The sequence below is a fragment of the Arvicola amphibius genome, chromosome 1 (assembly GCF_903992535.2).
Source record: "Arvicola amphibius chromosome 1, mArvAmp1.2, whole genome shotgun sequence".
In the NCBI taxonomy this organism is placed as follows: domain Eukaryota; kingdom Metazoa; phylum Chordata; class Mammalia; order Rodentia; family Cricetidae; genus Arvicola; species Arvicola amphibius.
Genome location: NC_052047.1, coordinates 164,492,221 through 164,780,578, shown reverse-complemented (window position 1 = coordinate 164,780,578; position 288,358 = coordinate 164,492,221). Strand labels below are relative to the sequence as shown.

The 288,358-nt window shown below is 41.3% G+C and overlaps 2 protein-coding genes and 2 pseudogenes across 4 annotated transcripts; 3 read left to right on the top strand and 1 right to left on the bottom strand.

Moving 5' to 3' along the window:
• The first annotated feature begins 60,007 nt into the window (after positions 1 to 60,007).
• Positions 60,008 to 195,219, top strand: Mamdc2 (MAM domain containing 2). Of its 2 annotated transcripts, XM_038341116.2 has the most exons (14): positions 60,008 to 60,396; positions 60,714 to 60,827; positions 130,866 to 131,137; positions 132,681 to 132,765; positions 136,088 to 136,225; positions 148,097 to 148,353; positions 153,572 to 153,665; positions 155,880 to 156,023; positions 158,884 to 159,149; positions 170,668 to 170,761; positions 173,244 to 173,396; positions 190,048 to 190,307; positions 193,934 to 194,018; positions 194,144 to 195,219. In XM_038341116.2, the coding sequence occupies exons 1-14, from the start codon at positions 60,363 to 60,365 to the stop codon at positions 194,206 to 194,208; spliced, it is 2,061 nt and encodes a 686-aa protein (XP_038197044.1). In that variant the 5' UTR covers positions 60,008 to 60,362; the 3' UTR covers positions 194,209 to 195,219. The 2 variants fall into 2 exon arrangements, with proteins under 2 accessions (XP_038197044.1, XP_038197045.1); XM_038341117.1 differs by lacking the exons at positions 193,934 to 194,018; positions 194,144 to 195,219 and having other exon boundaries at positions 173,244 to 173,392; positions 190,048 to 190,259.
• LOC119819525 lies at positions 64,543 to 71,272 on the top strand (annotated as a pseudogene).
• On the bottom strand, positions 113,408 to 114,812 carry LOC119819427 (annotated as a pseudogene).
• Positions 195,220 to 213,179: 17,960 nt separating the features above from the next.
• On the top strand, positions 213,180 to 287,647 carry Smc5 (structural maintenance of chromosomes 5). Of its 2 annotated transcripts, XM_038343153.1 has the most exons (25): positions 213,180 to 213,426; positions 217,563 to 217,704; positions 221,154 to 221,206; positions 222,394 to 222,556; positions 224,791 to 224,925; positions 226,627 to 226,767; positions 228,997 to 229,158; positions 233,933 to 234,004; positions 246,705 to 246,960; positions 248,962 to 249,116; positions 253,220 to 253,333; positions 257,106 to 257,200; positions 259,248 to 259,380; positions 260,557 to 260,730; positions 260,823 to 260,992; positions 263,943 to 264,066; positions 264,625 to 264,747; positions 276,317 to 276,442; positions 279,163 to 279,207; positions 279,628 to 279,723; positions 280,209 to 280,313; positions 280,512 to 280,631; positions 284,130 to 284,309; positions 284,390 to 284,485; positions 285,516 to 287,647. In XM_038343153.1, exons 1-25 carry the CDS (start codon positions 213,242 to 213,244, stop codon positions 285,657 to 285,659), a joined length of 3,309 nt encoding a protein of 1,102 aa, XP_038199081.1. In that variant the 5' UTR covers positions 213,180 to 213,241; the 3' UTR covers positions 285,660 to 287,647. The 2 variants fall into 2 exon arrangements, with proteins under 2 accessions (XP_038199081.1, XP_038199089.1); XM_038343161.1 differs by lacking the exon at positions 279,163 to 279,207.
• Positions 287,648 to 288,358: the final 711 nt, after the last annotated feature.

Below are 288,358 nucleotides of genomic sequence, written 5' to 3'. Positions count from 1 at the left end.
ACATTCAACACTGAAATCTATGGTATCTCCGTTAGTGTTAATGATAAATTCTCTAAATTCTTATGATCAACACTTCTTGTAATGCTCAGTTCCTATCAATAAGTAAAGGCCCTGGGGGGAATGGCAATTTTGCACACCATTTGGTGCAGCAGTGTGATTGGATGCTCTGAGAGCTGCCCAAGAAACAGAGCCACAAGACTGTAGAGCGACAGCAGCAACGCATCTCCCACAGTGACGACTATTGCACTAGCCTTAGCAAGAGTCCGTGGAGCAGTTCAAGGGACATCCAGGGCACAGATTAGAGGATGGTGAGGTAGAGATAGGGTGAAGAGCTGAGACTGAAGAGGGATTGGGAGCCATAAAGAGCCAGAGAAGAAAAACTGAAGTTCCTGGTCACTGGAAGAGAGCTCCAGAGACTTGTCAAATCTGTGGGGCCAGGAGACTCAGACATCTCAGGGCTAGGAGCTCTAACACTGGTTACTGTCAGGGGCCTCGGCATAGGCTGTTACACTTGTAAAGCTAAGATCTGCTACATGAGACCTATAGGAGAGCTGGCACAGTGGAGACTTCAGTGGGGCTTCACACCCGCCTGTTGCTACTGTTTGCTGCTGCCAAATGCCAAGGGATATGAAAGTTGTTGTCTCTATCTATATTATCTACATCTATAGCTACTCTATACTATCTATATCACCTATCCATCTATATCTCTATCTATCTATCATCTATCTATATCTATAGGTATAGATATGGAAGATTATATGTGTGTGTGTGTGTGTGTGTGTGTTGTGTGTGCTAACATTCCAAAAGAATGAAAGAGTATTCTCTGAGAGTCAGAAGGACCAGAGGCAGAGCACTAGCCTATTGTGTTGCAAGGCTCTGTGTTAAATCCTCAGCACTGAAAAAAAGAGAAAGAAATAAATAAAGAGAAGGAAAGAAAAGGAAAGGAAAGAAAGGAAAGGAAAGGATGGAGAAAGCATCATGGGAATCAGAAGAAGAACTTGGGGGAAGGATGGTGAGACTGAAAGGGATTTGATTGAACAGAGAAGAGTTGTCCTGAGAAGACAGAATTAGCAGATGCAGACTAAACAGCTAGAACATTATTGCACCTATATATTTAGTCATGTAATTATATAGTCACATAGCATGAGCACATATCTCTTCTTGACTAACTTGCAGCAATACCCACTCACTGTGTGTTCAAACAACAGCTACCAATGCACTTCAGGAAGATACGTGTTCTACATGTTAGGGACACAGCAAAGAACTAGTCAAGTTTCTACATTCGTCAAACTCAAATTCTTAGAGGCTGCTTTTTGTAATTATCAAGAACCAGAACCCAAAGACTCTCAATAGTGTGTGTAGTGTGAGCCTATTTATAACGTGTGAATATATAACCATGCACTTTATTAAAATGAGACTGTGTGTGCATAGTTCTATACAAGGGAAAAGTGAGAGAACTACCCAAGAATTTTGGGAAAGGAGATATAATAGATACATAATAATATAATCCAGCAATGACTGGATGGAGGCAGTGGAATAAGCTTTACTTTGTCATCTGCATTTTCTTACCACGGGGGACCACAAACTTGAGCTTATTGTAGCATTTAAAAGTCGTGGATAATGTACTCAGCCAAGCTATGAGCACTAAAAGCACAAAGCGCCCTCACCTGTTTTCTCTATTCCCATCTCCTAAAACGGTTGTCACATTTCTAACTCAATGGCCTCCTTCCTAAAGAACACTGCTGGAAATCTAAGCCTTGGGACTTGGAAAAGGCACAATATGTTGGAACTGCAAATGCTCACTGCCTGTTTGCTGGGTAGGCTGCTAAGAGTGTAGAAAATGTTCAAATAAAGCCGGTTACAAAGAAGCTCATTGATTTTATAATGGCAACAAGAGAACCACAGAGTTCAGAATCCCTTCCTGTGACCATCTTCAATACAAGGTTGAGGCTTAAGTGTTGTGTCTTTCCTGGGACCCAGAGTACAGGCTACTGGCCATGATTTCCCAGTACTCAGCTGGGAGGCTTGGCCGCTGGGTGCACTAGCAGAGCTACGTTCTAGGCAGTGTTCAAGGATCAGTTTGTTTGCCATGGCATCGTTTCTGGCAGACACAGATGTTTCTTTTCCACCAAGGCCCCAGTTTGCCGCAGGACCTGCCTTACCTGGCAGGGCTACTCAGCAGTGGTTGACTTTCCAGAGCTGTGCCTGCTGTCAAAAGCCAGGGTGTGGCAATTTTAACAGATTCAGGGTTTTGAATGTGATATTTTTTTCAATGACTTTCACTTATTTGCCTTTCTGTTTCCTTGTCTAGCCATTCCTGCTTTCTGCTCAATATGAATTGTGAACATTTTAATGGAAAATTTTCAATGTATGCATTTAATTGACAAATCCCCCTTCTGTTTTGGTGCCCCAATGGGTAACTTGCAATTATGGATCCTGCTGGCATTTTGAGTTAAAACTCAAGCAATTTGCTTGTACTATTTTTTTTAAGATGAAGGTTCAGTAGGCATACAAATAACTTGAGAAATGATTTTAAAAATAGTGGACAAATGAGAATAAGTAACTTAAACATTAAAATGAAAGCACATACTTAAAATTATGGCAGTGGGAGAACCCTCAAGATTTAAATAAAAACTGATTCCTCATCAATAATCCACTTATGCAATTATTTTGTTTGTGACTTAGAATTCCTTGAAGTTTTCTGTTGCTCTTAGGATGGAGTTCAAGTGCATGGGGTCAGCCTATATACATCCAGCATTTCTCCTCTTCTGCAGCCCCAACCCCTCCTTTCTAATTGCAGAATAACTGGTTCTTTTCATTTCCTCCCATCCCTGGGATGTCCATTTGGGATTCTGCCCACTCCCTTCAAGCTATGTAACTTTCACCTGTTTGTCAGGCCTCAGCTCCTAAGAGGCTTTCTCTGAGGAGCCTTCCCAAATCTTAGTCTAGGCCAAGATCCTCTGTGTTGCAACATCATGAGAGAGTATCGCCTGTTGTGTTCTTATTTCCCCTGTTAGCCTGTCAAATTGCTCAAGAGGAGAAACAGTGTCTGTTATCATTTCAGCCTATGGACCTAGCACAGAAACTGGGTGATACTTTGTGCACAATAAATATATCTTCTTTTGGGGAGTGATTTTTTTTAAAAAAAAAATGTGTGTTTGGGTGTGCGGGTATGTGTTCACATCTGACTACAGGTACCTCCAGAGGCCAGAAGAGGGTGTAAGATTTCCTGGAGCTGGAATTAGAGGTGGTTATGAGCACCTAATGTCGGTGCCTTGAACCAAACTTGAGTCTTCTATAAGAGCAATACGCACGCTTAACCATGCGCCATCTCTGTAGCACTCAACATGTATTTCTTAACTGACTGGATTCATGGGAACATTTGATGAGACAAAGGAATCCCAGTTAGAGATAATTTTAAGGTGCCATGCTGTCAGTGGGCTGAGTACCTAGGTTATCCAATCAGTGCAGATGGACAAATGTTAAAGACCAGAATGTGTCCATACCACTACACCCGATCTTCTCATACACTGTGTCATAACTGGTGGCACTGGGACTCAGTGAGCATGAATAACACAGAACTCTGAGCTACAGAGGTCTCACCCATCACTCCCATTATGCAACAGGGTGCAGCTGCTTCAAAAACTTGATGTTGTCATCACAACCATCTGCTAGACTCTTCTGTTGGAACAGATGAGCCCTTAGATTGCCTCCGTAAGAGGGGAATCAGAGGCAGACACTGAAGTGTGATCCTGAAAGGAGAGGAGAAGAGAGAAGGAAGAAAACAGTGGTCTAAGAATCCAGACGTCTGTGGTTCGGTCTCCCTCTTGTTACTGCCTGGCTATTTTCACCCTGTACGAGTCACCTGGACTCTAAGAACCATGACTTTCAGCTGTGCGCTGAGGGAAGATGACTGGATAATTTCTTAGAGGGTCTTCAGCTTTCACTTCTACCATGACAATCTTAGTATATGGCCTTACGATAGCGTAGCGATTGCTGCCCTGAGGCTCAGAAAGCTCATATGCGACAGCTCATCTCTTGGGGCTCACCTGAAACTTCATATTGAGTGAAGACGGAAAACATAATTTCATACCACCACTTATTGATGTTTCTGTGTGCATGCAAGGTAACTAAATAAGAGCTGAGAGTTGGGGGGGATTAAATAAGAAGAATGGCATACAGGGAACATGCCGCCTCCCCATGACATGTCTGCTGTTATCTTTCCAATGAGCCCAAGTGAATGTCCCATCTCCTGCACACCCTTCTCAGTCATCCTGCGCACTCTCTAATGGACGCTTACTTTCAGAAGGTTGTTTGTAGTTCTGCCTCTCTTGAAATTACTTCGTGCAGTTAAGCAATTAGCAATCAGCTCTCACGTCTTATTGCTGCGCATGCAAATCCGAAACATAAAAATGCAAATTGTGGGAAATTAAAATAGATTTGAGATTGTTTGTACATAACTTGATCTTCATGAACAATTAAAACGTAGCAGATTGTAATGATCTTTGAAGGAACTAAAGTAAATAAAATAATTATATTACCTATGTGTGAGTTTAGCGAAAAAAGAGAAAAACTGTCATTCTGAAGTTTCAAAAGATAACCAAGTTTAACTTTGACATGACTAACAACAAGAACACTACTGAGTAATTTAAATATGCATAACTTTCAAACCTTGGCATTCTAACAGGTTTTATATTAGTGACTGCTTGAAGATTCCCTTAGAACTCCACGTTGTGAAGGGAGAAACAGAAAAGAATTTAAAATGACCAGTCTGAACTTAAGAATTCGTTCAGGGTTAAAACAGTAGGCATTGTCAAATGATGGAAAATGACATAGAAAATGAGAATTTTTATTTTTATCCTGTTTACTTTCTGTGTGTGTACTTGAAACAGCATTACTCATCAAGAAATTCATTTCTTTTCTGACACCATCTGCCTTAGTCGATGTAGGTAAGTCACTTTCAGCCATTCCGGGAGAATCACTGATGTGCGTGGAATTATTTTATAAAAGGGTGAAACTTTAGAAAAGCGATGGACACAAGCCATCGGGGATGGCGCTGTAACTTACAGCCTTATTGCAAATTAAACAGATTCTGGAAGTAGGATGCCCACATTTTAGAGAAAACAAATGATATTGTTTCTTTCTGAATTGGATCAGTTTCCTGTATTGAGAGGAATGTCTGTCCTAGAAAGCGCTGATCACTGACCCTAAGCTGTGGGGAGCAGTTCAGCAAAGTGTAGAACAGCTCGTTCTAAGGGCTGAGTCAAAGCTGCCAGCATATTGGGATACCTCCTGGACATAAGCTCATTTGTCTTCTCGGAATGATGAATGGCAGTTACAGTTTAGAGTTCTAAGCACCTTTCTCCAGAGAATTTAATTACAAGTGAGCAATTGTAATTTGTCTATCATAAAACCATGTGCTTGATTTGTCTCAATGACAATATAAAAGTATGTGCCACCCGTGGACTAGAGAGTTATGTCATCTGTGAAGCTCCGATTGTTGCAAGAAATGAGAGGGTTTCCGTGTTAATTATAGAGAGAACTATGGTGTGGGTTTGACAACATCTCTACCACAGGTTCGGAAGCAGGCCTCATTTTGAAACTGAGCTCTGCTGTACTCTGAATGACCAATGAGTGTATTGAACTCTGAATCCCCAAAACGACATCCTAGAAGAGACTCTCTTAGAGAGTTACTAATTCATGGTGGTGTCATCCTAAAGAATGACAGAAGCGTACTAACAAAGAAGGGCACATAGCAAACTTGTCCCTCTTACCATGTGTTGGGGGCTGCAGACCCCTGGCCCCTTAACTTTCTTGGCCTGCCTCAGACCCTTTGCCTGCCTGAGTGAACAGAGTAAACAACTTGTTTTCCTGTGCCTGCAGCTGCTCTGAGCACGAGACCCTCATGAGTTCCTGATGGCAGGGGAGTGGCTTCTGGTGAGTTTCACAGCAGAAAATCCCAGGAGCTGGGGTGTGGCTATCAGTTAAGGATCCCTATATAAGCTTCCCTGGAGCACAATAAAGTTGGTATTCTTGTATCAAGGATGGCCTGTGTTCCCGAGTCTCCGTCTGTGTGTACGTGCTTAAATCTCCAGCCTAGTTTCCGGCTCACTACCGTCCGGTAGTGCAGGCGCTACAACCACGTGCCTAGCAGGAAGGCCCTCCCTTTCTGCTAAATCTGCAGGTTCTCTGATTCCTAACTTGCCATCCTCCAGAACCAAGAGAGAGAAGGTTGTTTGCTTGTTTTGTATATTAAAAACCTGCCCAGCCTTTGGTGTTCTTTTATTGCAGTAGCCAGAGCTGGCTAATGGGAACTAAGAGCAGATGTCAAAAGTGAATTCTCTGGAATTTAGGCTGAGCTTGAGGGACCAGCTGAAGCCTGTTGAGGAGGGAGAAAGAAATAATCCCGAACAAGAGGGGTTTGTTAGGTGCGGGAGCGGTGGCACTGAGGGCTGATCAACAAGGCCACAGGAGGAGTGCGTACAGGGAGTTGTGAGTAGTAGGAAGGCCACAAGGAAGGTTACTGTGGTCACAACTGTGAGGGCAGAGTGTGAGGAGCCGATAGAAGTCAGGCTGGCGACTATTACTGAGGACATTTGCCTGGCTACTGAAAGTACATTCCTGAAACCTACAAGCATGCTTAGCAGTTACTCCAAAGGGAACGGATGTCTGTCAGGGAAAAGGCACTTGGGTAACTCAAATACTAGTTCTCTGAATTAGTTCTTTTGCAACTCAAGATTTATGCTTAAGCAAATTTTCTCAGGGCCATGGACAACTGAATGAAACAGTTGGAATAAAAACCCGCAATTGTTTTAGTTTTGGGTGTGGCAACAGTGAAGTACAGACTGCTCCCAACTGAAAGAAGCCCTTGCCTTTTACCTAACCCAACTCCTTACTCTCCAGATAGGCAAAACAAAGAGTAGGCAGCATCCTGTCTGTTAACTGAAGGGCAGTCAGAGGTAGGGCCCACAGTCCTCCCTCCCATTCGAAGCTCTCTCTGCATGGACTTTGCAGTGACGGCTGTGTTATGTGCAGAGAGGCACACACCTCCACACCGCCCTCTTCCAGCTCCAGACGTCTGCAATGGTGCATCAGCCCCGTGACTCCTGCTTCCCAAGACTGGCCTAAAAGAATTCATTTTAAGACTCTGATGCAGGAAAAAATTTGTTATTTGCTCCCCAATGGCCAGGGACTGTAGTAATATATCTTACAGAAGGAGACAGATAAAGCTAAGAGAAAGAAAAATTATCTCCCTGAAAGCAATAAACCTTTAAAAGTGACTATAGGAAAAAACACCACAGCACAGCTTCTCTGCACTTCTTCCTGAATTTGTCAAGAATGAGACCTTAAACTGGTCCAAGTTTCATAGACACCAGGAAACCACAAGTATGATGTGTTTGAAGATGCCATAGTCTCTAACAACACGTCACTTTGCTCTGGCTTTCTCTTCTCTGCACACCATCTAGCTCTGCTTCTTGTTATTTCTCCTCAGAAATCCACAGGAGTCTCTGGTGTTCCAGAAATGAGCCCTTGTTTGTAACTGCAGAGAAGGCATCACGTGAGGATTCAGAGGGAGGAGCCTGTGTGGATAACTCTCAAGCACGTCTTTATTCTCTGTAAACACCATAATGCCCATCCATAAATTATGGCTCAGATTTTAATATCAGAGTTTGAAAACGATTTTATCTTAAATAGTAACCTTGTACCACCTGTTTCTTCTTTACAAATATAATATTTTTAATTATTCTTTGGATATCTCATTTTGGCATACAACATATTTTGATAATTTCCACCCCTAATTCCCATCAACTCTGCTCATACCCTTCTCCTACCACATCCACCTCCCAACTTTGTGTCCTCTCTTTAAAAAAGTATTCACCAGGGGCTAGAGAGATGGCTCAGCAGTTAAGAGCATTGCCTGCTCTTCCAAAGGTCCTGAGTTCAATTCCCAGCAACCACATGGTGGCTCACAACCATCTGTAATGAGGTCTGGTGCCCTATTCTGGCCTTCAGGCATACATGCATAAATAAATAAATAAATAAATATTTAAAAAAATATATATACACCCTATCCAATTAGTACTGCTCATGTGCATATGGGTATAAGGTATTCACAGAGCATGGATGACCTGTTGGGCCCTACAGCGCCCTTCTGTGACGCCCCCACAGAAGACATCAGCTGCCAATAGCTCTGCAGCTAGGGGTAGCCTCATGAGGCCCTCCCTCCTCCTTACTGGAGTGTTGACCAGCTTGATCTTGCCCAGCCCTTGTGTAGACAGCCCCAGCTGCTGTGAATACATGAGCACAGTAGCATATCATATCCAGGAGACACTGTAGTTCTTGACCTTTGGCTTCTATTGGTTTTTCTGCCCCATCTTCCATGATGTTCCTTTGTAGCCAGAGACTACTCCTTTGTCTCCTGGTCACCCAGACCTGAATAATCACCCAGAAACTATATTAATCGCACTGTTTGGCCGATGACTCTGGCGTATTTCAATCACTAGCTCTTACATCTTAAATTAGCCCATTTCTATTAACCTGTGTATCACCATGAGGCTATGGCTTACTGGTAAAGGTTCTGGGTGTCTTTCTCCTTCAGCAGTTACAAGGCTGTTGTCCATCTACTCCTGGCCATGTGGCCTACCCCCAAAGAGTTGTTTGTTTCTCTAGCGAGACTGCCTTGGAGAAAACTAATTTTTCATTTGCAAATGATTATCAATTGGAGATAGCTTCTGGGTTAAAGAAGGGGGTCATGTGTCCACTTTCAGCTCTAGGACCCCATCTGGTGCAGACCCATGCAGGCCCTGGGCAAGCTGCCTCTGTCTCTGTGAGTTCATATGTGTGTGAGTCCTGGTGATTTTCAAGGTCCTTGTTTCCTTGGTGTTATCCATGCCCTCTGGCTCCTACACTCTTCCTGCCTCCTCTTCCATAGGGTTCCCTGAGCCCTAAGGGGAAGGATTTGATGAAGACGTCCTATTTAGGGCTGAATGTTGCAGTATCTCTCATTCTCTTCATACTTTCTGGCTGTGGATCTCTATTTGTTCCATCTGCTGCAAAGCTAAACTTCTCTGATGACAGCTGAGCAAGGTACTGGTCTACGAGTATAGTAGAATGTCATTACAGTCATTTTATTACTATGTCCCTTTACCAGAACAATAGCATTTGGTTTTCCCTGGGTCACTGGCCTATCTAGTCTCAGGTGCCCGGCCACCAAAGCAGTGTGAGGTATGAGTTTCATCCCATGGAGAGGCCTTAAATCCTATGGAGTTCGAGACCCCTGGGAAAGGCTACCAGACTCAGATTGTAATTAGTCAAATTTATTAAACTGCTAATGGGTCTGCAGTCTCCAGCTCAGATGAGAGACTGCTGCACAGAAGCAGGTAAGGGCAGGACTTTTAAAGGTGAACAAGGGCTGTTCTGCTCCACCAAGATTAGACAGACTTTAAAATAGTCCTTGACTGTCGGCATAAGCAAGTTACAGAAGCAAAGAAAAACAACAGTTAGTCATTTCATAACAAAAACAGGTAGTCATGGATGCATATTTCTGGGTGGGGGCCAAGGAGTCAGAGTTCTGGAAAACTTGTCTTCCAAAAACATGAGTCAGAGACAAACAACTATTAGATACCGAAAGGGATGCCTACTGATGTGGGATGTCCTTCTGTATATGTGTTACTCTTCTTGGTTAATGAACAAAGCTGCTTTGGCCTATGGCAGGACAGAATATAGCCAGGCTGGAAGAGATATGGAGAGAGAGAGAGAGTAGACAGAGTCAAGCAGATGCCATGTAGCTGCTGAAGAAGGAAGACACCAGAACCTTACCCGGTAAGCCACAACCACATGGCAATACACACTTTAATAGAAATGGCTTAATTCGAGATGTAAGAGCTAGCTAGAAATACACCTGAGTCATTGGCCTATTAGTATAGTTTTGTGTGATTATTTGGGTCTGGGTGGCTGGGAACAAAACAGCCTAGCACAAAATGGGGTTTCTTTAGCCATTACAAATCCAATTAGATACTGGCTGGTTACCACCGTAAGCTTTGTGCCACTATTGCACCAGTGATTCTTGCAAGTCACCAATATAGATCGAAGGATTTGTAGCTGGGTTGGTTACCTTTCTCCTTTACTACTGAACAAAGCCATATTTAGTCGCTTTTTTTCCTGTCTAGTTCTTCTATTTGTTTGTTTGTTTGCATTTGTGTGTGTACATGCTTGTGTGCCACAACACAAGTACGGAGGTCAGAGGGCATTGAGTAGGTTTTCTCCAACATGTGGGTTCCAGGGATCAAACGCAGGTTGTCTGCCTTGGCAGCAGGCATCCTTACCTTGCTTCTCAGCCCAACTTTTCCTATTTTCCTGTCTTTATTGCTTTAAATTGGATCTCACAATCTTTTTCAAACTGAGCTCAAATGTAGCAATCCCCCTGCCTCAGCCTCCAGAGTGCTGGGATTATAGGAGTACACTACAATACCTGGTTTTGTTTTTCTTAAAAAAAAAAATGTTAAGAACTCTAGTTCGTTTTGAATAATGGTCTTCATCCTTCTAAGGCTTAAAGATCTGTTTGGAGTAAGCTTTCTCACAACTGATTTGTCTCTTCCTTAAGCAGTGGCATTTCTGAGGCTCCAGTGGATGATCTAAGCTCTCGTCTGTTTTGGCTGATTGTTATTGCAGCATCTCTAGACTGTTTGAGCTATAGAAAATGTCCAGTTTGCCCCTCAGTCGTTCTTTGCTTGACATAAAGAAATTTCACCTTGTTGTAACAGTACAAGACCTAGGTCTGCTTGCTGTGCAGTAGAAGGCAATTTGTTGAAAGGCAAGGTTCTGACTGCAAGGTGATGGACCACAGGGCCATTTTGTGGGGATGCTGATTTAGGACTGAGTTACTAGAAGACGGTTGATTGTACCCTGGTAAGAGCCTTCTTGAAGGTAGAGATTTGTATTCAAATGGTGCACACACATTTGATCTTGACTACTTAGTCACAAGATGGGGTTTCTAGTTCTGCAAATCTTAAGGAGGAGGATCACTATTTCCTCTGTCTATTCTTGTTCTTGTTTACTTTGCCCATGTGCAGTTCCTGACGTATTGCACAACAAACAGGCTAGAGTGGGTAGCTGTCCAGAGGACCTGTTGCTGATCAACAGACTTGCGTAAGGAAAGCAAACAGATCACACCTCTTTATTGTGAAAGACAAGCGTCTGCGTCTGTGAAATTCATTCAGAAATGGGGCAGAAGATGAGCTCTTAACCCATTTTGTACTACTCATGAGTTTTCTTATGTTTCAAGAGCCATCTGTTAAGGGCCACTCACAACTTTTCTTGTTTTTTGTACACTGAGATACACCTAAAGAATTATCCATCAGGAAAATGCAAATCAAAATGACTCTGAGGTGCCATCTTACACCTGTCAGAATGGCTGAGATCAAAAACACTAATGACAGCTTATATGGACAGGTTGTGGAGTGAGGGGAACACACCTCCACTGCTAGTGGGAGTGTAAACTTGTGCAGTCATTTTGGAAATTGATGTGGCAATTTCTTAAAAATTGAGAATCAGTATACCTCAAGACCCAGCTATACCAATTTTAGGCATATATCCAAACGATGTGCAATCATCACAAGGACACATGTTCAACTATGTTCATAGCAGTAGTGTATTCACAATAGCTAGAACTGGAAACAACCTAGATGCCCCTCAACCAAAGAATGGATAAAGAAAATGTGGCACATTTACACAATGGAGTACTATTCAGTAGTTAAAAAAAACAATGACATCATGAAATTTGAAGGCAAATTAATATACTAGAAAAAAAATCATTCTGAGTGAGATAACTCAGACCCAGAAAGACAAACATGGTATGTACTCACTCATAAGTGGATATTAGGTGTAAAGGATAGCAATGCTACAATCCACAGCCCCAGAAAGGCTAAGTAAAAAGAAGGGTCCAAAGAGGGACACATGGATTTCCCTGGGAGGGGGAAATAGAAGAGATCTCCTGAGAAAACTGGGAGCTGGAGGGAGATGGGAACAGGAGGGGTTGGCTTGGAAGGAGTTGGGGGTAGAAAAGAGAGATAGAGAGAGTAATGAAAGAGATGTCTTGATTGAGGGGTTCCATTTCAGGGTCAGGAAGAAACCTGGTACCAGGGAAACTCCCAGGAACCCACAAGCATGATTCCAGCTGTTTCTGCAGTATGAAGATCTGCTCTGCTGAAGGAGAGAAGTTGTGAGAAACTATTTTTTAGTCCGTGGACCCCTTCCTGGCATTCATGGTTTTTCCTAGAATGAAACAATACATAAAGGAAAAACCATGGAATGTACAAAAAAAAATAGTGCTGTACCTTATAAACTGTGGACTTTTCAATTCCTTTAGAGTGTACAGCATCCTCAATCCACAAACAAAAATGAAGTCTAAACAGTTTCTGCTATCAGTGGTGAGAGATTGGATATAGACGGCAATGATGAAGGCTCTCCGGAACCAGAGACCAATCTGTCCAGCCCTTCCCCTGGGGGTTCAGGAAAAGCACCTCATAAAGATCCACCCAAAAGGTTGTCAGGTGACCCGAAGCAGCGTGAACCTAAGAAAAATCACAAAGCCACACGGGCACTGGGAGTCTGAACAGTATGCTACTGGATGGCTGGTAGCACATCAGCGAAGACCTCGGGGAGGTAATTACAAAATCACAAATAAGTACAAACGCACAGCTTACCAGCATCTGTCTGTGGGATACTTCTAAAGCAGGTCTAAGAGGAAGGTGTGTAACTGAGTGCGTGTGTTAAAATGTTAGTGATGTATCAAATAAGTAACCTACTGTGCACCTCAAGGTCTAGAAAAAAAAAAGACAAACCCCAAAGCAGTTGACAGAAAGAAATAACAAAGATCAGACCGAGTCACCGTAGAGCCATAGAAATCAGTGAAATGGAATCTAGAAGAACAACACATAGATCAATCTGAGCCTTCGTTCTTTGAAAAAGCAAACAAGGATTTCAAGCCCCTGACCAATATGATCAAAAGAGAAAAAGTCCAATTTGTAAAATTTGATATGAAGAAGGAGATGTCACAACAGGTTCCCACAAAATTCAGAGGGTCCCTAGGGAGGAATGTGTTAAAAGCTCATACTTTAAAAACCTGGAAAATAAAAGACAAAAAAGATACTCCAAGACTCTTAAAACTTCTTTAAGATTTCATATTACCCCAGTCACAATGACCATCATTAAGAAACAAATACTGGCCCAAGTCTATGACCCAGCTACACCATGCCTGGATTCCAAGCCAACATCCCACAGGGGCACTTACATATCCGTAAGCACGCGTGCGTACGTGCGTACGTGCGTGCGTGCATGCGTGTGCGTGCGTGCGTGCGTCCCTGTCTCTCTCTGTCTCGCCTCTCTCTGTCTCTGTCTCTCTGTCTCTGTCTCTGTCTCTGTCTCTCTCTCTCTCTCTCTCTCTCTCTCTCTGTGTGTGTGTGTGTGTGTGTAGGATAAAGATAGAAAAGGGACTATGGAAAAGGAAGAAGAGTAAAGGGGGAGGGGCAGGGGAACGGGAGTGGAGGACGGACTAGGAAAGCAGAAGTAGGACTATGGAAGGGGGGCAGAAGGGAACCAGGAAGACAAGAGAGATGAATGGGAGAGGCAGTAACAAGAATACAATATAGAAATTTGTGCATGAAAATGTGACAATGTAACATGTCATTGCGTGCTGACCAAAAAATAAAATGAAATGAAAATAAACCAGGTATTCAGAATATTTTGTCAAGTTACAAGTCATGGTGAGAATACATGTTTATTGTTATAACAGCGCAATTACTTATGGCAGCAGGCAGCAGAATTTCCACCATTAGATGTTTGACAATTGTGCAATCCTTCCCCAGTTGTGGTTGAGAGCTTATTTTAGCTACGAGCCACAGCCACGGCTCTCTGCTGAGACGTGTGGGCAAGAGGCCCCGTCTGGGTCCCTCGCTGTAGAGCAGCAGAACATTCAAACACATGAACTTATTGGGAGCACATGGGCAGCGGTGCCTCTTGGCTGAGAGCTGATGCACAGCACTGACTCAGCAGGACCCAAAACCGAAACACAGGCTTGTGACTTCACCGTCCCAGCTCCAGCCGCTGCTCCTTTCTATCTCTGTCTTGTGGTCCTGAGTCAGAATGCTGCAAACTGTCTTCATCTATATGCTGGAAGACTTTGGATGATGACTGCAGACAGATACTACTTTAAAGTGTTGGGGGTATTTGAACACTAGAAGTGGTAAGAAAATGCAAGGCAAATTAATTAGCATTCCAAATTCTTCCTGCTGAGGACCTGGAATATTATAAACATTTACGGATCATTAATCATTTATTAATAGTGTCAAAATTATTTCTTTTTTAATTTAGCTTTTTATGTGTATGCATGTTTTGCCTGTATTCATGTATTTATGTGTCTGTGTGTATATGTATGTATGGTAAGGAGAAGGCATTGAGCCCCCTGGAACTGTAGTTACGGATGGGTTGTGCGTCACCATGTGTGTGCTGGGAACTGAACACGGGTCCTCTGCAAGAGCAGCAAGTGATCTTAATTCTTAGCCCATCTCTCTAGCCCCCAAATGTTTACTTTATTGCTTCTCTTATTTCAATTTGTTTTCCCTAAGCTGCCTATAAAATTACGATAGTGTTTGTAATAGTTCAACACAGCAGCTGAAGAATGCTTGAGAATATTTTAATGATTCCCATTGTGTTTGTGTGCATGCAGATGTAGTCATTACATGAAAATAATGTCGTGAACACTTTACCTCATCAATGAGATAGGTGCTGAGTCCTAGGATTATGAGTAGGTTAGGGTTAAAAATATTTGTATATTTATTAAGACAATGAATTGATATAAGGGCAAATTGTTATAATTCCAGAATCATTTCAACACTTTAATATTTTATATTGATAAGTTATATGTATACTGACTTAATCTTCATATATAATTTTAATATCTCTGAAAAACAAAACTTTAGAAACATGAAAAATTTTCAAATTTAAACTTTAATTTTAATAATTAATAATATAGATCCAGATCTGTATAATTAAATGTTGGGTTAATAATTTTAAATAATTTATAGTGGGTACAGATTGAGACCATGAAAAATACAGAAAATAAGAAAATGTAGTTTAGTCTGTGTGTGTACACATTTATGTATGTGTATGTGTGTGTGTGTTGCTGGGGGCTGAGCAAATCTGTCAAGGCAGGAGTATTTGTCAAGGAGAATTGCCCTGATTTGTGACTGACTCTGACAGAAACAATTTCAAAGAAAGGACTTGATTTGGGTTCACAGTTTCAGAGGCATCCATCTTTGGCCGGCTCAGCCATTTCTAGTGCCATGCTGAACCAGACCGTTATAACACGGTAGAGCTGTGTGCTGGAGAGAAGAGGGAGGGGCAAGGAAGGAGGGATAGAGGGAGGAAGAGAAAGAGAGGAGACAAGGTTTGTTTTTCCTAGACATGCCCCAGTGTCTGGTTATGTGCCTCCTCAGCCACGTGCCACCTCCCAAGAATACTATGATGTTACATCATGCTATGAACCCACCAGGGATTGATCTATTGTTCAGGTCAGAGTCCTTGGGAACAAACCAGGTCTCAGTGATTGGATTTACCAGATAGGGACCAAGCTGCTAACATATAAGCCTATATACAAATAACTGTTTCTATCTAATTGTGTGTGTTCTCATATTGGGCAGAGAAAGTGAGGACTATAGGAAGACTGATTTGAGAATGTTTGTTTCCTGGCCTGCTAATTATCCCTCTGCAAGAGGAATTCCTGTGACAGAGGCTGAAGGTAAGGAGGCTTGGCTTTGAGACAAGACTCTAGCCAACAAAAGGCTTAGGCCCAAGCTGGGTCACCAAGGCAGACATCAGTCCCTAGGTGGATGTCAGAGTCTGTAATGGGGCCGATAGGATTATGAGTGTGTGTGTGTGTGTGTGTGTGTGTGTGTGTGTGTGTGTGTGTGTAGGTGTTGGGGGGGATAGGTATGATTTACCTGTCCTATTTCCTGCCCAAAGGCCTCAGGACTACACCCACAACAAGCTTGAACACTGACCCTGCAGAGCTGCTTGTAGCCACTCCTAGCATATCTCCTACACAAGCCAGGACTGACTCAGGCTGAGCTAGTGGGAAACATCATTGACTCCTGCTCAACAGGGTAGGAGACAAAAAATAATCAAGATATTTTTATCTGTCTCATGTGATTAAGAATAGTCTTCGCAGTGCTGTTTTATAAACAGTTTAGTCATAAGCACCTCGCTAGGCATGTCTCCCAGGGCAAAATTTATGGTCTGCCTGTGATCGGTTTTGCTGGGTTACTTTGGCTGAATCAAGATTTATGTGGTGTTGTCTTCATGCCAATCGCCGATCTAGGCACTGGGCGAACTTTAGGATGGAGACACTGGCTATGAGTTTTTAATGGACTGCCTCAGCTGTGTGAGGAAATTGTGTCTGTGAAAAACAGCTGCAGAAACAAATCAGAGAAGCCGAAAAGGAGCCGGGGTCATTCATTTAGCTAGAAGAGAGTGCATCTCTCTTACCTACGCCATCATCCCAGTGAACCTCCAGTTGATTACTGCCTGCTCCACAGTGAAATGTTGCTGCAGGTTACAAATGAGCCAAGGACCCGGGACTGTAGGAAGGATGAACTGTGCTGCATGCTGCATTATTGCTCCCTCCCCCATCCTCTAGGCGAGTGATTGCCACCTCGGCTGCCCAGTACCAACACTAGGACAGCTCTTAACAATATTGTTGCCCGGATCCACTCCAGCCCAGTGAGTGACATTGTCTTGGACATGGAACGCGGGCGCATCCCAGTTGTTAAAGCTTCCCCGATGATTGCAATGTGTCGCCAGGGCTGGCATTTGCTAGGCTGGCTAGCAAGAAATTGGTTGCATGGTAATTGCTCAGCAGACATCCAATAAACCAAACGTGGAGCGAGTAATTTTTGCAGGTGCCATTCCGAGAGAAAAGCAATGAGGAGAGGACTGCGCCCTCACAATTTCTGAGCCACAGAGAGAACCATTTGTCTAGCAGCGAGGCTGCACTGCTGTGAAATGGTGCCTGTTTGGAGCAGGGTGGTGGGCGGTTTTCATCTCTGTTGGGGAGCAGTGGGGCAGCACTGTGACGAAGGCTTCCTTTTCCAGTTTCAGGTCCATGGTTGTGACGAAATCGCCAGTGTTTTAAAGCTGTGCTGCATTACTGCCTTTAGCAGAACAAATAGCCTCTGTTCAGACTCTCTCATTTGTCTAAGATGCAGCTTCCTTTGGTACCTGGGGGAGAGTGTGACTGGTAGGCCCTGGCAAGGGAATAAGAACGGCTGTTCTTGGTAAACTAAATGCTCTCTAGATCACTCCGTTCTTATACTTTAGATCTTTGCCAAAATATGGGTCTGGAGTTGAGGTTCAAATATAAACAAGTCACTGGATGGTGGTGGCACACGTCTTTAATCCCAGCATTCAGGAGACAGAAGCAGGGGGATCTTTGTGAGTTTGGGGTCAGCCTGGTCTACAAAGTGGTCCAGGATAGCCAGGGCTACTCAGAGAAACCCTGTCTTGGAAAACTAATGTGTGTGTGTGTGTGTGTGTGTGTGTGTGTGTGTGTGCGGTGTGTAAATAGATATACACAAGTTAGATAAGCTGCCTTATCAAAATATTTACAATGAATAAAAAAAGGGTGGATAGGTGAATGACCAAATAATTACTAAAACCCCTGTGGCCGCCCCATTGGCTTTGTCATAACAAACTGATACAAGGTGAAGCCCAGTACACGAGTGACAGGGTCACAGAGACTAACACCAAGGTTCCGGGGACAGGCGAGAAGGCCAAACAGAGTAGGGAAGGGCTGGAGTCACTGAAAAGAGGCCCCAAGGGACCAATATGTAAAGAGGTGATTGTGAGCCCTAAGTTTCCATAGAGACCCCGGAATGTCACAGATGCCAGGAATGTGTGCTGAGGAAAACTGCAGACCTCGAGTGGAGAGAGGCCTCATGTGACACAAATGGCTGACCTATAGAGGCAGGGTTACACAAATGTTGTAGAGCCAGATGATGCCACTATGTTTCCCAGATGCTAGAAGGTTTGGTGTTCATCTTGCCGAGATTCCGCCTTGCTTTGGCACAGTGTTTCCTTTCTATTTTTCTCTTCCTTTGGGAGTAGAGTGTTGATGTCACTATGTATTGGAAGTATTAACTTTAAAAGGATTTCACAGGGGCTCACAGTGAAGAGATTGCGTTAAAACTTTGGTCTCTTGAACAATGCTGTAACTGTTAAAAATTTGAAACTGATTATATTTTCTTTATGAGGAAGCCATGAGACTGTGAAGGCCAGAAGGTACAGTGTTACAACTTGAGTGTGAAGTGTCTCCCGTGGGCTCCTGTGTTTAAATACTTGGCTCCCAGATGATGACCGTGTTTGTAGAGGTTATGAAACCTTTTGAACATGGCGCTCTACTGATAGATGGTGATGACGAGTAGTGGGCCTTGGGGGTTATAGCCACGCCCACTTCCGGCCCAAGGACTTTACTTCCTGATCAGTACTATGTGAGAATCCACCACTGCAAGCTCCCTCCACGCAATCTCCTACCACTGCAAGCCCCCACCACTGCAAGCCCCCACCACTACAAACTCCCTCCATGCATGCTCCCACCTTGCAAATTCCCTCCACTATAAGCTCCCACTACTGCAAGCTCCTACAACCTCAAAGCCGCCCAGTCTAGTTGCCATGCAGTTCTGGGCATAATTGTGTGAACCCTCTGAAATTATAAATCAAAGTAAATCCTAGCTGTTGAAGAGATTTGGGGAGCTTGGATGTGTGGGAGAAAGAAGACAGGGAGAAAGAGAGAGTGGCTGTCTTTGTTAGGTGTGAGATTCCCCATAGCTGTTGATAATATCATTCCCTAAAGTTCTGGTCACCATCAGGATTTCTATAGGCTTGGGCTCCAGGCCACTTGGGATTAACTAAGATCTGAGTTTACAGTAGGTAGCTCCACTTTATGGATCACAGAATCAGCAGCTCGGGATGTCTGAAATCTTTAAATCTTTGATATAAAATAATCATGGTGCTAATGTATACTGTAAAAATGTCTTCTATACTGGGGTATAGAAGCTTCATGGCTCAGGGGTCAGGAAGCCAGTAGAAACATTCCTCCATCCCCTATCCCTGCTCTGATATGTTGAAATCACTTGTCCAACAACAGGGAAGTCCCTGAGCTACCTGTTTGCTCCCCTGATAGTAGCTGTAGGTTCTCTTAACATGACATAAGCAAGGGTTCCTCTCTGTTCACCACTTAATTCAGTACAGCATCCACCTTTCTGTACAGCCAATGAAGATTGTTTGTAGTGGACCAGAGACTGAATATGTATTGAGTGGGTTCATGTTGGATATAAGAATAGGGTGTTAGCAGTTGGCTTGGAAAAGCAGCTGACACATTTGAATTAACTATATTATGAGAAGAGCATCAGGAGCATGATGTGACACAGAGAAGGAAGAACATTAGAAAGCAGCAGCACATTGTATTAAGACAATGTAACAGGGCTGTGAAGGAGAAGTGAGGCTGTAATGGTCTGTCCTGTTCTTTTAAGCGACAAGCCCCGCCCACTTCCCCCCTCCACTGAGGCAAGCAGATCTTCCTTTTACTTCCAGCATGAGCTCCTTCCTTTTCATCTCTCTCCAAAGAGGCAGCTTCTGCCTCTCTCCCTTCTCCACACTTCTCCCATCCCCCCGTTTCTCTTTCTCTCTCTCTGCTTTTCTCCCTTCTCCCATTCCCTCCTTTTCCTTTTTCCTCCATAACCCACTAAATAAATACCCACTTTTTCTGCATGGTGTGCCTAGCCATATGTCTCTCATCCACCATGGCTGTGGCTTCTCGTGGGATTGGCTGCCCCACCGAGGTCTCTCACCAGCTGTGTGGCTCCCTGCCTGAACTTGCTGCTCCTTATGGCCCGCTGCCTGCTGCTGCCACTCAGGAAATGGCCCTGTTTTATTTTTGCCATAATATTTGGTTCTCGTGACTTAGCCAGGCTCTCCACGTTCTCTTCTGCCCACGGGTGGGTCAGCTGAGGAAATGTGGAATCCAGAACCAGGTTTCTTTACAACCGCTCTGTGCTGTATCTGCCTTAACACCAAGCTCTACGCACACCAGCCCCCAACCACAGCCTTCATGGCCACGGTTGAGCCCTTCACTGACATTCATCTCTGGTTGCTTCCCATAGCTAAAAAATGTGACCAGACTACCCAGGGTTGGTCCTCCTGCACTAACACTGCACATGCTGTGCAGTACATTCAATTTGGGGCCCAGGGACCCTCGGATTTTTCTTTCTCCTTTCTTTTTTTTCTTTTCTTTTGGACCACTCGTAAGTGGTCCCTGCTGTGAGAGACTGCCCAGAGCAGCCTTCAGCCTCTCTGGCTTCCAAGTCACTCAGACCAGATCCAGTCATGCTTCAACACCCCACCTGTAGAGAAGAGATATCTTCCTATAGGCTTTGCGATATCGCTGCAGGTTCACAACCTGCCTATAGAGAGAAGACATCCTCCCCATGGGCCCTGTGGTGCTTTGTGGGCTTTCACATTTTCAGTTATGACGTAAGCCCTCAAACTGTCAGTCACCCACCTGTAAATGCTTCTCCGTTGTCCTGCTGGCTCTGCTTTTTCTCAAACTGTCCCTGCAACCACTACTATTGCTGACAAGATTGGTCGGATCCACAGGCAGCTGTTTTCAATTCCAGCCTTTGTTCCCCATCACAGCTTGTGGTGTGGCAGCTCAGTAATAGGGCGGATCATGCTTCTTGGTCTCTCTTGTTATATGTTTAAAACTCCCACAGCTCAAAAATCGTGGCTTTTCCATACAACATGTGACCACCGCCATTTTGACTGAGATTAGGTGACATTACCACCATCTTAACAGAAATCCATCTTAACTGAGAGCCAGGTCACCAAGTCCCGCCATCTTTACTGAGGTATACCTTGCCTGGTCCCCCAGTTTACTTACGTTTTTGTCTCTAAATTCCTCTTGTTGACTCTATTAAGTGTGTTTTTTGTGCAGTGGCATGCCTTTGGTAGAGCCCACCAAGAGTATCCACTTGGCCCAATTCCTGCTTACTATGTGTATGTGCACACATGTAACTTAAATGCACCTATGTTTAACTGTTAAATGTTATAATTGTCTGTTCATTGTCTCTCATTCCAGACTATAAAGCAATAAGCCTCATGTTTTAAATTGGTATGTACTTTTAAGTCTCTTAATCAATCCTGCTTTAAAATATATTAAGCTGGTCTCTACTATTGTCAGTTCTGCCATTAACCTTCTATTGCAAGCAGTTTTTTCTTTTCTGTCTTTTTACAAGTGTAGATCTTACCTGTTAAGTTGAGAGCCAGTACAGTCAAGCTCAGACCCAGCTCTCCATGCAGATTCTATACTGTAGTTATACCTGATAAACAGCCCTCAACTGCTCAGAGATCTGGGAAATGTGGCATATAATCATTTAATTATTTAAAAAACTTTTCATAACAAAAAGAGACAGGTGGCTCCTAGCAGCAACAATCTATTTCCTCCAACAAAGACAGAAGACAAATGGGCACAGAACAATGCCCATCCACAATTCATTTCAACTGCCAACTGCTGACCACAGGGCAAAACTGCCTTTCACCTAAACTAAAGATCTCCAGAGAGTAGAAAGAATCTCTGGAATCGACAGCCTAGCTTCTCAGGTCAAAGTAGGCTTGTCTTCCTACAGATTTCTTAGCCTACAGGATCTTCTGGAGCCTGGCAGGTCCTGCATTAAACAGCAGAAGAAAAATATGACCTCAGTGACCATGGAGGACCCTGGAGAGTAACTCTAGGTGCCAACCAAGTAAGTCTCTATCATTTTTTAATCAATAACTCAAGTAAAATGTTATCATTCTCAAAGATCTCTGATGCAGTTTGACAGCTGAAAGGATTTGTCATTTAAAAGGACAGCCTTGCCAAAGAAATTTCAAAAAGCACAAGTTAACAAAATTCTCTCATGCTGCCTTTCATAGTCTTAAAGATACTTTTCATTGTGCAAAAATATCTGTCGCAGTCATTCTGATATAAATATGCTACTTTTTAAAACTTACATTTTCACAAACCCAAAAAATTCTTATGAGTTTCAAGGAGCCAAATTAAAGGATTCACCTTAAACAGGTCAGATATACCTCTCTCAATTCCCTGGTCCTGTTTTTCCCCCTAAACTTAACTTTGTCCTCTGTTCTGCTAATATATTAAACAGGTATAAGAGACACCAGGCATTTCCATACCAAAATCACTAGACAGGAGCAAAGACACCAGCTATGCCAGAATGTGACCAGCAGCCAGCTTTCTCAGGTTCCCCCTCCCAAGACGACACCCACAAATAAACAGAAAACAGTCTTGAGAATCCACCGTCCCAATTCCTTTAACCTGTTGTTTCTAACCTCCTACCTTTTTATTATAAAAAAGAGATGGGAATGTAATGGTCTGTCCTGTCCTTTAAGAGATAAGCTCTGCCCACTTTCTCCCCAGTCCGATGAGGCAAGCAGCTCTTCCTTCTGCTTCTGGCCTGAGTACCTTCCCTTTCTTCTCTCTCCTGAAGAGGCAGCTTCTGCCTCTCCCCCTTCTTCTCCCTTCACCCCTTCCCCCTCCTCTCCCTCTCTCTCTGCCTCTCTCTCTCTCTGTTCTTCTCCCTTCTCCCCTTCCCCCTTTCCCCTCCATAGCCCACTAAATAAATACCCACTTTCTCTGTATAGCATGCCTAATAGGTCTCTGTCTCTCATTTGCTGTGGCTGTGGCTTCTTGTGGGACTGGCTACCATGCTGAGGTCTCTCACATGCCATGCGGCTCCCTACCTGGGACTTGCTGCTCCTTGCAGCCACTCGTAGAATGGAGCCATTTTATTTAAACCATAACAGAGGCTTTTCTTCAAAGCCTGAAAAGGAGCTTCATTTAAAGGGATGGTTCACAGAGTGAAAGAGCTGTGGGATGAGGTGGGGAGCACAGAACTCCTTAACTCTCTGTCCGGGAGGTGGGAGGCAGAGGTGGGGGGACAATGGCTTGATTTCTCCAAGTTGTTAAATCCAACCTCTTAGAGCAACCAACGTTGTAAAGGGACAGACCCATCATTTGTCCATTTGAATTTAGTGTCTTGGTCTGCTTTTTTTTGAAGATCAGCTCGATTTTGAGAATTTCCAGTTGGACAGTATGCCAATTCTTAAACTGTGTGTTCCTTTGGAAAGCCATCAGCTGGTCTTAGCCTAGCAAGAACTAATCCCATTTAATTTTTTTTCCTTCTCCCTCTTAGTTTAAGGGAGGAAAGAAGCCAGAGGACGGAAGACAGCAGCAAACTGTGCTTATTTTGTGGCTGTGTTTAAAGCAATTGCCACTGGATTCCAGTGGGAAGGAAACAGGTTCACCATTAGCTGCAGATGACTCGTGAGCAAATTTGATAGAAATTTTTGGAACAAACTGAAACCTCTCTATTCTGTTACTTTATCTGAAAACCTTTACCTCCTACAACATCCTCTCCCTCTGTGACCCATCAGACCAGACAGGAACAAAGTGCCTCATTCATTATTTAGCCAGGTATCTTCAGTTACATCCCATAATTTCCATGGCACATTATTTTAATCACCATCAGGGCTTCAGCTGACATACCCAGAACATGACCTTGCTCGTGGGAAATCGGAAGCGGAAGTACTCTGAATCACTCTCTTCAACGCTGTTTCTGACATGGGGAAAATTCCTTTCCCAAGCTCCCAGACAGAGTCTCCATGTATCTTCAGCCTGATGAAATGTGTGTCATACTAGCAGCCAGGAGCCCTGGGGAAGGCAAAAACCTATAGGCCATGGAGCAAAGCCACGAACCACTTGGGACTGAGAAGATACAGGGCAAAGGATTCTTAGCCCCAGATGACCCTAAATCCCAGCTCTACTCATTCCTAGCTGGTGTTCTTGGGAAAGTCTCTCCCTTCCCCAGCTTCACTGTCTCCACCAGTGACTCTGAATCTCGGTTAGAGGTGTTGGCTTCTGTATTCTGGCATTCTTCTGCATCCACCTGGTGTAATTTTCTGGAACTGTGGCCCTGTGAGTGGTTAGACACCATTATCGTGTGCCCTTCCGATATGATAAAATCACAGCCTTAGCCAGAGGCTAGCTATGGCCTGCAGCCAACTTCACTTTCTGAGTCATCAGGAGGTCCAGCTATTGTGTTGTGCTGTGGGCTGGGGAACCAGCGATTTAAAGGTGACAAGTGAGGAAGATGACAACCTCAGATCTCAGAGTCCAAGAAGACACTGGCTGTTTGGCTGGTGGTAGAGAGCTTGGTGGGATGCTTCCCTGAGCCTCGGTTACCTTCCTGTGGAAGCAGACAAGGTCATGGTGTCTCCTTCCTGGGGTGCTAACGAAAATAAAGATAAAGATAAACTGTTTCCATGAAGCACTCACTATAGTAGTGGTATTTTAACTGCACATAGGTGGGCCATTACTGATGTCAGAACCCTGATTTTAAGGCAGGGTAAAAAGACAGGGAACATTACAGGGACATGGAAGGCACTTTGGGGCATGCCTGGGGAGGGAAAATGGCCCATCGTTTCTGGGCCTGGCTTGCCTGTCCAACTGATGGCGTCAGGAAACTGATAAACCTTGTCTACTGAGGAGCCCACGTTTGTCTGCAGACATCTCCAGGAACAACGCTGGTTTTGGCAAGTAAATTGCTGTCTGAGGACTTCCCTCTCTTGCTAAACCTAAAGTGTCCTTCATAAATCCACTTTACGACTTTACTTATTACAGAAAATTCTTTAACTTTCAACTATTATAAACTACACTTTGGGGCCAGTGTCAAAATGAAGGAGAGGCTTCTTAGCAAATTTAACAGCTGTAACTTGAGCTCACCAAACTCCTGTCTGCATCCTTTGTAAAGAAGCCTAACTGCCACTCTCCCCTGAGAAGCCCACCCCACGCCTGGGTGTATCTCTTAATTCCTTGGGGGGGGGGTGGCTCGATGTATTAAATATATCCATCGATAAGCTGCATGTTTTCTGTTTTTATGTATTGAGTTATTTTCAATAAGAAAAAAGAGAGAGAAATACAATAAAGGTGGTATCATAAATTCTTCTCTAACATGTAAAAGCTAAATTGTTTTTGCAACTTTACCAAAACATTATTCCATTTGCTTATTGTTTGCTCTTTCAAATAATTCTTAGACTCCTAAATTCTGATAAAAAGCAAAAATCCATTGATGTTTCAGTTATATTAAACATTGTATTTATAATCAGTTTTCTAGTCTTGTCTCTTTCGTTCATGATTCCGGTATTAGCTCTTGGGATCTTTTGTTTTTGTCTTAAACAAGGAAATGAATGAACTCAACAACTCCATCCTCTTCTTGAGTTCTCAGGAGCTGCAGCTGACCGGAAGCTGCAAATAGACTCCAGCCTTAACCAAGATGGACACCCAGGATGGTTTCCTCTGTCTCAAGCCGTGACCTTCAGTGTTCCTTCTCCACTCCTCCCTTTAACAGGAGCCTGGTTGCTCAGGCTGCAAAAGGTGATGTAGTAGCACAAGGTCCTTTTTGTCCTGTTCTGACAACCAAATCAGTCACCTGACAGCCCTCATTCTAGAGACACAGGCGAACTCTCTTGGTGAAGGAGAAGCCTTGGCAAGTAAGAAAGTCTGTTTTGTTTCTCTGTCTCTGTCTTTGTCTCTGTCTCTCTGTCTCTCTGTGTGTGTTGTGTGTGTGTTGTGTGTGTGTTTGTGTGTGTCATGTGTGTGTGTGTGTTGTGTGTGTCGTGTGTGTGTTGTGTGTGTCTCTGTGTGTGTCGTGTGTGTGTGTGTCGTGTGTGTGTGTGTGTGTGTGTCCGAATTTTCAAGTTCTTTCCATGGCCACAGTTTGCCTCCCAGAGCCAGAGGCTGCCGGCTTGTGTCTGTGGTTGGGTTGGTTGGTGAGCTGGCTCCAGCCGTGCTTCAGAATTTCCGTTGGCCTCTAACGGCCAAGTTCTTTCAGTATGTCCTCAGCTGCTTCAATCCCAGCCAGGCTGTGTGCCGAGCAGAGGCCTCTCGGTGATTTCTTTTTCATGAAAAGTTAATAGTGTGATTTGTTTTTTACCCTTCAAAAACCAATTCCGTGATGTTTGGCAGTCGGGAGCATCAGACTGGCTCTAGAGTAAAGACATTTCCTAACAGTAAATACAGCCCTTGGGGAGAGGAGACTACTAACACTGAGTGTACTGCTGTGCCGTTTGACCATACATCAGGAGTTCAGGAAGCATAAGAGTTTTCTTAAGTTCTAATAAGATTTGAATTTATTTTTTAAATGCATGTCATACAAACCCAATAAATAGTCAAACATAGATAGGCCAGAACACAAAAAAAGAGGGAAAGGCAGCACAAACACCACATGGATGCATTGTCAGAGCAGGGATACATCGTCAGTGAGCCTGTTAGTTTAAAAATCTACTGCTCTTGGAGCGTGTGTGTGTGTGTGTGTGTGTGTGTGTGTGTGTTCCTGTGCACACAGTGACTGTGGGTCAATGGCACTGTCTTCCTCTACTATTTTCTACATTGACAGGGTCTCTCCCTGAACTGATGCTCAGAAATTGGCTGTAGTGACTGCCCAGCAAGCTCAGAGCATGGCTTGTCTCTACCCTCCACCCCACTGCTAGCACTGGATAACAGACATGCGTTTCCACTCCCTGCCTCTTTTTATTCTTATGTGGCTTCTGGGGATCTGAACTAGGGGCCTCATGCTTGTGCAACAAGCACTTTACCCACTGAGTCATGTCACTAGCAGTGCCAGTGACTTAAAAGAAAAAGTCTATGAGCATATATCATTTTCATGACGTGATTGTGACATTTCTGCGCAAGAACTGCAATCAGAGTCACTCGTCTTTTAACCATTTTTGCCTCCCTCCCTGTCCCCACTCGCCCATATGCCAACAATTACACACCTTTCCAATTTATGTATTTTTTAAAAAATGATACCGCATATGATAGGAATCATGCGGTAGTTGTTTCTCTGAGTCTGGTTTGTTTCACTCAATATGAGGCACTTTAGTTCTGTCGCTCTTCCTGCAAATGATGTTATTTCATTCCGTTGCATTATACTCTGCGGTGTGTATATGCCATATTTTCATTTTAAAAGTGTTTGTTACTGTTAGAAGTGGTAGTATTAATAGTATATCTGTGGGGTGTGTGTGTGTGTGTGTGTGTGTGTGTGTGTGTGTGTGTGTGAACACACATCCATGTGTACCCAAGTGCATGCCATACACCTCTTGTGGGAACCAGAGGACAACTTCAGGGAGCTCTCATCTTCCACCATGAGTCAGATCACCAGACTCAGCAAGTGCCCTTAGCTACTGCACCACCTTGTTGAGTCCACAGGAATGATGACATCAGGATGACTCTGTAACTGGGTTATGTGAATAGCACAGCAATGAACACCAGTGTGCAGGTACAATAGTTCAGCTTCATGTTTTCAAGGTTCCTTCCCACTCATTTCCAGGGCTATCTCATCGTAATAGATACCCAAACTAATATCGTTTCCCCCCTCATGTCAAGTGGGAACTCTGTTTCTTCTGTAAGGAGATCCATTATCATAAGTCTCAAGGAACTAGCTTGACCTGAACTGATGGATGTCTCAGGACCTTGTGTCAGCTGCTTAGACCCTGATGAACACAGTGCTGTGGTGTTGATTTTCTCATGAACAGAGTAAAGCCATAATCTCCCTTCCCTGTACACAAGCATAGTTTGAGCAGCCCCCGCTGTGCCTTAACAACCCCAGAGAATGTGGTAGAACCAAAGCCATGCTGACCACTGAGTGGTGTGATATTAGCTCATGTGGGAAGATTTGTACTCTTCAAAGGGATGCTGAGGTACCTGTATCCTCTGGGTCCCTGAGGAATTCTGGAACCCAAATTAGAAGTCCTCACAGGTTGTAATTATGCATTATATCAGTTTGCCTTCCTGTCACCAGCTAGGACATGCAATCTCCCACAAAGGCTGCCTCACCCTTCCATAAACACATCTGCAGCAAATGCTGAGCACTGAGGGTGAAGGTAGTACAAAGACCAAATTCGGAGGAGGGCCATCGTGATTTTTCTCATGTAGTCCTTCAGTCGTTCTAAGAGTTAAAGTTACTTTATCTCCATGTTACAGAGGAAGAAACAGTGATTCAAAGACTTACCTTTTGAAAGGAACTCAGATGTAGAGAGACTTCAACTCCATTCTCTAGAGCAGTGGTTCTCACTTTAATACAGTTCCTCATGTTGGGGTTGACCCCCAGCCATAAAATTATTTTTGCTGCTACTTTATAGCTGTAATTCTTCTACTGTTATGAATCTTAATGTCAATTTCTGATATGCAGGATATCTAATACCCTTGTGAATTTGAACCCCCAAAGGTGTCATGACCCTCAGGTTGAGAACGGCTTCTCTAATGGTTATACTAAAATAAATGTTTTAAAGGGCTAGACTGGAATGGGAAACTATGTTCTGTTACAGAAAGGTAAAATACTGTCTTTGCTGCAATGCTTTGGTCTGACTTCATTATCATGGTTCATAGCCCAGCACTGAGGCCTCTGTGGGTTAAACTGGACAAATCAGCTGTGGTGCCTGCTGGGAGCAAGCATGGCTGGGCATATCTTTATATCTCAAGATCAGATGTCATTTGAAGAGTAAGTAATACCTCAAGCCAGAGTATGGATGGCCCTGTATTAATTTAATGGGACCCATCAGACAGGAAACCAGAAGCAATTATCTTTGCTTCTAATTTCTTCTAAATGTTTATTCTTTCTCAAGGCAAAGGACAGTATACAACTTTGTGCTAATTTACTCTGAACTCAGCAGATTCTCAAGTGGCTTGACATCTTTTCTACTCCTGTAGGGGGAATAATGAACCCATCACACTCATCTAATGTTCTTCTTTGTTGCAACCTTTTGATAACGAAGGCCCTGCTCTGAAAGAGCTACGTTCTTTTGATAGTCTTCACTTATCTCTCTTCCAAGGGTGTCCCAAATGGGTTGGCTACAAATGTTTCTGCTAATGAGATGGCCTGGAAATAGCACCACTGTGGTTCTAGGCAATGCAGTCAACTTCATTGCGTTGTTTAAGTCCCACTTTTGCTGAGAAAGTAAATCTCATAACAGCCTTGGGTGGCAAATATGTGGAGAAGTTTTTAAACATAATTAACATATTTGAATGTATCCGCTAGCTATCTTAATGTTGTAATTCTAACTTAGTCTACCTTAAGTACATAAACTAATTTCAAACCGTTATAGGAGCTCTTGTGACCTTAGAGGACTAATAAACTAAAAGCCACAATTCCTCTAGTTTGAAGAAGACGTGACCATGACAGTCTGAGTAAATCCTCCCTTTCTGTAATTTGGTTACAACTGAACTTGAATGTGCAGTACCTAGAATATTTATACTGTACTAACAAATGATTTCATGAAATCAAATTTGTACTGATTTGTCCTAATGACATTATTTTTTTTGTTCTTTCTTGAATGATTCATGCTGAATTATGCAACTCCTGATGAGTTCGTAAATTTTACTTATGTTGGCCTTGGCAGTGGGCAGGTTGGTTTTTATGACAGATATATGCTTACGTTCAAAATAGCATATACAATTAGACTAAATGCACGAGAAGTTGGTTTGGAAGAAATAGGCCTTGCAGATTGTTCAGTATTCTCAAATTATCTAATTGTGTCTTCCTGGTAAAATCTAACTTGCTTCTCTACCATCTGCATTTCCTGAAGCTAACTCCAGGGCCAAAATATTGTCTCAATGAGTATGCATGTTACCCATTGGCAGATATGCTGTGAGGCTTACAGTCAATGGAGACATATACCTTCAAATAGAGGACTGGCCATTATGAGCAGAGGGAGCATGTGACATGAGTGACCTGCTATGCACCCATGCAATGTGGCATGAAGGTTGCAGCATCCTCTAGGGACTACTGGCAGCATTATACTTGCTTTGAGCATATGGAGGGAGACATTCTAGCACTCCTTGGTTCATGCCAGTCAGACTCTCACTTCTTTAAATCCTTCAGGATATTCCAATCAAGGGAACCCTGGGAAACATTCAGATCAAGGGCTACAGTCATTATATCCATTTCCAATTTCCTTCTCTTATGTTATTGCTATAGCTAAGACTTCAAGCACTGTGTTGAATATTACTGAGCTTAATGAAACTGCTTTGAGATTTTCTCTATTTTAACATAATGTTGACAAAAGGTTTGTTGTATATAGCCTTTGGCATTGAGATATGATCCTTCTCATCCTAGTCTCTTTGGGGTTTTACCATAAAGAGATACTGAATTTTGTCCAAGACCTTTTCAATATCTACCTAGATGATCCTTAACTTTATTTATGTGACTGTGCCACCTTTACTGATTTTCGTGTGTTGAACCAGTCCCACATTTTTTTTGGAACAAAGTTAATTGGATCATAGTTAATTATCTTTTTTATATGATCTTCAATTTCATTTTAATGTGCTATAGTGAGACCATTTATATCTATGTTCATTAGGGAGATATTATATGACTTTCTTAGTTATATGTCTGATTTTTGATATCCTGGTGATACTGCTTCATAAAAATTTGATGTTTCTTCATTTCCTATTTTATGGAAAGATGCTAAAAGGATTAGTGTCAGGTGTTTAAAGCTCTGGTAGAAGTCTGCAGTGAATTCATCTGAACATGGACTTTCTTAGTTAAAAGATTGTTTTTATTATTATTCTTTCAATTTCACTGCTTGTCATAGACCTGTTGACGCTATTTCTTTCATCTTGGTTTTAATCTCAATGTGTCACTTGCATCTATTCATATTTGTTAGGTTTTCTAATTTAGTGGAATATAACTATTTAAGGTGTGCTCTTGTGATTTCTAAATTTCATTAGTTGTATGGTTCTCTTTTCATCTATAGTTTTAATCTTTTCTCTTTCTATTGGTTTCTTTGACTGGAAGCTTCTTGATCTTGTTTGGCTTTTCACAGAATCAACTCTTTGCTTCATTGATTTTTTTTAAAAAAAAGTATCTATATCTCATTACTTTCTACTCTGTTCTTTTTTTTTTTTTTTAAAAAAAAAAAAGGTTTTATGTGTGCATGTGTTAGTGATCATCTGCTATGTCTGTGTGCTTGGGCCACTCAGATTGATCCCCTGGAACTGGAGTTACAGACAGTTGTGAGCTGCATGTGGGTCCTCAGAAAGGAACCTGGATTCAGCAGAGCAGCCAGTTCTCTTTACCACTGAGCCATCTCTTCGGCCCCACTCGCCCTGTTCTTAGCTGACCCCTTTTGTTTGGGGTTTGGTTTGCTTTGGTTTTTCCAGGGCTTCAAGTATTTGTTTGTGATCTCTCTGATTTTTGCTTTAGTCTAGGAACTTATTGTAAACTTCCCTATAGGACAATTCCTTTGTTTCCCACAGGCATGGCTATGTTGTATTTAATTTTCACTTAAGTCTATGAATTTTCTTATTGATTTTGTCAACGAATCACTCGTTGTTCAATACATTATTGTTTGATCTCTATGAATTTGTGTGTTTTTTATTATTTTTATTATAGTTAAGTAGGATGCAAGAAGTTATTTCAATATATTTGTTAAGATTTGCTGTGTGACCTGAAATATAATCTATTTTAGAAAAAACTCCATGGACTGATGAGAAGAATGTATATTCTGCACTATGTAGATAGAATGTTCTGTAGTTGTCTGTTAGGTCTTTTTGATCTATGGTATCATCTAACCCCAAAGTTTCTCTGTTTATTTTTGTCATGTTGGTCTCTATTTGTGACAGTGGGATTTGAAGTCACTCACTATTACTGTAGTGGCATCAATCTGTGACTTTGTATCTGGTAGCATTCGTTTTATGTAACTGGTTGAGCCTGTGCTCAGTGCACATATGTTTAGAATTTAATGTCTTCTCAATGGAGAGTTCCCTTAATCAATATGAAGTGCTCTCTGTCTCTTTCAACTAATTTAGCAGTACTTTCTGCCTGTGTTCTCCTGGGTGTGTTTATCTTTTTTTTCTTTATTTTTAATCTCTCCAGTATCCACCGCAAATCTGCTATAATGGTCATAAATCCCTTAACCCTGCTTTTGTCATGGAAAGTTTTCTTTTCTTTTGTGATTGCAGATAGTTTTGATGCACATTGGTCTAGGTGGTATCTCTGATCATGAGTTATGTCTTTCCAGACCCTTCTGGATTTTTTTTGTTTGTTTCTACTGAGAAACTGTTATTCTCATGCCCCTGCCTTTCTATGTGACTTGTTTGCTGCACCTTTCAACACACTTTCTTTGTCCTGCATAGTTAGTGTTTTAATTACACTATGATGTAGGAAATTTCTTCTCTGACCCTGTCTGTTTAGTAGTATGTCTAGATAAGCATCCCTTTTTCTATATTTGGAGAAAACTCTGTTATGGCTGTGTCAACACTGTTTCCTATGACTTTGGTATGGAGTTCTCCCTTGTCTGTGGCCATACTTTGTAGATTTGGTCTTTTTATGGTATCCACAAGGTCTCTCATGTTGCTTTCCAGATATTTTAAATAATTTATCTTGGTCAGTTACTGAGTGTTCTGATTCTTCCACTGTAGACAAAGACTGCACTTTTGTTTGAGAGCCACCCAGACCTAAATAATCACACAAAACTATATTAATTACAACACTCTTTGGTCAACAGTTCAGGCGTATTCATACCTAGCTTTTATGTCTTAAATTAACCCATTTCTATTATTTTATATGTTATCACAGGCTCGTGGTTTGTTACCTCACATCTTGCTTCTTGGGCGGCTACATGGCATCTCCTTGACTCTGCCTACTTTCTATTTCTCTGTTCGGATTTCCTACCTGGATTTACTCTGCTAAGCCATTGGCAAAAATAGCTTCATTCATCAACCAATAAAAGCAAACATATATAGAAGGACGTCCCACATCATTCCACCTTATCTTCGAGCCCCAATACTTACTCCATCTTCTCTGTGCTCCATTCTATGAGTCAATGTCCACTGAGCATTTGACTTATTTAGGTTTTGTTTATAGCATTTTAATTTGGTTCATATTTCTATCTATTTAATTCCATTTTCTTATTCTATAGAGGCATTTTTATTTAGCCAAAGAGTTTGTTTGTGCCTTTTTGGAATCCACTCGGGAGTTTATTTGTGTCTTTATTGAGGTTTTTTTTTTTTTTTTTGGTTTTTTGAGACAGGGTTTCCCTGTAGTTTCTAGAGCCTGTCCTGGAGCTAGCTCTTGTAGACCAGACTGGCCTCGAACTCAGAGATCTGCCTGCCTCTGCCTCCCGAGTGCTGGGATTAAAGGCATGCGCCACCACCGCGGGCTTTATTGAGTTTTTTGAACATGTTTGTAATCATCTTTTGGTCTTTGTCTAAAGTTTCATCTAAGTTACTTTCTTTAGGAGACATTGTGAGGCTGGCATACTTTGAGGAGACTTTATTGTCTTGGCTTTTCCTGTTATTTGTGTACTTTCATTGGAATTTGAACATCTGGACTTAGATACTTATTTAATTTCTTAAGTTGCCTTTCTTCTTTCAGTAGAAGTACTTGTGATATTCAGGAGTAACTATATCACATCAGGCTTGAAACAGTATTTACCTCTATTAAACCAGTGTTTCATTCCCAGTCCTTTCCTGTGAATTGGGCTCTCTGGGCAGCAACAATCACTATTAATGAATAGACCACTATAAAAACAGTAACCATCAACTACAAAATAGTCACTCCTGTTTGAGCTTCTTTTCCTATTGCCGTAATAAAACACCCTGACAAAAGCGGTTGGGGGAGGGAAGGACTTATTGCAGCTCACAGTTCCAGGTTACAGTCCATCACAGTGGGTAATCCAAGGCAGCAGGAGCTTCAAAAAACCCGTCAAATTGTCTCAGCAAAAGAAAGCAATGAATTCCCTAGGGAATGGTGCCACCCAGAGAGGGCGTGTATTCCCACTTCAGTTATTGTAATCAAGGTAATCCGCCACAGACATTCTCAAATGCTTTTACTCCTGATTCTAGGATTTGCCAAATTGATAATTATCACTAACCTGCACAACTGTACCTCCTTGTCAACCCGATGCTCAAACACATCAGTCACTTCTAGTTACCTTCCACCACTGCCCCCAGAGCTCGTGTTTACTCGTAATGTAAAATACAATCCAACTCTAAAAGTCCTGATAGCCTTTACAATTCCCATGCTTTAAAAGTCCAAAGTTTTTTTAATTGTTTTATATTTTATGTATATGAGAATTTGCCTACATGTATGTATGTGTGTGTGTCATGTATGTGGCTAGTACCTGCAAAAGTCAGAAAAAGGCCCCAGATCCTCTGGAACTGGAGTTGCAGGTGGTTGTGAGCTGCCCACGGTGGATACTGGCAACAGAAACTGGATCCTTTGGAAAGTCAGTGTATCGGTGTGCTTTCTATAACTGTGGCAAAACACAATTACCAAAAACAAGTTGGAGTAGAAAAGACTTATTTCGGTTACTCATCCTGATCACAGCCCATCACTGAGGGAAGCCTGCTCAGGAACCGAAGGCAGAACCCAACAGGAAAAACTGAAGCTAAAGCTATGGAGGAATACTGCTTTCCTACTTGTTTGCTCTCCATGACTTTCCCAGCCTGCTTTCAACCCAAAACCATCTGCCCAGGGGTGGCACCACCCACAGTGTGTTGCGCCCTCTCACACCAATCATTAATCAAGAAAATGCCTCACACAGTTGTCTATAAGCCAATTAAATGGAGGCATTTTCTTTTTTATTAATTTTTTTATTTTTATTAAAAATTTCCGCCTCCTCCCTGCCTCCCATTTACTCCCCTCCCTCCCTCCACTCTCCCTCCCACTCCTGTCCGAAGAGCAGTAAGGGTTCCAAGTAAGTGGGAAGTCCAAGTTCCTCCCCCCCTCCATCCAGGTCTAGGAAGGTGAGCATCCAAACAGGCTAGCCCCCCCCACCACCACCAAGGCCAGTATGTATAGTAGGATCAAAATCCAGTGCCATTGTCCCTGGCTTCTCCGCAGCCCTCATTGTTTGCCATGTTCAGGGAGTCCGGTTTCATCCCATGCTTTTTCAAACCCATTCCAGCTGGCCTTGGTGAGCTCCCATTAGATCAGTCCCACCATCTCGGTGGGTGGGAACACCCCTCACAGTCCTGACTTCCTTGCTCATGTTCTTCCTCCTGCTTCTCATTTGGACCTTGGGAGCTCGGAGTAGGGAAGTATATATCTTAATTAAGGGAGCCATTTTAGAGTTGGCAAGAGACTTGACTCTAGAGGGGTTCCCAGGTATCTAGGGAAATGCCCCAGCTAGTTCCTTGGGCAGCTGAGGAGAGGGAGCCTGAAATGGCTCTATCCTATAGCCATACTGATGAATATTTTGCATATCACCATAAAAGCTTCATCTGGTGATGCATGGAGATAGAGACAGAGCCACACATTGGTGCACTGGAGGCATTTTCTTGATTGATGTTTCCTTTCCCAGATGACTCTAACTTATGTCAAGTTGACCAACCCAGCACAAGCAGGATTAAATCGTAGGAGTATTTAGATTGACAATAGAGATTGTCACACTGATCTGTCTAGAGCACACACACACATTTGACTGTTGCCATGTGCAGGAAGGCCCCACACCCTCACAACATACGGTGTTCTCGGGTGTTCTGGGCTTTGCTAATACCACTGCACTTTTAGTTCTGTCTGGCTTTCGGGTTTGTTATTTGTGTAAATGTGAGCCTGGATTCTGCTTCCTGTGTTTAATGGCAGTTGTCTAAATCCCTAGAAGGCATTTAAGCATCGTATTAATGTAAGACAAATGTTTGGGGTGAGTGAAAAGGTGAGGCACTCCACATTTTTCAAAACCTAAAGACTTTCAATAATTCCAAACGCCTCCTCTCCTTGAGTCCTGATGGAGTAAGCTATGAGTTTTCTGACCATCAGTGGTTGTTGGCGTTCTGATGATTCCCAGACCCATCCAGAGATTGTCGGGTGGGAAAAGCATCCTGACATGTCATGATTATGTAAATTCTAATGACGACATCTGCCCTTTGCCAAGGAGCCAGTACTTAAGAAAACTCCCTCGTTTAAGGCTGTCATCATTTCTACAACTCTCTCTGGCACCAGGTCTGATGTGAATGATTCTCCTTTGGGTTTGGGGTACTTTTTGCAGCCCTTCTTTCCACTCTGCTTTTAATGTTTATTTTATCGCCCCCCCCAATACACACACAAGCTAATATTTTGGTTCATAGATTCCTGGGATACACAGCAGTCTAGTCTTTTATAGTGGCACAGTATAATAAACAACAGAGCGTGGCAGCACAACTCTGAAGGCGAGATGAAATAAACTGGCGTGATGGCAGAGACCCTTGTCCCCAAACCAGAGAACCTGCCAGACGTGGAGTCTGGTCATGGGCTTGTGTGTGAGTCACCATTCAGAGAATGGGTGTCTGCCTCTGAAACCAAACTGTCCTAAAGGTAGAGAGAAACAATGGGCTCAATGCACATTTTACAGATAGTCATGTCCCCAGGTGTTGGGGGCAAATTAAGATTACACAAATGTGGGAAAGTGGCTATTCAGTCCACTCCAGGGAACAAGCTAAGACTTGAATCCAGGTTCTTTCCCATTTCAAGTCCAATGTACTTTGGACTTCCCTGTGCTCTCTCTAAAACTGCTTTCCTGGTATTAAGGGCCATATCCTGGTTTCTGCTTACTTGAGGTTCATATTATTCTCCAGGCTTGTACTTTCTGCCAAGGAACAGCCTACTGAATCACTGAATTCTAGTAAATTTTCCCTATGCTTATAAGGACTGACCCACCTTAACTTTTTAACTTCTTTCTTTCTTTCTTTCTTTCTTTTCTTCCTTTCTTTCCTCCTTTCTTTCTTCTTTCTTCCTTCCTTCTTTCCTTTCCTTTCTTTCTTTCTTTCTTTCTTTCTTTCTTACTTTTCTTTCTTCCTTTCTTTCTTCCTCCATCCGTCTCTCTCTCCCTTCATCCCTCCCTCCCCCCCTCTTTTTTTTTGAGACAGGATTTCTCTGTCCTAGCTTTCGTGGAGCTAGCTCTTGTAGACCAAGCTGGCCTCAAACTCACAGAGATTTGCCTGCCTCTGCCTCCTGAGTGCTGGAATTAAAGGCATGTACCACCACTGCCCAACTCCATCAGCTATATAGTTGGAATTCATTGATTCATCAAAGCTTATGGCTAATATTTAGTGCTTACTACTTAACACATGTTAGGCTGGTACTAATCACTTCCCATGAAGTATCTTGCTTCATTTTAGGAGAGAGTGGCTGTTGTCATCTCTTGTTGACAGCGGAAAGTGAGTGGCCAGTGAATTTGTTTCAAGTCTCAGAGCTGATGATTGATGTCACTGAGGTTTGAACCCATGCAGTTTGACACTTAGTCTGATGCTCTTGAAGCTGGAGTTAGTGACAGTCCCCCTGCACTAATGGCGCTGAGTGAGCCACTCTTCCACCAAGCCAGGCTGGTCTGGGAGCAGCCGTAAGACATAACAAACAAAAACTTGTTAATCATGGAACTAACCCTGAGTTACATTTTTGGAGAAACTGTTGAATGATATTGAGGACTGTTGAAAGAAAGTATTTAGAACTTGAGATCAGATTTTAGGGAAAAGTCAGATCAGGAGACTTCCTTTCTGTCACTACACCCTGTTCTGGAGTTTCCGTGCGCATTCGGTGCTCAGAATGTTCCTTTGAATTTGTCAGCACATTATAATGCACATTTGCTCTTAAAATGCACATTTTTTGTCTCCCACCACAATGGCAAAATTTGCTTTGGCTATTCATCAATGTAAAACTAATTCCCTTCAACAGGGTAACATAATAAAAGTTCACGGAACTCCAAGGGAGGATTTAGTGAACCACAGTCAGCCCCATAATTCTTCCTCCCTGATTGCCATTTTCAGCTGAAAGAAGAATGATAAATCATTAATACAACCCCTAAATTCTAAGCAAAAGCCTACTGCTTTAGAATATATTAGTCTATTTTTAATGTTCATGTACGTTTTAGAAGAATGGCTTAGTAAGAGTATTTTAACTACTTAGAATAAAAACCACTGCCCGTCGTCTGCAGTTAAATGCGGAACTAAACTACAATTGCTCATTGTAGTCTCTCCTGGAATGAAATTCATTAATGACGGCATAGTTATAGCTTATACGGAAAAGGTCATCTTCTTTTGTTTATTGTCCTCCTTTAATTAAGTTGGGGGTCTTGGAAAGCAATTTAATCCCAAAAGTCTTGATGGATTTATCATTTTTTCTCATAAAGTAAAACAAACGCCACTTGTATGTAAAGGACCAAGCTAGCTGCTTCAGTGCCAGAGAGGGCTTTGAAAACCATGCACTGGAGAGGTTCTTGGGAAAGCATGCCTGAATTCAGTCTTGCAGCTTAATTGCATGAGGATGAACAAGATTAGGAAACAAAAACAAGGGTTCTGGCAAGAAGATTGGCCCTCTTGTTCATTTGCTGAGTTACTTCCCCTCCGCTGTACCCAATGCCAACAGGCCACCGCGACAACAGGAGGCAGGCTGCTTGGGGCGGAGCTGGATTTGCATCTGGGAACCAGTGTGGTTAGGCCTTTGAAAACCACAACAGGAACAATGCTAACATTAATATATAAAGTTTCATTTCATTGTTTGTACTAACGTTTGTGCGCAAAAGTGAACATTTGCTGATTCCTGCTATGTTATTTTACAGACTCCATACATTTGAAAGGAACAACTTTCACCTGCCGCAGTCAGTCCACAAGAGTGAATCCAATGAACTCCTCAGTCAGGCTGCGAGGCTATTTTCACTGCGGAGTTAGGGAAACCAAATAATAACAAACTAAAGTGATTTGTTGAAGGTCAAGGGGAGATGCAGGAACAGGAGGTGTCAAAACAGCCTGTGCTAATTAGCATTTGACTCTTCTCTTCTTCATTTGCATTTTCTTCGACAGTGTTTTTTTTTTTTTTTCTCTGAAGTAGAAGAAAATGATCCTGGAAACCTTTTTCCAGATAAAGCAAGCTTTTGGTATTTTTGCTGTCAATAAGTCTATTCCACTATTCTTGATGCCAGGTAAGCTAAATTGCTAGGGGTTCAATTCCGAATGCTACTATCACCACTTCTGAGTCTCGCGCAAACCACCAGTGACAGCCAATGAACAGGATGCTCCCCTAAACTCTTGTAACTGGGGATGGGAGGGCAAGTGAGTCAGTGATGAGATGACAGGCAGCTTTCCAGCCTCCTTCCTGCTGCTGCTGCTGCTGCTGCTGGAGCTCCTGGAGGAATCGCAAGATCTGAATTGGTTTCGGTTCTCTTTCAGACCTACAGCATTTCATAACTCCAATCCTCTGAGCATGCTTTTTGTAGGAATACTCATTACTCATGGTGACTCTGAATGTTATCCAAAGGCTCTTCTGCTGTCTCCATCGATTTAACCTCGTGGGTAGAAATCTTCACCCACGGCTGTTGATTAGCCCAGTACGCAACTGCACTCCCATACAATATGTGGATGAAAGGTAGGGGAGGGAGGGAGGGAGGGAGGGAGGGAGAGCAGGTTCATTTGCATGCGTGCACACACATAGATGAGACCACGTTATATTTTGAGACATGGTCTCTCATTGAACCTAGAACTCCTCCTGCCTCTACCTCCCCATACTGGAATCAGAGGGACATCTGCTCTGGGTGGTGGGGGAGGGGCTTGAACTCGGTTCCTCATGTTCATGTGGCACACACTTTACTGACAGTGACATTTTCCCAGCCCCACTACAGGGATTCTTAAAAGGTCCTAAATCTTAGCAAGGCCAATTAGAACGTCACCATGACTGCTGGAAATTGAGGGAAACCTACCGAAAGCCAAGGACACCAGCAAGTCTTTAAGAAGGTCGGAAACAAACCTCTGGGGGAGTCTATAAGGACATTTCCAGAGAAGTTTAACCCTGAATGTTCATGGCATAATTTCATAGGCTAGGAACTGAATTTAAAAAAACCATCAGTGTTCAACTCTGTTTCTTGACTACAGGCACAGTGTGACCAATCCACATCTTCTCCGCCATGATAGACCATTTCCCTTCCTATACCTTGAGCTCAAACAAACCCTTCCTTTTTTAAGTTGCTGCAGTTGGGTATTTTGACAAAACAGAAAGAAGAATAACTGGTGGGGTGTTCCCTCCTTTTGCCCCCAACTGTGTATACATAGACTTCTCAGACTCTCATATTTTAACAGTTATAGTATAGTTTTATTTAGCTCAATCATCAATGTTCACATCATTAGAGGTCTGCTTCATTTTTGGGTGTGTATGACTTGAATTTGCCTTTCGAAAGGTTTTGTGATCTTCTTGCTCCAGCCTTCCTGGTAGTTCTTAATGTTATATCTTGGCAGGAGTCTATTTTGTGTATTGTTCTGTGAATATTGTGAGCTATTCAGTCTGGAAGCTCACAGAATTTCTTAAAACATAATTTTCTTCTCATTCATTTTCTTTCTTCTCTTTTTCTGCAACTCTATGCAGATATTGACCAATATTTTATTGCTTAATAAAATGCTGTTATTTTAGTTTGTTTTGCGACAAGGTCTCACTATGTAGCTTTGTGTGGCTTGCAGACCAGGGAGGCATTGAACTCAGAATTCTGCCTGCCTTTGCTTCCTTATTAATACAATGGTCTATAATATAGTATAACGTTTAATATGTTTCTATATAAAAAGCAAACATAAATACATAGTTATATTCTATATAATCATGGGTTCTGTTTTCTTTCTATAGCTTTTTCACTGCTTTCTAGGAGACAGATTCAACACACCTTTCCAAACTTTCTGTTCAGTTTCAATTCTGCCATATTTTTAATCTCTGAGAGTTCTTTTATGTTCCTTGAATGTGGCTTTTGAAGTAACATTCCAACCTTGTTTCTGTGATTTCGTATCACTGTTCATCTACTTAAGAACATCAATAATAACTTTATTTTGAAGTTTTCCCTCCCAGCATAGTTTATTTTTCCTCCAAACTGCTTCATTTATTTATTTTCTCTGTTTGTAGTTAGCCTGGTTGATATCTAGCTTGCATGTCAGAGTCCTGCCTCGTCTGTCTTGGGTATCTGATCGGGTCTAGTTGTGGGAGAGTTTAAAAGTTGATAGGGGGGTCTGAGTAAGCATCAGGGCAAGGGACCTGACCAAGGCATGCACTTTAGGTATCGGCATGGTTATGCCTTTCTTCGTGGACCCATTAGAGTCCTCAGAGATGGCTTTTCGATCTTTCCAGTTGTTTACCAGGAAGAAAGGTTCCGGATGAAACCCTTCTGAAAGCTGACCAAGCAGACAGGACTCAGAGTGATTCGGCCTCCAGTGTCTCCACCATCATCTCCTTCCCCCGGATTCTGTGGTGGACACATGTGGGTAACTGTTCACACTACCCAGCCTGGTGGATTTTTTTCTTACTTTCTCTGGAAAGTAAATATTATTCTGTTGCTAGGGTTGGGAGATATCACCAGGAGCAAGAGATGAGGAAGGCGTCTAGGGCAGCAGTGTTTCTCCCCGGTCCTAATCCTCCCGTTTCAAGCCATGGTCTTCAGTCCATGTACAGCTATGGCTGATGTTGCCGTCCTCTGGGTGCTTGATGATCCTTCGGCAGAATGTGAAGCAGCTTCAAGTTTGACATTATCCAACTTGCCTGATCAGTTTTTGATGGAGGGCTCCCATTGGCTAATAAAGAAACTGCCTGGCCCATTTGATTGGCCAGCCTTTAGGTGGGCGGAGTAGACAGAACAGGAAGAAGGAAGTAAGGTAGATGGCTCAGTCAGATGCCACACCTCTCCTAAGTGAGACAGACCACCGTGCCTCTCCAGAGAGAGATGCCAGATACGATGAAGCTCCAGCCCAAGATGGATGTATGCTAGAAACTAAACGGTAAGGCACCACTTCGTGGTGCTACACAGATTATTAGATATGGGTTAATCAAGATGTGAATAAGAGGCTGAAAATAATGGGCCAGGCAGTGTTTAAAAGAATACAGTTTCGGTGTAATTATTTCAGGGTAAAGCTAGCCGGGTGAACAGGAGCCGAGTGGCTGGACGCAGCCCGTCTGCTCCTTACTACAAGTTTTTATAGGTTGTGTTCTTGAGGCTTCCAAGGTTTGTTTGTTTGTTTGTTTGTCACCTTCCTTATTCTCCATGTATTCATAGGTTCATATAGTACAAAATAATTATTCATATGGAACTTCTTTGCTGTGTTTTATTTTTTGATATAGGTTTCTCTGTGTAGCCCTGGCTGTCCTGGAACTTGCTTTGTAGATGAGGCTGACTTTGAACTCACAGAGTTCTGCCTTCCTCTGCCTCCTGAGTGCTGGAGTCAAAGGAATGTGCCACCACCAACTTCATAGCCTGGAACTTTAATTTAGAAGTCAAATCTCATAGACCTCACCCTTAGAGCAGGTACTTCTAAACCTAGGAGAGCTGACCTCTCGTGAGTCTAGGGCAGATCCTTCCAAAGACAAGGAGAACTGGTCTCTAGTGGGTCTTGGCTGAACAAGTCACTAAAGGATATGTTTTTGAAATTTAAAAAAAAGATCCTTGAAGGGAGGAATATAACAAGAAAAATATCAGTAGGTACAGGAGCCTGGTGAAGACAGTGTGAACTGAACAAGTCTCTAATGGATCTCTCAGCTTCTAGAAGAGTCTGGTGATGCTTGATGGGAAAATACCAGAAATGCAGAAGGCCACCGTGATAAAAGGCATAGTCACAGCTAGACCCCATACCAGACATATTGCCTTGCTCTTCAGTGACACTTAGAGGCCTGGAGCCAGTGTCCCATCCTACATGAGAATCAGTCTAAATCATTACGATAAATATTCAGATATTTTATTTGAACCTGTTGTAAGTGACCAAACAAATACAACATCCATTAACAAAATAAAAACATTAAGTCTGTATAAAATTGTAAGTGGGTTATTTTAAAAAATCAACTTTTGGGGTCTGTTGGAGGAATTTATAAGGACTTCTGGATGTTTAAAAACCAAGATAGCTCACCTGGAAGTTCACCCTCTGTTCTTCTCATCTGTTTGCTTTTCTCTTGAGTTGTAATGTAGGCTCAAGATAATTCCCTTCAGGCCCTAGAAATATAACTTTGTAAGAGGCAGATTCATAAATGCGATTCCATTTTGCTTGAAACATACCATGTCATCAAGAAGAGATTTTCATTTTAATTCTGAGTCATTTTCCACATGACCATTTTTAATGTCCTAGGTGTTGGCTCCTGGAATGGCATCCATTCAATAGTTGAGATCATTCATTTGTTCTGATATTACATCATGGCTGTGGATTATTAATTGTTCAGTTTGCACACATACATCTTTGTTGTTGCTTGTTTGTTTCTCTGTAGCTTTGGAGCCTATCCTGGAACTAGCTCTTGTAGACCAGGCTGGCCTCAAACTCACAGAGGTCTGCCTGCCTCTGCCTCCTGAGTGCTGGGATTAAAGGCATGTGCCACCACCACCCGGCTGCACACATACATCTTTAATTTTGGTGCCCCTCATCCCAAAGGCAGGATCCCATGTGAAAACCTATTTTGATAGGTAAACTGTCTCATAAATTTGAAACATCAGCCTGGACCTGTGAAAAGCTTGCGCTGTAAGAAAGTAATGCCCACTGTTTGTACAGGGCTTCAGCAGCACGCCGAGGGCAGTTTGGAGCTCTTGAGCAATACATTCAAACTAGCACTCGTGGCTGCCTTGTGAGAGAGTGCTGTTACTATTTCCATTTTTAAATATGAAGAAAACAAGGGACCAAGAATGTGCTCTAGGTTCACAGGCAATAAGTGACAAGCTACAAGTTGAACCCAGTCTACCTCCCTTCTGAGTCAATTGCTTCTCCAAGAAAATTCTGCTCAATACCTGTGAAAAAATGTGGCCCTGCTCTTGAAATAGCTTTTTATTTCTCTCCTGTGAATAATACTATTACTTGATTTTTTGATGATGAAAAGACTAAGCTGTTGTGTTCTTGTCTTAGTCGCTGTTCTATTGTTGTGAAGAGACATGAGGTGACTTAGTAATTGTGGGCTTTCTTAGTTTCAGAGGATGAGTCTACGATGTCACAATGGGGATCATGGAAGCAGGCAGGCAGATATGGGGCAGTGGCTGAGAACTTACATCTAATACACAGCCTAAGGCAAAGAGAGTTAATTGGCAATGGTGTGGAATTTTTAAAAGCTCAAAGCCTGACCCCAATGTTCTACCTCCTCCAACAAGGCCATACTTCCCAAACACCCTTCCCAAATTGTTGGGAGCTATAGATCCCTGGCCCCTTGACTTTCTTTGCCTGCAGCTGTTCTGAGCAAGAGACCCTGATGGCAGGCTGATGAATCTGCAGCTGAAAGATTCGAGAGCTGGGCGTGGCTAAGGATTTCTATATAAGCTACCCCTGAGTGCAATAAAGTGGCATTTGCCATTCTTGTATCAAGGATGGTCCGTGTCTGTGTCTCTGTCTCCATCTCTCTGTGTCTCTCCGTGCATATGTTTTTAGGTGTCCAGCTTAGTTTCCGGCTCGCACAACTGGTCCTGTAGTGACACGGGAGCTACAGGAGCGTTTTGGGTCTTTATACCAAATAGTTCCACCAACTAGGACCCAAGTATTCAAATACATGATCCGTGGGAGTCCATCATCATTCAAACAACCGCAAGTCAAACCAGCAGGATTGCATACTGCATGCTTCTGTCCCAGGAATTCTGACTTAATTGACCTGGTGAGAGCAACCTTTAAAAAACCTTTTTTGTTTATTTATTATTTCTCAGTGTTGAGGCTCAAACATAGGGCCTTTAAAATGCTGGGCAAGCATTCTGCTGCTGAATTACACCTCCAACCACAGCATTTGTATTAAAAAAGGAAATCTCCCAGATGGTTGCAGTGTACAGCTGAAGTCGTAACTCACTGCCCTGCATCGTCTGGGTGTTTGCAGTTCTGGCGGTTAAGTTTCTTCCAACTGGTGACCTTGGATACTTGGGAAATCTGTTAGAACCAGTGTCGTTCAACATTATGAAAATGGTGTTGGACTCTTTGCATTGAAGGAGTTGGTATTAGTGATTGTACTGTGGCTTACCTGCTCAGTGGTGCTGTGCCTGCAACACATACACACACACCAACCACCACCACCACCACCACCACCAATGTTAGTATTCAGGCATCTGTACTGGCCTGCCCTTGGGGTCCTAACAGCTGCAGGACTTCAGCTGCAACCACTAAGAGCCCCTCCTGTACAATGCACTATGTTCCCTTTTAAAAGGTGGGCTTTGTTCACTTTCTCTCTCTCCCTCTCCCCATCTCCCTTCTCTTTCTCTCCCCTCCCCTCCCTCTCTCCCTGTCTCTCCCTCTCTCTTTCCCTCACTCCCTCTCCCTCTTCCTTTTTTCTCTTCTGCCACTCTTGTCCTCAGGGACCAGTCTCTGCCCTCTTCTCTACCCAGTCCCCTTCTCTGTCTCTTCTCCCTCTTCTTCCAATAAACCTCCTATGTGAGCCCTGTTGTATGGCATGACTTTTTCCCACTGATTTTTAAATAAACTCTACCATTGGTAACACGAGACTTGGCAGACCCTTTATGTACCCTGAGGCACACCGGGACACTAGAACCACATATGACAACCTTGCTTCTCCAACTAATGGATCACTGGGCCCCTCCATCTAACACGTATGATTCATGAACCCCTCTTCTCCACTTCTGGCCATTTCCCATGAGTGAGAACTTGTCTCTAGTTGCCTCGGATCTTATTTCTCTACCTCATTCATGGGAACTAGGTTTACCTTTGCCATCAGACCTGGTCTCAATACCCCTTAGATATCAATCCAAATGACTGCTTCCTCTATATCACAATATTTTACGGGACCTTTGCAACATTCTGTCAACGATCCGATAGAGGGAAAGAGGTATCAGTCTTTCTGTTTTTCATTCTTCGGCTTTCTGCGTCCCCCAATAAACTTCTTCCACTAACTCTGCTATGTGTGGCATGTTTGCTTAGTGGCAGGGCCCACCTAAAGGTAATTACTTCACACGGGGACCCTACCCCCCTGCTCCACCCTCAACATATCTGCTCTCTTCCACCTGCAAATCTGTTTTCTTGTTCACTGGCAGCTCTGCCTTCCATTAAATACTGGCAATTGGGTCTCTGGCGGGGCTACCTACCTCTGACCATTCCCCTGGATGTGAGTCTTCATTTCTGGGGCACAGCCCTCTCCTCACCTTCTAGTTTTTCTCAAAGTCCTGATGCCAGGTGACTGTGTCTCTCTCAGGCTCAGAGCCCTTGGCCCCTATTCTTGTGTGATAACAGAAGGGACAGCCTGTGCTTCCTTAATATGAGCCTCTCTGATATCCTGGGACACTAGAAATTACAGACTCTTGGGTCTCACTTCTCTGCCTCACTCATGGGAGCTGTGCTGTTTCTATACCTCCTTGCTTCCATTGGGATGCCTTTGGACATCAGTCCTTTCAAATAAAATCTGGCCTCAGTATTCCTTGGACCAGGCAGTTGGGAAACTGAGAAATAATTCTTTGATTTCTTTCTTTTTCTGTCTGCTCTCCCTCTCTACATGTCCTGTTTGTTTCAATGTGCAGGTCAGATGGAGAAGTCAGCTTCCTCTTGCTCAGCACACACTGGTTCTCCCTTTTTCTATTTACTCAGCTTCTGTTTTCATTTGTCCCTGGTGATCTTTCTGCTGTCACATTTCCTTGCCTTCTCAGGAGACAGCCTTACCAGTTTGGTACAAATTTGTTCTGTTTCACCTTTTACTGTTGACTGCCCTCAGTAATCAACCACCTGTGTCTTCTGGTAAATCGGCTAGAAAGAGGGTGTCAAGGTGATGCTGTGGTGATGGGAAGGGAAAGGAGCGGGTGCTTTACGTTTCTGTGAGCTCCAGGGGTCGACTTGGATTCACCACAAACAGCATTTTGCCAGATCGATGGCAGCCGACAGTTCCACAGAGCCTGGACAATGAAGTGAAACAGCCAGCTACCCCAGGATGTGGCCAGCACCCCTGCTTTCTCAGGTCCCCCAAAGATGATTGACGCCTCCTGGGTCAGCAGGAAGCAGTCTGGAGAACACAGCATCCTCATCCCTGCCTCACCTGCTACCCCCTCCTAAATCCTCACTTTTTTATAGTAAGCAAGCAAAAGGGAGGAACGTTAGCATTCAGGCATCTGCACTGGCCTGCCCTTAGGGTCCTGACAGGATGCGTCCTCAACTGCAGCCATTAAGAGCATCTCCTATTACATTTGCTAAGTTCCCTTTTACAAGGTGGGTCTTGCCTACTTCCTCTGTGTGTGTGTGTGTGTGTGTGTGTGTGTGTGTGTGTGTGTGTGTCTTTCTGTCTCTCTGTTTCTCTGTGTCTCTGTCTCTGTCTCTCTATCTCTCTCTCTCCCTCCCTCCCTCCCTCTCTCCCTCCCTCCCTCCCTCTCTCTCTCCCTCCCTCACCCGCCATTCTTGTTCTCAGGGACCTGGCTCTGACCCCTTTTCTGTCCCCTTCTCTGTCTCTTCGCTCTCCTCTTCCAATAAACCTCCTATGCTGAAGGGTGTGACTCTCTCTCTCCCAGTATTTTTTTAAACTGTAACAACCAATAAGACAAATTCCAGGGTCCTCCACTATTTCCTTGATCCTAAGAGGTGGCATACAACCTTAGCGGCCAGTATTTAAGAGGACCTTCTAGGATGGAGGTGCTCATAAAACACCTCATGATGACAGCACAGCAGCCTTGCTGCCCCTTCCCACAGCAGGCAACCTGAAGTGCTAACAGGGTGGTGATCTGCAACAGAATAGGGCACCACTCTCCTCTTACCACCACCACAGTGGGCACTGGCACAGGCTGAGCTGCTGAGGGTCCAGTGTACTGTATGGCCTTCAGGGAAGAGGTTTGTCCAGCCGAGATTCTGGTCCCCAGAGAGACAGCTGTGGAGATGAGTCAGCTTCCCAGGTGCGCCCTGGGTTCATAGAACCAATCCAAAGAGAAGCAATAATCTGAACTGGTTGTAAAGGGGCCTTTTGGGGGATGAGAGCAGAACATTACACAAACCAGAAGGGACCAGAATCTCGGCTCAGTGATGTGGGATTCCCCTCTGTATGCTGTGAATACCACTGGTTAATAAAGAAACTGCCTTGGCCTGATAGGGTAGAACCTAGGTAGGTGGGGAAAACTAAACTGAATGCTGGGAGAAAGGAGGCAGAGTAAGAGAGAAGCCATGTAACCCTGCCAGAGACAGACGCTGGAACTTTAGCCGGTAAGCCACAGCCATGTGGCGATACACAGATCAATAGAAATGGGTTAAATTAATATGTTAATATGTTAATTAATATGTTAGCCAACAAGAAGGTAGAGCTAATGAGCCAAGCAGTGATTTAATTAATACAGTTTCTTTGTGATTATTTCAAGGGTCTGGGTAGCCAGAAAATGAACAAGCAGCCTCCTTCAACAGCTCAGTCCTCTTTCTACTTATCAAGGAATTCAGCTTTGGCAAACAACCAGATTGGTTATATCAACAAGAATGCCTGATTCCTTAGTCTTTCCCTCAGCATGTGTTTACTGACCACAAAGAGAGAGTGGGCTGGCTTGCTCTTAAAACCTCATCATCTATTGTAAACACCAGAGATGTAGACAAGGTGACTACACTACAGTGTGCTGTGGTGTGACTGTTTGTGTCCACACACACACACACACACACACACACACACACCAAGCTGCCCACATATATAGAAGACCCAGCCAGGTTCAAATGTTAAATTCTCAAGCTAAGGTAATGGTATTGGGAAGTAGAGTCTTTGGGAGATGTGGGAACAGAGCCCTTATGGATGGGATTAAAACCCTTTTAAAAGGTCCTCAGAGAGACCCTTTATCTCTCATGACATATGAGGACCAAGGGAGAGAGAATGGCTAACCAAAGACCCAAACCCTCACTGGACAGCAGCCCCCAGAGTCATTAGAAGTAAACTTGATCTGCTGTTTGCCTAAAAACCTGCCTGTGCTATTTTCTCACAGCAGCCTGAGCAGACTTAGGCAGAGGGAGCTAGAAGCAGGAACATGAGGGCTGGGTCTTGAGACATGAACCTGAATGCTTGCTAGACTGTTGTTAAAAATACTGCAGACTGAGCGACTTAACCACATATTGCTTCTCAGAAGCTGGAAGTCTGAGTTGAAGTGTCAGCGGGGTTGATTCCCTGAGGACCATTCGAAAGGCTCTGTTGCTCCCAGCTCCGAGGGTACTGGCAGTCTTCCGCATCCCTTGGCTTATGCAACCATCACCCTGGTCTCTACCTTCACCTTCACGTTCCTTCTCTCTGTGTATATTTGTGGCCAAATCTCTTTTTGTGTAAAGACAACCTGCAAAATGGATTGAGGTGTCTATTCTGCTTCATTGCAATTGTGGGGACCCCATTTCCAAATGAGGTTACATTGAGTTGCTGGGCGTCAAGTCTTCAACATGTGAATTAGGTGTGTGGACAGGGACATACTTCAACCCACAACCCAATCACAGAAGGATAGGAATTTGGATTCTGAGTGGAGAGGAATGTGTGAGAACTCAGGAAAGTAGAATGAGAAAGGGCATGTGGCCTGTGTGGTGGAGCCATGCAAATGGACCAGAGGAGCAGGTAGACAGGAGGCAAGGAAGTAGGCTCAGATCTGAAAACACTCGGCATAAACACATCCCTAGGGCCCAGTGAAGTTGGCCTTCCTGGCCTTTGCTACATGTAATGCCAGAGGAAGGACTGGGGAGCGTGAGAAGGTGACGTGTCAAAGTTCATGTCCAGGCCTGTCTGGGCTGAGAGGATGGCTTGGAGGGAGAGGACTTTGGTGGTAGCTGGTGAGTTCATACCTGGCTTCATGTCCTTAGGCAAGTCGCTCAACTTGAGGAGTTGAGTTTCTGCCTCTACAAATTGACCCTGGGGTTTTCTGGTCTGCTAGATACCCTGTAGAAATGACAACATTTTCACTTTGACCTATTAGCCAGGAGTTGAGATTGAACAAACAAACAAATGGTTGTTTTCAAGTCACAGTGAAAGATGTTGTCTAGTGCCAAGCTGGAATTGGGCGTAAACTGATGGAGCAAAGATGAGTGACAGGGTGGAACATCTGTTAAGGACCAGTTTCCTTCAAATGTTCCCTCTGGGAGAAACGCCTACTCCATGGGTCTGGGTCATATGAATGGGGCAGCTTGGACAGTGGGCTATACAGGTTTTGTAGTCAGAAGAGATTTGCAAGAACTGACTGACCTGGGCCTTGTCCCTTGCAGTGATGATTCAGATCTGTGACAGGCACATGATTGCCCTCGGGGGTGAGAGGCAGCTGGTGCTGGGCAGTCACCAAGAGACACCGCTGGCCCCAGGGCAGAGCCCGCAGGCGGCACCTCTTCCTGGAATGCAACAGAGGTCGCTGGCAGGACAAACCAGGAGCCTGGAGTTGTTTTCAGCTCATTTTGAACCTGACAGTGAGTGGGGGCTTGCTGGGTTCATGTTTAAAGACACATAAAGACAAGACAGAGCTAAACACTGCAAATGTAGTCTTTTCCCGACTTCTAAAGAAAACTACAAACACTTGTAAAAGTCATATAAAGATAGTGTTTTTAAAGTTACTGGTCGGGGGAGTGTGCTGGAGAGATGGCCCAGCAGTTAAGAGCGTGTAATGTTCTGACAGGGGACTCGAGGTCAATTTCCAGCCCCCAACATTAGGCAGCCCACACCTGCCTATAGCTCCAGCTCCAGAGGATCTGACCTGCTCTGACCTCCTCAGGCACATACACGTATACAGATAAACACACATACACATACATGAATAATAAGAAGAATATTTGTAAAGTATAAAAAGTTACTGGTAAAAATAAAAATGTACACTGGAGCAAAGTGAATAAATCAATCCTTATACGTCAACATGCACAGTTCTTGTGATTTTAATGTGTCAATTTTTTTCCTACTGCCATCTATTTTGCTTTTTATTAATAATGATTTTATAAAATATGTTCTGATCATGGTTTCCCCTACTCCATCTTCTCCCAGATTCTTCCCACCTCCCTATCCGTCCAACTCCTTCTTTCTTTTTTTTTTAAGAAAGCAAACAGGCAAATAAAAACAAATCAGGACTTAAAAGAAAAAGGAAAGCATGAGAAACACATATGCACAGAGACACACATGAATACACACACACACAAACATAAAAATACAAAATTGGTAGCTGGGTCCTCTTGTGGGACTCCTAACAGCAGGAACAACAGCTGTCTCTGACTCTTGTAGTGGCTTTTGGGAGCCTACTCCTCATACTGGGTCACCTTTCCCAGGCTTAATACATAAGGAGGTGTTTTGTCTTACTGCAACTTGATATGCCATGTTTTATTAATACTCATGGGAGACCTGCCCTTTTTGGATGGATATGGAAGATGAAGGGATAAGGGGGGAAGCAGAGGATGGGTAAGGATGGGGAAGAAGGACTGAGAGGGGAGGATGGAAGGGGGTGGTCGTGGTTTCTATGCCCAGTGGGACTCTTTTGGAGAGAACTAATTTTTCTTTTGCAAGCAGTTATCATCAGAGATAGCTTCTTAGTTTGGGATGGGAGCTCATGTTCACTTCCCCCCTCTAAGTGCTAAGACCCCCATCTGGTTTGGACATGTGCAGGCCCTGTGCATCCTGCCATAGTCTCTGCGGGTTAATACGGGTGTCAGTCCTGCTGACTCTAAAAGACACCATTTCCCCTTTGGCTCTTACAATCTTCAGCCTCCTCTTCTACAGGGTTTCTCCCACCCCATCTCCTGAGGGGAGGAGTGTGATGAAAGCATCCCATTCAGGAGTGAGTGTCCCGAGGTCTCTCACTTTCTTCACGTTGTCCAGTTGCCAGTCTTTGCATTAGTCCCGGAGGAAGCTTCTCTGGAGACGCCTAGTGAGACACTGATGGATGAATAGAGCAGAATGGCATTAGGAGTCATCTGATGGCTGCTCCACTAGCAGAACAATAGGATTTGGCCTTCCCTTGGGTTTATTGCCCAATTATCTAGTTTTGGGTTCGTGGCCAACTATGCTGTCTGTGTCTGTCATAAATTCTCATGGAGTGTGCCTTATAGACAGTGGTTGTTTACGCCCACAATTTTTGTGCCACTACTGCACCAGCGTATCATGCATGCAGGTCAGCATTGTAGATCAGAGGGTTTGTAGTTGGCTTGGCGATTATCTTTCTCCCGTGGTGGTAGATCAAGGAGCTTCCAGCTCTGTGAAGACCTTAGCCAGACACTAGCTTGACTTCTCTGCATTCAAGGAGATGTTCAAGATGTGTCTTCAACAATAGGGCCTTGCCATCAGTTTCTGGAAGGTAATCAATAGCCTTGGCAATAGCCCAAGTTGTGCGGGGATTTCCATGGGGCCCCTTTTGTCAATAACTTAATTGTGTTTAACCCATTTCTGACATTGGAAGTTTCACTTGGTGGCAAAACAGTATTCATCAATGAATATATATGGTGTATAAACTGACTACATAACAACTCCGCGGTATGGTTATGGGTAAAGTTTTATTGAAGATATAAGGGAGAGAACAGCTGGAGGCATTTGAAAGAGTTCAGAGCAGAGAAAGAAAATAATAAACTGATTATGGCCAGCAAACTGGATCTGGCTATGGGGGAAATGGGAGCAGGGCAGAGAAAGAGAGAGAGGTGGGGAGGGAGAGAAGAGGAGAGGAAGAAGAAGAGAAAGAAAGGACCAAGAGAGAGAGCATAGCCAGAATAGCAGGGTTAGAAGGAAAACTGAGAAGCTAAGAGGAGGGAAGCCCATGAGCTGGAGAAGTTTAGGGGAGGGGAGGAGTTGAGAAGAGCTAGGATGCTAGCCGACTCTGAAATGTCTAACAGGACTTGTGATACTGAGAGAGCCTGAAGGCCAGAATGTACTTTGGTATGCTAATAGGCTTATAGCCCTTCGTCTCTTCTTCCAGTGGTGAGGGAAATGGCTTCTTTGGTAGAGGTACCCAGCCTCACAAGTCCCTGAGGAAAGCTGGCTTTTGTCTAACCTTCAGAATTTGGGGAAATGGAGTTTCCTTTTGGAGGAAACTTGGAGGTGGAGCAGAGGAGAAGAAAGAAGAAAATGAGAGGTGAACAGAAACAGGAACAGAGAGATCAAACTCGGTCTTAGGGTTTCTACTGCTGTGATGAGATACCATGACCATGCCAACTCTTATAAAGGAAATCTTTTGATTGGGTGGATTGTATTTTAAGAGGATTAATCCATTATCATGGTGCAACATGGTAGCATGCAGGCAATCATGGTGCAGGAGACAGAGCTGAGAGTACTACATCTTGACCTGCAGGCAACAGGAAGCGGTCTGAGACACTGGGCATGGCTTGAGCATATATGAGACATCAAAGCCTGCCTCCACAGTGACACACTTCCTCCAACAAGGCCATACCTTCTCCAACAAAGCCTAATAGTTCTACTCCCTATGTAATTATGGGGTCCAATTACATTTAAACTACCACTGTCCCCTTCCTGGCCCCCAGAAGTTAGTAACAATATCATAATGCAAAATGTATTTAGTCCAAATTCAAAAGTCCCCATTACATTCAAACCACCACAAACTCCAAACACAGTTTTATAATATATATCAGAGGAGACCTAGGTACTAAGAGAAGAGAAAAAAAAATCAATGTTTTACAAAAATATCTAACATAAGAAAATGCAATTAAAGCCCAATGACTACAGAGTGTGATTGTTGGTACCTTTACAAAGTCCTTTCTGCTCATCCAATTGTAGGCCAGCAAGGAGGCAATTCAATGGCTCCTTGTGACTTAAAGAAATGTCTTTTGGGAAGTTGTAAGACTCTCCGCTTCAATTTTGTCTTCTATAGCGTGGGAATGGCCACACGTGCTGGCTACATACTCTGGCAGGGTGGGCAGTGCTGTTTCCCACTCTGTATCCATGTTCTGTCTTTTATATTGCAAACTGCAATGCAATAATAAAATTTTAAACTTCAGACAAGTTTTGTTCTGCCTGATTGGAAGATCTATTTACCTTTGTTTTAAGTTATCAAACAACATTTGAAAACCAGGAACTATTCACAAGGACCCAAATCTTCTTTTGAATGATGGCCAAAGCAGATATCCTTCTACTGCCAGATCACCACAGTGTTTGACACTCCCATTGCCTCCTGGTACCAGCTCACTTCATTCCTTTATGTTGCTTCCCTGGCCCCTTGTGTGGCAATCTGAATAAGAATGATCCCCACAGGCCCATATATTTGAATGCTTAGTCATCAGAGAGTGGCAATACTTGAGAAGAATTAGACTTTCTGGCCTTGTTGGAGAAAGTGTGTTACTGGGGGCGGGCTTTGAGGTCTCAAAAGTCCATGTCAGTCTTATTATCTCTCTTTCTTTTTGTTGCCTGCATATCGGGATGTACAACTCTCAGCTCCATATCCAGAACCATGTCTGCCTGTGTGCCACCAGGCTTCCCACCATGAAAATAGGCTAAACCTCTGAAACTATAAGTGAGTTCTAATTAAACACTTGCCCTTATAAGAGTTGCTGTAGTCATGGCTTCTCTTCACAACAAAAGAGCATTGGTTAAGAGACCTGGACTATTCTATATGACTTTCTTCTATCTAACCAACATGTTCTCTTCCAATTACTTTCTCATTTACTATTTCTCTATCTCTAAGGCAGAGGCTGTGTCTCGTTCACCTAGATTTCTAGCCCCAAGCGTGATTTCTGGTTTACAGAAAGCACTCAGGAAACATTTGTTGAACTTACATTCCCATGACATTGCACAAGAACAAGAGGAAGGGAGAGTCACCCACAGAGGGAATGTGGGTGCTGCAGGCAGCTTCTGTGCTGGGGCGGCACAGCACATGTGGTGCAACTGTAAACCTGCTTTGCTTTCTTCCTCCCCCAGGTAATGCTTTTAGAGCATTTTCCAGCTATGGGAGAAGATAGCAGAGAGTGACAGGAACTCCTGCAAGAGGCATCAATGTTTCACCTCACCTACCTCTCTTAAGAAACCTGAGTTTGGAAATCTCCAGGCCAGAAGTAATGCTACAAAAAGTCCAGGATAGTGGGGTTGGCCCAGCTTCAAAGAGAGGCCAATCTAGTGTGTGTTCTGACGCAGAGAGCCAGTCATTTCTCCAGCGCGTGCTCTAGGAAGCCTCTGTTAAAAGAAGCAGGCTTTCGAGGGAGCTGCAGTGCACAGCCACCAGAGTCAGACATCTGGGATCAAATCCTGATGGCTGATGATTGGCTAAGAGTGCAAACCGGAGCAAGTCAATTGACCGCTCTGCCCTGTTTCCGTGTTTATAAAATGAGTACAATAACAACCATCCACTTCGCAGAGATACTGCATGAACTAACTGAGATAAGGCATACTAAATGTCTGGCACATGTTTATGTCATTCACACACACACACACACACACACACACACAGAGAGAGAGAGAGAGAGAGAGAGAGAGAGAGAGAGAGAGAGAGAGAGAGAGAGAGAGAGAGAGACATGTGGGGGGAGTGACTAAAATTTTTGCAGCGTTAGAGCCAGAAGTTCAAAATCAAGAGACCTGCAACACTTGCAGGGCCCTGGGAGGGAGGGGATCTATTTTTCATCCCTTCTAGCTTGCAGGCTCCGTACATTGTTGGAGTCACATCAGTCCAATTCCTCTCACATCTTTCTGTGATTGGCTGCACATGTCTGACTTCTCTTCTGCCTCTTTCAACACTTATTTACCATTGACTCAGGCCCATCTGGTGATCCAAGGTGATCTCATCTCAACATCCCTAACTTGATTATTTAAGCATATAGCCTCTCTACCCAAATAAGGCCACATTCATGAGCCTAAGTATGTAAGTGTGTGTGTGTGTGTGTGTGTGTGTGTGTGTGTGTGTGTGTGTGTATAAATTGGGGAGGGCACTATTAACCTACCATAATTCCTAAACCTGTGTGCTTTTTCCTCAGCCAGATTTTTATATGTATTATTGGTCTTTTGACTAAACTAAGTCTTAGGAGATAAAGTTCTGGGTTCCTGAACCCTCATCCACCTTTTCTAAATGTTGAGACAGTACCACAGCTGTGTGGTTTCCACACACAGTTACAAAGGGCTGATGTGCAAAACTGCTACATTCTCTGAGTCCTTCCTCAACCCTCTGCCTGCCTTCTACAATACTTCTTCCTCCTGCACAAAGGTCTGTGGTGGGTGTTAGGAATATTTCCTAACACAAGTTCTCTGCCGACTCAAAATCCCCATCAAGCCAAATCAAAACAAGCCAAATTAAGAAATATCCAGGTTTAATGGGAGTTCTGCGCTCTTGGGTGGCCCTGAGGGTCCGCGAATGCGACCACCGGGAGGAAGGAAAAGGGACCACGTGTTCCTCTTTTGGGGGCTCATTTAAATACCCTGAGGAGTGGCCTTGACCCCACCCCCAGGGAGGGGTCAGGACCTGGCCTGCTGGGATTTGGAGTCCAGACCAGGCCTGGGGGCTGGAATAGATGCCAGGGGCTGGGGCCTATGCTCCCAACTTAACAGTGGGTATGATCTGTTCCCCGTGCCCTCCAAGAAAAGATCTGTCATCTCAGCCACTGGGAACGTTGTCATCAGTGTCCAGTTATCCCTTTCTCAGCCTCAGCACCAGGAGCCACCTGGCTCAAGATCACTCTTGTGCCAAGAGAGGCCACACCCAGTGACTGACAGAGATGGCAGTATAAAGGCCTAGTCATTCCAGGCTACCATGGGTTGATCAGATAGATAGGCTATTTTACCTTGAGTCTCTCTAGGTAGAACAGGGCTTGTGGAGCTTGCATTCAAACTTTCTTAGCCCAATTCTGCTGCCTTCTCCTTCCTTCCATGGGCATTGATCTCAGGGTACCTCTCAGTAAACTTCCCGCACACTGAATTACACATCAGGTGGCCAACCTACACCAAGGGTTGAGGGACCATGCAATTATACCCTGGTTGGGGATTTTACTCCTCTGAGTTTGTGCTACGTGTTTAATGATCCTGTTTTCCTTATGTGGCCATAGGTGGTATGGTCTTAAGGTTTTAAAACATATTTTAATTACTTTGGCTATCTTCCTAAGATTTTTTAACTTCCTTATAACTTAGGACCCACAAATGGATCTAAATAATTCTAAGTATTTTAAATATCCTATGGGTACTTGAGAAGAGGAGTATCGGTTTGACAGTGGCTTGTGAAGCTGAAAACAGTGTCCTGAAGCTCAGATGATACATATCTGCCTGTTAATGTTCACACCCAGCAGAAAGTACCATGTAGGAGCAAGATGCCAATATGGAACGTAAGGCAACGGAGGCTCCTGTGCTGGCTGGGTTTGTGTCTGTCTCTACCACCTCTGCCACTGGATGTTGTTCCTCAGTTTCCCCATCCATTACGTGAGGCTCATTGTTCTAGTCAACTTGCTGTTATTGCAGCGAATGCCTGAGGTGATCAACTTATAAAGGGAACGTTTTCGTTAGGCTCGCATTTTGGCGGTTTCTGCTCAAACCGGGGTAGGTAATGCGTGGCAGGGCAAAGCTGTTAACTTTATGGTCAAGATTTTGATGAGAGAAAGAAGAACAAGCTGGGGTCTCACCACCCTGCTAAGGAGCACACCCCAACAATTTGAGGACCTCCCCACTTGTTAATCTTCCATTATCTCCTCATATCACCGGGTTGGGAACCAAATGTTTAGCACAAGGGTGGAGCTGTTCTTTATTCTTTATTCTTTGACTCCTTCTTGTTCTGTGACTGGCTGAGTGACTGTGTGACTATGTGGTTGTGTGGCTGGGTGGTTGTGTGTGGCTAGGTGGCTGTGTTAATGGGTGGCTGGCCCCTTCTTTTCTTGCTCCTTTCTTTTGTACCTCTATCTCTTTTTTCCCCCAGATATTGCCTCCTATTTATTCTCTCTGCCTGCCAGTCCTGTCTGTCCCTTTCTTCTGCCTTGCTATTAGCTGTTCAGCTCTTTATTAGACCAATCAGGTGTTATAGACAAGCAAAAGAACACAGCTTCACAGAGTTAAACAAATGTAACATACAAGATTGCAACATATCTTTTCATCATTAAACAAATGTTTTACAGCATAAATGTAATACATCTTAGATTAATATTCCACAACACAAGGCTCTTTCAGGAACATTCCAGATCTAAACTGTAATAGCAACCATCCAACCTCTTATGAAGGTCAAATGAGATTATTTCTATTACATATTTATAATAGCATATATGTTCCTTTCCCCCTCCTCCCTGAGAGAATGCATATAAACATAGCAAGTAACATTAACTGAACAAGTTTCTGATCCTTTGAGTCATAACTTACAGAAAATTCATGAAAATATGTCTCAACTTCAAAATAGAATTCCAGACACTTTCCCAGGGTGTCTAAGGAGATGGCTATTATGTTTCCCACTACTAGAGTGACACCAGAGTCAGACACCAGACCTAACCAGGCAGCAGAGCACCTTTGGGGAAGAGCATTTTGAGCAGTGGGAATGGCTCGTGCCGAGCTCTGAGTGGACACAGCTGGACTGCTTGGAAGGAGCGAAGCAAGTCAAGCTGTTGAGGCTGAGGACTTAGGGGGATGAGAAGAGGATTGATATGACTTGACAGGTCCTTGTGAAGAATTTGGATTTCAGTAAATGACGTGGGAAATTCTTGGGTCTGGAGCAAAGAGTGGCCTGGCCCTTTTTCTGTATTAAAAGGAGGCCCTAATGACTCTACTAAGAGGGAAATGTGGTAGGCCAGGCAGAAGAAGTGGGAGGATTGGGATCAGGAGGCCACTGTAGTGTCTCAGGCTGATAAAAATGACAACATGGATCAATCAAGGCCTGACTATGAACCTGGAGCAAGTCAGGACCTGGTGTGATGTCCGTTCTGAATAGGCAAGATTTGGCCTTGTCTTGGGAGGAAGGGAGCAGTCAGACAAGCTTTTCTGTCCCCTGCAATTGGAAAATAACTCTGTGAACTTAGATGTGGAAGAGGAAGTTAGAGAATGTGAGCTGTCGTCCTTGTGACCTGGTAAGTGCTAGACAACTCACACGCATCCAAACGGAAACACAGGTGATAGTGAACCAGGAGCCTTCGGTGCTGCGCTTCCGGTTTGAGAGCCATCAACCAGCGGTCTTATTTCCATCAGTGGGACGCGGTGAAGCACTGCAGGAGAGGTCAGAAAAGGAAGCCAGAGACTAAGGGAAGAAAGAGCTTTAGTCACGCAACATCCAGGGTCAGGGAGAGAGACCGGCCAGACTGGAAGAGACAGCTGCTGGCGGCAGAGGAGGAGGAAAACAGGCTTGAAAAAATCCAAGGGAAGGCAGTGAGCCGAGCTTTAACAGCTGCACCGGAGTGTTTTAGAGCAAGGCGCCAGGTGGTTCTAGACCAGCCACAGCTGGAAATTGATTAGAAAGGTAGAGAATCAGGAGTCCCATTCCAGCAGTACTGGATCGACCACTCAAGCATGGACTTCTTCAGGGGATCAAACACAAAAACAAACAAACAAAACCCACGCTAGTTACAGAATTGCCTGCCCCAATTTACAAAGAAGATTAAGCAGTATAAAAAAACTAATTTTACTGCATGAGTACATTGTTGGAGACTTGCTCAAGTTCAAACTTGTAACAAACAGATCTCAAGGAAGTGATCCCCCTTCCCAGCCTTCTGCTATGATGGCTGTTTGGAGAGGAGGAATGCCCCCCCCCCCATTTCACTGGACCAGGGAATGCTGAGCACCAAGCATGCCAAACATTCCTCTGGCTAAAAATGGGGGGGAGGGGGTGCTATTCCAGGGTTAGCAACACTGGCCCATTAATTCTGAACCTTCTGAGAATTGAAGCTTATCCCCACCCCACGCCCCCACCATATCCAAAATGTCCTCTAGAAAGCCCTAGCAGAATTCCATCTCCTTCCATTCTGAGGGAAAGTGGTTAAAATTAGGATCAGTCCCGAGAGATTGACAAGTTAGATGCGGGGAAGGCTGTCTCCTGAAATAAGCTGTTTCCCACCGCGAATGGGCGGGGCGGGAGCCTCTAGTCGCAACCCAGCAGAGGGACGGCCCCTTCCAAGTGTGTGCAAGAGGTCTGGTCCCCAGCTTTAAAATTCTGGACGCACCGCGTACTGACCTCTTCTCTCCCCCCAGTGGTGGCTAGCCCTTCCCAAGTGTGCAGTTGTCTCCTCCCTGTCCAGTCCGGCCGTCGTCCCGCGCCCAGTTGGGCTACAAGTGGCCGAGTGCTGCAGCTCAGCGCAGCGCGCTCTGCACACAGGCATATTGGCTTGCGGCTCCGCGGGCTCTACGAAGTTGAGCAGCTAGCTGTTGCCTGTGGCATCACCCGTGGGTCCCCAGCTCCCTGCCTCGAGCTCTCCCTTCCCTCGGAGCAGCGGGTACTATTGAACCAGCAGCCAGCAGCCCTCCCAGGATCTTCCCGCCTGAAGTGCAACTATGCTGCTGGGCAGAATCTTGCTGGTAGTGCAAGGTAAGAACCGACAGGAATACCCCCGAGGGCGTCCTGGAAACTCTACTACGCGCACTGGCAGGGTGGGGCTCCTGGTTCTGGCTCAGTCATCCAACGGCTCTTCTGGATCATTCGCAGCCACTAAGCTCCCTGCCCTAGTCAAGATGGGGGTGGGCGTGGAGTTACTCAGAGGAGGGTCCCTGGAGCGTCGAGGAAGGTCGTGCATCCTTCTCTCCCTCCTTCCTGCGTGCCTCCCCCAACCTTCACCAGGTAGTCCCCAGGGTTGGTGCAATGCTGCCAGGCAGAAACCCAAACTGAAAATCCCTTTGTGCCCACAGCCTTGCAGTTTGCCAGTGCCTTGGACCTGCCCGCTGGTTCCTGTGCCTTTGAAGAGGGCACTTGTGGCTTTGACTCGGTGTTTGCGTTTCTGCCTTGGATTCTAAATGAGGAAGGTAAGGGGGCACCATGGAAAAGTGCCCGACGAGAACTTTCTTCACAGCTTGCTCCTCCTGTCCCCCGGAAGTAAAGCTATCTTGGAATTAGTTCCCTTTGGGAGGAAAACTGTGAGTCATGAAGCCTCTTTCCAACTCTTCCTGCAGCAAGGAGCCAGCCAGGAAAACCATGATGAAGGGGACGGCTGTGTACCTGGCTCTGAGCATGCGTGCGCTCCTACCCGCAGCACACCCTACTGAAAGGGACAAAAGGGGGATTCTGCTAGTGATTGTCACCCACTAGCCTTGTGCCCCCTGCAGGTCGTTAGCCTTGCTGGTCTTCAGTGGGCATGTGCCTGAGCTGAGAAAGTCCATGGGAAGCGTTCTCAGGAAGCTATGCAGAAATGTTTTCACACTCAATGAGGGTCTTCAGTTCTAAGACCTCCCGTTTAGGTTCACCCCTCAGCCGTTTTGCCTCTGATTTCATCCCTTACCATCCTGTGCCCCTGGGCAAATGAGTTAACGCCAACACGGAGTATCTGAAGCCACTGGGCTGGGGCCGGTTGTTCATAGCTCAGTACTCGGGACTGCTTGGATTCCAGGGGCAAAATGTAAATGAAAAGAAGTCCAATGTGTCTTCTTACCCCCCCCCCTTTTTTTTTACCGTAAAAACATTTTAATAGCAGACCCTGGTGTCCCTCCTTCTTTCCGTTCTCTGCTCCTGTCACCCTCATTTTGAAGCTTCATACACTTCTAGACCTTTCATTTGGGCTTGGAGTAGACTCCTTTAAAAAACATGCCGCCATAAAGGAAGCCAGCTGAGCTTGCTCCCATCTCAGTTGTTCAGCCTGGCTCCCTGGAACAGGACCCCTGCTTAGGATGTGGGAGGTGTCACCACAGCTCTCCCTGCCTTGCTGTCTTTGGGAACCTTGCCTACATGAGCTTCCCTGACCCACACAAGTGGCTGATAACAGCCTTGGCATGAGAATGGGAGACTTCAGATAGTCCCATGGTTGACTGAGTGACCAGCACTAGGGAAAGAAATGGGAAAGGACTAAGTCAGTCATTGTCTTTGTCGCCCAGCACTTGCCAGATCTGGAGTGCTCTTTACTTAGGCGTACATGAGAAAAATCAACTTGCTAAGGGGTCGCTGCTTTGCTGGTGACTTTAGGAAAGACTTGAAGTTCCTCACCACCATCTTGCTTTCTGCTCTGATTGTGTTTGAAAGATGGCTCTACCTATGTGATGGCAGTGGCTTTGGGAGCATTATTCCCTAGATTGCACGGCTTCTCAAAGTTTCTTTAAGGAGGCATCAGGATGACCTGGTGGGCATGTTCCAACAGTTTCCTTCCCCTTCTTGAGAGTTTGATTCAGTGGTCTGGATTGAGGCCTGAAAATCTCTCACAAGTTCCAAGGTACTAAGACTGCTGTTTCTATTGATCTGGGTGTATGGACTTTGAAAATCCCTGACTACCACTGTGTATGCACACATGCACACACACACACACACACACACACACACACACACACACACACCTATGCTGTTAGCCCCAAGTTAAGACCGGAATCAAAATGAACAACTCACATAGACCTGAGAGTGAACAGCTCCCTAAATCCTATGCCCTAAGCTCACTTCTGCCGGGCTGCTGTAGCCCTAGGAAACTTTCTCACAACCAAGGGTCTGAGTCCTTAAGTGTTCTCCACGGTCTCCTGTCAGATCAAAACAGCCTCCCAGCCGGAATCCTGGGTGAGCATGCTGCTGCCTGCTGATCACAGGGCCCTCCCGGCTGGCAGGAAGGGATGCACAGAGTTGGCATCTCTGCACCAGTGTGACCGTTAAACAGACCCCTCCAGGGAAAACAGGTCGATGCCTATAGGAAAAGGTGATTACAGCTGAATCACACCATAAAGGCACCGTGCCTCTTTCATTTCCTTTCATGTAGCCACTGCTCTCTGGCTGGAGGCTGAGACTGCTGAGTTGGCTGGATGACATTAATTCATCCCCTTCTGAGGACTCAGGGGCAGAGAGGAAAGTTAGGCTTCCAGTCTACAGCTCAAAGTTTCAAAGGCTGGAACTTGGATACAACTGCCCACTGCAGACATTGGGGCAGCAAGGCAGATGTGTGGCAGCTGCTGGGCTTGCCTGTGAGAACTGATCACTGAGAACCCCCCTTATACTAGTTTGGGAAATTAAAGTAATAAAATTGGGCCAGGCTAAAATTTGGGAAGCCTCCACTTTCTTGCAGAAACCCTTTGAAAGAGATTCCAGACGCCCCTGTGTGCTGCATCCACCAAGAAAGCTGTGAATGTCACAGAATTTTACCCACAAGTCCTTGCAACACAAATAGCACTTCCTATATGTCCTTGGTCAGTGGGTTAACCTACAGTAGAGAGAGCAATGCCAATGGCTAGTGATTTACAGTTGATTCCAGAAATCAATCTGTAAATTAGAATTTCCTAAAAGAGAGTCCGGTCTTGGAAGAGTTGATGAGCACTCCAAGTCACATAGCACCCATGAAACTATGTGAGGCCCATTTCTTTGTTTATTTGATTGCTAGATCATTACATATTTCTTACTACATGGTTCATGGTCAGATATATATATATTCCTACCTTGTCAAAGTAGATGACATTATACCAGACTCAAATTGAAACTTTCTCTGAAGTCTTAGGTTTGAATTCAATCTTAGGAGTTAAGAAACACATTTTATACTATAAAAATTTCCACGTTCACTTATCTTTATCAAAACCACCTTTATTTATTTCTCATTTAGGGAATACTGAGTCCCTTTTGAGCAACAATCCTCAGTTAACACTAAGACTGTCCCTTTTACTTCCCCCCTGACAGAGCAGAAGCCCTTTGACTGAGTATTCTTAAAAGCCAAACAGTTGGCCTCACAATTCAGATTAGCAATTGAGTGGGCTTTGCTCTCAGTTTTGGTTTGGTAGCTTAACCTTCACTCACTAAGAAGCCATTGGTTGAGTGCCGGGAGGAAGAACAAAGCTAAACATAGGTACTATTCTTTTACTTGGGTGAAGAAGGTAGATGTGGGAGCCATTCTGGCCAGGAGAAAGTAAACAGGGCATTCAAAGCATTTATAAGGAAGATCTGCCTCGTGTTTCCTTGATAGTGTCCAAGGAGGGAGAAATTTCCTAATACAAGAAACAGCTGGGTAGCTTTTGCATCTCAGGGAGAATGACAATATGGAAGCTGAGAAAGCTTAGCCAGGAGCAGGGTTGGGGTCATGGTAGGGTGTACTAATATGTCATGTAATTATATGCATGCATATCCCCTCTTTCCTCTCTCTCTCTCTCTCCTACACCGAGACTCTTTCCTTGTCTTTTAAGGATACTCCCCATTGGCCATGTGAGTTTCAGTTCTGCACACAGTCATGTGCCAAATATTATTAACAATAATAAATCCTGCCTGATTCTTCTTGAGGACCAGCTGGACCCTAAGTCTGGTGAGGATCCCAATGAGACTTTATGGAAGGGGAAGCCATTTTTTCCTTCATTGGCCCTGTGTTACCCCTGCTGGCCCTTTCCCAGCTTTCCCAGCAGAAGTTCCACTCGCCCATAACCGTGCTGGATAGAGGCTGGAAGCCAGAACAAGCCTAGAATGTTCCTTAGGTGCCTCTCAAAAAGACACTGACTACAGAAATCTAGCTAAATTGTTCCTGCTGCATCAGATGCAAGTCTTTAGGGTTTCCCTGGTGTTGCTGCTGCCAGATTGAGCATGACTGTGTGTTCTGGGCCTGAGCAGCTTGGGTCCTGCTCAGTGTCTGCATATGGTGTAAGAGTTGGACTCGAGAAGCTGTCCAATGCGGGCTATCTGTTTTTCACACTGCATCTAGACAGGCTAACGTTCATAGTTGGGTACAAGTTTCATGGCAACCCTGGGGCAGGACTCTGTCTCATCTGTTCATTACTATTCCCTTCCTCTGCATAGCTGGTGAACAGTGAGCCCTGCCTTCAAAGCCTCACAGTGTTGGTAACTCTACATCAGAGATCCAGTTACATGTTTAACATGTAGAAGAACACCAATTCTCAAATGAAGTGTTTGGGACCTATCATACCCGCAAGGAACTACATTTTATATCATATAAAGATATTATTTATTTTCTCCAATTTGTAAGACCTGCAAACAGTCTTCAGCATGTAGGAAAAATCTTGGCACATAATTGGTACTTAGTAGGTAGTTGAATGAATGAATGAATCCAGCATCTGACCATGAAAACACACTTGTGCCTATTGTTTTTCCTTCACCTTCAAAGTCAGTTCCTTATCATGAGAAGCAGCTTGAACACTTTGTTAGAAACCAAATGGTCATTATTAGAACCAGGCACTGTTCCTTCAAGGGTAGTTTTCTTAGTTATTAGGGTTTCTATTGTTGCCAAGAAACACCATGACCAAAAGCAAGTTGAGGAGGAAAAGGTTTATTTGGCTTACACTTCCAGATCAAAGCCTATCATTGGAGGAAGTCAGGATAGGAGCTCAAGGATGGCAGGAACCTGGAGACAGGAGCTGATGCAGAGGCCATGGAGGAGTGCTGCTTACTGGCTTGCTCACTATGGCTTGCTCAACCTACTCTCTTATATAGAACCCAGGACCACCAGTCCAGGGATGGCACCACCCACAATGAGCTAGATCCTCACCTATCAATAATTAATTAAGAAAATGTCCTACAGGCTTTCCAGCAGCCTAATCTTATGGAGTCATTTTTTAACTGAGGATCCTTCCTCTCAGATAAGTTTAGTTTTATGTCAGGTTGGCATAAAACTATTCAGCACAGTAGTGTTCATTACTTTTCCTCTCTATATCCCCAAAAAGATATAATGGGGCTGGAGAGATGGCTTGATAGCTAAGAACACTGGCAGCTTTTTCAGAGTCCCTAGGTTCAATTCCCAGCACCACATGATAGGTCACAACCATCTATAACTGCAATTATAGGAGATCTGGTGCCATCTTCTGGCTTCTATAGGCACTGCACACATGTGGTACCCAGATATACATGCAGGCGAAACACCCCACATACAATAGAATGACAAAAGATATGAATACTGTAAATACTTGCCTTTTAAGATTTTTGTGAAGATTATTCACACTGACACACTAACACATAGTGACTGCTGTATGATACATGTAACCTGATTCCCATACTATCACCAGGTTTGTATCTTAGCAACATTATACACATTATATATAGACATTCATTCTTCTAACTCAGCCTTCCCATATAGCTTCTGGGGTGTGAAAGACGTGAAGGACACTGTAGCCTGCCTTTTGTTTGTAGCTTTGCCATTTGCTTTTCATTACTGTTGCAGCCAGAGGGCGAATCTTCTTATCATTGCTCTGTGTTAAGTCGCTGTGAGCTTCATCTAACTCGTGTGTGCCTGGAGAACATGTGTGTGTAAAGAGACGAGACTGCCTCTCACACCTAGTTTGTCATCTTTCAGCAGCTACGTCTTTTTTCCTTTAGAATTCATCATTTGCTCTCTACCCCTTACTCTTTCTCACATCACAAGCTGTTCTCCATTTATCTGCCTCACAGAGCTGGGACCTTAGCCTCAATTGGTTCTTGTTCTGGTGATGCTGCTACCTCCACAAGACTCCCAGCATCCTGATATTCACTTGGTTTCAGGCAGCTCTCTAACCTCAACCTTCCTGTCTGCCAACCTGTTCAGGAGATGTTCTTCCTGACCACTCCTCTTGGAATTTAGCTTGGACAGCATCTGCCTGCCTGGACGGCTTATGGGATAGACACTCTCTGTATGGTCAGCCTCCCTCTAGGCCAATGGCCAGGCTGAGTTCCTCCTGTCAGATGAGAGGGCTGGGAGCTGTTCTCTGGATCTTGGACCTCTCCCCCAGAGATGGCTGGGGATTTTTTAGGATGTTTTCCTTCTCTTAATTACAGAAGTCAACCAAGGTCACAGAATGCTATTATGGGACTTTATGTTTGCTTTGCCATCCTCAAGTTTCTTAACCTACGATGACCGCGTTTTGTAACTTGTGTGTCAGGATATAATATTCAACAAAAGTTCTGGCTCTTTCTGTGTGTGGTGGCTTATCTCAGCACTCAGGAACTTGGAGACTGGGAGTTCAAGGCCGATTGGGCTATAGCACAAGTTCCAGGAGTATGTATCTCAACAAAAGCAGAAAGAGGCCGGGGTGGGGGAGGGGAGGAGGTTCTATTTTTGTTTTTTTAAAAGATGCATTTATTTTCATTTTATGTGTATGGATATTTTGTCTGCGTGTATATCTGTGCATCATGTGGCTGCAGATCCCTTAGCCAAGGAGAGGGAGTCAGATGTCCTGGCCCTGGAGTTACAGGTGGTTATGAGTCACTGTGTGGGTGCTGGGAATCAAACCCAGGGGCTCTGAAAGAGAGCAGCTGGTGCTCTTAGACCCTGAGCCACCTTTACAAGCCCAAAGTCCTGAACGTATCAGTGTTTCTTTTATCAGGTTACTTAAAGCCTGGTCCTATTTCTGTCTTATGTAACAAACTTGATGTTCAAGAATTTGAGTGAGATCCAGCTATGTTAATAGAGGTTTGGGCATTTCAAGAAGTAGAGCCAGCTGATAATGGACTCTTCTTGGGCATTCCCAACGGTTAACCCTGATTTTCTCACCTGTCAATGTTTCTAATACTGTTCCTCAATTTTTTTCCAAATGCTTACCCAATCAAGTATATTCCAAAGATATGTTCACTCCGCTCCGGAGTCTTAACGTGTTTGACTGTCTATCAACTAGAAGACACAGTACTGTTGCAGACTGAGGAACCCATCACCAGTGATAGACAAACAAGTTATTTAAGAGCAAGAAACTTTAGTGTGCCTGAAGTTCCTGTCCCGAATGCCTCCCCACCCTACTTCACCCGGATGTTCATCCTCAACACTGGTTGGGCAGCACCTGAACATTTCCTTTCAAGTCGTCAGGCTACTCCAAAGAATTCTGATTGATTGGGCCAGAAACAGGACCAGATTTCACACCGTTAAATGAACTGGCTGGTTGGCTGACAGACTGACTGATTGTTAGGCTAGCACACATCTGTGATTGTGAACTAGGCATGGGGATGACTGCCATTACGTAGCCCCTATAGCTACAGTGAAGAAGAGACAGCAACTCATTAGAATCCTTGAGGGATTATCCATCTCCCCAAACTTCCTGTCTCAACATTCATAGGCTCTTCATTCATGGTATTTGTGATCTGCTTCAGATTGTATTTCCATCTTTCTCTCCTGTTGATCCCTACTCCACTCATAACACAGCCTCAGTCCCTTGTCGCTGGCTCTGATTGCGCTGTTCTCTGCAGCTGCCTTCCTCTTCTCTTGTCCGACTCCTGCCTGTTTGAAATGCTTCTGTGGTTAGAGTATGATTTAATTATTTAATGTAGTTGGACTTTTTTGGACTTCCTTAGGGACTTCTAGCTCCCCAATAATGACAAGGAAACTTATTATTAATTATGAAAGCTTGCCCTTTAGCTTGGGCTTGTACCCAACTAGCTCTTATAACTTAAATCAGCTTGTTTATATTCATCTCCAGTCTGCCACGTGGCTTTTTACCTCTTCTTCATAATTAATGTCCAGCTTCCTCAGTGTCTTGCTGGTATCTCTTGTGGCTCCCGATTTTCAACCTTAATTCCTCTCTCTGCCTGTGAGTCTGGCCTAGCCTCTCCTGCCTAGCTATGGGTCATTCAGCTTTCTATTTAAACCAGTCATAGCAATACATTTTTACAGTGTACAAAAAGATCATCCCGCAACTATTTAATTATGCCTACTCAAGGGTCTGTGTGATAAAGGCTTGATCCCTAGTGTAGAGAACAAGGAGAGTGTGTTGGAAAATGAGAAGTCTTTAGGTGCTGGGGCCGTGTCCTTGGAAAGGACCCTAGGACTCTGCTTGTCCTTTCCCTTACTGTGTCGGTTCCAGATATGGTGGTTTTGCTCTTCTGTGCTCTCCCACCGTGATATGTTGTCATCAAGAGATCACATGAGTGGCGGGGGGAGGTGCTACCTATTCTTGGTCCTGAACCTTCAAGACCAATCACTGCAAGCTGCGTGATTCTTTTTTATATGCAAAGCTAGTTGCTTTACTGTAGTCCTGCAAAGCTGACGAATGCAAATGCTATAGCTGCTTTAAAGCCCAGGTGCTCAGCGAACATTGCACAATCATCCCAGATTTACACTGAACTCTCCACTTTCCATCCTGTAAAATCTTATTAGTGTCTCCTATCGGCGTCTCCACCCCTTCTCCTCATCAGAGGCTTGATGGAGAGAGGATATGGCTTTAGCAAACACCCTGCACCCAATCCGTTTCTAATGTCCTTTTGAGAGTAGATAGAAAAATAAAACCCTGGACATTTTTCCTTGCAATGAAAGAGGGTGTGTTTAGTAGTCCTTCCTGCTGGATGAATTCAAAGACTTTAGAGGCTCACCTGGTAATTTACAGATGTCACAGTGGAGCAGCATCTGGCTTATCTCACAGACCGTGTCTGGTCTGTGACACGCCCATGGATAAATAGCTCTTGGGCTATTCTCCATCAAGGCTCCCGAATGCCTTGACCCTCCGCCATCATAAACAACCACAGTGCAGGCTTGAGAGCACTCCTGCTGGCTCTGAGAAGCAGTTTTTGGCCAAAGATTATTAGACTTTGAACTAGCCGTTGGAAATGGTGTTTCTAAGGAATTCTGTGAGGGGTCAGCCTTGCTCATCTTGATGGGGAGAAGCAGAGATGGATATATGTCTGTCTGCTCCAGGGAGGGAATTTCTTAGGCAAGAATGTGGCAGTTGGAAAACCAGAGCATAGAGTGTGTGGTCAGTAAAATCTGCCGGAATGTCTGATTTCCCTGCTTTGTCCTTGGGGGAGTCTGAGGCCAAGAATGAGATAATGAAATAATCAAGCAGTGCAATTCCAGAGACCCGTAACATCATGAATGAGTCCTATGTTCTATAGGAAAGGACTGGTCAAGAATACTTATCCCATCGTCAAGTTTTTGGATGCCCGTTGGAAACTGTTAGTAGGTGGAGGACGCATTTCATAGAGTACAAGTGTATGGAGTTGTTCATAGACACAGGCCCTGTCCTTGGTGGCAGTCACAGACCAATGGGACTAAACGAGTATCTATAATGTATAGGAGAGATTATAAGGAACTGTGAACAGTAACAAATTAAATTGCAAGTAATAAAAATGACCACTTAAGCAGAATGGAAGTTGTTTGAAGGGAATCAGCTCCCAATACCAATACACTCTCTAGAAGGCTACACTTGAGTGGGAATAAAGAGATGCAAGATCTTACTAGAAAAACAATTTATATGATCTTCCCCCTAGACATTGGTAGTTCCCCTGCTAGACCTATCTGTTCAGTAGCTATGAGGCTACTTCTCCATGTATGAGGATGTTAAAATAAGGTCACTTGCTGAGAACTGTTCTGTAGCCTGAGAGGTGGTACGGGGAGCAGGAGAGTTGTGTATGAAGGGGAAAAAGGAAGTAAAAGACTATAAAGTGGATTCAGTTGGCAGTGCTGGGTGAGACCAAGTCGAGGAAAGCGACCCTCAGGTTCCTAGTTTGGGAGGGTGGTACTAAGATTTGGAACAAATTCAAGAGGAACTTCATATTTAGGATAGGAAAGGACATCATATTTTCTAAGTTGCTCGGGAAAGATCTAAGTGGGGTCCTCTGGCGAGTGTTTGATGTCATAATCTGCAGTCATTCCACTCCATTTAGCCTGCAGGGAGTGTCTCCTGAGGTCTGCCTCCTCTCTACCTGGGTCAGGCATAGCTGGTGTGAGGTGAGACAAATCCTTCCTCAGCGCTTGGATAATTGGAGGGGTTTGCTGGATCTTGAGTACTAATTGGGATAATGAGGAGCCAGGCGAAAAGCACAGACTACAGTACTGAAACAGATTAATAAGGAACTTGGTGATTTGTCCTGAGAGCTTCCAGCACAATTCTACAAGTCCAGGTGGAGAGGATATGCTCCGTTGGCGAGTCAGAATTATGGGACCCAATGATAGATAGCCCATATCAAGGTTTTTTTTTCAAGACAGGATTTCTCTGAAGCTTTGGAGCCTGTCCTGGAACTAGCTCTTGTAGACCAGGCTGGCCTCAAACTCATAGAGATCTGCCTGCCTCTGCCTCCCGAGTGCGGGGATTAAAGGCGTGCTCCACCACCACCCAGCTAAAGGTGGTGTATTCTTTTTGACACATCATTTTCCTACAGACTACCCCTTCTTGCAGCAGGAATTTGTCATCCAGATGTTAACAGTAATGGCAGCGTTTGTCTTGATAGTCTAAGATCACAGTGGTCTCCTGCCTTAACTTTTCTAAAATTAGTTAATCTATTTGTTCACTGCTGTGTGTGATCCAGACCCAGATGGCTCCCTAGTGCTAGAGATTGCACGGATCTATAAAACAGTGGAGAGAAGCACAAGAGACTATCTCAAGAATGAACACAGAAGCATGTCATATGATGCAGTCAGAAGAACCTGCATTGTGCCTGGAATAAACTTTAAATCCCTATGCCTTTTTCAGTTTTCTTATTCAGCTGCTTCCCTATCAGACCTCATCTTTATTTTATTTTATTTTATTTTACTTTATTTTTGTTTACTTCCTTCCATTCAGTTGCATGCTCATCAGAGAAGACTTAAGTTCTTTGGACAATCACTGCTTTAAGGAACTGTAAAGTAGTTACCTGAGAACAGTTGCCCAAGATTCAGAATCAAAAAACAAACAACAAACAAACAAACCTGGAGCATGTGCATTCTACAGCCAATGTGTTCCCTCTCACTTGGTCACAGCACTAAACTCATTACTCTAACATCCTGAAGAAAGCACATGCCGGGGAGGAGACGGATGGGTACTCAGCCTTCACAGCCACAGCAGCAGCTGCGTTCTGGCAGGTCCATTCTTGTTTAAGCTCTCCACTGTTGGAGGTTTGAGGTCACATGATGCAACTGACGGGGCTGGAAGATTGATATTGAGCGACAGCATCAGCTGAACACAAAAGGTGATGTGCTGGATGTGAGTCAGTAAAGGAACGACCTGCTCTTGTTTTACAGAGAGTGGGAACAGGAAGTCAAACACTTTGTTTTCCAAAATAAGGTCTCAAAACATTTTGTAATTTTCATTTAAATTATTAGGAAGCTTGGAGCTATTAGTTGATCTATCTTCTGATACTGTCTAATATAACACTGAATAAATGATGCAAGTTGTCAACGAATGAGGGATCAACTAGTGACTCTCCTAGTAATTGACTTACATTGATCTTAAATAAAGTTGCAGAAACCAGTTGAGGGGAGGGGGAAGAATCTGAAAGTCATTTGCAGAATGGGACAGACAGTGGCTGCAGACCCTCAAAGCACACAAGTAATAGCCGAAATCTTGACCACATGACAGAGTCACCTAAGGAGACTGAATTAGACAACGACAGCGGGATGACCAAGAATGCTGAGGATGCTGAGGGAACAAGCAGAATGTACTGAATGGAGCCCACTGCTGTTTGGTGAAAAATTCTAAGCAAAAAGACTTGAATATTCAAAGAGCGATTCAGTTGCTGTGTTTTAGGAAGTGAAGAGCAGAGCTTGCTTATAGATTATGGGGAAAGTCCTAGCAAAGAAAGAGAACTCGCAAAAAGAGTTCAAATCCAAAGGATGCCAGAGGATGATTTGGGTCTAAGGGGACTTTGGTGACAGAACAGATTCTAGTTGCCAGTGGGATGTGGGAAGGGAACTCTTGACATAGTCACACAGTAGTTAGGGTCTGTGACATAGAGCTAGCAGCACTGAATAGCGCCTGCCAAACACAGGCATTGCCGTTGTGTCTGACCAGCATAACAATCTTGACAGTAATGTAACCAATTAGTGATTTTACAGAAATTAAAATAAAGCCAACATAAAGAGTGTTGCCAGCCACAAGCCCTCCTGGCTGCAAAGGCTTGAGCTTCTATGGGCTCTGGACCTCCCCTAGTACGTAGGATGGCACCTGTATACTTGCAGAGGTCAGCACCAGGGAAGGCAGGCTAACAGACTTCATACCATTCTAGAGATCATGGAGAGACTCTAAAGAAATATAGGGGAGGCTACAAGTTCTAACTCTCCATGCAGTTTCTGAGTTACAGCTAATATGCATCCCATGCAGTCAGTCACAAACCCTTGGGAAGGAAGCAAAGCAGGGGCAAAAATATACTTTTTTTTTCCCATAACAGATTAGAGTTTGCTCTTACAGCCATTTGGAGGATTCACTTCTGAGGCCTCAGCATAATCTTGAAAGAAAACCCCAGGGAACTTCATGGCTTGACCTATCATACTTTGGCAGTTTTATGGAATACTCCTGGACTTCAGCTTCATCTCGTCTTACTGCAGAAGACTAGGAGTGCACTCAGCTCAGCGTGCTTTCATGCTGGCTGCCCTTCCAGATGCACAGGCCTGGGCTTAGTCTCTTCTTCACAGAACGGCAAAGCTGCTGTGCAGCAGTATGATCTACAACTTAGCAAGATGCTCAGAGAAATTTCCATGCCTTATTTGAAAACGTTCTGCCTCGCTGCCAAGGAGAACTGAAGTGTTGTTTGGGGCTGTGCTTATGAGATGGCTTTAATATGCTGCACTTCCCCCAGAAAGCACCCCATGTGCTCGCCAGCACCTTAGGACTGAGTCTATCTATTTCACAGTTATAACTTGGGAGCCTTCCTTTAGCCTCTTTAACCTCTAGGACATTATATTTCTGTAACTTTGTAAAGCACACACATACACATGTATATGTATTAGGGTGCAATTCCAGAGGATTTGCTTTCACAAATGTGTTTTGATCCTGCAACAAGCAATTTTAAGGCATAAACTTAATTGAAAAAAATGCTTTGTGTTCTATTACAAATCCTTAAAAGATGGGGATAAGTGTTGGAAATCCCATCTTTGTTTCTGGAACATTTTCCCTTTCTCACAATTGTTGATAAGAAATGTGTGATTCAAGTATGTGTGTGTGTGTGTGTGTGAGAGAGAGAGAGAGAGAGAGAGAGAGAGAGAGTCAACACTGACAGTGTCCTCTTGAACTCGTATTTGCTACACAGAAAAAAAAAATGAAAAACATGAATACATCCTGAGTTCCGTAGAGCAGGTCAGCTCTTCATCTTTATTGTCAACATAAACTATAGTACCTACCCACAGTCTGTCCTGAATATTGAGTAGCAGAAGAAAAACGATGTTGGGGATGCAGGCACAGAGGCACTGCACTGCCATGCGGGATGATTCACTCCAAGCTTGGGCTCATAAACTCGGCCTTATCTGCTTCGTTAGCATGTGCTTTTAAGAGTCTTTAATTGAAAAGGAAACTATGATCGCTTTAAAGCCTAAATCCCAAGCTTTCGACCATTGCCATTAAAGACCATGTCAATGATTATCAATGACGCCTTAATTTCTGTTGGGCTCAAATGGCCCTCTTGTCTGTTGAGTATGCTGTCAAACAGCTTGTAAGAGAAGATGAGGATGATGTATTCATGGAAGAGCTGGAAGTGGTGGCTCGGAATGTTTCCTGTTGCTAACATCCCTCCAGCTTCTTATCTTGCCACAGAGGAAGCTACTAACAATAAAATGTCATCAAAAGAGCAAAGGGGAGGGGGGGAATAGTTTACATTTTTAATTAACCCCTCTCATTTGTCATTTAAGTTGTCTGGAAGTTATCTAATTTTGTGAATGTATTCCTGTCATAAAATAAGTTTGGACACATTTATGAGCTATCTTGTGTTAAGTATAATATTAGCCTGGATATTGAATTTTTTAAAAAATAAAATAGGCACTATTCTCCATCACTCCAGCATGAGTGCAGTTAGCTGCAGCCATGCCTAAAACGTCCTGAGTTTGAGACTCAGCACGATTTCAGAACCTTTCCTTGGAGGCATCTGATCACTAAGCAAGGCTGGAGAGTGAGCAGTAGGGATTCAGAGGGTCTGTCTCCTTCTGGTCTCTGCTACCAGCCACCAGATGCGCTGTAGCATGTTCGCTGTCAAGATGCCCTGGGATGCAAGCAGAACATGGCATCTTTTAATTCTGCTCTTATCTCTAATTTCAGAGTTTCTAAACAAACTCTAAAACCAAATGGGCATTTCCTGAGCATACTGCTATTGATGAAGACCCAAGAGGAAGGCAAATGATGACAACCATCTTCTAAAACACTTATTAAGAGCTTATTATGTGTTTGACACTACACTAAAGCTTTAGCCCACTGAGTTTTTGCAGTGGCCCAACAAGGAAGATGATCCTTATAGTTGGAGAAGTGAGAGATGAGAGAGTCACGGAACAAGGAACTGTTGGGTCTTTTTTATTAATCCTAGATCTGTTTCCAAAGATGAGGAATCACCACATTCATTGTCTCTCAGTCCTGCCTGATGTTTGGTAGGAGCTCCCAACAAGCTTAGTGAAGGAAACAGCAGTTCTTATGAAAACAGCTGCCACTTGCGGGTGTGATTTCTCCTATCTGAGTCTTGGTCTGTGTGTTTTATGTTAAGTCATTTGAACTTCTGAGCAGCCCAGAGAGTTGGGTCTTATATTAGGGCTGTTGAAAATGAAGTCTACTGAAACAGGTCACTGAGACCCAAGGCAGCATATCTATTTTTCATTACAGATTTTCTGTTCCAATGTGAGTTCTGTGAAGAAAATAATACATTATTATTATTATTATTTATTATTATTATTATTATTATTATTATTATTATTAATTAGTTCTGGATACTGACTCCAGGACCCTGAATAACTTAGCAAGTGTTCTAAATCTAAACTACACTCCCAGCCCAGGAAATAGAAACTTTAATATTTACATCTGAGACTGGAAATTTGTCCATGAGTTCTGGTATAACTAAGAAAAAATGAAGTATTTTATTTTGTCTATATTTTTATGGGCATAGAGCCTCCCCTGACCAAATAAAATCTAACTTGAGAAAATTTTATGCCAATCTTTTTTTCTTTTAGAAATAACACAGGGGTCTAAGACAACAGAAGAATTTTCTGTTTGGTTCCAAGTTAAATGAGATTAAGCTGAAAACTCGTGTGAGAATCTCCCACGCAGAGTCCCCAGGACAGCCTTGTGTTCCCTGGACAAAGTCCAAAGTCACTTGTGCTTTTGATAATCTTGGTAGTCTTCTTTGGAAAACGGGTCAGGCATCTTTTATGCAAAAAAAAAAAAGGTAGAAATGTGGTATTTGCTTGCCTTAGGGATGTTAACAACACACACCAGATAAGTCTAAGGACAACAATGTTTTAATCTCAGAATAAATGGAAGGGTTGAGTTAGTCTATCTTTCTGTCTTTGCACTCTCTATGTACTGAGCTTGTCTTTTGATTTATAGATTGTCCCTGAATTTCTCTTTAATCCTTACAGCTCTTTGTAGAAGATATTCTTTATTAAGAAACTGGGAGTCATAGAGAGTTAAATATTTACAAAGTTTTTTTTCATAAGATATGAAAATATATTTTAGGAAGCAGCAGGATAATGAGGGTTATGTCTACTGAAAACGGACACCTTTAGCCTATTTGTTTATATTTCATTTCACTGCCTAGGCAGTAAAGTGACAAGACAGGGTAATGAGGATCCCTGCCCTTTAAAGACTCAAGGCGCCACAGAGACGTGTGTGCGTCCGTGTTTTCTCCTGTCTTATAAATGATAACCAATAAACTAGCCTAACAAAAAAAGCAACAGATGAATCAATAAAGAAAATGTGGTGCATACACAAAGTGGGATTTTTTTTTTCAGACACAAAGAAAACTGAAGTCACGACACTTGGAACATGGATGGACATAGAAATCATTATGTTAAATGAAATAAGCCATATTCAGAAAGACATTTGTAGACATCAGAGATGGTGAAACCTTTGGCTTTGTTGGTTTTGCTAGGGTTGTTCTGATGATCTAGGGTCTTTGCTTCCATATGACTTCATTTTTATGTGTATGGGGTGTGCTTTCTAGTGTCAGAAGATGGTGTTGTATCCCCCAGAACTGGAGTTACAGATGGTTATGAACCACCATGTGGGTTCTGGTCATTGAACACCAATCCTCTGGAAGAGCAGCCAGTGCTCTTAACCACTGAGATACTACTCTAGTACTCCATATGACTTTTAAGACTTGTTTTCTATTTCTGTGAAGAATGGCACTGGAATATTGTTGAGGACTGCAATCAATCTAGATTGCTTTTGGAAGTATAACCATTTTCTTTTTCTTTTCTTTCTTTTCTTTTTTTGGGGTTTCCCTGTAACTTTGGAGCCTGTCCTGGAACTAGCTCTAGACCAGGCTAGCCTCGAACTCACAGAGATCTGCCTGCCTCTGCCTCCCAAGGGCTGGGGTTAAAGGCATGTGCCACCAACACCCGACATACAACCAATTTTACAATATTGATTCTTCTAGTCTATGAGCATGGGAGTCTATGACCTTGAAACAGCTCCCTGATGCCACCCAGCCAGAAGTGGCAGAGCCAGGGCAAAGAGGGCTGTTGTGGAAACTCTCCTGCCTCATCAGTTCCAAAGAATCACCACTATTTTTTTTAAACCACTCTTTAAAATGCTTGTCAGTCTGTGAAAGAACAAAGTTATAACTCAGCTTAAAAATTTTCTTGGTTTTATCTTACAACCCTACAATCTAGCAACACTTCATTCCATAAAATAGAATAAGCATTCCATGGAATGAGAAAAAGAAAGTGCTTTTGTAAACATAATAAAAAACAAACAACAACAACAACAAAACAGTCAGAAACTAAGGTTAAAAAAAAAGTAGATCTGTCATTTCAAAGTCACTTCCCTCGTAACGTGGGCAAAGAAGAGACAATAGGAAAACTGAGCAGTTAACTCCAGGTGCAGTTTTCATAGGATTAATCTGGGTAACTTGGGGCTGGAGAGATAGCTCAGTGCTCACCCACTTCCAAAGGATGGGGTTTTATCACCAGCACCCTCATAGTGGCTCACAGCCATTTGTGACTTCAGTTCCAGAGGATTCGACTCCCTCTTCTGATTCCTGTAGGCACCAGTCATTCCCATGGTAGACATAGACATACATGAAAGAACACACACATTCTAAAATATTTTTTAAATCAGAAAACTTCATCATTGGGCTGGTGGAAGCTCGCCTTGTTTGGACTTGTGGTTGTCCATCTGACTGATAGAAAAAGGTCAGATGACGTACTAGTTTGGGGTTAGTGACACAGAGCATAAGTGACTCCATGTTGAGTTTTAGCCTGGTTTACCCATCAGATTCTAGTTCCAGAGCCTGGTCCAAAACCCTGACCTCCTGTAGTTCCTGCTCAATAAGTCTTGTGGACTCGGACCCCTTCCATGAGACTGAGATTCTAGAAGTCAGCATCCACATTTTTTCTTTCTCATCCTCTTGGGCATGATGTTTAAATTGTGGTGAAAAAAAAATCACAATACTCAAAATCAATAATGTTTTTAAAAATTCAAATTTAATGCAAATAAGATTGGCAAGGTCTCCAACTGTTAAGTGAAGAGATTCTAACCCAATGCTTGTTGCACACCCCTGCTGCCCCCTCCTCTCACCTTTGTCCTAACCCTGTGAAGAGGATTTACAATAAACTGAATGAATGGATATAAAATCAGCGTTTGGCTCATGTGCACTGAACACAGGATTAATGATCAAGTGAAATGTTCTTAGAACTGAACTCACTGATGAATCCTGTGGACAGATTCCTTCTTTCTGTCTGTCTGTCCACAGCTGTTGACTCAGCTGTAACGGCCGTGTGGAAGCCTGGAAGAGTGGCCCGCAGCCAGCTTTCCTGCGGACCTGTGCTGCACAGTGGGGCTTTTCCCAGCTTTCCTGCGGACCTGTGCTGCACACTAGGGCTTTTCCCAGCTTTCCTATGGACCTGCGCTGCACACTGGGGCTTTTCCCAGCTTTCCTATGGACCTGTGCTGCACTCTGGGGCTTTTCCCAGCTTGCCTTTGGCTGGTCTACTCTGAAGTTTCTCCACTTGCTTTTCCCTTTTCTTATTGTTTTTCTTCCTTTTTATGCTTTTGCATTTTTCCTTCTAAGCAATTATAATACAGGTATCCTTTGGTGTTTTCAGGAGTTTTTCTAGGTCCCCCAAGGATACCAAAATCCAGCGACAAAATATTTTCTTGTAACCTCTGCATGCACTGCTGGGTGCATGTAACTAGCTCTCAGCACTTAACATGGTGTGGGTGCCGCCGAGCCGCTGTTGAACTGTACTATCTAGGGGAGGGTGAGATCAGGTTCAGGCATGTTTGGTCCAGTCACAGTTTCGTTCCTGTGTGTATTTACAACCCACAGTTGGTTGGATCTGCAGATCTGGAACTGCCAAATAGGAAAACTGGCCACAGTTATTTAGAAACTCGAGGCAATAATATATAGAAATACATATGTGCATCTTCATAGAGTATGTCTTTCTGCAGCTCCCTACCGTATGCACCCCTCCACCCGGGGCAGTAAGAACAAGCTTAATACAATGTGGTTGTTAATTGATTGTAGAAATAGAAGGTGGGGAAAAACAGGGTTTAATTTTTAGAATTAAGTTAAATCCAAAGTCATCATTATGCTTACAGTCAACTTTTTATAGGCTTTTCATTTTAGAGTAAGATGGAAAGATGGCATGCCTGATTTGCCTTCGTGAAAGTTAAGCTCACTTTTGTAGAAAGAGCAGCGGGCAGCGTCCTGCCACCCAGCTCCCAAATGGCTAGCTTTACACCCGAAATAACAACACACAAATTGTATTCATTTAAACACTGCCTGGCCCATTAGTTTCAGCCTCTTATTGGCTAATTCTCACATCTTGCTTAACCCATATTTAGTAATCTGTGTAGCACCACGAGGTGGTTGCTTACCAGGAAGGATGTTAGCCTGCATCTGTCTCAGAGAGGAGAGTCATGGCGACTGCCTGAAGCGTCTGCCTCACTGCCTTATTTCCAGCATTCTGTTCTGTTACTCCGCCTACCTAATGTTCTGTCCTGTCAAAAGGCCAAGGCAGTTTCTTTATTAACCAATGAAAGTAACACATAGACACTCCTCCATCACACTTTTGCCTGCTGTTCTCATGGTTAGTGTTTGGTACACTAGAGACTTAGACAAAAGTGGAAACAGAGTTTCAGTATTGTTCACAGTTACCTGTCATAAAACAAAAATCAGGGGTCCAAGTGTGTATTGGGCAGCTTTACCTCTCATCAAACAAACTCAGTTACAGAGCAGGTCACTATCACTGAGATTCGCCTGGTTCTGCCTCCTGCTAGCTGGGGTTAAAGGTACGACACTCAGTGTACAAGGGTAAATAAACAGTGTAAATAAGCATTTCCATCAGAATGCCTATTTGCCTAGACAGGAAAAGTTTCAAAAGCGAAATTAGCTCTTTTCAGCATGACCTGATCATTCATTCGTTCATTCACCAAGTATCTACAGAATGTTTGTCTGTGCCCAGTGCTGGAGACTCACCAGAAAAGAGAACAGGCAGGTCCGGCTCACGTGGAACGAGGGTCACGGAGGGTGGCAGTTTTAGGTGACAACTCAGCAGGAAGCATGAGGGGACAACAAGTTAAGTGTGGTCTATTTTAAAACCATCCTCTGGATCCTTTATAGACAAAAAACAAAAATAATGTGAAGTGAAAAACAAAAGTGAATAAACAGGCTTCCCAGTGAGATAGGAAAGGATGGATGGAGGGAGAGACAGGTGAAGCATACAAACCCTGCAGACTGTAAGGGGATTTGAGATGCAGTCCTGGGGTCAAGTGAGCCAGCAGCATCATTTGCCCAGTGTGTACGGGGAGGAAGGAAAGCTGAGAATGATTTCTAAAGTTTGGTATGGTAACACATGCCTGTAATCCCTGCACTCAGAAGGCAGGGACGGGGAATCACTCCAATTTCCAGGCCACTGTGTGTTACATAGTAATCTCCAGGCAACCAAGTATACATTGCAAAACCTTGTCTTAGAAAAACAAAACATACCAGAAAAAGATGGTTTTCAGGTGACTGTTTGAGCGACTGGAGAGTTGATAGCACCACTAATGGAGATGGCTAACAACAGGAAAGATAGCTGGGGGAAGGCCAAATGGGGACCAGAAAACTCAATAGTTCTAGCATCGATATATACCATTTGACCCCCTAGTTAGAGATTTAAATGCAAATATTCAGTACACACTACATATGGGCTTCTGAAGTTCAGGTAAAGTCCAACAAAAAAGACATAAATTGGGGATTATCAGCAGGCAAAGGGTATTAACTGCCCAGGGCTGGATGTGATAAAGTAGAAAAAAAATAGTGCAGACTGGAAAGAGAAAGGGTGGGTGATCAGGCCAACATTCATAACAGAGATGAAGATGAGATGCCAGCTAGGATTCTGAGAAGTAGTGGTCCTATAGGTAGGGAGAAGGCCACTTGGGAACAACAGACTGACTTCAAAGGAGGAGAGAGAATTTCCAGATGGGAGAGCTGCAGGGATTTAAGATCAGCCCAGAGAAAGTCTGGGGTTGGCCGGCACCGAGACTTAATATGAGCACGCAGAACAACTGGGCAGCACACAGACTTGATGATATTGCGTGGAATGGTGGAGAGCAGTTCTGAGCAGTTGGCCTTTGGCCAAGAACCATGTTGCATAACCCTTCCATGAGGTCACTTGTGACTTTTTCTCTCCTGGACACAGAGAGATCCATTTCCTAAACCTTTGAACAGCTACAAATGTTGGTATTCCCTGCAATGAAGTTAACCAAAGTGTCTGATGTCTTTTTGCTTTGTCTAAGGCCAGAGAGTCCAGATTCCTTTGTGCCTATTACTTTCAATGTACTGAGAATCATGGAGTCGTCAGACAACCTTGATGATCATGTAGACAATCTCTTCACTCTGTTTATAAGGAAATAGAATCCTGTAAAAGCAGAGAGTTTTTTTTAATTGGTTTTTTATGCTTGAGGTTGAACCCAGGGATTTGAACACACCAATATGTGCCCTACCACTGTGCTATACACCCAATTTCGAGAAAAGTACAATTATAGGAACAGACAAGAACCCAGGAATCTTTTGGCTGAATCATGTATTCAAGTTTCATGATCCACAGAACTCCTTTCTCTTCCCACAGCATACCAAATTGAATAAGCTAGGAGAATTTGTTTTTTTCTGTTTTGTTTTATTTCTAAAGGCATTCTATCTCTCAAGTATTGTAAGAAAGATCTATCAATCAGCTGATTGTTTAGGATAGAGAAAGTTCTGTTGATGAAAAGCAAAGACAACTGACTGAGTAGCCAAAATGTTCTTCCTTCCCATCAGAAAGCATTTCTGTCCATGCCCTTGTTTGGTTTTAGGGACAGTGATGGAATTTATCCCAGTGTTAAATTTCACCATCCTAGGCAACATGGTAGAAAGCCCTGGTTATAACTAGGTCACATAAGGACCAACAACACAAGTCTTGGTCAAAACAACTCAAGGCTTGATAAACTTATTTCATTTCTTTTGTTCAAATTTTACAGTTTCTGTTTACCTGACTCACACAGCACATGTGTCTTGTGACTCACAGAAAATCTAGGTTTGAACTCTGTTTTCATCCTGAAATGGAACACAGTTGAGAATAGATGAATATGTGGGGACCAAATGTTTGAGTCTATGTGATAGGAAACCACAGGACTAAAAAGGATTACAGATGTCGTGGAATACTTTGAGCATCGCAACCACTACTACCTTAATCAGAGCAGCTGAGATCACAAGAAAACCTCAGAACTGGGCCTGTTAAATTTACCTCATAGAAGGGGGCAGGTGAGGGACATTAGATGCTCACCTGAGAATCTGTCTTCTACTGCCTGTGTCCCCATTCTAGCTCTATGTACATGTACCCCAGCTGCATATGGTCTCTGGGGGTGCCAGGTTAGAGCGCGTAGAAGATGAACTGATTAGAGGGCTTATCTGTGCAGCTACAGAAAAGTCATCACCATAATGGGGTGAGACATTTCAGTGATACAGCTGTCCAGGGGTCACCCACACTCCTGTAAGTAAGCCAGTGAACTCGTCATTCACCAAACTGACATGAGTAGCCCCAGTCCTTTGGTCATCATCAGTATCTCATGCGAGGTGAAATGGATGCTTGCACATGCCTCCCCAGGAAGGTTTGTACAATTTCAGGCCATACTCAAAGACTGAAAGCAACCAGGCCACAGGCAAAACTTAGGATTTCTCTAAGGAGTATCTGGATCTAGGTCTAGGCTGGTGTCTGGGTGAGAGGTTGTTGTAAGGGAGGCTGCTTGTTCGATTCAACCCCGGAATAATCACACAGAAACTATATTATTTAAATCACTGCTTGGCCCATTAGCTCTAACTTCTTATTGGCTAGCTCTTACATATTAATTTAACCCATCTCCATTAATCTGTGCATCACCATGAGGCTGTGGCCTATCAGCAAAGTTTCAGCATGTCTGTCTCTGGCAGTAGCACCATGGCTTCTCCCTGACTCTGCCTTCTCTCCCCCAGCATTCAGTTTAGTTTTCCCTGCCTAGCTCTGTTCCCCTATAGCTCTGCTATAGGCCCAAAGCAGTTCCTTTATTTATCAGTGGTAATCACAGATACAGAGGGAAATCCCACATCAGGTCTTTGGTGCCACAAATTCCTAGTTTTCTTGGTTAGAAAGCATTGATGAGTGGGTGGTCTCTGACCCTTTAATTTGCCCTATTTCTCTGTCTTGAGGTATGAGCATAGAATGCAATACTTTTATGCCTACTGAAGAGCGTTCATCTATAAACTGGTGAAAATAACGAAGCTGACTGAACTTTATATAGAGCCACCGGGAAATTACTTCCCAGGGACTTGCCAGACTATAGTTTGCATTCAAATTATTTGTTTCTTCTCTAACTCCTCTCCCACAGATCAGAAAAACCTTAAAATTTGGTTCACGTTCTTTTTTTCTCTATGTGTGTAGTATCTTACACAATACTGGGAACAAAGTATACATTTGAGAAATAGTTATTGTATAAAATAATTTTTAAAAGTACAAGAAAGTTCTAGAATACTATGTTGCAGGATTAAGTATTTAGACAATTATTTCTTTTCATTTTTTTCTTGTTGTTTATTTATTTTGAGGCAGGGTCCCTCTGTGTAGCCCTGGCTGTGTTGGAACTTACTATGTGGACCAGGCTGGCCTCAAACCCAGAGATCTACCTGCTTCTGCCTCTCAAGTACTAGAATTAAAGGTGTGCGCCACCCCTACCCCTCACCCACACTACCCCCCAGCCCCAGCTAGACATCTGTTTTTGAAACTAATGTTACTTTATCAAGACTCTCTTTTAAAAGTGAAAATGAGAAAGTTACAGCAATGTGAATGGCTGCTTTTGAAACTTACTTTTGGCTAGGCACTTTTTAAAATGATTTCTTGTCTGTCCGGTAGATTAGATAGATAGATAGATAGATAGATAGATAGATAGATAGATAGATAGATAGATAGATAATAGATAGATATAGATAGATAGATTTATAGATAATGCATATTTTATACATATATGTATATAACAATACATATATATGTATTGTTATATATTTTAAAAAATTTATCTTATGTGTGTGTGTCTATTTGTCTGTGGAATTATGTGCACAAGAGTGGAGGTACCTGAGAAGGCCGGGTGAGGACATCTGACCTTGTGGAGTTGGTGTTCCAGGTAGAGTCATCAGTGTGGGTGCTGGTAACTATAGTCCTCTGCAAGAGTAGCCATAGCTATAACTGTTGAGCTGTTTTTCAGATAAGAAAACTGAGGCTCCAATAAACTGCCTGAACTTCGGGCTTTCAAATATTACATCTGGGATTTGTACCCAGTTGCTTTCATTCCAAAGTCTGTGTTTCTTGCAACATGCCAGTGACTAAATAGAAACCAACAGAGTAATAGGGTTTCATTAAAAATGTCTTTATTGGGTTTTGCTAAGCTATTTAGGAATAGGTATTATTTATCTCAAAATATAATCTACTAAGCACAAATAAAATGCACCTCTCACATCATTGTTAAAAACTATTATTAATAAAAATGACTATGCATATGGTATTTAAAAATACATTAAGGTTATATACCATAAATTAAAAGTCTTTTTTGTCCCCTAATCCCTCTTGTAAGCAACCACTACAACTAATTTCTTAAGTGTGTTCTGAAATTGTATTTGCATTTATAAGCAAAAAAAGCTTGGTATGTATGTATGTTTGTGTGTGTGTGGTGTCTGATGTGTCTATATCTGTGTACGATCCATGTTTTAGGAAAGAGCTTTTAAAATAATTTTCTCCTTCTTTCCATCCCACATGTCTTCAACTTCCTAAGCAACAAACATTCATTACATAATCCTCTAAATTGAAGAAGCATAAACTGTTTATGTAGGGGGGGTGGGTTCCCAGAGGCCTCTCTCTGGGCAGATCTCTAGAGATGACAAATGACTTGTCACAGGGTTGGTAGAGGAAGGCCAGCCTTTATCCAAGAAGAAACTCAGTCTGATACTTTGTCTATACAACCCATGTTTTAAAACAACAAAACAAAAGGCAAGAGAATACTGAGCTGCTATAACAGAACTAAAAACAACTCTTAATGAGTTGTTAAGAATTAATACTGTATGGGAATTAATTAATTAAACTTTATGGGAATTAATACTAAGGTAAATAGCCAACTAGGTTTCTGTCTATGTAAAATATAATGAGGATACATTAAGAAAGCCTTTCTCCACCAAATCACAGAAAAGACTAGCCGTAAATACAAGCCGTATTTAAATGACTAGCCGTAAATACAAGCAGCTCACGCAAAGCCTGTGTGTATCGGCTCTCTAAATGGATGGTGGATTTGGCATAAAATGCAATAGTTGAAAACTCGATATCTCTGAAAAGGTGCATCATTGTGAGCACAGTAATGCATTAGCTTTACTCCCATCGATGTTTATTTTTCCTGACCCATATGTCCAGCATTGAAAGCAAATGTCTTTCAACCTAAGAATCCTAACATTTGTGCAAAAGATAAAGACTTTGGATGACCACTGATCTATCCATATGTAAATATCTGGAGTTTAAAATACTGTTGGGATCTGCTTTGCACCGCTGGACTTTAAGGAGCTGGCAGTTCTAAAAGCGCATCTCTTTTCTGCTCCTTGAAAGCCCTAACTGGAAAAGCAATGCAATCTTTATTAAAGGGGGCAGACTGAGTCTCATCCAAGCAGTAGTCAGAGACTTTCCTAGTTCATGCTCAGAGGCCCTGCAAATTTAGAAAATGTCAGAAAATTACACAGAGTTACAATGTTCCATTTTGCTAAAAAGCATGAGTTCTTCACTCAGCCCCTTGCCTAGCCAGTGCTCTCAAATGCAGAGTGGGGCATGGTGTGTGGGTCTTTACCTGAGTCACTTCCCAGCTTGGCAGGACTGCAGGACCCAGGATTCAGACAGTACAGAGTTGAGGTAGGAAGATTGTCTCAGTTAGGGTTTCTATTGCTGCAATGAAACATCGTGACCAAACAGCAAGTTGGAGAGGGAAGCGTTTGGCTTACACTTCAGCTTTGCTGTTCATCACTGAAGGAAGTCAGGACAGGAATTCAGGGCAGGATCCAAGAGACAGGAGCTGATGCAGAGGCTATGGAGGGGTGCTGCTTACTGACTTGCTCAGCCCACCTCTTTTTTGTTTGTTTGTTTGCTCTGGTTTTTTGTTTTTTTTGTTTTTTGTTTTTTTTTTTGTTTGTTTGTTTTTTTTTTTTTTGGTTTTCTGGTTTTTCAAGACAGGGTTTCTCTGTGTAACAGTCCTAGCTGGAACTAATTCTTGTAGACCAGGCTGGCTGCAAACTCACAAAGATACACCTGCTTCTGCCTCCCAAGTGCTGGGATTTAAGGCGTGCATCACCACTGCCTGACTCAGCCCACCTTATTACAGAACCCAGGGCCAAGAGCCTAAGGATGGTACCACCCACCATGGGCTGGACCCTTCTCCATTGATCACTGAGAAAATGCCTTACAGCTGGATCTCAAGGAGGTGTTTCCTCAGCTGAGGCTCCTTCCTCTCTGATGACTCTAGCTTGTGTCAAGTAGACACACAAAACCAACCAGGACAAAGTTCCTCCCCACATCTCCTCACCATCTTATTCCAAATGCTTTCATTGATTTTAGTGGGAGCCAAACTTTTGTTTTTCCGGTTAAATCCATGCGATGTTCAGGTGGTAACATTGGAACTGAGTGTATAACGGTGACCAAGACAAAATCCTACACTCAAGGAACTTAGAGCTTAATACATGAGTATATAGGTTGAGTATTCTTTCTCCAAAGTGCACTGTGTGGTAGCTAATGCTTGTTCTCAACTTGACTAGGTCTAGAATCACCTAGGAGATGGGCTGCAAGGCATGTTTGGGGAGGTTGCCTTGATTACATTAATTAACATGGGAAGACTCGTCTTAAATTGGAGGTGGGACTACTCTTTGGGCAAGGGATTCTGGGCTGCAGATGAGGAGAGAGGGAGCTGAGCGCTAGCTTGCATCATTCTCAGCTCCAGTTTATGGATGTGACATGATTGACTGCTTCAAGCCTTGTTGCCTTGGCTTCCCCATCATCATGACTGATACCTTGACCTGCCTGCAAAAATAAGCTCTTTCTCCTTTAAATTGTTAGGATGTTTTGTCACAACAGGAAAAGAAACTAAGACATTTGCGAAGAGAAATGTTTCACCTTTGGGATTCTTAAGTATTTGCATATACATAATGAGAAAGCTGGGAGATAGGACTAAAGGCTAAATATGAAATTCATTTATGTTGTATGACACACCTTATGCATATAGCCTGAAAATAAGATGTCTTCAGGATGCCTGTAACTAGTTTTTTTTTTTTTTAAGATATACCTCTCACTGTAATTGTCTAGCCAGACCTCAAAATCATGGATGCATGTGATCCTTTGCCTCTACTTCCTGAGTAGCTGGGACTGTAGGCACGTATCACCATACCTGATACATACCTGTGCTTTGACTATTACTTTTCCTGAGGCCAGGTATGGAATTTTCCACTTGTGGCAACATGTGAATACTCAGAAGTTTTGGATTTGGGAACTTATTGGATTTCATACTAGGGATACTTAACTTGCATAGATACCAAGTGCTATGAAAAAATAAGTCACAGTAGGAGAGTAGGTAAGGAGCTAGGGAGGGGCAGTCTTGAAAGGCCTCTGTCACAGCTGAGCAGAGACCCTGTGAAGTAAGGGATGCTGTGTGTCTCTTTCTGGAGTCTAAGTGCTACAGGCAGAGTATGAAAGGAACTCATAATCGCTGAGTGTGGAGTGTACTTGGGGCATGTAAAGACATATCTAGAAGACCGTGAGAAAATGAGATGAAAGTGGCCAACTCACAGCATTAAAACAATTACAAGGTGGTTTTGAGCAGAGGAAGGATATGGCCTGATTGTGCCCTTTGAAAGAATATGGTAGCTGGTACTGGGGAGTGCCCTGCAAGTAAGCCAGGGAACAGCTAGAGGATGCAATTGTCCGAGAGGTCACGGTGGCTTGGGAGGAACTGACTGCATAGCCTTTGCCTTTGATTGTCAAGTTCTTCATGCTCAAGAGCATATGGCTTTGCTCACCAAGCCTGGCAGTTCCTGAGCTTTCCCACAAGCCCTGTCTCAGTGTCTAAATTCTTTGCTGGTGCTGAAATAATAGCAACGGCTCTGGGAAGCAGTGGAGATGGGAAGGTAATAGTCTGCTTGAGGGTATATTTGAAGGCTAAAGCCAGGAAATTTTCCCAATAAGGTACTGAAAATTAACAACTCCAATAAGTCTATGCTGTCAAGGTCCCTTGACTATAGGAGGATTACTAGGCAGGAAATTTAGAAGAGCATCCTTGAGGGTCCATCCCCAAATGTTGGGGAAGCTGACCAATCCCTTGTCTGAGGGGCATGACCCCTCCGGGGCTAAAAATACCTTTAAAAGATCCGTGTTTGTTGTTTTGGTCTCTTTGTTTTTCTGGACTCCTCGCTGGAACCTTGGCTTGTGTAAGTTCCCTTTTCTTTCCTTTATTAAAGCTAAATATTATATATTAAAGCTAGTCTGGTTAATCATAATTGCCGATCGACCACGCCCCTTCACCCAAAGAATGGGTGGAGGAGGAAACGGGACTGGGTAAGGGGACACTAGACTGAGATGGGACCTCAAGGAAAGCTACAGCCAACTTCATAGACATTGCAAGGTTACAGCCTACTTCATAGACATCGTGGCACTAGGAGAACCCCTTACCTTGTTCCAAGTTGAGACCAGGGAGTCAAGCCTTTAAATCCCTTCATTTTATACCCCCCACACCCCAGGAAAAGCATGTGACCTCAGGCATGCCAGCCCCCTTCACCAAGGACAGTCTCCACCAAACTATGCAGCTGGGGGCTATCTTCCCGCAACCATCTGAGCATCTGGCAGGGTGGGTGAGAGTCTCTCTGAAGGGCATGTGGTGATGTCTTCCAACATGTTCCAGAACACACTCCATGTGCCTGTCTGTAACACACATACAAATTACTTTATCCTGCTTGTCCAGACACTCTCACCTGTGGCTTTCTAGTCCGTTGTCAGTGAGATAAAATATAGCCTCCTTATTTATAGGGTTTGCAACAATAATAAAAGTATCCATGGCCCCACCCTCAATAAGCATTCAATGTTCAAGAGCAAAAGCTACACATGCAGGAAAAAAGTGGCTAGACTTGGATTGATCTGGTGTGGATCTTCCCGTCTGTCATTGGCTAATGGAGTCTTTACAAGAGTTTTGTGCCCGAGGTTAGGTCTTGCATTCACTGACACGGGTAGAAAAGTAAAGCAGGAGATGTGGCTCTTCAGAATAACTTAAGAACATCACTTCAGTCCCCCATTGTTTGATGACAGCACCACAGTATGGTGTTGCCATGGTTACAGTTCCTCTTTGGAATGCTAGGTCAGAGAATCCGACTCACACATGTGCTGAGTGGGTACCGCTCCATGTGGCACTTGTCCTGTCTATGGCAGGGTTCCGATGTCTATAAAATGAAGATAGCCCCAATCTGCGTACCCCCATGAAGAACGCTGTATGTTGTATGGCTCAGGTGAACTGGCGGAAACAAATGCAGGCTATAAACTGTAAAGCACGATGCTATTTGAGGCTTTTATAAGACTTAACAGAGAGAATCCAGAGCCGAGTTAAGCTTGACAGTTTTTGACATCTTAAAAATATGAACGACCATAAAGTAAGGAAAATATTTATTTTATTTAAGTTGTGAATTAGGCAAAGGCTATTTTTATGATTATTCTGTAGACACACACACACACACACACTACTTAAAAGGCAGGATAACGAATAACAACTGTAGATTTAGGGCAGCCTGTGCTTAGAGCCCACAGCCTGGAAACTGGCATTAGGCAGAGCAGCTTTTACTGGACATCTTTTCTATAGGGTTGTGGAGCATTGGTCGAGCAGCATAATGTGGCAATTGAGGCAGAGTCCTTTCCTCCAAAGATAAAAAGTCAGGACAGTACAGACATGTAAATCCCTGGACAAGTGTAATGTGTATAAAATAGGAAAAATACAGAAGTTCCTTATGGTCCAAAGAGTGGAAGACGTCTTCTGGGAGAAGAAGGGCATCAGAAAAGATGTTTTAATGAGATAGAATCGGCATTGTGCACAAATAGGTAGGATTCTACCCATTGTGTGTAAGCAAGCCAGTGTAAGACAGAGGCATGAAGATGAATACAAAACTCACTTCGGTGGAATGGTTCCCCGTGACAAGAACAAACGTGAACAATGGAAGAGTTATTGTAGTTAATTTTAAATACTTACCTAGGAGAATTAAGAGTGTTTCTTCGGAGAATAATCATAGCAGGCAGGTGCATTGCATATTCTTGTCCTTGTATGGCTAAATAATGTGGGGCACAGAGAGGCTGAGTAAGTTACCCATGCAGCTAACAAGTGGCTGAGATAAAAGCTAAACAAGTGTTACTCATGAATCCAAACTCTAAAAGCACTGTGCTGTGCTATACCTCCATGACCTCTGAGCAGAAAAGCAAATGAGTCTTCTCTTTTGAACTTACTGAGGTGTTAGCAGAAAGGTGCAAGTGTGTCCTTAATTCATTAGACACCAGAGTTCCTGAAAATTGGTATGCAGGCTACTGGTAAAACAATAGTTATTTCAGGAAGTACATTTTTTAATTAATTAATTTATTTATTTATTTATTTATTTATTTATTTGTATAGTGAAGGTTTGTTTATTTGGGGATAAAATCACAGAAAGAGTAGTCCTCTGTGTGCACTGGGAACTAGATCCGAATCCAGCAGCCAAGAGAGCCATGCATGTTTTTTGTCTGCATTTATAATACATGAGACCACTCCCAAAGTGGGCTGATATCTTAAAGGCTATTGGCTGAAGGAGTTCCCACATCACCTCCCCATTTTGTCTAAATAAGAGAGTTCTAAGCCTATGCAAAACTATATACAATAAGAACAAGTATCAAGTATTGTCCAGGAAAAAAAGGCAAAAATATACAACCAGCATGACCAACATCATACAAGAAACAAATGCTAAATGTTTCAGTAGTTATCCTATCCAAAGGAGTCTAAGACATATTTAAAATAACTTGGCTAAGTAATGAGAGGGAAGTAACTATGAGTATCTAGTCTTCAACCCCATCAAAGACCTGAGAAGGGTATAATATTACCTGAGTAAACAGAAAGTGCATTGTAACTAACTTGGTAAGTACATTTTAACGTTATATGTTTAGTTTCGCATATATTAGTAAAACTGTATCTAGCACATCAAAACCTGAACCTTCTGGAAATGATTGTTCAAAATGTTACTCTATTTTTTAAGTGTGTCCATTAAAGACTTTATTAAAGTTGCTTATGAAAGAAAAAGGAAATTTTAGTACAATTGGTTCTTAACATAGTAAGTCATGGGACCTCCAAAGGAGGCATCGACTGCCAATAGATCTGTGAAATCGTAATGGATCCATGGAAACACAATGTGCTCATAGAATCACAACAGAATCAGAATCCCAACAGAGCTATGCAATGCTGATAACTGAGGGCTTGGTAGACCCATGATGGCTTCAGATCAGGGAGCCCTTGTATAGCCAGTGTATCATATCAGAGTCATGAAACTCTAATGAGTTCATAGAATCCCAATGGAGCCATGACAGAGCAATGGATGTTGCCATAGAAGGAGGTACAGTCATAGTGTAGGTGACATCTCTTAAAGCAGAAAGGGGCAGGTAAAAGACACCCAAAGTTCTCCTTCTGTTCAGCTTTCCTAAGTTTGCCCTGGAGTACCCCTCATTGGTCGAGTCCTGCCTCTGGAATGCTTCCCTGCAGGACAGAGCAGAAAAGGAGAAGCAACACCAAAACCAACACTGGCCTCCAGCACTAATCTACTTGGAAGTAACTACAGGGGAGCCAATTGCATAAAGATATAGAAAGTGCATTGTGCAGGCATTCGCAGAGAGGGAGGATAGGATTCCTATTGCCTGAGGGGCAGGACCTGCACAAAGAATTGTGCATGGAACAGGAAGAAGCTGAACTGAACCGTGAGGGAGAGCTGCAGATTATCTCATGGGCATTCCAGCTCATATGTGGCATCCCATTTCCATCGGCTCCCTCCCATGCCATTTCATTTCCAACCATACCAGAAGGTTTTATCCTCCTGGTTTCTGTTTTGCTTACTTGTAGTTCTTGTTTTATGGGTCCAGTTAAAGAGACACATATTAATGGTGATTACATTTATGGTAACTCCGGGTGTTTTTACTGTTTTTCCAACTGTAGCACAATCTATGTGGCTGCTACCTCCAGATGCTTTCTCTGATATTTTTATAGATGGAATTCATCATGATGAACATTTCGTAGGCAATAGGATCATCAGTGAAGTGTGATGATACAGTCTTCTAGCATCTGGTATTTATTTTAAAGAGGGTGCTTGACAAGCCTTTAAATAAAAAACTATCCTACACCATATATGGTGGTTCATACCTGTAATCTCAAGTCTCAAGAGGCTGAGGCAAGAAGACTTCTATGAGTTTAAGATTTGCCTGAGCTACATAGAGTTTCAGGCCAGCCTGGGCGATAGCCTGTCTCCAAGCAACAACAGCAATAGCAATAACAAACCCCAACTCTACTTATTCCTTGAAAGATAGCACAGGCTAAACAACACTCCAAGGTATTGTTTTAAGAAGAAAATTACAAACATTCCAACTCCTAAAATGTCAAAAAAAATTAATGTGATAGTGACTCTTTAGCCTTGGCCTTGAGTCACCTTGGTGTACCTGGAGAGACAGCGAGTTCTCCGATTCCTGGAACCTCACGACCTTGAGAAGTTCCAGGGAAATTTGTAAACAAATTCCAGCTAGAAACATTTGTTCTTTTGGTTGTACTCCCTTTGGTTCCTAGGACACCACTTTCGTGTCAGCATGATCTTGGCTAAATAAGAATTTATCCTTCTTGACATTTCCTCCACTCCGAGTAACCCTGCCTTAATTGCCTTTTTGCAGCCCTGCCCAATTGCTCTGACATCCCTGTCTCAGGAAGAAATGATTGCAAAAGTTACGAGCTGGACTTTAGAAATGGTGTGGGGTGCGTGAGGACTGGTTGGCAGAGCACATTTTCATTGTGCATGCTTAAGCCTAGCACACAGCACGGGAGATTCCCAATAGCTAAATCCTCCCCCGGCCAACAACACCTGGCTTTATTGCACTTCCTGAGAAGTGCCCACACACAAAATGGGCATAGATCTGGCTGCTCCATGGAAGGAAATAATAGCAAGGTCCATCCCTATACCCTGGAGGAGTGGACCTGAACGTTAACCACCTTGAGCAGATTAGAACTTAATACTTAATACTCAGTAATTGCAATCAAGGTAATACTTTTTAGTGGAACATCATTTTTTTTTCTTTCTGAGATTGTACTTACATCGTTTCTCTCTTCCCTTTTCTCTCACCAAACCCTCACAGGTGCCCTTCTTTGTTCTCTATCAAACTCATGGCCTCTTTGTTCATTAATTGTCATCACATCCTTCTATGTATATACATATACATTCCTAAACATAAACTGCTCGATATGTGTAATCTTGCTTGTGTGTATGTCTCTAGGGCAGACCATTTGCCACTGGATAACCAGTTAGTGTGCTCTTCCCTGGGAAAGACTATTTCTGCTGCTCTCAGTAGCCCTTAGTTGAATTTTGTTTTGTTTCTGTTGTTGTTAAGGGTTTTTTGTTTGCTTGCTTGATTGTTTTTTTTTTACTTTTATTTGGTACTTCTATACCTAGTTACCCCCTTCTTAAGTAAATATTCTGATGCTTAAATGTTTGTTTTTTTTTAAAAACATCATCTCAATAAGTAGTGTTGTTATGTGAAGTCGTTTCTAGAAAAGTGTGACCAATCAAATAACTTAAAATTAATAACCTCTTAATTGTAGTACCCTCCTAATGATACTAAAATTCCAAACTCTAGAACTCTATACAGGAAATTTTAAAAGACTTAATATAATTGCTCAACCAACGGTGCTTTTCAGACAGACCCGGAGGAGAGTACTGGGATACCTGGAGGCACTTATTAGAGTTGGTTTGTTAGAACTAGGCTGGGTAATGCCGGGTTAATAATGCTGACTCTTCAGTAACAGAGGCCACTGTGAGATACGGAAGAACTGGGAGGCAGCGTTTGACAGAACAACACTGCCATGCTTCCCATTCATGGGCCAGAAAATCCCCTACTGGTACCGCCCTACATTCAAGGGGTCCTAGAACAAAGTAACCACTCTGTTTTTCCCATTCAAGTAGAAATGATTAACCAAGCAACAAAGCATGAGTTATAAGTCTACACGTTGTTCTTTTTCAAGTCTTAACATCAGAATGACTGTTGGGTAACTTCAATGAGTACAGTAATGTTTGCCTCACTATTTTATCTCCAAGGAGTTTTGTGCAATTAACAAAGACGGTGAAGCTGGAACATGTGTTATAAGCTTAGTAGTCCCTATGCAAGTGAGCTATAGTTTCTTTTGTGACTTACCAATACAATAAGGCCATAGAAAGAATTTGTATTATATAGCCTTTAGGTAAATTATTTTTGGTCAGCTCTGGGGAAAAGCATTATTTCCATTCAAGAATTTGTGTATGGGGGAATAATAATGTAGAATCAGCAAATCTAGAAAGAAACCAAACTGATAATTTAAAAAATAATAAGATGGGGGCCGAGGGAGAGAGCCTGCGCTTGGACAGGATCTGTTATCAGTAGACAGAGAGTCTGAGGAAAGGAACAAGCATGAAACTGACATTTTTCTTTAATTTACCAAAAAGTTCCTTCAAGTACATTTCAGAGTAAATGTGTGCACTGCAAAGTAGGTACACAGGGCAGCTAATCTTAGAGATACAAATATCACATGTCCTGAAAAGCCCTCGCTTCAACTGGTTTAGAGGCTACTCAAGATTAAAACCTAAATAGTACATATTGAAGACCAACAAATATTTCATATTTCTCTCTATAGTAGAGTCCCAGAACCCGGGAGTCTGATGAAAAGAATTGGAGCCTCCCCTGGGTTACTAAGTGAAACCCTTAGTGTAATAGAACAAAAAACAGAAGAGGAAGAGAAAATGTCTTTTCTTTCGGTGAGGAACTAGTAGGCAGGGAGAGGGATGATGAGGAGAGCAGTGTACACAGAGAATGTGATCAAAGACTACCACATACTCGCATGCTCTCCACTCAGCATAATTAAATAAAACGAAAGTAAAAAGAGAATTTGGTTCTCAGTGATCACAGGTTTACATCACGATATTTCTTCTGACTGCACCTAACTTTCCAAGGATCAAATTTCCGGTTCTAGCCAGGTCCTCTTTCGGCAGGATTTATGGTCATCCTAAATTTTAGTCCCTTGCTGAGTTGTCTTTGTCTATGATTCTGCTGACATTAAACCAATAGTGGCCCCTTCATGCTTCTCCGAACATGTTCTAATAGCAGCTGGGATTCACTTGGTCCTCACTGCAAACTTGTGAACTGTAGCACCGTTATCTCCGCTGCTAGCTGAGATGCTTGAAGGATGAGGGCATGGGAGGGTTCCACTGTTATTGTTCTGCTAAGGCTTCCCTGGGTTTGCAACTAGCCAGTGAGGGTTTTTTCCCCAACAGGCCATGTTGTCTTTCTAATCTCAACGACCGCACTCCCAAAGTCTTGACTCAGCAACAGATTACCAAGCATTTGTATCCATCCTTCCCATACTAAAACCTAAGCCTAAGAAAGATACAGAGCAAAATGAAACCATGTTTTTATTGGCACCTATTTAAGATGCAACAGAGACTGTGCGAGGAAGTGAGAAACGAACTGTCAGTGAGCTAAGCTCTCATCTCCAGGTTAAGTGTTTGCAAACATGTGGTTTGAAAGGAGAAGAAGGTTTTGACTACTGACAAGCCAAGTGTGTTTAAATTTGTGGTCTTTGTACATCTTGTACCAGAGAAACACTGGATATTTGCAATAAAGTGTCGTACAAAATAAAACAGTTAACAAGAAACCCACAAAATAAAACAAACCCTAGGGGAAGACTCCCTATCTGGGCAAGGTGAGATGTTCTCCAGGATGGGCTGACTCGTCTTGGTGCTGACAGGGTGCTTCACCATATGTGGGATCTGTGCTGCTGGAAACATCTTTTAGGGCGACTGAAGGGGGTTATTGAACTTTGGTCTTTCTCCAAAGACTTTGGAGGGACTGTTAGGAATATTTCCTAAGGCGAACTCCCTGCCGACGCAAAATTCCCAATCAAGCCAAATCAAAACAAGCCGAATTAAGAAATAGCCAGTTTTAATGGGAGTTCTGCGAACACGGGGAGGAAGGAAAAGGGACCACGTGTTTCTTTTTGGGGGGCCCATTTAAATACCCTGGGGAGGGGTCAGGACCTGGCCTGCTGGGATTTGGAGTCCAGACCAGGCCTGGGGCTAGGATAGACGCTAGGAGCTGGGGCCTACACTCCCAACTTGACAGGGACCAATTGAGAAAACACACACACACACACACACACACACACACACAAAACACAACACTATTCTGCAATGATTTGTAGGCTGTATGTTAGCAGCTTTCAAATGATATGAATTATGTGCAGGCTGCCAGCGGCTTTCAAAAACCAACTACCTCATTTTATGGTCCTTTGCTCGAGTGCATTTTACTCTGACATTGTGTTTTTTAAGGTTCCTGGCAACTTTGTGGCCAGCAAGTCCGTTGATGTTATATTTCCAGAAACTCAGATGAATGCTAGCGTTTTTTTCTTTTTTTAAAAGCAAGTAAGTTTTTTTTTTTCTTTCTCTTCTTTGCTGTGCTGGAGATAGAAGTCAAGGCCTTGGGCCTTGCAGGTGGCAGAGAAATATTCTGTCACTGAGCCTCAGCCACAGTGTGGTAAATACGTTTTATTTTTTATTTATTTATTTATTTATTTATTTATTTATTTATTTATTTATTTTGGTTTTTCGAGACAGGGTTTCCCTGTAGTTTCTAGAGCCTGTCCTGGAACTAGCTCTTGTAGACCAGGCTGGCCTCGAACTCATAAATACATTTTAATAAAGTTGTATGGACTTGGTTTTTAGTCAATGCTGTTGTATACTCGAGAGACTCCAGTTCTACAAATATAACTTTGATAGGCACTAGAAAACAAAAGAGTCCAGCGACTTGTAGTGCAGGGCTGTTGTCTTTACTGCCGTCATCTTCAAGGGCACTGTGGTTGCTCTCTGGTGTGCTGGTATGGATGGCGGGGGGGGGGAGGGAAGGGGGGAGTCATTTATGACTCCAGTATGCCTGTGATTCTCATCTCACCGAGGTGACTCATCTCAATACAGACCTGCAGTGTGTGGCCCTGCTCTGTGTCCTGCAACGCATCTGACAGTTGCTGTTATCACTTTAGTGTGAATGGTCAGAAAGAGCTCCGAGAAGAAAGCTCAGTCATTTTAACTGTGTTTACGAAGCTCTTATGATCATGGGTCCTTTGGAGAAGATGATAGAAACGAAACAAAACAGCAACGAAAGAAACCAGCCAATCAACATCAGGCAAGCTTTTCTCCCCTGCCAGGTATTCAGATGTATGTTAGTTTGTCGTGAGCCCCTAAAATCAATACCTGGGCCTGAGAGTAAGAAGCTCAGGCTTATCACCTCTATTGACATCAGTGATGCCATCTGTGTTGGAGACTGCTTCTCGGATAAACTGAGGGCAGGGCTGCTCCAAGGGATGGTTAAGTGGAAGGTGTTTATCGTGGATGTGAGTCAGAGGCATCTAGAAGAGTCTCGAGCAGGGAGAGAAAGTGCTAGAGTGGGCAAGGCCAGCAGACTGGTCTGGGCCATGATAGGAGAGGTAGGGAGAGCATGAGATGAAGAAAAAGAGAGTGTGGGCAAGGAGACCAGGAAAAGGGGGCAAAAAGAGAGACCATAGAGAGAGGGCTAAAAGAGGAAGAGGAGAGAGAGAGAGAGAGACAGACAGAGACAGAGAGAGACAGAGAGAGACAGAGACAGAGAGAGAATATGGTCAACATAGCAAGGTTATAAGAAACTGGGGAAGGAAAGTCCATGAGCTGGAAGTTTGGGGTAAGGGGCAGGCTGAGAAGAGCCAGGACTCTAAAATGTGTTAACAGGTGTGTGTAATACTGAGTGAGCCTGGAGACCCGCATGTGCTTGGGTATGCTACTAGGTGCCACAGAGAGCCATTTGTTCCTTCTGCCAGTGATAAGAGACTTGGCGGCTTTGTTAGAACTGGCCTCATTGGAATGGGTGCCAGAATTTGGAGAGTGGAGTTTTCTTTGACTCTGATACTTCTCACTCATTTGCCATTTGTGTTAGAACATATTTTTTATGTTATAAAATATGGGTATGTAATAAAATACCCAAGGCTAGATACATCATCCAGGCAACAGTTTTAGAAGCTGAACAATCCAATAGTCTCATTCATAAACCTCAGTAGGGAACTTCCGGTTACATCATAGCTTGGTGGATAGTATGATGGTAAAAGCACATGACAGGGAGAAAGTAGCCACATGGTAAGAAGGGAAATATGGGATCTTGGAAGTCAGGTTAACTCTTTATAACAATCCTACATGAGGACCAACCCAGATCTCAAGAGAGCTATTTCAATGCTGATATGCAAGGCTGGCCCCTACACACATGGCCTTGCAGTTAAACAGGTCATCACCATCTGGAAATTATTAACAAATTTTAATATATTTTATAACTAAAGTCCAATGGGTCGTGGAACACATGCCAGAGGATTGCAGTCCTGGCTCAAGCAAGGGTCTGTGTCCTTTCTTTTTTACCTCCCCTAGAACCTGTTCTTCAGTATTAACCACTGGCCCTCAGTCTCATCAATGGACATTAGCATTTTCTTCCTCCATCCCTCCCTGAGCACACAGTCTCTGGAAGGGTCAATACCAGGCAAGCATATCCCATGGCATCTTGGAACAGGCTGTAGCGATAGTACTAGCCATCCTGAGATGCCAGCAGCACCAGGTGGACAACTTACTAGGATGAGCAGATTTCTCAGCTTCATTATAGCTGCCTAGCATGTTCCTACCCAGGGATGTTTCCATAGCCTCAAATGTCACTGGGCTGCAGGGGTCTGGGATAGCCTGACTATGCAGTGAGTTGGTGCCTAGGTTGACTTCCTCTCACCACTGAGTCACCATTTGTCAACAAGATGACCGAACCGTCCTGTAGACAGTTGTCCTTATCTACACCAACATAAGGGAACTTTATTTGCCTGATGCACACGTGTGCATGAGGGATGAGCTGGGGAGTATATGGAGCACACACAGAAAGGAATCATCACGACAAGTCAAGAGAAAGACCCCCAGAAGAGTGCAAGTGCTTTATAATTAGTAACTTGAGCAACATCTTTTTCTTGCTCTTTCAAAAAGGAGCTCTGCATTTTTCTTTGGACTATAGCCCTCAAATTAAACAGCCCGCCTTCTGTGTCTTCCAGGCTAGCTACACAACGTTACAAAGGATGCTGAGAAATCTTCTTCATGTTAGGTACTGATGGTCAGACAAAAGTCAGGACTTCTGTAGCTGTGAAGGATGGAGACAGAGTTGCTGTAGATGGAGACAGTGTTGCCATGGAGATAGAGAAAGGAGGTTACTGGAGCAGATAACTAGCAGTTTATTCCATATAAGAAAACATTTGTAACATAATTGCCACAAACCAGGCTTTATTGACAATGTTTATAACTTGTCTCTTAGTTAATTCTAAAATCAATAGTCTTGCTGTCTCCAGGAGGCTCAGGTCAGACTTTGGGAGACCTTGTTTCAAAAATAAATGTAAGAGGATGCTGGGGTGTATCATTCACTAACAGAGCACCTGCCCAGCACAAGTGAGATCTTGGTTCAACTCCTAGCACCACCACCACCACCACCACCACACGGGAAAAACAAAAACAAAAACAAAAACACCAGCACATCTAGATGACAACGATGGAGATGGAGTAAATTATGCAAGAACACAACCAGCAAGGGATAAAGACAAGTACAGTTTGAGCTTCATCTTTACACTCTAGTCCTGCAGAAACCAGCATCTGTGGCTCAGCAGGATGTCCTTGGTCTCAAAATAACTTAGACAAACATTGGTCATTGGATCACCTGGACCAGAGATGCTGCCGAATTTGTTTAAGGTGGAACTTCTCAACTCTAAGCCAACGGAAATGTCTGAGGACAGATCACCAGTCACAAGAATTCTCATTTGAGACAAATCCCTCAAGGTGATTTTTATAAACTTTAGGAAATATTGCTGTAGAGTTTTAGGATACAATAAACTTCCTGGGATTTTTTTTGTATTTAAAGCTGTGAAGCAAGCTTTCCTATGAATGCATTGGAGTTGGAGAGACAGTAACACATGTTCATAACATGTTTGAAGCTAACACTGCAAAAGAGAAGATAATAAAAGAGAAAAGAATTATGAATAATTAGTAACAGGAAAGCCAAAGGTTACACCACAGTGGTGGAAAATTTAACAGTTTCCACCACAATGTGAAATGTGTTGGCCATATGGCCAGCTAGGGTCAACATGCTGCCCAAGATATCCCAGGACTTGGGACTGGATGAGAGCTGTGGGCAGCACAGGCAGCTCTGACCCCACTTTGTTAACCTTGTGCTGGGATAGGCTGTGATCCTGTTCACCATTTCTATGTTGCCCTGACCTGCAAGGTTTAAGGGTTGACCTGACTGGGAAAACAAGGGATAAAGAAACAATAGACCTGGAAAAAAAGAAAGAAAGAAAGAAAAAAAGAAAGAAAGGAAGGAAGGAAGGAAGGAAGGAAGGAAAGAAAAAAGAAAGAAAGAAAGAAAGAAAGAAAGAAAGAAAGAAAGAAAGAAAGAAAGAAAGACGACCTAGGAGCAGGTGAGCAGTGTACACTGATGGAGATGCCCCAGGGCTTGGAGATTCAGCCTACTTATCATACACAGCTGGAATGGGAGGCCTGCTGGCTGATCGTGGTAGGAGGTCTCTGCAGAGAAGCCATCTCAGGCTGCAGTCATCTAGGCGCAGGAAGCTGTGGTTGGTACTCTCTGCACACACTGTGAACATCTGGACTCAGAGCAGGGGAAGGCTTTGCTACCCCATGAATTTGAGGCATCGGGGTTCTTGTCATGGCCGTGCTCATGTCAGCAGCACACATTCACTCAGGACTTGGTCCTCTCCACACGTGACAGCAAAAGGACACACCTTCACGTGTCGCTTTGGAGTGTGGTGTGTTTCTGAGATCGCATTAGCTTGCTCATCCTTCCTGATGAGAAAAGCTCTGTCTGAGTCCTGGACAGGAGACAGGCTTTCCATCATTTCATGCATCTTCCTGATCTGTATGATATTCCTGTCCTCTGGAATTCAAGTGTCTCACACCTGGCGTGCTCCTCCTGACAGTATTTTCTGTGCTCGGAAGATCGCTGACTTACGCCGTTGAGTGGGCACATGCCAGAATCTCAATAACAGACTGCTCTCTTAAAATAGCCCTCCTGACCTTTCCTGTGAAGTCAGGTCTCAAGGCCTGGAGTTCGTTGCTAAAGCAGAATGGGCACTTTCCATTGAAGATGGTAATATATGGCTGTGAAGCCCCAGGAGGGCAGACCTCAACAGTCACCAGCTAGGGAGCGGAACCCAGATATTAGGTCAAGTTTTCTTTACTTAAAAAGCAAGAACTAAGAGTTAAACAGTCTGTTAGCATAATAATAATAATAAAAGCCATCCTGTTTGGGGGGACCTGGGTTAATTCTAGGTTTCCTGTCTACAGTGGCTTCTGAATAAGAGCTTGGGAGGCCTTGAAGCTGTATTTTCATAGCCCCCTCACAGGGGCAAAGAAATATAAATGGGCTATGTCAACAAAGTGAAGGAGGAGGGCTGGGGAAGCTGCTCATTTGCTGGAGTGCTTCCTTCGCATGTACAAAGTCCTGGGCTGGAACCCAGCATCGCATACAACGAGGCATGACGGCCCACGTCCAATCCTAACCTCAGGAGGTGGAAGCGGGACGGCCACAGTCTTGAGGCTAGCATGGTTTACACAGTGAATTCTAGACCAGCCAGGGCTACACAATGAGAACTTGTCTCTGTAAACAAAGCAAATTAAAAACAAAACAACAAAACCCCACAGATGTGGTACTAACGTGTGACACATTAAACAGAACCTGATGCAGTGGTGCATGCCTGACATCCCAGCACTCACGAGGATGAAGCTGCAGGATCAGAAGATCAAGATCTTCATTTGCTGCATAGGGTTAGATGAGACTCTGTCTCAGGAAAAAAAAAAAAAAGCTAATGAACTGTAGCGTTTCAAGCTTCCTTCTGAATTCCCCAGGCCCCACACTGGTACTTTATTCTGATTTCACAAAGGCCCAAAGTTATGTCTAAGATTTATCTACATCAGAGAACTCTTCTGCCAGGGTAGAAAGGTAGATATGCCTGATTGTCTAATACAGTAACCACTGGCTGTGACAGCTAACCACTGAAATGTGGCTAACGTGGCTGGGAAATGGCATGTTCAATCATATGTTGTTTCAAATTGTTTGAGTCGCCACAGGTAGATGGCCAGTGGCTCCCATTCAGACCGTATAGCTCCCTGGTGCTTAGAATGGGTGCCAGGAATTACAGTTTCTGAATTGTGTCTTCATGTCCAATTAAGATGTTAGTGAGGTGTGCACCATATGACTATATTTTATTATTTATAATAAAAGACTGTCATTCTGTTTAGAGGACCTAGGTTAATTCTCTGTGTCCTTTGTCCATAGTGGCTCCAGAATGAGAGCTAGAGAGGCCTTGAAGCTGTATGTTTGGTATGACTGTCCTCTCATATGACTGACCTTCATTCTCCTTTGAGTCATTTAGACACCCTTGCTCCTTACTGGACTCCATGAAACAGAGATGTGACTGTCAAGTGTTCCTGGTCCAGGATGGTTTTTCTTGTAGTTGTTGTTGTTGTTGTTGTTGCTACTGTTTGTTTTTTGTCAAAAGGCAAGTATTGGTAAAAAAAACCAACAACCAACAAAAACAACAACACTAATCCACAGCTCTCACCTTAAAGGGAACAAGAGATGGCTTATTCTGAAGCTATTTTGAGTGACTATGGCCTGGGGACACAGATGCGGGACACGCAAATTCCATGTTCTAGCACGGAAGTAATGATGTGGGATTCCCCTCTCTATGCTATGAATACCATTGGTTAATAAAGAAACCGTCTTAGGCCTGTGATAGGGTGGAGTAGAGCTAGGCGGGGAAAACTAAGCTGAATGTTGGAAGAAAGGAGTCAGAATCAGGGAGAAGCCATGGAGCTGCCAGAGACAGACATGCTGGACTCTTGCCGGTAGGCCATGAGCCTCATGGTAAATGAAAAGGTTAAATTAAGATGTAAAAGATAGCCAATAAGAAGTTAGAGCTAATAGGCCAAGCAGTGATTTAATTAATACAGTTTCTGTGTGGTTATTTTGGGAGTCTGGGTGATCTTGAAATGAACAAGTGGCCCCCTACAACAAAGGAAGAGGTTTCCTAGTTTTTCAGAGTGAAGAAAATCATATATCAAGGTGAGTTTAAGACACACTGATAGGTACAATGGAGAGATGGTTCCAGTAAGATGTGGCAGCTTTTCTATAGGCCCAATATGTTGTTACCTGGTGACAGTCTTTAGCTTTTGGGTTGGAGGAACCTAGGAGTAGATTCCAGAAAGTTTCTTTTTTTTTAATTTATTTATTTATTTATTTATTTATTATGTATACAACATTCTGCCTCCATGTATGCCCACACACCAGAGGAGGGCGCCAGATCTCATTACAGATGGTTGTGAGCCACCATGTAGTTGCTGGGAATTGAACTCAAGACCTTTGGAAGAGCAGCTAGTGCTCTTAACCACTGAGCCATCTCTCCAGCCCCCCAGAAAGTTTCTTATCTATGGTTACAGTCTATTAGTTCTGAGTCAGTGGAGGGCATGGCTGTTCCGGGTAGGCTAACTCTAGCCTGAGATAAGGTAGTTAGCCTCTGCACCTGCAACATCCCAATCCCTCCACAGTACTGCAATGTTAGTCAGTCAATCAATCTCTACAGACAAAGCTTCCTTACCTGAGTTCTCCGGGAAGCAGGCCTAGAGGAGGCCTGCTAGAGTGTGAGAGTAGAGATAAAAAAAAAATCACAACCCGCCCCAAAGCTCCACCTCACAGGGGAGAAAACTTCACTTGCCTGGGTATCCTCCTGGAAGCTGAGACTCAGTTCTTTAATTTGACTCTAATTCTACTCGTTCCTCCTTAGAATTTTCAGCTGAACATAGGAAGGCATTTGCTGCTGCAGGGCAGTTTGTGAGAGGGTGGTGTATCACTGTAAAAGAAGAACGAAAATAAAAACACAGTCTTAGTACAAAACAGAGCAGTACCGATAGCCCTGGTGTTGTCTTAAGACCAAATGCTAGTTCATATGGAGTCCTTGGTAGCCCTAAATTAGACTGCTAACTCTCTTCTGCATTCAGTTTCTTCTCTTGGGAATGTTCTCCTCTGCACTAGTTGCAAAGGCCCTGTGTATTTTCTTAAACTGCTGGTTAATGGATAATGGGTAGTTGGAGTCTTTTCTTCTGGGTCCTACCATGTCAATAAAAGTCTCCATCTTAGGCCACTAGGTCTCGTCTCTCTAGACCCACTCCAGAAACCTTCTTTTGTTAGGATCTCTACTTTGGGAGAAGGGTGGAAGTAAGTTGAAAGGCCCATTGCAAACCCACCCTGCCTCGGGCACAGTAGCCTTTGCTCCTAAAATTGTCCCTCGCCTTCAGAGTTGACACCCAAGTCGCCATCTTCCAGAATCAGGCTTGGCTGCATCTTCTCATTTAGCTGGCATGTTTTGTGGTCACGGCACAGAATGGATCACCTCCTTGTTTCTGACACCCACCATGCTTTATTTCACTGCCCCCGAAGCAGAAGGCTCGAGATGCCACAGCCAGGTGCCCATTGGCCCACTCACCCTCCCTAACAAGTAGAGCTACCGAAAACACAAATCTTGCTGGCACACACAGTCACTCAGGCCACATGGATGTGGTGTGGAGACACAGAAACTCTCAAAGGCTTCATTCAAAGCACAAACCCCTAACACATTCCACGCGGCTATAAGAAGGACATTAAGTATTCCTCTCTCCCGCTGAGTGAGCACCCAGCAGAGAGCCGTGAATATAAACAGCCCTCGAGTTGCCGATCTTATATTGTGTCGTTGATGAGCACACATGGTTCTTGAGCACGCAGCATGGGTGGTCCGCTGGGGGCTTATGGATCAAAGCCACGGGGTTTTGTGCTTTGCTCAGCCTCAGCCAGCTACTTCTGAGCACTTGACTAATTGCTCGTGAACTGCACGGTTAAGGGCCCCTTCTGAGTTTTTGACAAGAAAATGGCTACTTGTTTCCTCTCAGATGTCATAATAAATCTGCCCTTTACAAACCAGAGCGCCAGCGTGGCCACATGGATGAGTGAGTTTCAGATGACTCCCTTGGAAGCTCCCAGCCCACAGTATAACCTTGAGGGAGTCATGAGGCAGGTGTGTCTCCAGCCTCTCCCCGCCACCAGCTCAGTGCACCTGCCGTTAATTTGGGCGAGCGGGCCAGATCTGTACAGCTGCAGAAGATTAAAACAGAAGCAAACTTTGTCTACAAACAGAGCTCCTTCGTGCCTCGTGTTTTGTAATTTTGAGCCTTGTTGCTCAACATCACTCTTCCTCTCTTTGTATATGCAGAAACATCTTAAACTCGACATTCATTCTGCAAAGCAGGGTGCACTTCCTCAGGTTCCTGTTTGGGGTTTGACTATCCTGTAGTGTTTTGGGGTTTTCTGTTTGTTTGGGTTTTGGTGTCTTTTTTCCTTTTTTCTTGCGGGAATGAGAATCAGATTGAGGGCCTCACACATACTAGGTCAGTAATGCACCATAAATAAGTTAGACTTTTAGTGGCCTCACTATGTTTATTTATTATAGTATTTAATTTCAGGAGAGAGAATGAGTGTGGGTCTGGGGGAGCAGGGGTTCCAGAGATTAAAGGCTGGTTATTTTAAATGACCAAACTTGATTTTTTAATAAAAATTCAAATAGTGTGAGGATGGCACAAATGATGGCTTGACAACCTTCTTTGTCCGGTTTTCACCCCCTTGAAATGACCAGTGTTTCCCATATTTGCTCAATGTGCATAGATGCATTGACTCATATTTTTATAATTTGTAAACACACGGCTATATTCTTTATATGCTGTAGTGATAAATACCCACCCACACTCATGGATATGACATATTTCTAAGTTCTATATATGGTTACATCATTCTTTTTAGTAGTTGTCCAAGAATCTGCAATATAATCATAATCTATTTAATAATGTCCCTGTTGCTGGGGTCCCTCTCTCCACTTCCCCCCAACAACCTCTATCCCTTCCTCTCTCTTGCTCCTCTTATTTTATTAAGAAAAAGTGTACTTCTCTATAGCAGTGGAGCTAGTTGAGTTGCATGAGCTTTTGGGAAGATTGTTTGTTTACACAGTTCGTTCCCTGGGTTTCCATGTATCGTTGCCAATCTGCGCCTTGGCGGCCAAAAGCTAAACTGTAGCTTGTGGCCAAATGCAAACTTAACATCGAGGAATGGAAAATCTTGCAAAGTTTCTAAATGGTCAGGAAAGCTTTTAATTCCAAAACAGGTCTCTAGTTTCTGTTTTACAAAAAAAAAAAAAAAAAAAAATAGTGTGGAGCCATCTAATTTTGAAAATCGTGTTAAGTATGTACACCCCACACAGACAAAAATACAGTTTTTACATGGTGCGAAGCAGAGAGAAGCTGGGGTTTCTGGTATGGTAAATATCCTGATCCAAGCATTCTTCCGGCATGGTGTTCCTGCAAGGAACTGGCATCTCATGAAGGAGGACCTCTGCCTGTATTTTCTTTCTTTCTCTTTATAAGTTCGTGGCATATAGTAGACAATAAATATTAGTTGAGCCACATGGAGACATGTCCTCTGTCTTGCTTTGCTTCAAGAGCATGTCTGATATCTGTTTGATGTGGAGAAGATGCTTATGAGGCAGAGAAGGGCAAGGGTGAGCCAGGCCGGGAGTGAATCTGTGAGTGTTGGAGAGCAGAAGAACTGGGTGAGGCGGCCTGGCCTATTGATGGAGGCTAATCAGATCTCGAGGATGTTTATCTTGGACTTCAGAGCCACAAGAACCCTGCCGAAAGGGAAAGAACAGCCAAGTCATTGAATAGAGCCTTACCTGGAGTTGTTCTGGGACTATCCTGTCTTGCCCCTTTCACTGACTAATTTTGCTAAGGTTTTCTATGTATGTTTGTATATAAGTACACAAGTGTAGAAAGACCAGAAGTTGATGCTGGTATCTTCCTTAATCATGCTTCATGTTATATTTTAAGATATGCAGGCTGGTTTTATGTCAACCTGTCATAAACTAGAATCTTCAGAGAGGAGGGAGTCTCAGTTGAAGAAAAAGCCTCCATAAGGTCAGGCTGTAGGCAAGTCCGTAGGATATTTTCACAGTGATATATGTGAGAGAGCCCACTCCATTGGAGGAGGGCTGGTGGTACTGGGTTCTATAAGAAAGCAAGCAGAGAATCCATGAGAGCAAGCCAGTAAGCAGCACCCTTCCATGACCACTGCCTCAACTTCTGCCTCTAGGTTCCTGCCCTGCTTGAGTTCCTGCCCTTGCTGTTTATTGAGGATGAACTGTTAAATGGAAGTGTGAGTGAAATGAATCTTTTCCTCCCAAGTTACCTTTGGTCATGGTGCTTCATCACAGCAATAGAAACCCTAACTAGGACAATGGCTCTCACTGCATATTGGGCTGATTGGTTTAGCTAGAATGAGTGGCCAGCAAGCCCCAGGGATATTCCTGTCTCTACTTTCCCCACCCCAAACTGAGATTACATGGATGCTAGGATCTGAATTCAGATCCTCATGGTTAAACATCGTTCTCCCCAGAGCCCTTGATCTTATTACCATGTTTCCTTATAAAAAAAAAAAAAGCACATTCATGGCATTAGAAATGCCCTTGTGTTCTACCTTTGTCTATAATAAAGCAGTGAGGGTTGTGCACACACCTAAGTTTCCAACAGACCAACGAAGTCCAAATACTTTTATAAGCAATGAATCTTCTATTTTCATCCTCCCAAGTCTCTTGCTGAACTGAAGACGACATGTTCAAAGGTGTATAGTAATTTGTAGATAGACTAAGCAAATTGGAAACCCCATACTGATCCCAGTAGCTAGTCTGTCCCCCTTCAGAAAAAGACATTTCAATATATTATCTTTCTTTGAAGGCTCTTTATGGCTGAAACTTCCTAGAGAGGATATCCAAGGACTCATCTCATCCTTACCCATCATTCATCCTTCCTGTGCTGGGTGATTTTACTTGTTCCAATCTTGCATCCAGTCATACTTCCTAGGTCGGGAGAAGTGCAGGAGACAGGCAAGGCTGGGGCACAAAGGACTGGCTAAACGCAAAGGGCAAAATGCTTGCAGAGACCTCCACCCTCCTTGATTCAGACAATGAAGTCCTGGGACGTAAAGAACTGGAAGGAGTAATGGCTACTTGAAATAACTGTAGTTAAGGTCACAAAGGTTAGTACTGGCCTAACCAGCACATAAGTCAACTGCCCTAAGTCAACTGCCGAAATCTGTAAGAATTACGAGATCTTTTTAAATGAAGAGAAAGAAGGAAAAAAAAAAAAAACGATTTTCAAAATCCAAGTTTGAGTCTACTGTGAGTTTCCTAGGAAAGTCCAAAATTCAGAGATTAAAATGTGAGTGTGCAAGCCCGGCGGTGGTGGCGCACACCTTTAATCCCAGCACTCGGGAGGCAGAGGCAGATGGATCTCTGTAAGTTCAAGGCCAGCGTGGTCTACAGAGCAAGTTCTGGTACAGACTCCAAAGCTACAGAGAAACCCTGTCTCGAAAGAAATAAAAACAAACAAAAAACAAAAACAAACAAAACAAAACATTTCAATGTTAAATGTGAGTATGCTCTCCCATCATATGACTCACATTTTCTTGCTTTGAATTTGGATTTGTTCCTGATATCTGCAAATTTATTGGGCATATTTTGCCACCTTCCATAAAGCCCATCTTTTAATCTAAGAATTCAGAGAAGTGGCTGGGCTTCTCCACATCTGAAAGGAAAATCAAGAGCTCTTTGCAGCCGTAAGTCTAGAGAGACGTATGAGCCACTCAGTCCAGGTTTGAGACTACTGGCATAATTGCTGCTGAAGGGCCGGTGAGGAGACAGGGCCAATCATGGGAGTCATTTTTCTCTGAAGAGGCCATCCACTGCTCATCCAGACCAGCAAGCTCAAAAAGCAATTTCCTTGATCTGGTGGCCTTTCAGCCCTCACAACACAATAGCACCTGCAAATCAGAACTTCCTAATAAATGCTGCATCCTTTCTCCCCAAGAAAGAATCTTGAAAATATTAGCAAAAGAGGAGGAGGAAAAGGACAAGAAGAAGAGACGAATGCACAATATTCTACAAGAAACTACTGTGACTAAAACTTCAATTTCAATGTTTCTTTTAGCTCTGAACTTCCTCAAAAGATTGAGTTTACTTGATCTGGGCTGTGGTTGAGTGGCAAGCATTTATCTTGCATTGATTAAGCCCTGGGCATCACACACAACACACACACACACACACACACACACACACACACAAAAAAAAAAAAAAAAAAAAAAAAAAAAAACAAAAACTTCAGACTTAACAAAGGAAACGTAGGACATTTAGTCCTGTGACTAAAATCAGGTCAGAGGTCAGGATGACCATTATGAGCAGCTTTGGAAAATGAAGAAAGAAGTGTTCTTTTCCAGTATGAGTGCTGGGTTTTCATTCCTGAGGCCCTCTCTGTATATTCATATTCTATCCTCAACCACTTAGCAGAAGCTCAGCATTCTTATTTCAAAGTGTTTATGTGTGACTTTCTAATTTTAGCTTTATTAGATGATATCTGTTTGGGACTGATCTTTCTAGAAAGCAGTCCCCATCCCAGGTTTTCCTTTTTAAGTATTTCTTATTCTACAATCCAAACAAGAAAGGAAAGGGCTGCATAGTCTGTGAAACCCTTCTTGCACAGATATAATCTGCCCCCTAAGCTCAGGGAAGTTCTGCCTGCTCGGTCACCTAGAGCCAGCTGTCCTAATCAAAGGGCTCTAGCAGTCACTGGAAAAAAGGGAATAGCAGCTGAGGACAGGCTGACCATTGTCCCTGCAACTGGATTCCTTTCTTCATCCTTCTTCAAGCTTTTTCTTTTCCTGTACCTTTGCTGCAAGCCAAAGCCCTAGCTATCAGACCCATGGAAGAAAGCAACAACAATTGCTTTGAGACACCTCGGGTTTTCCACCACAAATGCGGGTCAATGCAATGACATTACTGAGAAGATGCCTCAGTCAGACACAATGAAATGTGAAAGTCACACAGAGAAGTATCTTCTTGTACACATTCCAGTATAAATGAGCAAGTTCTGTCTAGCTCTACCATGCTCTAGTTAACAGGCTTCAGAAGACTCTAGGGAAGGATGCGGGCTGAATGGCTTCTTGGGTTTTGTCAGATGCTAATATTTCATGGTCTTAAATATGTCCAACTGGGTACTGCTTGTGTTACCCATAGTCCTATTGGCCACTCAAATACCACAGGAAATCATCTGTTGGTGATTCTCAGGTTCGGTGCTGGCTGGTGGCTTTTGTAAAGTGAGACACTCATGTTCTGCCATTCCTGGCCTGCACTGACAGGTCGAACAGCTCCACTTAAAATTTTACCTCCTCCTGATTAGCCTTCCTATTGTCCCAGCAAGCTCTAGGAAAAGTGAGCTGACTTCGGATAGACAGAAAAGTGTGTATAATGCTTTAAGCAACTGTTTTGTTTACAGTCATGTGTCTAAGGTCTGAAATGGTCCCTGGCACAAGGTAGCTGCTCCGTCAATGCTGTTGAATGAGTAAATGAACACAACTCTTGCTCAGCATGCTGGAAGCAGCATCTTACACTGACAACATTACATGCTGGAAAGTCACCACAACTGATTCATGTCTCTGGTGCCACATTGACCCTTGCCCACTCTTTTACTTAAGGTGCCGGACTTTTGTCCTGTCTGCCTAACTCCTTTCCCACACTGATCCCATTCAAAGGTCTTCTTCTTTGAGTAAAAACCCAAATGTCATGTCCTCAATTCAGCGAATAACCATTTGTAATGAGTCTGATTTTCAAGATTTTCTGTTATCCACTGACAGCATCGGCAAACATAACCAAACAACTTTGTGAGTAGACTATTTCCTTGAGCTCAGGAGTCTATGGACACTTCTAAGGACAAGTGGCAGAAGAGAGCTCTCTCCATAATGACATTGTCTAACTAGTTCTAGGAAAGGTCTGATGCCCACATGAAAGGCATACACAGGGACTTTTGTAAAATGAACTTCACTATATTTGGAGTTATAGTAATGAAAACAATGTTCCTTTGATGTGATGTTGCATATCTTTAATCCAAGAACTCGGAATGAAGAGGTTTGAGCCTCCAATCAAAACAATGTATTAAATGTGTTTCATGATAGAACTTTTAACATCGACAAATGTATGTTGTTCTATATCATAATTATTCCCATCACTACCATCACCAAAGATCCAGGAAACACAGAGGATGACCTGGCTTACAAAGCTAAGTCAGGTCCTGCCATGGAACACTATGATTGGTTCCTAAAGGCTCAGGGAAATATTATTTCATCCTAGAGTGGTGGTATCCTAGAGATACTGGGACAGAGAAGGTAAAAGCCTTCTTTCTTACTGTGTTGGCCTTGTCAAAGAACTCAGTTCCTGGGGAGCTATCCAAGGTGCTGTCCGAAGCTGGTCTTCCTGAATCTCTTGTCATAGGATTGCCATGTCTGTAAGTCTATGTTAAGCTTTTCTCTGCTGTTTGGTTTAATCCATACCATCCTGAACATGTTCGATCTCATCTCTGTCTGCTTCTACACACACACACACACACACACACACACACACACACACACACATACATTTCCCCTTAAATCAGGGTCTCCCTATGTAGTCCTAGCTGGCCTAGAACTCAATATAGACCAGGAAGGCCTGAACTTACAGAGATCTATCTGCTTCTGTATCTCAAGTGCTGGAATTAAATGTGTGTGCCACCATGCCTGGCCTGTCTTTCCCTCATCCTGATTCTGCCCCATCTGACTGGCTATTGTCCTCTCTTAAGATTGATCATGTGTCTCTGATGCAAGATTTCTGTACCCACACCACATGCCAGCAGAATGGGAGAAATCAGAGTCAAGCAGCAAGAGAAGTTAAACTTCAAGAATATGATGCTCTTATTTTGCATTATTATAAACTGCCTGAATTATATACTGCCACTAAGATAATTTTCTAGTGAAAAATACCTAATTATACAAAGACTAAAAGGGAAAAAGAAAAGCAGTTTTCATATTTATGTTGCTCTCTTTAGGCATGTTTGTTAGAGGGAGTGAAACATTCAGCTATTGTTTTCAAGGTGAGTATTAAAACACACATTTGATATATAGACATCAGACCTTTGGAAACTTTTACCTAAAATTAAACTATAAAAATTATTTTGACTATCGCTGTTGATGCCACAGTCTAACAATTGGTACTAAGTTTTATTTTTTATTTTTTTGGTTTTTGAGACAAGGTTTCTCTATTGATTTGGAGCCTGTCCTGTAACTAGCTCTAGCAGACAAGGCTGGCCTTGAATTTACAGAGATCCATCTGCCTCTGTCTCCTGACTGCTGGGATTAAAGGCGTGTGCCACCACCACCTGGCAAGTTTTAATTTTTTTATATTAATATATACCATTTTATTATTTTTAAATGAGTTCATGTTCAAACACACTCTTGCCAAGCTTGCATTATCACACACTCTCAACATGATATACCTATAGAAATGAAGGTTTAAAATACCAAATTAAAATTATGTTGTTAGGAAAAATGAATTTTCTTGTTTAAAATTCTTGGGTCGGGTATTCTGTTGTAAGGGGCAGTCAGTCTTCGGTCCTACAGGGTACTGAAAAGTCTTCACCCACTAAACCCCAGTGGCATTCTTCACAATCCCTTCTCAGTGAATGAAGAAAGCCGTTTTAGAGTGGTACTTCAGAAGCCACTTAATTACACTGTTTACAGCACACTTAAAAGCCCTTTTTCTTCTTTTTCTTCTTCTTCTTCTTCTTCTTCTTCTTCTTCTTCTTCTTCTTCTTCTTCTTCTTCTTCTTCTTCTTCTCCCCCTCCTCCTTCCTCTTCCCCCTCCTCTTCCTCCTCTGCCTCCTCCACCTTCTTCTCCTCCCTCTTTCTCCTCCTCCTCATCTTCACCACTTCCAGCTTCTTGGTCTGTGTTTGAATCACTGTCTCCTTCATCATGAGTTTCCTTTTTGATATAGCTTTGTACTTCTCTTCATTTTCCATAACATTAAGGTCCATCTTGAAAACACTAAGAAGATCTTCTGGATCGTAGTCATCCTTCAAGCAGAGCACATTGGTAACCCGATCATCTTTCACTAAATCAAGTCCTTCCCAAATAACAGGGTAGTCCTTAAACCTGTCCTTCCGTATAGCATCTCTTTAATCAGGAGCTGAGTTCTTTGGTCAGTTTCAGTCACATGTAGAATGTTTCACAGGTGTTCAGAGAGAGTATTGAATCCTTTTGGTGACAACGGGGCAAACTTGAGTCCACACTCCTTAATGATGCCAATAGACACCTCAGTGTTGTCGTCTGCTGGTCTCTCCAGCAGCAAAGAGACATCTCCAGACACAGAACCTCCTGTGCCACATTGTGGTTAATAAGATGTGCCACACATTTTGAAGCAGTCAGGTAAAGTTGCTTATTATTCCTTTGATATCCTTTCCAGAAATTAAGAATTAGTCTCTTGAGGATTAATTCTCCAATCTGTGGGCATTTTGAGTTGATTTCAGTGTAAAGATGAGTAAAGAAAAAAATTAAAATTAAAATTTAAAAAAAAGATGGGTAAAGACTGGAGAAGCACTCTGTGCCTGCAGGACAGACCTGGACAGCAACCCTCTCCCTCTGACTAGGTTTTCTTGGAGGGGCTCTTGGATAATAGCACTTGTATTGGAGATGTTGACCTTGTTAATAAGACCATTCATTGATTTCTCCAGGGCCTCCCAGCTCATCCTCTGGTAGGCTAGACCATTTTTATCTGTGATCTGCTCCTGCGTCACCCTGAGTTCTGCAGGACGAATATATGCTCTTCTGGTTCAAGTGAGCAGTGGATCCTGCTCATCCTTCTTCCAGGACATGGGGTTGTCAGGGATCTTTTCCTATTCGCTTCTCTCTCTCTCTCTCTCTCTCTCTCTCTCTCTCTCTCTCTCTCTCTCTCTCTCTCTCTCTCTCTCTCTCTCTGCATTTTTCTTGGTCCCTACTTTGTGATTCCATGCTGTCATTGGAAGAATACCCTCTTCCTGACTGCTTACAGTCAGAGGGGCTGTAATCAGAGTAATCTCTATTCTGGGGGACCTTTCTTGTTCTGCATTCTGTCTTCTGGAGAGAGTTTTGATGGTATGAACTGCAGCTCTCCTTCTGCTGCCACCAGAGGAGTGTTTCTTGAGTGTCACACTTCATTTTCTGATGTCAGTTGACCAAATAAACTAGATTCCTCAAATTGGTTCAAGAAACACATATGCAATGGTCTGAGTTACCTGACGGGTTTTTTTTAATGTCTCCAGACACTACCTCTACTGAATCCTCAGACAGAATGATGGATGGCTCTATGAAAACTCAGACTGAATGCCAAGTTTTAATTTTTAAGAGACTCCTTTTTCTTTTAAAATTTGGAACAGGAAATTGATATTCAGTACAATATTTGCTCTAAAGTTTTCATTTTTATGTATTTATAATGTTTTATAGTACAATAAAATGCTTTTATATACATTCATTAAAAATACCACTATAATATGTACATTGTCCATGAGGAAAAGTAAATGTACATGAACTTAAGGCACAGTGGGAACATATCAAATTCTCTACAGCTGAAAATGTGGGTGCCTGTCTCCTGAACGTCATTTACAACGATCATTCTATCTTGAGAAAGCAAAGGGGAAAACAGCTGAGAGAGGTATGCCCTTAATCTCAGCACTGGGTAGACAAAGACGGGAGGCTAACAAGTTCTAGGCCAGTCTGGGATACATACCAGCAATATTTTTTACTCTGTGTTAGGAGTTGATCAGAAGACCTTTTCTCAAACAAAGGAGAGAAGAGGGAAAGAGTAGGGGGAAAGAGGGTAGAGGGAGAGAAAAGAGCAGAGTAGGGGAGGAGGAAGGAGAGGAGAGGAGGGGAAGGAAACCTCTGTGCAGAACGTACTCTGTTTCCAGTCTGCTGAGCATGGCCAGAGGTGTTTGTCTTGGCACCTAAGGTGGAGCTAATGACTCCGCAGAATAATTTTCACTCTGTCCCCAGCCCTCGTCTGACCAATGACCTGCATCTCTAAGACAGTTCTTAAGATTAGTGACACATATCATAGCCACTAACATTTTTTTCTGGCTGTGGAAAGTTAATAAACCCTCCAGGGACTACATTCTTGGCCTTGTCTTCTGATCAACTGCTAACATAGAGTACAAAATATTAACCAGACATGACATTCCCACTGGGCTCCAACTGAGCTTTGATTCAACTTGGACTCAGTATCAACAGAACTGGAATGGTCAGCTAACCCATTTTAACAGCAGGACACATTATTCCCTCAGAACTCTCTAAGACAGCCTGGAATACAATACAGATCAGAGGAGAATTAGTCCCATAGAATGGAGGTCTAGGAGCCTGGATATCTGTGACTGTCATACCACTTGAGGCTCTTTCTCTGACCAAGAACTGCCGATTGCCCAGTTCTCTTATTTTCCAGAAAGGAAAATCAAGGCTTGGAGATGTTAACCCACTGCTCACACTCACACAGTAAGTGTGGGCAAAAGGAAGACAGGAGGCTGGGCACAGGACCACTTTCCACAGTGCTTCCACCCAGTTTACAGCAGCTGTCTGTCCTCCTCCCAGTTCCTGTTGTTGAAGCCTGAATCATGAAGACTTCTGTCCTAACAAAGCTCTGGATTTTTTTCTCCAAACTGAAATGCTTCTAACTCAAACTGGTGTAAACTAAATGAAGACTTTATCATTTAACATAAATCAAAAGCTTGGTTGGATCTGACTTCAAGTCCTGTAGGGGATTAAAGATGCTATCTGGTTTGAGTTCCCTTTCTCTGTGTCTCTCATCCCCGTCTTCGGTTGTGCTATCTTCATCCTTGAGAGAGCTTCCTCATGGACTCCAGCTGGTGGAGGCAGCCAACCTTAAAAGCTGGTAGTCATCATAGAAAGAAAGCTGCTTTCTCTTAGAAGCTTATGAAATTCTTCCTACAAGCCACACTTACCTGGGTTGTTATTGCGGGACAAGTCACTGTAGCAAAATGAATTGATAATCTGACATAGCCATCCTCAGATGAGTTAGAAAGAGACTTGAACTAGTAATATATTATAGTACAGAGAGGTGGCAAGACCCTGAAGGTAGTATAGAACTGCAGGAAACTCAGCAAAATAGATTGGTATTATCATGACTTAATAGACATGAAATCTAGGTTCTTGTTTTGTTGACACAAAATACTGTACTAGGTCCATGCATTGTACTAAATATTTACATACATCCCTATGAGGACATGTTATGATCCAAGTCATGACATCCATGAACATGAAATGTCCTACTTGTTTCAGTTCTTCAAGCAAGCACCCCCATCCTATTCATTCATTACAAGACCCCAGATTTTATATATATTTGGATTTTTTTATCTTAGATTATCTTTGTATTCTAAAAGACTGGATGACCATGTGGTTTACATCCTTGGAGGGATTGGCAGGAGAATTCAGGAAATTACAAGTAGCATTAATCTTGGACAAATGATAAACTGTAGATCACTACAATACCCATAAAAATATCTAATTAATTTCCAATTTTCTTAATAAAAATTTTATAAATAATACTGAAGGACTTACTACCCAGTGGCAAAATAGGTCAAGAATATCACACAATGGGAATATCAATTATCAACGACTTTTATATCTGTGAAAAATGTTCTACTCCACATAACAAAAAATCACATGATAGAATCATTAAAATTCCATTTTAATTTACTGGACAAATCCCCATTATTCTGATGAATGCTAAAATTGATTTGGATCCTATGTATTGCCACTAGAAAAAAAGACACATCTTCAAGAAGAAACATTTGGTACCCCTTTACCAAAATGAGAAAAAAATATCTATTTCTTTTAATTCTGTAGTGCCATTTCTAGAAGTCTCTTCCATAGCTGTGTATACTTTGAAGTCTGTGCTTAGTCATAAATAGAAAATAATCACCATAATTCTTTTAAAAGCAAATCATGTGGGGATATGTTCATCACTAGGGCAACGATTAGTTAAAGATGATGCTTCTCATCAGAGAGAAAGCTATGTGGGAGTTACACACACACACACACACACACACACATATGTTATCTATATATCTATATCTATATATGGATAGAGCTCCATGGTAAAACTACACACATCATCCCTCAATTCTGGGACAATTCTTTCAATGAAGCTTTAGATTTGAGGGTCTCTGTAGGTGCTACCAGGTCAAGTGAACTGAAACTGTGACCCTTTCTCTTCCCTTTCTTGCTCTCTGAGATGAGTCCTTAGGATGTGAGTCTTCTGGACCAAGCCGAGGCAGGTCCAGGAGATAGAAAGAATGTGTCTGGTTTTGATCTGCAGCAAGCACAGTAAATAGTTAGATAGATTTATAGATGGATGACAGACGAAAAGAATCTTTACAGTATATTCAAAGAAAAGTGGCACATAAAGGGTGTTTTAACCCTTATATGAAGGTTCAAAATCTATAGTTGTATTAGCTACTTTTCTATTGCTATGAAGAAACACCATGGCCAAGGCAACTTACGGAAGAAAGCACTTACTTGGCCTGATGGTTCTGGACGGTTATGCTCCTAATGGCAGAGTGAAGGCATGTTGGCAGGAGTAGGAACGGAGGGCTCATGTTTTCGACTGAAATCAGGAAGCAGAGGGAGCAACTAGAAATGGTGGTGATATTTTAAACATCCAAAGCCCATCTCCAGTGACATACTTCCTCTAACAAGGCCATCTCTCCTAAAACTACCCAAACATCACCATCAAATGGGAAGCAAGTATTCAGACATCTGAGACTGGGGTGGGGGGATATTCTTATTCAAATCACTACAAAGGTTCTGTGTATTTGTATATAAATAAAGCAACTCTGACATAATGTCCCAGAATTTCAGGAGAAAAGACCTAGTTGATTGTCTTATATTTTTAAATTGTGCACCATTTTGCATTAATTTAAAAATAATAAACCTTGACTCCATACATAGTATGGTTCTGGAGCCCTGGGAGATACCACTCCAGTCATTCTTTATACATGGGCATGACACAAAATGTATGCGTGTGCACGTGCAAGCGTGCACACACACACACACACACACACACACACACAGCCTTGGCTTTTTCCAGAGAAAGAATCAGGCTAAGACCAAGGGTTGCAGGATGCCCTGTTAAATCTGAACTACAAATAATCAACAAACAAAGTTTCCTAAGGTCAGTGTGTGCCATGCAATATTTAGAACACACGTCAGTAGTTCCAACTGCTCTGTCTGGCCATGTGAGTGAATCTGGAGCCCACTGCTCATTAGGCAGAGTGCAGTGTCCAAGCCAGGCTTCTGCAATCTGTCAAATGAAAAACAAAAGTGTCCAGCTTTTTCATGGGGTTGATGGGAGGCACAAGTCAGCTCCAGTGCTTTGTAAATAGTTAGCTGAGTAAAAACATGTTTCTGTCAGTGTGTCAGTATCGAAATTCAAACCACTTACTGAAACCTGATTTCTTCTACTCTACTTCTATTTTGGTGTTTTAGAAGTCTTAGATTCATATATATACCCACATATTTCTCTCCATAAAAAGCAAGCAATGCTTCTAAAATAGGGAACACATCATGAAATATAGCAAGAACTTCATTTTTCGTTGTTCATTCCCCTTGCACTGAAATTCATAAAGGGGTCTGCCATTTAATTAGTTTATCACATGCTTATTAAACACCTGCTGTGTGCCACACCTTGGAGCTAGGGGTGAATAAAACAGATACAGTTGACCGTATCTGAGTGTGTGGTGTGGCTGAGGTCTGGCTGGGAAAGCAAACCATTAAAAAGAACACTTCTCCTGCTGGGTCACTTCGGAATCACCCAGAAGGTGTCTGCGTGTCCTGCAGGCCTTGTCTCCTTTAGTGATGCTGAGGCCCATGGGGTTGAAAGCTGGTGGATCCAGCCTGCCTTGTATGGAAGGGCTTCCATGGAGCAGGAGTGCCTTCCTCAACCTGTGCCAATTAGACAAAAAGTGGACACTAGGGGCAAGACGCAGCACTAAGCCTCGAGTTCTGAGAAGATCTAAGATAGAAGTTGCCAAACCACCACCAGATTCAGATTCAGATCCTACACTAGGGACTTGGGAGGAAACAGAATCGGTAGGTAAAATTGTGCTTAACATCAAAGGTCTGTATAACTGTTGGCCCCGCCTGATCATACCGGAGGCTTGTCTTTGCATTGTCAATGAATGGACTACTGCATTTGCTTGTGCTTTTAAAAAGTTGTTAAACTATGACTCTAGATCAAAATGCTCACTTACCAGGTACTGCATGGTATCTTTTTTTTTCTTTCTAATATTATGTTTCCATCATATCTTCTTGTATGTGTGTTATGATACATGTGCTTGTGTCTTAGTTAGGGTTTACTATTGCTGTGAGGAGACACCATGACCACGGGTAACATTTAATTGAGGAGGCTTGCTTACAGTTCAGAGGTTCAGTCCATCATGTTGGGGGGCAGGGCAGTTTGCAGACATGCATGGTACTGGAGAAATAGTTGAGCATCCTACATCTTGCAGGCAACGGGAAGTTGACTGATTCACTGGGCAGTATCCTGAGCATAAGGAACCTCAAAGCCCACCCCTGTGGTGACACACTTCCTCCAACAAAGCCACACCTCCTAATGGTGCCACTTCCTGTGAGGTTATGGGGCCCAAATTCATTCAAATTACCACAGCTTGTATGTGGATATGTATGTGCATTTGTGTAATGTAAGTGCAGACTTGCATAGGTTCCACTGTGCATGTGTAAAGGTCAGGGATTGGTTCTATGAAGGTTTCTTTGTTGTTGTTCCCTATCGCATATATCAGGCTAGCTGGCATTCAGAGTTCCAGGCATTCTCCAGTCTTCCATGTCACTGTAGGAGCACCAGCTGACAGACATGTACTTCTGCTCCCAGCTTTTACATGGCTCTAGGAATGTGAACCCAGGACCCCAGGTTGGCACACAAACATTTTACCCTCTGACTCATTTAAGCTCTGTTTATCCAATCTTCCATCTTCTATACAGCACAACAAGATGCAACATGTTGACCTCTGTGTACTTTTTAAATAGTGTATTCTTCTTAATCCTTCTTCATCTTATTCTTTATAATACACATGACGCAGAACTTGAAATACAAAATTGTAAAGACTTTAATATCTTTATGTATGCATGTGTATACCAATGCACACACGCATATATTTGTGTATGTTCAGATACATTTGTTTGTACATGCCACAGTGAAGTCTTCATAGGCATGCCCATTTTCTTCTGGTCTGAATGAAGCTGAAATGTACATAGCTTCATTTGATAAAGCGTCTTATATAATTTAAGAGCAAAACTATTCAGTTGTGTTCTCTGTCATATTACTAGGCAGTCTATCTATGTTATTGTCTATTATCTACCAGTCTCCTATCTTAATAAAGAACATGTTTTTCATAGAGGCAGGATGCCTTTTCCCTTCCCAATACACTTGTGAGAACTGTCAGTGAGTCAGGTTACCCATTGTCCTTGACATCATCGCTGTTCACATTTATCTTGTTTCTCTTTATTTCTTTGTTTTCTTTTTGAGCCACAGTCCCTCTAGAGAGCTCAAACTGACCTTGAATTCATGATCAGTCTCCCTACTGCTGGGATTAGAGGGATTAGACACCAGGTCCAGCTCTTTTATGTTAACTGAAGGAGCATGTCAATATTTCCAAGGAACATCTTCTAGAAACTCTTCCAAGAGCGGGTGCCTAGCAATGCAAATATTCTCGTTTAGTGGAAGCCTCTTTTAGTTTTCCAAGCTTTGTAAAGCTGAGTTCCCTTTCCAACAGCCTCATGACCTTTCCCTGTGGGTTCATCACTTGGTTTCCTGTTGGTAGTTGCTAAGGTAAACTTCTCTTTCAGAACTGCCTCTGAGGGCAGCAGGGTTTAACCACACCCTGCATAGCCCTAAAGAAAAGTGCAGACAGACATCTGGGTGGCAGCTTCCAGTGTTGGCCACTGTTTACATTGGAGATTGCTGCTGGCGATCTCCTCAAGCACTCATAACATTCTGTAATCTTTTGACACAGCTTTTGCAGTGTTAGCTACAATGAGGTTTCCCTGATGTCAGGGGGAATGGCAACGTCCTTGGAGACAGCTGTGTGGTGCTGCCCCTGTCACTGCTCCACGGAGTGTTTCGTAACAACGCCTCCAAACTGGGAGTTTGATAAAAACCATTGCTCTCTTTAACCGGGAATGTCACACGCCCGATGGCCTTCCGAATACTTCCCACAAGCTCTACGCTCCAGCAAAGCAAAGAATTGTTCCATTTTGCACTTCTTTGCATATCTCAGTGCCGTGGGGTTAGTGTTTCAAAAAGTATTAGCGGTAGGGGCATATGTGAAAGTAGTTAAGTGTGGCGTGAGTCACTGGTGAAGATCCTAGCTGCCATCAAATGTCATATTTCCCGGAGTGAAGTTTAGGAATAACAGTAAGGGAGAAATTACTAAGAAATTTGAAACTAATGAGAGAGCTCCATAGTGAAAGGAATTTTCATGTGTCTTTATACAAAAATAATAAAGAAAACCTACTGTCAGGAGGGAGTTTGTTTATTTACTTAAAAACGGAGAATACAAAGCTACTAAGAGCTAAGCAGATCTGCTGTGTGCCCTTAAATGTGAAAAGTCGTAATGAGAAGGGTAGACAAGGAACTAGACAAATGTAAATGGGTGCTAAAAGAGCTTAGAAGAGACTTCCAGTACTGTAGGTGGAGGTTAGCAAGGAGTGGTACATTGCACCGCTATCCACAGTGCCTCTGTCAAGACTGGAGTTTAATCAAGTGTCCATGGCCACTACAAAGTCCTTTCCGTATGCAGAGAGGATATGGCTGTAGCCCTGTGTGGGGGTTAAAAAGGAAACGTGTACACTATAATTTTGTTTTGCTCTTTAAATGCAGGTTCCCCTTTTCTCCTGGTGCAAAACTGTGTTTGAGATTTCCCACATAAGAACACTTTGCTATGCTAGACTTTGTTCTGGGAGGAGTTTCTTAGCAATGGGTACCCACATAGAGCTGCAAGGTCTGGTCACGCCTTCTCAATTATAGGCCACTCTGCCTGTTCCACTTTAGGAGTGGACTACCTATAAAGAGGTGGTGCCAACTAACCTCCTCAGAATGTTGCTTTCTCTGGAGTGTTGGGTATCAGTTAATACCTCTTAAATCACATTCTCTGCACAAAGGTAAATCAAGAGCCAAGGGGTTCCTGTACTTTCACTAACTCAGAGTGAGGGACCTCAGATGGCAGCAAGGGAGCAGAGAAGCCATTCCCGTTGAAAACATACTGGGAAGGGTTTTAAAGCCATGAAAAGCCCTAAGGAGTGACCCTTGCTATCCAACAGAGGCCTGAGGCCCAGTGGACTGACTATTTTTTTTATCAGATAGCATGGAGTAATGTGTTGTTCAGCAGTTAAGAGTTCAAATCTTTTGTGGGAAATGACCTACACCAAAAACTTACCCTGCAGCCTTCTTCTCAGTGTCTGGAGTACAACATCACCAGCCTGGCTCAACAGGCTGAAACCTGGGGATGCCGCCACTGATGGCCTTGTGTCGAGGGACTCTGTAACCCTTCATGCACCTAATGTCATGGGTCTAGCACTGGTTACAGTTCAGTAGATTTATTGATGATTATGAATCTGGTTGAGAAAATTGAATATTAATAATCTCAAGTGTTTACTAGAGTTTCTTCAACATTTAAAGAGTGCTATCCCAATTATTTTCAGATAACAAAATCAACTAGGTTATTTTAGTTTTAGTTATGTGTATAGGGACATGTACAAATGATTGTAGGTACCCAAGGAGGCCAGGGCGTCAGATCTTTTGAAACTGGAGCTACAGGCACCTGTGAGTTGCCCAGCCTGAGGGCTGGGAACAGAACTCATGCTCACTAAAAGAGCAATATACGCTCTTCACTCCTCTTAACCATCTCCATATTGACAAACATTTTTGAGAACCCCTACGTACAGAATTTTCTATACAGATTCATAAATTGATGTTTTTGACAAACTTCTTATATGCCAAAGTAGTCACAGCTCTTTCAAATGTAAGTTTATGACTTGTACAGATTAGGATGCACGTGTGTGGAGGAAGGAGCCCATCTCCGCAATGGGAATCTGGTTCCTCGCAGAGAGGAATGTTTGCTACATGGTTTGAAGGCATTGCTGTCCAGAATGCTCTGGTCAGCTGGTGGCCCCAGAGATGACTGTTTGATGCAGAGCACAACTGGGCAGTGGGACGGACAGATAGGAAGAAGTCAGCATGAGAAAAAGCTGTGCACACAGTAGCGGCGAAGCACTAGGCCGAATTGGTCTAGCTGCAAAGGCAGAAAGGGTCTTCTGTGCAGTGACAGAGGTTGGTATCAGGTCAGAAGAGTAGGTCCATCACAGCAGCAGGATAAAGGGTAGCTAGTATCAGAGAGTTCTGGCATAAGATGACAACGAGGATGCTAGGCGTCCAAAACATCTTACTGACTGGTAACTGGGGAGATAAGGACTAACATTTATTAAGATCTTGGCAATATGCTAATTACTATACGATATGATCTTGTTTAACCTTCTTAAAAATGATACAGAATCAGTGATTTAGCATCCCCATTTTACCAGTGGAAAAAGTGAATCTCAAATGCTATAATTAACTTGCCCCAAAATGACAGCATTTCTAAATAGTGTGGCTAGAATCTGAACCAAATTCTGGCTGACATGTCTACTCCATTTGACCACTCTATACCTTCTGTTAGGCAGGGTGTGATCCAGGGAGAAAGGGTACCATGAAATCAGGGAAGAATAGCGTAGTCCAAATTCAGGGGCTAGACTACAGGCTCGTGGAGGAAGCTGACAAAGAAGTAAGCAAAGAAGCAAAACTATACACACAAACAACAAAGAATAGACTCTGTAGCTTGCATTTGTATGTCCATGAATGTGTATATGGAACCAAAGCAACCAGAGGAAAAGAGGCTGTCAGTCTGAAAGTGGAGGGGTGTAGGAAGGGTGGAGGGAGAAGGCATGGGAAGGGGCAAATGAAGGAAAGAGGAGTGATGTAATTACATTTCAATTTAAAATGCATTTTAAAAAATAAAAAATAAATCCAAGGAAACGCCTTTGTCTTATAGAGGAAGAATCCTAAGAGCTCAGCAAGAAAGAAGTGGAAGCAGTGTTGTCAGGTCTAGCTTACAAGATTTGAGGCAGTCTCCCAGGAGGAAGCTGGCCTTGTCTTTAGATGGCACTAGATAGGAACCAGCTGGGAGGTGAAGAACTTGCTGAGGATGGAAAAGGAGGAGCCTCCCACCGCAGAGGGCACAGGTGTTGGACTTGACATCAAAGGAATAGTTGCTTTAAAAAAAAAAAAAAAAAAAAAAAAAAAAGAAGCGAGAGGAAGGTTTTCTCACAGCAGCCCTAAACAAATGTTCAGCTGATCTGCTACCTGAACAAACGCTCTGCTCAGAGCCTAAAGAAAATAAGAATGCCGTACAAACTTCCCACTCTCTGGAAAAACTAAGGGACTTACAACTCAATAGTAAATGACAAATAACCCAACTTTTTAATAGAAAGGGGATTTGAATATATTTGTTCACAAAGAAGGCATACAAATGGCCCGTAAACACAGGAAAGATGGTCTACATCGTAAGTCATTAGACAAACACAAGACAAAGGCATACTTAGACACCACTGTTTATTTACCAGGATGTCTAATAAGAAAGAGGGATAATAGCAGGCATCGATAGTTCTATCCGTAGACAAGAAATAGGACCCACGCACTGCAGCCACACGAAAATTTCTGGCAGTTCCTCCAAAAGCTAAACATAGTCACCATATGCGCTAACGAGCAGCTAACGAAGGTCTCGTCAGTGAGAGAGACTTGAATGTTCATCTACTGAAAACTCACGTGCGTGCTCATAATAGCATCCCTGCTCATCACAATCAAAAGAGAGAGTAGCCCAAACATCAGTCAGCAGGCGACTTCAAGACGCAAAGTAGGACTTTGTGTTAAGAAGGAATGAAATTCTAACTCAGGTGAACTTCAAAGGCATCTGAGAAGTCAACCATACACATATAATACTCTGCTTTCAAGTCATTCCCAGAACAGGCAAACCATGGTCTCCAGGGGCGGCTGAGAGGAGGGTGAAGAACCTGTGAATGAGCTGAGAAACTTGGCTTGAGTGGCACAACTCTTCTAGAATCACATAACAATGAGATAGCTGCACAACCTTGGGAACGCACTGAGAACCACTGGACTGTATCAGAAGGGTAGATTCTTTGGTGAGTGAACTCACCAAACGTTGTAACGTTAGATTGCTGATGTCAGTCTACCCAGTGCGGAATAAATCATGTATGTTTTTTCACTTCGTGGTATGTTTCTCTTTAATAAAGTAGATTTACAGGAATTTTGCTAGTTATAGTATGGGAAAAATCACTTGCTCATTCTATATTTGATTTCACAAATTTCCTCTAAATATATCACATTCCTTCTAGTTTCATTTAGCTGTAACATGGCCACAAAATACAGTGTTTCTTTGAAACCCCAAGTCGAGGTTACAAGCAGCATCTACCCAAGTGTGGACTCAGACTGGCTGGTAATGGCTCCATGGGACTCTGTGTTTAAAAAGATTCTGAGGCTGGATCCAGGCTGGGTGGGAAAAGTGGACTCAGTGATTGAGTGCAGTATCTTGGACTAGGTGGTGATGGTTAAGGTAGGAGCATTTGAGTTAGTTAAATTAGGAAAGTGCATTGCTCTACTGGGTAGACAAGCCTGGAAACAGCTAGCAGACGTATCCACACAGAGTGTCCCAGAGCTGAATTTGAGGTCTGTAATATAAATGTGCAATCTCGACATTTTGAAATAGTCAATATTTATGGACGAGATGTCAAAAAAATCACTCAATAAACAACATCAACTTTTATCAGACAGTATAATATCAATGTATTTTGAATAATGCATTTTATGCAGTGTATGCTTCAAAGGCTCTTAACAAGAAATCATTAGCATATGCTTACGGGGAATTACAAAGTGAGAAAGAATGTCAAGACAGATGGGGGAGGTAGTCTTCCATGGGTGAATGATAGACTTACCAAGGGCTACACTCTTGAAGAAAACTCTCTCTCCCTCTCCCTGCAGCTACTATAACTGCTGACCACTCCATGACTAGGAGTAGGGTTGTGTGCTCAACTCCCCACTCAATACTGGAATTTGGTCTTGCTTAGGCTTGCTTGCATGGGTTTGAGCAAGCTATTGCAACCCCTGGGAGTTCCTATGTAGAGCTGTCCCGCTGTGTCCAGAAGATAATATTTCCTTGCAGTCATTCAGCTACTCTGGCTCTTATCCTCTTTCTACTCCTTCATCTACAATGATCCCTAAGCCTTGCGAGGGAGGAGAGTTTGGTATATATGTTCTTTTTAGAGCTGAGCGTTCTGCAGGCTTTATTCTCTGCACCCTGGCCAGCTGTGGGCCACTCTATTAACCACTGCCCACTACCTTTTTGACATAAAGTCTTACTGGTCCCAAGCTTGTCATCATCCTGCCTGATCCTGTATGTGCCAGGAATTAAGAGATGTGCATCACCATGCCCAAGTCAACACAGGCTTTTTAACAGTTCTCACCAAAAAGTACAGATATCCCCTATTGTTCGGGGCTATAAACCTGCCATTACACACATTCACTGATGTGTGAGTTCTTCTTAGATTCATCTCTTCCCTCCCGATCATGCTATAGGAACCCATGATGCACTTTCTGCAACAGGCAGAAGGTGCCCAGCTCACATGGGCAGAACACTAGAGCTGGCCCTGGTGGTGTAAGTACAGGTGAGCTGGACCTGAGGACCTAACGGCAGGAGAACTGGACCCCAGCCCCTTGCTGCAGGCTGCTTTGGGTAAGCTAGCCAAACAGTGCCGGAGAGCTCACGAGGGTAATGAGGATGAGGGAAAGCAGGCAAGCTGACCAACCTAGCTACCATCCCAGGCCCAGAACCAGAGCTTAGCGTTAGCTCACCACCAACATCCACCTCATCAATAAACTGTTGGTGCATGAGAAGGAGATGAACCTACAGATCCAAAACTGCAGGATCTCCATGACACAGGACAATAGGATATCCAAGAGGAGCCCCACAGAGAGCCCATTATCGATAGTGTAGCAGAAGCCAGAGGCCTCAAACCAGACCAGTACTCACAGCAATGAACACTTACAAGTAAAGATGAATGGACTAAGGGGTAAACTGTGTGACCCAACAGGGCACACTACAGCTTCCATGATGAGATTCTTCTCCTTTTTGTTTTGTTTTGGCTTGGTTGGTTTTCTTTTTTAATTTTGTTTGGTTTTGGTGGGAATATTGCAAGGGCAGAGGCTGGAAGTGAAGGGACAGAGTTCATGATGCATAATGTGAAATCCACAAAGAATCAATAAGTTAAAAGGATTTTTTTAAAATTGAATCTTGAATCCCTTGCAGGTTCTCTAATGTTACCATTACTCAGGAACAGCTTCTTACTAAACTTAGCAGTACCTGGTGATAAGAACATGTCTAGCCGGATAATAGTTTTGTGTCTTTATAGAATGTAATTACGGTAGCAAAATTAAAACTATCATCAAAAGGTAGAGCTTGATATTGGTGGTAATTGTCTTCAATATAAAAAGGCATTTAACTAAATATTTAAAAAAAAAAAAAGAAAGAAAGAAAGAAAGAAAGAAGTGCCTAGAGAATGAGTCCCATTTCTTCGGAGGGGAAGTGACCCACCAGATGACTCCAGACGTAAGTTAGAAAACTTCAGCTTCAAGTCTCGAGCTTTCTCTTCTGGAATGTGGGAAGAAAGGAAAGAGATGAGGCAGAAGAAACTGGGAAATGCCCAGGGGAGCTAGCCTCTGCAATAGCAACTTTGGGATTATCATGAATGCTGGCTCATGCCCCATTTCCACCTCTTCACTTCCACAGGAAACACTCTCCACACCCCACGCCCCACGCCCCACGCCCCACGCCCCATGCCCCGTATCTATCTTAGTTATGGTTTCTGTGGGTGTCATAAAGACGAAGACCAAAAGCAATCGGGGGTCAGGAGCGAAAAGATTAATTTCAGCTTTCCACTTTCAGATCAGGTCCATCACTGCGGGAAGCCACGGCGGGAACAAAAGATAGGGATCTGGAAGCCGGGACTGCAGAAGAGCCCATGGGGCAGTGCTGTTTTACCAGCTTGCTTCTCCTAGCTTGCTCGGTTTGTTTTCTTACAAACCCTAGGACAACCCTTCCAAGGATGGTGTTTCCTGAAGTGGGCTAGGCCCACCCACATCACCAGTCATTCAAGAAAATGTCTCCACAGGACGGGAGACCATCAGATAGGGGCATTTTCTCATTGGAAATTTCCTTCTTCTCAGATGACTCTAGCTTGTCTCGAGGTGACAAAAACCTAACCCCGCACATTACCCCATCCACACTCCGCTTAGCTACCTGCCAACCGAGATGCCCCTGAACAGAGTTGGGGAAACGGGGTGGCACTTACACATCTCCCGCAGTCGCAGTGATCCAAGTCTTCACTAGCAAACCCCTTGGAATAAAGAGCCCAACTTCATCATTGGGGGCCAGGAGGCACCACAACTTGTGAGTGGCGAATGGGTACCATGTGCTTAGGACAATGCCTGGTACCTGAAGACTAGCTGTACCCAGAACACTTGATGGTGACAATAGCTTTTAGGCATCAGACTTGCCATACTGGGGTGGGCTGAGATGTTTCACTCAACTCAAGCTGTTGTCGCTTGTGAGTGGCTGCCCCATGAAGATTACCTGCTGGAGATAAGCTGGACCTTGAGATCCTCCAGCTAGCAAGATGGCACTCTTTGTCCTACATGGAGGTTGATCGTTTGCTGGGTTACTTCCGGCTTGCCCGAACTGGCCACTGATGATCCTAGCTGGGATGGTTATGTACGAGGGATGGGCCGAAGAAAAACATACATGTATCTCAGAGCTTTCTGGCTAGGTACCCAAACTACCAGGGGTGGAGTGGGAGGCTACACGGTAGAAGACACAAGGTAGATACGGACACACATGTGGGAGTTTCCAGGCATTTGCAGTCTTCAGCTCACACTTCCAAAGACCAATAAAGGAGTGAATCACTCTGCTACTTGGAGGTCCAGGTGGCCAGAGCAGTGTGGCAGGCTTACACTGGTGTCCTTGGCTTCACTCCTTCCCCAGCCCTCCATATCCCAGTCCAGCCCGCAGAATACCGCTCATTCGTATCAGCAGGACAGAGGCAGAAAGAGGAGAGGGTGGCAGGAAATAGAGAGAGGAGGATGGGGAAAGGAGGAAGAGTGAAATGGGAGACAAGAGAGAGAAAGAAGAGAGAAAAAACAAGGAATTGAGAAGGAGGAAGAGACGAAAGAGGAAGACAGAATGGGCATGACCCTGCTGTGTCCACGGCTCTCCAAGCCCTATGCAATGTATTCTACATACACTTTCCATTTAGTTGTATTTGGATGGGAAAGAGTCTAGGCAAAGGGAATCTGATTCTTAATTTAAAAGGAAAAAAAAAAAGCTTACACTTTGTCTGGATAGGGCCCAAGAGCCAGACTGAGTAACTAAATCAATTTAGTCTATTCTAATGATACAAGCTAAATGCAAATTAACTCATTTGTTCTGGGAAGAACTGTGTAAAGAGATGGTCGCATGCCCCAAGTCATCGCATTTTGAGGCTTTTGGGTCCAGCCTGCTCATATTGCTCCCTAGATTCAATGTCTGGAGCCTGCACCCTCACCCATGTGAGAGCCAGGGTGCCTTGTGCAATGGGCTGAGGGGACCTGGTGTAGGACGAGGGGAAAGCACCAGACGCTTGGCCTCAGTGTTGGAGTTCAGAGGAGTTGAAGGGATAGAAAACTGGACAGGGCACTCCACTCTCTTGCGAGGACCACTGCTCAACTCCAGCCTGTTGTCATGTGGGGAAGTGGCTGCGGTCTGGCCAAACCATGTAAGGGTGCCCAGCTTTTGACACTGTCATATAATATCCTTTACGAGTGTTTTGGGATGCATTAACAGTTATCCTGGAGTGCATGTGGCCCATGGAGTGCAGGAGAGACAAGCCCATTTCACAGATTCTAATGATTCAGGCAATTCTGTTGGGTTGAGACGACGCATTTGCAGGATATGTCTTCCCACAGGTTTAATGGATGGAACGGTCCCCGTTCTTCCTTCTTTTACAAACAGAAGACTAATTCCTTGTCTGTGCTCCTCTCTCTTTCAGGCCATTATGTTTATGTGGACACTTCTTTTGCTAAGCAAGGGGAGAAAGCCGTGCTGCTGAGCTCTGATTTGCAGGCAGAGGAATGGAACTGCCTTCGCCTGGTCTACCAGATAACCACACCTCTGGGCCCCGTGTCAGAACCCAGCCAGCTGAACCTCTACATCAGATTTGAGGATGAAAGCTTCGATCGCTTGCTTTGGTCCACTAAGGAGCCATCAGACAGCTGGCTCATAGCCAGTCTGGATCTTCCAAACAGCTCCAAGAAATTCAAGGTAGGCGGGGCTGAGGAGGAAGATAGGAGACCTGTGACTTGCTTTATGTTCCATGAGGTCTTATGACAGTGGTTCACAACTTTCCAAATTCTGAGACCCTTTAATACAGTTCCTCATGTTCCCAACCATAAAATTTTCTTTGTTACTACTTTCTAACTAATTTGGCTACTGTTATAAATCCTAATGTAAATATCTGATATGAGATGCCTGTGAATGGTCGTTTGACCCTCAAAGGGGTTGTGACCCACAGGTTAAGAACCATGTCTTATAACAAGTAAGGTTAGTTGCAGTGTAGAAAATTAATGTAAATTAATATTTGTTTATTCCTTAAAAGAGCAGCTTCATGAACTTTCCCATCTATTTAAAACATGAGACAAGATGGTGCTTAACTTGACCTCCCCGGTGAAAATGGGCTTTCTGGAGTATTTTTGTTGCCAACAATTCTGTGTCATCCTTGTAAATTGTTTGTGGAATATGTTGTGTTATCTTTTGCATGGGTTAGTTGCTCCAAACTTTGAACGAGACATTATCATAAAATGAGATAATCAAATACTTTGAAAGAGGAAAGTTATTTGCCAGTCATGTTTCCTTTCCTTTTCGGAGAGGCTAATTATTCTGTCAGCTCTGAGAGGAAGGCAGAAGATGTAAGGGGTGGGGCGTGGAGTGGAGCAGGGAATGGAGATGGAGGGTGGCCCATATGAGACTGTGTGTCCCTGGGGACACAACAGAGCCACCAGGAAAACCCCATTCCTACTGCGCTCCCTCCGTTCCTAGGCTCAACCTTCTCCTGTGAAAGGCTTTAAAACAGAGCATCTCAGGCTAGCCCAGCCTGTTGGGAGTCTCTCTCCATCAGGCAGCCACTGAGGGAGGGAACATTGAGTCTGAGTTCCTATTTCACACCACCCTCCAATGGTTATCAGACCCCAAATCTACCCACATAGTTGCAAAATATCCTGCTGAAACCACAGGAGAAAAAGCTATTTGAGAAACAGGACCAGATGTGAACTCTAACATTCCTTGAAATCAACCACATGGATTGTCGGGCTTTTATCTGTTCTTTGTGTAAAATTCTCAATTTCTCATCAAAGTAGAAATTATGGATTAACTTTTGAACCTTCCCATCTCTTGTGGAGGTTTCTGATAGTTTTGGCTCCCTGCCTTCTCATCCATCGATTCCTCGCAACAACAACACCCTCCTCCTTTTTTTTTGGCCCCTGTATCATCTGCCCTCAGTTCTATTCAGCACATCTCCAGGAACACCGCCCTCCTCTCCATCCACCTATGACTGCCTCCATGAACTCAGGAAGATGTGGAAGTTAAGATAGCACTGGAAGACACTGGACTCTGTGCATCTGTTGGACACTTTGTCCATGTCAAAGTCCTCGGTGTACACGTATATGTTCATGTATGCACAGGAATGAATGCAATAGTAAGAGCCACATTCAACAGCCATGAATCACACTGAATGACAGCTCCCGACTAAATACTGAAATAATAGACAGGAAACATGGTGTTCTGATGCCTGACCCCCCTTCTTGTACAGATTTTGATAGAAGGTGTCCTGGGAGAAGGAAACACAGCCAGCATTGCCCTCTTTGAAATCAAGATGACAGCCGGCTACTGTATTGGTGAGTGAGCTTCGTGATCACGGCAGTGGAGTGCAAATCTCTCCCTATGATCCACTGCCAGATAGCACTAAATCGATCCTAAAGGCCAAGTGTGTCATAGAGCACGCTGCAAAATGCCTAGTAGCTTCTGTTCTTTGCAAGGGTCACCTGAAGATGGTACATTGATCCTCGGTCTTCAGTGGAAAGGCTCATTAGCATTTGTTCCAACTGTCTGGATTAACAAGGACAAACAGTCACTTTTACCCATCAGCGATGCTCCCTAACCTCCCTTAGTTCTAATAAAAGCAATGGCTGGCTTGCTGTGAACTATATTTCTGATGGCCTTTGCCAGAAGAGCAGACATCTATCATGTCCCCTACTTTCCTAATACACTGCTACTGCTGTCTTAATCATCAAAGCTGTCGCTTGGATCCTACCTGGTGTGGGCAGGATTGATTGCCTGCGTGGCAGCTTTGAGAAGGCAGGAAAAGAGGACAGCCCCTGCCCCATGGGTGCCTGACACTTCCTCATCTGCCGCTGACCATAACAACCCAGTGAGCACTGCAAGGAGGGGCTGGCGTCTGTGGAGGTGCACATAGAAGGTTGTCTGGGGGGCAAAATCTGGTAGTAGAAAGGATCTGAGCATACAGGCACCAAGGCTAGAGTCGAGCAGTTGGTAACCATCACAGAGTTTCTTCCATAGACTGGTCTCAGGACTGGGAGCCTGGGTTTACCTAATTATGAGGTTGGTAAGTGTTAGAGTTAGCTTGCAAGGGACAGGCATCCAGCTGTGGCTTTCCGATGATGTCACTGGTCTCCATGAGCTGGAGACAAGGAAAATACAGATGTTTAGGAGCTAGTAAACTCCTGGAAGAGACTGGTTACAGGGATTTCAAGAAGAGGACCTTAAACCAGGGGTGTGGTAAAAAGTGGGGGAGTAGCATTGCAAAAGAAAAAAGTCGATAGATCTGCAAGATGCCTCAGCATTGTCTGTGTTTAGACTGAGGACTCGGGCCAAAGGGAGTGGAGAGTCAAAGATGATCCTGTACGAGGAGCCTATGCTGATACTCTGTGGTACGGCTTCTCTGTTTTAGTCTTTAACTGATATCTCTAAGGCAGAGCTTCCATCCAGGCTTCTTCTCCCATGAGTAGCCTAGGTGCTGCCCCTCCACACACTGAAGTAGTCAGATGCAACTGGGGAGCGTCACCTGCTGGCTTAGTCTCTCACTGCACCTCCCAACCCACACCGGGCTCTAGTCATCCGCTGCAAAACAGAGTTGGTTCCTGTGAGGTCTGAGAAGAGGTGGATTTAAGGGTGGGCACTCCAGAAGTGTTCATTTCTTTCCCCCAGATGACTTGGTGGCTTCTGATTTATTTGAAACAAAAAGGACGCCACAGAAGCGTATCTTGCCATGCTGTCGTCCCTCCTTGCTCTGTGCCCACTTCTTCTCTTGGCTCCTTGTCTGTGCAATTGGGTTAATAATAGTGCCTTTCTCAAGGAGCTATGTTGAGGATTAAGTGAATTCATAGCAAAAGCTTAGACGAGTGCCTGGCATGCTGAGAAGGATTTTGCTTTTTATTACACTCTGTGGCAGCGTTTGGCGCTAGATGTTGAGCATCAGTTGGCAGAGACTGTAGTGGAAATTTGAAAAGAAATCTTGAGATTTGTCAGTGCCCACTGACAACTGTACCAGCCAGGATCCTGGCAGGAAGGTGGGAGCTGGAAGGTGGGGGTGGGTTAGGGGATGGAGGGGTGGGATGGGGATCAACCTCGCCTCTGTAATTTGAAGAAAGCCCGTCAACGTCAAGGAGACCAAAAGCTGTGCAGGGTAAAGACACCTGCAGGCGCTGCCACTGTGACCAGAATCAGGACCAGCTGTGACTCATAAGCTGTTACCTTGCTTGCCAATGGGACAAGGGAGGAGGAATTACTAGCACCTTGAAACAGTGGCTGTGGAGTCAAAACTGCTTCTGGCTAGGCTATTTCCTCTGTAAAGGGGCCTAGCTCACCATGGCAACCTGGTAGTGATGGAGCTGGCCACTAGCACTGATGTCACCTTTTCCCCTCCCTTAGGTGGGACCCAGTAAGGAGGTAGATGGAGCAATAGAGAAGAGCAGGATGACAATCATCCTTCATTTTGTAATTGCAAGATTATGATATCAGCGGCTGGATTAGGTTTATAATTTCCCTGTTCCCACTAAAAGAATTTGTTAATGGGGAACAAGTTATAGCAAACATGTCAATGTCCTCAAAGGTTTTACTTCTGTATCTCTTGTCTTTAGACAGGAGTTGCAGGAGGACCCTGGGCCAGGTGTGTGCCTGTCCTATCTATTCTGACTAGATTCTAAGTCATCAGAAAAGTGGGGAAATTTTAGCATCTTGGAAACATGAGTTCTGGGAATCATGCTCACTATAAAGAGATGGGGGACTGGGCCAGTGGGTAATAGAAGGAGAGGTGCAGAAAATGCCTAGAGCTGAGGGAATAGCCCTAAAGTAGTGCATTAAAATAGACTCAGTGGAGTTGGGAACATAGGTCAGCGGTTAAGTGTGTGCTTAACATGTGCTAGACCCCGTCTTAGTCCCTGGAAGCAAATATTGACTAATTAGTTTAATAGATGACAAAAAAATCATCAGCTTATTTCAAGCATGTGCCACGTGTCTGGTTCTCTGGTGCTGGACCGAGAGCTGCCCGTGCCTGCAGGCTGATAATGTGGGCCTGTTGTTTCCAATTCACTCAGAGAGATGGTGAGTCCCACAGCAAGCCACAGGGCTAATAGGAGAAAGGACTATGGTTCAGAGGGGCAATTTCTTCTTGAACAATATTGTTCAGAATTTCTGGTCCACAGGCCCCCATGGTTGAGGAAGAGAGCCCTCAGAATAACAAAGGGCAGACTCTGCAGAGAGTGTGTATAGTGGGGAAGCTGCTTGTTCATTTCCTGGCTGCCCAGACCTGAAATAATAACATGGAAACTGTATTAATTGAAGCTCGGCCTGTTAGCTTAGGCTTTTTATTAACTAACTCTTACATCTTAAATGAACCCATTTCTGTTATTTTATATTTTACTATGAGGCTCATAGTTTATTGGCAAGGTCCCAGTGTGTCTGTCTTCTTTGGCAGCAACATGGCATCTCCCTGACTCCACCTTTTTTTCTCCTCTATCTCTGCTTGGATTTCCCCGCTTTGCTCTCTTCTGCACTGCAATAGGACCAAAGCAGATTCTTTATTAACCAATGGCAATAAAACATATTCACAGCATACTAAAGGGAATCCCACATCAAGTGTGGGTGTCCCCAGGTGTGGCTGCAGGTCCGTGACATGTGTGTCTATGCTTCTTCCTCCAGAATGTGACTTTGAAGAAAACCATCTCTGTGGCTTTGTGAACCGCTGGAATCCCAATGTGAACTGGTTTGTTGGAGGAGGAACTGTGAAGAACACCCACTCTGTCCTCCCACAGGATCACACATTCAGGAGCGAGCAGGGTGAGCTGGTCACAAATGCAGTCTCCTTCCCAGGGTGGACCTTGCCTTCAGCTCCCACCTCCTGGCTTTTATCAATAGAAGAAAGGGTGGGGAATCACACTGGGAGATCTAGTGGAAGAGGAAGGAAGGACAACCTGTGAGTCAGGGACAACTGCAGACATAAGTTTGTGGCTAAGGAAGTCATAAAAGGAGAGGTTTTTAGCTGGTCTATAAGCTTGGATGTTTTTACATGCCCGTGGATTGTTTCACTTCTTATCTATTTCTTATTTCTAAAGACAAGGTTGGAAAGATTCTGATCTATATTAAAAATAGATTGCAGGTTGGCAAGTCCTTAAGAATTTCCCAGGAAATTCTAGTGATTATTCTGCTGAAGTATGCAACAGGGCCCCCTGGTGGTCAAGTACACAGGCGCTCTGCAAGGAAAAACGCAGAAGCGAGGCTCTCAGAGAAGAAGGAGAAAACCTCTGGAAGGAAAACTAGGGCATGGTTTCTCCTCATCTGCAAAACATCCCAGTCCTCGACTCTATGGCCTTTTCTAAGTACTGAGAAGATTCTGACTTTCCCTCCCCTGCTTTTCTTTTTCACTATTGGCACATCCTAGTCAATTTCATATGATGACAGACAGCATGGACCCTTGCTGGGATACATAACTGTGGTTCCCTATTGTCTCTCACTGACTGCAGTCTCTTGATATCTAAAAGTTTAAAAGCATGTCTTCAACTTTGCCCCCAGCGCATCCATTCTGCAGGTCACCTGGACTCTAGAGTCTACATCTTGACACCCATTGCTGTTCTCTTTGTTCATGCTCCCTCTCTTCCTCTGTACTGAGTCTGGGACTCAGTTTCCCACAAGGGCCAAGCAGAGAGATTAAGCAAGTGGCTAGCTAGTGAGGATTGTGGCTAACTAGAAAGTTGAGACGTGCAGAGTAGATCAGATTGCGTTGTAGCGAAACGTGAACCCACTTCGTAAGATCTTTTGATTTTTTTTCCTTAAAATAATCAGGAAAGAGGGGTAGGTTTTGAAATTTCTCAAATGTGTAAAAATTAGTGTGTATTTTCTAAACCAAAATAAAGAAAAATATTATGTGGGCTGACAAAAGGTTAATTAGCCCCTGCTTTACAGCTTCTATTTTACAGGTTTTTTTTTTTTTTTCCTTTTCAGCATGTCCAGGTTACTTAGAACAAAATCCTTCTAAGTAGCCAGCTATGCACATAGGGCTTGTATGCTTGCGATAAACACAACTTTGCCTTTAGCATTTTCACTCAGCTGGTCTTGAATTGGGTACAATGAAGAAAACGGCAATGAAAATAACAAGCCACCAGGCTGCTTCCAGACTTCAAGAGATACTTGCCAAGAAAAAGAACCTCTTTCTCCCAGAAATGGACACCAAACAAGATCATATCTGCCAAACGTTGTCAGAATTATCCTCTTCCCTTACAAAAAGAAAGACGCTGAACATTTAGAGATAAAATAGCACTGATAAGCATTCAGAATCAAAAGCAAAGTGGTAGACAGTTGGAGATAAAGGAACCCTTGTAAGTCACAAGGGAAGTAAACGGATTTGAAGAGGAGGTGTGGCTTGAGAGAGAGAGAGAAGGGAGGAGAGAGGCAATGACACTGTGAATAGCTGCGCCAACTGCAAGAAGCAAGGAGAGAGAGGTGGGGTGGGGGGGGAAAGCACCATGAGGGCAAATTCTAAAAAGCTTGAATGTGGGAGCAGATTTCGACATCACTGACAGTGGGGAGCCAGCAGAGGTCTTTGAACAGAGGGTAAGACATCACACAGCAGGTATAACAGCACCCTGAAGGTGATTGTCTTGCTAGGTGGAGGACGAGACTACGGAATAAGAGAATAAATTAATACTCCAGTAGCCCTTTAGATAGAATTCAGGTTAGTCACATGAGGGACTATGACACACACACACACACACACACACACACACACACACAAAAAAAAAAAAAATTTTCACTTCCTAATTTTAAAAGAAAGGCTTAGCACTTTTGGTAATATCGGAAATTTGGAATTCTATGCCTAACCCAAATTTCAGCCCTAAAGACACACAATCCACTGTGGCCACAGAATCCACAGCATCCATAGAAATGAGGTTTCTATTCAGAGTGAACGATGGCCAGCAGTAGCAACGATGCCTACAAATCTGCCTGAGTATTGTAAAAGATGGTTTAACTTGGAAGAGTAAAATGCTTTTTTATGGATCTCTCATGTCAAATAGTCACCCACCTGCTCATTATATATACATCATAGGCGACACACACATATGCATCTATATCAGGCATTCTTGCATGCTTTGGTGATGTGAAAAGTCACAAACATTGAAGAGATCTTGTCTAAAAATGTTCTTTCCCAGAACAGTAGTTGGGGGCATGTTGTCTTAGCTTCTTTCCTGTTGACGTGAAATACTCTGACAGAACAACTTGAGAGACAAGGGGTTTATTTGGCCCATACATCATCATTCAGTTCATTATCGTAGGGGAAGTCACAGTGGCAGGAGCTTGAGGTGGTCAGTCTCAGGGTATCCACAGCAAAGAAGCAAAGAATGATGGGCCAATGTGACCTGCAGTGGGACGGTCTTTCCTCTGTGCAATTAATGTCATAAGATAAACCCCCCCCCCACAGACCCACCCAAAGGCCCATCTTCAAGATGGTTCTAACATCCGTCAAGCTAACAGTTAACACTTGCTGTTTCAATTCCACTCCTCATCAACTTGACACCCAAACCTCATTTTTAAGCCATAATCTTCCATCCTTTATCAGTCTAGGCTCAAGACTACATTACACTCTGAAATGCATTCCATCCAACTTTAAACGACCCTAGACCTCTCTACAGTTCCAACACGGTCGAAATTGTTTATCTATGAGGCTCTATAAAAATTGGGAAAAAAGTTACATACTTCTAACATATAATGGCACAAAGAAAACATTCCCATTCCAAAAGGGAAAACAAGGCATAACAAGAAATAGTCAAATTAAAACAAGCCCACAATCCATTAGGACGGCTCCACTCCTCCAACTCTGCCACTGCAGCGGGTGTAAACTCTCTCGTAGGTGGACTCCACTTCATGCATGAACTCCCTGAAAGCCACGTCTTACTCAGGATAGGGCATAAGAAGGTGATTTCTGGAGATTCCAAAGTATTTGTCTAAAGAGTGTTGCCCGCAAGATGCAAAGACTTGCCCAGTGTGACTCTTTCAGAAAAATAAAACTACCACCACTCTAAAGAAAATAGAGATTGCTTCTCTTATTCCATTTGACTTCTGTTGGATATATTGATTTTCTCCACACTCTATCAATTTGGGTGGCCAAGGAAAGATTAAACGGTCCAGATGTCTGCCTGCAGCAGCAGAGTTTGCTCTCTGCGGACTCGGCTCATGTTCGTTCACATACTGGAAGCAACTTAAGCCTTTGCTTTTGGTAAGAAGTGAAGCCTCGCGCAGCAGAGACCTGGGTGTGGAAGGACACATTCCCAGATTCTTTGCTGTAGGAAGGGGAACAGTGCGTACAACATCTGCAGAATGCACTGTGGATACAGGGGTTCTTTCCTTTGAGTGCGTGTTTTTACCAGTTTTCCCCAAACAGTGAGGGAGCTCTGACTTTTCAAATGAACACTGTCCCCAACTTCCTGTTGAAAGATAGAAACAGACTCTGCACTAAGAATTGAGGTTTCTTTGTGATATGGGAGGGGATGTGGTTTTTATCTTGTTCTCGTCTCTTTCCAGTTCTGATTCACCTCATTGGGGTTTCTTCTTCGTTAATATTTCATGAAGTGAAACAAAGCCATTCGTGAGGTGACTTGCTGACAGCTCGGATCAGTGCTGTTTTCTGTGCACCTTGGCAAAAAGGAGGGAATTGATGGGAAAATAATGAGGAGAATTCAATATTTTGTTGAGGTTTTTAAAGTCAAGCTGCTCAGAGTGCCACTCTGCAAGGAGCTGGACAAAGTTTCCAAACTCAAAATAAGATTAGGGTTGTTTTATTCCTCCAAAGCCCACAAGAAGATGAATCAGCTTTCCATATGTCACGCCATTCTTCTCACTTCGGTTTGGATGGAGCCCCGAGTGGTAGGACAGCACCTAAGCATTCTGTCTGCCTTGCACAGCTTGGGCCGTGGCATCAGCACCCAGTGGGGATGTGGCTTTGTTTACTTCCTCAGCATTGCCTTTACACAAGCTCTGCTGGGTCTCCCTCTGTGGCTTCCTAGCCATCTTCGCATAGCAACAGCCTGACTTCCAAGGATTAAGTCCAGCCAGGGCATAACTCCCATATCTTATGGATGCAGATCGTCTCTCAGGCTCTTCCACAGAGCAGCAGCAGCAGGGAGAAGTTTGTGTTCTGTCTCTTTCTGTGTATTCACTTTCTCTTCTTTGACTTTTCCCCACTCCCTGAACCAGGCTGGCTTTGGGGAATTGGGGAAGAAGTATAATAGGGTTCAGAACATAAAAGAAGGGCAATGGGCAAAACACTTTACCTGCCTGCTGCTGTTTAATCTTTGACTGATGCTCTTAAACTGCAGATAGTCAAAGGCCACTTCTCCCATGGCCAGTGAGAATTGTGCTCTACAGTTCCAGGAAAGGAATGATGCTATTTCTGGTTGACTATATGAACCTCTTCCAGGTTTAGGAGTAATGGGATCAGCCAGACGTTCTCAATGGGTGTAACCATGCACACAGGCAGTCCTCTTGAGAGGATTTTTCTGAAGTGCTGTAGCCCGCTCAGGCTAAGGAAAAAGTCGGAGTTTTTGCTCCATCAAACTCTGGAAAGTCATCAGCAACAAAATTTGTCCTCTCAGCTCTGGTCCCCACAGCTCTACAATCAGATTCTTGCCTTTTCCTACATCCGACAGAGGCCAGGCGCTAATTCTCTCTGTATTCGACAAACTTTTCACTAATCTCTCTCGAACTCTGATCTGATCAGGGATGGGGAGATGGCTCATTGGGTAAAGTGCTTGTTATCCAAGCACGAGTATCAGAGTTCAGTTCCCTAGAACCAAAGTAAGTGGGGAGGCTCACCTCTAGTTCTAGAACTCTGAAGGCAAATTTAAGGGATTAACCAGGCCAGCTATGTCTCCAAGCTCTGCCTTCAGCTAAGAGACCCTGCTTCAAAGAACAAAGTTATTGAGGAAGACTCATAAACATCAGTGTTGTGCCTTCACATGCACATGTACCCACACATAGACAATCATACACCACACATGCACACCACACACACACATACACACACACTAAAAAGTTAAGAGCAAAAACTCTGATCCCCTTCATGTCAAGGTCCAAGGCAATGACAGAACCGGGAATTGTCTGCCTGTGTGATGGTCACTTCCCTCTTTCATTCCCTCCCTTAGCTGCTCCCTTGGATCAAGGTAAAAAAGAGATAGAAAACATTGCCACAAGAAAATACAGTAATAACAGTTCTCAAAAAAAAAAAAAAAACCACCCTGTCTCTAGCCTTCTTAAAGATCTTTATTAGAGGGAAAATATGGGGTAAAGTTGGGAGAGTCGTGACAGGTGTTGCCACTTGCTATATTAACAGTCCATCTCTGTACTCTTTAGTATATAGAGAGTCTTAGCTCTGTGTGGTGACACACGTCTGTAACCCCACAGTTGGAAGGAAGAGACAGAAAGACTAAGAATTCAAGGTCAGCATGAGCTACCTAGCAAGACCTTGCTTGAAGAAAAGAAGAAAGGAGAAAAGGAGGGAAGAAGGAAGGGAGGGAGGGAGGGAGGGAGGGAGGGAGGGAGGGAGGACAAGGCAATAGAGAAATACTCTTATTACCCATGTTCCTGGCCTTGCGATCTTAGCAGAGAGTAGAAGTCTATCAAACAATATAAGCTGTCTGTCAAACGCAGCAGAAATCTGTAACTGTAAGAACATACCTTAGGGGAAACAGCCTAAAAGTGGGAAAGATTTATTTCAGCTCAGAAATTCAGAGGCTTTAGTCTCCAGGTCTGTTGGTCCTATTGCTTTGGGCCTGAGATAAAGTGAAGCACCACAGTGGTTTGGCCATGGGCAGAGGCTGCTCTCTTTATGGTCTGAAGTATAGAGAGCAAAAGGGACCAAAGACAGGCGCACATCTAGTGACCTTTTGATTCCAACTTGGCCCCACCTCCTAGTTTCTACAACCTCCCTCTAAGGCTATCAAATTATGCATCCATTAATCATTTAATCCACTGATTAGGGTGGAACCCCCAAGATCTATTAGCTCCCCAAAGCTCCATTTCTGAACACTGCATTGGGGACCAAGGCTTCACATCCAAGTTCTAACAAAGCCCTACCTGATGTTCATGTACATTTCTTTCATCTTTAAATGCCATATGAAAAGACGGGAGTCTGACTCTATTAAAGACCCATTCCAACCCTTGAAATAAGGGTTCCTGACTACAGCTACCAGATAGGCAATGTGGGGAAGCAGGCGGGGTGACTTGCTGTCCTCGAGTGTTGTCTAGTCATGATGGCAGCAGCCCATCGTGTGTTTCCATCTGGAACATGTTTCCTCAGGCCAAGTTGTACCAGAAGGCAGCTTGTCTGGGTAGCTAGCAAGATAGAGACAGACAAAGCAGCTAGAACCAAAAAAAAAAAAAAAAAAAAAAGTGGCCGAAGGGAGATGGCTCCTAGCGGAGTTCCAGACTGCCTTTGGCATCACCGTTAAGCTGTGAGCAATCTTTAGGGAAATTTTGGGTAGCCAGGTTGTTTGAAGACACATGCCCGGGAGCTGTCCTCTGAATTCTTTTCCTACAGGGAAATGGACAGCAGTAAGGAGCTGCCAAGGTTACCTGGAAAGTTTCACTAAGGAAACCTGGAAGGTTTCACTGTAAGGAAGAAGGGAGGCTCTCTTCAGAAGCAACTGTGTAGACTACACTCCGATGCTATTCAGGAGGCCTCTGCTTCAGTTTGCATTGCCACAGACTGCTGCCTTTCTAGTGAATTTGACAGTGTTTTCCCTGCATAAGGTTTTAAAGTATAACTAAGCATTGGGTACTAATAGACTGACTTCCTGAGTGTGGCACAGCAGTAGAGAGGCATGCCAACGAACACTGTGGGGAACCCCTTGTCTCTACTTCCACTCTCTCACTTTTAGTTACATTGGTTTTTCTGCTTGGTTGGTTGGTTTTGAGAAAGCACTTCTCATGGTATGCTATACAGCCTAGGCTAGCCTCAAATTTGTGATCTTCCTGTCTAGGACTCCATGGAGTTCAGACGTATACCATGCCTGGCTTAAAGTTTTAACTTTGCGCCTGAAGGCTCTGCAATGATTTGGTTGATTGTAACATTCCTGTTAACCTAGAATACACCCGCAGTCGTCTCATATCTGATTTCCCTCGTACCCAGATCCTAATGATATGACAAAATCACCTTTCCCCAAGGTACTAAAAACTCAACAACCCTGAGCCACATAGGATTGGTCTGAGCTGGGTAGGAAAACTCCCGTAAGGCCAGGTGCTAGACACTGTTTCTTGGAATGCCACGCTACCTTCTTCCTTCCTGAGGACAGATGCACAATGACCACCCCCTACCTCCCACCAATCCCCGGCTGCTCCTCCTCGGAGCATACTTCCCCAGAGATGCCCTCAGCCAGGGCTTCGACATTCCGCCAGCCTGGCCTCCAGGATTAGACATCTGAGCAGTGGTTTCTGATTCATCCTGGCCCCTTCATATCGGATGATAAGCTGGTGGTAGCTGTCTTCTTCTTACCTCCCCCCATAATGAACATTGTGTTACTCAGGTTGTCTGTAAGTAGTACCCACCCGTGTCAACAAAGAATGGCGAGAGGAGAAATGAAGGGCAGCTGACGGCGGTCTAGGCTAGCGGTTCTGTGTAAGACACGGTGTCAGCAATCCTGGTGGCACTCTTGGCGACCTCCCCGACTCACTTCGGGCAAGTCACATTCAGTTATCTGGGTGCTCTTCGGACCAGAACTGTGACTATGGTTTGCTTGGCTCAGCACCGTAAGCATGAGCTGTTGAGGAGGCATTTCGACCACTAATGCGGGGGTGAAAACAGTGTCCCCACAGCAGGTGAGTAACTGTCCTTGACCATCTGATAGCTGTCAGCTGAAAAGATGTGTTTGGCATGGGACTGCGGCTAAGCAGTTTCCCCAGCTCAGCACAATAATAACACAGGCCCGGAGTGGAACAGGTGGTTGTTTCCCTGTTAGGGACTTTCTAGACTCCTTGGAGATAGATCATTTCACCTTGGGCAGAATGGCTTTCCTCCTCCTGGCTGTGGCAGTTTGAGCTCCACTAGAAGCAGACACTAAGCTAGAACTGGGGCATATGCTTATGAAGAACTAAGGCAGAAACAGTCCATGCAGCTCATTCGTACAGTGGGTGCATGCATCTAGGAGCCATCGCGGTTTTAAGGTTCTATGACCATGCTTTAACCTTAGTTATTTTAAAAGTGAAATGAATAACAAAACAAAAATAACAAGTCTAGCCTAGATGGCTTCATCTTCCTACCAACCAGTCATATACTACAAATTTTCATACTGTACGGAGATGCAAGAGTACCTAGTGGCAACAGAAATGATAATGCCTCCCCTGAGTTAAAAAGACCTTCATTATAAGATGCAGATTCAGAGACAGAGGAGAGACCAGGCCTCCAGCAATTAGGCCGGCTGTAGTGCCCCTGGTTGCTCTGGCTGAGAGCATCGTGGAGTGGTGTGCCCTGGGGAGGAACACTGTCTTAAATCTACAGATAGGACACCTGAGACAGACAAGCCATAGGTCACAGCAGCTTTTTTATTAACCAATGGTAAAAAAAACATATTCACAGAATACAGAGTGGAATTCCACGTCAAGGTTATGGATCCTTTGGGATGTGGTGCCCACCAGGTTTATAACATACTCCTGCCTGTGATCCACTTTCTGTTTACTCTTTTATTAGTATGTTAGAAAGTAAGAAGTCCTAATCACACGCTCCCACCAACACGGAGCCATCAACTGCATGCTTTTGTTCTAGACTGCCTTGCTAGATTCTAGATTCTTGCTGTGATAAACACCATCACCACAGTCACTTGGGGAGGAAAGGGTTTATTTCATCCTACAGCTCCAAGGTCACTGTCTGTCACTGAGAGAAGTTAGGGTGATGTGGGATGTCCTTCTGTATACGTGTTGCTTTTATTGATTACTGAATAAAGCTTTTCTGTTCAATGGCTCAGCAGAGTAAAGCCAGGTGTGAACTCCAAACAGAGATAGAGAGAGTAGGTGAAGTCAAGGAGATGCCATGTAGCTGCCGAAGGAGAAGGTCACCAGAACTGTACCTGGTAAGCCAGAGCCTCATGGCGACACACATTACAATAGAAATGGGCTATTTTAAGATATAAGAACTAGTTGATAAGAAGCCTAAGCTAAAAGGCCAAACAGTGTTGTGATTAATATAGTTTCTGTGTGTTTATTCAGGCTGGGTGACCAGGAAACAAATGAGCAATCTCCTCCTACTTCAGGGCAGGGGCTCAAGCTGGGAACTGAAGCAGAGCCCAGTGGAGGAACGCTGCTTGCTAGCTTGCTCAGCTACCTTTCTTCTACAGCTCAGACCAACCTGCAGGGATGGGACTTCCCGCAGCGAGCTCCTCCCCCACATCAGTTTTTGACATATAATAAATACTCCTGTAATTTTTAAAATATTGTGTGCATCAAATCAATATACCTGCAAGTTGAACACAAAGAACTTCTGATATGTAAGGAAGACCACTTCTGATTTTACAGTCAAATGCCCCTCCCTCTAATACAATCGTAGGGTCCTCAACAAGAACAACCTAATAATAGAGAATTCATGTGACCATAAATGACTCCATTCTAATGTGACTCCATTTACTAAGAATTCATGGGGGGTATAAAAAACAGAGCTTAAGTCCTTGTTGCCTCTTGTTTTATGTCATAAGAGCAAAACAGTACTTCACAAGGGAGTACTGCCAGGATGAGAGGGCTTCCACTCAGGAGGAAGACACAAAGTGAATGCCGGATGTGGGAATTGCTTATTGTTCCTACTATTCTTACCGCTTTCTAACCAAGAGAAGGGAAATTCTTATTAACCAGGCACAATATCCTAAAAGCAAACAAATAAATTATGGTATACCTGATCTGAGTTTATAAATAGAAAAAAAATATTCTGTCCAAGCCACACTGCATAACTCTTCTCATCGTAATCTAAATAAATGCATAGAAAATTGCTACTAGTGCTAATAACTCCCCCTTATAGGAAGCAGACCATAGGACAAGCATAGTTCTAGGTTCATAAATTGTATTGTTATTTCCTTATATCTTCAGTGAGCAATTATTTTAGGCACACAATAAGCACTTTACACACATGATCTCCTTTCATACTCAGAAACCCTAGAGGAAAGCACAGTTGTCTGTCCCAACTGGGGGGTTCCTCATCTGTGAATTCAACTAACCATGGACAAACACAGACAGAAAAGTGACTGCATGTATGTCACACAGTTGCTAAACTAACTAAACAGCAAGAAAAGTTAATTACATTGTATCACTATTTTAAGTTATTTACAAGTGGCTTAAAGCATGTAAAAAGGGCTGAGGGTGTAGCTCAGTGGCAGAACACCTGTTGAGCATGTACAAGGCTGAGGGTTTGATACCTAACAATGTGTAAAAAAATAAATAAGTAAACAAACAAACCAAGTGTAGTATTGTGTGCCTGTAATTACAGCCTTCAGGAGCCTGAAGCAAGAGGATGGGGGATTAGAAGCCATCTAGGGCTACAAAGCAAGGCTCTGTCTATAAGCAAATAAATAAAAACCTTAAAAAAATAAATTTATTTATTTTACATCCCAGCCTCAGTTTCCCCTCCCTCCTCTCCTCTCTGTCTCTCCCCCTATTCCCACTCTGTTCCCACTCCACCTCCAGTCCACTCCTCCTCTATTTCTGTTTAGGAAAGGGCAGGTCTCCCATGAGTATCAACAAAACATGGCATATCAAGTTGCAGTAAGACTAAGCACCCTCCCTACATATTAAGCCTGGGGAAGGCAACCCAACCGTTAAAGGCTAGATTCATAAACCAAAAATAATAAAACTTACAAAAGCATATAAGATGTACATAGGTTACATACAAACACTAGTCCATTTTATATGAAGGACTTGAGTATTCACAGAATTTAATATACCCAGGGCTTCCTGGATCTAATCTCATCCAGACAGAAAAGAACATCAGGGTTCTCATTCTTGAGCCCAGGAAATTGAGGCTCAGACAGATCAGAGATCTGCTTAAGTCCCAGCACCTCACCAAGGAAGTGGGATTCCAAGTCAGTTCTCCTCAATAACAAATCAAAGCTCTTCCCAGTCTCCATATTGTTTCAGCCTCTGCCCTTAGTGGAGCTTAGTGGCTCTGGGTCTGCCGGGTGCTGTTGTCACTTGCGTATAGCAGCAACAGCATCACAGGTTCGGACTCCCAAACCCTAGCCCTGCCTGTGAGCTCCCTTAGTATCACTCAGTCACACGGTATGCCATGGATATAAGTCGTGATATAAGGTCTCTCCGTGCTCTTTACGTAAAAGACAGTACAGTCTTGACGTCTTATAACCCAAAGAAGGCTTGGAAAGGGATCACATCTGATATAGCGGTGCAGCCATCTGTGAAAAATCAAACACTCCAAAGATGACACATCTTCCCTGTGTGGATAATTTACCTCAATCAAAAGTAAAGGAAAAATTTATACTGCTTCTCATCTGGCATTTGCAGTGTGCAATAAACTGATGCGTCCATCTTCCAGCTGTGACATTTATGTACTCACGACCACCTTCCTCCTCCCCCCTTCCAATGGATTATGTTGAGGTGAGTCCCAGAATGGCACAGTTTCATCTGCAGCTTACCCGCCTATCTTCCCCTGTGTTCTGTTTGTATGACTTCCAGGCCACTACATGTACGTGGACTCTGTTTACGTCAAGCACTTCCAGGAGGTGGCCCAGCTCATCTCTCCTATGACCACAGCCCCCATGGCTGGCTGCCTCTCGTTCTATTACCAGCTTCAGCAAGGCAATGACAATGTCTTCACTCTTTACACCCGGGATATGGCTGGCCTGTATGAGGAGATCTGGAGAGTGGACAGTCCAGGCAGTGCCGCCTGGAATCTCGCAGAGGTGGAGTTCAGTGCTCCTTACCCTATGGAGGTAGGTGAGCCCTGGCCTGCTGGCATGCTGAGATGCTACACACGTAGGCATGGAGGTCACGCCACTGTACTTCCTTACTTACCTCAATCATGCTTTTGAAGACAAGAATACATTGAGTTTATTTTTTATTTTTAATTCATCAAAAAAAAACCAAATTAAACCAATTTATGTAGTGAAGTATGATGTTTTGATTCTATATGACTCAAAAGGGTGGCAATCAAGTCCTGATAGCTAGCATATCTACCACCTCAAACATTTATTATTTGTTAGTAGTGGCAATATTTAAAATCTCTCTTCTAGGTATTTTGAAATGTACAATGTATCGTTATTAACTATAGTTGGCCTACTGTCCAATAAGGACCAAACTATACCCTTTTAGTCTAATTGTAATTTTGTACCCACAGATCACATCTCCCTCGCCCTTCCACTCCTGATACACCTGCCTCTGTTGTAATCTTTTAGGAGGAAGGAGCTCAGCAGTTAGGAGCACTGGAAGCCAGACGAGGGTAGCTGATCCCTTGGAACTGGAGCTGCTGTCACTTTTGTCAGAGCGCCTGGCTTGTTATGTGGGTGCTGGGATTCAAACTCCTGACCTCCTTAGTGTGCAGCAAGCACTCTTAGCTCCTGAAGCATCTCTCCAGCCCTTTAATCATTTCCTTCCCTCTCTTGTCCCTTCATAATCTCTTTGCTTCTCTCCCCATATATCCTTCCTTCCTCTCTTACTGTCTTCATTTTCCATCAGAAGTCTACCAGCTGAATTCCCTGATGCGCGTTCCCTCTGATCTGGTGCTATACGCATTGAGAGTTCAAAGCGGGAGGTCGGGGCCTGAGTATGACTCCTTCCTGAACCTTCACCTCAGAGTTCCCCGTCATCTCAGGTCCTTTGCCTTTACCCGGATAGCAATCTGGGTAGACAAAGAGAGAGTCTTCAGGTGCTGGGTTTGGCCCGCGCTAGTTTCTCTTCGCTTTATGCAGCAGCGATGGACACAGAAGGCAGCCCGAGCAGCGGCAATGGCAATAGGAAGCGCCCTATCATGTTACAATTCTTGTGCATACCTCTAGAATTCAGACCATGGGCCCTACAAATGCTACCTTTGCCTGTCTGCCTAGGAAGAAGTTCCTAAGTCTTTCATACCAGCCAAGGTTGTAGCTGAGACCCAACATCTGAGGTCCCGTGGCCTCGAAGACTTGACTCTTCCAGTGACCAAATCCTGCACATCCTCTGCTGTGGCCCCCTGTGGCTTTTTATTCCCTCTTCAGTCTCTGCCTTCGACCTTCTCTTGCCCTCTCTCTATTTTTACTGCCCTTTCCTTGCTGCCGGCCACTCCGAGCTGCTTAGATGCCCCTTCTCCAGCTGTCGCCAGCCAGCTGCCTTTGCGCTTTACAACCCTGCCTCCATGGTGCTCAGCAGTCACGGCTACACCTGCCATCGCCACCGCTCCGCCGTCTGCTGCTTCTTTCTTCACGTTTCTTAGTAAAAGAAAAGATGACTGGAGAGAGCTTTTTATTAGGTCTGGAACAGCAAGGGAGATCTCACAGCATAAAGTCTCCAGACCGATTCCCTAAGCGAGCCTGAGCAGCTTGCTTACAGCTAGAGAACCAATTGCCTTGTCTCCTGGCACCAATCGCAGCTATGGAGACTTAAATTTAAATCAATCACAGCCTTGCCTCTTTGGCGTCATTCACAGAAGCCCCTCTGTAGGGCCACCGAGGGAAGTGAACCTAGGTAGAAAGGGTTGTAAGGTCATCTAGAGCTCACTGAGGCTTGTGATAGCAAAAGGTCTGGTACAAACTGTCCAACAGCCCTGGAGGAAGCTGCGCCTTCAAAAGCCAGGGCAATCTTTTGTGATCACTGTGTAGTTTTCTCCCGGCGGTCAAGCCTGCCCTGCCGGTGGTGCCACAAGAGTATCACCTGATAGCCCTTTGATTCAAAGAATCCAATGAGCCAGAGAAAGGTTCCACAGCTGCAAACTGGAGGGATGGATTCCCATGTCCAACCTCTGCTGAGCTACAAAAAAAAAAAAAAAAAAAAAAAAAAAAATGCGCATCAGAATGCATGCTTTCGATACAAACCTGAGGAATGTTTCTGAAAACTAGCAATGATTCTTTAACAGTGTTTGAATGGTGTTCACCACCTGCCCAGCCATCCAAGGGGAGATGGATCTCCCTCATCTGTTTCATTAAGATCAATATCGAAGGTTTCCCTTAATTAAGGGAACCACGTTTCTAGGGAAAAAAGTTTACTTTTTTCTTTGCAACAAAAACAATCTTTAAAAAAATCAGAAGTAAACTTATCATTAGAGCCTTAATTTGAAACAAATCTTGTTCTTATGTTACGACTTTTTACAAGTCTATACATGATAAATATCCAAACCAAAAGAATTAGAAAATTCAAAGAAACAAAAATAAGTTAAACAACTTCCCAAGGACAAAGACAGCTGACCTTGTAGTGTTTATTGCTACAGATCTTTCTTTAAGCATGTATCTGAATCTGTATCTATGGACGTGTGTCTTTCAGAACTTCCAAGTACTAACAATGTTTCCTGTGCTCTAAAATACACACATACTATCACACCCATAGTCAGAGGACAAAGAAGAAAACAGAAACTGTCCAAGAGGTCTGACGTCCTCTTTTCTAGGTCACACAGCTGGTAGATGCCAGCGAGCTTAGGAGACTTCCTAGGCTAATGCACAACCAGAGAGGAAGCACTTCAGTCTGTCTGAGGCCCCCACCAGGCCACAAAAATCTAGGGGTGCAGGATCTGGGGGTGCAGCATCACGGCTGAGCATTTGCAGCTACCTATAAGTAGCATCTTTGTTGCCAAAGTTATTAATACCCCCCAGCTTTTCCCCTGGTACTTTCTGCAGCGTCTTCTCCAGTTCCCTTTAAAGAACAGAAGTGAACTGCTCCCCTGGCTGCTTTTCAGTGGCGCCATCTGCTAGCCTGCTGTGGAACTGGAGAAGGCTGAGCTTGCTCTCCATTGCCAATGAGCTCTGTCTGCTGCTGGTGTGCCTTGCCTGACACCACTGTCTCCTTCCTATCCCTCTCAGATCCCTCCCTCCGAACAGCACCAGAGAGCACACAGGGCCTTTGTAGAATGCCTGCTATTTCCTGTCACCAAGTCTGATCAGGCTTTGATTTTTGCTCTTCCAGCCCAGTGGAAATTTTTCTGTGAGTTTGGGTTACAGAAGGAAAAGAAATGCTGCCCCAGAACATTTTCCTCTATTAAAGTCAAATGAGTCTGCACAGTCAGGCAGGCATGTGTATATGCACGTGCGTGTGCATGTGCACAAACACACACACACACACACTGATAGTGTTTTCTTTACCAACTTTTGTTGTTCAACATAAACTCTCTGGGCAACATTTACATGGGTCAAGTATTACTGGATTTTTATTTTTTTCAATCAGCACCTGAAAAGTCAGAATGCTGGGCACTGCTAACCCTTACCATGAATCTTTGGATGCACATGTGTGTGAACTTGCTCCACTAGTCTAGGTCTGTCATTTGTGTTGTTTGCTCTTGCTAATTGCCAAGAAAAAGAATCGGCACTGGAGAAATCAGTGAACTCAACGCCACATTCTCAAGTGCATTTCAAGAGGAAAATAAACATAGGGGACTTTTCTGAACAGAGAACGCTGGCACATGAGCTGGGATTGGCAGACCCTCGTCAGAAAGAGCTTCTTAATCTCTCTGCTCAGGATGAGCTGTCTCTTCCTTCCCTCCATCAGCCATCCAGTGTCAGTCTGTGGTGGAGACGGGGTGGGAGGGCATGCACACATCAATCATTTGGAAAAGAGACCCACCCTTCTGCAGTTATGACCTCATCTTAATTACATTTTTTTTAAAGGGGTAACAAACTGAGATCCTAGGGATTAGGAGCGGCTTAACAGCTGCCTCCTTTAGATAGAGTTGCCTTCTCCACTCTAGAGAGTCTGCATCACAGCAGGCCAACCTCATGTATTTACACCTTCCTGGCCCTCCCTGGCGTGCACTCAAGTTTCAAGCCATAAGCCATAAGGCCCAAATCTACTTTCTTCACTGACTTTTTCTTATAGATGAAGCCCATAGTGCTAATGAATTCTGGAATTCTGTCAGAAATATCTTGGGCATGCCAGCTGATAGTCAAGGAGTGGGGCATGCAGCCACTAGTAAAGACAAATTCCAGATGTCTTGGTCCATTGTGGAAGCTACAACAGAATGCCATAGACTCAATGACTTATAAACATCAGTGTAGTTGCTTTTTTTTTGTTGTTTTTTACCTTTTTGGTTCTTTGCTTTTTCGGGGGTCTGTCACCCAGCTCCCAAATAAATACACGGAGTCTTATTATTATGTAGAAAGGGCCAGCCTAAGCTTGGCTGTTTCTAGCCAGCTTTTCTTAACTTAAACTATCCCTTCAAAGTTTTGCCTCTGGGCTTTTACCTTTCTATTTACCTTTCTTTACTTCTTACTCTGTGGCTTACTGAGTAGCTGGGTGACTGCCCCTGGAGTGCCCCTCTCCTTCTCTTCTTTCTTCCTACCCCATCTTCTCTTCTCAGATTTCTTCTATTTATTTTCTTTGCTTGCCAGCCCTGCCTACCCTTTCTCCTCCCTAGTTATTGGCTGTTCAGCTCCTTATTAGGCCAAATAGGTGTTTAGGCAGTCAAAGTAACCCAGCTTCACAGAGTTAAACAAATGCAACATAAAAGAATGCAACACATCTTTGCATCATTAAACAAATGCTCCACAGCCTAAACAAATGTAACATATCTTCAACTAATATTCCATAACATATCAGAAATTTATCTCTCAAAGTCTAGAAACTGAGAAACCCAAGCTGAACGTGCTAGCAAATTCATGTGGCAAGGGTACTTTTTCCAGGGCACAGATAGCATCTTCCACTGCATCTCCACATGGAAGAAAGCTGCTTGGGACTCATCACTAAGTTCAAGAATAGAGGTTCTGCCCTCGTGAGCTAATCACCTCTCAAATGACCCACTTCCTAATACCACCACATTGAGGATTAGCCCTCAATAGATAACATGTTAGCAAGTGAAACTCAAAACGCAGCAACCATTCCATTTTTAAAGTAGGTTGATAACCAGTTACATATTGGAAAGTGACTACATGAGTCCTTGTATCTTGGCCTCCACTGGTTTGGTTGATGTGTCGTTTTCAGTCACGTAAGAGCAAGAACATATGTAAATAGATGCAAACCTGTCGTTTTCCTTCCCAGGTTATTTTTGAAGTTGCGTTCAATGGTCCCAAAGGAGGCTATGTTGCTCTGGATGACATTTCTTTCTCTCCCGTTCATTGTCAAAATCAGACAGGTGAGTCCTAATTCTTCTTCCCCACTTGGGATGTGCCTGCCTCACCAGATGCCCAGAGTTGGCACTTGTTTTGAGTTGTCTTTAATTTCCTCCCCTTTTGTCCTACCTTATCTTTAAAGGGTCATCAGCTAAATGATCTTTTTATTTTTCTGGGGCATTACCCTCTTTCATCCCTCATATGGTGGGTTTAGTTTCTTTGATACTATACACAAGTTTTCATGAGGCATTTTGTCTTCCCTCCCTATTAGAAAAGAAAAAGTTAAATATTAATTTACCCAAATTAGTTTATCTCTTTAAAGGATACCTTGGATCCATACAATGAATAACTGAATAAATTTAGAGAAAAATGAAACAAAACAAAAAGCTCACAACCTACTTAATGGAATTATAGAAACTCTAATTTTTAAGTCTCCAGGATTCATAATGTCCTTGTTCTTACAGATATTAGTATTCATAGACATTTCTAAGATGGTCTTGGCTAAACAGTATGTGCTCTTAACTCCCTCCTTTTTCAGAGCGAACCCTCACATAATTTTATCCAGACCAAAATTATACTTCTATAAACTTGGGTATCTGAAAAGAGAAGGGATTCTCTACTTTCTCGGAAAATGGATAAGCAAAGTGTTTTATAATAAGGGTGACAATAGTTAAACAATTGCACAGTTAGATGCAATTGACCTCACTGTTCAGCAGATTCATTTCCTTGCAACAGCCAGGGTGACACCGTTTCCATCCACCTCACTAACAAGCGCTCTTTCTGCATCTGGAGCAGGAGATAGGAGCTAGTGAAGCTGACCTTTGTGGCCTGACTTTCTCTTAAGACAGAACTGGTTTCTGATATGCTTTCAGTGATATCCTATCAAGTAGACTAAGCTAATGTTTTCCACTTGGGCTAAGCTGTTATCCCCAACTTAGAGAGAAACCTAATTTGCTAACAAGAAGCTAAGGGTTCCCCCCCCCCCCCCCCCCGTGGTGGTGGTTTGAATGAAAACAGTCCTCATAGGCTCAGGGAGTGGCAGTATTAGGAGGTGTGGCCTTTTTGGAGTAGGTGTGGTCTTGTTAGAGAAAGTGTGTTACTGGGGGCTGATCTTTGCGGTTTCAAATGCTCAAGTCAGGCCCAGTCTCTCTCTCAGGAAACTTAATACTGATACAGTGTGATCAATGAGTTCCCAAAGCATGTAACTGTTCCAACAGTGTTTTCAATAGTTACATGCTTTTCTGGGTCAAAACTGAATCTTGGGCTCCTGTAGCATTTGGTTGAATGATTCTTTTGACCATTTACTTTGGATGAGTTCTTCCATCCACACGAGTGCTTTCTTGGGTTGAAAATTAGCTGAGAACTTGGTCTTGTCCTTCACAGCCCTGTGCCGCCAGTTGACTGTTCCAGAATGAGTTTCTCTACAGATTGTTTCCAGCTGCACAAAAATACACCCTCTATCTTTCTGACCCTAAAATGTCCCAGCAGTGTATCTCACCATTTAGACTAGGCTTGTACTGAGCATCCCAGACTGCCGTGGTCACAGTCCCTGTGACCCCAGAGGGCAAGTTAAGCTGGGAGGCTTCCAAGTCCCATGTGAATAGGAACAACTGTTATTCCCAAAGGAGCAGGATTCTTCTATATTCCATTCCATCTCAGCAGTCTGGGCCAAAGTGATACTTTGTAACAATGATGAATGATGGTAGAACTCGTGTGACTTCTGAACTTGTGGTTTCCGCTGAGGGCTGCTTTTCCTCTGGTGGAGCAGCTCCTACGGCTAATGCCAATCATAACCACTCTGATGCAGAGACAAATCAGCAAAGAGGAATTACCTCTGGGAAAGACTATTTCTAAAACACATCTTAGAACTTGCATGCCTCTTAAAAGCCTCTCCTTTCTTGAATTTTGCAGGAGACGGTTTGAAAGGTTTGAGGAAGTGCTCACAGCCTCTGCATTCTCAAAGGCAATTCCTACTGAAGGCTAGCACTTTTTTATTTTTGTAGACAATATGATCAGAGCTCTTTCTCGCTCTCCTTTTAGAAAGGAAAAGAACAATTTCCCTGTCGTGTCAAAACACTGTTTTGATGATAACCTGTCAGCCTGACACGTGTATAAAAATATTTTGCTGTGTCTCCTCCTCGGTCTCCCTGGCACAGTGGTAGCTGTCTCCAGCAGCTATCTGATGGAGTCCTCCGAGAGTCCCCTGCTGACTCTAGCTTTGCTTCTCATTTGCCCAGGGCTTCCTTTCAGAGCTGTGGAAACTAGTTGTGATTTTGAGACAGGCCTCTGCAACTTCTATCAAGACAAAGACGGTCCCGGTTGGAGCAGAGTGAGAGTAAAACCGAACATGTACCGGGCAGGGGACCACACGACAGGAGCAGGTGAGTCACAGGTCTGTCAGGCCGCACAGCCTGGGTTTCACTCACCGCTTGCTCTCCTCATTCTGTTTCTGCAAAGGCAATGGGGGAAAAAAAAGAGGAAAAGGAAAGAACGAGAATGAAGACACGGCACTTGGTGGTAACTGAATATTTTTAAGTTGTCATCCGAGATGCTATGCTACCCAAAGCCTTTGCCAGTCCATTGATTAGACAAATATTTGGAGACTGCTTTGCTCTTCGTTTCAGATAAAACACTTTAAAACAAACAAACCAAAACCCCCTGGATTCATCTGCATGAAATCTACAAAGGCATCCACAACAGAAGGCAGATTAGTGGTTGCGGGAGCTGCGGGGACAGGGATGGAGACCAGCTGTGGAATGACCACAGCGTTTACTCTGGGGATGATGAAAATGCCAGGGAACTAGAGAATGGTGATGGTTGCTCTCGCTCTGCAAGTTAACAACATGAAAGCTTAGTGAATCCCCAAAGGGATAACACTATTAACATGGTTGAGATGGGAAATGGTATATTATGCATTCTGCCACAATAATAAATATCATGGTGAAAAAAACATTTGAGTGGACATTTCATAGGCATATCTGTCCCAGAACCCAGGGTCTGAGTGCCGCTTCAGTATTGAAAGTACTTTAATGACATCCTCAGGAATCCCACTCACGGGGGCGCAGGGCAGGCAGGGGGCTAAACAGTTTTGTTTCATTTATTTATCTATGTCCTGGGTACCATGATGAATTTACCACGAAGCTAAGGGAGCTAAATTTCTAGATGTGCTCATATTTACAAAGGCCCCGAAGTGACCTTGGAAAAGGCCTTGCAACTTTATGCCTATAATTTCACATTGTTTTCTTACAGATGGTCTAATCTGTGGTGGAAATGAAGGCCCTACAAAGGCTTTTCTAAACTTTGGCAAATTAACCCAGCGAGGATAAAATACCGATATGAACCTCACTCTCCTGGCTGAGAACCATTTCAATGAACAAAGGAAGTGATAGATCAACATATGTACAGATGAACATAATCCCGAGCGTAGCAAAGGATGAAAACTTGTTCCCTTCTCTCTTAGTTTCTGTAGCTGAGGCTGAGAATTAAACAGACATGAGTCAGGTTAGCAAGAGGTAAAATGCAACGTTCTAATAAAACAGTTTTACATGCTCATGGGAACCTTCACAGGGAAAATGAAGACTGGAAAATACATAGGCCCGGATGCTTCCGTGTCATCTTTAATAAAGAAAGTTGTGGGAAGCAGCGAGATAAGCGAGAGGGAGGGATAGTCAATTGTGAGGAAGTGACTGGGAAAGCTAGGGAGAAAACTAATAAAAGACAGTAGCTTCGCTGTGCCTCTGTTTGTACAGATCTGCTTTGATATAGTCTCAGTCTCCAGTATACTGACTTCCTAAAGTATAGCGCCTTGCTCCCAGCACATTTTATGGCCTGCTTTAGATAGAAAGCGGGAAGGCAGAGAGCCCTTTCTGCCTCTACTGTTCTCAAATGCTTTCAGCTCAAAATAACCAATGTACCAGAGTGGCATACTTTAGGCGCTGTGTCCTGACGACCTTCAGTGCTCTGAGAGAGAAGAGAGTAAGGAACTGATTTTGATTGGAGGTTTCAGAATGGTCTCTTCAAGGGAAGCTGCAGAGGACAGGCATCTGTGAGGTCTCTCAGCGTGGAGAGAGCCGGCCACACCCGCTGTGTGGTAGAAGGGGCAGCATGATTGGCGGGTGGGGGGCGGGGAGATAGGGGGATGGATGGCAGGTTTGGCAGACCAGAGCAAGCCCTGGGGGTTAATTATAGAGGAGATAAGAAGCCACTGAAAGGCCTTGTGTAGAGAAGGGAAAGATGATATTCAGGTTCAGAAGGGTCTAGCTGTTGGGTGGCCATCCATTTCTGTCCATTGCCAAAGGAAAGCACCACAGACCGGGGCTTAAACAACAGCTGCTTTTTGTCACACCCGTGAGTCTGGAAGTCTGGGATCCAGGGCCTGGTGAGGCTGTTCTTTCCGGCTTGCAGACATCAGTCCTCGCGCCGCGTCCTCAGGTGCCCAGCCAGTGTGGGGGAGGGAACAAGGCCCCCGACTCTTCTTACAAGGATGAGATTTTTAAAATAGTTTGGGGAAACTAAACTGTAGAGTAAACGTTGAAGTGAACTCACAGAGAACGGATTAGAATGTCTGGCTTGGCATACATGGATCCGTTTTAAGCTGAATACATGGGCAGTAGGATTGGTGGTAAGGAGACCATTGCTGTTAGAAATTTCCTTATGCTATTTAGAACAATTGAACACAGCTTCAGTACCTGGGAGGGCTCATCTGGGTAGAAACATGGTTTCTCAGGGATGGGTTTAATATATGGTCAAGAGAACAGTGGGTTTTGCCCAGACACAGAAATCTCAAACAATGCCAGGCCAACCTGTCTTGCCACCACCTTACAGGGCACTAAAAGATATAGCCTGGGAATGAGCTCTTGACTGCTACTGAGTGTGTGTGACCCAGCACCAGGAATTGAGAGAGCCAGACAGTCAGCAGTCCCAAGCTCATTCATTCATTTTTCTGTTATAAAAAAGCATGATTCCTAGTTAATAGCATGAATCTGAGTCTGTGTACTATAAGATCTATACTGTCGCATGACATTTACTTGAATTTTGAAGAGATTTCATTTGCAATAGGGGTACAAGGACATTTTATAGATTTTATTTTTTTGGCCCCTCAATCACTTCAAGAAAAAGCATCTTTATAGTTTAAAGCCTCTGGAAGTAGTCTCTACTGGTAAACCCCATTGCTTTAGCCAGTTTCCACTTGACAGTCTGTGCTTCTCACTCTGCCTTGCTGCTGCTTTGTTTCCCTCACAGGGCATTACCTGCTGGCCAACACTAAGTTTACATTCCAGCCTGGCTACATCGGGAGGCTCTACGGTCCCTCTTTACCAGGGAACATGCAGTACTGTATGCGCTTTTATTACGCCATCTTCGGGTTTTTGAAAATGAGCGACACCCTCGCAGTTTATATCTTTGAAGAAAACCATGTGGTGCAAGAGAAGATCTGGTCTGTGCTCGAGTCCCCAAGGGGTGTTTGGATGCAAGCTGAAATCAGCTTTAAAAAGCCCATGCCCACAAAGGTACAGACAGTAGAACCGCTCTACCTGTGTCCAGTTTTAGTTGCTCAATCCGTGCGCAATTCCTGTTTAGTTACTGTCCACTGATGGTATCTTATTCTTCTGTTCCGATTAAGACCTGTGTTAGTATATAAAACACACACAACCTGCCCCCAGGCGGCTGCATGCTAAGCCTTCAGTTCCTTTGTGTTTTCTGAATTATGTCCACCTAAGAACACACACACTCTCCCTGTCTCCCTCCCTCCTCTCTCTCTCTCTCTCTCTCTCTCTCTCTCTCTCTCTCTCTCTCTCTCTCTCTTTTTCTCCACCTCTCTTATTTCTCCCTCCCCACAATGCACAATGCTGCAATTGAAAAGATGAGATCATTGTGCCTGGGTCTTCACTGTGGCTTTAAGGTCAACACTTAAGGCCTTAAGAGAACACAGGAAAAGACTGGGTGATCACTAGAGCCAGCTGAACCCACTCAGAGACACACAGGGAGCCATCAGCAGCTGATGTTGTTAGTAATAAGAACACAAAAACAGCCCTATAAATCAAGGCAAATACAAAAGAAAGGCAGTAAGCTCCCAAGCTTACCAATTCATAAACTCAAGGAAGCTTGACAGATGCAGTGAGTTCTGTGAATTAAGATAGGAAACCAGTGTGGGAAAATTCGTTTTGTTTTGGCCTGCCAGTAGACTAACAAATTTGTCTTGAGTGTCCTCTGTGTAAGAGAGCGATCCAAAGAGGGTGAACAAAGGTCATTTCCTCCAAGGGCATCTCAAACAGTGGGACTCTGTATGTACTGTTGAGTGAATGGGTGAATAAACTGATCATCACATCGTCCAGGAGGTACTCCGACTCCAAACCCCCTAAGAAAGGTTAATACCATGGGAGGACAAGATAATCCTTTAGCCTGTTGCCTAGACAATTCCAAATGTGTGCTCAATGAATCTTTCTTTGTATAAATGTTATTTGACACTTGCACTTCGTCTTTGATAGATCAGTGCTGGAAAAGCCCAGGCCTCTCTATACCTCTTAAGTGTCTCAAAGAATTAAGATGTTTCCCCATTTCCAATCATTTAATTCGCACAAACAGCCATCACAACATATATACACAAACATGCACATCACCAGAATGTAGAATTTATGTTTTGCTTTAAATTCAATTTTACTGATTTTTAAACAAAAATATGTCAAGCTTCTTGTTTTATTTATTTGGCTTACATGTATTTATTCATTCATCCATGTGTCTGTTCCTCTATTTAACCATCATCTGCTCTGTATATATTTGAAGCAAGAGATATAAAGATAAATGAATCTCAGATCCTACTCACAAGATGGAGTTTACATTTGATAGTAGATTGAGATGCTTAAGACTGAGATAAATTCATGGAATGTCACTATCCCACAGGATGATTGCTCAGAAAGTTGTAAAAGTGGTTCTACTGATTGTTATTGAAAATAATGTCATCCAGACTTGGCAGTGTTTGGAGGGGGTCAAAGTTCAAACCATGATGGCTTCTAACCCCTGCTCCTCCTCGCCTCTGTAACCTCTACTGGCAAATTAACCTCTACTGGCAAATGCTGGACTGCTTAGGAATCTGCTCAATCCTTTACAGAGAGTCCCCGCTGTTCCCTGAACCCCAGGAAGTTAGAAGAGCCTCCTAGCAGATAAGGGTGCCCCCGAGGTTCTGTCCTTTTCTTCTTTGGAAGCTGAGCACCAAGACATCCCCCCACTGAGCAGTTCCTCAGAAGGAAAAAATGGAGTCAGACCCAGTCAGGATAGAGGAGTTCTTACAGCTCTTGGGAGGAACTGCTCGTGGACTCAAACAGAAGCCCAACACATAAACCTCCCGGTGTCTGTTTGAAGCTGGCCTAGTTCTAGAAGATTCCTGCTGGGCAGAACTAGCTCCTCAGAGAGGGAGAGGGTACAGTTAGTGGAGAGGAATTAAAGTTTGCTTACTTTTGGTATATGTGTGTGTGTGTGTGTGTGTGTACTTATGTGTTTATATGCTAGGTTTCCATGTGTTTATGTGCATGAAAGCTACTTAAGACAAGAGATACAGCAAAGAAGACAGTGTTTCCTTCACTGCCCTCTCCCCCTGAGTGCAAACTCCAATTCTACTCCTGTTTTTTTCTGAGGAGTTTCTTTCCAGATTTGTAATGTTTTCCTCCATTAACTTTTACTGTGCTTGCTGATTCTCTGCTGTGACAAGTTAAGGACTTCTCATACTTTTGTTTTTATTTTGGTTCTTAGGATATAACTTCGACTATACCCCTGTGTCAGATTTTAGATAGTGTTTATTTACACCTACTTTGTAAGGTGAATAAATTCTCACTCTTATAATTTTTCTTGGCTTTCTGTGCCCTTCTCAAATATATAGTTGTTTTTGGCATTGTTATGACTGAAACACACACTTACATTCCTACTAAGCTTGACCTGAACAGATGTCCTAGCAGAGGTTCTGTTGACATAATAAGGCAGACATTTCTGACTTTGTATAGAGCTATCCCTCAAATTACTGGATTTTAGACTTCTATGGTCACTGCAACAACTAAAATTATCTGTACATTTCTAAATGATGTGCCATATCATCCTTAAGTGAGAAACATTAATCTATAAGTTAATTCCAAAAATTAACATAATTCTATCTCTAATTGTAAGCCATTTTTGCTCCCTTGCCCTCTGTCTGCTGATTTGTAGGAGATTTACAGTGAACCCTTCTCTTACCATAACTCCTTGGCTTCTTCTTATTTTTAGTGCCTGTGTGCTTTCTTTTGTTTTTCTATAGTACTGGAAGTTGAACTGTACTGAGCCCAGGATTGGTAGGCTAGCAGGTTTTCAGCAGGTAAAGATCTAGGCACGTGCGTGTTTGTGTGAGTTCCATGCCCAGTTCTCCCACTCTGAGATGCAGGTCTGAACGGGACTCTTCATACCCCTAACAAGCTAGAGTTCAATGCGCAGTTCTTGTGTAAGCACCCTTCAATGCCTCTGAGAAAAATTATTTGAGAAGTATAATACCAAACCTGTGAGATTGTTCCCCACATGTGGTTCCTGTCCACAGAGGGTATGTTTCTCCAGATATTCTTCACATTTAGAAAAGCGTCTTAAGTCGCAAAGCACTGAAAATAGGCACGGGGGGGGGGGGAGGGAAAGGGGGATGCTTATCAGCTGTTGCATGTTGTCTAGAAGCTTCTATTGGCTGCTTTCTACTGTTTAATCATGCAATATTTATTTTAACTTATTCTAAACCGGTGGAAGCTTAAGAGATTTTTCTGAGCATATTGAGCTTCGCATACATTTTATGATAGTTGGAATTTATAATGACTGAGATTCTGAAATGAACCTGCTGGGACTTCTAGAGAGTCCCAGATCAGCTCAGGTCAAAGCCAGAAGAAACGTGGCTTTTTATCAAGCACCTACTGTGTGACCAGAAGTGTGCTCTCCCGCTCCCTATCCCTGACATCTTCCACTGTGTGACCCGGAAGTGTGCTCTCCCACTCCCAATCCTTAACATCTTCCAACAGTCCATTTACAGAGGAGGACTCTGAAATCTCAGTGTGTTAGAATGGCTTGGTTCTTCTTAGTTTCTTGATCTCCTTCAAATTGCAGGTAAGACCATTAGGTCAGAGCTCTAAAATGCATCTCAGACATGTTCTCTCTGTCCCACTTGCCACCCCGTCACACAAAGCCATCATCACATTCACTGCAATTATGAGGACACTTTGCTGTTTTCTGCAACTTTGGCTTGTTGTTTCTCTATTCTGAACTTATGGCAGGGATGAGAGTGGATCCAGGACTCACCAACTACAGAAGACACGCTGTTTTTATACCATACCTGTTGGCCACCCAGCCCTCTCTTGGTTGATGTCAAATGACAGGATCAGGTAGGAAGGAAAGTGTAGCCCTAACGCTCTGATTAGGTAAATAAGAAAATCCAGGGCTTTATTAAACTGGCTCTCTATTGATCTATTTTAGAAACGTTCGGCTCCCAGAGGGGGTCAGAATTCAAGGTGGTTAATCACAGATAAAACAGACCAATGAATTAGAACTTGCGGTGCTTGGCTGAGGGCCCTCTGTCACTCATGGCTTCATAGTCTGGGCTAGTTTTGTGGCCCCTTTATCTATGTAACCTTCTCTTTTCTCCCATGTGTAAAATGGGCATCTGGTAGTACTAGCTGTGAAGTCATTTGTGTATCATGTAAGATTAGGTGAAGTATGTAGTATGTCTCTTGGCACATAATTAGCACGATTAAATTCAGCACAACACAGGCACATCGAATGAAAGAACAAAGGTTGTTTTTCTAGGTTACAATACTTATTTAGTGCATGGATAATTCTGTATCCTGATTTTTTTTTTTTTTGCTGTGAGGTGTTGAAAATGAGGTCAGAGTTAAGTCATTTTTAGCAATATTAGACTTTCTTAAATAAATCGAAGCTGTATACAACCATGAGCTGGACAAGATTTTGTGTGTATGTGCACATATGTGAGGTGAAAAGGTGTGGGTGTGTGTGCGCGTCTGCACAAGCAAGCCAGAGATCAGTGGTCAGGAGAATTTCTCAATTGTTTGCCAGCTTATTTTTTAAAACAGTCTCTCACTGAGCCCAGAGCTCACCAATTTGATTAGACTGTCTGACCAGCAAGTCCCAGGGATCCACCTAGCTGTTCTTCCCCACATCACCCCTGTTTTTTTATGTTGGCACTGAGATGGAGTTCAGTTCCTCAGGCATGCATGACAAGTACTTTATAGGTTGATCCATTTCCCCAGCCCCTTCTCTCTTTAAAAAACAATGTATTTTTAATGTTTCGGAAACATTCTCAAAAGCTCAAGAACCATAGAACTATATCTTCTGCACCCCCGACACTACCACCTCTACATGCTGCTTGTATTACAGACCAAGGCTTCATTGCATGAAAACTGCAGAGTGCACTGTTAAAAATCCAAAGCCCCTGACAGAGTAAATATAAGGATACATCATACACATATGTACATGCATGCATCATGCACGCACACACACACACACACACACACACACACACACACACTCACGGCAGAATCTTACTTTTTTTAAAATGGTTTTTAATTACTAAACCAAGAGCCGTGAATGCTCCCTTTGAAACAAGTTCTATTCTTACATTGTTCCACTTTGCTCTTCCCAAGAACCTCTGTTAGGTTTCACCCCTCCTTGGCCACCAATATAGCCTCCATTCTGTACTATGATCTGTGATCTCCTCCCTGACCCCCAATATAGCTCCAACTCTGAAAACTTTTAGATGTAGGACTGAAATATTTGATATAAAGTCAGGCCCAAAGCTCTTTAACTGGGAAGTTCTAAGAAAAAGTCTTTCAGAACTATATTTTTGTTTTATCTCCCTTTTATTAAAAATAGCTCTTTTTCTCACATAATATATCTTGATTATGGTCTCCCCGTTCTCTCCTCCTCCTCCCAGGTCTTCCCCACCTCTGTTCCCATCTAGACCCACTCCCTTTCTGTCTCTCATTAGAAACAAGCATGTTTCTTTTCTTTTTAATTTATTTATTATGTATACAATGTTCTGTGTGCATGTATGCCTCAGTCTCTGTGAGTTCGTATTGATTTAGAGGACTTTGTTTTTTGGTATTCTTCATTCCCTCTGACTCTTACACTCTCTCTGCTCCCTTTCTGCAGGGTGGTATGTGGGTGGGGGACAGGGGTGAGGAGGGTGTTCCTTGAGCCCTGAGAGGAGAAATTTGATGGAGACATCCTATTTAGGGCTGAGAAAGGAGCAGTGTTTTTCAGCATCTACCAGGGAAGGAAAGAATGAGCAGAGTGGTATAATTTTCCCCATCCCAGAGATGGCAAAGGTCTGGTGTTTCATGCTTGGATGTGCAGCTTGCTGTCCTGTGGATCTGGACTTGTCTTGCCCTAAAACTGATAGATTCTGAAGTCTCTTCTACTTGTCCCCCACTTTACTGTGGCAGGAAGATCTAAAATTGTGCAGAGTTTTAAAATCAATGAATTGCGAGGTTTGCATATTTACCACCCAAAGAGAGATGAAAAAATGGTTATGGCCTCTATTCTATCCCAGCATGCCCTCTATCTCAAACTGAAGGCCGTATGAATAAAGATTTTTTTTTTTTGCACTGGGGAAATTTGGAAGCTGATCAATCTTTGTTGTTTGTCAAAGCTTAAAGTTGTATTAAATCATATGAGTCTTTACAGAAAGAAAAAAGAAAACCAGATGGGTCTTTTGGGGTCTTTTAAGAAGAAAGCATCGGTCAGCGAAAGAGTTGTTTAAAAACACATGGTCCTTTTGTGGTTTGTGGGACACGCAAACCAAATATAGCAGCTGCAAGAGTCATGCTGTTACGATTTAGCAACAATTTCCTAAAATATAGCCGGGATCTAATAATGTTTAAATCTCACACTCTTTTCCAGGTGCCATTCCACTAAGCTTGTTCTTATAAATTAGTGAAAAATTCCTTTATTCCTGTATCTTCATTTTGAAATCTGTGTTGTTTTCTTGGGGCTTTTGTAGTTCTCAGAATCAAACACACTAACACTGTCAATCATTTAAATGAGTGCAATGACGTTCGGCGTTCCACACTATTCTTGTGTCCACAGCATCTTAATGAAGGGTTCTAGAATTTCTCTGTGTATATCATAGTGATTCTGTGACTAATTCCACCAACTCTGTAATCAACACACCCAAATATATCTCTGAAATTATTTCAAAGGATTTTAGCATCACGAGAAGAAATGTTCTGACGTTGAGGCCCATTACTGATAACAAGAAATCACTGAACTCCCTTGATGGACATGGCTTACTTATGGTTTTGCTGGCAGAGGATTGAAATGTTTTCATCTGAAGATCATTTATGGAAGTTGTCCTTCACATTCTAAATAGGGACCTAACTTTACCCCACCGGTGGCTCAACAACTCAGCTTGCAGTCTATCAAATAGGCTACGGAAAGGTCATTAGACATCACAGTTTGGCCAGGTTAGCTCTTAAACAAAGACAACCCTTGTTAACGGTTCAACAAAGGCCATGTTTTACTGTATTTCACAGCTCTTTACAAAGCCTGATCTCCTTCATCTTCCAAATCCTATTCATTGTGTTGGCTAGTGTTTGCACTTTGACACCTCTGAAATGGAAATTGATAGTTGTTTTAAAACAACCTGATGTGGTTTGGCTAAATGGATTCCTGATAAAAAACTATTTCTCTAGGTCACTCCCCACCCTACCCCATTCCCAGTGTTCTAACCAAGAACTTAGCAAGACTTTCACTATCTTAGGGGCAGTCTGGCCCCTTTGACTAACACAGCCATGAGTAGGTTTTCACACAGACCTTCTCCTCGTCTTTACCTCATGTCATGCTTGCTCAGTTCCCTCCTAAGTTCTTCTGCTGTTAGTATTTGGTTTCTAGAGAGTAGAAAATTATTTTTTCAAAATGAAAAAAAAGGATGAAGCATAGAAGCAATTCTATCGTCCCCTGACTGTTACAGTTTTGGGGTGAAAGTACTTGGAATAACAAAGCCCTAAAAGTTGAGGCTGGAGAGAGGATTTTATGGGCCATACAGTAGTGGACCCAGGGCACCCACAGTGAAGCATCATTTGGCTTTAAATATCAATAGCACTGAGACTGAAACACCCTGTCGTGAATAAAAGAACATATGCGGTATTTTTTCTCAGCACAATGAAGACCAAGTTAAATAGTAATATCTGTTCTTGCTTAACTATATTATTTGCAAGAATATTTATGTAGCTCTCCAAGGCTAGTCTAGAGAGGCTTCCTCAAGGATGACTATTCTCCATCAAAACAAAACTAACTCTCAAGCATTAGTGACACCCAAGGCTGAAACCTTCCGGCACTTGAAACACACTGGTTTAATGAGTATGACTAGACCTAACTTCTGAGCTATCCTGTACAGCCCAGGACACCTGTCTAAGAGATGCCATCCAACTTCATGTCTAAGAAACACTGTTCTTCATCTTTCTCCTTCTTCAATACGTTTTAATATATACTTGGACTAAGGTTTATTTCCCACCTTTTAGAGATGGTTTACTCTCTTCGAAATATTACTGAAATCAATATAAACATTGGGATTTTAACTCTATAAATGAGAAATGAATCCTCTCATGAATTTAGATTATGGCTGATCCTTTGACACAGTCTTATCTCAACCCACATGCAAAGGGTTTTTAGTGTATATTCATTGTACAAACTAATGGGTTGTTGAATTTTGTTTGTTTGTTTATTTGTTTGTTTGAGGCAAGGTTTCTCTGGCTAACAAACCTAGCTATCCTGAAACTCACTCTGCATGTCAGACTAGCCTCAAACTCACTAAGACTCACCTGCCTTTGTTGTGTTTTTATTCATATGTAAAAGGTACCTTGACCATAAGCCCCAATTATCCTGTTGTCTCGTTCTTACTGGTTCCCTTTTCTCTTTCCATGCAGTCTCCTTTTATTTTCGTGGCTTACAGATGTATTTTTTGTATATAAGAGAAAATGTATGGTATTTATCTTTCCAAGTCTGACCCATTTCGGTTAGCATGATGGTCTCCAGTTCCGTCCATTTTCTAGCAAATGTCACAATTACGTCCTTCTTTATAGATAAAAACTCCATTGTGTATGTATTCTTTATTTATCTTTAGCTGGACACTTAGACTGAGTCTATAAATTTGGTTATTGTAAATAATACTGTAAGAAACACGGGCATACCAGTATCCACAGAGAGAGTTCTTAAGAGCAAGCACCAGGTTAACTTTTCTTTTGTCCTGGACAAAGTCAATACAGGGTAAGTCAGCCACTCCTTCAGTCACCAACTACCTACAAATAACTTCTCCATACCAAGTAGCCTACAAGAACCATAGTGCTTCATGTTACCAGAGCTTCGGTGGAGAATGCCAGCTGCTAGACTGAGCAAGGTGATCTTCTTATACTTCTTTTATTTTCTGGAATGCTGACAGAAAACTGCCAAACAAATTTGAGGTTTGAGGCCTTAGCTTGAATTAAGTTAGTAGATGATGGGTTGGGGCGGTGGGGGCGGTCTGTAGTTAAACAGAATGACACGCAGGCCAGCTAGTATTCTACATGTGGAAAAATCTGAAGTAGAGATAACCTGGTGTTATTCCAAACATATTTAGTATTTTGTTCAACATAATTAGCATGACAAAAAAGGAGCCAAGTATGTAATTTGGTATAGTAAAAAGAATCTAAGAAGTCCATTCAATGTTACTCTTTGCAATTGGGAAATGTTATATATCTGTTGGTTCAATTCATTTAGGTACTTGGCTGCATTTTGCTACTGTATTGAATACTTTGTCATGTGGTTAACGATACTGAATAGCTTTAATTTGAATAGAATTTGTACCTATAGGCTGTCATATACATAACACTAGTCTAGAGTAAATATTAGCACATTATTCTACTTTTGTCTCTATATTTTGCTTGGAATTGAACCCAGGGTCCTGCAAATGCTAGGCAAACCCCTGCCATTGGGCTACCCCACAAACATTAGTCTACATTTTTGTTATAGATGTTCTCATTCTTTTTTCAACTGTAAACTGTGAAATAACTATAATTTTATGAGCCTAACATAATAATTATATAGTTATTAAGTTTTCTAGGCCTCTTCTGTTATTTTAGATGAATTGGAGATTGCTTTCTTTTAATCAGCTTTTTAACTTAGCATTTTAAATCAGTATCTGTGGCACTGAATAATTTCCACAGCACTCAAATTTAATGATCACCTATTTCTCAGACTGCTGTATTCTAGTTTATTTCTTTCCTCTTGAAATTTTAGGCTATTTCATCTGTTGCCTGCCTGCATGTTTCTTTGGCTTAATGGTCATTATAAAATAGCACCGTAGTAAAGATATAAAAGCATGCTAATATTTCTCATCTTTAGAATGCATTGCTATGCAAAGTGTTTGGGCTTCCCACAGGGACGGATTTAGAGGGTGGATCATTTTGCTTCTTCATGTTCATGGTGTGACAGTACTCTTCCAGTGTGGTTGTGAAAAACAGACTTTAAAGCTGACAAAAGAAAAGAACGCCATTTTTTTCTCTGTGTAGCACAATTAATTTGGTAAATCACGAGGCCTATCAAAGCATTCCTTCTAATATAACAATAAAATGCTAATAGAATCTGACACTGTTTGGGAGTGAAAACAGAGATCTTTGCTCTCCAAATGCAGAAGAAGGTCCAAGGCAGGAATCTAGAAAGTAAAATATTTTCTATATGATTTAGATAACCTCTACAATCTCTCCAGAAGAAAGATTAACAGAAGCGTACAAAAAGAGCCATAAAAGTCACCCTATTTTGTTTTGTTCTGTGTAAATCCACAGAGATAAACATTTCTATCTCTTAGCTATTCTATTTATAAAAGAATATGAACACAGAGTCTGGAAACATTCACACATCAGGCAATTAGAGCTTCCTCTGGGGAGATTGGCTTAGGACGTTTTATAGCTTGCATAGTGACAAAATGTCACGTGATCTAAGATTTTCTCTTAAAATAAATTCTGTCTTTTAATAAATCTGACCATCTTGAGCAAAAGGACCCCACTAATGGCACACATGAATAAAAGCAAACCACAACATTTGGCATAGGAGAGCCTAGACAGTCGAGTTTTCTCGTTAATCCTAAGTAGAATTTCAGCTGCTATGGGTCAGCCTTTGTCTTCTCCACTTGCGTAGAGATTTGCAGCTGGGAGACGGAATATGGACCATACTAACCCACACTAATTAAACATTAAACTACATATTTGAAGCAGCTTGATCAACAACAGTGAAAATGCAACATAATATTTTAGGGAACTCTGGGCAGTATATATCTGAAACACAGCCTTTTAAACTGGCCCAATAGTAAGAAACCAAAATCTCTCTCTCTGTGTCTCTCTCTCTGTCTCTCTCTCTGTCTCTCTCTCTCTGTCTCTCTCTCTCTCTCTCTCTCTCTCTCTCTCTCTCTCTCTCTCTCCTTTTCTCCCTCCCTCTCTCTCACCCCCCCCACTGAATTTAATAATAACCATGTTAGGGCTTTTATTCGCCTTTGTCTTGGAAAAGGAGCAGAAGTCTCTGGGTGGGTGGCCAATGAGGCTTTATTCAGAGTGTAAATAAAGCACACTACTAGGCAGTTCTTTCAACAACAGTGTTTGTACCGGAAACATTTGAAAGATGTTTGGGGAAACAACCACCCCTTTGGGGATATCAAGGGAAGATACTTAAAACCTAAGGGGCTTTTCTCTACCACCTAGCTAATTGCTTGCTTTCCTCATAGCAACTGCCAATCTTGAAAGACCACCTCTAGTTTTTATATTCATATACACGGTATTTTTTTATGAAGTCGACGCTGCTTCAAAGAATGCAACTCCAGGGGAGTTTACCAATGGTAGCCATTCTTCATGCCACTGGATCCTATTACTCATACGAGCAATGAGAGGGTGTTTCAAATTGCTTGGGCAGGTCTGTTGTGTTTAGGAAATCTCAGGTTGAAGGGTTTCCGTTTTCAGCTAACAAGATTCATTACTTTATTTTTATGAATTACAGGTGGTTTTTATGAGCCTATGCAAAAGCTTTTGGGACTGTGGACTTGTAGCTTTAGATGACATCACCATACAATTGGGAAACTGCCGGTCTCCAGGTAAGGGGACTATTAGTCACTTCAGTTGTGTGTCTCTGCCCTATGATGGACATTTCCAGCTCCTCTAAGCACCTCATACATTTGATCCATATACATACATATACATATACATACATTTTATCCTTTGCTTTTCTTAGTAGACGCATTCTCACAGAGCTTTGTAGTAGATTCTACAAGTTGGAAATGAAGACGCCAGTATTCTGTGTGGTTTTATATGTATGACTTGGATCCCTTTCCTCATTGTAAGGAAAATTAGCAAACCTCCCTGAATGTTGAAGACAATGCATATACATTCCCTAGCTTATTAAATGCCTCCAAATAACACTTTAAAAACAAGTGCCCTCTAGCTAAACCAGTATTATCACTGTACTCTTAGAGAATGCACATTTTCAAGTAACACTGATGACGTTGCTATTTCACAAATACTTGTGAGACATATACCATTAAACTTTTAATAAAGTTGATATGTTCTAAGTCAACTAAGTGACAGAGAACAGTAGACCCTACAGCAGCAACGGGTGACATAGTATTATGCTGCTGCTTATAGCCGCCTGATGGTTATTTGTTGTTTTATTTTTAGTTACTTAAAACTTTTGTACAACATTGTTTTGATCATATTTACCTTCCCAAGTCTTCCCAGAACTACTCTCTTTCCCCCATTCACCTAACTTGGGGGGGGGGGCGTCTAAACCCTTCAAGGCCATTTGTGCTGCCCAAAATGTCCTTGGATGTGTGTTCTTCCACTGAAACATGGTCAACTTGTAAAGGGTTACACACTTAGATAAATCTGATCCTTCCTTTTCCGGTAGCTATCTATTGTGAGGGGTAGGATTGTGTGCCTGATGCACCTATGCATGCTGGGATTTAGCCCAGCTTGGTTGTACACAGGTCTTGTGCACAACTGTCACAACTGTTGTGAGTTCATATGTGCAGTTCATATGTGTTGTGAGTTCATATGTGCTGTGTCCAGAAGATGTTCCGTTGCACTGATCTACAGCCGCTGCTCTTACACTCTTTGCCCCTGTACTTCCACAACCATCCCTGAGCCTTGGGATGAGGATGCGATGGTTCTTTAAAAGACCTCACCTCAGGCTTCTATACCTCAGGAAAGAATTTCCGAATGAATCAGAAGCAAAATTGGAACTTATTAAGAAAAGGTTTAAACACGGATTTAAGTTCAATTGTCAACACAACAAGATGCTTAGGAAAAGGACAACACCCAAGACAAGGCTGTGGGGCTTCTCAAGAGACAGTCTCCATAGTCAAATAGAGAATTTTGGTGGCTTCTGGAGTTACGTTGTTAAAAAGGTTTCTAAGGATTTTTTCCTCTTTTTTTGAAGAAAGAGATAATAATGTGGTTTCTAATGTGTACTGATAAGCATGAGGACTGTTAAGAAGACAAAACCATAGGTCACACTGTTGAAGGATTCCTTACTATATTAGTTGCAAAGGGGGTTGGAACATATTTTGTCTGCAAACTAAATTTATAATCTTGTGTGTGAGAGTCTCAGAACATAACATGTTTGCATCTGGAAATGGAGTAAGATTAATTTAAGTCATATACAAATCTTAAGCAAGGCACCCTGCTACTTTAGCAATATTATTTCAAATAGTTCTAGAAGTGTGTCAAATCCTCCACTCTAGGCTGGCTTGAGACTTCAGCCAGACTCCAGAATGAGCTCCTCCCAGTCATTTCTTTATAATTTCCCTTTTATTTTTGTCTTACTTCAGACTAAGTACTGATGACAGTAAAAAGCTAAAGTCATGGAAGCTAGCAGCATGCCAGACATGACAGGTAAACAGTGCATACCTCTAAGATCCTCGGTATTCATCTCTATAACAAATAGCCAACGTGTAGCAACACTCTGATGCTGGAGAATAATTGCAAACTGCATTTGGGCTGGTGGCCTTGCTCAGTGGCAGACATTTTCACACCTTACACAGGCTCTGTGTTTGTTCCCACTGTTAGAAAATCAGTTTATAGTTTCTGAGTCCTTGGAAGGACAATACCAATAAGAATAGCCATACTCAGGGCATATAACAGGGAATGGGGCTTCATTAATTAGCACTGTATGTAAAATAAAACACAAGAGAAACATAAAATACAGACTATCGTTGAAAATTTCACTAGGAATATGGGTATAAGGAGGTTCTGGAGGCACTGCATCTCCAATGTCCAGAGCTTTGCAATTCCGCTCAAACAAATTCCTAAGTTCCGGGCAACATCTTGTTCAAAGTAACCCAGTATTTCAGAGCTAGATTTCTGATTCTGTGTCAGGATAGGACCCATGATGGAGCACAGGTTAGCTGGAGGAAAGGCTTGGTAGGTCACCTGTGGGGGATCTGCCTCTCCATGGGCTTGACAAATGGCCAGACACCTCTCAGACGTGCAGTGTGGGCTGCTAGGAGCCATGAGACTATACATATTCATCCATATTCATCGACTGTCTCCGCAATTGCAACACCTGCTGTTTCCTTGCAGAGAAACTTCCGCCTCCACCTGGAGAGTGCACTTTCGATCAAGATGAATGTGCGTTTACACAGGAGAAAAGAAACCCGAGCAGCTGGCACAGGGGGAGAGGAGAAACACCCACCTCTTACACAGGACCAAAGGGAGATCACACTACTGGGGTAGGTGAGTTACGCCACATGGTGCTGTTCCCTAAGAACATAACTTAGCAACTAGCGGTCATTTACTGCATTTTGAGAGTGTAGATTCATGTCTTGTGATCAGAATAAACTACACGATTCTACATGCGTGAGATTTTTAATTGGTTTATTGGAAAAATCATCTTTTATGTTTATAATACTGATTAATATATAGTGCTACAAAGATAATTTAGAACTAGGTTTTAAAAACTGAAAGAGGCACAAAAGGGAGAAAGAAGTTCATCAAAGTTGGAGTTGAGACTTAGTATATAAGTGTACAGGCAGATTGGGAGCATGCAGGTAAGTTCAACTCCATTCATCTGTGAATTCTGATTCACTGTGTTCTTGGGATAAAGCAGGGGGAGCAGATAGCTGTAGATATAGATAATCAGGTGCACATTATCTATCTTCCCCACTCACTCCCGCAGACAAAGTCTAATTCAGGCTGGCCTGGAACTCAGGATCTTTCTGCCTCGGCCTCCTGAGAGCTCAGGGATGTAGACCTATGCCACCATGCCTAACTCAGGAGTATGATTTCAACACAGAGTATGTAAACTCTCTTAGGACAAACTCAAGATTGATCATCCTGTTACTACTGTCTATCAGCAAGTAAAAACAATCAGTGGCAAGATATGCCCGTGTAGTATATCAGTTAAAACACAACTTAAGTTCAAAGAAGGAAAACTGTCCCTGAACTAAACCCACAGAGATCCTTGACACTAAGCTTCAAGGTCCTTAAAGAAAAGTCAGGAGGATATGCCGGGTTATACTTTGCTTACCTTATGACCAGCCTCAAGATAAACCTATGACCAAATATCCTGAATCAACACACAATGTATGTAATCTTTCTACTAAGTTAGCCAAACTTGGTAGACCTCAGCCACAAATGGCTTTAGTTTTCTTTCCATCATCCAGTTCAGTTATATCCTGAAGACTTATCTCCCCACTCCTTGGGAAATCCCTTAACTCCCAGTTGTGCTGAGGTATTGAAACAGTCATAATTCAGGCATGTTAAAACGTCTAGTCCAAATAAAAAACCTGCATTTCTCATTCAGTCGAAATGCTTCTGACCTCTTGAGCTTGGCCTTGACTCCTTGTCTCAGGAGGATAAAGGAGAAGACTGTCTAGTTTTTAACCTTTATTTCATCTCCTCTCCTGTTTTCTCTGTTTTTCATCCTCAAGTCAGGGCAGGTAGATAAAGAATTAAAAGAAAAGAACTTTAAAATATTTGGTGCTGTTTTAAATTCTGTCTTGGCTATTGACTGTTCCCTCACTGTGACAGATGTCAATGCTGGCCAACTGGAGCTTCCGCAGCACATCATTCCTGGCTATGTCCGCTCTGCCTAGCCCTGCATAACCAGACCTTTGCACTTGCTGCCCCCACATTAAGGTGCACACCTCTATATAGCCACCCAAGATTTTTTTTTGAAAGTTTTTGCTTTGTTTCAAGAGCCCTTGATTCCATCCATCTTCCCAGTGTGTCCACTGGCCTCAAAAATGAAATCACTCTCACCTAAAGTGTTCCACCTAGTGTTACTGCTGCCCTTTCTGTGTGCTGCTTTCTCATAGGCTCAGGAAGATTATTTCCTCAGTGAAGAGATGCAGCAATGGCCGAAGGTAGACCAGATATCCACTTTCAGTATTGAATTATAATTATAAAAGAGTTATGAGACCTGTTAAGCACCATCTGAAAATGCATCAGGAAGTTACAGTGATAACTAGAAGCCATATATGATAGCTCCCTGGCAGCATAAAACAGAAACAACTCAAACTGATATAAGTGGATAGAAAGTCCTTTGCTGAACTTTGAGAAAGGAAAAGGTCAGTTCAGGCACATTCTGATAAACTATATAATCAGGGAACTCCCTTCTCTTTCCACCTCTCTGTGCTGGGTTTTCTGGATTAGTTCAGTCTCTGGCATGATGTCCAATCATGGGAACAAACTGGCTACAGCAAAGGCAGCCTCATGGACTTTCAGTACTGAATTTTGCAGAAAGGGAAAATGCTGATGAAAATCTCCAGACTGATCCCCCCGCCCCCGCTTTTTGAGAAACAGTACTACTATGGAGCCCTGGCTGGCCTGAAACTTGCTATAGACCCACCTTCCTCTCTCCTGATTCACAAGTGCTAGAATTAAAGGCCTGTGACACCAGCCAAACTGAACCTTATTGGCTCTGAATAGCAATGTCACGAGATAGAGTACTATAAAACCATTGAATTCCCATAGTAATTAATATTGTGACTTACATAAGCTATGCAAAAAAATCTTTACGGGATAAGTGAACAAATGCATGCATGCATGCATGAATGAATGCCTTTACTGAAACATGAGAAAGATCATTATATAGCAAGACCTCTAATAACTAGTATGGTGGTACATACCTATAATCCCAGTACTCAGCAGACTAAGGCAGGAATATTACAAATTTAAGGCCAGCCTAGGTCACATAATGAGATACAGGCCACATTGGAATATATAGCAAGTCCTGTCTCAAAACAAAAACAAAATCACCAAAACCCTCTTTAGGAAAAATAAGGTTGTGGGAAGATACTATTTTTAATATTCAGTACAGTAGAGAAGAGCTAATCAATTTAGCTCATCTGTTATGGGAGTTTTTTTTTGCCTAGGTGAAAGTTGATAGTTTTTATTTCTTTTATGCAGATACAAAGAAGGCTTCAGTTAGAGGTATGAAAAGATGCTATCAACGATAAACATAGGAAGACTTTGTGGGGGGCAGGTATTCTGGATAATGAAGATCATGGAATGCCTTGGACCCAGAAGACAGGGCAGAATCAAAGTAGTAAATAGTGAAGGAGGCACTCCTTCACAGAGCAAAGGGAAGCAACCAGGTCAAGGGTAGAAGAGACCTATGGATTTTGGAGTTGGGAAAACCCAACAGATTATAGTCATTGAGTATGGCCTTAAGAAAGCAACTTAAATTTCCAGCTTTGACATCAAGAAAACAAGAATATCTGCAACTACCTACTCATTTACATAATTTCAAGGAGTGGTCCAATATCAAGGTTTCTCACAGTTGCTTTCTTCTGTCCTCTCTGGCTTGCAAACGGTCATCTTCTTGTTGTGTCTACATATGGTCTTCCTTCTGTGCCAACACACTCCTGATGTCTCTTTATCTTATGGCACTTGTAATGAATCAGTATCTACCCTAACAATTCTCTTTTAACTCAGTTACATCTTTAAAAGCTCAGTCTCTAAATATAGCCGCACTCTGATATACTGGAGCTAGGTCTTCATCATATGTATTTTGGAGAGATGCAGCTTAACCCATGGCAGACTCCCTCCCAGGAATTAGTGTCATGGGCTGAATATCAAAGAAGGAAAATTCTTTCAAGTTAAATGAGTGACAGCCCAGGCCTGCTCCTGCTCCTCTTTATGCTACAGTCTAGGCTTGTCTGACACATAGAACATGTTCTACCTCCTCCTCGCACATTCAAAAGTATGAAAATCTATCAAAAACATGTGCAATGTATATTAAGTAAGGCAAAGTTCTAATCCTTTACTGACATCATTACTGGACTATGGGGGCATATGTTAATTAACTTGGAATGGCTTTGTTTGAAGATGGTGTGGTTGTGTTTTCTTTGTCTCTTTGAAAACTTAAAAGAATGTTTCAGCTGGCTAGGGTAAAACTTCACAGCAAAAGAATGAATGCAAATGTTTCTTAGTGAACTCCATATTTATTCTGAATGAATACTAGCTATATTAAATGAAAGTCTCTGGGGCACAGTGTAGAGAATGCTGATTTTAAAAATAAATTATTTCACCTGCTTCAATATTAAATTCCAAAAGATTCTCAAGACGCCTTTCAGATTTTTAACTTATTAGTTAAAAATATTTTTTGAATCTATCTTTCTATTCCCATGCATAACAATGCAAGTAAGAAAACAAATACTCTGCCCAAGGTACCTATAGATACATAGCATTTGGTTAGGGCTGCCAATTACTTTAATAACCCTTTCACTGTAAAGCTAGGGATCATTTGTTAAACATTTTTCCTGGGTGGGCTCTGTACCTAGAATCTTTATACTCTTTCTATTATCTGCCGAGCAAGTAAAAGGTCCCATTTTTCAGACAGGGAAATAAAAGCTTGGAGAAGCTAAGTGCCATTTCAGAGCCAAATAGTAGTAACTAGGAAAGCAGGGACTGGATTTCAGGTTTGTTTGGTTCTAGTGACCATATTCTTTCCACATTGCCTTATTGGAATCTCTCAGACACTGCCACATCACACATGACTCATAATGCATGCCACCATCAGAAATAATCTACAGGGTTCCCGACCTATTTCTAGTGTCTATATTTTGATATTATGGGTGCAACTCCAGGAGCACATCCCATGTTCCTGTTGTCTACCCTCATATGTGGTAAAGTAGCTTTCTTGTCCCCCAGGTGTTACTAGTATGGGCTAAATAAGGCTGATACAGGCGCTCTCGGATCTAAAAGAGAGAAGGGTGACCCATTCAAAACTGCAAGTGTTATAAACAAAGACTCTTCTAAAACAACTGTCCTGAGTTTTCTACACATTTATTTAGCTGGGGGGAGAGGGAGAAGGAGAGGGAGAGGGAGAGGGAGAGGAAGAGGGAGAGGGAGAGAGAGAGAGAGAGAGAGAGAGAGAGAGAGAGAGAGAGAGAGATCATGCATGCACACAGTATAGTGTGAGTGTGGAGATCAGCGGACTTCCAGGAGTTTGTTCTCCACCCACCATGTGAATTCCAGAGACTGAACTCAGGCCACCAGGCTTGGGGAAAACCACCTTTCTCCTCTCAGCCATCTCACCAGCCCCCCCCCCCAAATAACTACTATTCAAGCTACCAGCCTCAGAAGTTACATACATATAAGAATCAACTATCTTAAAAATGAGTTACCATTAATATCACATAATCCAGGGTCCCCACCTGATTCATTCCATATCTTCTGAGCGCTCAATACCCATTACATACCGAACACCGTCCCAATGACTTGAAGCTACAAGTAAAGCAATAAGGGTCAAGCTCAAGAAATGATGGGACAGTGTCAGGCAGCAGCTCTCCTTAGCAGTCTACTGGAGGATGAACCAGAGTAGCTCAGGAATAGTAAGGAGTATGAACACATGTCAGGATGAAGAAACAGCAAGCATGAGACACGCAACCCTTTAGGCAGAAGGACAGCTTTCAGGAACTCTAAGTTACAACACTGACCATAGGATTCTGTCGACCAAGAGTCTCATGAAAGTAAAGCCTCAAATATGACCTTATATGGAGGTGGTACACTTAAAGCCATGAGTCTCCACCGCAGGAATGGGTAACAAGGCCATAAAAACAAGGAGTTATCCACCCCTACAACAGTGATTCATCCATGACTTGGCCACTCCTATGTCCAGTTGATTGAGATAGTGGGGACATCTCATAAGCCGTGTTGAATTATGCCTCATGGCCATCAGCTAGAAAGTAAAAGGGAAAAGTACATTTTCATAGACTCCCGCTCTCGCTGCTCGTTTAGCACGGCCTTCCCACTCCTGCCCCATTCACATGGGTGTAGAGAAATTCTGCAGAGGCTTAAGCTAAGAGGGATTGAAAACACCTCAACATTAAAGACCAAAAGCCACTGGTATCTGCCTTGGGCCCAAGGTAAGGCATCTATCAAGGTGCTTCGGAAACAGTCCTGCCTTTTAACTTTACCTGTGTAAAGCCTGTCAGTTTACAGTTGGCAGAACTTGAAAAAAAAGGAAGGAAAAAAGAAAGATGGGCAGGAGGGAGGTGAGATGCAAACCTTCTTTATAGGCAGTTGCATTAGATGGCCAGTCCATCCATGTCTGTATTGACAAAGACTCAGAAAAGCCACACTATAAATATGTCAAGCTGCTGTGTGTCTGTCAGAATCAATACATCATCTCAGGTTAAATAAAGACAAGCCCTGTGAATGAAGCTCTTCAATTTTGTTGCTGAATCAGTCAAATAATGTCAATTTCCCAGGAATGGAGTGTTTGGGAAGTAGCCTGCCTATTCTGACTCGGTGTCTGTGCCCACCCTGTCCTTGCAAGTGCCTTAATCATGAAGCTCTTAGTTTACCGTTCTGTCACGGCAGAGGTGCAGCTGGGATGAGGCCAAGTGAAAAAGGTCACTGTTCTTAGCAAAAGCCAAGGATTTCTCTTGAGCTAGCATTCTTGAGCTGTTAGGGCCATTGGTTAATTGCCAGAATACTGATAAAGTTAGTTTTGACCATTTTGCCTTTCCAGAGTTCTTATTGCTTTGAAGGTGATTTTTAGATCTTTGGAGGTCTTTATTCTGCGTCTCTGGAACCCTTCTCACCACCTGATTGCCTTTTAATCAATTCAAGTTCATTGGTGAAATCCTGTATCTTTCCATTTTCTTGAATGCTTCTGCATATTTATGTACACATATAAACATGTGCATGACTTTTGTAGTACTAAGAATTACTTAGGGCCCTGTACATACATGGCAAGAGAGACATTATTACTCTATACCCCAACCCTTCAAACTTGTTATTATATACTCAAACCATTAAACTACATATGCTAAGTCCATGTATGGGCTGCCTGATTCCCCAAGTGGAGTTTTTCTGTACACACACACACACACACACACACACACACACACACACACCTTAATATCTATGATAAACTTGACTGAAATCTTACCGTTGTAAATGAAAACCCACAGAACACTTCTGGGATGTTTTCCTCTCAGAGGATAGAACCGAGGTGAAGTGAGGTGCCTGTGGCTCTGCTTTCCTGGGCACCCATCTGTTTCTGCCGACAGCCCAGGCATATTTTCCAAGAAAGGAGTCTGGAGTTTATTTAGGAATTATCCTCTCTAGTACGCACTAAACTTAAACTTTGTCTCTAGCTGGTGAGATGGCAGGAGACCCTACTTTGTTTTGCATTAACTATCTTGCCTCTTGGTCTCTTCAAGTTAAAAATTTGATAAATGCCTCAAGAGAAAATTGCCAAGCAATATGTTCTTTTTTCTGTCCCTTTTTCCTCATAAAATGTGGCCCTCCCAACCCCAGCTGCTTGAGCAACTTTGAATACTAATTAATTTTTGCTCACATTGGTGAGTCTGTTGGGGTCTCTGCCACAAATTCGTAAAGAGGGAAGCAGCTCCGAGATTCTTGAGCTCATTCTGTGGATCTTCCATTTTCTCTGGAATCTGTTGGTTTCTCAATGCCTTGCAACTTGTAACATTCTCTGATAATCTGAAACAGGTGCCATCCCTGTTAGATGAGGACTGATCAAGACGATTTGAAAACAAAAGAAAAAGAAAAGCTATGATCGACAGAAGCAGATTGTTCTTTAATCAGAACAACGAAGAGTAGCAGGAGTTAAAACAGTGCACAAAGATGCAGGGGCCTGGAGGTTTTATAGAACAGAAAGAAAAGAACCTTTCCAGTAGAAGATTCCATCTGTTCCCTTGCAGTCTCAAGTTGCAAACAGAGGTTGCAATGCTGACCTTGTAAGGAGCTTGCAGGCTTCTCACTACTGAAGCTGTCCTGCGCCTGCAACTTGCCTCTCAGAGTTCCTCAGCCACCTGAAGCTTTTAAGTCATTAGTCCTTCAAGACCCTGAATATTCTTTTTCTGCTTGTATGTTCTAAGTTTCCTCTAGGCATAGTATAAGCAGCGCCAGTCACACAGTAGAGCCAGAAGAGGCAGTTCTGATATCAGGCTCCTTCCATAACATCATTTGTTTACAACAGATTGTTTTGCTCAAAAGTTAGGCTCATTGCTCTGTTCTGGACTACAAGCCAACCAACCATAGTTTTAAAATATTTGTATTTATTATTTGCATTATATACAACTTCAAACATGTATATAATGTATCTTGATCATATCCAACCCAAATCCCCTTTCCTACTGTCCCCAGATTCTCCCCTAAGGTCTCCCCTTCCCATCTTCATGTCCTCTTCCTTTTTCTTTTTGTTTTTTTTTTTTTTAGAAGTGACACATTGAGTCTGCATTTGCATGATATGAGGCCATCTAGCAGACCATGGGCCGAATTAAACACACAAACACAAAAATTTGAAGCCAGGCTCCATGTGTGAGAGAGAACATGCAGCATTTGTTCTTCTGAGCATGAGTTACCTCACCAGTTCCACCCATCTTTCTCTAAGTTTAGTAATTGCATCTTTCTTTACACCTGAATAAAATTCCATCGTGTAAATGTACTACATTTCATTATCTATTCAATCGGTGAACAGCCAGGCTGGTTCCATATTCTAGCTATTGTGAGTAGGGGGGCAATGAGCGTGGCTGGACAAACACCTCAGCAGTATGAAGTGGACTCCAAGGACTGTATGCCCCAGAAATGTTGTAGCTGGGCTGGGCCAGATGGTCATTCTAGTTTGAACTTTTATTAATTTATTGACTTGTGTGTTTGTTTATGTGTGTTTTACACTTTGTATTTTCTTCTCTTAATTTCTTTTAGGGGGTCAAATCATGGGCATAATACCATGAAGAAAAGTATACACGCTTCAAAATGTTTAATTTAATATTACTAGTGGAAACAATTGTGTGTGTGTATGTACACAAATGTGTGTGTGCCACCAAGAACATGTGGAGATGTTTATTTGCTCGAATGTTTTGGATATCTGGGCTCTTTTTTCTTACATATGAATTTTGAGGTTGTTTTTCCATTTCTGTGAATATTATAATCAGAATTTTGATGTGGATTACACTGAATTGTAGATTGCTTTTCTAAAAAGTAAATTTATTTATTTTTACATGCATAAATGTTTTACCTTCATGTAATGCATGTATGTCTGAGCACCATGTGTGTGCAATGTTCACAAAGGGCAGAAGACAGGACATTGGATCCTCTGGGATGGATGTCTTATCTACCATCTTACCCATAAATCCCCCCTGATCATAGGATAGAATGAGATATTGTATTTCTGTCCTCTTATGATGATAAGCATTTGTTGGTGTTTTCTGCCTCTTTGTCCATGGGACTCATAGCTGAGATAATATTGCATAGTGTCCCATTCTTTGGCAATGGGTAATAGGAGAATAATAAAATTCACACAAACTCTGCTGTAAACTGCCCAACAGCAGATGTCACTGTTTGTGTCTTTCCTTTTATATCCCCCTGTCAGGAGCAATAAATACCAGGGACATTATGTTAAGAAAAATATCCCAGCTGTACTTGTTAAAGCACAGTAAGGCAGACTTTACTCCCAACCATCATGGAACCAGCATAGTGCGATTTTTCAGTGGTGGGGAAAGACTGGGCTCAACCTGAATGCAGCACGGCCAAGGAGGACTAGAGAAACAAGGGACCAGGGCATGGAAAATTAGCAGGGAGAAGCATCCTGTGTAGAAAGGATTCTGGATGAATTGACCTACCAGGATTCTTGGTAAAGGCAGCCCAAGGCTCTGGCATGGCAGCAGGTGAAGGAAATGTTCACATAGCTCCTTGATTAGATGTCGGGGTGGAGGGCTCCTGACTTAGGAAGCCTCTTATAAGGTAGGATTTGTGAGGAAAGGGTAGGCCTAGGAAAAGATTTAGAAGCTAAAGTTGGGTCAATCTTTGCAAACTCTGAGTATTAAAGTGCTATAAATGTTTTCTTTTTATTCCATTGCCAAAGAAGAAACTTAGAAAACTGTATTATGCTATTTAATACAGTTAAATATAATGCTTGTATAGTCAGTATAATTTTGCTTAGCTAGCACTGGAAATTTTCTTTAATGGCAAATATATCCTGAAATAATATATTTTGAAATTTTTCATTGACTCAACAAGTTAATAGCAGTTCATAGATTTTTAGGGTGATGGGGGTATGCAGCCTATTATAGATCAGCTAAAACAACATATACATTAAATAGTATGGCAACCTATTTAGTGAAATTATAATAATTATCTGCTGTTGCTTAGGTAACAACAATAAGCTCTCTTGTTACTAAGTACACACTGCAAACAATGATGAATTTCATCAAAAAAGAGAGCTAGTACCTGCATGGGTGACTTACAGCATTTCTATGGCTCCCTTTAAGATATATGTATACTACGATAATGGTAGGAGCAACTTTAAAAGGGGGGACTTCCTATTTTATACATTGGAATGTGTTCCACTGAGACTTGGGACCAGTAGCACAGTGTGCTTTTCCTTGATGCCTACCATGTATGATGACCATAGGGTCCTTTTTAAATGAACATAATGCACTCTGGAACTTTTGAAGGCCATGCCTCTATCTGTAGGATGCATTCTGCCTTTTCACTTCCCATCCTTAAAGCCTGGAAGAGCATATACTGGGAAAAAGAAGAAAGGAGACAGGCATCAAAACTGGTTTATAGATAACTGTATTAAATGGTAAGTCAATTTAAATTTATTACCTAAAAAAGAAGCTCCAAAAAAAAAAAAAAAAGGAAAGCGGAAAGAAAACTATAAATATGCCAGGTAATTTTGTGTCTGTCAGGATCAATACATCTTATATATAACAGTTCTAAAGAAGATACAGTTTCTGCCTTCCTAAAGGACAATGCAAAAAAACCTTTCAATATCCTGAGGTTAGCGTGGTATAGTCTAGTAGAAAGGTAAAGCATCCATCAGTGAACTGCCCCTCCTCTTTGCTGGCTGCAGAGCCTGGGGCATGATTCCATGGCCTCTGAGTCTGAGTTTCCCCATATATAATAATATAATAATTGTTATATTATATTATATATAAATATAATAATAATAGCAATAACAGTTAACGCCCTACTAGTCGCTTAGGGTTGCTGTGGCAATTAACTGATAATTTATATAAAAAAAAAACCACTGAAACATGTGGTGTCATTATTTCTACAATTCATGAATCTTTCATTGAATCTGATGTTTGGCTCTGTAATACTTTCCTGTACTCCCTACTTAATGCCATGTGTGCCTCTATAAAGTAGAAAGCCATTGCCTGTGACCACTAAAAAACTTTCTCGGTAGAAAACAAAAGACTTGGTAGAGTCACTAAACCAAAATCCCCCTTAATCACGTTCTATCTCCCTCCGGTATGTCAAGTGATAAGAGTATGGCTATTTTTCGGTTTGCCAATAATGCCCATGCAAATGAAAAATCCATAACCAGCATGCCAGGACTGTTATTTCGTAGACTTTTAGCTTGCCTTCTGTTTTATGCTAGCATGAAGTTTATTTGAATAAACATCTATAGGTAATAAAACTATTAAGAGAAAACTATTGCAAATAGACCACTAAAAAATATTAAATGCAAGCAGCATATGGAGACAAAAAGTACAATGAAAGACAAAATCTGTATGATGAAAGCGTGGGGGATACTTACCAATAAATCATTGCACTAAAATAGCAACAAAGACACCCTCCCAAACACTCTAGCCCCACCATTTCACTGCTGGTAGAGGAAAGACGGCATTCTGTGGCAGATGGGGTGACTGGCATCAAGGTGGCATGGACTTTGCAGTGTTTAGCTCTCTGGTTCCTGCACCATCTGTGTGGGTAACTCTGTCCTACAGAACCGAAAAGTTTCCTAACACAGATGCCACTGTGCTTCCTATTTATAAGACAGCGACAGCAAAGTCATAACAAACTTGCCAGGGTTGTATTGCCATTTGTATGATGCCAGGCTGTCAGAATTCTTTGTGAGCATTTGTTTTAGAAGGTTTTTTTTTTTAAATAGGGATTTTATGACCAAACGATAATGAATTAAATAAACCAACAGATAACTATCCCATTTATGAGAAATTTCTCCCCCACCCACCCCACCTCAACTTCTGGCCACTGAGTCTCCTAATAGGTGGCCTGCCACAAGTCTTTTCACCCCACCCCTCCTCCTCCCAGAAAAAGCAGCTCCATTCACTGCCTTAACACCTCCAAAGAAAGACACCGTCATTCTCTTTCAGAATTGCTCTTTGATGTTTGTTCTGGAGATTAAATTCTCTTCCAACATAAGTAATAAGTAAAAGTAGGAGTCTTTTTCATGTCTAAGAAGACATACCAAAGAATAGTTTATTTATGGAAATATGCTCTTAAGTGGAAACAATGTATTTGAAATGTTGTTTGGGTTTGGTTTCTTTGTTTCTTTTGTACTGTTTGCTGATGTAAAATCTTAGTAGCCACATGACCTTAAACTTCTCATCTGGTGGAAGTACCGGCATGTGTGTGTGCGCACGCGTGTGTGCCATGGCACACCTGTGTGTGTGTGCGCACGTGTGGGTGTATCTGATTGAGGACCGGTTTGCTTCAAGTCCTTGTCTTTAAGAATTTGGGCACTTGGTATGTAATCATAATCTAGCTATTCCAGTGTTCTACATTGTCTGAGGAATTCGCTCCCGATGTTTGAGCTCTCCAGGGTGCTGCAGTCTTTCCATAGCTAAGCTTCCAGGAGAGTGTCTGATAACGTCAGGTCCCACTTTCCCAGAGAAGGCTTCTACAAAAAGCCTTTAAAGATGTGGTAAAGTGTTTGAAGACGCCAAGATGAAACCCATTGCTCCATATTCTAGCCTAAAGAATTAGTTGATGAACCTGTGAAAATGTCGGACATCTGGTGAGGTCGACTGGACTGCCACCCCGCATACCTCACCCTCATTCCTGCCAAAATTTGTTTAGAAGTCCCGAGACCAGCAGCCTGATGGTGTCTGTTTCCTGGGCCCTTCTTTCACTTAAGCTCTGACCTGTAAACTTCTCTCTAAAACTCAGCACGGGGTAAGATGTACACGAGAAGAGGTTGGTGCTATTAAGCACATTCACACCTCTGTGCAGCCGCCATCCCCAGCCAGCTCCAGTCAACATTCACCTTCTTAAGCAGAAGCGCTACCCATTAAAAACTAACTCCTCGCTTTTTACAGGCTTTATTATTATTCTTCATGAAATGTATTCATTTATTTTACATCCCAACAGCAGTTTCCTCACCCTCCTCTCCTCCCATTTCCTCTCCCACTTCCTCCCACCGCCCCCTCCCCAATCCACTCCTCCTGTTTCTGTTCAGAAAGGGGCAGGCCTCCCATGGGTGTCAACAAAGCATGGCATAACAAGTTAAGCTCCTCCCCTTGTATTAAGGCTCGGCAAGGCTACCCAGTTTGAGGAATGGGTTTCTGGAACCTTGCCAAAGCATTAGGGATAGGCCCTGCTCCCACCACTAGGCATTCAATAAGTAGCTCAAGCTACACAACTGTCACACATATGAAGAGGGCCTAGGTCAGTCCCAAGCAGGCTCCCTAGCTGTCAGTCCAGAGTCTGTGAGCTTCTATTAGTTGTTTCTGTAGGTTCCCTTATGATGACCTTGACACCTGTCTCCCACACAATCCTTCCTCCCTTTCTTCAAAAAGATTCCCTAGCGCTTGGCTATGGATCTCTGCATCTGTTTCCAGCATCTCTGGATTAAGGCTCTCTAATGAATGAGAAGTTGGGTAGTTACTAATCTGATTACAGGAGATGACCAGTTCAGGCTACTAACCACTATTGCTAGGACTCTTAACTGGGGACATCTTTATAGATTCATGGGAGTTTCCCTTGCACCATGTTTCTACCAGACCCCAAAATGTACCCCGATCAAGACAACTTGTTTATCTACTCTCCCCTCTATCCACTCCGCAACCCAATCCCTCATGCTCCCATTTCTGTTGGCCCCCAGTCTACCCAGGAGATCTCTTCTATTTCCCCATCCCAGGAAAATCCATGCATCCCAGTCCCACTTTGGGCTCTCTTTGTTATCTAGCCTCTCTGAGGCTGTAAATTGTAGCATAGTTATCCTATGCTTTACTCTAATATCCACTTATGAGTGAGTACATACTAAGTTTCTCTTTCTGGGTCAGGGTTACCTCACTCAGGATCATTTTTTTTCTAGTTCTATCCATTTGCCTGCAAATTTCACGATGTCATTGTTCTTAACAGCTGGTTTCAGGAAAAGGAAGGATCACGTGCAAGTCAAGAAGGGAGAAGTATTTGTAATCAAGAGGAACAACCAGTTCATACATGGGGGTGGGAGTTCTGATCAGTTAGCAAAGATGTTAAACACATTATTTAGGAATAGAAGTTGATGGAGATTCCTTTAAGTCGGTATTTCCGTACACATGTGTCCTTAATACAGATTATTTCCCGAAGTGATTTGCGAAGACTAAGAATAACGAAGAAAGGCAAACTGAAGCTAGTGTCCTAGGAAGTCACTCTCCTTCTGCGCAGGACCGCTGTTCCAAAAGGAGCCCAACCACGTGGGTCAAGCAGTGTGGATTTCCTTTTATATTCTTCAGCACTTAGCCCAAAGCTCTCTGGGACTAGTAGGCTTAACTAAGAGCTTTCACCTGACATGCAAGACTCAGTGACTTGAGAACGGAAAACAGAGCAGGCTGTGGCAGTGGCATCGATAGGAGTGTGTAGTCCAGAGCAAGGGTCTGCACATGGGATTAAGTGGCCTTAGAGAATTCCAAAGCAAAGCATAAACATTTTTTATTGTGCACATGTGTGTGTGTGTGTGTGTGTTTGTGTGTGTGTGTGTGTGTGTGTGTGAAGGTCTCAAGTAGTCTAGGCTGGACTCAAACTCACTATGTAGCCAAGTAAGATCTTGAACTCCACTGTTTTCTGCCTCTCCCTCCAAAGAGCTAAAATCAGAGGTATAAACCACTGCTCCCAGCTTTATGCATGTTCATTTCTAAAAATACCTCAGATGGCTTGGAGCTTGTCTGAGAACATTTGTTTTAACGTGACTGTGATTTTATCTCATCTTAGGTTTGTAGTAGCTTTGCCATAGAGCATCTGAGTCCAGATGCCTTTCTCATTGCCAAGAACTTCATCCTTTCGGTGTGAACTTGGTGGAGCCATGTGTTCTAGAAACGGTCAGACTCGTTTGTGGCTGAGTGCTAGGAAAGAAAATCTGTTCATCCATCCGTTCTCCGATACTTTTGAACATCTACCATGCCTAGAGCACTGCTCTAGGAACTAGGGATGTGGTCCTGAAGTAAACAAGGAAACCGTGCATTAGAGAAGAAGGAAATGAAGATTAAAGAGAAAAGCATTAGGTGACCCATCAAAAGGCAATTAAATGTTACAAAAGCACAACAGATGAAGGTATAAGGGATGAGGAGCGCTGCCGGAGCAGGTGAGAGGGGGAGATGGCAACTAGAAATAGTGAAATCAGAATAGGCCCAATAGGAAAGGTAGCATCCAAGCAGACACTTAAACCGGGAAAGAGTGAGATCCGAGAAAAATTCCGGAAGAGCCAGGGTTAGCATATGCAAGCCTGAGGTGACATCCAGGAACAGTAGAGTCCACTTAAGGAGGGATAAGAAGGACAATAGCGGAAGGTAGGTGATGGGGGGCATAGGTTGTTCAGAGCCCTGAAGCAATCCTGACGCTGCCAGCCTAGACTCCGAGCTGAACTAATGGAAACTTTAAACAAAGCCATGGTACAATTTAGCTCTTAGGGTTTGGAAAGATATCCAGTGGGCAAAAGCACTTGTGAAATCATGAGGGCCTGAGCTTGGGTCTCCAGAACCCATTGGTGCAGCAGAATCAGTGTCTGCAATCCCAATGCTCCTGTGGGGAAGAGGCAGAGACAGGAGGATTCCCCAGAAGCCCACTGGACTGATAACCTGGCACATACTACAGAAAAACGGCAGATCCACCCTACCAAGATGGAAGGAGGCAGGGACCAACATCCAATGTTGTTCTCTGACCTTCACACAGGCATGGTGGCAGACACAGGCTCCCATTGGACACATACACACACACACACACACACACACACACACACACACACATTAAGCATTTAGAAAGACTGCCGTAGATACTGCTGAAGTTAGACTACAGGGGATAAGGTAAGGATAAGCACCTGAGCCAGGAATCTGTATCATTGGCTCAAGGTAACATGATTGGAGCAGGACAGTAGCAGTGGAGAGAGTGGAACAGGGCTCTGCATTTACTTTGAAGGTAAGGCCACCAGGACTTCCTGACAGTCTGGAGAGAAAGGAGAGGGAGAAGCCTGTCTGACTTTCCGGTTCAAGGCCTCGGCAACTGCTGGGGGGGGGGGGGGGGGGGGTGCCATGCTTTGGTTCTGCCGAGCTGCCGGACAGCTTATAAACATCATATCTTTGTTCATCACAGCTGTGGATGCTGGGATTTGGTGTCGGGGTGAGGGTGGGGGCTTCTTCTTCATCTGTGTCTATCTGCTCACACTCCTCCCTCATGGCATAAAAGATGAGGTCGTTCTGAAGTCCTTGACGAAGATGCTGTTCTCAGTTTGGGGGGTCACTGCCCTTGTGACGTAATCACCTCTCTAATATGGATACCCTAGGCGTTAGGATTTCAATGTATGAAGTGAAGGGGAGTAAAAAGCAAGGCAGTAGTGAGATAATTCTGATGTGACAATTATACCAGTGACATAATACTTGCACAGTAATCCCCTTGTTTCTACTAAACTGGATTATAAGCCATTAAATGGAAAAAAATCATTTTGTGGTTTAATCCTTACAGCATATCTGTTTTCCTTGGATCATAAATACTCTCCAGGATTATAAAACCTTTTTATCAGTACTATAGCCCAAGTGTCTATGTTACCAGGAATGCTACAAAAAGAAAAAAGAAAAGAAAAAGAAAAAAAAAGAAAGGAAGGAAGGAAAGAAGAAGAAAGAAAAAAGATATGATTGGGTCTTTTTTCTAACCATACCTGCTTTGCATTCCTCTCAAGGTTACTACATGTTTATCGAGGCCTCCCACATGGTGTATGGACAAAAAGCACATCTCTTGTCCCAGCCCTTGAGAGGTGTCCCTGGGAAGCACTGTTTGACTTTTTTCTACCACATGTATGGAGCAGGAACTGGCCTGCTGAGCGTTTTTCTGAAAACAGAGGAAGAGCACAAAGAGTCCCTGCTGTGGAGAAGGCGAGGGGAGCAAAGCATCTCCTGGCTGCGGGCGCTGGTAGAATACAGCTGCAGGAGGCAACACCAGGTAAGCCTGGAGGGATGCCAGTCCACCTGGGAAACACGACCTGAAGCTCCTGTGCTCTCCGGGTTCTTGCTACAAAAGAGAATATTTTGTCCTTTCTCAGAGTCAGAGATAAAAGCAGGATTAGTTGAAGAGTAAACATAATTAGCCTGTTATTGATTAACTCTAAGCAGCGAATGGAAAATTAGACAGGGAGCTAAAGCTTTGGACATTCATGCATAAAGTGCTTGTTTTTTACAATTCAGGGATGAAAGGTTCCTATTCTGTCTTAGTGTGTTGTGAATGCCAAGTACGTTTCTTCCAAAAGCAATTCTCCTTTCTTCTAAATGCACTAGTACTGCCCCTGTTACCCATGATCCACTTGCACTTAAGGACTTTTGTTCTGAGCTTCTATTTAAGAGTATGTATGGCCCATGGTCAGTTTCTTACGGCTCTGTATGCATTACTATTTTGCTGCAGAAGAAACTGGCCATCTTAGTTCCAAGCCCATAGTCATCTCCACCTCAGACCCCCAATTCCACATGTGTGATAGAAAACCCCTGTCCTGAAAGTGTCCAATCATTCCCGTAGGTGGGCCTAAGCAGCTACTGTAGCCTAGAAAGCCTAGACTTCACATAGCCACCAAAGCTAAAATTCTGGGGAGACAGCCTTCAGACTCCCAGTTGTTCTTGAATTCACTCTGGAGAATTCTGGCATGAGCGTGCTCTCCAAACTAATGCTCCAGCTTCCTCTGTGGCTTTGCTTCTGGGTGGTAAACCTCGTGGTCCGCTCAGCTTTAACCACTGGCTAGCTGCCTGGCCTGCGCTCAAGTCTTCCTGTGAAGAGAGAGCCAACATATGAGCTTTTTTTCTCACCACTCACTTTCTAAAGATCTAAACTGAAGAAATGGCAGCTCTAGTGGATGAATTCAATGCCATTCGAGCTGCTACATTGGTGAGCAACAAACGACAGGAGGAAGATGTTCTACTTCTAGGAAGGATCCTTCAGCTAAGCACGAATAACTATATTTGGAGACATATTACAGAATGGCGGATTATCCCATGAAGCATTTTTTTTATGATGCTATAGAAGGTAGCTGGGCCAGACAAAAACGTACCAATGTAATTGATCATCATTCAGAGAAGGTAGCTCAATCATGTTAGGTTCCGAGACCCTTTATCAAAAAGTTCTTAAGGCATGGTCCATAAACCAACAGCCAACAGAAATACCTGAAATCTAGGGTCACCCAAAATGTTAACTCTCAGGCTCCACCGCAGAACTATACATCAGAAACTCCGGGGGGCTTTGGAGCCCCAGAAATTTACTTCAATAAGCCCTCCAAGTAATGCAAGCTAAAAATAGAAAATCTCCAGATTTAAATGAATATAACATTTTGGTAACGATATCCAAGCATTCACACAAACACGCACGCACACACGCACACACACACACACACACACACACACACAATCCTCCATTTTGCAGTGCAGAAGATCAAATCCATTACTTCACATGTGCCAGATAAGTGTTCCATCACTGAGCTATACTCCCAAGCTAGCATTGATTTTTCTTTTAACTTTTTTTTTTTTTTTTTTTTTTTTTTTTGCTTTGAGACAGGTTCTCTGTAGCTTTGGAGCCTATCCTGGAACTAGCTCCTATAAACCAGGCTGGCCTTGAACCCACAGAGATCCACCTGCCTCTGCCTCCCGAGTACTGGGATTAAAGGTGTGCGCCACCACCACCCGGCTTCTTTCAACTCTTAAATGATGCTGATACACAAATGCTGTAAAATTTGAGTTCTGGGAATAAGCACGCAGGGCCTTTCATAAGATAGCCTATGCTTCCTGAGTAGGCCATCTTTGACATTGGTTTTGCTTTTGTTTTGAGAGGTGTGGTCATGTAGCTTAGACTGGCATCCAACTCAGGATTCTCCTGACTTAAACTCCCATTGCTAAGATTCTGGGCATGCACCACTATGCCCAGCTTGAAGTACATTTTAAATGTACATTGGCAAAGCCTCTGGGGTGTCAGCTTAGAATGTTGCAGTTCAAAGGGTGCAGAATGATTAGAGCATCCATCTTTGACCTACAGGCCTATCATAATCAAGAGACTTTTCTGTGAAGTAGGATATTCTGGAGGGCTGTCCCTTCTTATACCAGAATGGCCAAGATCAAAAACACTGATGACAACTTATGCTGCAGAGGATGTGGGGTAAAGGGAACACTCATCCATTGCTGGTGGGAGTGCAGACTTGTCCAGCTGCTTTAGAAATCAGTATAGTGATTTCTCAGAAAATAAGGAAACAATCTACCTCAAGATCCAGCAATACCGTAACTTTTGAGTATATACCGAAAGGATGCACAATCATACCACCAGGACATGTGTTCATAGCCAGAACCTGTAAACAACTTAGGTACCCCTCAACCAAAAAATGGATAAAGAAAATGTGGTACATTTGCACAATGGAGTACTACTCAGCAATAAAAATAATGACGTCTTGAAATTTGCAGGCAAATGGATGGATCTAGAAAACATCATATTGAGTGAGGTAACCCAGACTCAGAAAGACAAATATACTGTGTACTCACTCACAAATGGCTTTTAGTCATAAAGCAAAGAAAAACCAGCCTACGATTCACAGAGAACATAGACAACAAAGAGGACCCTATATAGGATCTAAATAGGAAGGACAAAGAGAGAAGATCTCCTGAGTAAATTGAGAGCATGAGCGTCACAGGAGAGGGTGGAGGGGGAGAGGAGAGGAAAAGAGGGAGCAGACAAAAATGTATAGCTCAATAAAAATAATAAAAAATTTCATCTAAATCATAAACAAATGTAATAACATGGGTAGAGCACGCATATCTTCAGGACAGTTATCACTACCCACAAACCTCTCTGGAAGACTCAGTCACTTATTATCCATTATTGCAACATCCTTAGAGCTGGTGATCTATTTTTCTAGAACAAGAATATATGATTAGTTGTTTTCTTCAAACACTCTAAACTCATGAAACAGAGTGTCCTCCCTCAAAGGCTGTACCTTTGATGTTATGGTATTTAACATAAGTGACTCACTATCTTTTGATCAATTTAATTACTTTACACATTATTATTTAGCTTTTCCACCTAATGCCAGTATAAAGGTAGATTCAATGGGAGATGAAGATGCTGAGAGGAGCTACACGTAGTGTTCTAAGTGGGGTGGGTTATCAGGTCCCTGATTAAGCATCTCTGGAGAACTGCCTAAAGAGGCAAAGAGTTATGAGGCATCATACTTTATGGTGAAATATTTTAACTCCAAATAATCTAATTGGAATTTGTAATTTTATTTTGTGGTTGCTTGTTTTATTTTAGAGACTGGGTCTCGCTATGCTTCCCTGACTGGCCTCAAGCTTGAGGTATAGCCCGGGCTCTTCTAGAACTCACTAAATAGTCTAGGCTGGCTTGAATCTCTAACAGTTCTTTCACTTTAACCCCTTGATTTATGAGATTATAAAGTCAGCCTAGAATTTGTAATTTTGTGTCCCTTTTCTTAAAATCAACCCCACCAGTTATCAAAGGTTTTAGAGCCACAAAGCCTTGGTCGTCCCTGACCAATACAGTTTTATCAGCTTGACTCTATTTCTAATAAAAGCGTCATTCTTTTTCAGATCATTTTTGAAGCCATTCGGGGAGTGTCAATAAGAAGTGATATTGCCATTGATGATGTTAAATTTCAGGCAGGACCATGTTCAGGTAATATTTTCCTCAATTACATAAGCCTGACTGGAAGGTGGATTTTATAATATAGTTTCAAACTATAAGAATTCAAAGTCATCTTTTCTATAGCGAAAATAAATGTCATCTGTCTTTCCTGACAGAAATGGAAGATACAACTCAACAATCATCAGGATATTCTGAAGACTTGAATGAAATTGAGTATTAAGATATTATCTAAATTGGATCAAATAGACAAAATTTGTGCCTCTCTTCAATCAAAGTGAAAACAGAAGAAATGAATGCTGGATATTCTTAACTAATGCATAAGTTGAAATGACTTCAGAACACCCCCTTTCATTACTTTTGAAAAAAAAAAAAAAATATATATATATATATATATATATAGAGAGAGAGAGAGAGAGAGAGAGAGAGAGAGAGAGAGAGAGAGAGAGACTCAGGGCTTCCCTTTTTTATTCCCCTGTGCATTTGACAACTGTTACTGGAAGTACAGGCTACTGCTTTTACATAGACCATTTCATCTTAATTTGGGTGCCAATTAAAAATACAAATGTACTATGTTATAGTCATTTCAAAGTGCACATATAAAGGGCACAATCAAAATGAATGTGCTTATTTAGGTCTGCATTCAATGAATGTATTGGGAGACTAGGACGTGGTGGTTTTCCTTCTGAGTTTCAAGTATGAAAATTTTTCTTAAATAATGCAAGGCGTCGGTAATATCTGCAAAATGAATGCAGTTTACTTATGGTAACAAGTTATTCTGGAAATAAGGCCTCGTTTGTGTATTTTATTAACAGAAAAAGCTATAAATCATTACTATTTCACTATAGGTGTAAGAAAGGAGCTCTCGTGGAGCCCCAGAGTAAGTCCATATGAATTAATGCTGCAGTATAAGGCACTGCTGCCCTCTTTGCTCTCCCTTTGAACTACCTAAGACAGTTACTATGAGTGCACAGACAGAAATGCACCCCTTCAATAAGGCAAGCATGAATTTTTCATGTATACACACCCAACAATTTTAATAAACTTGTTTCAACAATTTGACTGTTTTTTATGGTAACATGTTTTGGTGAAGTTTTGAGTAATATGGAGTCAACTACATTTACTAAACTATTGTCTTCTATTTACTTAGAGAACTGTATATATGTGTGCAATTTGTGGCCAAGTAGCTGTTGTAAAACTTCAAAATTACCTAATAAAAGATAATTTGAAACTCCTTTCATTAACAATTAACTCATTTCTACATTGTTTGACTTTATCAGAACACATTCATTATGTAATTGCCAATTCTAATTTGAATATCTATTCTGCCATGATTAGATGTCTTAACAACATTAATGCTGCAGTTACTTATATAATAAATATTTAAAGAGCATTTTATTTCCTATAAGAAAATGTCCCTAAATTTTGTCACTAGAATTAAACTATAATGACATAAATTCTTTTCTTTTAGCTTTCAAAATTAAATTTACTTATTGGAGAGGTCCACATGAATGCTATAGTGCAAGTATTGAGATTCTGACCTTTACTTGAGAGAGCCGCTTCTCTCCTCCTACTGCATGAGCCCTGGGGACTGAACTCAAGCACCTCTACACACTGACCATATAGCCAACCCAGAACACAGACTCTCTTGTTTACTTTTATGCTCTTAGTGCCCAGGAACAAAATTCAACGCGCAAATGAATTTAATCTCTCCTTTATCCCCTGAAATAGAAATATAATTAGCATTTTCACAGATACAATAGCTAAGTATCAGTACCGGGGACATAGTCCAATGATGCAGCACTTGCTAAATATGAACAAGGCCTGGGGTTTGATCCTAAGTACCATGAAGACAAAACAAAATGAAATGACTGCCTAGCAATGGTGGCAAATACCTTTAATCCCAACACTCAGGATGCAGAGGCAGGTGGATCTCTGTATGTTCAAGGCCAGCCTGGTCTACAAGAGCTAGTTCCAGGACAGCCAGGGCTGTTACACAGAGAAGCCCTATCTCGCAAAAACAAAAAGTCAAAAATGAAATGACTGAGCAACAGAAGGTGGAAAGTTACTTAAGACTGTATAGCAGTGAAGCGGTGGCATGTTGATGTCTTAGCTTTGCATGGCTATAAATCTGTTGGCCTCATCTGTGAAGAACACTACATCTCTCTGCATGTCACATTACTTAGAAAACAAAACTACTCAGCTGCACAAAATCAACATCCTAAGGTTTATAAGGAAAATTAAATTCATCTCGTAGTAAAACATTTTTATTAGTGAAATTTATACTATTATGATTAATTAGTCACAGGGGTACAATTGGAGTTTGACATACACTAGGCAACATAAATCCTCACAACACCGTTCCCGCTGATAGCTATAGCTACATTTTCTGAATAAAGGAACATAGACTGTGTCTCCAGGACTCACACATACCTGAGTACATAGTGAGGTATTTGTTCTGTGTGATGAACGAATGAAGTAGTTCACTGGCATCCTTGATGGTGACATAACCTCTCATGGAATCGTTCCATCGAACATTGTTGAACACCTACTGTTTTCAGATTTAGGGCAAATATATTTTTACACAAGTTGACTTTTTCCTGACAACCCATGAAGTAGATAAGAAAACTAAATCTACTCAAAATCGGTAGTTAGTATGAGGGCTGGGTTTGAAACCAAGCCTGTTGCCTTGCCCATCCTGTGTTCTAACCTTTCTAAAATAGCCTCGCCAACCTGCCAGCTCGCCCCTAAACTGCAACAGCAATATGGATAACAGACTAGCCTTAGGTTCCTAGTTTCCCTCTTTTAGGGTTTATTGGCTATACAAATAGTTCCAATATACAATTAAGGGGATGGCTCGGTCAGTAAAACATCTGCCATACCACCAGGAGAGCCTCAGTTAAAGTCCCCAGGCACCCTTGTCCAAAGCGTGACATGGCGGAAACTAGATGAGCTCCAGGAGAACCCTGTCTGGGGAAAAAAAAAATGAGTTTAGCAGGTTGGAGAGGCCTCAGCAGCTCAGAGAATTATTTGGGGACAGCAAGGAAAGAGGTAATTATTACCGGCAGTTGCTAAGAAACAACCTGCCGTTTTTAGAGGCAAGGAGGTGGAAAGCGAGCTGAGTGACTCGCCTTCCCTCATTTATACTTCCTTACAGGATTCCACTGTCTGATGCCTCAGTTCTCTTTCTAAGTGACCCTTAGCATTCCTTTTGCCTATATTTCATGTAGATGAAAATATAGGCAGATGGTAAGCACAGCATCATTTTCCCAGGTTCAGAAATGCCCAAAGGAAGGCACGCTAGTTACTAGGAGCTACTTAACGATTTAACCCCAGTCGTTGCATTTTTCCTACTCTCGGCAGCACCTAAAATACTCAGACTCTTTAAATAGAAACAGCTTTCTCTGCGGATTGCCTTTGCTCTTACAATCCACCATCTGCAGTGAAGGTTATTTATGTAGAGAAAGGAGGAATAGCGTAGATGCCAAGAAAACAGTACCTCTGATGAAATGTCTGGCTTAAGGTGGAAGAACAGGGTTCAGGGATGATTTCTTAAGGTATCTATGTTCTGGGCATCTTACCAAGCATAGAGGTTTGCAAAGATGCTTGCAGATTAGGAAAGAGGTGAGGTACAAGACATCCAGCAAGCACAATTTCAAGAAATATGATGTGATTATATGCTCAGAGTTTACGGGAAAGTCTAGGAGGGGTATCAGAGAGCAGAGAGCCATAGTGTAGCATTCCAGAGACCTGGGTGCTTTGTTGTCTTACTCTTGGCGGGATAAAAATGGGCTCTTTAACTTCTCATCCCCATACATCCAGATGGGGAAAATAAGTTTTCATAACTAGTAAGTGTTCTAATACTACAGAATTCCTGGTACGTGGATCACCATAAAGATGTAGCACAGTTCAGAAATTGGATTCCCTGCTCCTGGATTCTGGCTGCCTCCATTCAAATCCTGGTTCTGCTACTTACAAACTATAATCAACAGCAAGTCTTTTACCCTCTTTGGTTTCTCTTCCTGCTTTGCAAAGTGGGGTAAAGTAGTTGCTATGGAGAATAACTGAAAACAATAGATGGCAAGATGCGGTAACGCATGTCTGCGATCCCAGCATTTGGGGGGCTGGAAGAAGGAAAATTGGAAATTCAAAGACATCGTTGGTTGTGTAAGGCCAGCCTGGGCTATATAAAACTTGGTCTCAAAGCCAAGTAAAGCCAACAAAATACCCAACAACAACAGCAATATAAAACCTACAAGAACTTAGACACATTTAGTTTCTGACACAAATGCCTTCCCGGTTTATATGGTTAGGAATTAGTGAAATTTCAGTTAAATCTCAGTTATTTTTGTGTTGCTTTCTGTATAAAGAAACTGTGAGCTTATAGTGCCATCTTAAGGCTAAAGCAACCATATAATCTCATGTTGCCATCGTTTTTAGCACTGGGTGCTCAACACTCATTTTAAGTCGCAGTTACAACTCTTCCCCTTGTTCCCACCGCAGCCGCTGACTGTGCTTCTTCTGAACTACATGAATCTCTCAAAAACCTTATGTTAAATTGGACTTCTTGTTTATAGGACCATCTTTTCAAAAAGTGTCCCCTAACTTAGCTTTCATGAGATGTTTCTGGATTAACTGAATGTTCAAGCAAAGTGATTATTTACCACTAATATGTACATGGGTTCTGAATACCAGAAAGTCTTCTTGGAGGTCTATAATAATTTCATTGATCCTTTTAATGTATTTATATGGATAATACTGTCTCTAATTTAGCCATTTTCTAACACTTCATTTTTTTGTTTTGGTTTGTTTTTCGAGACAGGGTTTCTCTGTGTAACTTTGGTGCCTGTCCTGGAACTAGCTCTTGTAGACCAGGCTGGCCTAGAACTCATAGAGATCCTCCTGCCTCTTCCTCCTGAGTGCTGGGATTAAAGGCGTGTGCCACAACCGCTCAGCACACTTCATAAATTTTTAGACTGCACAGTGAATGGTTGCATATTGTAAAATATATAATGGATTAAACCCAACCAAGCATCTCTTAAAACCAGTTTTTAAATAAGGCAAGAGAGCCATTTAGATGACTCATCAGATAAAGGTGCTCAACATTAAGCCTAATAGACTGAGCTAAATTCCCAAACGCCATATGGTGGAGGGAAAGAATAACTCTTGGAAGTTGTCCTCTGACTTCCACATGTGTGCATCAACGCGTGCTTGCACAGAAGCACATACATGATAAATAGATGGGTAGATAGATAGACAGAAAAATAGATGAGTTAATGAGGCAGCATTGAAAAGACTATCAAACATATTTTACAATATATATCTATTAACATATAAATATGTGGCTGTTAAAATATGGTAAGAAATAAATGCTGGGGGAAGGCTGAGATGGTTCAGGGGCTAAGACCATAGAGGTATGCGCACATCCACACTGATTGCTGCAATCTACACAGGAGCCAAGATAAGGGATCAGCATTTGCTATCATTTATTTTCTTCATGACACTCACTCTGACTAGAATGAGATATCATCTCCAAGCAGCTTTAACTTGCATTTTCCTAATGACAAAGGGTGTTGAACACTTTCTTAAAATATGTATTGACCATTTGCATTTTTTAGAAATTATTTTCTAAGAATTATTTGTTCAATTTATGTCAATATTTTTGTCCAGGTGATTTGGGGTTTTAGTTGGAAGTGTTCTTGTTTTGATTTGGGTGTTTAGGCTTTCTAGTTCTTTATAGGTCCTAGATATTAATTCCTAGCCAGCAGTCTAGTTGAGAAAGCTTCCCTCCCGTTCCACAGGTTATCTCTTGACTCTGCTGATTGTTTCTTTTGCTGTGCCAAAACTTAATGCTGTTTTAGTTGTCCTTTGTGTCATGGTAAAGCATTCAGGATCCCTGATTTCTTTCTAATGTGGGTGCTAGTCTAATCATCACTTGTATGGTTTTTATATCTTCCTGTTTTGTTGAAAACATTTAGCAGTCCTAAGGGCTTTCTGAAGAATTCCTTCTGGTAAGTGTACATCACTTCATCTGTAAATACAGATTATTTGAATTCTTCCTTTCCTAGTTATATCTCCACTGTGAGCCACTTTGTGGGGTGACTTCTGCCAGGATCCTAGCTGCAGTGGGTTTGTACATTCCAGAGTAGGGGTGTGAGGATTAGAAATGTTAGACAGGAAGAACAGAGATAAAAAAGAAACACAGAGACACAGGATAGTACCAGGAGGGCAATTCACTGGATCCTGAATGCCGAATTTTCTGAGTTCTGAGTTTGCCTGTGTTGAATTTTCCACACACTTTTATACCCCAGTAAAAAAAGGGGGGGGGGTAAGAAGGCAAAAGACTGCTTTAACATGACATAAAGGATAACCAAAACAGTTACTTGTTTCAATACTTGAAATACCAAACCATTAATTCCTGAGAAAAGCATGTGATGTCTGGGGCAGTGAACACACCCTAGACCAAATATCCTGCAGGCAGTCACCCTCTAACTCAAACCTCCTATTTCAAAAGAAGGAGCAAAAGTTTGCTTGAATTCTCTGACCTTTGGTCAGGGTTGGGCAGATCCACCTCTATGGGCCATCTTAATGTCGAAACCACCAAGTAACCACACCCTAGGTCAGGATATTTTGTTTTGTAACCTTACCCTTTGTCAACAAATTTGAGTGAGCAAACTAAGCTCAAACTCTCTGACCTTCAGTCAGAGTGGAACAGCTCACATTTTTTGGGTCTCCACATATCTCCTTTATTTCTTTCTCTCTTCCAATTGCGTTCTCTATTCTTATTGACTTCATGTTTCTCTCTTGCCACTATACACACACACACACACACACACACACACACACACACACACATATATATATATATATATATAGCTCTGTATATTTTGGTTTTGACTATAACATAATGAAGGAAGGTTCTTTCTGGTCTGGGCACCCTAAATTCCTCTTGTATTTTTATTAGCAACATCCCCATAAATCTTGGAAACTGGTTGGTATGGTTCTTTTTTAAAAATGGTTTATTATTTTATTTATTTGTAGGGGTGTATTGCCTGTATGTATGCCTATTCACCACGTGCAATTAGTGCCCTCAGGGGCCAGAAGATGACATAGGCTCCTCGGGAACTAGAGCTACAGGTGGTTATGAGCAATTATACGGGTGCTGGGAATTGAACCTAGTTCTCTGGAAGAGCCATAAGTGTCTTTAATCACTGACCCATCTCACCAGTGCCTCCTTTTTTATTTTTGAAATATTTTCTATGCCTTTAAAAAAAAAGATTCTTCCTCTCTTCTATATACCTATAACTCAGTCGTTACAGAGTGTCACATATATCTTGAAATTCCAATTATTAGCTTATCTTTGTTCTTCATTGATTGTTCAAGTTACTCCACCGTGTCTTCAAGCTCAGATATTTTGTCCTTCCCTCATCCATTCTGCTGCTGAGATTTTCCCCCAAGGGTTTTACTTGACTTACTGTGTTTTTCATTTCCAGTGTTTGAGATTAGTTTTCTTCAGTATTTCTCTTTGTAGAATTTTTATTTCTATATTAAATTTGTTATGGTTTTGGTCCCTGGTCCCTTTAAGAGACAAGCCACGCCCACTCCCTCCCCCATCTGCTGAGGCAGGCTGATCTTCAGCTTCCGGCCTGAGCTCACTCTCCTTTCCATCTTCCTCTTTGAGAGGCAGCTTCGCTTCTCCCTCTCTCCCCACTTCTCAACTTCTCCCGTCTCTCTCTCTCTCTCTCTCTCTCTCTCTCTCTCTCTCTCTCTCTCTCTCTCTCTCTCTCTCTCTCTCTCTCTCTCTCTCTCTCCCTCCCTCCCTCCCTCCCTCCCTCCCTCCCTCCCTCCCTCCCTCTTCCTCTCCCTCTCCGTCTCTCCTTTAATAAATGTTTAGCTTTATGCCTATCTTCTGTGTCTATGTGCCTTTTACCCACCACCTGTTTACAGGCACCCGCCTGCAGTTGGGAACCCGCTGCTGCTTGGCTCTCCTGGCCGCATGGCCGGCCATCATTGCTCGGGCCACCGCTCTGGGACTGGCAGCCCTCTCTGCCTTGGGACTCGCTGCTCGCAGAGTCTGCCCTGCCTACAGCTGCTGCCTGGGACTCTACAGCATTTGCTGCCTGACTACAACTGCCACCTGGGACTCTGTAGCATTTTTTTTTTTAAAGAACAACAAAATTACTTTCCTTATTTCATTCAATTGTTTGTGTCTTGAGCATATTTGTATTCTTCTTAGTTTTCTATCTGAGATTTTATCTATGTAGTTCAAAAAATAATCCCTCATGCTAGAAGTTCAAGTGTCAGGTGTAAGTGCTATTTTACTCCAAGTAGGTATTAACTGTAATAGCAGCCACAAGTGTTTGGTATTATCATAATTTGTCACACGAATTGAATTGTTCTTAATAAAAACCCAGAGTCAGATATTAGGGGCGGGGCTAAAAAAGTTGAGATCTCAGAGAAGCAGTGAAGTTAGCGACTACAGAGACCTTTAACCTCTACCAAATCCTCACACCAAAGGGTGATCCTGTCCTCAGACTGCATCTCCAGACTACATCTGAGCTCCTGTCTCTTCCCACCTTACATTTCTCTCTCCCTCCAGCTACATCCCTTCCTGTCTCCACCTCCCTAGTACTGGAATTAAAGGTGTGGGACTCTCAAGTACTGTGATTAAAGGTGTATTTTTACCGCTGTCTAGCCTTTAGTTGCACTTGGATCTTTAGGCAAGCTTAGTTTGTTAAAACAAAAACAAAATATCACTACAATTATGCAATTGTCATACTAGACAATTAATAATAGCCATGGGAGATAAGGAGATGGCTTAGCAGTTAAGAGACTTACTGCTCTTCCAGAGGACATGAGTTAACTTTCTAGTACCCACATCAAACAGCTCACTATTGCATGTAATTCCATCTCTAAGGATGCAATATCTCTGCTTCTGCCAGTACCTATACTCACATACACATACCCACAAAGAGACACATGACTTAAAATAAGAAAAATATTTTATGTTAACAAATTTAATTAAAACACAAAATTTATAAAATAAAAATAACCATGGCCCCCTAAACTTCAAAAGCTGTTTGAGAGTAAACAGCCAAGAATAATATGGAGTATACCTAAATTTTAATTAATAAAATTAGGCATGAGAGGAGAAGAATGGTGGAGAAAAAAAGTATTAAATAGACTATGAAGGGGTAAGGTATGTGTGGTCGCAAATTAAGTATTAGATTGATATTGAAAAGCTAGGGTTCGTGAGGATAAGGACTAAGTATGTGATCAATTTTGATGAAAAAAAGAAAATTGGATATCAATATGTAGAAGAATGAAAATAGATCCATATCTATCATCATGCACAAAACTCAAGTCCAGATGGATCAAAGACCTCAACATAAAGCCAACTACACTGAACCTCATAGAAGAGAAAGTGGGAAGTACACTTGAATACATTGGCACAAGAAACCATTTCCTAGATGTAACCCCAGTAGCACAGACATAAGAGACCACTTCTTAAATATAACCCCAGCAGCATAGACACTGAGAGAAACAACTTATAAATGGAACCACCTGAAACTGAGAAGTTTCTGTAAAGCAAAGGACAGGGTCAACAAGACAAAACAACAGCCTACAGAATGGGAAAAGATCTTCACCAACCCCACATCAAGCAGAGGTCTGATCTTCAAAATATACAAAGAACTTAAGAAATTGGTCATCAAAAGAACAAAAAATTCAATAAAAAATGGGATATAAACCTAAATAGAGAACTCTCAACAGAGGTATCTAAAATGGCTGAAAGACACTTAAGGAAAAGCTCAACATCTTTAGCCATCAGAAAAATGAAAATCAAAACAACTCTGAGATTCCATCTTACTCCTGTAAGAATGGCCAAGATCAAAAACATTGATGACAATTGATGCTGGAGAGGATGTGGGGTAAAGGAAACACTCCTGCATTGCTGGTTGGAGTATAAACTGGTACAGCCCCTTTGGATATCAGTATGGCAATTTCGCAGAAAATTAGGAAGCAACCTACTTCAAGACCCAGCAATACCATTTTTGGGTAAATACCGAAAAAATGCTCAATTGCACCAAAAGGACATGTGCTCAACTATGTTCATAGCAGCATTGTTTGTCATAGCCAGAACCTAGAAACAACCTAAATGCCCCTCGACTTAAGAATGGAAAAGTAAAATGTGATACATTTACACAATGGAGTACTACACAGCAGAAAAAAGTAATGACACATCTTGAAATTTTCAGGCAAATAGATGGATCTAGAAAACATCACATTGAGTGAGGTAACCTAGACACAGAAAGACAAATATCATATGTCCTCACTCATACGTGGTTTTTAGACATAAAGAAAAAAAACAGCCTACAATTCACAATCCCAGAGAATTTAGACAATGGTGAGGACCCTAAAGAGAGACTTACATAGATCTAATCTACATGGGAAGTAGAAAAAGACAAGATCTCCTGACTAAATTGGGAGCATGGGCACCATGGGAGAGAGTCGAAGGGGGGGAGAGTAAGGAAAGGGAGTAGAGAAAAATATATAGCTCAATAAAAACAATAAAAATATAATTTAAAAAAGAAAAGAAAGAAAATCAAGGTGGGTAAAGTACCTAGGAGGGGAAAGCTATAATAGTGCTGAGGCTACGGACTTTTGGAATTAAGTTATGGAACGTTATATAAGCAGTAAAGGAAGATGATGGGGTAAAGACGAGAGAAAGAAGGACAAAGGTAGGAAAGGGGTCAGAAAGTGTATGAGATGTGACTGAATAGTAAAGAAGGTAAACAGAGGCTGCTCGTTCATTCCCAGCCACCCAGACCCAAATAATCCCACAGAAACTATATTAATTACAACACTGTTTGGCCTATTAGTTCAGGCTTCTCATTGGCTGGCTCTTATATCTTAAAATAACCCATTTCTATTATTCTGTGTATTGCCACGAGGCTGTGGCTTACTGGTTAAGGTTCTGGCAACTGTCTCCTTTGGCAAGTACATGACCTCTCTTTGACTCCATCTACTCTTTCTTTCTATCTCTTCCAGCCTGACTATATTCTGCCCTGCCATAGGCCAAATGATCTTTATTCATTAGCCAATAAAAGCAAGACATATAAAGGACATTCCACACCAAAAGATTGCCTTCAGTAAATTTGGTGGAGAAACATAATGTCATAAAGCCTAACTGAGCAATATAAAAACAGAAGCAAAATCATCATGACACATATGTAAAATATAAATAATAGAAAATACGAGACAAAAAGAATTGTTATGAAATGAACTGCTGGCACAGCTGTTCTAAGCAGACAGGTGAAATTCTAAGATCACGTGGGCTCAAGCAGATCCATGTAGAGGTGTGTAGCTGTGGGGAGAATGGCAACCATTGATTTCTGAAGCCCTAGTGTTCTGGCGGAGATCTCTGTTTTACAAGTATTTTATTGAGAATTTTTATTTCTTTGCTCATCAAGAATATTGGTCTATATTTTCCCTCTTGTGTGCTTATCTGAATTTGGTACCAAAATGATACTGGTTTCTAAGTGTTCCTTCCATTTCTACTTTATAGGAAATATTGGTGATGGTCTCTTCTGCAAAGGTTTGGTAGAGTGTGGTAGTGCTTGTTGGCTAACCCTGGGCTTTTGTTCTTTGAGGGACTCTTTATCACTACTTCAATACCATTGCTTTTTATAAATGTGTTTAAGTTGCTTATATTTCTTGATTTAATTTTGATAGGTTATATATGTTTAGGAACTTATCCATTTCTTATGGCTCTCCCAGGTATTTTTTAAGTATAAGTTTACAAAATCTTGATTAATGACTGTTGGGTTTCATTAGTATCTGTTACAATACTCCCCCTTTTCATCTATAAATTATTGGCTTGGGTTTTCTCCCTCTATATTAGTCACTTTTCTATTACTATAAGAAAACTCCATGACCAAGACAGCTTATAGAACAAAGAGTTTATTTGGGCTTATGGTTCCAAAAGGTCAGAGTCTATGATAGCAGAGCAGAAACAGCAGGCAGCAGGCATGGTGGCTGAAGCAGAAATCAGATTCACTAATTCCTGTGATTTTTTTTAGTTGTTTTTCTGCTTAGTGGAATTACCAGTATCAGGAGTTAACTGATTTACTATGTTTTGTAGGATGGTTTCTTTTTCCTATGCTGATCTGTTCCTCCCATGAATCATGTTCTTTTCTGTGAGCTTAGGATTCTTCAAGTGTCTTCTAAAGTACTGGATTGTTGGCTATGAATTACTTAAAATGTCCTCATTTTTCCATCAACTTTAAGAGATAACTTTGCTGAATATAAAAATATTAATTGACATTTACTTTCAGGGTTTAAATTTTATCATTTCCTTATTTTTTGGCTTTTAGTGCTTCTTTTAAGAGGTCTGATTTATTTATGTTGGCATGTGTTGTTGATGTTTTACTCTTTTGGCTTTTGGAGGCCCACCTCTCAGCTCCCAAATAAATTCACACGGAGGCTTTTTATTGCTTATAAATGCCTGGCCTTAGCTTGTTTGTTTCTAGCCTGATGTGGGATGCTGTGAATATGTTTTATGTTTTATTTTATTTTATTGATATTTATTGAGCTCTACATTTTTCTCTGCTCCCCTCCCTACCTCTCTCCTTCCCCTTTAATCCTCCCCCAAGGTCCCCATGCTCCCAGTTTGCTCAGTTTGTCCTTTTCCACTTTCTACTTCCCCTGTAGATTACATCTATGTAAGTCTCTCTTAGTGTCCGTATTGTTGTCTAAGTCCTCTGGGATTGTAGTTTGTAGTTTGGCTTTCTTTGCATTATGTTTAAAAACCACTTATGAGTGAGTACATGTGGAAACTATCTTACTGTGTCTTGATTACCTCACTCAAAATAATGTTTTCTAGCTCCATCTATTTTCCTGCAAAATTCAAGCTGCCGTTATTTTTTTCTGGACATGATCAGCAAGACAAAACGACAGCCTACAGAATGGGAAAAGATCTTCACTAACCCCACATCAAACAGATGTCTGATCTCCAAAATATACAAAGAACTCAAGAAATTGGACACCAAAAGATCACATAATCCAATGGGAAAAAAATGGAGTACAGATCTAAACAGAGAACTTTCAATAGAGTAATATAAAATGGCTGAAAGACACTTAAGGAAATTTTCACCATCCTTAGTCATCAGAGAAATGCAAATCAAAACAACTCTGAGATTCCATCTTACACCTGTAAGAATGGCCAAGATCAAAAACACTGATGACAACTTATGTTGGAGAGGTTGTGGGGAAAAGGGAACACTTCTGCATTGCTGGTGGGAATGCAAGCTGGTACAACCCCTTTGGATGTCAGTGTGGCGATTTCTCAGAAAATTAGGAAACAATCTTCCTCAAGACCCAGTAATACTACTTTTGGGTATATATCCAAAGGATGCTCAATCGTGCCACAAGGACATGTACTCAACTATGTTCATAGCAGCTTTGTTTGTCATAGCCAGAACTTGGAAACAACCTAAATGCCCCTTGATTGAAGAATGGGTAAGAAAAATGTGGTACATTTACACAATGGAGTACTACACAGCAGAAAAAAATAACGACAGCTTGAATTTTGTGAATATGTTTTAATACCATTGGTTAATAAAGAATCTGTCTTGGTTTATGGCAGGACAGAATATAGCTAGGTGGGAAATCCAAATAAAGATATCAAGAAGTTTGGGAGATGCCAGCAGCCACCAAGGAAGCAAGATGTGAGGTAACAAACCATGAGTCTCATGGGGAAAAAAAGTGTAATAAAAATGGGTTAAGTTGGAAGAGCTAGTCAATAAAAAGTCTGAGCTAAAAGGCCAAACAGTTTGTAATTAATATAGGTTATTTGGGAAATGGTGAGCAGGAGAGAAACTTCCACTTACACTAACCAAGTTTTTCTTATCCCAGCCAAGAATAAAAAAACACAGAAGAGGTTACTGTCTGAATATTTGTGACCTACAATTTCTATGTTGAAACTTAACTTTCAGTGTGATGTTACTATGAGACAGAGACACAGAGCTAGCAGGTGCAGTGGGGTTAGTACCCTTACATGGGGCTAGCAAGATCAGAGTTCCTCCTTTAGCTGTGTGAAAACAGTGTAAAGGGATCATCTGTATGAAGCAGATCCTCAGACACCGTACCTGCTAATGCCTTCATTCTGGGCTTCTCAGTTTACAGAACTGTGAGAACTAAATTTCTACTGTTTAGAAAGATTTGACATCTTCTTATAGCAGTTTAAGTGGGCTAAATCAACAATATTCTAATGAAAAAACATATTTGTAATTTCTGACACTAACCATGTCTGCCAACTTTTGGGGTTTTGCAGAATTGGAAAGACGACATTTAGAATAGTGACCTCTGATCACTCAATCCTTGGGCAACAAATACAGTCTCTTTGTCATATTTATATGCTGAGAGAGAGAGAGAGAGAGAGAGAGAGAGAGAGAGAGAGAGAGAGAGAGAGAGAGAGAGGGAGGGAGGGAGGGAGGGAGGGAGGGAGGGAGGGAGGGAGGGAGGGAGGGAGGGAGGGAGGGAGATGGTGTTAGCTGGCCATTTCCATGGGAGTTAGTTCGGGAGTTGGTTCTCTCCTTCCACTGTTGGTTCTAGGGCCTGAAATCAGATAGTTGGGCTTTTAAGCCAAGAAATTTTACCTGAGAAAATTCCAAGTCTACTGTCATGGTTTACACCTCATTACCGCAAAATTCCATTTGTGTGAGGCTATTTTTGAACACCTTCTCTGCCTCCTCTTTCAAGAACTTCTTTAGGTGTCTTTGTGGGGTAGGTAATACATTTGAGTGTCGTTGCCTAAAGAAGCCAGAAGAGGATGAGGAAATCTCTTGTAGCTGGAGTTTCAGGTAGTGTCTAAATATTGTGGAATATTCCTTTACACTGTGGGAACATGTGTCACTGTGACTAGTTTAATAAAGAGCTGAATGGCCAACACCTAGGCAAGAAGAGGTTAGGCAGGACTTCTAGGGGCAGAGAAGTCTCAGGAAGGAAGAAAGGTTGATTTGCTAGCTTGACACAGAGGGAACAAGATATGCAGGAGGAGAGGTAAAAGCCAAAGTCACATGGCAACACGTAGATGAATAGAAATTGGTTAAGTTATAAGAGCTCATGGGACAAGCTGAGCTTTCATAATTAATAATAAGTCTCTGTGTCGTTTTTTGTGAGCTGGCAGGCCAAGGAAAATACGCCTACATCTGAGGGCTTGAAATGGTGTTGAGAACCAAACTCTCATCCTCTGCAAGAGCAGTTTATACTCTTGACTCCTGACCCACCTTTCCAGTCCTCAAAATAGTTCTTATCAATGGAATTAGATGCCTGATATAGCAAGACAAATGTTTGTACTTTCAAGCATGAGTGGAAATTTTAAGGCATATTAAGAAGTATGTGTTACTAACAGTCTGCCAGAGTGCCTTTGGTTTGTGTTAATTTTCAATCACACAGAATACAACAAAAGCTACTGTGAAAATCAGTTAGTGGTATATGTATTCAATGAAATGCTATTTAATTACTTAAAACCATGTTATGAAAACTAATGGCATGAAAAGTAAGATATTAAGGGGAAGAAGTACAATATAAAGAATGCAATGTATTGTTTGAGGAACAATGTGTGTCCTTTTTTGAGGAACAAAAGGAATACACCATACACATTCAAGAAAACAGACATGAAAACTACACTAAAATCTTAAAAAATTAATTGAAATAAAGGAATTACAAGTTTTTCCTTTTGTATTTGTTTTCCTGCGTTCTCCCCAAATTCTGTGCTTTATAGGTATTGTTTTTCTGATTGGGGACAAAACCAATGACATTCTCCTTTAAAAAAAAAAAAAAAAAAACTTAGCCCTTAAATTTTTTTGTTGGATGTATATGGTGTTGTGTGAGTGAAGGCACACATGTAAGGGTCAGAGGACAACTTTTAGGAGCGTGTTCTCTCTTTCTACTGTGGGATCCTAGGATTGTAGCAGATGCAGTCATGTGCTGATCATCTTGCTGCTCCAGCACTTTCCTTTTTAAAGGATGGTGACTGTTAGGTCCCAGGCAGGAAATATATCTAAAAATGAGCTCAAACTGAACTATAGAAGGATTTCTGACGGATAAAAACCAGCGTTCCTCAGCATTCCTTAGGAACTTGTGAAACCGTTTTTCTGTTCCCAGAAGGAATCAATTCCTTGCACCGGCAGAAGAGACACACACGACTCCAATGGTGTGCACCTGTGGTTGCATAGCAAAGCCCAAGCTACTCTAAGTTCGAGGCCAGCCTGGTCTACAGAGTCTCAATAAAAATGTTCATGCTAGCCTCTAGGCTCCCTTTCCACCATTCAGAAGATCCCATTATGCCTTCCAAAGCCCCTATACTAACATCTTGGCCCTTCTCACCTCCTACCCATTCTCTTTAAAACCTTCAAGATTCTCTCCCACCCCCTCTTCTTTCTGATTTCCTGTACAGCCTTGGCAGTTGGAATAAATATTTCCCTTTTCACCCCTGGAGTGGCCATTTCTGTGGTTTCTTTACTGCACCCTCATATACCGTGTCAATCATGACCAACTGATTAAAACTCATAGTACGGCTGTATTTCTGAAACCATCCAACTTTGGGGATTTACTCTCAACATTCAAATTTAGAAACAATTTTCATAGCACTCTCAAAGCCTAATCCTGGCATGAAAATGGTGAAGCTAGTCCTGTGCTCTTAATCCCCACCACTGATGCCTATATTATTTGTCTGTCCATAGAACAGATTTCCTCATAACTACTTCTTCAGAGTTTGACTCTCCTCCTCTTCCTCCTGCTGGATAGAATCTGTGATCCTCCTGGCCAAGTATCCAGAGTATTGCGACTACAGGCGTATGTCACCATGTTTGGCAATATTAAAGCTTTTGAAGCCACTTTTTGTTTTTTTTGTTTTTTTGTTTTTTTTTTTGGTTTTTCGAGACAGGGTTTCCCCATAGTTTCTAGAGCCTGTCCTGGAACTAGCTCTTGTAGACCAGGCTGGCCTCGAACTCACAGAGATCCGCCTGCCTCTGCCTCCCGAGTGCTGGAAGCCACTTTCAACAAAGACACACCAGCAATGTGTGGAAGAACAAACAGTATGGTGTCCTAAGCCCCAGGTCTTTTCATTTCTTCCTGTCACTTGAACATTTCACAAGTTATTTCTTAATTTCCACTGTTAATGCCCGAATTCCGAGACCTATTATCACCACCAGGATACTGACACCGAGGTAAAAACAAAGGGACTTTATTCCTGTGTTTACTCGGGTGGGTCTCTTTGTTTACCCAAAGCCACCAGCAACGCAGCAGCAGCCCCAGGAAAAGCGCAGGAGAGACCCAGAGCTTGGGGGATAGAGGCTTGGGGAAATTGCAAACCTCTGGGCTTGCAATTGGCTGCCCCCTAGTGGTGTTATGAGGAAATCCATACTTCCAGGTTTGGGATTGGCTGCCCTCTGATGAGGTAAAAGGACTTTCCAGGCCTGAGGGGAATTCTCAACTGCCAGCAACTGCCTGAAGCTCTAATAGGTCCGTTTTCCCTGCTCAGGGATTGGCTGGTTTCGAGTCGAGGGTAGAAATGGCTCCATTTCTTTCCTTTTCTTTCTTTTTTTCGGGGGGAGGGGTCTTTTTACTTTATAAAAAACTAATCTTAAATCAGGCGGTGGTGGCACGCGCCTTTAATTCCAACACTTGAGAGGCAGAGGCAGGCAGATCTCTGTGAGTTCAAGGCCAGCCTGGTCTACTGCGCTAGTGGAACTTCCAGGACAGCTGGGGCAAACAACAACAACAAAACAAAAACCTGATCTTGGGGCCAAGTCAAGTATCTTTGGTCGGCCCTGAGTCTAGGGACTGAGTGAAGTCTTTGGTCCTAGTTTCAAGGTTCAGGGGCTTTTTTCAGTCCATGTTTGGGGACCAAGTGTCTCTTCCCCTGGCCCTGGTCCCGGTTTCAGCTTGTCTTTCTATCCCTAGGTCGGGGCTTGGATCCCAGCCGTTCAGGGTCTGTGTGGGGGCTATGGATCAGGGATCTCCTAGGGCCTGGGTCTCTCACCACTGAAATGAATAAAGACATAACTAGTACCCGTCACAGGTTTGCATACTTCCTACAACGGTTTTATTTTCTTTGGTTATAACTTTCAGTGAGCAGATTACAGTTGGGTAAGAGGAAGAAGCAGGGGCCTGCCAAGGAAGTTTTGCTCTGACTGTCGAAAGGGCCCTACTACAACAGAGTCTTCCCGACTTGTACACTTGACACCCTTCAATTCATTTTCCATACAGCATGCACAATGACTAAAACTTTAATTAGATTACAGTCCTCTCCCACTTAAAACCATCCTATGGTTCCCCATCACAGGCACTCCCGTTAGCTATTTATTCTCTTGTTATACATACTCATTATTAGTTGGGTGAATGCTGTCTATGGGGCTCAGTGGTGTCATCTTCCAAAGGGCTCTTGAGATGAATGTGAGCACAGGGAGGCAGAGTCACTCTTTGGTTCAAGGATTTCCAGGAAGTTTAAGCAGGAAATTAAACCCCCCTGACCACCCCCCCACACACAAAAGGCCAGCACCAAGGAAGAAGAAGCAGACGGAGTTCAAGACCAGCCTAGGCTGTGTGGTGATTAGTAGAGCATCCAGAGCTATATAAAGTGTCTGTCTCAAAAAATAAAAGGGCAAGGAAGCATGCGTGGGTAGATAACCAATGCAGGGCAGCCTTCACCATTTTGAGAGGGCCAGAGGGCTGCTAGCGCCACGCTTCAAACGACAGGCACAGAGCCAATGGGGCGCAGGTATCTTTCCTGTTCTTTAGAGGAGAGGAGTTGATTTGGGCGCCGGAGAAGGAAACCACAAAGTAGAACCAAAGATAGGTGTGGCCTAGGGTTCTAGGGAGGGACAGCCTCAAACTCGCGTACGACCCAAGCACGGGAAGTGCCGAGGCAGGTTTCAAAATAGTAGGTGCAATTCACATATTGCTCTAGCGTTAAAGTTTTCAGAGAAGAAAATTCCGAAACGTATGGAAGTCGGTCCCCTAGTCTCGGTCCCTTCCAGTCGCACCAGCGGTCAGCATCTCTTGGCCATTCAGGCCCAGATTGGCGGTGGGCGGGGCGAGGCAGGGCGGGGCGGGGCTACAGCTTCGCTGGGCAGAACTGCGCAGGCGCCGCGCGGTCGCAGGGCGGGGTCAGGCGGGGGTCAGTTAGCGCGGGAGCCTGGGCTGCGGCTCGCCGAGAACGGAAGCGGCTGCGGAACGCGGAGGAAGCCAGGATGGCGACTCCGAGCGGGAAGACTATGATCCCGAATCCCCAGGCTTCCAAGAGGGCTCTCTCCAGAGAGGCTTCCTCTGAGGTCCCGAGCAAGAGAAAGAACTCGAACCCGACGTCGACCCTGCCGCGTCCATCCGGGCCTTTCGTGGAGGGCTCAATCGTCCGCATCGCCATGGAGAACTTCTTGTGAGTGGCCGCAGGCCGCGCCTGGGCGGGAGCAAGCGGCCCGCAGGCCCCGGGGTCGTGGGGGTGTGCCCGGCGGTGGGGAACTGGTTCCAGGCTTCCCCTGAGGCTGTCCCTGCCTAGGCCGTGGAGAATGGCCGTGTTGGCTGTAGTAGACGCGTCTCCTGATTTTTTTTATTATTATTATTTTTTTTAATCCACCCGCCAATGGTTTTGGAAGGCTCGGATGCAGTCAGCGGATACACTAAGAGGTCAGGTCTTCTAGTATAACTGCCAGTCGTGATCTCCCCGGGACCTGTGCGCTTCACAGAACTCAGGAGGCAACAGTTAGAGCAGGGTGGCAGATTTTGAAAGTGTACACATTTTCCGAGTGGGCAGATAAGATGGTAATGGTTGTTGAATATACAAAAAACAATTAAATCGTGTTCCCTGGTTTTGTACCTCCTTTCAGACTCTTAACTCTTTAGATCCTCCTTTCTTCCGGGCCCCCATCCCAACTAGTTAAGTAGATTCTAAATGTTAGGAAAAAAACATTGCCTAATTAGCGTCTTATTAGAGTTTTTCTTTTGAGGTATTTTTTTTTAATGTAGGTTTGAATACGAGTTACAGAACTCTGGCAGCATTACTACCATTTATTTTTCCAAGCACTTGTGTACCAGGTGCACATCCGTTTTATTTACACATCGCTGTTTCTTCCTGTCTTTATTGATGATTTAAGCTGGACGCTGTTGTTTTTGCCAGGTTTATATAGAATTTCGATTTGAATCTGACAGACGTCCTCAAATGAGGTATCTGCTGTAACTTTATCTACCCAGGGTTTCATGGGAGGCATGCCGACTAAAAAAGCTAATACTTGCACAGCTCTAAGAACTTTGTGAAGAAAATATTAAAATCTGAAAAGAAGAGACTGGCTGAAAGCCGGTTTGTAAGTTGAGTGAACGACCTGACATAGGATGTAAGAACGACCATACGTGGATAGAAGTCAGAAACCATTGCTTCCTCTTGTCTGTTACTCTGCTGCGAAACAACAGCTTCATCCTGCAGGCAGTCAGCAACCTGGAGGCCGTCTGCACGATGGTTTTGAGAGGGTGCCAGACAGAAAGCAACAAATACAGGGTGAACACAGTAGGGGCTGAAAGGAGAGGTTTGGCAGGCTCTGCCCAGATTGTGAGGCGTAGAACTAGGCGCTGCGCTAGTTCTTCCCAAGTCTCCATTTCAGCTCGCTGGTCCGGTGTTAGCCAGGAGAGAGCAGTGTGGGAGAATAATTGATGGGTACACATGGGTGCCTGTGTCTAGAACGTTCCTGTGGGGTATCCGGGAAATGTTCTAGGTGGAGTTTTTAGCGGCCTGGAGCTCAGAGGCAATGTGGGCAAGTCACAGACTTGGGAGACTTGTACAGGTGATTGTTGATATTGCAGAAATCATTGAAATTAAGCAAAAGGAAATATAAATTGGAAGAGTAAAAAGCCTATTTATCATAAGAGTTAAGAGGATGAACTTAGAGATCCTGAGACTCATGGGAGACCTGTCAGGGAAGCTAAGTACTACTTCAAAAATATCTGCTCCATTGAATTGGAATGAGACTGGAGCCTCCTACATTTAATATTTGGAAAATGTTGCTCCCTTTGATAAAGCAGTACAAAACAAAACTTTGTAGACCAAGGAAGAATGAGGAGAAAATGCTTGGACAAAGACGGTTAAAAGAAAAAGTAGTTGAAAAATGCGGAGTTGGGTATGGTTTTGTTTATTTTAATAATAAGACTTTAGGTTTGGGGAGTATAGTGGGATTTTCTAGAAGAGGAGAACTTACAGAACAGGTCTGTATGCACATAGAAAGAGCATTTATTACAATGGCTAACAGACTTTGGTCTAGCTAGTCCAAAAGTGGCTGTCTACTAGTGGTCCAAGAATCAGTAGTTGTTCAGCCCGTGCGGCTGGATGTCTCAGCTTGTGTTCAGTATATGCCAGAATCCAAAGAAGTAGGCTCTAATGCTACTGAAGGAATGGACTTGCCGTGAGAATGAGAGAAAGCAGGCAGAAGAAGCAAACTTCTCTCTTCCTTGTCCGTTACAGAGACTGCCGGCAAAAAGTGTGGCTCAGATTAAAGGTGGATCTGGATTAAAAGTGGTTCTTCACACTTCGAGTGATATAATTAAGAAAAAAAAATCCCTCAGGTGTAGCCAGCTGCTTGGGTTTTAGTTAATTCCAAATGTAGTCAAGTTGACAGCCAACAAGAGGCATCACAGAATGAGGCTGAGAGGAAGTAAGTAGCAAGCAAGTAGGGGGAGGCTAGGCCTAGAGAATTCAGATGGCCTCAAAATAGTACATGATTTGCTGTGAATGAACTAAGTCGAGTGGACTTGAGAGTGGAGGGAGAGAGTTCTAGACTGCACAAATTAGCCAAGAAACTTAAAGAAATATATAATAGATAGAATATAGAATTCTGAGCAGAAATAGAAAAAGGAGTTAGGAAAGAGCTGAAACTAGGGCTAAGTTACAAAAGATCCTTTTCCTCTTTTAAGATTTGTGTGTGCACATGTGTGTGTGTGTGTGTGTGTTTGTATATGTCACAATGTGCAGGTTCCTTTAGAGGCCAAAAGAGGGTATTATACTCCTTGGAGCTCAAGTTCCAGGTGGTTGTGAGCTGTCTCATGTTGGTGCTAGGAACCAAACTTGGGGCATCTGGAAGAGAATGAGCTCTCCTAACAGTGGAACCAGCTCTTCAGACCAGCTCCTTTTCTTTAGCTTTTCTTTCTTTTTAAACAGGTGATACGAGGTTTTATGTATATCTGTGTAGCTTTTCTTTTGCCATGTATTTATTTTTGCTACCACCTGGCTTTTTTTAAAGTTTTAAGTATTAAAGTTGGTGTATGTTGTTTATTTACACATTTAGTGTGTTAGTAGCATTCTGGCTTTTATCTTGGGGAATTAGTTAGGTGTCCCTGAGCCTAAGCATTAAAGAACTAGAAAAGGTATATTACTTATGGATTCTAATTAAGGGTTTTGAAAGGTAAGCTAGGGGAATGTCTAAGTCACAGTATGCTTCATATCTTGCCCAAAGTGTCCCTAACAAATAATGAAAATTAAACACATATTAAAAATAAATAATAAAATTAATCGTTAAAAATGTGTAAGAGAAAATCACTTTAGGAGGTCACAGGGGCAGTAGTTTAGAAGAAGGTATATAAATCTTCTAGGTACTGAATATAAATTAAAATGTTTAATTCATTTAACTATGGACTAACTGTTGAGGGAGTCAGAGAGTACTGGACAACATAGTGTGTGTGAGAGGATTGCAGATCTCTGGCTATGCCTCCTTGTCTTCTCCTAGAGGAACAAGGATTCTTAGAACATAGCCTGTCGTGGATTCTTGAAGTCTTCCTGCAGCATATTAAAGGAAATGAAGGGGCTTTTTTTTTATGATAAAGTGAAGCTATTGGTGTGATAATATATCATATCCTATCATTTGAATAAGAATAACTGTTAGATTGCTTTAAGTATTAATATATAAATATAGATAAAATACAATATAAAATATAGTAGCTACTGTTTTAATTTTTTAAATGTAATTGTAAGACATTAGGAAAAAAGCCATGACTTTTTATATAAATTTGTTTCGAAATTATTTTACTTGTGAGGTAGCTTTGATAATAGTTTCCCAAAAGAGGATAAAACTTGGATATTCTGTTTGTTTGTTTGTTTGTTTAGCAACAGGATCTTACTCTGTAACTCTGATTGGCCTCACAGATATCTGCCTGCCCCTGCTTCCTGAATGCTGGAATTAAAGACTCGTGCCACTGTGCTCAGCCCATGTACTTATTTTACGTATGCATTCTTATTTTTTTCCATTGGTAGAATTTTCCCTTTATAAGTTGATTATTTAAAACTTAGAGGGCTAAGGCTATAGCTGGATGATAAATCACTTACGTAGCATGTAAAGTCTCTGGGTTGAATCCTTAAGACCTCATTCCCCCCCAAATACATGAATAATATTACATTCACAAGGTTAGCTAGCTTTTAAATGAATTTTAAAAGGGTTGCGGACAGTGATAATGCACAGCAATGGAAAATGAATGTGCGTACAAAGAAAAGTCTTTTCTCTCAGTTCTGTTTAGTGATTTTACCTCTTTACAATTCAGAACATACGATATCTGTGAAGTGTCTCCTGGGCCCCATCTCAATATGATTATTGGAGCTAACGGAACGGGGAAGTCAAGTATAGTGTGTGCCATTTGCCTTGGACTAGCAGGCAAACCTGCGTTCATGGGACGTGCAGATAAGGTGAGTAAATGCAATTACTTTTTAAGAAAATTCAGAACCATTTGTTTTAGAAACAAGTCAATTTCTACATTTTAGGTTTTTAAGTATACCAAGCTTGCTTTCTACCTAGAACTTCTAGAACTACATTGTCTCAAGAGGTTACTATTAATACTGCCCTAGAAGTTCTATGTAGAACAGTATATTAGACAAAGAAATGATAGTAGCACTTAGAAAAAGAAAGCTAGATCTTTCACCAAAGAGAATTTCCAGATAAACCTGATGCCTTAATAGGGAAATTTCTCAGGGTTGTCGAATACCAGGTAGCTAAAACTTAGTTGAGTTTCTGGACATTAGCAGTGAACAAAAAAATTGGAGTTAAAAGTTTTTTTTTTTTTTTTTGAGTGTGTATGTGTGTGTGTGCTTGCGCGTGCACATGCATGTCTGTGTAGGCTGGAAGAGGGCTGTCTTATCCCCAGGAGCTGGAATTATAGGAAGTTTTGAGCAATTCCATTGTGTGTACTGGGAACTAAACTCTGGCCATCTGCAGTAGAACTAAGTGTTCTTAACTACTGAATCATCTCTCCGGGCCCAGATATTGTCAATAATAGCAATGTAAGTATAAGTTACTTAAGAATAAATTAACAAAGATTATAAAAAATTATAAAATTACATTTTAAAAGAAAAGTTTGTGGGCAAGTGAGATAGTTCAAACTTACAACCTGCGCTCCATCCCTGAAACCCACAAATTGAGAGGAGAGAACAGACATATTCATGGGGCATGTCATGCACTCTCTCTTCAACTAGAGTTTCAAAAACAAAACAAAAACAGTATTTTGTTAAAGCTTAAAATGAAATACTGAGAGCTGGGCCATGGTGGCGCACGCCTTTAATCCCAGTACCTAGGAAGCAGAGGCAGATGGATCTCTGTTGAGTTCAAAGCCAGCCTGGTCTACAAGAGCTAGTTCCAGGACAACCTACAAAGCTACAGAGAAACCCTGTCTCAAAAAAACCAAAAAAACTGCAGCATTGGTCAAATGATATTACCAAGTTTTAGCTATACTTTAAAATGTAATGGAGGGCTACAAAAATTGAACCAACTGCCTTCTAAAATTATAGATAAACCTATTTAAATTCATTTTAAAAAACTGTATCAGAGGCATTTGTAAGCTAGAAAGAAATACTTTGCTCTGTTAATAAATTAGCCTGGTGACCTTGGACAGTGGTCTGGACATTAAACTTGCATTTCAAAGATGAGAGGGTTGAAGTAGTTAATTTGCAAGGGCCAACTCAGATTATTTTATGACTACTGATATATACTTTGTTAAGTAAGTCATGAATTCATTCCCTCTGCACTTGGTTGTATTCTCAGTCTGTGCAATTAGATTGGGTTGTGCTGTAGCAGCTTTTACCAGCTTTCCTGATTTTATTTGAAAGAAACCATATCTCTTCTTGGAAGTGGTAGGGTATTTAAGGGAGGCCCTGGAGTGCAGTGGTTTCTAAATACAGACTCTTGGCCTTTTGTTTCTCCATACTTAATATTTAAGTGAGATCCAAGTTCTCAACAAGAATATCTTAATATATTTCTATGTAAATGTTTGTATAAAATTTTACTACAAGCACAATCTAAGTCATCTGAATGGATAAATAAGAACTGTTTTCTATTTTTCCCCCTCATTAGTACCAAATATTTTAATTGTTACTAGCCAGTACATAATTAGCTCATTCAGAGATGTCATTGTTTTTTGTCTGTGAGTAAATAATGTCAAGTCACTTCTCCAGCCAAGGCTGAACAACTTGTGTATGACAGAGCTGTGATTTGAACCTATAGTAGAAACTAGTATTCTCGGGTTATAAGAACAGAGGCCCCTACCCCATCTTTCTTATCCTTAATTTCATTATCTATAAAATGGGTATAAATATACTTCAAGGTTGCCAATCAAATTTGGAAGCTTTCCAGTTGTTTATCTCCACAGCTTATAATAAATGGTAGTTTATTTGCAGTTATTATCACAAATTGTTAGCATGATTAAAAAATTATTCCAAAGCCTTCTTTTTATTTTGTTTTGTGTTTTTAAATGTGTGTGTGTGTGTGTGTGTGTGTGTGTGTGTGTGTGTGTGTGTGCGTGTGTGCGTGCACCTATGGAGGCCACAGGAGGGTGTCAGGTTTACACATAGTTGTGAACCACCCATGATGGATACTGGAAACAGAACTCAGGTCCTCTGGGAAAGCACTAAGTGCTCTTAACTCTCCAGCCCTTATTCTTTATATATCATATGTTTTGCTGGTCACTACATTCTGATTAAATTTTTTTTCTATTGTTGGTGGTTTTCTTAAACTTACCTCTCCATGTATATTTTATAGTACTTTAAAATAAAAATTTGTACCCACCTTATTTTGTGTTATTGCTACTTTTCCTTGTTTGCTTTTAAATGTTTTTATTTATTCTTTAATAATAACATATAATATATTTGATCATGTTCATTTCTCCTCCCTCACTTGTTTTGTATTTTGAGACAGGTTCTCATATAGGAATGGCTGGCTAGTACTAATGTGTAGTTGAGGATGACCTTTAACTTCTGATATTTCTGGCTCTTTCTACCAAGTACTAAGGGGTGGAGCCACAGCATTTCTGTCATTTTAGTATTTAGTACTTATGGAGCTCAAACTTCAGGTCTAATGTGATGTTTTAGCCCGTCAATCTGTGTTGTGTATAAATTCATAGTCGTAAAAACTAGTTCAGTGCTGGACAGTGATGGCGCATGCCTTTAATTCTAGCATTTGGCAGACAAAGGTGGATCTCTCTGAGTTCGAGGCTAGCCTGGTCTACAGAGCAAGTTTCAGGACAGACTCCTAAAACTGCATAGAAAAACCCTGTCTCAAAAAACCAGAGAGAGAGAGAGAGAGATAGAGAGAGAGAGAGAGAGAGAGAGAGAGAGAGAGAGAGAGAGAGAGAGAGAGAGAGAGAGAGAGAACTAATTCAGATGTCTATTTTACTATGTAAATTATAATTTTATTAATATTTTTAAAAGATATTTGATAGCAGGTCTGACTTTAAAACAGGATAGGCACTGTTAAAGTGGTTGTTAATATTTAATCTGTGCGCCTCTGGGGGTCTGCAACAGTAGTAGATTTGGTATAATGGGATTTTTTCCTCTTCCGAAAGTACATAGCCCACAGGCTCTGGAGCCAGATTACCCAGATTTGCATTCCTCCATTTACTACTACTACCATTGTAAGAGTCTTAACTGCCTACCACTGAAGTGGTCCATAATTTAACTACTCTGATTTCTGTAGCGGAAAAGTGGAGGGACCTGGCCTGTACCTTTCAGAAAGTAGTGAGGATGGACATTCTTGCAGTTACTGGGGGAAAAAAATCTTGATTGGGCAAACTGTAATGACTTTTTTTTATCTCGAATTGTTAGCCAGGAAATACTGTTGCTGCAGCTCACTTATTCTTTTTACACTGTAGGTTGGGTTTTTCGTGAAGAGAGGATGTTCCAAAGGTGTGGTTGAAATTGAACTGTAAGTGTGAAAGCTTCTAAAACACCCCTTTTCTGTATAGTTTTTCAGCTTGTATTAATACTTTTTTGATGATGTTGGTAAAGAAAAAATAATATTGTGGCAAATATAGAAAATGATATTTAAAGGATACATAAAGCAACGGAATACTTTTTAATGTGTCTTTTAAAAATACTATTTTGGAAAGTTCTTCAAGAATTATAGTTTAATGGGGGTAATGAACCAAAAGTATATGACATAAATATATGCTCAGAAGCTGTAGACAGGGCTGATGGTATACTTCATAATTTTAGCACATAGGAAGTAGAGGCAGGAGAGTAAGGAGTTGTCCGCTATTCAGGAGAATCAGGAGTTTGAGGTCATTCTCCACCAGATAACAAATTCAAGTGCAGCCTGGACTATTTGTGGCCCTGTCTCAAACCAACAAACACACACTTCAGAAAGAGGGAGAGAAAAAATGTAATTTTTCATAAATTAAGGGCTTTTTGCCAGTTTTGAAATACTTGGGCTAGAGTATAGCATAGTGGTCAAGTTTGTCTGATGTGCTTACAGCCTTGTCTGTGTTCCCCTTGTCAGGAAGATGGGTGAACAGATGGGCGGTATGAAGCAAGTACTTGTGAAAGCAAGACATGAGTAAATACCCTTCTTTCCCATTCTCTATTACGGTCCTCATAGGCATGTACTGTAGTTCTCTCTGGATTCAGAATGGAGAGCGTGGTAGACAATCCATGATTCACCCTTTGGATAGAGAGTTTTGATTAAGGAAATTCTTATATGTGGAAACCAGTTTTCTTTCATGAATTTTCCATGTAGAGGAAGTTTAGCTGATTTTATATTAGCCTTTAATGTACTAACCCAATTTGAATTGTAGTCAATATATATGATTAAAGAATGATGTGATAATTAAAAGATAAATGAACGGTGTGTTTGGGGTTAGTATTGGCACTTGTTTTAATTTCAACAATCTAGGTGATTTTGAATGTTAACTGAATAATAACTGATATGTGGGATAATTACAAACAAAAAGCCAAGTTTTCTAACTTGGGAGGGATACAAAAATTCCAGGAAAAATAAAAATTATAGTACTATTTATTTCTTAGACATTGGGAATAAGAAAAGTGATAGAAAATATTATTCTTAAAACAATGTGCGTTTTGAGTATAAAAGTTCTTCAATTGTTCTTTAATTAGGTTCAGGACTTCAGGAAATCTTATAATCACCCGTGAGATTGATGTGATAAAAAATCAGTCATTTTGGTTTATCAACAAAAAACCTGTGTCCCAGAAAACCGTGGAAGAACAAGTTGCAGCCTTAAACATCCAAGTGGGCAATCTGTGCCAGTTCCTGCCTCAGGTCTGAGAAAATACAAGTGGACGTGGGGAAATTTTGGGTGAATATTTTGGCTTTATGCCACAGAAAACTTAAATACTATTCAAAAGATATTGCAATAGTATTTATATCAAACACAGTACTCTTAACATTTATAGTTATTTGTAAAAGGAAGCATTTTATCACTTCATGTTGTTAATATCAGTTAATATTAATTAAATAAAATCAATTTTAGTTAATATGCAAATATTACTCTTTATATTGAACACAGCACTCTTAGTACTTACTGTTTTTATGTCTATGGTGACATATATCTGTAAATTAGTACTCCAGATCAAATGAACCTCAATCATCCATATATTGTATTTATATATTAAAGTTATAAAATGCATTTTTAACTTTTTTTTCATGTGTATCTATGTAGTGTACATTAGTATTTGAGTACACATGTGTGCACATATTTTTAGAGACAGGTTGACACTGTATGTTTTCCTCACTCACTCTCCACTTATTTACTAAGATGTGGTCAGAACTAGGAGCTCACCAGGTTGAGTAGAAGATTCCATGTGTCTGCCATAATAGTGGGTTTACAGGCAGGTTGCCATGCTGGGTACTAGAGATTGAAACTCCTATCCTCACACTTGAGAGCACTCTACTCGCTGAGCCATCTCTCCATTTTCTCCTTTGGGAAAGGTACTTTAGGACAGAGTAGATGCACAACTTCATTTGCAAACTTTGATATTTTTCAATTAACAGCTTTTTGTTAATTCTTTGAGACGTCATACAATGTGTTTTGATCATAGTTACCCTCTACTTCTTCCCCTTAACTTTTTCAGTATCCACCCACCTCCACCTCCCCAACTACTCCCAATTTTGTGTCATTTTTAAATTTTTGTAATAACCCATGGAGTCCAATTTGTGCTGTCCACATTCTCCTTGATTTGGGCTATGCACTGGTTAATATGCCAGGAGTCACACCCAAAGAAAACTGATTCTCTCCCAGAAGCTAGCAACTTAACTGTTCATAGCTCCTCAATTAGGAGTTGGGATTTGTGAGCCACTACCAGTTAGAATGGAGACTACTAGTTTGGGCCTGGAGAGATGACTCAGAGGTTACACTGACTACTCTTCCAGAGGACCTGGGTTCAGTTCCTAGCACTCACATGGCAGCTAACAACTCTATGTAACTCCAAGATCTGATACCATCACACAGACATACATGCAGGCAAAAAACTAATGCTCAAAAAGTAAAAATAAATTATTTAAAAAATATATATTACTTGGCTTGTTCATTCTTAAGTGTGGTGATCCTGAAAAGCAACAGTTAATAACTTTTTTACAAGACAGGATTTCCCTGTAGCCCTGACTGTCCTGGAACTTGCTCTAGTTGGCCTTGAACTCTGCTTGCCTCTGCCTCCTGAGTCTAAGGATTAAAGGCGTAAACCACCATGCCCAGCTTAGTGAACAGCTTTTAATAGGTTTGTATGAAATACTGGTTAGGATAAAATTCTTTGATATGTAGGTATACTTTCTAAAGCCTAGTAATATTTTTCATTTGTTCACTAATAATAAAATATCTTGATCTAAATAGTTAGCTCATTTGTTAAGAGCATATGCTGGTCTTTCAAAAAACCCAAATTTGGTTTCTAGCATCCACATATGGCAATTTACAACTGCCTGTAACCCTAGTTCTAGTGAATCTGATGCCTCCGCCTTGACTCCTTAGACATTGCACTCAGATGTACAAACCCACGCATAGATATACAAATACACGTGATATAAGAGAAACTTTTAATTTTTTAAAAGTCCTGATAATCTACATTTAAAGTTAGTCAGATATCTTTTATTTTAATGTTGTGTAGTAACTAAGCTATAGCTTATTTTCTTCACAAATGTAATGATGATTTGGTTCAATAAGTCCAAATTAAATACAAATTTAAAATTTGAAAGTTCTCCAGAAAGAAATATTTTAAATCGTTCCCCATTCCTATAGGTGTTAGTGATCATTTCAGTCTGGAAGGCTGTTTCCTTTTATCCCCAACTTGCTTATCTGTGTAAATAATTCTACCTAGGAATAGTGACATAGACAGTTTTTAAAGATTATAAAAACATTCTATCATTTTTGAAAAACAGTATATGAAAGATTATAAGAAGATTCATATCTCAAGATTTTTAAACGAAACCTACCTTGGTAAATTTAATTCACTGTAAAGGTGTTTATTGATGATAGTTGCTGATAGTTAATTTTGGTGCTGTAGGACAAAGTTGGGGAATTTGCTAAACTCAGCAAAATTGAGCTGCTTGAAGCTACTGAGAAGTCAATTGGTCCTCCAGAGATGCACAGATACCACTGTGAGCTCAAAAACTTCAGAGAGAAGGAGAAGCAACTAGAGGTATTTAGTAATAGACAACTCATTTCCCTTGCCATTTACTGATTCTCTTTCTCAAAATGTGTAAGACTGGGTGGTATTTCAGTATGTTGAGTAGATTCATAATTGTGGTTAACTTTTTTTTTCACCCAAGCTTATATTTCTAGCATCAAATGATGGCAGAAAACGAAAATGATTTTGATTTTTTTGAAGTTTTGACTATGAATATTATGAAATATTTGACTATTTCAGTAAATACATGTTGCCAGTTGAGTTTTTAAGGAACTTTCTCATAGGAAGATACATTTTTCTTCCATTTGTTACCCATTAACTACCTGCCATGTGCCACGCACTTTATAAGGTTTTAAGTATTATAGAAGAAAAGGATGTGTTTAAAAACACTTCTGTTGATGTCATTTAGGGTAATTTTTCCTTAAATCGAATGAAGATAAACTTTATAAACAAAATTATAGAATTAGCTAAGCATTACTTTTTAATTTTTACCTTTAATAAGTAGATATGTAGAAGTATTATATTACCTATTGTTTTTAAAGATAGTTTAGTTTCCATAGTTCTAGATTCTTAGATTTTAAAGCTGTATGTTTTAATAATTAAAAAAACCAAATATACCTTATCTTTAAGTATAACTGTCTAAACTTGATAAATGTTTTATTGTAATAAAATGTTAATTTTATTGTCTTATTTCAAAAGAAATTGGTCCAAGAATTTTGTGGTTAGTCAATTCTGAGTCTGGTACTCCTTCAATTCTTTTGTCTTATTTTGCATCAATATAATACTTACACCAGAAATACATTTTTAAATTGCCTCCCTTCCATGAAGGAAGCAAGCATGATTTTTTTTTCCTCTAGGCTCTTCAGTGCATCTTTATGTTTGTTAATATGCACTAGAAAAATTTGATTTTAGCTTTCTGTCATCTCAAAGTCCTTAAGTCCTAAGCATTCGTGAATACTAATCCTGATATTACTTTGCATTCATATGCCATTTTTTAAAGCTTTTTTTAAGCTTTCATCTGGGCAGATTGGACAAAAATCTAAAATGTTTCAAACTCCAAATCATGAGTGTCTTATGGGTGTCTACCATTTAGACATTTAGGAGCATTTAAGAACTTCGGATTACAGATACTTAACTGGTAGTAACATTCATGCACATATTCCATAATTTAATGCATTTCAAAAGTAGAAGCACTTTTAGCATTGTGCATTTCAAATAAAGGATACTTAACCTGTATTCAGTGAATTGCTTCTTTTATTTTTTTAGGCAAAGTCCTAGGCTTAGAGGTGTTGAAGGGCTTCTTCACAGTTCCATGACTAATGTATTTTAGCTCCTTGAACCAGAACCTTTCTGCATGAGTGTTACTTTCACCTGATTTTTACTTTTCTGATGTATTTAGATAGGATCTTTTGTAGCCCAGGCTGGCCTTTAACTCTGTCTGTAGCCAAGAATGTAGACCTTGAGCATCTGATGCTCTTGCCTCTACCTCCTTAGCACTGAGGTTGCAGGTGTCTATCACTAGTTTGGTTTTAAGCAGTACTGAGGTTCAGATCCAAAACTGCGTGCCTTCTAGGCAAGGATTCTTCTTGTCCCACTTTTATATAACTCTACAGAACTCTTAAAGAATTCTTTTTGTAAAATTTTGATTATATTGTGTTTCATTATTAAATTTTATTTTCATTTAACCTAATTGTCAACAAACACTTATTTTAGACCTCTTGCAAAGAGAAAACTGAATACCTAGAGAAAATGGTTCAAAGAAATGAAAGATACAAACAAGATGTGGAAAGATTCTATGAACGAAAGCGACATTTAGATTTAATTGAGATGCTTGAGGCAAAAAGGCCATGGGTGGTAAGTGTTAATTCTCTGAGGTAAAAGTTGGTGACTCTTCAGTTGTCTTAGGTTGTTGCCTTCTATTGCTGTGATAAACACAATGACCAAAAGTAACTTGGAGAATAAAGGGTTTATTTCAGCTTATGCTCATAGTCTGTTTTAAGGGATGTCAGGGTAAGAACTCTAAGCAAGAACTTGAAGACAGGAACTGAATCAGAGGCCATGGAGGAATGCTGCTTATTGACTTGTTCCCTATGCCTTTTTAACCTGCTTTCTTATCTCCAGAGCTAATGCCCCAGGGATGGTACCACCCACAGTGGACTGGGTCCTACATGGCAATCATAATTTAAAAAACTGTAGGCCATCTGATGGAGGCAGTTTTTCAGTTGAGGTTTCTTCTCAGATGTCACTAGCTTGTGTGAAACTGACAAAAGCAAAACAAAACTAATAAATGCAGTGACTGAGTATTACAAAGTACATCTTTCTTAGTGGGCATTCGTTTTATATTCAAGTTAGCTACTACTTTTAAAGTTACATGTTAAAATTAAGTATTTTTTTAATTCTTTATTTGATATATGCCAGTTGCCACATAGCAAATAGTTGATTGAGTCAGTGATGTTAATTTCAGGTTTCAGTCCTTAACAAGTCTTTGTTTTCTTCCATTAATGTTAGTGATCTTGTTTATTCATATTAAAAATTAAATTTAGGAGCAGTGTGAGAGCCATTGCTCAGTGCCAGAGTGCTTACCTAGCATGCTTAATCTCCTGGCATCATTCCTCAGTGCCACTGAAAATATTTGTGTGTGTGTGTGTGTGTGTGTGTGTGTGTGTGTGTGTGTGTGTATGTACGTGTCTGTGTGTCCAATAAGGTCAGTAAGAATTTAATTAAGGTATGCCATATGTAGCTAAAGTATCTGCACTGTCTTCTCATACCTTGTAATTTTCCTGACTCTGCTACATTTTTTCTGTTTACAATATGATGCAGATTTATTACCTATGACATTTGGAATAAGTCGTGGATTCTTTTGATACATTACTTAATGGGTAAAAAATTAATTTTTCTAGTGTTTGTTTCATGATTAGTGGAAATAATTATTAGTGTGAAAATAATGTATGACTATATATTTATGGAACCCTTACTTCCTCCATTGAGGTTTTGCTGTTTTGTTATTCTTAAACTTTTTCCTTTCTATACCTTTTTAAAACATTTTTCCTGTTTATTATTATTTTTTACTTTACCTTTTAAAGTCTTTTGATTTCTTCTTTTTTGTGTGTATGTTATCTTTTTTTGTTTTGGTTTATGTCTTGATTTGGTTTTTAGCGTTTGAGCTTGTCCTGGAACTCACTCTGTAGACCAGGCTGGCCTTGAACCCACAGAGATCCACCTGTCTCTGTAATTCCTTCTTTTTTAAGAGATTGATTTTAGTCTTTTTTAATTTAAAATTTGTAGTTTTTTCCCCCTTTGCCTTATTTCATTCACTTTTTCAAAAAATACTTTTACTTTTAATTGGTAGAAAAGAAGCCAGAAGACATTTGATGCTTTAGAGCTGGAATAATGGGTTTGAATTGCCCCCATGTGTGTACTGGGTCACTCTGAGCAAAAAGCACTCAACTGCTGAGCCATCCTTGAGCCTTCCCAACCTTCATTCACTCTTACTATAATATCTATTTTAGCATTCTTCTTTTCTTGTTATTTAACAAATATTTAGCAAATTCCTGTGGAGTGACATCTTTTATTGTGGGAGGTTGTTCACTCCTTTCATCATATGAGTCCCAGAAATTTAACTCATGTCAAGTCAGCAGGCTCAATAGCGGGCACCTTTACCTGCTAAGCCATCTTTCTGGCCCAGACATTGTTTTTGCCAACTAGTAACTACATATTTCTTTTTGATTTTTTTTTTTGTTTTTTTTGTTTTTGTTTTTCGAGACAGGGTTTCCCTGTAGTTTCTAGAGCCTGTCCTGGAGCTAGCTCTTGTAGACCAGGCTGGCCTCGAACTCACAGAGATCCTCCTGCCTCTGCCTCCCGAGTGCTGGGATTAAAGGCTTGCGCCACCACTGCCCGGCCTCATATTTCTTTTTGAGTTTTTTTTTTGACCAACTTTTTATCTTCAAAATTGAGATTGTTTTGTTTATTCCTTAATATTGTCTTTATTAATAAATTAAAAGAAAATCTCTGCATGTTCTTTGGTTTTATTATGTATTAATTTGAATCACTTAATATATTTATGTTTCTTGAATTATTTGCAAGGAATATGAGAATGTACGTCAAGAATATGAAGGTGTGAAACTGGTTCGTGACCGTGTGAAGGAAGAGGTCAGGAAACTTAAAGAGGGGCAAATTCCTATGACACGTCGAATTGAGGAAATTGAAAAGCAGCGTCGTACTTTGGAAACTCGAATCAAAGAAAAGGTACTTTTGTTGTTCACCTTTGGATTGTCTGAATTCTATTTACAATAGAAAAAAATACTTTTCATGTCTTTGAAAGTATATTCTAGGGTTCACTTGAAGCTTTTATTGCTCAAGTTCTTTAGGAATTAATTTAGTACTTGCAAGAGCTTGGCATGATTAGAGAGAAATGTTGCCTTAAAGAAACTCCAAGGTGATAGTTGCTGGGCATATTGGCTTAAATTAAGTCCATGTCTTAGCACTTGGGACACTGAGACAAGATCATCACTGTGACTTTGAAGGACTACAGAATGAGACCTAGCTTCAAAAGAACAAGTATTTGTTTTAATTACAAACTGATATATCTTATTTTTAAAAACAATGAACTCCTTTTGTGAATGTATTGTGTATCTTTTATAACTTTAAATTGTTTATGGTGGTAAATTTTAGCTTTTCAGGAATACTTAGGGATCAAAGGTGACTTAGAGTTTCTGTTGTTGTGGTAAAGCATCATTTTGGGCAGAGACAGTTTATTTCACATGACAGATTGTTTCCATCACTGAGGGAAGTCAGCAGGACTGTGGTGAGAGAAACTGAAGCAAACATGGTAGAATAATGCTTTCTGGCTTACTCCGGATGCTTTCTCATACAGCTTTGGGCCACATGCCCAGAGGTAACATAGCATATGACCTCCATGGGCTGAGCCTTCCCACATCAGTTTTTAATCAAGAAAATGCTCTATAGTTGTATCTACAGGCAATATGGATGGAAGCATTTTCTCAATTTAGGTTCCTCTTCCCCGGTAGCTCTAGCTTATGTCAAGTTGGACAAAAAAAGTAGCTAGCACAAGAAACTCTTTTGAAAATGGTTAAATGTCTGCTTGTAGAATACGGTGATTTCTTCCTGGCTGTAGGGAACTATATTTCAGTGAATCTGTCTTTATTTGTACAGGAATACCCATTATGGACATAACTTCTAGTGAATGTGTGATTACTGGGTCAGCCTTTTCTGAACTCAAAACAGTTGCCCATTGAAAACCTGAATAGGTATCAATGGTGTGGTGTACATATTTTAATTTTTCAAATTCTACAAAATGAAACACATCCATCTGCCAGATTTCATTTCTTTCTTTTTTTTTTTATTGAGCTCTACATTTTTCTCTGCTCCCCTCCCAACCTCTCTCCTCCCCTTCAACCCTCTCCCAAGGTCACCATGCTTCCACTTTACTCAGGAGATCTTGTCTTTCTCTACTTCCCATGTAGACTAGATCTATGTATGTCTCTCTTAGCGTCCTCATTGTTGTCTAGGTTCTCTGGGATTGTGGTTTGTAGGCTGGTTTTCTTTGCTTTATGTTTAAAAACCACTTATGAGTGAGTACATGTGGTAATTGTCTTTCTGTAACTGGGTTACCTCACTCAAAATGATGTTTTCTAGCTCCATCCATTTTCCTGCAAATCTCACGATATCATTTTTTTTTCTGCTGTGTAGAACTCCTCTGTGTAAATGTACCACATTTTCCTTATCCATTTTTTTAGTCGAAGGGCATTTAGGTTGTTTCCAGTTTCTGGCTATGACAAATAATGCTGCTGTGAACATAGTTGAGCACATGTCTTTGTGGCACAATATAACATCCTTTGGATATATAGTAAAAGGAGCGGCGGGCTGTGTTCCCGCCCAGATCCCGGCTAGCTTACCCCCAAAATAACCACACCAAATTGTATTCATTTAAACACTGCCTGGCCCATTATATCTAGCCTCTTCTTGGCTAACTCTCACACCTTGCTTTAACCCATATCTAGTAATCTGTGTATCACCACAGAGTCGCGGCTTAATGGGAAGATTCTAACCTACGTCCATCTCGGGCTGGAGCTTCATGGCATCTGCCTGACTCTGCTTTCTTCCTCCCAGAATTCTGTTCTGTCTACTCTACCCACCTAAGGGCTGGCCTATCAAAAGGCCAAGGCAGTTTCTTTATTAACCAATGAAAGTAACAAGTAGATAGATGTCCCCCCTACACCAACTGAGTCTTGAGGAAGGTTGTTTCCTAATTTTTTGAGAAATCACCATACTGACATCCAAAGGGTACTCTTTGGGTTACTTCCTGCAGGTAGTGGTGTTTGGTTGTATAAAGAACAAGTAAGACATCTCCTTATAATCTCCTTAACTTGTTGCCACATAATAGAGAACTTTTTTAAAACCTTTGCTATTGACATGATGTTTTTTATAAAATTCTGAGGCCTTCAGCATATTTACAATCAATAATTGATTGATTTCTGCATTACCTTGTGCTAGAGGACCTGACAGACCTGTATGGGATCAGATGCATGTTATACATATATGGGATAATACCTACTCCTGATTATATCTTGTACCTGAATAAATAATAAAGTCAATTCTGTATCATCTGGTATAAATTCAGCCCTTTCAATATACAAAACATCTCTTTCTGCATATAACTATGTTGAGAGCTTCTTAAAATCTCTTAGTACCATGAGAATAGCATATAATTCTGAGTTTTGGGCAGAATCATAACAGTTTTGTTCCACTTTACTTAAATTTTCTGATTTATAATCTGCCTTTCCTTATTTATTTGCATCAGTATAGAATGTAGGGGCTCCAGTTATTGGTGCGTCATATACAATGCAAGGAAGGACCCCTTAGTTCACTCTGTAAGTCGTATTCTCTTGCTTTTGGGATAGTTGTTAATATCTCCCAAATATTACCATAAGCTCTTCGCCAGGGTTCACTTTCTTCCCATAATTTGTCAATTTAATCATTATTAAAGGATGTTTTAATTTCTGCTGTGTCTATTCCTAATATTTGATGGACGTCTCAATTTTCCTTTTAGAATTAACCCAGAGGCTTTTTCCCCATAGGTTTTTAGTTTTTCACTCGGTTTATGTGGTACAAAGATCCATTCTAAGATACTATCTTCCCTCTGCATTAAAATCCCTTTAGAGGAATGTTTGGAGGGTAATATGCCTAGAATGCAGTTAAGATCTGGATCTACATGATCCATATGTGCCTCCTATAATTTCTCTTCAATCAAAGTTAATTCTCAGCTTCACCTGATAATTTCCTAGGACTGTTTAAGTCCTTGTCACCATCTAAGGTTTTATTTAAATTAATCAAGTCATTAGGACCTGTCCCAATAGTGTTTCGTAGCTGGAAAATGTCTCCTAGAAATCTTTGGAAGTCCTTAAGGGTCAGCAATCAATCTCTCCTAATTTGTGCCTTTTGTGGTCTAATTTTCTGTAAGCCTATTTTATAGCCTTAATAATTAATAGAATCTTCTCTTTGTAGTTTTTCAGGAGCAATTTGTAATACCCAACAAGGCAAAATTTTCTTTACTCCTTCAAACATTCTTTCTAAAGTATCTACATTTGAATCAGATAGTAAAATGTCTTCCATGCAGTTGTAAACTATAGATTCAAGAAACTGCTTAGGTATAGTTTCTGACAGCTGCCATATAAAATATTGGCACAGGGTGGGACTATTTAACATTTCCTGTGGGGCAATCTTCCTTTGATATCTTTTAGCACGCTGAGAATTACTATAAATAGGCATTGTGAAGGCAAATTTTTCTGTCTTTTTGTTGTAAAGGTATAGTGAAGAAACAATCTTTTAAGTCAATAACTATAAGAGGCCATCCTTTAGGCAATAGGAAAGCAGAGGAATTCCAAATTGTAGAGGGCCCATTGGTTGACTCTCCTTCTTAGCAGCTCTTAGATCTGTTACCATTCTCCATTTTCCAGAATTTTTTTTTCCTGAGACAAGATTTTGCTGTAGCTATCAAGTCTGTCCGGAACTGGCTCTTATAGAACAGCCTGGCTTCAAATTCACAGAGATCTACCTGCCTCTGCCTCCTGAGTGCTGGGATCAAAGACGTGCACCACCACTGCCATGCTCCAGATTTCTTTTTAACAACAAATACAGGAAAATTCCAAGTGCTGGTTTATTCTTCATTATGCTGTGGATTTATAGTTGCTTTGTGGCACCTGAAGTTACTGCTAAATTACTTTAAAAATTTTTGTATGGAGTGGAAAAAAAGCTACAATAGATTAAGGAACACTTGTTTTGCATCTCTCTTCATAAATGAAGCCAACTGTTAAGGCATTCTAAAAACATCTCTGAGCCTATGTGTATGTAAAAATGTACATGGTCTATAATATTTTAGGATTTTTTTTTCTGAAGAGGTGCCTGTGGCTTCTGAAGTGGCACATTGTATCAATCTACATATGTGTATTTTAAAATTATTACTCCTCTGAACCATGTAATGGGAATAAATAGTTATTAATTGTAGGCATCATATTCTTACTTCTCTCCTTCTTCTTCAGCAGAAACCTTTCTAATACTCGCATTCTTTTCCTACCCACATTCCAGAGAGGCACTATAATGATAGAAGCCATTGGCTCAGAATTCATTCATACACGTATAAATGCTCATGCTGTCATTTAATAATTGCCTAGTCTTATTTTCTTCATATAGAAAAACAGAATGTCTAGTCTGACTGTTTCGTCAAACTGTTTTCAATATCAGACAAAATATAAGAAAACAAATACATATAAACAAATGTATGTACATGTATTACTATATCCACATTTTAGTATTGAAAGGAATGACCTTTATAGATTTCCTATACCATTAGTAATTTTGGTGGTAATTATAATCTTGATTTGAAGTAAAATGTGGGAAAGTTTTGTTGTAGGTTGATTCACATAATATTTGGATGAATGAGACATATAATTGGCTTAACTGAGTTTTTGACTAACCTTTTCTTTCTGGTTCAATCTTGCAGGCAACTGATATTAAGGAAGCATCTCAGAAATGCAAGCAAAGGCAAGACCTTATAGAACGGAAGGATAGACATGTAAGATTCCCTTACCAAAAAGTTGATTACCTTAGTTTACCATAACTTGTTTTCAGGTGGGGATAAATGGTTATTGTAATTGTTTGGAAACTATCCAGAATCCTCCTTGTTCTATTAGTTTCCCTATGAGGGAAACTAAGATTTGTAAGTGTAGTAGATGTATAAAAGGTAATTGGAGAAAATTCCTTAAAGCTACTCATATGGCTACATCTCATAGGTTTTAAGTTTTTTATTTTGGTTTAAAATGCTGTAATTTTTATTATCTGTGTCTTCCTTCTTCCCTCCCTTTCTCCCTACCTCCCTCCCTCCCACAGGGTTTTTCTGTGTAGCCCTTGACTGTCCTGGGACTCACTCTGTAGGCCAGGCAGGCCTCAGAGATTTACCTGCCTTTGCCTCTGAGTGCTGGGATTAAAGATGTGTGCTACCATGCCTCACTTAAAATGTAATTTTTTAATATTGTCATTTGACTAAGATTGCTCAAAGGAGCTTACTATTTTAATTCTGTAGATAGGAAATTTTTAGGGACAGTAGTGATAGGAAATGAAGCCAGGGTTCTGCTGTACTCCAGCTTCCTATTTACAGAATTTAGGCTGTGGATTGGGATGATAATTTCCCACACGATGCATAATGCTAATTGTATTGCTGTAAGGTCATTATTGCCTTTACACCTAGAATTGTTCTTAATTTTAAAATTACATTTATTTATTTAATATTTATGTCTATGTATCTCAAGATGTGTGTAGAGGTCAGAAAAAAAACTTGTAGAGTTGGTCATCTTCTTCCATATGGGTTGTTTAACTTGGATCTTTACTCCCTGAGCCCTTGGCAGCCCTTGAATCTTTGGTTTTGAACCCAGTCTACTAGTCTCTGGTCTTTTGACTGAGGAATTGACACCATTATATTCAGTTTGTATTTGTAGACCTATCTTGGCATTTTGTTGATTTTTGTGTGGTTGGTGTTTTCCTCATTATTGTTTGCTTCACTACTGTTCTGTGGTGACTTACTCTTTCCTGTAGCAGCGTGCCTGTGCTGTCTTTCTCTTTAGTCTGTGGTGACTTACTCTTTCCTGTAGCAGCGTGCCTGTGCTGTCTTTCTCTTTAGTCTGAAGGATTCTTTCACTTATCTTCTGTAGAGTAGGGTTACTCAGAAATTCCTTCAGCCTTTTGTTGTTTTTCTTTTTTTTGTTTTGTAGAAAGCTTGTCTTTTTCTTTAAAATAGAACAGACCGTTTAGCTGTGTATAGTAGAGTGAATTGGTACATGTTGTCTTTCAGAGTTAGAAATATGTTGTTGCAGGACTCCAGCCTATTAAATATGCAGTTTTTCTAGTGGGCCTGCCATTCTCTATGACTGGTGCTTTTCCCTTGCAGCTTTTAATACACTTTTTTTTGTTCTGTACATTTTCATGTTTTAATTATAACCCGTTTGGTGTTCAAAATGCCTTCTATACCTGGATCGGTATCTGTATCTAGATTTGGGATTTTTGGGAAGTTTTCTTTTAAGGTTTTGTTAAAAATGTTTTCTATACTTTTGGCATGAAATCATTCTTCTATGATCATGATTTGGTCTTTTGTCATAATACCCATAACTGTTGAATGTTCTGTTTGTACCTTCTGTTTTTCATCTCTCAATTGTCTGAGTGTTCCAATTTCTTCTACTCCGTGTTCAAATCATGATATTCTGTCCTTCCCTTGATCCATTATGTTGGTAAGGGTTTTTGTGGAGCTTTTTAATTTGACTTAATGAATTCCTATTTCCGTTATTTCATATTTGTTTATTTATTTATTCATTGAGTGTGTATGCATGTGTATATGTATATGTGCATGTATGAGTATATGTGGATTATGTGTCATGACGTGTGTAGGATTCAGAGAACAGCTTTTGAGAGTCAGTTCTGTCCTACCATGTGGGACTTGGGGATTGTCTTAATTTGGGTTTTATTACTGTGAAGAGACAGTACAACCTTGGCAACTTTTATAAAGGAAAACATTTAATTGGGATTGGCTTGCACTTTTAGAGCTTTAGTACATTTTATTCGTGGTGGGAAGCATGGTGGTGTGCAGGTAGATATGGTGCTGGAAAGGAGCTAAGAGTTCTACATTTTGATCTGCAGTCTGCAAAAGCAACTATATGTCATAGTGGGTATAGCTTGAACATGTATGAGACCTCAAAGCCCGCCTCCACAGTGACATACTTCCTCCAGCAAGGCCACATTTACTCCAACAAGGCCATATCTTTTAATAGTGCCTTTCCCTATGAGCTAAGCATTCAAATGCATGAGTCTGTGGGAGCCATTCTTATTCAGACTACTACAGGGATCAAATTCAAGTCTTCATGATTGCTGGCATTCACTTTTACTCACTGAACTATCTTACTTTTGAGGAGGATCTTAATGAGAATTTGGACATGATAAGTCTTTTTCTTGAACTTACTATGTAGCAGCCCAAGATAATCATGAACTTTGGATTCTCCTGTCTCTGGTGCTGGGATTATAGGTGTGAACCACCATTCTGGACTTATGCAGTGTTTAAGATAAAACACAGAACTTCATGCATGCTAGACCGTCATTCTACCAGTTTAGATGTATCACCAGCCTCCTTCCTGTCTTCAGTTTTCACATTTGTCTGCTTCTGTATGAGACTTGCCTTGAGTCTATCCTGCTTAGAATTTATGAGTTTCTTAGTTCTGTTGAATGGTTTTCTGTGAAGTTAGAGAATTTGGGGCTGTTTCTTCCAGTACTTTTTTTTTTTTTACCTCCTTCTCATCTTCTGTTTGATGTATCACAGGTCTCTACAGAAATGTTTATTTTTCTTTTTTGTTCTCAAACTGCAAAATCTGAGTTTACGTTGTTTGGTTTACTTATTCTTTGTTAGGCTTTTTGAGATCTGCATTTAAGTCCTAACAAAACTGTATTTTGATTAGAACACCCTCAGTTCCAGAATTTCTTATTGGCTGGATTTTGAATTGTCTGTTTTAAGTGTCTACATCTGTTAATATTGTCTCTTTTGTGAAACTGTTGTTTCTTTTAGATATGGTTTTCTTATGTTTGTAAAATATGAATAGATATTTTAAATAAAGTCCTTAGTCTTTTCTAAGTCCATTTCTTGGCTTGTTTGGATATTTTTTCTGTTGGCTTTTTTTTTTCTTGTGTGGTGCCAAACTTTCATATTTCTTAGAATGTATTAACCATTTTTGGGTCAGAAGTACACAGTTTAGATAGCAGGATGTGGCACGTATAAAGATTAGTTCTCTTGCATTCACAAAAACATGATGTTTTTACTCATTGATGATGAATGGCTGCTTGTTTGTAATACTGAGGCTTGAACCTAGGCTCTCACTCCAGGCTCTACTACTGAGCTTTATCTTCAGCCTCATTAATGATGTTAGTGATTGTCTAGGGACTTTCCTCAGTCTTTAAAGTAGTATTTATTGGCTTTTAAGTCACTGTTGGGTTAGTCTTCTCACAGCTGAACAGACAAATGCCTGGAACCATTATGTGTGCCAAGCTTTGGAGGGTGAGTATGTTGGGCTCTGCCCTCGGCACTGAGTTCAGTCATGTTCTAACTGTTCAGTGATTTCCAGTTTGTTTGTTTTTTGTTTTAAATAAGATTGTAATAAACGTGGGGTTATTTCCATTGTAAATACACACATCTGTTCCAGTCTTCACTTCCTGTTTTTCTAGACTTCAGGGTGAAACAGGCAAGAGCTCAGGTAGCCCTGGATATGCACAGTCCTGTTTATTTAGGTACCACTCTGGACACCAGAAGCTTCCAGAGGCCTAATTGAACAGCTCAGTCCAGTTTCTCTTTTTGAGACTTTTGCTTTGCTTGTTGTTTTCTGCAAATGTGATTCCTATCCCTCTTCAAGCAGCTATGATATTCGGTAATTGTGCTGATTATTCTTGACAAGTATGTTCAGGAACAAAGTTGTTTTGCACTGGGTAAGCTGTGAGTTAGATTGGATCTAGACAAGCCTTATAAATACTGTTTTCCAAGAAACTGCTATACAAAGCAGATAATGACAATTCTCCAAAAGTTGTTGGGTTGTTGGCTTTCACTAGCACTGTGGGTTATTATCAAGGAAGTGGCAGAGGTGGGGAGACAAGATAGGTGTGGGAATTGGACATGTTTAGAACTTTACAAAGCTTATCACTTTTACCAGATTCAGGGTAGATTTGGTTTGGCTAGTTAACATTTCCAACTTTGCTACAAACATTTGATTAAAGTTAATTTTGATAGTTTTTGTCATTGTTTGTTGGTTTTATAGAGAAAAAAGATTGTAGAATTCCTTATTTCACTATTCCTGATGAAATCTAAGTCTCTTCTATATCTACAGAAAAGTGTTGCTGCGATTTTAATAAGAATTGTGTTAAACCTTGGGGAGAATTGAAGTTTTTACTGCTTTGAGTCTCCCACTCTAGGAACACTGTATGTGTCCATTTATTTAGATTTTTTTGTGCCTTTCGTCAGCACTGTTTACAGCACACATTTCATTTGTGTTTTGTTAGGGTTAAACCTTAATCTGCCTGTTTCCTCTCTCTTTCCTCCCCAGCCAGATTCTGTGGATTTTTTTAAATACCATGTCACATGTAAATAGGGATAGCCTTAGATTTTCTCTTCTGATTTATTTGTTTAGTTTCCTTTTCTTGCCTTACTTCTCTGTTAAATAAAAGTGATGAACACAGACTGTCTCGAGATCTTAGAAAATGAATTTCCACCACTACGTATGTATGTTGTAGGCTTTTTATAAATAGGATGCACTTTACAAGATACAGGAAGTTTATATATTGTTTCTGAGAATATTTATTTTGAATGAAGTTAAATTTTTGTCAAATATTCTTTGTCTATTGATAAGTTTGTATGCTTTCTTCTTTACACTATTGATATGATGGATTTACATTTCATGGTTTTTGAATAGTAAACCAACCTTACTTCCCTAACACGAACCCCACTTGATTGAGGTATATAAATGTGCATCTCTTTTTCATATATGAATGGCATTGCTAACGTGTTGCTAACATGTTTTACTGTTCATGGGGAGAGCGTTCTTCTGTAGTGTTCTTTTTTCACTGTAACTCATTTCCTGAAGTTAACAGGGGAGTGACCTTGTGAAAGGGATGTGGATGAGACAGGTATTGATTCTTCTTTAAACATTTTCCATAATTCTGAAGTGAAACTATTTAGTCCTAGAGGTTTTTTTTTCTTCTTTACTATTAATGTATTTATGTTGGAGTAGGCTGTGAAAACTGTAGTACACATCATGCTTGTGGAAGTCAAAGGACAATTTGTTGACTCAGTTCTTTCCTTCCACTGTATGGATTCTGGGGATCAAATGACTCAGGTTACCATGCTTGGTGGTGGGCACCATTACCTGCTGAGCCATCATGCAGGCTCCCTAGAAATTTATTTTAGAAGCATTTAAAGTTATGGATTCAATTTCCTAAACATGGCTTTCAGGTTGTTCAAATAACCTCTGTTTCATATTCTTATAATTTTGGTAATTTGTGTTTAGAAAGCAAATTGGTTTTGCTTTGTTCAAATTGTCAAATTTATGGGTGTCCTTGTATCCTTCAGTACATATCTAGAGACTTTAGTTAGATCCATGTGTTATTTCATGGGCAAGTTGTGTTTCTTCCAATTTTCCTCCCAGTTCTATTTTAATGTCTTACCAGAAGTTTGTTAATGTCACTGATTTTCCCACCTCTTCATTTAGTTTTATTGCTTTTTTTTTCCTGTTTTATTTTTTTTTCTATTTATTGCTACCTTATTTTTCTTCTGTGCTTGGTGTGGTTTTATTTTGCTCTTCTTCAAGGTGTAATTTACTGATCTGAGACATTGTGAACACTCTTGCTGATGCACATTCTCCTTTCATCACTGCTTAAGCTCTGCCCTACATATTTTGATATGTTGTATTTTTATTTTCATTCAGTTTATGTATACATTCAGTTTAGTGTGTTCTCCAGTTTTCTTAGAATTAAAATTTATTCGCCATTTAATAAAGTTTTAAAATAGTTTCTAGCTTGAGACTGTTAACTTTCTGTAAGTATTCTAGTATATCTTTGTGTTGGTCCACATGTGAATGCTAGTGTATATAGTACGAATAATAAAAACTTAGAGACAGATATAGGGGTTAAAGCTGAAGATCAGAGAAGCAAAGCAGTAAGCCACTAGAGAGACCTTTTACCTCTACCAATGCTCAGACCAAAGGGGCGATCCTCAGACTTCACACTCCAGTGAGTTCCTGTCTCTTCCCTTTTCTATTCCTCTCTCTGCCCAGTCATATCGCTCCTGTCTCCACCTCCCTAGTGCTGGGATTAAAGATGTGTGACTCCCAAACACAGGGATGAAAGGTATGAGCCACCACCACCTGGATCTGTTTCTGAATCCGTCTTGTATAGCCCAGGGTAGCCTTGAACTTAACAGAGATGAATCTGCCTCTGTCTCCCAAGTACTGGGATTAAAGGTATATGCCATCATTCCCTGGCCTCCAGTGGCTTAGCTTTGCACTCTCATCTTCAGGCAAGCTTTATATATTAAAATGCAAATAAAATATCACTACAGGCATACATGTGCCACAGTGCACATGTGGAGGTCAGAAAACAACATCAGCAGACAGTCCCCACCTTTTTTCTTGTTTGAGACAAGGTCTCTTTTGTTGTTGGCCACTGTATGTGCTGAGGTAGCTGGCCTATTGTCGGAGGCCGAGGGAGTATACGGCAGATGACTACTAGTGTTTAGATGTCCACACACCAGAGGAGGAATGACTCTCCTTTGGAAGAGAATCCGTTCAGGCAAGACTAGTGGAACCACTGAATCTGGAAACTGTTGCTCCTGTCTGTAATTTCACATGTGCAAAAGCAGCTACGGTGTCTCCCCAATACCTGCACCACTGTGTGTAATCTCAGGCGATGTGTATATGTAATCTCATGATTGCATCTCAGTCTTATGGGCACATCTATCTGTGGATGGTCAGGAAGATGACTTCTCATTAAGCTGTAAAATTTTGATATGTAGAAAATATACTAGGATATGCTTCATAACTTGATCTATTGTCCCACAAAGAGTGTAAAACGCTTAAAAGCCTGCTTTGTTCCTTTAACTCTAACATAGAAAACCATTTCTCCCCATTCTGAGACAAACTGCATACAGTTAGCTCATTATTTACCTTGAAGAAAGTCCAAACTAGACTGAATGTTTCTGTAAACAGATCATAAGTTAAAAATGTCACAGATAAGCACCACGACAAAGTTACAGATGTCTAGCCAAAGTTATTAACACAAAGTAATCTAGAGACTGCCAGTTCTTTGTTTGCTAAAATCTGGCTGATAAAGACCTGACTCTGTGCAGATCTCTCTGCAGCTTGTCTCACTGGGCACTGTGCCCCTAGCAACTGGTCACAGTCTTACAACCAAGAATCTTGAAACCTTGGGTGGCCATGGTAAATGGGTCTGCCCTTAGTGTTTGTTCAAGGAGTATGCTATAATCTTCAGAGGTAACTTTATGACTTTTCTTATTGGAAAAAGCCTCTTGTAATATATACATCTATATGTTGACCAGGTGAAAGAAGAGAACAGGAGAAAGACTTAAAAACTAGTAGGAGTTATAGGTGAGAACTGAAGCTGTGGAGGTAGAATTAGAGCTACAACAGAGGAATAGACAGAAGAATAAAGAGCATGACTCGAACCGCATGTGTGTGAATTTATTCCATACCCTTCAGATAGAAAACCTCAAGTTCAATTTTACTAAGCTGAGGACTTTCTCCTCAAACCCTGGGTATATATAGCCTTGAGAGCTGGTCTGTCAGGCTACAGCAGCCCATGGATTTCTGAGGGTTCTCATGTCTCTGTAGGCGCATTGGGATTACAGAATGCAGATTTTATGTGGCTTCTGGGCTTCTCTCTTAGTTACGTTTCCATTGCTGTGATTAAAGACCATGACGAAAAGCAACTTGGGAAGTAAAAGGTTTATTTCTCTTACAACTCGCAGGTCATAGTACATCTCAGAGGTACGTCAGGGCAAGGCAAGAACCCAGAGACAGGAACTGAAGCAAAACCCATGAGAAACTCTGCTGACTGGCTAGCTCCTTATGGTTTTCTCAGCCTACTTTCTTAGAAATCCCAGGGCTACCTGCCCAGAGGTGGCACTGCCCCCACAAGACTGGACTTTCCCACATCAGTCATTAATCAAGAAAATAAGTACACTATAGACTGCCAGTAGTCTGTCTGGTGGAAGCATTTTCTCAGCTGAGGTTCCTTTTCCCTGATAACTCTAGCTATCTAAAAGTTGACAAAAAAACAACCCGTACAGGATCTAAACTCAGGTCCTCACACTTGATAGCAAGTGATTCACCCTCCAAGCCATCTTCTCTGCCTTTTTGTATGTCCTCATGCTTTTGTTTCTCTTGGGAAATTCCTAAAAGTGCATTTACCTTAGATTATGTGTTTTCTAAGACCTCCGTTGGTAATTTATTGTAATGATAGTGGATAAAACTCGGCTTACTGTGGTTTGAGATTATTTCCAAAGGTCTTTCATTATAAATCATTTGAAAAACTTGTTTGAAGTAGTCTTGGAGAGGATAGAGTTAGGTATTTATAGGAACTGTTCTTACTTTGTGGAAGATGAAAACTGCAGATGTGATGAGTTTAAAGTAAGATAGGATTTTAAACTATTTTAATGGAGTATGGGGCAAGGACATGAGCTGACTTAATAGTGGAAGACAGCAGTAAGACCGAAGAATGGAGGAAATGAGGAATTTACATAGGAATGAGAGTGTGTCAGGTAGTTTTGACTGCCATTTTTATGGCTGTAAACCAATTTTCCAGGATGCTTTACATTATTTCAGTTGCTTAGCTATAGCAGAAACATGTAGTTAGTTAGAATTAAGCTTATTTTCTTTTCAGTATGACATGAGCTGAGGATCAGTGGATCTTAACAAGGAAATGAGTGAATGGCACGTTATGAGACCCAGGTGGTAAAGAAATAAAGGAGATGATGGATTAAGATGGTAATAAATGGGTCAGTAGATTTCAGAACCCTTTGGATTTAAAGAATAGGTAAACTAGGAATACCAGGTAGAATATAGTGGAGAGAAGGAAGTAGTTATCATAGAATAGCTTTGCAGAAATACAGTTTTCAGAAGCTGTGTGGCTTTTAGTGATTTACATTGTCTAGAATATAAGGAAAATGTCACTGAAGTTAAAGAGGTTTAAAAAAAAAAAAAAAACACAGAGACCAAAAAGATTGACTTTCTGTGTTTAGGTTGAAGTCACATGACCCACAGGCATAACGGTGGATTAAAGAAGACAGTGAATCAGGTGCCAGAGTCATCAGTCTGTAAGTAGTGAGGGAGAACTTTGAGGGAAGTAGTTAATTTGCTACAATGATGATGGGTAGCAAAGTCTGAATCCAATGGTATTAAAAGAACTGAAATAGAGTGCAGTGAAAGGAGAAAGGAGGTAATTGCCATGAGGGAACCTCTGACTTTGGCCCTAAACCTAAAATAAAGATTTATGGCCAATAAAGGCTTACTTGAGAGATCTCAGCAGAGAAGTATCTTTCAGAAATACCCAGGTTTCAGCTAGAATAAGAAAGTACATTCAAAGAGATTAAGCAACACTACAGTAGGATCTAATAAAACCTGGAGATGTGAGATTTAAACTTGCTATGTGCTCATGTTCAACATCAGTACCAGTCATGGTGGGACTGATGTGATTTTTGGTGGTATTGATAGTCTGCTGGATGAAGGTAGCAAATGTGTTATAGTTGAGAAAGCATAGCCAAAAAATAAGGAGTCATTGAGGTGTGTTTCGGTTTTGTAAGGTCCAATTTTAAAGGCTTTCTTTTGGCAAACCTTTTGCCCAATCTACTGGGTTTTTTCTTTCTATTATTATTATTATTATTATTATTATGAAATATATCATTGTACTGAGTGATCAAAATTTATATATGTTCAGTTTCTTGTTTCTTGTGGGCTTAGATGTTTTTATGTGTTTAGTGAATGAATTCTTGTTCTTATACTCTGACATGCTCACTTATTTTCCTGAATGATTTGGATTTTGTGAGTTTCATGGCTGAATATGGTGATTTCTTGTCTATTTCTTTAATTTTCAGTGTGTGTGTGTGTGTGTGTGTGTGTGTGTGTGTGTGTGTATACATATATAAACATTCCGTTATTTTCTTTTATTTCTCTTTGTTTCATAGAGAAGACAGGATTTGGCATATGTTTGCTTTATTTTCTTGATAGCACTAAATTTGAATTTCAGAAAGAAATCCTAACTATAAGGAATAAAGGGTGGTGCTTGAATATGACAAGACATGATACTGAGGCTAATTTTTTTTGCAAGAATATGTGGGGAGCATAGTGAAAATGTCAGTAAAGCTTGAGTGATGTCATTTAATACAAGTGTTTATAAATAAGATACAAGTAGGCATTGAAGAAGTATAAAATCTTAAAGATATCCCATTATAAATTATTTTTATTTGTTCTGTCTACATTTTTCATATTCTTATTTATTGCTTTATAAATAATACCATTCAAAATTTCCACCTCCGCCCCTCCTCCCATTTCCCTCCTGCTTCCCCCTCCTCCTTCCCTCTCCCACTCCAGTCCTAAGAGAGGGCAGGGTACCCTGCCCTGTGGGAAGTCCAAGGCCCTCCCCCCTCCATCCAAGCTTAAGAAGGTGTGCATCCAAATAGACTAGGATCCCAAAAAGCCAGTACATGCAGTAGAAACAAATCCCAGTGCCATTATCATTGGCTTCTCAGTCAGCCCCAATTGTCGGCCACATTTAGAGAGTCCATGCTTGTTCAGTCCCAGTCTAGATGGCTTTGGTGAGCTTCCATTAGATCAGGCACACTGTCTCAGTGGGTGGACCAACTCCTTGCAGTCCTGACTTCCTTGCTCATATTCTCTCTCCTTCTGCTCTTCAGCTGGACCTTGAGAGCTCAGTTCAGTGCTCCCATGTGGGTCTCTGTCTCTATCTCCATCTGTCTCCGGACAAAGGTGCTATGGTGATATTCAAGATAGTTATCAGTCTTGACTATGGGACAAGGCCAATTCAGGCACCTTCTCCTCCACTGCCCAGGGACCTGGCTGGGGACATCCCCGTGGACACCTGGGAACCCTTTTAGAGCCAAGCCTCTTGCCAACCCAAAATGAGGTATTGAACTGAACAGAGAATTCTCAACAGAAGAATTTCAAATGGCCAAAAGATACTTAAGGACATGTTCAACTTCCTTAGCTATCAGGGAAATGCAAATCAAAACAATTTTGAGATACCATCTTACACCTGTCAGAATGACTAAAATCAAAAACACCAATGATACCCTGTGCTGGAGAGGATATAGAGTAAGGGGAACACTCATCCATTGCTGGTGGGAATGCAAACTTGTGCAACCACTTTGGAAATCAGTGTGGATTTCTCAGAAGATTAGGAGTCAAGCAGTACCACTTTTGGGAATATACCCAAGAGATGGCCAATCATACTACAAAAGCATTTGTTCAACTATGTTCATAGCAGCATTATTTGTAATAGCCAGAACCTGAAAACAACCTAGGTGCCCCTCAATAGAAGAATGGATAAAGAAGGTATGGCACATATACACTTTAGAGTACTACTCAGCGGTAAAAACACAATGACATCTTGAATTTTGCATGCAAATGGATGGAAATAGAAAACACTATCCTGAGTGAGATATTCCATATTCTTTATAATTAATTTATTATTGCTCATAATGGAGGAAAGGAAGAAATAAATGTGACTTAGAAATAAAACTAGTTAAGAGATCATGCAATGTGCTAAATTAACAGATTATACAATATGCTAACTTTACCTATTTTAACACAACATTCTAGTTATAAACGTAAGTTAAATGTAGAAGTTTATGTTGTGTATATCTGGTTTTTTTGGTTTTTGGTTGTTAGGTGTATGTATATATTTGGGTGTTTTGCCTTCTTATATGTCTATGTACCACGTGTTCCTAATGCTACAAGAGGGCACTGGATCCCCTGAAACTGGAGTTACAGGTGATTGTGAGCTGCCATGTGGGTGCTAGGAATCAAGACCAGGACCTTTAAGGAGCTCTTAATCACTAGCCATCTTCCAGTCCCCCATTTGTAAATGTCTTAAAGATAATGATATTTTTAGAATACTATTATTTTGATTAAATTCTTTGACAATAAGTAGCAGTCAATACATCTGATTTTAAAAAAAATTATACTGACTATGTTGAAAATTGTAAATATAAAGATGATTAAAATTTCAGTGTTGAATTGTTAGCAGAACATAATTTTGTTGAAAGAAATTCTTTTGATTTTAAAAGTAAGAACTTATAATTAGTATCATTTCTTTTTTAATTTTGGTCATATGTGTGATATATATTTACTTTCTGTAAATATTTGGGCATCTGGTTTTATGTGTTTTTATTCACCATTGAGCATTAATTATATGTTAAGTTACTCTTACGTACTTTTGATATACTTACCTACTAGTATACCTGTTAATGAGAGAAGTGCATGTGTGCTTGTGTGTGTGTGTGTGTGTGTGTGTGTGGTGACCCAACCTTAGGTCTTCTGTAAGCTAGACAGGTCAGCTCTTCCAGTGATCACCACACCACTCCCTAGACAGTTTAAAGCTATATCACTGTATAAACTAATAGACCAGAGGAAGCAATCTTGGACACTAGCCTACTTTTGTTTTGTTAGATTAAGGAACTTCAGCAGGCCTTAACAGTCAAACAGAATGAAGAACATGACCGTCAGAAGAGAATAAGCAACACGCGCAAGATGATAGAGGACCTGCAGAATGAACTCAGGACTGCAGAGAACTGCGAGAACCTTCTGCCTCAGATTGATGCCATCACAAATGATCTGAGGCGAGTTCAGGAGGAAAAGGGATTGTGTGAAGGAGAGATCATTGACAAGCAAAGGGAAAAGGAGATGCTAGAGAAGCAGAAACGGAGTAAGTTTCTTGGGGGTTAAAAAAATGGTTTATAAAATGGAGCCTTGCTTATTTCCCTTATTCTCACCCCCTCATACTGATTCTTAGATAAAACTTGAGACCTTTGGTCATTTAATCTGTCTGAATGCTATGTACATAAATTTGAAAGAAATTCAGGGAGAGTGGCACTCCTCTTGCTACTGTAAGTCCCAGTGTTAGCAGTTTGTTGTGACAATCCTGCTTTTATTATCACATCATATTTCAGTGTTGCTTAACTAACTTTATATACCTTTGTTTTCTGTTTTCTCTTTTCTCTTGAATCTATATTTTATCTCAATGTGTTATCTCTCTTTTTTTGTTCTTTGAGACAGATTCTCTTTGTAGTTCTGATTGTCCTGGAACTTGCTCTTTTAGAGCAGGCTGGGCTCAAACTCACAGAGATCCACCTGCCTCTGCCTCCCAAGTGCTGGAGTTGAAGGCATGCACCACCACCTGACTTTCTTTGTATTGTAATTCCAAAATTACTATATTAGTAATGCTAAAATTTTTATTGTGAATTTTGTCAGTTCTTATGTATATTTTACATGCTCAGGTACTAATATAGTACTCCCATCCTTTTCATATTCAAGCCTCTCCTATATATGATTTCTGTTTGAAAAGTAAAGCTTTATTGGGGACCATAATTGTGTACTTTCTTTTTGTTTTTTGATTTCTTTTCAAGACAGGGTTTCTCTGTGTAGCTTTCGTGCCTGTCCCGGAACTAGCTCTTTCTTATAGACCAGGCTGCCCTTGAACTCACAGAGATCCTTCTGCCTCTGCCTCCCGAGTGCTGGGATTAAAAGCACCACCATCACCTGACTGTATATGCTTTCTTAACAGTTTGACTTCTAAACTTTTTTACAGCCAGGTACATTATAATTGAATTGAATTTTTTTAATATTTTATTTATTTATTATGTTTACAATATTCTGTCTGTATGTATGTCTGCAGGCCAGAAGAGGGCACCAGACCCCACTACAGATGGTTGTGAGCCACCATGTGGTTGCTGGGAATTGAACTCAGGACCTTTGGAAGAGCAGGCAATGCTCTTAACCTCTGAGCCATCTCTCCAGCCCTAATTGAATTGACTTTTATTGATAATATTTTTAAGGATTTTAATTTCCTTTTTTTAGAAGCACCATTTGTTGTAGCTTATCTTTAAATTAAGAACAAGTTGTTATTATTTGTATATCTGGGCATGCAGTTGCCCCTAGGCACACATGGAGGTCAGAGGACAGTGTTCTGGAGTTGGTTTTGTTTTCTTACCACCATATAATCGGTGGATCAAGCTGAGATCATCAGGCTTACATAGTGAACACTTTCTTCCACTGATATCACACCAGCTCAGAATTTTCTTAAATTTGGAAAGAGAAAAATCCAACTATTTTTCTTTTTTTTTTTTTTTTAAATTCTGCATCTTGCTGTCCTGCTTTCATCTAACCAGGTTGTTTCCAAGGCCTCATCCAAGATCCTCACTCTGGGTTTGTCTCATGCCACTCTTGCACTAAGTAAATCTGTTCCTGAATTTCATCTTATTTCCCCAACCGTCCTCCTCTCTTTATTTTCTTATGAGTTAGCTAACTTTCTAAGAAGAGATACTGAAAATTAATTTCATTGTTCTTGAACTACCTGAGAACATTTTAAATTTAGCATTCCCTTTCTTGATTTTGTTACATATTCAGCTATATATTAAAGGTGGAACTGAATATCCATTTTTTCTCTCAAAATAAAAATATCTCAAGGCCCTTGCTACTATTTTCTGCTAGAAAAGCTACTCTTTCTCCCCCCACTCCACCCTCCAGTGCTTTGCTTTTCAGTAGCTGCAGGGTCATTTTTTATCTTAAGCATTACGTGATTTTTAGAAAGATTTTGGAAGATTTGTCATGGCTGTTATTTATAACCTAGATTTAAGATATTCTGTATTGTTTACAGGTTGATGTACTAATGTTTTCAGAGAAATGATACTTTTCCTTCCAATTTTAGGTGTGGGTGATCATATCATACGTTTTGACAATCTAATGAATCAAAAGGAAGATAAACTGAGACAGCGGTACCGGGACACATACGATGCTGTCTTGTGGCTCAGAAATAACAGAGATAGGTTTAAGCAAAGAGTCTGTGAGCCCATAATGCTCACGGTAAGAAATTTTATTCCTTTTTGTAATATCAGTCAGTTTTACTATTAGGAAATTGTCGGGTTTTGTTAATATAAGAAGTCTTATTCTTATTATGACCCTGGGTTTTTGTTTGCTTGCTTGTTTTTGTGTTTTTTGAGGCAAGGTTTTTCTGTGTAACCTTGGCTGTCTCTGGAACTTACTCTGCAGCCCAGGCTAGCCTTGAACTCATGAGATCCACCTGCCTCCGCCTCTTAACTGCTGGGATTAAAGGTGGATGTTTCCACCACCTAGCTAAGACCCTGTTTTTTCATCATTGGACTTGTAAGCATTGCATAGCTGAATCCATACATAAGTTTTTTAAGTGCCCTTGAACCATAATAGTATATAAGCCTATGAATTTTTTTCAAGAAAGGTTTAAAACTGAGGGGCTGGAGAAATAGTTCAGTCTGTAAAGTACTGGCCATGAAGACCTTGGTTTGATCCCCATAAACTGTTTATAAAGGGAAAAAAAGGATCCCCAAAAAACTATATGTAAAGGTGGATGTTGGCGATGGTATGGCTATAATCCCAGCAATGGGAAAAAGACAGTAGGATCTCTGGCCAGCCAGTCTAGCCAGATTTACAGCTCCAGGTTCAGTGAGAGACTCTCCAAACCAAATAATTTGGAATGAAATTGAGGGAAACACCCTATATCAACCTCTGGCATCTGCATGTATGTGCACACAAAGGCACACACACCCTATAAAAAGATAGGAAATGGGATTTTCTAACCTACAGTTGTACATATAATAAGCTTGCTTGACTGTTTATATTATTAGATTAAAAACTATTTAAGAGGCAGAAAACTGCTATAAAAATGTTGATAAAGAATGATTGGCAGATAAGCAAGAAAATTATGTATAAAAAACATTCTAAAGATTTTGTGAATGAAGCAAGTAATTGATATAATTAATAGTGTCAATTACTCTGGATCATCAGGAATAGAAAAACTAGTAAATAATTTAGTGAAGTTTGGTCATGAATTTAATAGAGTAATTTCCATCAAACTATCAAGTAATTAGTTTGACTTTATAAAGGGATATAAGAGTAAGAAAACACATTTCTTAAATGGTGATATACTAGATATAGATAAACAAGATTAGAACCCCCCCAAAAATAACCAAAGAATAATTTTTCCTGGGCATTTTTTCTTTGAAAAATTATAATTTATCTTTACAGAATTCATGACGAGCCCTATTTTCTCTAACCATACTTTATTAAGATAACATAGATTTAATTCTTATTATATCTGATATTAGTAAAATTTATTTCCATAACTCATTCTTTTCTTCACAGTTGCATGTGCCTATAATCTCAGTTCTCAAGAGGCTGGGGCAGGAGGATTTAGAGTTTGATGTTAGCCTCAGCTGCATAGTTCCTTTCTAACCTGGATTACATAGTAAAACCCTGTCCTCCTAACCCAAACAGAAACAACAGCAAAGAGAATATTTTCCAAAATTAGGAAGATAATTTATATTTAGTGTATTTTCATTGTTTTAATCTATTGATAAGAACTGTAAAAATCCTTGCTATAAGTTATAATGCATATAGTTATTTACATATTTAAAAAAAACCTCAGTAATAGTTCAGAACTTAACCAGATTTGTCATCTGATTGTCTAACTGTATAACTCATCACCAGCATACATCACTAGTTGGAGTATATTTACATTTTTAACTACATCTGAGTATTTAAAATAAAAAGATGTATTCTACTTTTTCGGCCTTCATGTAGTGACTTTTCACTCTTCTTGCTTCTGTTTCTATTCGTGCCTGTGTGTATGTGCATTTTCCTAACCCAAGTCTACCTGAAAATGAACCTGCATCGGCATGTTAAGGATGTGTACATTGAAAATGTCAGTCATATAGCTTGTTCTGTTCCTATGATTTATTTCTAATGACTTCAGTTTAGAGCGGGAGAAATTTGGACAAGATTTATAAATACTAGTCGCATAGTAATATAATAACAACTATACCTTATATTAACAGAACTAATGTGCATAATGAAGAAAATTCTTAAAGATACTGGTAGGTGAGATAAACTATCTTTTATTTTCCCAGTGGAATTCAGTCCAACCATTAAAATACTGTTGTAAGGTCTCGGGATAGATCATCTGATAAAGTGCTTGCAAAAACCTGAATTTGATCCCCGAGAATCCTTGTAAAAAAAAAAACCAACCGTCGTGGTGTGCTTATAATCTTACCATTAGGGAGGTGGAGGCAGATGGATCACTAGGGCTCTCCGTCAGCCAGTCTAATCTGCTTAGTGAGTACCAGGCCAGGTAGAGTTTGAGGAACAATGATGATTGTCCTCTGACCTCTACTTATATGCATGTAGGTGAACCTGCACACCTGCATACATATAAACATAATGCTACAGGTTAGGTCTAATAATAAATGAATGCGTTTATAACATGAATTATAAAGTAGGTTGAATAGGTTATGTAGAAATTTTTCGTTTAAAAAATATGAAACAGGAGACTGCATCAACCAGATGATATCAAGAATGGTATGTCTGCTATGCCTGCCAGTCTGTATCATACTCCTTTGTGAAGGTATAACTGTAAAATTCTCTTAGAAGTTTAGTTTTCACTGAATACCAGAAAGGAAGGAACAGGATTCTAAGAAACAGGAAGCTGAAGAACCAATGCCTTCTATAAATTTTACTTGAGGATATGCATTATTATACCTGGAAAAAGGGGAAATTATCCACTGCTACACTGGCACTAGCTGGCTAGTAACCAAAATGACTGTTTGTGAGATTTCAAAGAATTTACATGAGCTATTTACACAAGATGAGGGCTTTTGGTTCTCAAATGAAAAGATATTTCTAATGAATACACCCTGGAAAAACTTGAGAACCAAATCATGTCTGGCTCATCCATAGCAATTGTTTTTGTCCATTCTACTTGGAGTGAATATCAGCTTACATCTTCATTCATTTGCACTTCTTCTAGTAGAGTAATTGAATATAAAAAAAGTGTGAAATGACAGCCACTGGATGTTTGTAGAGTGTGTACTTGAATGATCATATCTCACAAAGATTGTTGTCTGTTTGTATTCCCATTTTTCTACATTTGCTGATGTTTTCTAGAGAATAGTATTGGCCAATGTTTAGATAACAAACCTTTTTTTTTTTTAACCATACTATCTCTCTCTTTTTTAAGGCAGTTTTAGAAATTGCATCTAGGGCCCATTACATAGTAGACAAGTACTTTCCCACTGAGCTATATCCCCAGACCAGAGCCCTGGTCAAAAATAGCATGTTTTATAGTAAAGCATCCTGTGTGAATACCTTGTCTTTCACCTAGCTCTCCTGTGAAATTTACTAGACAGCACTTTCTACTGTGTCTTTGTTAGTGAAAACTGTATGGTTCTTTGCTTTGTATTTTGCTCATTCATGTGTAATAAAGAAAGATTTAATGTTCTTGAGAGAGTTCTCTACTTACCTGTTTTAGTATCTTCCATAGAATTGAGTCACTTGTGCTGTAATATCTAATTAGCAAATATTTTTTAGCATGTTTGTAAATGTTGTGTGTGGCATATACCTGTAATACCAGGACTTGTGAGGTTGATGTGAGAGAGGATCACAAGTTTGAGGCTGGCAGCACAAGCCACATAATGAATTGCAGGCAGATTCACATAGTAGAAAAAACACCCTAAGACCCCAAATAAATTTATGTTTTAGCTATGCAAATCTTTCAAAAGGCTCCAACAGCTGACCAACATAACAAGTTTTTTCCATGTGTCTTATGAAAGTTTTATTACGGTTTTATACCTATGAACTATTGCCAAGTGTAATAGGAAATTTTTGTCAAGATTAAGAAGGAAAGTACTAAGTTTAAGGGAAGATGAGACTTGTTTATAGATAGCAGTCTTCAACTCCAGTTAGTTAACCAGAAGGAAACTAAGGTTGTTTCTGAGATAATTTAAAACTCATTGTGCAGCAGATCTTCATATGATTGTTCTGATTAAAAAACAAAATGTTTGGAAATTAGGATTAATTAAATACATTCAAGATATTTGCATATGCTCTAAGATTATCAGTAGGTTTCAGGAAAAAACTAATTTTTTTCCTTTTTTTAGATTAATATGAAAGATAATAAAAATGCAAAATATGTTGAAAATCATATTTCATCAAATGACTTAAGAGCCTTTGTGTTTGAAAGTCAAGAGGATATGGAGATTTTCCTCAGAGAGGTAAGTACTAACCAACATTACGTTCTGATTGACAAAGCACCTCTGTCCTTTATGAGTTTGTGTTGACTGAGGTTTCTGTCCCGCCCGGTCCCGCCATTCAGTCCCAAAGAAACACACAGAGGTCTACATTAATCATAAACTGGTTGGCCTATTAGCTCGGGCTTCTTATTAGTTCTTATAACTTAAATTAGCCCATAATTCTTGTCTGTGTTAGCCACAGCAAAAGTAGTCACATCTTGCTTCCTCTACATCTGGGTGACAGCTACAGACTGAACCTTTCCTCTTTCCAGAATTCTTCTGTTCTGGTCACCCCACCTATACTTTCTGCTTGGCTACTGGCCGATCAGCATTTTATTAATTAGTACAAGTGGTAAGTCTTTACATAGTACAGGTCACACAGCAGATTTGTAATTTCCTTGTGTGCTCTGAAAAAATAACACCTTCCTTATCCTCAATATATTTACTTTTATTTATTTATTTGGTTTTTTTCAAGGTAGGGTTTCCCTATGTAACAGTCCTAGCTGTCCTGTAACTAGCTCTTGTAGACTAGGCTGGCCTCGAACTCACAGGGATTCACCTGCTTCTGCCTCCCAAGTGCTGGGATTAAAGGCGTGCGCCACCACCGCCCGGCAAGATTTACTATGTATACAGTGTTCTATCTGCATATATTTCTACATACTGGAAAAGAGCAACAGATTTCATTATAGATGGTTGTGAGCCACCATGTAGTTATTGGGAATTGAACACAGGACCTCTGGAACAGCCAGTGCTCTTAACCTCTGAGCTGCCTCTCCAGCCCCCACACTTACTCATTTTTTTTAATGTAAATTACATGAAAGAAGTTTTAGAATGTTAATATGTTCTTCACGAGTGAGACTCCTTCATTCTACTGCCTCAGCATTGTTTTATCTTTTGCAGTATGTAAAAGGTTTCTGGTTCGGGTTTGAGGGTTTGTTTTTTTGTTGCTGTTTGTTTGTTTGGTTGGTTGGTTGGTTGGTTGGTTGGTTGGTTGGTTGGTTTGGTTTTGGTTTAGTTTGGGTTTTTATTCCTTTTGGAGTGGAGATGGTTTTTGGTTTGTTATTTGCGGGGGGGGGCAAATTTTGTTTGTGCTTTTTTTTCTATTTTTGAGACCAAGTTTTCTACTCACCTAAAAGTCACCAGTTAGAGTAGGCTGGCTGGCCAGCGAAGTCTAAAGAGATCTGCCTATCTCCACCTCCCATCACTGGGATTACAAGTGTACATACACACCCCACACACCCTCTGTTGGTATGTTCTCCAGGGGTCAAACTCTGTCCTGTGCTTACATGGCACACACTTTACTTCTTAAACCCTCTCCCCAGCCCAATGTATGTTTTACTTACTAAATGTGCGCTTTATGGCCTGTCTTAGGGTTTTTATTACTATGACACCATGACAACTCTTATAAAGAAAAACATTTAATTGGGGCTGGCTTACAGTTTGGAGGTTTAGTCCATTATAGTTATAGCAATGAGCTATGTGTTCCCCTTTCTCCCCATCCTTGCCAGCATGTCCTGTTGTATTAGTCAGGGTTAACTAAGGATCGGGTTAACCCTAACTAGGGTTAACTGATGGGGTGAACATATATACATATGAAAGGGCCTTATTAGAGTGGCTTACAGCCCAAGTAGTCCAATAATACTGTCTCCTGGTGAAAAAGCCAGGATCCAATAGTTATTTAGTCCACCAGACTAGATGTCTCAGCAGTTTCAGTCTGGTGCTGGAGTCCCAGGGAGTTTTCTGTCCATGTTGGGATCCCAATGAAGTAGGTTCTAACACCAGCAAAGGAACGGCTCAGGGTAGGACTTGCCAGTGGGAGTGAGGGCAAGCACACAGAAAGCACAGCTTCCTTCTTTCATGTCATGTGGGCTGCCGCTAGAAGGGTTAGGGTGGGTCTTCTGACCTCACCTGATCCTGCCAAGAACAGTTCCTCACAGGTGAGCCCAGCTACTTCTGGTTTAGTTGCTTCCAAATGTGGTCAGCTTGACAACCAAGACTAGCCATCACAGCTGTCATTTGTTTTATTGATCTTTGCCATCCTTACTGGGATAAGATGAAATGTCTGAGTAATTTTAATTTACATTTCCCAGATGACCTAAGAGTGAAGTGTTTCTCAGCTATTTGTTTCATGGAAAGTTTATGCACTATTCTTTTCAATTGGCTTATTTTCTTGATGTTCTACTTTTTCTTGTTATTCTTTATATATTCTAGACAATAACCCTCTTCCATGAGTGAGTTTTTTATTTTGGGTATTGTATATTTTTTATCTAGAGTTTCTATTAAAATCTGTTTGCTTACTGTGTCTGCTAGGGTTGGCCATCTGTTTATTCAGTATGGTAATGGTTTTCTTGAATAAGCTTAACTGTTTAAAATTCTTGTGTGTTAAATCTGACATTTGTGTTCCTGTGAGGTCAGTTTCTCTTAGTCAGCTAGCCTAGCCAATCAGTAAACTCCATGTTAAGCAAACTGCTTTTTCTCTTAGCTATGGTGGCATTTAATTCTCATACATAAGAATTTTTATTGTTCACTGGAGTTGCACATCATACCGTTAGGATCAGTTAGTTCCTTTCTGAAGAAACTGACTAGCAATGAACTGAATTGGACTCAAACTTCAAAATGGTTGCAACCAAAGCAAGTGCATGTGAGTCTTTGTGCGTTTGTGTGTGTGCAGAGATCTACCTTTTGGTGTCTTCCTCTCTCCATCCAGATAATTTTTTTCACAACAGAGTTTCTTTGGTTTTTGGTTCATGGTATAAAAGTGCTTGCAATGGATACAGAACTCTAGAAATCCAGTCATAGGAAACTCCACATTAATTTTGAAGCAGAATCTCTTACTTAACATGGAGCTTACTGATTGACTAGGCTAGCTGGCTAATATGCTCTAGGAATCCTCCTATCTCTGTACCTACCCAATACTTTGGTTATAGATATACACTGCCCTATCCAGCTTTTATGTAGGTATTAGGGTTATGAACTCATGACAGGCACTTTATATAGTGAGCCATCTCCCTGGCCCCTCCTGTTCAGGCCTTCCCACTTCTGTTTGTTGCTTTTTCATGATCCACTGGGATTTTTCCATACATTTATAGCTGAAGGATCAGCCAGAGATTGAAACAGGTTTGAGTATTCTGAGGCTTCTCATTTGTCAGGATCCTGACAAGAATTTACCTTTTAATTTACATGTTCATTCTAGCCACCAGATTCTAGTTAGTTCCATCCCTCCAATTTGTTTTCCTGGTACTTTAAATATTATTGTTCCAAATTTTGCCTAGAGTTTATAATCATTATTGGCAGATAGGTATACCCAATACAAGATAATCTGTTATTAACGAAACTATAACTGCCATCTATATATTCTGAAGCCAATTCCGGATATCCTGTTTCATCTGAAAATTCTGTACATATTTCTGAAAGAAATGGATTCTCAGATGGCTGTAGGGGCACATACCTGTAATCCCAGCCCTTGAGAGGCAAGATTGTGAGTTTAAGGTTAACCTGGAGTTTGTAGTAAATTCTGTCCACAGAATAAGTAAGACCCTGTCTTGAACAGAAAAACCAAAAGCAGAGAACCTATAAAGTAGAAAAGCTCAGATTGAATTTAGAGGGAGTAAAATTAACGGAAAAAAATATAATAAAATATAATCCTTTTTTAAATTTCTGATCATCCTTGTAGTGCCAGTGGGAATATGTTGACTTTAAAATTTATTTCAGTTAAGCACATGGTAATTAATATCGTCTTTTTTCTTGTATTCAGGTTCGTGACAATAAGAAGTTAAGAGTAAATGCTGTTATTGCTCCCAAGATTTCTTATGCAGACAAAGCACCTTCGAGATCTCTGAATGAGTTAAAGTAAGTTGGAAGTATTATTAGAACAAATTCAAACACTGAGTCTTAAGTGACTTTTAATTCTTCACATAATATATTTGTTATAAGCTGTATAAGTCTGTCTTAGGAGATCTGCTGAAGTATGAAATTGGGGAAAGTTCAGGCTTAGGTATGTGCCAAGTTTCATGTTTCATAAAGGTGATTTTTCAAATTAGTAGAACATTAGATTAGTTTTTAAAACATACTAAATATCTTTTACTAAAGGTAAAAGACATAGGTTAGCCATTGGAAATAGGGAGTAATGAATCATTTTCTAATGCAAAAATAATTTCTGTATCAAGCAGTGGTTGCATACACCTTTAATCTCAGCACTTGGGAGGCAGAGACAGGGGGATCTCTGAGCTTGAGGCCAGCCTGATCTTCAGAACGAGTTCCAGGACAGCCAGGCCTGTTAAATAGAGAAACCCTGATTTAAAAAAAAATAAAATAATAATAATAATAATAATAATAATAATAATAATAATAATAATTTCTGTAAGGGCTAAACGTGAAGAAACAGAATTTTATACAATATCTAAATATCTGATCTCTGGATAAAACTAGACATTATTAATATAAAAAGATTAAGAATAGGAACAGAAAAAGATAGTTTGCAAAAAGAATAGATTGTAACATAAAAGGCTTAGCAGCAAGGAAGAAAATAGCACAAGAGATATTAAAATGTAAAAAGCCTTTTCTTCTGCTGTTGTTAAAATGTGTGTCTTAGTTACTTTACTTTCTTTGTTTTATTATTTATTTGGTTGGTTGGTTGGTTTTGGTTTTTGTGTTGTTTTGGGGCAGGATCTCGCTGTGTAGCTCTGTCTATTCTGGAACTCACCATGTAGACCATGCTGGCCTTGAACTTACAGAGATCCACCTGCCTCTGCCTACCAGGTGCTGAAATTAAAGACATGCGCCACCACCTCCAGCTTTAGTTACTTTTTATTGCTGTAAAGAGATACCATGACAAAGACAACTTATAAAAGAATTCAATTAAGAGGATTAATAGAACCCATGACCATCATGGTGGGGTGCATGACACCTAGCGGGCAGGCATGGCACTGGAGCAGTACTGAGAACTTACATCTGATCCACTGACACAAGACAGAGAGAAACTGGGCCTGTGTGGAAATTTGAAACCTCAAAACCCACCCCCAATGACACCTCCTCCTTCAATACAACCATACTTCCTAATCCTTCCCAAACAGTTCTACTAACTGGGACCAAGTATTCAAACTTGAGGCTATAGGGACCATTATCATCCAAACCATCACACTGTAATTTACTTACTGCTTATTGACTACTTGTCTGCAATCAGATTGTATGTCTGTGAGTGCACTAATTATGCCTCAGTTATCATTTCTCATGCTTTCCCATCCTCAGACATTTTTGTGGTCTGGGGGAAAGGACAAAGTCTCATACTGTCCTGGAATTTACCAGGTGTCTTGCTTGAGACCCCAGTGATCCACTATCTTTATTTTTCCATGGGCATAATAAGCCATTGCCACCTTGCCTGGAGATTTTGTATGGGTCATGGGGTTTGAGCTCCAGTCCACTGCACCCAGACTTTTTTGTTGTTGCAAGGCAGGCATTTTGTGGAAAGCTTTTCCATTGGGATCAGCAGCTCACAAATAACAACACCAAGACATATTAACTATGAAAGCTCAGCCTTGCCTTATGCTTGTCTCACTATCTCTTATAACTAAAGTTAACCCATTTCTACTAATCTATGTTCTGCCACATGGCATTACCTCTCTTCCATCTTATGCATCCAGTTTCTTCTCTGTGTCTTGCTAGTGAATCTGCCTTTCTTCTTCCCAGAGTTCTCTCCTTGCCCAGAAGTCCACCTACACTGTCCTGCCTAGCTGTTGGCCATTCAGCTTCTTCTCACATCAGTCACCGCAGTGCATTCCATATGGGGTACAAATACCCACAGCAGCACCTCCTCTCCTGAACCGCTCCTCAGCCTAGTAGTCAGATTTTTAAAATAATATTTTAAGAAAAAAGGCCAAATCTGTCCTTTTCTTTTCAGACAGTATGGCTTTTTCTCATATTTGCGAGAGCTATTTGATGCACCTGATCCTGTGATGAGTTATCTTTGCTGCCAGTATCATATTCATGAAGTTCCTGTGGGAACCGAAAGGACTCGAGAAAGAATTGAACGGGTAAGGAAGTAAAGATTTAAAAACACTCTTTGAATTTAACAGTTGTAATAGGCCATAAAACTGTGACTTTTAGCTAATATTTTATAGTAGAAGTGATGCAGAATTACCTAGAACAAATTAGTACATACTTTTATTTTTAGCAGAATAAAGTTAAAACCTAGAATGTCTGGATGCTCTTAACTGATTCTACCTTGACATACACACACACACACACACACACACACGCATATGATTTAATCTTTAAAAATCTTACACTCTATATTATCTTTCAAGTGTACTTTAGAATGGTAGACAGGGATATAGGTCTATTCTGATAAAATTTCACCTTTTTAAAGCTTTTATTTAAGACCGTTTCAGTAAACAAACAGCCACTTTTCATAAGATCTTATTTTCTTAGCAAATAAATCCTTAAAGTTTTTTGCAAACAGGGACAGAACAAATCTTTCTTTCTTTTTTTTTTCTTTGGTTTTTCGAGACAGGGTTTCTCTGTAGCTTTGAAGCCTATCCTGGAACTAGCTCTTATAGACCAGGCTGGTCTCGAACTCACAGAGATCCGCCTGCCTCTGCCTCCCGAGTGCTGGGATTAAAGGCGTGCGCCACCACCGCCCGGCTAGAACAAATCTTTCTTAGAACAGGCTTTTCTTTTTATTTGTAAGGGGTTTGTTGTTCTTTGTGTTGTTTTTGTTTTATGAGACAGAATGCCGTGTTCCCAGGCTCTCCTTGAATTACTGTGGAGCTGAGTCTGGTCTTGAATTCCTTTATCTTTTTTCTCAGACTCTCAAATGCTAGGATTGCAATTATGCACCATCACAACCAGCTTGGACTGTTTGTGTGTTTTTCAAACTACTTCATTTATGTTTTGATACTGTATGTGAACTGAGAATTAATTACAGACCTACCTGCTTCATTCTCCTTTATGTTTCAAAAACATTTACCTGAGATACATTAACCACATTTTAGAGACATTGATTAATAGTATTATTTTAAATCTGGTATATTGATCTTCTAGAATTCTCCTGGTTTATGTTCTTAATTCTTTTTTTTTTTAAGCCAAAAAATGTTTACTCTTAGATAGATATTTGAAATGTAGTAATTTTTGTTCTTAATTCTTTAGTCTTTTAAAGCATATATCATAGTTTTTATTAGAATGTTTATGATTCCTATTTTACATTATAGGTAATACAAGAAACTCGATTGAAACAAATTTATACAGCAGAAGAAAAGTATGTTTTAAAAACTTCTTTCTATTCAAATAAAGTTATTTCTAGTAACACATCCCTGAAAGTAGCCCAGTTCCTCACTGTCACTGTGGATCTAGAACAAAGAAGACACTTGGAAGAACAGCTAAAGGTTGGTTCACTGCATAGTTATTAAATTATTGGCTGGATTTTTAATACTTTGGAACTTTAAAAGTTTTTGTTAACAATTTGATTGTTCCATAGGAAATTAATAGAAAATTGGAAGCAGTGGAATCTGGATTGGTGACCTTGCGTGATACGAACAAGCATCTTGAGCTCAAAGACAATGAGCTGAGACTGAAAAAGAAGGAACTTCTTGAAAGAAAAACCAAAAAAAGACAACTGGAGCAGAAAATCAGCTCCAAACTGGGAAGGTATCTTGTAGCTTTGGGAGGGGAGCTCAAGCATAGCGCAAGAGCCTACTGGTTCAATCCTATGATGTCAGTAGTTTATAGTTATTTCTAAAGTTTTATTTAATATTAATGCTTACGTTACAGTTGTGGTACATAGAACAAAAGGCAATCAGACTAAAGTGTTCTTTCCAGATCTTTGATCTCTTTAATGCCTATGAGTATAATTTAGAATACAGTTAGAAATTATATTGGTACAGGAAAATGGCAGTTGAGGGTTCTTTCCTAGGGCCTGTGAATTCTCCAGGCCTAAATTGGCTAGTTTTTTATTACAGGGCATGAAATACCTCCTGTTGAGTGGACCTTAAGTCCAATTAAATAGCTATTGTTTCCCCCAAGGTAAAAGTGCGACTGTTGCACTGTTGAAGATATTTTGCTGGTCTGGTGAATACACCAGCATAGACTGGGGACATTTCACCAGGCCACCAGGCCCAACATAGATAAAGAGCAACAAGCAGCCAATGAATGGCTACTGAGAGAGGGAGAATCAGTTTTCTCCAGGGAAGCGCTTCCTGATAGGTTATCTAATCCCAATGGTCAGCCCTAGCACTCGGGAGGCAGAGGCAGGCGGATCTCTGAGTTCGAGGCCAGCCTGGTCTACAAGAGCTAGTTCCAGGACAGGCTCCAAAGCTACAGAGAAACCCTGTCTTGAAAAAAAAATTTAAATTAAAAACCAAATGATCAGCCCTAAATACATGTGAATATGAAAAACACTAAGTGGTCTCTCCCTCTCTCTCTCTCTCTCTCTCTCTCTCTCTCTCTCTCTCTCTCTCTCTCTCTCTCTCTCTCTCTCACACACACACACACACACGATCTTAAATCGTGAATGTGAGAGGACTGGGGTATAAAGTAGCTGGAGGTGGGTAAGGAAGAGTGGAAATGCTGTGAATGCAGTAGTCTACTGATTCCTTGGAAAATAAATTTAGATTAAAAGAAATGGGAAAGTCAAAAATATTTCTTTAAAGAAGAAAACAATAAAATAGGTTAGGAAATTTTTGTGATTTTTTTTTTTTAATCTTAAGCAAACAGTTTCTTTTTTAGATTTTTTAATTTTTGGCCTTATCACCTTCAATCCTTCACTTTTTTTTTTTCCCGAGACAGGGTTTCTCTGTGGCTTTGGAGCCTGTCCTGGAACTCACTCTTGTAGACCAGGCTGGTCTCGAACTCACAGAGATCCGTCTGCCTCTGCCTCCCGAGTGCTGGGATTAAAGGCGTGCGCCACCACTGCCCGGCCAATCCTTCACTTTAATACTATGGTTAATTGTTGATAAACCATTAGACTTTACTGTGTGACTCCACTTGAACTTTACTATTGGACCTATTGCTTAAAACTTTTCTCTTTTGAAAAATCTAATAATTTTTGCAACACAGTGACTTTTTGCCCATTACCAGCCCAGTGGTTTTATTTGTGTCCTTAATACACTTTGTGGTTTTGGGGTGATGGTTGGCCTCTGTGCAGTTCATCCGGAATACTATTACAAAAGTTGTTTTTTATTTTTACTGTTTGAAAATTTTGCCCGTCTCCACCTTGTGCTTCCTAGGACTGGTTTTCATAATTATTCAGAAACTTGTTTTTCTCTCTAGCAATTCCCCTTGTACCCTACCCACTGTACTTGTGGTTCTTGTTTATGACTACTACTGTCCTTTCTCTCGTTAGCCTTTGAGTCACCATGGTTTAGTGGAAGACCATGGACACCAAGTTGGTGTTAAACATAGCCTGCTGCTTCATAGCTATAGTCTTTGGTGACTTTCTTAACTTTTCAAACCTTTGTTTCTTTCTTTTTTCTTTTTTTTTTTTTTTTTTTTGTTTTTTTTTATTGATTTTTATTGAGCTTTATATTTTTCTCTGCACCCCTCCCTGCCTCTCCCCTCTCCCCTTCAACCCTCCCCCAAGGTCCCCATGCTCCCAATTTACCCAGGAGATCTTGTCTTTTTCTACTTCCCATGTAGATTAGATCTATGTAAGTCTCTCTTAGTGTCCTCATTGTTGTCTAAGTTCTCTGGGGTTGTGGCTTGCAAGACAGGGTTTCTCTGTAGTTTTTAGAGCCTGTCCTGGAACTAGCTGTTGTAGACCAGGCTGGCCTTGAACTCAGGGAAATCCACCTGCCTCTTGCCTCCTGAGTGCTGGGATTAAAGGTGTGTGCCACTACCACCTGGCTCAAACGGTTGTTTCTTAAATTTTAAAATTATTTTAAAGATAATTTTAGGACTCTTGTATGGGGGCAGGGCTTAGCCTCATGTAGTTCAGGCTGGCCTCACACTTCTTGTGTAGCTGAGAGTGGCCTTAAACTTCTGATTTTCCTGCCTCTGCCTCACCACCACTCCTGATTAATACTGCTGGGGGAAGAGAGGGGAGGGGATTGAGTCCAAATCTTCATGCTTGTTAAGCAAGTACTTCACCGCCTGAGCTACATTCCCAACCCTGTGTTGGTTTTTCTTGTTTTTCCTATGGAGTAGCTCTACCTGCTTAAGGATTATTTCATGGAACACTGTAGTAACAACTTATATTAATAAATAAATTCTGGGCCAGATATTATGCTATATTGCTTGTTTTTTCTCCAAAGTTCAGTGAGAGGAAATTTTATCATCTTCAGTTTACAGATGGAAAAGCTTAACCTCCAAGGTGTAACTTGTCGAGTTCTACTTATCGGTGAACTAACAAAGGGGAAATTCAAGCTCCCTTTCTCACTCCGTGTTCTGCATCAGCATCATACTGACACTAGACTGTGCTGGTCATACACCTCTACAATATATTTTGATCCTGAGTGATTGCATTGAGATGTTTAATCTAGGTGCTAGCATTTATGCGTTTGATTATCATTGTAACCCAATGAACTTCAGGGGACGTAAGGCTTTGGGCTTCATCCTGTGTTTAGCTCTGATCTCTCTATCTTTATGTGTGTCTGTCATACAGTATAAGGCTGATGGAACAGGATACTTGCAATCTGGAAGAAGAAGAACGAAAAGCGAATACCAAAATCAAAGAAATCAATGTTCAGAAAGCAAAACTTGTTACTGAATTAACAGGCCTAGTAAAGGTAAGATATTTTCTTAATTTTGACATCTGGATACTAAAATTTAGTAAGCTTTAGAGGATTTTATGAGCCATCCTCTTCAGTGTTTTTCTGGTTTAGTAATAATAAGCAAGAGATTTTTATGATTAGTTTCAGCTTGTTTAGGTTTTAATGCTTACACTGAATTTTAAAGGTTAACTTATTAGGCTAAATTATTTTCTTCCAGATGACTTAAATATGTAGGAAATTACTTTTTTAAAGTAATTTTTTTTTTTTTTTTTTTTTTGGTTTTTTCGAGACAGGGTTTCTCTGCAGCTTTAGAGCCTGTCCTGGAGCTAGCTCTTGTAGACCAGGCTGGTCTCGAACTCACAGAGATCCGCCTGCCTCTGCCTCCAAGTGCTGGGATTAAAAGCGTGCGCCACCACCGCCCGGCAAAAGTAATTTTATATGAACTATTTGATCATAGTAGAAAGATGTTAACTTTTATGATTCATAATTTTGTTTTGAAAAAACTGGCATTTTTCATAGTTGTAAAACTTAGGCAACATAAAAACAAAATTCTTATGGGTTGTTTGTTTGTAGATTTGCACTTCTTTGCACATACAAAAAGTCGATTTGATTCTTCAGAATACTACAGTGATCTCGGAGAAGAACAAATTAGAAGCAGATTACATGGCATCATCTTCACAGCTGCGTCTCATAGAGGTAATCTATTTTTGTCTTTTTTTTTTTTTAAATTTTGGAGTTCATCCTCAAACCAGTTTGAAAGTATCCATCACATACTATCATTTGCAATGTGCAATTGTTGTGTACTATGTAAATTTTAGAGGCCAGCAAGCTAGCTCATTGGCTAAAAATGCTTGCCTAATAATGGCAGTGACCAAAGTTTAGTCTCCAGAACCCAGGGAAAGATAGGAGAGAGCTGACTCCACAGACTAATATGTACACATCTACACTCTCAGGCATAATAATAAATAATAAAAAATACATTTTGCTATAAAGAAGCAATACTTGAAGTATGTAAGAGTGGATGAATAATCACAACAGTCTAGCCTTAATATTTAGCAGTGGAATGATAAAGTTATTCAGGCGAAAGTGATAGGGAATAATATACAAACTTCATTCTAAAGATGTAGCATCAAGGTGGTGATGACAGTTATTTTTTATTTTTGTTTTTGTTGTTACTTAGTTTTTTAATCTCCAAACTCCTTTCTCAAAAATAGAACACCTAGTATTCTAAATATCCACGGACGACCTGTGCAGTTATAGCACTAAACCGTAAGGAGTCCCTTTCGATGTCTTACAGTCTTATTCTGATGCTAACCACATACAATTGGCACCAAATTGGACAGTTCATAAGGAATACCCCCAGTAGACTGCTTTTCCTTGATTCATTGGCTCTAAGTTCAAGGGTCCTAGACTATCATACTTCTGACCATCTGCTACAACACCCTGATTTTCCATGGCCCCTTCATGGAAGAAGAGCACAGAACTCTGAACAGCACTGAGCTTTATCAGGAGACATACAGAACAACATCCAAGAGCGTCCTTCATGAGGAGTTGTGGTGTGTCACTCTCCTGTGCTTACCAGCCAGGAAGCAGCACCACACTGCAGGGTTTCTATTGAGTTTCTATTAACATCATTAGCCATGTGGTTGCACTCAATCTCTAGACCTCCTATCCTAAGTTTGGAAAGTCATATAAGTGCTGAAGTCATTTGGTTCAAAGCTCTCTAACCATAAGATTAGTCTTTCTGGCAATGTCCACTAACATTCTGAGTTTACCCTCTTAAGATACACTCAGGTGTGATCCAAGGAATTCTTGAATAAAAAAATAATCTCTTGGAATTTATTTTCAAAGGCTAATCACATTCTTCATTTCATCTGAGAACTCCAGAATACAATGGGGCAACACAAATCAGTAGAATATTAAAACTAGCCTGATGTTAGCAAGAACCCCAAAAATCAAACTACCAGCAGATACTCTTCTCTAAAGAATTGAGGCTCCATTAACCATGGAAAGTTCAGCAGTCCAGTATGAAAAGAGCTGAAACTGAGAAAGACTGTTACAGACTAGGGAACAGTCTAATAATGCTGGCATTGTCTAGATTAAAAATCTCAAAGTCCTTTGAAGAACTTACTGGAAAGAGTAAGAGCTATGTTTTAAAGGGACAGTTACACATACTAACGGTGTGGTTATATAACTAAATTCTCTGAAAAGGAAAGATATAAATAAAATGGCATATATTTGCTGTTTGTTGTTTTAGATAACAGTATTATAACAGTGTGTGCTTTAGAACAAGAAAATAAGGAGTGTTTCATTATTATTCATTGTGAGGAGCTAATAAATAACCTTTCTCCCAAAAGGCTAAGCAGGTGTAAATATCATATAAAGTATTTGCACAAAGAGAGTGATTTACAAAGAAGAGGTGTGTAGAGCAAGGGCTGTACAAGAGTAGACATTTTGTGTATGAATACTTGGGCTAAAAAACTTACTGTTGAAAATGCAGGTGGAATTAAGGCCAAGTGGATGCATGACTTTAATCCCAGCACCTTGGGAGGTTGAGGCATCAGGATTATTTGAGCTTAAGAGTTGAGATCAGCATAGGCAAAATGGGCCCCTATCTCAAATAAATAGCCCAATATTAATCAGCTTATGTCTATGATTTCTCTAAAAGATTTTTTAGGTAAATTCTAACATCTAACATACATATAAAAGAAAACAATGTTTCAGAAAGGGTAAAAATAGAAGAGTCATGGCTACAGTTACCTTTTTAAAGTGATAAAAATATAACATTGGATCTATAATGTTTATATAGCTCTGTAGATTTACTAACAATCATTAACTAGAACACTTAAACTTGGAATCTTATGTAAATTCATGAAATCTGTTAAATGAGTGGGAAACTAAAGTCTCTTTATCCTATTAGGAAGTTACTGTCCTTTTACATGTTACTAAAAGGAAAAGAGGGGATGTATATAGTGTTTCCACTTTTCGGGAAATTGTCGGGTGTGTGGTGAAGCCCCACGGGGACAGGCCAGCATCTTTCCTTCTTATTCATGGGGTACGAAATGAGCTTAATCTATATTCATTTTAGTTGTTAGTGTTTCTTCCTACTTTGAAATAATCCAAAAATAAAATTATTTTTTCTTCAAGACAAACAAAAGCAAAATGAAACAAATACATCTAACTTTTGAGTTAGCAGCATAACCTCATGGAGAAAAATTATTCCAAAGTAATTTGATTCTAAACACAAAAAGAATTTCAAAAAGCATCTTTACCTGTTTTCAGTAATTAAGCCGCTAATATCTGTGATGTTCTTCTGGTAAAAGTGAAGAAATAAATGATGCCATTAGGATTTTTAGCCTGAAAGAAAACAGCTTCAGTGTAAAGTAAGGATGTTAAATAGTAAGAGCTTTGAAGGCTTTGATTTGGAAATAACCAGAATAACTTCACAGTGCATTTCCTGTAAATGGGACTGGGAGGGGTGGTATTAATGCCTGCACTCGGGAGGCTAGGTCAGAAGGATAAGTTTGAGGACATCTTGTACTACATTTGTGAATTCTTGTTTCAGAAAGAACCTCCCTCCCCCAAAAGAAAATAAAACATTTCCTCATTACATCTGCATAGCCTCTAAGTACTGTTCTGTACTAAAATGGCTCATTGGAGAAAATAGCTGATTCCAAGTCTAGCAAAAGAAATCTATGTGTAAATAATCTTAGGTATACCTTGATGATTTTGTCAGGCATGAATGCAAAACCATCCCAGATGACTCTGTGAACCTAAATGAAGACTCTTAACTGGCCGTGAATGATGGCACACTAAGTTGAATGTATTAGGAATGTCTAAATTGACATTTAGAATGATTCTCTAAAAATCTTACTAGGTTGGAGGATATTTAGAAAAACCAATTCATTATTTTGAAAAATTCTAGAAAATTGAGCATTCATCCTACTTTTATAGGGGTTCAGGGTGGAATGAAAGAAGGTCTTGCTTTTTTTTTTTTTTTTTTTTAAGCTAGCCTGAAACTCAATATAGACCAGGCTGGCCTCAAAGTCATAGAGATTCACCTCTTCTGCTTTCCAATTGCTGTGTTTAAAGGGATTTAATTATTTGTGTGTGTGCATGCATGTCTGAGTGTCTCTGCAACTTTTGTGCAGGTGCCTGCAAAGGCCACAAAAGGTGTTAGCTCCCCAGGAGCTAGAGTTACAGAATTGTGATCTTCTGCAAGAGCAGTGTATGCTCTTAACTGCTGAATCGTCTCTCTAGCCCCATCATCGTACGTTTCATATGTGGGATATATCAAGTATATAGAAATAAATGGGATCTTCTTTATGGACACATTCTACCTAATGAATGAAGAAGAAATTATTATATTAGCGATGTGTGTCCTGGTGACATATTACCACTTACAAAATGACACTGGAAAAAAATCAAATTTCTGTCGTATAAGCCTCTATCTAAAGCAGGGTATTGTGATCTCAGAACTTGGCACTTGGAGCAGGTAATGATTTCTGTAAGAGACTTACTATCCTGTGCATTAGCAGAACCACTGACAGCTCTACCTAAAAGTACTGAATAATAACTTACCCTCCCTCTTTCCTTCCCTCTCACCAGTAATGGCAATCCAAAATTTCTAAAGACATTGCCACATACACATAGGGGGCAGTACTATCTCTAATACAGAACCTCCAGTTTACTTTCTTTTTTGTGACAAGGTCTCATGTGTAGACCAGGCAGACCTCAGATTTAAAGAGATCACCTGCCTCTACCTTTTGCTGGCTGGGATCAACAAGGTACATCATCAACACTGGCAAGAAATGAGTTGTATGAATGGCTCAGTGGGTAAAGAACAAGCATGAGCACTGAGTTTGGAACCCATGTAAAATTCCAAGTACAGCAACATGTCTGAGAGAGCAGAGACAGGTAGACCACTTAATAAACAGTTTTATGTCTCCCTCACCTGACAATGTTTGTTCTCAGAAGCATTTCCCATTTCAGATTCAGATTTTGGAGATTGTATTATACATAATGAAATGCCTTAGGGATGGGTTCCAAGGCAAAGCGCACTCACATTGTGTTTTTTGTACACATCATGCACACAAAGTTGATTCCTCTGTCTGCTGCAACTGTGATTTGACTGTCTTACCATGGCTGAAGTGAGGAACTTTCGACTTGTACCATTATGACAGTATTTCTGATCTGGAACTTGGATTTTCAAATGGAGTTCTCCAGCTTTATTACCAGATTGTATTATTTAAACATAGATAGGTTGAAACTTATAAGCTAATGTAGTAAACAGTCAGTTTAGGGCTACGATTTTTAAGTCTCCGGCTTGTTATAAAAATTTCAAGTTAGCATTTAAGAAAAATATCTAATGATTATCATATTTTCAATTATGTGTTTTGTAAAGTATCTATGACATAATTAGCAATCAGTTGGATTGGAGCTGGGAATATAGGGACAATCATAATCCCTTCACTGAGAAAAATGAAATGTTAATTTTTAGCCAGTGTTTTACTAATGGCATGGTTCTTAGAGCTTAAATTTAATTCTGTTTATATAGGAAGTGGTTTTTATTTTGTTTAAATCTTATTTTATTTAATGAACTGTTAAGTAGAACAAGAAAGTCAGTTAATAATTCTTTCTTCCACAAGAGGGCCTTCCAGGAAAAGCTTTTCCTTGTTTAATATTTGTCAAGGTATTTCTGTACAGCTCTCATGACAGTTCAACTTTCTGTAGAAAGAATTTTAGAGAAAAAATAATAACCATTTCTTCAAGATATATACTTTTTATTTTTTTGCATTGAAAATGTTTTGTAAATTTTGAAATTGTTTTGTGTCTTAAACAGATACATTATTTTCTATACTCAGTTAACTACTTAAGGCTAGAGTTGAAGCAGGAATCCAGATAAAGTCTTTGATGAACTTCTTTTACAGCTCTAATATAAATATATATTCCGGTTTTTTTTTTTTTTTTTTTTTTTTTTTTTTGCTCTACCAACAAAGATCAACAAGAATTGTGCTCAACAGTGATCAGGGGCTCCTTTCTTACTTACTACCATGGAGCTTATACTGTCTTTGGCCACTTCCTTGCTTCCCCATATCTTTTGTTATTTTTCATAAATTTTTTGAACATTGTGTACATGAATGCACAATATTTATATCAGTTTTACTCCCCGTCCAGTTTCATTAGTATTTCCCCATTCTTTCTCAATGTCATGACTATTTATAATTATAATGGTTATATACATACATACATACATACATACACACACATATGATTATGTGTGTATATACAACCTACTGAATCCATTTTATGATGCTCATGTCTACATATATTTAGGGCTGATCACTTGAGATTGGACAACCTATAAGAGGTCTTGGTTTTCAGCAGCCATTGATTGCCTGTAGTTCTTCATCTAGGTCTAAGACCCTGTGCATTTTTCCCATTCTCTTTGGTATATCTAAAGATATGTTCAGTGTGCAAGTCTTGTATAGGCAGCCATGTTTTGGAGATTTCATGGCTATAACATCGTTTTCATATCTAGTATTTTGTAGTGGGCATCGCAGTCCTCTGTCTAAAAATACTTTCACTTACCTTCCATGATATATTCCTTGAGCCTTAGGGGTGTGGGGGGGGTTGTATTATAGATGTACTAATTGAGTCTCTGTACCCTTGATTCACTTATTCTTTACATTTTAACAAATTGTAATGGTAGTCTCTACCTGCTGTAGAAGAAATCTTTGATAAAGGATAAGTGCTACAACTAGAATATCGTTTGAAGTTATATTGGTTTAAGAAAATGACAGCAGTAGTTTTCCTCTTTTGTCTATAACCTCTCCAACTGTGGATAGCTGACTAGGTTAATAGTACCAGCCATGTGCTCCCTTATTGAGCAGGCCTGAAGTCCTATCAGATGACTGTTGTCATTAAAATACCATTATCACACCATTGGGGATATTTTGCCCATCTGATCCCTGTGTGCTTTACACAGTTGACAGCTGGCTAGAACTTTTAGGAACTTTTCTCTCTTAGTAGCATGCATAGCACCTTCTCATACTATAAGAGCTAATCTTCAGAGAGGAGGTTTCCATAATTCTTGTGTCTGAAGTGTGCGGTATCTTCATAGTGTCTTACCTTAAGTTCTGGGAGGCAGCCAAAGACAATGGCAGTTGCCTGTGTTGTTTTAAGCATCTCCTAGACACCCCCACTCCAACAACTCAGAGGCTTTAGGAACTGGTGTGTCACACAGTATACCCCTTTGTTCAATCAGGTCCATCTGCAGCTGTTTATTGCAATGAGTTATTGGTCTGGTTCAAAGCCTCTGACCCCTGGCATAACCATCACTAGACCCTTACTGAAATTTCTCTGAGGACTGTGCAGGGTCTGGTCAGCCACCTAAGACCCCACAGAAGTGGATCTGGTCCACCTTGACTAAAGGTCAGAAAGTTCAGGCCTATTCTTGCTCCTTCAAGGTTACTGACAAGAGGTTTGACCTAAGGTATGGCCACTAACAGGAACTACAGTATGGTTACTTGGTGTTTTGTATATTAAGATGGTAATTACGTTGTTTGTTTCTTGTTTGTATCATGGTAAAGAAGTCTTACCTTCTTTCACATTTTTGGATTCAGATATTTAAAGATCATGAGAAATAAACATGGACAGATTCAGTATTCACTGGGTTGCCCTCCTGACTTTATTCTATGTCTCTGTATGTTTCTTTTGTATCTCTGTTTTTTCTGCCTAACATTTCTTATCCACACACCCCTACCCTGAAATGTACAAACCTGTCCAGGCTGGAACCCGACAGATGTTGCTCCAACATGGAGCCCTGACAGATGGCCCTCAGTGTGGAGCTTCCAACACATGGGAACCATGCATATTGAAATCTGAGGGTCATGTTGATCAGGTCCTGCCCTTCATTGGCCCTGACATGGCTGGCTCAGCTCCTTGTGGGAGAACCTCCACCCCCAACCACCACTCAAAAGAAATGGCTTCAGCATAGTTGTGGGAGAGCTGGCTCTGCCCCTGAGTGGGGACTGTCCCAGCGGCTGAGCTACCACCGAAACCTATACCCTGGGCCTTGGGTTGGCCCGCCCTAACATCTCTCCCATCTGTGACCTGCTGCAGCACATTAAGGGACTGGACCTACAGAATGCTAGCCACACGATTTCCATGATTTGGGGAAACAATGGGATGCTCAGATTTTAAATTAGCTTTAGGGGGAAAAAAAAGCCCAAAACTTAAAATTGGAGATAAGTTTTTTGTGTAGTGTCTTTCCCCAGAAGACAAAAAAAAAAAAAAAGAAATCATTCTAATTCAGCTTGACTTTCATGTTTATAATCTCTGTATTAAATGCATTCTAAGTTAACAGCTTCCTTGAATATCCAGAATGTATTGTAAAACACATTTGCATATATACTTTATATATTTGTGTGCATATATGCTTAACTATGTGCTTCCTTGTCAAGTGTCTAAGTTCAAAATAGTGACAGTGAAAGCATGTTGTAAAAATGAAAAGAAAATAGAGGCTTTGTCACGAGGTAGAGTCCCAAACAAATATGTATAGAAAGGCTTTTCTCAGATAAAAATATTGTTAGGCAGATGTCACCCAACAGAAGGAAACTATTAAATGAGGTTTTGGCCCTTCTCAGTGTAGAGCTTCAAGTAGTCACCTCAGTAATATTTCATTCCTACAGTATCCTAATATTTCATTTTAGCAAAGTCCAGAGGAACAGGAATAGAAGTCATTAGGAATGTTGAATTCTACCCAGCCGTCCCTTGTTTTACATTACTTAAGTACAGTGACCCCCTAGAGAGTAAAGTAGGGCAACTGGGAATCTGTAATATTTTTTTTATTTCTCTCAGCTGAAGGAATTTATTCAAGGGAACTATGGTAGTAAGTAGTTAGATAAAGGCTTGCTTTATTTCAGTGCAGTCCTGTGTATAACCTTTTACTTTTTGTAGTAGCATCTCTTTTGCTTGTTTGTTGTCAAACCCCAAAGACCTTTTAATGCTAGAGCTCTCCAGGCCCCTCCGAGACTATGAACGCAGTAGAATTGATATGACTAGGGCACAACCCCTACTTTTAATATATCTATATATTAGAATTTGGCTAGTTTGGAATTTAGTACAAACTGAGATAAATATGTTTTCTCTATTAGAAACCTCATTCCTAGTTCTGTAGCCTTAGGCACGTTCTCAGTGCCTCCTAACCACATCTAAAAGATAACATATTTCTTAGGATTGTAATTAATATTGGCTAATCTGTGGAACGGTGGTTCTAATAATACTTGGCCTAGAAGTAGCATTACAAAGATTAGGTACCCTCCTCGTCACACATGAAACTTGAAAGTCTGGCTCTTGTACGCCTTGTTTTCCACCATTAGACTGTGCAGTTGGCACAGTTGAGCCATTCTGACCTTTCCACATTTCATTTCCTGTTTGTATACTGTCCTCATTTGTGAGGTGGAAGCAGAAAAATGAGGAGTTCAACACTAGCCTTGGCTAAATAGTAAGTTTGAGGTGAGCCAAGACTATTTGAAACCTTGACTCCAGAGTAGCAGGTTCCTTTTTTCCCCTCTTGGTTTTTAAAATTATTTATTTTGTTTGCTTGTTTGTTTTTGAGATTATATTATAATTACAATATTGCCCCCTTCCCCTTCCTCCCTCTACACGCTCCTATATACTTTTCCCCACTCTCCTTCAGATTCATGGCCTCTCATTTTCATCGCTTGTTACTGCATGTATATATGTATTTTTATGTACATATATATTTCCAAATATAACCTATTGAATCACATATTGTATGTATGTTTTTTGGGCTGACTATTTGGCACTGGAGAACCAATTTGAGTGTTCTTCCTTAGAGAGAGCCACCTCTTCTGCTCCCAAATTGACTCTTGCCTATAGTTTTTAAGTCTTTTTAAAAAAAAATGACTTTATCTTTCTTTTCGATAGTGCTACTTTTTTATTTTTATTTTTGTTGTTTATAAGGAGTTTTAATGTACCTAGAAAATACATAAGAAAAATAACTAAACTAACAAAATAGAACTAGATCTGTTATAATTTCTATTATAATAACACTGAGATATTATGGGAGTAAACAAAAGGTTGATTGTGGTAATCATGTAGTGATGCTCAGGGCAATTCATTATCTTTTTTTAACTTAAGTTTGATTTTTAATCTAAAAACTATTAATACCATTAGAGTGATTTTTTTTTTGTATAATTTCCCTTCTATTTTAATACCTTTTTTCCAACCTTCTTTCTGTTTATTCTCTGTGTCTTTCACATCACACATCTCGACCCCATTCATTCCCCACCCATTCCTATCTGCCCTCTGCTCCTGCACCTCCCTCCCCCCAATAAAATAAAATTTAAGAGAAAAAGAAAAATCTTGTCATGGAAGCTGTAAGCAATGCAGTGAGCCACGCAGCAAACTCCTCCGTCCATATATCTCTGTATTCAACTGTTCATTGCAAAGAGCCATTGTCTGGTTTGAGGCCTCTAGTTTCTGCTGTATTATTGACACTAACCCTCACTAGAACTTTTGGGTATCCTGTTGTTGCAGCTTTGGGTCTGCCGGACCCGCCCCTTGACATGCTACAGCAGATCATCGATTAGGTGGATGTTACAGTGGGCCAACTCATAACCCTGATTCTGGGCCTGGGTAGTTGCAGGGTTGGTCAGTCCACAAACTCTTTTGTACCACATCTAATAAAAACCCATAGACAGATATTGGGGTTCAACCTGAAGGTCAGAAAATTAAAACAGTCAGCCACTGGCTCCTACCTCTACCTCAGTCCAAAATGGTGATCCTGCCTCCAGGAATCCTGAGAATGAGACTGTGTCTGAGAGCTGTCTCTTCCCATCTTTTATTCCTCTCTATGGCTGGGATTAAAGGCATGTACAACTACTGCCCGGTTTCTATAGCAAACTAGTGTTGCTACTGGGAGTAAAGGTGTGTGTCACCACTGCCTGGTCTGTAAGGTTGACCAGAGGGGCTATTTTGCTCTCTGATCTTCAAGCAAGCTTTGTTTATTAAAATACAAATGAAATACTACTACACTTTCCCATCTTTGCCTCTTTGGTGAGCTGTCCAGTGTTGCCCTTGCTAGGTCACACCCTGCTAAGGGATGGAGCCTGTTCTCCTGCTTTCACATCCTTAGGGTTGGCTCTCCCACACCTACACCTTCAGGGCCAGCTCTATTGTGTTGCCCATGCAAGGTGCAGAGCCCTCTTTCCTCAGTGCTGCTGCTGGTAAGGGGGAGGGTCACCTTCCTTGTCTGGCACAGGCAGTGAGGGGCAAGGGGTGACTTGTGGGATGTCTCCTCCATGCCCACACAGCTACACGACAGACAAGTAATAGGGACAGCTCTCCCACACTCAACAGATTTAGGGCTGGCTCACCCACACCTCCGCCAATAGGGTTGGCTTTATTGTGCGGCCCAGGCGAGGGGCAAGGCCTGCTCTCCCAAATGCTACAACTGATAATTTTATGTTTCTTCATATATGTATGTAGGAGTTGGGGTATGTGCACATGAAGTCTAGAGGATCCCTAGAGCTGGAGTTACAGGAAGTTGTAAGCCATCTCTTCACCTCCTTTATAGTATTGTGGAAAATAAAAGATACAGTGTCTAGGCATGGGGCTATGTAACTACAATCCCCTTGCTTGGAAAACAGGAGGTTTAGGAATTCAAGACCAGTCTTGGCAAAGTTTGAAGCCAGCCTGATCTAAATGGGACTTCAGTAGCCCCACCTCCCCAAAATGGAAAAAGAAAAATGAAAACGCAGGGAAAAGAAAGAAAAGTTAGATGAGAAGCACCTATGTAAGGGCCTGACACACAATTACTCAATGGATAGTACCTGTTTCTGTTGTGGTGTTGGTTCTGTGGGTCTCTGTCCATATTCACCTTGCAGTACTTAATACAGATTGTGATGTGGGCCTCTCTCAGATCTTGCTAATTATTTGGTGAGGAAATTAATAAGGCCATGAATAAATGATAGATAAAATATACTTGAAAGTGATTTAAAAGTTTACATTTCAAATGCTGTGTTTTCTTATGTGTCTATGTATGATATTTTAAAGTTTAATTTAAAATTTGACCTTTATAATAAAAGGTTAATGTACCTTTATGATTAAAAAAAGTCATGGTTCAGTTAATGTGGTTATCATAATCAGAATTCAGCAATTTATTGGATGCAAGGTTGTTTATACAACAAGCTTCTGATTTAGTAGTAACATTTGAAATATTTATTTTTGTTAACAGCAACAATTCATTGAATTGGATGAAAATAGACAGAGATTGTTACAGAAATGCAAGGAACTTATGAAGAGAGCTAGGCAAGTATGTAACCTGAGTGCAGACCAAGCCGTTCCCCAAGAATTTCAGACAGTAAGTATAAAAATATATAATGCTGCAGTTGCCGTAACGGTATTTTTAAGATATCCTACTCTAGGCATAGTATCAGGCCATGAAAAACAAGAAGTGTTATTTTAAAATACGCTTTCCCCCATTCTTCACTGACTATCATATACATAAAGTAACTTTGCTTAACTTACTTCCTTGGATTTAGTCACCAGTCTTTTATTATTAAAATTCTTAAAATATGGGAATTTTCCTAACATTACAACATAACTTTCATTTTTACTATTAAAGGAGATCCTTTCACCCTTGACTATTTTGAGAGGTAGTTGGCAGTGTGAAATATTCATGGAAACCAGTAATTTATACTTGACAAACAGTAAATAAGGTGATAGTTAGAAAGACAAAGCCAAAATCAAAGTGTTTTCCTAGATGTCCTGGTGTTTGATTAGGGCACATCAGATATTGAATCTTCAGGGCTGATACTTGGTTTTGATTTTATGCTGATATGTCAGAGTCCAACCAAGCAATGCTGCCTTTTAGTTCACACTCCACCATTTATTCTGTCCCTGTTCCTAGGTTTTATCTGACATTGAAACCTTTTCTGTGTACCTACTCGAACTAATACCAAAATAGTTACAAATGCATTTTAAATAGTATTTGTGTACTTTTTAAAATCTTAAATGTATCAACCTTCATAGATGATGAAATGTCCACTAAGCATAGAAAAAGACTAAGACTGTAGTTGTCAGATCCTGGAAGGCTTTGTTTTATGCTCTCAGACACAGAAAGCAAGTGTGGGTTTGATAGGTACAGAGGAGGAAGAATTCAACAAAAATTTATAAAACTGACAAGTTTGTTTTTTAAAGATAATTGAAAAGTTTGTTTCTAAAGGTAATTATAGAACACATCAAAAATATGTTTCATTTTAATAAAATCAGTGTGATAACTGTACTCTTAAGTTATAGTTTTTGTGTGCTGGGCATGGTGGCAGTTGTCTGTAATACCAGCACTTGTGAGGTGGCAGCAGGAATGTCCCAAATTCAAGGTCTACTTGGGCTACATATAGAACTAAACTCTGTCTCAACCCTGCCTCCTCACATTATCTATTTTAAAGAGATAAAATTAAAAAATGATATATTTATTAAAATATATTGATTGGCTGCTATGACCAAATATTAAGTAAGACAGACTTGCTTCTTTCCTCACTGAAACTTGAGTTCTGGTCTGGAAGATAGAATAAACCAAATAAAGGTGATGGATAAAGTAGCAAGGATGGGTAGATGCTTAACAGTGGTTCCTTTGAGATGATACTATTTGAGATACCTGCTAGATGAAGAAAAGAAGTCAGGTCAGGTAGGGCTGTAAAGCAAGAATACCAAGCAGAGAAAACAGTTCTTACGAAGCCACTAAGGTGCAAATGTATTTGGTACGTGTTAGAATAGAAGAAATCTTGGTGGGATTAAAAATTACATTCCTCAAATTGGTGTGGTAGCATATACCGTTAATCCCAATCAGTACTGGAGAGGCAGAGGCAAGTGACCTATCTCTATGAGTTCAAGGCCAGCCTGTTCTACAAAGGGAGTTCCAGGACAGCCAGGACTGCTACAAAGAGAAACCTAGCTCAGGATGGATGGATGGATGGATGGATGGTGGATGGGTAGGTAGATAGATAGGTAGATAGAATTTGCATTCCAGCCGTGCAGTGGTGGCACATATCTTTAACTCTAGAATTTGGATAGCAGAGGCAGACAGATCTCTGAGTTGTCTCCATAGTGAGTTCCAGGGCAACCACATCTGCACAAAGAAACCCTGTTTCAAAAAATAAAAACCAAAAATTACATTCCAAGCAGAGAGGAAGGCACAAGCCAGATTAGTATGGCCTTATAGAGTATACAGGAGTTTGGAAATGTTTTCTCCCTTTAGTGATTAGGCAAGTACACCACTAATCTGTATCTCCAGCCCTGGGCTCTGTTCTCTTTGAGATAGAACCCACTGGAGGGTTTAAATCCAAGAGTGGTATTATTGAATTCAGTTTATAGGTGAGTACGCCTAGCTGCTCTCTGAAGAATAGATCCATAAGAAAGGAAACAAGTAAACCACTTTGAGCATTATTATTTTGACCAGGGAAGAGATTGATATAGTAGCACAAAGGGAGAGGAGGGGGAACTTTTACTTTAGTGATGGATATGAGAGAGGTAAGAGAAAACTCAAATGTTTGCCTGAACAAACTGAAGTTCTTTACTGATGAGAAGTTGATTCGCTTACAACGGTTGGGAAGGTGGATGAGGAGAAATTATGTTTCATTATCATAAGGTTAGTATGCCTGTTAGAGTCTGGTGAAGATGCCACCAAGTAAGTTTTGGATATAAGCTCACACCTCAACAGACAAGTCAAAGATGTTGCACATGTACATGACAAATTCCTGGAGGCTCTTGTAGAGACTGGATGTATAACTCATCAGAACTTTTTTTTTTTTTTTAGGGCTCCAGATTCATTGCATACCTTTTACTTTGGGCTCTGCAGGTTGTGCTAGGCAAAACAGTGTACTGCATGCCAATCCCTGTAGGAAAGTGTCTATCCTAATGAGTCTCTGTAGCATAGATTCAGAAGATAGTCTTGATGAAATTCTGTCTCAGTGATTGAATTCTAAGGATGCTTATTTAGGTCTTCATAAGTACAGTATAAAGTTCTAACTTCTTGCTCTCTTTCAATGCCCCACATATTCTGGACCCATTCTACCAATTCAGCAAGTACCCACCATTCCAAATGGACACAACTCCTCACCCCCCATGGTATGCAGTACTCATTGTTTTTTCCAAATTGTTTTCTCCTTTTTGCATTGCTTTTCCCTAGCCATTGCTTTGAGACCCAGAGATAAATTATAGGCCTTTGAATTCTTTTAATTCTCATGTAGCATGAACTGACACTTCATTATTTTAAATTCCAAAGCCTATATAATATGTACTGCTTATTTTAGACTCAACATCAATACATTGCCTTAAGGCACTATCCAACATGTATACATTGTGTTTTCTTTTAAAGTGTAAACTTTTTAAAGGCAAAATACCCTGTTTTAGATTCCTTTGTATTATTGCTGTGTGCTAGCATGCTATTAATCAGACAGTAGATTTGTAGCAAATTACTTTCTCGTAACTATTCTAATAAAACTTTTCACTATTCCATTTTTAATGATAGAATTTTTTTTCCTTTAGGCTTTTCAAGATCTTCCAAATACGTTAGATGAAATCGATGCATTATTAACTGAAGAAAGATCAAGAGCTTCCTGCTTCACAGGACTGAATCCTACAGTATGCCTCTTTCTCTGTTTCCATCTTGTAGCTCTCACACTTCTACCTTGCCCAGTGCACACGTGCGTGCATGCATGTGCGCACACGCACGCACATAGACACACACACAGAGAGAGCCCTCTCCAGTACTTGCCTCCCACACTGTACTGGAGCTCTGGGTAATAATAAGCTAGACAGCGGGAACAATGCCTTAAATGCCAGATTCTGAATCTATTAGAATTTTAAATAGAGTCTTCCTAAGGAACGCAGTGTTCTGTGCCTTTCTTTATAAAAAGAATAGTTGAGTTAACTTGAAATACAGCAGTGTGTATTTTTTTTCAAGGACTAAAAAAAAGTAGCACTTTCAGTGCACAATAGCATAAATTAAGTGCATATAAACAATGCAGTGCAATTGGCATTCTTAGCTAATAGCTTAATTGATGCAAATTTTTATATAATTTATCCTTTGATAGATGTTTCTTACAGAACTTTTTTTTTTCTGTCAGGTGGTTGAAGAATACTCAAGAAGAGAAATCGAAATCCAGCAATTAACTGAAGAACTAAAGGGGAAGAAAGTCGAACTAGATGAATATAGGGAAAATATTTCACAGGTAATTTTTTATCCTTTTTCTTATATGTTTACCATTAATGGGATGAGCATATTAATTATACAATAAATCTTTTTCTTCTAAGAGAAAAAGTATTTTTATGACCAGATTGACTCTGTTATAAAAATTTGTTTTATGTAAAGTTGTACATCAGAATGGATAGTACTGCTTTCAGTTTGTGATTTTGTCTTTCATTTATAGGTGAAAGAAAGATGGCTGAACCCCTTAAAGGAGCTAGTGGAAAAAATCAATGAGAAGTTCAGCAACTTTTTTAGTTCTATGCAGTGTGCTGGTGAAGTTGATCTTCATACAGAAAATGAGGTAACTGTATTGGGGGCGTATTTTTGTTTGCTTGTTTGTTTGTTTGTTTGGTTGGTTGGTTGGTTGGTTTTGATTTTTCGAGACAGGGTTTCTCAGTAGCTATGGAGCCAGTCCTGAAACTTGCTCTGTAGACGGGGCTGGACTTGAACTCACAGAGTGCTAGGATTAAAGGCATGCGCCACCATTGCCAGACACAAAGGATGTATTTTATGACCAATAATTTTAATTATGTACAAAGGGTACATGTAAATTTATTTACTTTGGAATTGTACATGAAAATTCTGCTTATTGAAAAAACTGAAAAGGAAGGAAAAGACCACCTTTGGATTTCTAACATGAAGTTTGTTTAGTTTGGGGGTGGGAATGATGTTTTGTTAAGAGGTTAATGCCTCTCTTTCTTTGTTTTAGACAATCTAAATAATGATTATTCAGCTGTGTTGAGTGAATTCAATGCTTTAGTGTAACTAATGGTTCAGTGGTAACTGCTCCACTTAAAAGCCATAAACAAATTAGCAAACACAACTGAAATGTAGTTTATGTCAGTGAGGTTGAGTTTGTTTTTTTGTTTGGGGCGTGTGTGTGTGTGTGTGTGTGTGTGTGTGTGTGTGTGTGTGTGTGTGTGTTTGGTAAGGGTGATGTTTTCTAATTTTTTGAATCAGGGTCTCTTATAACTAGACTGGCCTGGAACTTTCTATGTAGCCAAAGATGACATTGAATTCTAAACCTGTACCTCCCAATTAAGACGATAGACTTCCATTACCATGCTGAGTTTCCTTGGTTTATTCTTTATCACAAATTTAGAAGATAGTAGGAAATATGGTAATTTCTTGAACTACAACTCTATGTATTGCTATTTCGGATAAAACAAATTTTCTGTTAAGAAACTTTTGTGAAGAGGGCTGGGGGTGCAGAGAAATGGTGGTGCGCTCAGCTGCAGGAGCCCTGGGTTCCTTTCCCAGCACGGTAAGCAGGTGACGAAAGGAAGCAGAAATGACTGGTTTCTTGAAAATAATTGGGAAAGTGGAATGGATGGAAAGGAATATTAAGAAAAAAAGGCAGGCCATCTTTTGATTTTTATTTAAAAGTTTTTGCTGCCCTGGAGTCATTTTTGTATTCTCATTTTGCATGTATCAGAATGTTTCCAAGGTGAAATTTCTTTTGAATGAAAGTCAAGTTAATTAAGAATATTTTCATATCTTTAAAAATTTAGCAAGTGTGCAAGTTTTCATTCTGTTGCATGTATAATATAAAGGAAAATAGCACCATTTGCTCCTTTGAGGAGTTTGCCTCACAGCCGTATCTGTTTCATGTGAAGCATGCGTGTGAAATAGCATTTTGTTAAGTCCTAGGTTTGAGGTCTTAGTTCCTTCTGTACTAGTTTACCACACAGTCCTTGCCTCACTGTAAGTAAGAAATGTGTGTACAGTACTTAATTTCTGATATGCTTCCTTTGTGCTAGGTACTTCTAAGTTTATCTTGTTTAATCTCTTATAACTATCCTATGAAGCAGGAATTTATATCCATCCTACTTAAAAAAACAAGCTGAAATTTACCATTATTTTACTGAAGGTCACATTGCTTTCAGGTGGCAAAGAATCAAACACCTTATCTAATCCCAGGCAGAACCTTAGCTCTTAGATAAATTTGATTACTGTGAACATCATCCTGCTCAAAGTAACAAGAAGATCTTTATCAGTAGCTTGACTGTGTGGGGTATAAATGTGATCAAGTAAGCAAGGTGTGAGGCCTGTGTCACAGAAATCCCGTCCTGTATATCCTCTTGCATGGTTCCTCCTTTGTCTTGTCCTGTTTCTCCTCCACAGCCTCTGTTTTCGATGCAGTGCTATAGAAAGTCTCTCCTCATGTCTTTGAGTGTGTTCCCCTGGACCTTCCCTCTTCTCAACTTCCCATTATCTCCTTTCTATTTTAGCCTCCTTAGTAATGGGAGTGAGACAGAAGATAGAAAGGGAGAAAAAAGGATGATCAATTACAGGAGTCAAAAACAAAACTCCAGTAAATCAAAGCCTATGTAATCAAAAAGTGACATATTTAATAAACTAACTTTGGAACAAATATGGTTTAAAAGTAATCCTGGGGAATTAAAACTTTTACACAAATTACTACAAATCTGTCTTTTTTGTTGTTTTTGTTTTGATTTCAAGACAGGGTTTTTCTATAACAGCCCTAACTGTCCTGGAACTAGCTCTGTGGACCAGGCTGGCCTCAAACTCACTGAGATCCACCTGCCTTTGCCTCCCGAGTGCTGGAATTAAAGGTGTGTGTCACCACCGCCTGGCTCAGTTCTATCATTTGTTTACTTAGGAGGTTTGAAAGGAAAGGCGAGCAGATTAAAAGTACTATTTGTAAAATTTTTAAAGCCTACTTGAATACTTTTGCATTTATGCTTGAAGCTGTTTATAGTTTGTAAAAGGAAGCTCTTGCTTTCTCACATGTAAGGAACTAGAATGTAGGACTCTGCTTGTAGCAGCAGAGCCAGAGCAGAGTGCAAAATGGTGGCAAGGATCTTGGCTGCACTGTCTTATAGAAAGTATCTCCTGCTGTTGACAGAGTATTGTTGATAGGCGTGTAGCCAAAACCATAACCAAAGGTGGCAGCGTGCTTCCAGGAAGGTCTCAAGGAAAAGTATTGCCAGCAGCAGTTGTAGCTGTAGGGTAAGAATCTACGGAAAGGTGGAGAGATTCAGCCAGTTAGCATAAGAGTTGACATAAAGGCCTTCTCCCAGATATGGAGGCACCACAGCGGGGATTGTTTCTTAGTTAGAGGTGATGCCGTACCTGTAAAGAATGTGGCTGAAATTACTGTTGGGAGGAAATCACTGGTGATGATCCATACCTGCCCGTATTCTGAGCTACTTCATCCATAAATAACTGCCGTGCCTCCTTTATAACTAACTGATGACATCCAAACTCTAAAACACTTTTTTGTTCTTAAACCTCTCCTATGAATACCTAATACATACAATTTCAGAGATTTAGTATGAAAAATGTAAAATATTCATTGATAACATTTTATCTTGTGCTGTTTGAATATATTGGATTGAATTACACCATTGAAGATAATTTTACCTATTTGCTTTTTATCCTTTAAAAATATGACTGCTGAATTGCCTATTTCTTGTAGTGTGTCTCTTGTTTAGGCACTTCTCTAGACCATTTAACTAGCTAACTTCAGCTAGTGTTAAATGCTTACCTTTAAGATAAATCTGAATCTGAATGACGTAGAGCTAAGAGAAGTAAATAAACCTTAGAGTGGTCTCAGAGATGTCAAAAGTTTATAGAACACCAAATACTTCCCTTTTTATAAAATAAAATTTATATTTGTGAATGTATGCACACACGTAGGCACTCAGCTATTAAAATTTTTAGATAGTTGCTTAATCTAAATTTGTTATTTTTATGATTGAGGTATCTGATATACTTTCAAATAGTTGGTTGAAATAATCAGAAAACACTTATTTTTCAATTTTTTGTTTTACAGGAAGACTATGATAAATATGGAATCCGAATTAGAGTAAAATTTCGCAGTAGTACTCAGCTGCATGAATTAACTCCTCACCATCAAAGTGGAGGGGAAAGAAGTGTTTCTACCATGTTGTACTTGATGGCACTTCAGGAGCTTAATAGATGTCCATTCAGAGTAGTTGATGAAATCAATCAGGTATAATAATACCTTTGTGGGCAATATACTGAATCCTCTAATAGACACACATGTAATGATTATTGTCATTGTGGTGTTAGGGTATGGACCCAATCAATGAACGAAGAGTGTTTGAAATGGTTGTGAACACTGCCTGTAAAGAAAACACATCCCAGTACTTCTTCATCACACCAAAGGTGAGTAATGGGTAAACTCCCAAAAATCATGTGCTCACATGTCCCCTTTGGCCTAATTGTGGAGCATATTTGGGCCAAGGTGTGAATTTAAGCAGGATTACCCCCCAAAAAGGAGCTAAAACGATTATAGCAGTCTTTATGTTCATAGAAGGGACACGTTCTAATGACATACTTAATGAGAAACTTTATCTGAGCAAGTGGCGGAGGAGGCACTTCATTATGTTCTAGAATTAGATCTCCTTGCCTTTAATACCCCTTCTAGAAAAGCTCCTCTTTTGCTAAAAGATGACTGGGAATTCAAGTCCCAGAACTGTAGCCCTCTCTGTTGCATCACATACAGTCTTACTTCCCACTGCCGCTCCCCTAGCCCTAAAGAGTCTTAAGTACCCAGTCTTGTACTGACAGATCAGGTTTTATAACTACATAGTTATAGTCATAGAGAATTTTCCATAATCTAGAGCTGTTGTAATAGGAAATATCCTTTTGTTAAATCTAGTGATGTGGGTAAGTTATCAAATAAATGTACCCAAAGATGTGTTTATTACTAACCATACTTTTTCCATTTTTCAACTAAATATTCATAAATATCTCATTGGATGTCCCACCTAAATGTACATTTTTTTGTACTTAATCATCTTTTATCATCAGATCTGTGGACTAATAAGGTCTGCCCCTATTCTATTTTTTAACCAAACTCCTTGGCTTAGAAAGCAAACCTCCCCCACATGTTTCACACTGCCAGTCTAGCACAGTGCTTAGCCATAGAAGTTATTGGAGAAGTGCTTTGTGTAAAAATGAAAGAACATTCTTTTCCAAGATATGCCTATGGTCCTTGTTGATTTATGAATACAGAGGATTCCCACCAACTAGAATATTCCAGGTCAGTTATTAGGCCAGGCTTCGATTATGCTTATTCAGGAAGCTGTCATAGTCTGACAAGTTGATGATGTAGTTAAACATATGTAAGACTGGAAACTGTCTTTTTCAGTATATAATGTAATTATGTGGCAATTTATTTCAATCCTTACAGCTTCTACAAAATCTTCCTTATTCTGAAAAAATGACAGTATTGTTTGTCTACAATGGTCCTCATATGTTGGAACCAAACCGATGGAATTTAAAGGCTTTTCAAAGGCGGCGGCGAAGGATTACCTTCACTCAACCATCTCAGTGAAAGGAAAGGGAGGGGACTTCAGAGGTTTTTCTTTTAACTGTTTATACGTGTGGCTCAAGTGAATAAAAAGTATCAGATTTATTGAAAAAGAAAGATTGGTTATTTTTGGAAACCTGCTTTTAAAAACAAATAGGTTGATAAAATGGAGACCACTGTGACTCGAACATTTTCTAGTGAAAATTAAGTCTTCGGTTTGGTTGAACTTGATTCCTTAATCCTCTGTGGGCACTGGATTGTGTGTGCAGGTGTCTGCTGCCCCCTCCAGTGTGTGTGGTGGCTCCCATTTAATCCAGCACTTGGGAAGTGGAGGCAGGAAGACCATGAGTTTGAGGCAAATCTGGACTGCAAAGTGAGAGCCGAACCATGTAGGCCATAGAGTGAGATCATGTGTCATAACAAATGGTATTTCCTGTTGCAGACAGAGAGGGATGACAGAATGGGGATTTCATTCACAAAGCATTTACTAAGTGTGGTGACTCTGACAATTGATTGCAGAACTTCCTGACTTTTAGAGCTTAAAAGCAGCTCAGAATTAGATATCCCACTTTTCCAGTGTTAATATTTCATTTTTAAAAACTGGTATGGGAATGTCTACTTAATGGGTCGTGGTTTGTGGCAGGTCTGTTCATTTCTTTGTATTAAAGGTTACCTTGTTTTCATAGAAAACATATTATGGGCCTTTAATTTAGGCAACTTGATCTTATAGCTTTATTGGTATTCAAAGAATTGGGAAAACATACACATGGGGTTTCAAAATAGCAACAGGCTTTAGAGAAGTCATAAGGTAATGAGGAGACATAATATGGCCCAAACACTGACAGAATGAAATCAGGTAACGAGAACTCTAACTGGCATTGTAAAGTACAAGTTTTATGCTGGAGTTTCTTTTTCTGTTCTGTTCTATTCTGTTCTGTTTTGTTTTTAATTTAAAGTCAAATATATTTTACATCTTAAATTTCTAAAAGAATTTTTATAATTACTTGTAATAGGTTTTTCTTAAGATTTCATATACGAGGTTTTACAATTTGTACTTGAAATTTCGCAGTGCTATGTAAAGAGTGATGGCAAAGTATTGATTTGCTTAAAATCATAATGTTTTTAGAATTTGTAGGTACTTCCTTACAAGATAGATCAGACCTAGTATTTTAGAAAAATCTCATCTAAATTCTTCCATCTTGAAAAAAATTAAATGAGAAAACCATTTATTTTTCTTTGAGTATGCTAATTAACAATGTCAAACACATTCTGTTCTTTTGAAAACTAAATCTTGCAAGAAAATAGAAATGTCTTTGAATAATGGACTGGACCATATCTCTGCTGGTACTGATAAAACTATCTTTGACTTGATAGCCTGAATAAACTAAAGTTTGGGTTTGTATTCTATTGTGATGCCAATGACAATTTACATTCTTATTAGATTAAAAGATAATGGAACATGAGCCTGTGTCATTTCACACAGACATTTTCTCTTTTAAAAGTTATATTTCTTTATAAAACTTGAGAACCCTCCCCTCTTAAACTAAGTCTCATACATGAGTAGAAAGATATTAACATTTTTATCAATATGAACAAGTCAATTTTAAAACTTGGTAGCATATTAGTGAAGAATATTACTAAGCATTTGTGTTGTTACTTGGTTTTCTGATATAATATTTTCACTAATATGTGCTTGATGTAGTTTGGTTTTATCAGTGTAAAAACTGATTGAAGGTTAAACATACTTAAAACTCACATCAGCAATTCCATTTTAGTTTACATATGCCAAAAGTTATTCCATTTTGTGTTTATGAGCATTCAGTGAGCAAAATTAATGTTCTGTTTTATATTGAACTTTGGGCTGGGAAGGATAAATTATGTATCATATTAAAAATAGTCAAAAATAATATAATGTCATATTTTCTGCAACTGTTGATTTTTTAAATTACATTTAAATTGTAAAAGTTCCAAGTAAAAGCTTGATTTGATAAATAAAATATTTAAAACCTGAAGATTACAGATATTTTTAATGACTAAATCTTTATATTGGTTTGCCAAAGGACAGTCTCTGTTAGAAGGTCTCTCAGTTTAAAAAAAGGAAGAGGACTTGTGTTTTATTTTTTGTTTGTTTGTTTGTTTTGTTTGTAAGATTTATTATATGTGAATGATGATTTTTGCCTGCATGTTTGTCTTTACACCACATGAGTCCCTGGTGCTTGCTAAGAAGAGGGCATCAGATCTCCTGGGAGTGGAGTAAAACAGTTGTGAGCTGCTACATGGGTGCTGGGAAGAGAAACTGGGTCCTCTGGAAGAGTGGTCGGTACTCTTAACCATGATCTATATCTTCAGCCCCAAAGAGAGGGTTCTTGCTGCTTTCCAATAGCCTTGGGCATATCTGTAGCCTGTGAGGAGCATGTTATCATTTTTTGGCACGTCTAAGTGTAAGTGACTAAAACTATTGCAAATACTATTTTGTTGGTAATAAATATGTATTTTCCCATATTTTGGTATAGGTAATTTAAGGAGAGTTTTTAATACTTTAAATTTTCATAAGTGATTTTTTTTCAGGATTACAAAAAAAATTTTCAATGTCTGTTCAAGTGTCTGCCATTTATGATACAGTGTTTAATAGACTATTTGTGTTTCAAAAAATAAAGATGTAGTCTTTTGACCATTTGAAGTGGAATTAGAATCTAATAGTGGTAAACACGGGAAAAGCTTGA

Coding starts and splice junctions, on each gene's coding strand:
- Mamdc2 (XM_038341116.2), top strand. CDS start 60,363: ATGCTGCTGGGCAGAATCTTGCTGGTAGTGCAAG. Junction 60,397..60,713: donor AATCTTGCTGGTAGTGCAAG/GTAAGAACCGAC, acceptor TTGTGCCCACAG/CCTTGCAGTTTGCCAGTGCC. Junction 156,024..158,883: donor GGACCACACGACAGGAGCAG/GTGAGTCACAGG, acceptor TTTCCCTCACAG/GGCATTACCTGCTGGCCAAC.
- Smc5 (XM_038343153.1), top strand. CDS start 213,242: ATGGCGACTCCGAGCGGGAAGACTATGATCCCGAATCCCCAGGCTTCC. Junction 222,557..224,790: donor TGTGCCAGTTCCTGCCTCAG/GTCTGAGAAAAT, acceptor TTGGTGCTGTAG/GACAAAGTTGGGGAATTTGC. Junction 284,310..284,389: donor TAGTTGATGAAATCAATCAG/GTATAATAATAC, acceptor TTGTGGTGTTAG/GGTATGGACCCAATCAATGA.